General features: G+C 43.9%; 8 protein-coding genes, 1 long non-coding RNA gene and 1 other non-coding gene across 15 annotated transcripts in view; 7 read left to right on the top strand and 3 right to left on the bottom strand.

Moving 5' to 3' along the window:
• FAM76A (family with sequence similarity 76 member A) overlaps window positions 1-6,150 on the top strand; it is a 25,451-nt gene extending 19,301 nt beyond the window's left edge. The window contains exons 7-9 of the mRNA XM_045782345.2: window positions 338-473; window positions 3,019-3,120; window positions 3,848-6,150. Coding sequence (XP_045638301.1) covers window positions 338-473; window positions 3,019-3,120; window positions 3,848-3,934 — 325 coding nt within the window. The 3' untranslated portion in view covers window positions 3,935-6,150. The remainder of the gene's footprint in view (window positions 1-337; window positions 474-3,018; window positions 3,121-3,847) is intronic.
• A 7,756-nt stretch (window positions 6,151-13,906) lies between these two features.
• STX12 (syntaxin 12) lies at window positions 13,907-46,989 on the top strand. The gene is made up of 9 exons (XM_045782299.2): window positions 13,907-14,138; window positions 27,238-27,307; window positions 28,831-28,930; window positions 33,893-34,030; window positions 36,926-36,969; window positions 38,532-38,637; window positions 42,119-42,191; window positions 43,126-43,208; window positions 44,983-46,989. Exons 1-9 carry the CDS (start codon window positions 14,021-14,023, stop codon window positions 45,073-45,075), a joined length of 825 nt encoding a protein of 274 aa, XP_045638255.1. The 5' UTR covers window positions 13,907-14,020; the 3' UTR covers window positions 45,076-46,989.
• Window positions 46,990-53,634: 6,645 nt separating this feature from the next.
• On the top strand, window positions 53,635-72,285 carry PPP1R8 (protein phosphatase 1 regulatory subunit 8). 2 transcript variants are annotated; one of them, XM_045782388.2, is made up of 7 exons: window positions 53,635-53,763; window positions 55,643-55,703; window positions 60,846-60,999; window positions 62,297-62,517; window positions 64,314-64,458; window positions 68,561-68,625; window positions 70,847-72,285. In XM_045782388.2, the coding sequence occupies exons 1-7, from the start codon at window positions 53,708-53,710 to the stop codon at window positions 71,198-71,200; spliced, it is 1,056 nt and encodes a 351-aa protein (XP_045638344.2). In that variant the 5' UTR covers window positions 53,635-53,707; the 3' UTR covers window positions 71,201-72,285. The 2 variants fall into 2 exon arrangements, with proteins under 2 accessions (XP_045638344.2, XP_087714812.1); XM_087858686.1 differs by lacking the exons at window positions 53,635-53,763; window positions 55,643-55,703 and adding an exon at window positions 55,728-58,650.
• LOC123782498 (small Cajal body-specific RNA 1) lies at window positions 57,197-57,362 on the top strand. The gene has a single exon (XR_006776992.1).
• Window positions 72,286-90,221: 17,936 nt separating the features above from the next.
• On the top strand, window positions 90,222-105,895 carry THEMIS2 (thymocyte selection associated family member 2). The gene is made up of 6 exons (XM_045782533.2): window positions 90,222-90,362; window positions 92,568-92,708; window positions 95,614-96,024; window positions 99,524-100,593; window positions 102,849-103,005; window positions 103,601-105,895. The coding sequence occupies exons 1-6, from the start codon at window positions 90,269-90,271 to the stop codon at window positions 103,654-103,656; spliced, it is 1,929 nt and encodes a 642-aa protein (XP_045638489.1). The 5' UTR covers window positions 90,222-90,268; the 3' UTR covers window positions 103,657-105,895.
• Window positions 105,896-108,251: 2,356 nt separating this feature from the next.
• Window positions 108,252-125,785, bottom strand: RPA2 (replication protein A2). The gene is made up of 9 exons (XM_045782502.2): window positions 125,485-125,785; window positions 125,140-125,246; window positions 120,992-121,093; window positions 120,749-120,862; window positions 115,787-115,861; window positions 115,016-115,132; window positions 110,680-110,787; window positions 110,408-110,502; window positions 108,252-109,184 (listed from the first exon to the last, which is right to left on the bottom strand). The coding sequence occupies exons 1-9, from the start codon at window positions 125,492-125,494 to the stop codon at window positions 109,100-109,102; spliced, it is 813 nt and encodes a 270-aa protein (XP_045638458.1). The 5' UTR covers window positions 125,495-125,785; the 3' UTR covers window positions 108,252-109,099.
• Window positions 125,786-131,969: 6,184 nt separating this feature from the next.
• On the bottom strand, window positions 131,970-139,978 carry LOC148107216 (uncharacterized). Its single transcript, XR_015722693.1, has 2 exons — window positions 136,315-139,978; window positions 131,970-134,040 (listed from the first exon to the last, which is right to left on the bottom strand). It is a non-coding gene; the product is annotated as an uncharacterized LOC148107216 (long non-coding RNA).
• Window positions 139,979-140,035: 57 nt separating this feature from the next.
• SMPDL3B (sphingomyelin phosphodiesterase acid like 3B) lies at window positions 140,036-160,920 on the top strand. The gene is made up of 8 exons (XM_045782632.2): window positions 140,036-140,373; window positions 149,726-149,939; window positions 152,204-152,301; window positions 155,878-156,021; window positions 156,894-157,066; window positions 157,475-157,655; window positions 157,743-157,876; window positions 160,362-160,920. Exons 1-8 carry the CDS (start codon window positions 140,295-140,297, stop codon window positions 160,725-160,727), a joined length of 1,389 nt encoding a protein of 462 aa, XP_045638588.2. The 5' UTR covers window positions 140,036-140,294; the 3' UTR covers window positions 160,728-160,920.
• Window positions 160,921-161,476: 556 nt separating this feature from the next.
• XKR8 (XK related 8) lies at window positions 161,477-170,456 on the top strand. 3 transcript variants are annotated; one of them, XM_045782520.2, is made up of 3 exons: window positions 161,477-161,900; window positions 164,069-164,265; window positions 165,843-170,456. In XM_045782520.2, the coding sequence occupies exons 1-3, from the start codon at window positions 161,608-161,610 to the stop codon at window positions 166,550-166,552; spliced, it is 1,200 nt and encodes a 399-aa protein (XP_045638476.2). In that variant the 5' UTR covers window positions 161,477-161,607; the 3' UTR covers window positions 166,553-170,456. The 3 variants fall into 3 exon arrangements, with proteins under 3 accessions (XP_045638476.2, XP_045638477.2, XP_087714451.1); XM_045782521.2 differs by having other exon boundaries at window positions 161,767-161,900; window positions 162,050-164,265; XM_087858325.1 differs by having other exon boundaries at window positions 161,772-161,900; window positions 163,789-164,265.
• A 143-nt stretch (window positions 170,457-170,599) lies between these two features.
• EYA3 (EYA transcriptional coactivator and phosphatase 3) lies at window positions 170,600-266,405 on the bottom strand. 3 transcript variants are annotated; one of them, XM_045782706.2, is made up of 18 exons: window positions 266,250-266,405; window positions 235,535-235,635; window positions 227,742-227,785; window positions 223,163-223,242; window positions 218,287-218,353; window positions 215,648-215,784; window positions 209,566-209,703; window positions 203,599-203,684; window positions 199,888-200,071; window positions 197,806-197,945; window positions 192,855-192,938; window positions 191,365-191,454; window positions 189,051-189,109; window positions 186,599-186,759; window positions 183,842-183,956; window positions 182,672-182,793; window positions 176,313-176,413; window positions 170,600-174,300 (listed from the first exon to the last, which is right to left on the bottom strand). In XM_045782706.2, exons 2-18 carry the CDS (start codon window positions 235,565-235,567, stop codon window positions 174,220-174,222), a joined length of 1,722 nt encoding a protein of 573 aa, XP_045638662.1. In that variant the 5' UTR covers window positions 235,568-235,635; window positions 266,250-266,405; the 3' UTR covers window positions 170,600-174,219. The 3 variants fall into 3 exon arrangements, with proteins under 3 accessions (XP_045638662.1, XP_045638663.1, XP_045638664.1); XM_045782707.2 differs by lacking the exon at window positions 209,566-209,703; XM_045782708.2 differs by lacking the exon at window positions 266,250-266,405 and having other exon boundaries at window positions 223,163-223,330.
• Between the last annotated feature and the right edge of the window lie 20,256 nt (window positions 266,406-286,661).

Below are 286,661 nucleotides of genomic sequence, written 5' to 3'. Positions count from 1 at the left end.
CACCCATAAATAATTGGGAATCTTCAGTGCACCTGAAACAAAATGTCCTTGACTCTTGGGGAATGCGTGTGTTTTCGTCTCGATTGTGAGAGGAGGTGCTGCACAAGTGCTCTGGGTTGTGGTTTGGTTGGTATAGTAACCCCATGATCGCCTTGCCAGTGCAGCGTAGCAGATGCTGTTGAGTCTGGTGTGTGGAGCATTGTGCTTACTGCTGGGAATTCAAAGAGTTGTTCTTACCCTTGAGCTTGTAGTCAGGTGGCCTGTGGTGTGTCCTCAAGTAGGAAGAAGGTGTATCCCTCCAAGTTACGATCTTTTCCCCCTCCGTGTTTCTACTCAGCTTTTCCCCAGACCTGGCTCTGGACTCACCAGGCACTGACCACTTTGTCATCATTGCCCAACTGAAGGAAGAAGTGGCCACTCTGAAGAAGATGCTGCATCAAAAAGATCAAATGATTTTAGAGAAAGAGAAGAAGGTACAGTTTTGTTAATGCCTCTCAGGCCAGAATGATGCAGGGGGAAGCACGTGGTACCACAGGGCATGGTGCTGACTCTTGTTCAGCTGACATTTATCTGGTACTGACCATGGGTGCTTTGAGAGACCCAGTGGCAAGGTTGGGATATCCTGGGAGAGGCTTACTATCTTCCAGGATGACTGATGGTCTGGTATTACCGTGGCGAATCCACCCCGGTCAGGTGCATTTTAGAAAGTTGATTTTTCTCAGCATTTGGAGGGAGCTTCCGCTTCTCAGGGAGGACTCGTGTTACCCAGCCTTACAGAGGTGATGTATAAAAGTACAGTGCCCCTCTTAATTCACAGTGGGGCATAACTGACTACTACTCTTCTCAGCATGAGCTGCTTTGGAAGGTTGTAATCAGAAGGTGCTGAGTGAGCATGGAGTTGGGACAAGAGGAGGTAGTTATGTAATTGGAACTCTTAATGCTCTCAAGCTAAGCGAACCTGATGTCTCCATCTCTGTTATTGGGATGGCCATGTCTGTGGGACAGTAATACTCAAAATATGTGGGCCAGGTCTCCCTCCTTCCTGGACAATGTTCAGGTAGGCCTTCCTCTGTGACTCTTAGGTCACTTTGCTTCCATTACTGACAACTCCCTTCCTGAGTGACCCATTCTTGAAACACATTAACATCTTCAGTAAAGTCTTACTCTGGTCTAACAGCCCTCCCTCTTTAAGGGAACTTTTTATATCCTTCTTCTGATTGAGGTCTATTTATCTTATTTTTAGGTTCTTAAAGAATATCTCATTTTTGTCTTAATATATTAATAACCATAATAGCTAACTTTTATTGAATACTTAACTATGTGCCCGACTGCTCTGCGTGCTTTCTATGTATTAACTCACTTATCCTCATAATAACCCTTTGAGAGAGGAATTACTGTTACCGTCATGTCATAGATGAAGAGAGCCTCCAATATTTTTCATTTTACGCTTCCATTCCCTTCTCCCAGTTGTGTTTTTTTCCCTGAGGCTGTATGTTTTTTTGCACCAAGTTTGGAGTGCTAGGATTCATTGTGAATAGCTAACGAAGGCATTTCTAATGTTAAAATATTTATATGCATTCTTTTCATCTAATTTTGACCTCATTTTACAAATGAGGAAACGGACCCAAAGATATTAAATGAGGTACCAAATCACACAACTAGTAAATGGCAGAACAAAGTAATTAACTCAAATCTTTCTGACTCCGCCATTCTTTCCACTAGCCTATGCTTTCTTAGCAGGTAAGGTGGAGATTCATGGGGAGAGACCAGTATTCTTTCTACTTTACTACATGACTATTGGATGAAAGCAGACCCAAGGGGCACCTGGGTGGCTCAGTCGTTAAGCGTCTGCCTTCGGCTCAGGGCCTGATCCCATCAGTCATTCGAACAAGCTATCAGTTACCTCACACTCTGGCTGTGCCTGTACAGTTTCCTGTGCTTGGATGCCCCTCTCCCTACCTTGTGTGCCAGTTGTCGCTCATGTACCTCAAAACTCAGCTCACACATCACTTCCCTGACGTAGATATCTCTTCTCTCTGCTCCTTGAATAGCATAGTCAATAGAAGAAGGCCTGGGATTTGAATTCTAGCTCTGCCACTTGCCTACATGTTTGATCTTGGCCATGTTATTTAACCCTTTCTAAGCCTTGGTTTTTCCCATCTATAAAATGGGAACAATAATATTGTCCCCCAAAGGTTTATCATGGAATTGGATGAAAAAATAGAATCAAAAACAGTTTGGGGCACCTGGCTGTCTCATTTGGAGGAACATGCAACTCTTGATCTTGGGGTTGTGAGTTCAAGCTCCATGCTGGGTATAGAGATTACCAACAAAACAAAACAAAAACAACTATATATATATATATATATATATATATATATATATATATATATACACACACACACACACATTACTAAAAAACAAAACAACTGTATACATATATATATGTTCAAACATTTTGCCTGGAACAGGGTTAAAAATTCAATAAATGGCAGTAGCTGTTATTCTCCTGACTTCTTTTACACCATCAGTCATATCGTATTATAATCACTGATTTATTTGCAGGATTATTGGCATGTATTAAATACATAAAATCTTTATTTTTTTTCAAGATTTTTTATTTATTTGACAGAGAGAGCGCACAAGCAGGCAGAGTGGCAGGCGAAGGGAGAGGGAGAAGCAGGCTCCCCACTGAGGAGAAAGCCCAACGTGGGGCTCATGACCTGAGCTGAAGGCAGATGCTTAACCAACTGAACCACCCAGGCGCCCCAATACGTAATATCTTTAAAACCTGCCAGTGACGAAGTATCAGAAATGTATGTCAGGATTTTGTGTAATTTTCAGGAAATCTTTAGAAAATAATAGGATACAGAATCCCCTGGCTTTGATGTAGTTAGGGATCTTCAGGAGAGCCCTGGATTTCATTCATTTGGGAAACCATTTAGTTCTTTGGTACCAGAACATTTTTCGTTGCACAGAGATTTCTTCCGGTCACACTGCCTTTTTTTCTCCTCTCAGATCACAGAGTTGAAGGCTGATTTTCAATACCAAGAATCTCAGATGAGAGCCAAAATGAACCAGATGGAGAAAACCCACAAAGAAGTCACAGAGCAATTGCAGGTGAGTCTGCTTATTTTATGTGATAACTGATTGTATTTTAGGTGATTATTTCTTAGATTTCTTTGTTCTCAGGGTATTGACAAATTCACATTAATCCACCTTATAGCTGTCTTTTATTGTTTCACTGTTAGGTGTGTTCTGATCTTTTCCCCTCAAAAACAGTGGAAGTAATAAATGTGTGCTTTGATTTTCGGGTAAGCCAGATGTGATTCCAGATGTCTGGATGATGAATTCTGTTTATCCAGCACACGAAAGCGCTCCGCGGCTCGTTTGTGTTGCACAAAGCACCCTTTTGTAACCGTGGATCCCAGGAGATTGAAGCGTGCTGATTAACCTCCAGCAAACACTGTCTTCCCTGAACCAGGCCCTAGAGCTTTCTGTTGTTTTCTGCCTCTAGAACTTGTTCTCTTCCTGACCCTCTACGTTGTATGCCTTAGCATCTGCGTGAAAAACATGTCCTGTTAAGACATCCTTCTTGGGGCGCCTGGGTGGCACAGCGGTTAAGCGTCTGCCTTCGGCTCAGGGCGTGATCCCGGCGTTCCGGGATCGAGCCCCACATCAGGCTCCTCCACTATGGGCCTGCTTCTTCCTCTCCCATTCCCCCTGCTTGTGTTCCCTCTCTCGCTGGCTGTCTCTATCTCTGTCGAATAAATAAATAAAATCTTAAAAAAAAAAAAAAAAAAAAAGACATCCTTCTTGCACTGATTTTTTGTTTTGTTTTGTTCAGGCTAAAAACCGAGAGCTCCTGAAGCAGGCAGCTGCCTTGTCCAAGAGCAAGAAGTCCGAGAAGTCGGGAGCTATAACCTCTCCGTGAGAGACCATAAGGAGGCTCCCAGCCAACAGCAAAGGGGTTCCTGGCTTAGGGTGGGTGACCTGGCTGTTCTCTGGGAATTGCAAGCTTTCTTAAGAAATCTCTATTTTATTACAGTTATCCTCCTTCGTGGGATTGCAGCGGGCTGAATGGAAACACCTGGTTTGTGCTGTGTCATGACCGCATGCTTGGACGTTTGGGGTTCCAAGCTCTCTGTCTCATACACTCACTTCCCTTTCCCTCCCTTCTCCCCTCCCCCCTCCACCAGTACTACTCTCTGTCTCTGTCTCTCCCTTTTGGTACTACTCTGTGTGTGTGTGTGGTGGTCACTGCTCAGTGTTATGTGCAGAATGATTAGTTTGTTTGTCTGTTTGTCCATCATCGCATCCTGCCGTACCCATGGGCAAATAGTTTGGCATTAATTACATATCACTGCCACCCTCTGAACTTCGAAAACTGCCACCTTGAGACTTGGTACAATGGAAGAGGCTTTCTCTCTCCAAGAAACCTTTTGCTTCAGGGTATACTCTTGGGTTTTTTTCCAGGTATATTATGTATGAACTTTGTACTATGTATAGCCAGAGTTTTATTTATTTTTTAAAAAAACTTTTTCTTGATAAAGGAATAATGGTAGCCTAGCTTGTTCTTCTTGTAAAAGTGATGCCTCTTAAAAAAAAAGTTCTCTCTACCTTTTAGTAAAGGAATAAGACCTTTTCTTGTTACCTTGGAGTCTTAAAAAGTGCTTGCTGAGGTGAAACAATTCAGTGCGTAAGTATGGAGTCAAGTGCCTTTTGGAGGATTTCTTGGAAGAGCATTTAAGAAGAAGATACTTAAGGGAGGTAGCAAAGATTTGAACAGTCTGTCTTTTTTTAAGTAAGGGCAGAAAGAAAGGTTGTCCAGGTTTTACTGGACATTTCCGTCCCCTACCCCTTTCTTGATTGTTTTATGTGACCGATTTTAAATTCTCACACTGCCACTTCGTTTTTAAAAAAAATACCCTTCAGTTGTTATATTGGGCCATTGTCAGAGAACATTTTTTTTTAAATGAGCAGATTCAAAATGGGATAATATTTGAACTACAGAGCGTTTTGAGAGTCAGTGTGAGCTGCTTCAGTATGGACTCTGAATCTGATTGGGAGAAATGACATCACTGGACCTTCTCCCCTCTCCTCATCCACCCCAGCCTGGACACTCCCTGCTTTTAATGGAAATGTATTGAAAACAGGTGCTTGTCAGAAGCAGCTTGGCCTCAGCCAGAATTGTTTGTGTCCTCTTTTCCCTTCTTCACCCAATAGGCACATGGATTTACTTTTCCAGAAGAAGAGATAGATTTGCGCTTCTAGCCATTCTCTCAGGTCCTCTATGAGATGTTTGTGAAGGAAGTCAGAGACATGTAATGTGCCATGAAACACAGTAAAATCAATTACCTTGGTATCATTAATGGAAAGGGAGGGGTACTGCGGCTAGAGGTAACCATGAGGGCCAATGACCTTTGTACCTCAGTGCACCAGAATTGTAAGCAGTCAGTTTAACTTGCTAGGCATTTCCTAGAGGCAAATGCTTATGATTTGTGATAACATTCTCACAAGTGGAGCCATGCACAGAATGGGCCAGAGATGTGGAAATGGGTGGCTTCTTTCTGAGAAGAGAAACAATGGACCATGTTGCTTCTATCTCACTCTGGTAGGGGAGGTCATTTTCCCTTCTAAGCAGGGGAAACGGCAGTGCTAAATAGTTTTGTAACTTTTTGAATGAGAAACTTTTAGGTAAAGATAAACTGTCAGATAATATTTTTCAGATGCATTTACGTTTGACTATGGGGAAAAGATTGTGAAAAAAGTTACAGTCATGGTTTTTTGGGTTTTTTTAATTTGGAAGACTTGAGAAATTCTGTTTCATGAAGTGATAATATAAAAACACATACTTAGTTTTATACTAAATCTTTTTTTAAGGTCTTGGCATTTAATATAAAGCAGATTCACGCATTTTCTAACTTTCCACAAATTCCAAAAAGTGAAGGAAGAAACCTCAGTCCTGAAATTTTGGTTTTTAAAAATCATGACACTGTTTTACCATGAAATTGAGTAGCTAACTTTTGGTAACACCTTTTGTTCATTTGTATGTTTGTATAATGGACATTTTGAAACACAGGAATGTTTTGGTTTGTACAAACTTTGAAAAATGTGTGTTAATAAAAATTCATATTGACTCAAGTCTAATTGTTGGGTGAGTGATTGACCGATTGATTGCTGGTTTACCAATGGACATATCCCACAGTGCCCTTCAGCCTAGAAGACATTTTGTCTGGCTTGTAGACTTAAATGTTTAATTAAAAGCGTAACGGTGGTAATAGGGAGTTTCATATCCATCAGAGAATAAACTCATTCTCTTTTCTTCTGTGACTTTATTTTCCAGTTTAAGTGCTTACTTGTTATAAACACTGTGCTAGACAATGAGGATACAGAAGTGAAGAAGACTGACAGTTACTGTCCTCATGGGCTTCTGCTTCGTGAAATATTGGACAACACCATTGTTTCTTGATTTTGTATTTACCATTATTTTTCGAAATATAATACAGGATGAATCTTTATACGGTATGAGTGAAAGGATTTTGAGATATCATCTCAAGAAGGAGAGGAATGTATTAGTTTAAAACTTTGGTACTGGTAGGTTTTGTTTTTTTTTTAAGATTTTATTTATTTATTTGACAGAGATAGACAGCCCGCGAGAGAGGGAACACAAGCGGGGGAGTGGGAGAGGAAGAAGCAGGCTCTTAGCAGAGGAGCCTGATGTGGGGCTCAATCCCATAACGCCAGGATCACGCCCTGAGCCGAAGGCAGACGCTAAACGACTGCGCCACCCAGGCATCCCTGGTACTGGTAGGTTTTAACATTTATAACAGGTGCCTCTCAGATATTGTCACTGTCACATCTTGGTCATTCGATTTCATAGACTCAATGACAACTTACTTTCTCTAAATTCAAGACGGTTTTATTTTGTAGGTACCATGGTCTGAATGTTTGTGCCCCTCCCCCCCAATTAATACGTTGAAATCGTAACCCCAAAGATGATAGTGTTAGAAGGTGGTACCTTCCTCTAGAAGGTGCTTAGGCTCTGCCTTCGTGGATGGAATCAGAGACACCTTGCCTCTACCACCATGTGAGGACACAGCAGAAGGCACAGACCGTAGACCAGAAAGAAGGCCATCACTAACGTAACCGTGCTGGCACCTTGATCTTGAACCAGCCTCCAGAACTCTTGAGAAATACATTTCTGTTGTTTATAAGCGTTTAAGTTTATCTTATAAGTTTATCTGCAATATTTTGTTACAGCAGCCCAGAAACACTGAGACGGTAGGCTATGTTTATAACCATCTTTGTTGTGTGAATTACTTTATCCATTTACTCAGCCTTGAAAACCACTGTAGGGGAATGATATAGTATAAACAGTTCAAGAAGGTCTTCAGCCACTCGAAATAACTGTCCAAATTTAGGACTTTGGTTCCATCCTTTGTGGTTTAAGATCATACGTTACCTGCAGTATAGCTGTCTTCGCAACTGATGGCCCTCTCAAGGGTCTTGGAGGAGGGGCCATTTTTGGGAAGGCCCAAACTGTCAGGAGTTGCAGGGTATCCTGATTGTTATTCCTACATAAGAAACTACCCCCAAATTTAAATATGCCCACAGACCCTATTGGTCAAGAATTTGGACAGGGCACTGTGGGGATGACTGCTCTTTGTTCTACAATGTCTGGGTCCTCAGTTGGGAAGATTCAAAAGCTGAGGAATGCTTCTTGGGGCTGGAATCACCTCTAAAGGCTGTTTACTTGTATATCTAGTGCCCGGGCCGGGATGACTGGAAGTCCAGTAATGCCGACTAGAGCACCTTATGTGGGACCCTTCCGTATATAACTTGGCTTTCCCAAGCATGGTGGCTCAAGGTAATCAGACTTCTTCCACGATACCTCTAGACTCCAAGCACAAGTGATCCAGTGAACAAAGCTGAAGATGTGCACATCTTCTGATCTGTGTTCAGAGGTCACATTACCTTACTCGTGCAGTACTCTATTGGCTAAACAGTCAGAAGCCCATCCAGACTTGAGGGGAGGGGACATAGATTCCTTCTCTTTATGAGAGAATGACAAAGTAGAAGAGCATGTTGGATGGAAACTATTGTGGTGGCTAACTTGAAAAATAGAATCTGCCACATAGATTCTGGAACCAAACCAAATCCAAGAGAGCAAGGCAGAACTGCAGTGTCTGGGGCACCTGGATGGCTCAGTCGTTAAGCATCTGCCTTCAGCTCGGTGTGATCCCGGGGTCCTGGGATTGAGCCCCACATCGGGCTCCTCCACTGGGAGCCTGCTTCTCCCTCTCCCACTCCCTCTGCTTGTGTTCCCTCTCTCGCTGGCTGTCTCTCTCTCTGTCAAATAAATAAATAAAAATCTTAAAAAAAAAAAAAGAACTGCAATGTCTTTCAAGGTATAACTTCAGGTGTGGCTCTCCATCATTTCTGCAATACCTTACTGGTTACAGAGGTCAAATTACTGACACTATTTGAGAGAGAATGATGCCACCCACGTGGGTACATACCAGGAGTTAAGGATCTTCAGGGTCTGTCTTGTAGGCTGGCTACCACATTGCCCTTTGGCCTATAGGATTGAGTAAAACCGATGTGAACCTCTAGATTTGGAAGCCAGAAGTGAAAGCTGTCAGTTTGGGAAAAGTAGTTCATATTCCTCAGCTCTAACTGGAACCAATGCCTACTTTCCCTACCACTGTTGGCCAGGTTGTCGCTGCAACAGATCGTCAACTCGAAAATTGATGCCGGAGTCGTGCCATGGTTAACTCTGACGTCAGACTGCATGGGTTTGAGCTGTGTCTCTACTCAGTTTACGGTTGGTGTGAAGAGGAAGTTGTATCCGTAGAAGTTGTTAGAACAGTGCTTGGCACGTGGTACGCACTACATTTTGTAAGCAGTTTTTATGCGTGACTTCTACAGAATCTACATTTTCTATTTCCTGAGGGGGAAAGTAATAGAGTCATAAATTAGAATCACCATGGATGTCCACTTGTTTTGGCTTCCATTGTTACCTTATCCCAAGATCACATTTAGGCCCTCAGAACATTCATGCAACTCACAACTGGTCTGTTCTTTTCTCGACTCCAAACGACCCACCTCGTGCATGCCACTTCATCACACTGGTTCGTAGAGTGTCGTTTTTTTTTTAAGTTTAATAAGATATCGATTGCATACAGTAAAATTTGTCCATCTTTGTATATAGATCAAAGAGTTTTGGTGGATGTATTCTGTTATGTAATCACCACAATCGAGATATAAAACATTTCTAGCAACCTCAAAACTTCCCTTATGCCCCTTGGTAGTTAATCCCCTTCCCCCAACTCCAGCCCCTGGCAACCATTAATTTGATTTCTACTGCCGTAGCTTTGCCTTTTCTAGAATGTCTCATAAATGAAATCATACAGGGACGCCTGGGTGGCTCAGCTGGTTGGGTGTCTGCCTTCAGCTCAGGTCATGATCCCGAGGTCCTGGGATGGAGTCCCACATTGGGCTCCTTGCTCAGTGGGGAGCCTGCTGCTCTGCCTGCCTCTCCCTCTGCTTGTATGCTCTCTCTGACAAATAAAATCTTTAAAAAATGGAATCATACAATATGAAGGCTTTCATGTCTGACTTCTTTCATTTAGCACCTGCTTTCGAGATTTGTCCTTGTTGTTGCATGTCTCAGTAGTTCATTCCATGTTCCAGTAGCCTGTTTATTTTATAGCTGAATAGTTTTCCATCGTATGAATATACCACAATCTGTTTACTCCATAGCTGATGGACATTTAAGTTATTTCTAGCTTTTGGTTATTATGAATAAAGCTGCCTTACACATTCATGTACAGATCTTTATAAAACATGTGTTTTCATTTCTCTTGGGTAAAACACCTAGGTGTGGGATTGCTGGATTGCTGGATTGTATGACAAATTTGTTCAATTCTCTAAGAAACCACCAAACTGTTTTCCAAAGTGGCTATATGATTTTGCATTCCCATGAGCAATGTATGATGAGTGCTCATTTGAATGCAGTCTTCACTGCAACCAAAGTGAATATCTCCATTGACCCTTCCCTACCATTACCAAGAACACTTGCCATGTTGGTGATAATGATACTTTATTTTTAAAATATGAAACTTACTTACTGATGTATAGCATACTTCAGAAGAGGACACATCACATGTATATGACTTGATGAATTTTCATAAAGTAAACACACCTATGTAATCACTACCCAAATCAAGAAGACTGCTACCAGCATCCTAGAAGCTCACCTCATGTGCCCATTCCTAGTTACTCCCTCTCTCAAAACTAACTACATACTATGCTGACTTTTAATAATAATTTTGCTGGATATGAATCTAATAAAAATGGATTAATACAGAATGTACTCAGTTTTTTCTGGCTTCTTTTGCTTTGCATTATGTTATTTTTTATTTTTTTAGGTAGGCTCCATGCCCAACATGGGACTTGAACTCACGACCTCAAGATCAAGGGTCAAGGGTCGTATGCTCCATCAACTGAGCCAGGCAGGCACCCCACTATGCATTATATTTGGATGAGTTCACCCGCATTGCTCACACAGCAGTAGGAAATTTATTTTTGTGTTTATCCATCCTATTGTTGATGGACATTCAGGCTGTTTCCAGTTTGGAATTAGTAAAAATAAATGCTGCTCTGGCCTTCACCGTAATAGTCTCAAACTGGAAACAATTCAAATGTCCGGCAATAAGAGAAAGGGTAATCAAATTGTAGTATATTCGTATGATAAAATAGTACTCGGCAATAACAAAGACCAAACCACTGATACATGCAACATCATGGATAAATCTCAAAAATATTATGTTAATTGAAATAAGCCAAGCACTAAATGATACATAAAATATGATTCCAGCTCTATGAAGTCCAAGAATAGGGAAAAAAATCTGTAGTGATAAAAATTAGAAAGTGATTTCTGGGGATGAGAGAAATTGGTTAGGAAGGAGCACAGCTTGATAGAGCAACGTGTACAAACCTGCAGTTCGTTGATGTTTTTGTACAAGCCTGACCCTTTCCTTTTTTTCCCCCTATAAAATACATGATAGAAAGGAGCACAGCTCAAGGAAACTTCCCTGGGTAATGATGAAATTGTCTATATCTTGATATGGGTGATAGTTCCACGGATGGATACAAGTGCCAACATTCATTGAATTGAACACTTAATGCCTGTACATGACGTTGTATTGTAAGCCCATTATAACTCAATAAAAATAATTGATACAGAAAAATGTTACTTAGTCCTAAAAAAGGCTATTATGAACATTCCTATACTTGGTTTTTGGAACACATAGGTATTCATATCAGTTGAGTATTTAGGTAGGGGTAGAATTGCTGGGTCATAGAATATGTATGAATCACGGCTCTGCAACTTAATAGCTGTATAGCATTGGGCAAGTACCCAGGACCTCTAGAGAACATCAGATTCCTTATCTGTTACCAAGGAGCTAATCTCACATTGATGGGTGCAAACCATGAAAACTGTTTTTGTCAATTAACAAAAGGACATAATGCTGAGAAAAAAAATCACAGATTTTCAGAATATTTGCTATTAGAAATATCAGTGAGAATGGAATATTCCACTCCTGCCTAGAGGATTTGAGTTACTTTGACACAGAGAAGCAGCCTCAATTTCTAACCCAGGTGCAGAGCTTTAGATAAGGGGTTTCCAGCTACAACATTCCACATTTATCTTCACGTTGTAGTTTCCAAGGAAACAAGATCCCGAGTCCTCTTGTTAGCTCAGGCCTGATGATAATCCCCTTCCACGTAGCCTGGTGTGCTTTGAGGCTATTAAAACACTGCTTCTTTTAAATTTTACCTACACTCCATCTTTCCCCCAAATCCTAGGATAACTCTCTCTCCTTCTGTGCTTGGTGAGACGCCCCACGATTCCTCTGGTGTGCAGTCTCCCCTGCAGCATTAACTTAATAAACCTAACTTTGTCAGACCACAGGTGGTCTTTATCAGATAGGCTTTATCTTGGGGGGTACCGATAAGGTTTGTAAAATGTGTTCACATTGCCGGGAGAGGCATTTAAGAAATGGTAGTTTTTTATTATTATTCATGTATAAATATAATAAATGTTCATTTGACATCTAGTATTTGCAAGACACAAATGTATTGCTATGACAGCACAAGACAGCACAAGGCACAGATGGAAAACCACTCTTTATCTTAGATGGAGAAAGAAAACAACAATAACAAAATCCTATGTCTTCAATTCCTAGGAGAAAAATACCTTTACTGGACCTTTACATTGAGTCAAGTGTAAATGAAAGAATACTTGACTATTTTATATGTAAAAAAGTACAATTTACATGATTAGCTGTAAGATTTGACAGAAAACTATGGATTCTAAGAAATGGTAGCATTTTAATAACCAGAATGAGAGCCCCCAAATGTCATCTGTCCCTTCCTATAGAGAAAGAAATGCTCTTAAAAATGCCACAACGAAAATAGAAATAGCTTTGCTTACAAAATCTCTAAGGCTCTTTCACTCATTTGGGGTCTCATCCCAAACAGGCAAACAGCTTCCTCTCTTGCCATTCCCCAGAGACTACAGAGTAGGCTGGGGTGGGGTTGGGTGGAGAACACAGGAAACAAACTACTGCCAGTTTCCCTTTCACTTCTTCCTATCTAGATCTCCTCCCAAACCCAAATCCTACCCACGTCTGTCCATTTATAAGCTCACAAAATGCAATATTCTACAGGAACATTGAGGTCATACCCTCCAAATTACTCAGGGAATAGTCCCCCCCCCCAAGGGAATGATTTTTAAAATTTGAGAGTCTAGCTCTCCAAAAAAATCCTGGTTTGGGGTACATAGTAAGTGAAGAGGCTATTTGGGAAGGATTTAGATGGAGAATGAGTTTGGGAATACGAGAATGCGTTTTAGGGAAGTAGCGAGATGAGGATGGAGTTAGCTTAGTGTTTGGGTTTTGAAGTCAAATCTCAGAAAAGCAAATTAACCACTGTGGTCTTAATTTTCTCAGTTTGTAAAAGGGAAAATAACTCTTGCTTTGTCGAGTTACTTTGCTTCAACATTTAAAAAACCGATTGTCCATAATCTATTCAGAACGTAAACATATAATTAGAACATTGTCCCTTGCTATGATAGAGCTTATGAACAAATGAATTGCAGGGAAGATTCATACATAGTATGTGCTCAATAAATATTATTATTATTTTTTAAAGATTTTTTATTTATTTATTAGACAGCCAGGGAGAGAGGGAACACAAGCAGGGGGAGTGGGAGAGGAAGAAGCAGGCTCCTAGTGGAGGAGCCTGATGTGGGGCTTGATCCCATAACGGCCAGGATCACGCCCTGAGCCAAAGGCAGACGCCCAACGACTGAGCCACCCAGGGGCCCCGCTCAATAAATATTATTATCATCATCGCTTTATTGTTTAGATTAGAAGAGGGGTGGAAGGAGAAATGAAAGCGGTCTGTAACCATAAAAGCGCTCCGCAATTACTACCAAAGCCCTACAGGGTGGAAGTAGAGTGAGGAATCTCAGGAGTTTGGTTACCGATCTGAGTTTCAGAGTTGTCGAATTCTCCCATATTTGGGCCTGAATTCTCAGAATAGAACAGAATAGGATGTTAGGGCTGAGATCATCTGGTACAATTTTATGCTAATCGAAAATTCTTGCCGCCTGTCACCGTGCTCTGGCGAGAAACAACACTACCACACCAGCTCCTCCAATTCGAGCCCCAACCGTGTGACGTCAGAGCCCCGCCCCATTTCTCCAAGGCGGATGCGTCCAGTCTCTAAGCTACTGTCCCCGGCCCCAGTTTCAGCAGCGCCTGCGCACTATGGGGCGGGGCGGGGCGGACGCGTGCGCGCGGCGTGGGGGCGGGGCTAGTGCGCACGCAGCCCTCGCTCCTTCCCCCGCCCTTTCTCTTCTCGGGTTCCCCGTCAGGCTGCGGGTTCAGTCTGGCGGCTGCTTCCGGTAGGAACGAGGTGCAGGTCGAGTCGGTCTCAGTTCCTCGTCATGTCCTACGGTCCCTTAGACATGTATCGGAACCCGGGGTCCTCTGGGCCCCAGCTCCGGGACTTCAACAGTATCATACAGACGTGCAGTGGCAACATCCAGCGGATCAGCCAAGCCAGTGAGCTGGGGGACGGGGCTGGGGGGCAGGGGCTGTCCCGGGGACAGGCCTGGGTGAGGTTGCCGGGATGCGGAGCCCGGCCGAGGCTACGGCCAAAGCCACACTTGAGGCCGTCTCGGGGTCTCTCCTGCGGGCGCGGCGGCTGCTATCATCGAGGGTGTCAGGCCCAGGCTCCCCGAGGGTCCCGAGCCTCAGCTGAAGCTTGAGCTTCTTCTCAGGTGTACTGCCCTCATGGTAAGGGGGCCAGAGCAGCAGTCTTGACAGCCCTAGGGTGGGAGGGGTGTGTGTGTCATCTCGGGAGCAGTGAGTGAGTTCACTTGGCGCAGTGGTCAGCCGAGTTTTTCCTGTCATCTGCCTTACCCCCACCCATCTCTCTTTCCTCTTTGGCCAGTTTGGATCGGGAAATGTTTACTGATCTAGACTTTAAGTTACATTCCGTTCAGCTTTTTCCTCCTTGGAAATCAGCAGCTTTCAATTAAGGGAAGTGGAGAGTGCATGTGTTTGGGTGACTTAATACCCAGTCTTCCTGTAATGAATTGGAAATCAGATACAATGACATGTATTTGAGGGGTGAGATGACTGTGTTTTAATAAAGAGAATTCACCGAAAACATTCCCATTTACATGGTTTTGTCTTTTGTAGCAAAAGATTTGCATATTTTTGGATTTCAAGCTGATGAAGCTTCTGCATTCCTTCTCTATTTAGCAGCTTTTTTGAACAAATCTCGTACACAGAGAGGCTCAGGGACTTGGACACAATCATATAGCAAGTAAGACATGGTAGAGTTGGTTGTGGATTTCAGAATGTCATTGCCTGTCTTAAAACTACCCCCCCTCCCCCTCATTAGGGTCTGAGTAAGACTGATTGAGCTAACTGAGTCAAATACAGGCGGTTTCTTGTGCCTGAAAATCATCACAGAGCCTTATAAACAGGTCAGTGGCACAAGTTTACTTGGAAAGAATGGTGATCAGCATCCTTGTTTATTATTGTGTTTTTGTGAGCTTTGCTGTACTCTGTTAATAGGCAGATCTCAGTTGGCCCTGAATTATAATTATGTTCTGTATACAGAGGGGGAAAGTTTCTGATGAAAAGAGTGTGAGACTGGGTGAATGGAAGTGGAAGGAAGACTATGTGGGCTGTTATGTATAAAAATTTAAAAAAATTAATGTGACCACTGGTTTGAAAGTACAGTACTTCGTGTTCCAATTTCTCCTTTTGTGAGGGAGCTGTAGTACCAGTTAGGTCAGAAGATTCTGGTTCAAGGCTGAAAGTTTATCACTGAGTCTAAATCTAACCTTCATGTCTGTTTGTGAAATACTCATTCTACATATATTTGTTTGAGTATTAGGCATACTCATATACTGAGTATAGGAACGCATGGCATGGATTCTTTCAACAGGGAGCCCATGGCATATAACAACTGAAATATAAAGTTGAAAAGGTTCAGTACTACAGAAGAGATATAGCAACATTGAGTAGGTATTCGGGGGAGAAAGATACCATTTTCACTTGGGAAGGATCTGGGAAGGCATTGTGGCATTTGAGCTAGGTCTGGAAAAGTGGTGGAAAGGATTTGAACTTTTAACAGTAAAGAAGGGAAGAGGAGGGAATAAAATGAACAAGGCATGGTAGTGGGAAGGCATGGGGTGTATGTAGAAGAGTAGAGTGATTTAGTTTGGCTAGAGGGGTGGACTGTAGAAAGTAGCGGAAAATTGTGTTGGAAAGGTAAATTGGGGCCCAAACATGAAGGGCTTTAAGTGCTAAACTAAGGGGGCTGGATTTAGTGGGTTTTTTTTTTTTCAGATTTTATTTATTTATTTGAGAGGGAGAGAGAAAGAGAGAACAAGCAGAGTTGGGGGAAGGGGCAGAAGGAGAAGCAGACTCCTCACTGAGCAGGGAGCCTGATGCAGGGCTTGATCCCAGGATCCTGAGATCAGGACCTGAGCCGGAGGCAGCTACTTAACTGAGCCACTCAGATGTCCCTTGGATTTAGTTCTTTAGAAATGTATAAATTGAATTGGAAGGGAGAGGCTGGAATTAGAGACACCAGTTAGGAACTGTGAAAATGAAAAGGAAGGAAAAGATAGGCTTCTTTGGTGCCAGAATTGAATAGAATTTAGCTGTTGGTTGGGTATCGGGCTCAGGGGATCATCGGAGTCAACCATTAATAACACGAATAGCTAACATTTGAGTACCTACTGTGTGCCGGGCAATGCAAAAAGTGCTTTATATGCATTATCTTACTTAATTTTTTAACAACTCCGCTAAGTAGTTACCAATATTATTTCTCTTTATGAATTAGGAAACAGGCTGGGAAAGTTTAAATAATCACCAAGCAAACAGGTGCCTGGGTGGCTCAGTCGGTACATTACTATGTACCTGTCACATCTTATGACCCTAGGTAGTGTCAGTTGGAATTTTTCCCTTAGGGTTGTTTGGGGAGGACTTGGGAATTTGAAATTGGCGGGGTAACACTGTTTCTACCCTGTTATCAGATTAGTGACTTTCCCCAAAACTCTCCAAGATGTGGTGGGCATACTAAGCATACACTCTGAATGTGAGCTCACAGACATATACCCACATCCATATAGCCTTGCAGGGAGTCTGTACCCATTGAAAATTTGAGAGAATAGCTGTTCTTTTTTCTCAGCTGTTCAGCCACAGATGTAGGTTTGGAATTGCTGAGCATATCGGCTGAAATATGGCAGGCCACCACGTGGGTTGTTACAGATACAGCTAGGGTTGACTGCCTGGTACAGAAAGGGTTGTTATCAGTATGTGTGGGGTACAGAAGAAATGTACTTGGCTCTGCCTATTATGGAGTAGAGGGTCTGGGCAAGTATTGCTGTGTCAGATATAGGAAAAAAACCTAATAGCCTTCAAGTTATCTCTAAAGAGATTAAAGAACAGCATTTCTGTTCTTTAATGTTGCTTATTTATTGCCATGGTTTTTTTTTTTTTTAAAGATTTTATTTATTTATTTGACACAGATAGAGACAGCCAGCGAGAGAGGGAACACAAGCAGGGGGAGTGGGAGAGGAAGAAGCAGGCTCCCAGCGGAGGAGCCTGATGTGGGGCTCGATCCCATAACGCCGGGATCACGCCCTGAGCCGAAGGCAGACACTCAACCGCTGTGCCACCCAGGCGCCCCTGCCATGGTTTTTTTAACTAAAAAAAATGAAAAGCAGTTGAATTTTTGAAACTAATTATCATGAAATCGCATGGGTTGTTGTTCAAAGTTATTTTCACATTTGTCAATTTCTTTTTATTTCATTGCCATCTCTTAAATCTTCATGATCTTAACACCTGTATCACAGCAGCATGCTCTCAGTGTCTCTGTTTCCATTCTTATTCATCCTGGTAATGCTATCAGTAGTATGTCTAAAATCCTGTTTGATTATACCACTTGCCTCTCTCTTGTCTGCTGCATCAGATCTTAACTTTCTACCTTGTTTTCAATCTCTATCACCTTTTTAAAGAAATATTTTATTTTTAAGCAATCTTTATGCCCAGTGTGGGGCTCAAACCTACAACCCTGATCAAAAGTCACACGTTCTACCACTTGAGCCAGACAGGCACCCCTCACTCTCTGTCATCTTAACCCAGATTAGCCACACTTCTCTTCACCCTTTGCCATAGGCAGGCTGTTTTTCTTAACATCCTTAAACACTGGTTTTTGCTCCAAGTTTTTGCTCATTCTGTTCCACCTTTCTTTAATATCTTTCCCTAACTCACTAGCTATCTAAATTATACAAATCTTCTGAGTTGTGCTTAAATCCTGCCCCTTGTAACTACACCTACCTTTGATTTTGAAAGAAAGTGAAGTCAGAAAGAGCATGGGCTTTAGGGTCAGCAGTTCTGCGACTGAGTCCTTGCCCCTCTATGCACTGTTAACTTTGGGCAGGTTATTATTTCCCCGTTTTGTCTGTAACCCTATCTGTAAAATGAATAGATTTTTTTTTTTTTAGATTTATTCATGTATCAGAGAGAGAGAGAGTGGGAGGAAGGGCAGAGGGAGAGGGAGAGAGAGAATCTCAAGTAGACTCCCCGCTGATCGAGGAGCCCGATGCAGGGCTCAATCCCAGGACCCTGAGATCATGAACTGAGCCAAAATCAAGAGTTGGCCACTTAACTGACTGAGCCATCCAGGCGCCCCATGAGTAGAATTATTAAAATAGGGTGTTTGAAAGTAGAGTGACTGGCACATAATAGACATTCAGTAAATGGTGATATTATGGGTTGAGTCGCTTGCCCTACTATGGTTTAGTAATTAGATGAGCAGGCTCAGGAGTCAGACTGCCTGGGTTTGAATCCTAATCGGCTTCTTACTACCTGTGTAAAACATACTGCCTTATCTCTCTATTTCTCAATTTCCTCATTTGTAGTGTAGAGTTAAAAATAATATCTACTTCATAGGGTTGTGAGAATTAAATGATGTAATTAGGTAAAGTGCTTAAAACAATGCCTGCAAACATAGTAAATATTTAAGAAATGTTGGTTATCCTTTTGTAGTATTTGTTGTTGTTTCTTTGAATTTGCAAGCACTTTCATTCACAGTTTAGCACTTTTATTCAGTATTCCTTAATTAATTTTTTTTTTACCTTGTCATTCTAACCAGAGAGATAATTTTTAGTTTTCTGGGGATAGAGACAGCATGCATCGTACAGTTCTCTGTAGCTCCAGTGCCTGGCACAGCAATGGATATGTAGTTGGCATTCAATATGTACTTAATCGATGTTATCATTGCTAAGTATATTGTTCTTGGTCTTGAGTTTGATAATTATAGCTATTCTTAATTGAGTTCTTTTATTTGCCAGACACTGTTCTAAATTTAGCTTCATATTGTCTCATTTTATCTGCTCAAAAACTGTATGAGAGTTCTCTTGTTATTCTCATTTTTTAGGTGAGGAAACTGAGGCACAGAGGAGTGAAGCCTTTTGCTTGAGATCATAAAGCTAAGTTGGGGCACCTGGCTGGGTCAGTCAGTGGAGCATGCAGCTCTTAATCTTGGTGTTGTGAGTCCAAACCCCACATTGGGTATAGAGCTTACTAAAAGAAAGATCATAAAGCTAAGAAGTGGTAGAACCAGGAATAACACATAGTCTTAATCAGAGTATGCTCCTAACTGCTACATATTCTGTCACTGGTACAGCAAATGGAAGATTATGCCTTTGATATTTAGTGCTCATGTTTTTGTTTTTTTTTTTAAAGATTTTATTTATTTATGTGACAGAGAGACAGCCAGCGAGAGAGGGAACACAGCAGGGGGAGTGGGAGAGGAAGAAGCAGGCTCCCAGCCGAGGAGCCCGATGTGGAACTCGATCCCAGAACGCCGGGATCACGCCCTGAGCCGAAGGCAGACGCTTAACGACTGAGCCACCCAGGCGCCCCATAGTGCTCATGTTTAGTTTAGTTTAGAGTCTTCATATTGTAATATAGTGGTTACATTTTTAAAGTCAGGTCATCTTCATTGTAGCTATATGAAAACAATATAAATCTGATTTTCAGGGTAAGACACTGAGATGACTTAATTGTTGTAATCACCACATAGGCTATCATTTTCCATTTGGGTGTAAATAATGTTTTTTTCTTTGAAAAAGAAACACTATGATGGTAGTTACTTTGATATGACAAGACTTTGATTTGAATTAAGGTTCATTTGGAGATTCAGGGGCGCCTGGGTGGCTCGTCGGTTAAGCATCCAACTCTTGATTTTGACTCAGGTCATGGTCTCAGGGTTATGATCTTAGGGTCGTGAGATTGAGCCCTGCATCAGGCTCCATGCTCAGTGCAGAGTCTGCTTGAGATTCTCTCCCTTTGCACTCCCTAAATAAGTAAATAAGTAAAATCTTGAAAAGGTCCATTTGGATATTCCGATTCTGCTTAAAGCTGATATCAGCTACAAGCACATAAAGAATGTTCAATTTAGAGTAGTTCATAGTGTGGATGTCGGCTGTAATGTACAATAAATTGATTTGTTTTGTAGTCTTCATAAAAGTTTTAGCCAGGACATGCTTTTAAAAATAAGAGGTCAATGATAGAAATTGAGGTCTAGTTTTAAAAATAACAAAATTACTTACACAGAAGTTAAGCACTTGTTTTTACATTTGGCCTAGTCATCGGGTTTCCAGGATTATGTAGCATTTCATAGACTCTTATTTTCATCCAAAATGTTGTAACAAGTCAACCTAAGGTAAAATTTTTATTTACCGGAATTCTTAGAGAAGGAGTTTTCTCACTTACCAAGTTGACTAGAAAACCCTTCTAGATTCAACCCATTTTTATAAAAATCTTTCCAAAAAGTATTACTTTACTTCACTGTAAGTGCACTCCAGTGAAAATAACTGAGTATGGGAACATTCTATTCCTTTCTGGGCTTTAGGTTTACTAAGGGATAAAATTCTTAGATATAAAATAGATGGGTCATTGAGTCACTATTTTTTAATAAATCCCTGATGTTGGTGGTTATGGATGGCGGTATACAAAAAATTCTGCTTCTTTGGATTCCAGTAAAGTAAGACACTACTATCCTTACGATTTGAGTTTTGGGGTATCTGATACCTGAGTCTTGCTGGAAACTTTTAGGAAAATATCTTAATATTCAGAAATTTAGAAAGAGTTGATGGAGGCTTGGATTAATTCTGGTGCTTAGGTAGGAAGTGATCCAATAAATCCCTCTTCCCTGCACTTCTGTAACCACCCCTCCCCCAACAAATTCAGGTAACCTCAACAAACCAAAAAGAAGTCAGAAAAGTCTAGATGAAAAAAGTTCTCAGCTGAGAATACACAAAGAATAGCTGATTTTTAATAGATTTTTTTCCATGTCCTATAAAAAACCCATTGCTCTCTGGGGTATTTAATTAAAAATTTTTTTAAGTTTATTTTTTAGTAATCTCTACACCCAACGTGGAGCCTGAACTTACAACCCTGAGATCAAGAGTTGCATGCTTGGGATGCCTCAGTGGCTCAGTGGGTTAAGGGTCTGTCTTTGGCTCAGGTCATGATCCCAGGGTCCTGGGGTCCAGTCCCAGTCCAGCGTCGGGCTGCTTGCTCAGCAGGGGAGTCTGATTCTCCCTCTTCCTCTGCCCCTCCCCCAGCTTGTGCTCTCTCTTGCTCACTCTCTGTCTCAAATAAATAAATAAAATCTTAAAAAAAAGAGTCACATGCTCTTCCAACTGAGCCAGCCAGGTGTCCTGGGTATTTAATAAGTTTTGATAGATGATTAATACCTTGATACTTTGACATATCTCTAGAGTTTCTAAGGAGGGTACTCTACTTATAAAGACAGTGAATAAGATGAGATCTGTTTCCTTAAACTTTTTGTAAGATCTACCTTAATGTGTCTTCATATATTCAACCAACCGTTTTCTGGAGTGTGTGTGTGTGTGTGTGTGTGTGTGTGTGTGTTGTTATGCAAATTCAAAAATGAATAGACCGTGGTTCCCTGCCCTCCTGAAGCACATACTCTGTCTAGTCCCATTTGTACACAGGTGGATCCTCTCTAAGCCAAAGTCTGGCTTGCAAAAAACACTCTTTGGTTACATAGCATCATTCTGGAACTAGAGCTTTTTTATTATTGTTGAATTTTAGCACTGAGCAGTGATGGGAGGAGGACTCAGAGAACATTTATTCCTCACACAGCTGTAAAGATTTAATGAGGAAAAAACAGTACAAGTAGTAAGTATTATAACAATATTAAGTATTCAGTGTATGTTAGTTAAACCTGAATATCACATACAATTGGTAAAAAGAGACCCAGCAACATGAAATGACTTGCTTGGTGCCATGCATCTAGTTAGTGGTCAAGTGTGGCTTAGAGGTCAGGTCTCATTATTAGTGGTCAAGTGTGGCTTAGAGGTCAGGTTTCATTATTCCCAGTTCATGTTCATTCATATCTTCTGCCTTAAAGAAAATGTCATGATATAAAAGGGAGGTTAACTCAACCAACAATGACTTATGTACCCACTGGGCGCCTGGCACTTTGCTGGATTCTGGGGAGTACACAGGAATGTTCCCAAAGGTGGGAGGGAGTTGGGGAAGAGAGCAGGTTAGAGCAAGGACATCAGCCTACCTGGGGCAGAGAGCTATTAGGTTAGGGAGGTATCAGATAAGCAGGGTGGGGCTAAGTGGAACACGGGAATTAAGGCCTGCCCTCTGTTGCTCCATTCCATTTCCTTTAAGCCTCAGCCTTTTGAGAAAACAGAAGGTGGCACAAAGAATACCGTCATTGGAATTTGCCCTGGGCTTGAGTTCCGGTTATTATGGTACTCTGTGGCTTCCCATTTCATTCCTATTTGAAGTCCTTGCTCTAGTTTAGATACAGGATCTGGCCTTTATCTCTTTGGCCTCTTCTTTTACCCCCTCTTGCTTCTCTACTATAGCTGCAGTGGCCTCCTCACTGCTCTTCACAAGAAGCACTCTTGCCTTGGGACTCTGACTTCTTACTCTCTCTCTTAGAAAGCTTCTCCCCCATATATTCGTACGGCTTGATCTTTCCCTTCCTTAGATCTCTTCTCTGTGTCACCTTCTCAGAGAGGTTTTCTCTAACTACACTGTATTAGCTAGTACCCTCTCCCCACCCTGTCTTTCCAGCCCTTACCTGAATTTCTTTCTCTTTTTCTTTTTTTTTTCAAGATTTTATTTATTTATTTGACAGAGAGAGAGAGCACAAGCAGGGGAGCAGCGGAGGGAGAGGGAGAAGCAGGCTCCCCGCTGAGCAGGGAGCCCGATACGGGGCTCGATCCCAGGACCCTGGGATCATGACCTGAGCCGAAGGCAGACGCTTAACCAATTAAGTCACCCAGGTGCCCCTATTTTTCTTTATGGTACTTAATCACCAGAGATACATGCTTATTGTCTATCTCTTTTCTTTAAAATGTTAGCTTCTTAAGAGCAGTTGTCTTCTAGAGCATAAGACAGTATAGAGCAGGTACTATGAATGAATGAATGAATGAATGAATGAATGAACGAATTCTGTCTCATTCATGAGCCTCAGTGTGCCCATCTATAATACTGAGATAATAATACATATCATTTAAAGGGTTGTTGGGATCAAATAAAATAATGCTTAATAAGTGTAAAGGAAAAATACTCGTTTTTCCTTTACTTTCAGTGCTTCTGACATCAGATATTTGGGTCTTCCACACACCAAACAATTCTGAGATTCTCCAAACACGAGTTGGATTTCCTACAATTTAACCCCATTCTGACACTTCTACCTGGAGTTAGTATCAGATGCCACAGGTTAAGGACTGAGTCCCACGTGACTGTTCCCCTTCAGACACCACTTGCAAGTTCCGGCTGTCATGTGTACTTCTGTCCAGTGGGCTGTAAATCAGAGGTTCCCATGAACCCCTCCTTGGGTTCGATTAATTTGCTAGAGCAGCTCACATAATTCAGGGAAACATTTACTTATTACATTATCAATTTATTATTTTACTTATTACATTATCAATTTATTATAAGAGAACATAATTCAGGAACAACCGGATGGAAGAGATGCCCAGGGCAAGATATGTAGGAAGGAGCTCGGACACCCTCCAACACCCTCCCTGTATCTTCGCCTGTTGACCAATCCAGAAGCTCGTCAAATGGCGTTCAAGAGTTTTTATAATGCTTAATCTTAATCTGCAGTGCCTATCATCCCCGCCCCCAGCGCCATTTCTCTGAAGTCAGTGGGTGGGGCTGAAAGTTCCAACGTAATCACTTGGTAGTTCTGGTGACCAGCCCCGCCCAACCTAAGGCTGTCTCCTCTAACTCACCGTAGGAGCATAAACTCTGTGCTCAGAAGGGGCTCTTTATGGGGCACCTGGGTGGCTCAGTCCATTAAGCGGCCGACTTTTGATGTTGGCTCAGGTCATGATCTCCGGGTCCTGGTATCGAGCCCCACATAGGGCTCTGCACTCAGCTGGGAGTCTGCTCAAGGATTCTCCTTCTCTCTTTCCCTCTGCCCGTGTGCCCCCCCCATCCCCCGACCCCCACTTGCTCATGTGTGTGTGTGCACATTCTCTTTCTCAAATAAATAAATCTTAAAAAAGAATAAATCTTAAGGAAAAAAATCTTAAAATCTTAAGAAAAAATAAATCTTAAGGAAAAAAAATTTGTTGCACATAAAATTCCAGGGGTTTTAGGTGCTTTGTGCCAGACACTGGGGACAGGGACCAAGTACATTTTTTTATTATATCACGTCAAGTACCTAGCCCAGTGTCTGGCACATAATAAATGCTCAATTAATGCTAATGTCTGCCCTCTTATAAATTATTTGTATGGCTAGCCAGTTGATAGTTCTAGTGGTATCCTGATTCCAATTTGACTGAGATAAGGGGAAATTCCACATGTTAGTGATGAAAAATTTTATTTATATCTTATAGAATGCTGCCTTAGCAAAATGCATTCATTATGGTGCCTACAGTTTCTGGTGGAACCATTAAGCTAAAAGTAACCCTCATTTAATAGAATAATTGGTATATTTTAGGGAAGTTGGTCAAAAGGCAAAATTTTAATCACTTGAACACTGTATTTCCATTATAAAATTGGAGTTAACGTTTTTGCTAAACAAAACATGGTCTCAAGGTAAGATAAAATCATAACTTGAAGTGCTGCAAGTTTATATATTCTTGACTTTGGACTTTTTTGCTTTGTAACACCCATGGTGTAGTGATTTTGGCTAGACCGAAATAGCGTAGACCTATTTCTAAGGACTGGGTTGTTCGATTCCTGCTTAGCAGTAGCGTCACCAGCAATCAATTCGGTTTTGCTTAATCACATTGTTTCTTATCAGACTTTGAGGCTATCAGCTCATCCGTGTTTGTGTAAGGTAACTTGGTATTTAATAAATTTTTTTTAAAGATTTTATTTATTTATTCGACAGAGATAGAGATAGCCAGCGAGAGAGGGAACACAAGCAGGGGGAGTGGGAGAGGAAGAAGCAGGCTCATAGTGGAGGAGCCTGATGTGGGGCTTGATCCCATAACGCTGGGATCACGCCCTGAGCTGAAGGCAGACGCTTAACCACTGTGCCACCCAGGCGCCCGGTATTTAATAAATTTCAGCTTGCCATTTTACTACTCTCTCTCTCTCTTTTTTAAGATTTGTATATTTGTTTTAGAGAGAGCATGGGGGGCGGGGCAGAGGGAGAGGGAGATAGAAGCAGACCCCCGCTGAGCTCGAAGCCAGTCCAGATCCCAGAACCCTAAGATCATGCCTGAGCCAAAATCAAGAGTTGCACTCTTCACTGACTGAGCCACCCAGGCGCCCATCTTTTTATTACTCGTGGTGACCAAATTAAGAGCAAGATTATGATTGAACCTCAAATTTTGTTATTTTAAGGAACACCCTATCATAAAGTCTAATAAGTGAAGGTTTTCTCTTACTGGATATGGAAGCATTGTGTGTACATTGTCCCTATAATATATACAAATGATATAATATACATTGGTTTCCTCCTCATCTTCCACTAAGCCAGTCAGTTAGCAGACTGATATTTCACAAGTGAAACTTTGGCATTAATGCTGAGAGAATAGGAAAGGCCCTCACAAAGGAGGCTGTGTTTTGGCTGGAGGAGTCATATACCTATTGTGTTATGTTATCTTTTGAAGTTCTGGTGAAACTGAAGATAATCGTGTTTCCTCTGGGCAAGGAGTACTCTATTATGTTCTATACTCCAGGAACTTGGAATAGAAGGTAGTGAATGCTCTTCAGGAGCAAGCAAGGAGGAGCGCCTGGGTGGTGTAGTCGGTCGAGCATCCACTTGGTTTTGGCTCAGGTCACGATCGCAGGGTCATGAGATCGAGCTCAGCGTCAAGCCCCATCTAAGGCTCCAGGCTCTGCGTTCCTCACAGAGTCTGCTTGGAATTCTTTCACCCTCTCCCTCTGCTCCACTCTGCCCCCCACATGCATGCATGCTCCCTCTCTCTCAAATAAATAAATCTTTAAAAAAAAAAAAAGCAAGCAAACAACAGCAAAAAGAAATACAAGAAAATTCCAACCTCTACAAATGAATGAATGAATGAATCTAACTCCTTCATCCTCCCCGACAACCAGAAAAAGAACAGAAAGCAGGACACAAAAGAAATCAAAAGGTCAACTGCACTACAAAAATGCCTACAAAAAACCCAAAAATATTTAGAATAAGGAAAAAAAAGAAATCAACGCTCTATTTCTGGTGCACAAATTGGTGAAGTACAGGGCTATTCACATTCCCAGGCCAGCTAGTGTTACAGTGATTCTCATACTGATAGATGATCAGTTCCTCTGGACCTCTGCTTCCCTAGTCCAGGGCTAGAGGCCTAAACACCTAGAATTCCAACATGACCATTTCTAGTCTTAGCAAAATATCTAGGAAAAGATAGAAAATGTTATCTGAACAAAAACATATATTTGACTGTAGACAACATAGTTAAAAAGAACGAGGCCTTGGAGTTCAGTGTATCTGGGATTGAATTTTTTGCCCTGTTCCTTAATAACTGTGCACCCTTACATAATTAACTTATGTAAATTTAACTTATATAACTTATTTAAATATATCTCCTCATTGGCAAAATGAAGATATACCTACTTCGGACTGTTGCTGTGAAAATTAATAAACAATGTGTACAGAGCTCCTAATATAAAAGCTCCAGGCACGTAGAGGTGCTCAGTCAATGGTAATTTATTATTACTATTTTTTAGTAGTAATTTATTATATTATTAACAACAAATGTACATTGTCTTTCCAAAAATGTTTGCTATGGAAAAATTGTGTATTACGAATTTAAATTTTAATTGTTGCGAGTTGATATTTGGTAGTAAGGCCCTTCCAAAGGTGTTGAAATTTTAAACCAGCGCCATGGGAAATATGGGAAATTTTGGAAGTTCTTTGGGAATGATGAACAAAACTGCCACCCTCTACTTGGCGACATAGTATCTGTAGAAGAAAGGTGAACCTCATAATTAGTTTTAGAAGGGACTATATATGCTGAAGTTTTGATCATAACATGCTTTCTGTTAGTTGCATGAATTTATTCAGGACGTGGAGAGAGATCAATGATCTTGAGAAGTAGGATGCTTATGATGGATGTATTTTTCTTTTAAATAAATCTTTTCCCCCCACTCTCCCCAGCTGCTCAGATAAAGAATTTGATGAGCCAACTAGGAACTAAGCAGGACTCAAGCAAGCTACAGGAAAATCTGTGAGTAGCTTCCTAACATGGTTGGGTTCTGTGAGGGCCCTTTGAGGACATACCCACTGTCCTTGCTGCGTGGCCGCTTAGGTTTCTGGCCTGTGGAGTCAGAATGACAGGCAGTGGGACATGAAGTAATAGCTGGACCTAGAAGAGGGGCAACAAAATATAGTCATGGGTTGTGATCTCTGCTGCCTTTCAAAATCCTTGAACTCGGATTCTTTCTTTCCTTGGGCTGTTCAGCAGAACACTTTGAGGAACTAGGGAAGGGAACTTGTACCACTGTTAAACTGCATTCTGCCTAAAGGAGCCTCCTTGTTGGCACAGGACTCCTGATCTGCAGAGCTCGTCTAGTCTAGTGGGATTTCCAACTGTAAATATGAGAAAAATGTATTCACAATGATCTGAGGGGTGTCTGAGGGAGAGGAGAACGGACTGGTAGTAGGGACTTGTGATTCTTTTTATTACATCCTTCTTGACCCCATTTCTGCTTTTAGAAGTTCTGTTCTTCATCTTTAAAGTATACTGAACAATATTCTTTGTTTCCTGTCCAGACAGTGTGAAGTGAGAGAATGACTTACTACTTTGAGCTTTTTCCAGGGAGATGTGAACTCTGGATGTGTTAGTAATGTCTGGGAGGTGCAGGCTCCTGATTGACACCTCTTGGTTTTGACTCCTTCATTTTTTATCTTGGAGGCCCCTCTGCAGTGAAAAAATAGTCATGATTAAGTAGTATGGGTTTCTTTGTCCTCCCTTAAAACCTTTGTAGAAATGGCCGCAGAGTAGAGGAAACCATGACTAAAAGGGGCTATTTTTGTGTTTCCACTACTTTCCAATCTCACTTAATAGAATGCATATTCTTCCCTCTTTAATATTCTTCCCCTTATACTCCTTATATGTTTTTATGCAGTACAGCGATTCTTTGTTTTGGAGGGAAGAGCCAGAAAGTCAAGCATGAAGGACGATAGAGGGCCAAGAATAAAGCTGAAAAAGTGCCAGCTTTAAGCAAGAACGTGGGAGTAGATCTTTGGAGCTTGTTCCCTAGGGTAGAAGCTGTGCTTTTAATGCACATTTCATCCAACCCCCAGTGTCTGGATTCCGTCTCTAGTCGGTGGCCTGTGATAGACAGCCGCTAGGCAGAACTGCTGGGCAATGGACGGGAGAGTTTTGTGAGACCTCGGTGTGTTCAAACTATTAGGTTTAGATGTGGGGGCAGTTGCTCTTATATTTCTATGAGAATTGCTGATAGGCATTTCTTTTCTCCCCAAAGAGTTAAAATACCTGATCAGCAGGTTTCACTGAGGTAGGTTCTTTCTACTGAGTAACATGAAGATGCCTTGCAGTGGGTTTAACGGAGTCGTATTTCTGGATTTTTTTTTTTTTTTTTTTTTTTGGTGAACTGGGGCCTCTGGGAACCCATTCCTTCAAGTACCCCTTTCATTCCCTGCACTGGGGCACTCTGAGAACTAACTGGACTAACTAACAGCTCTTGAGCAGCGGGAATATCCTGAAACATGTCTTTTCTCTCTTAGGCAACAGTTACAGCACTCTACAAATCAGCTTGCCAAGGAAACAAATGAATTACTGAAGGAATTAGGGTCCTTGCCTCTTCCCTTATCTGCTTCAGAACAGGTTGGTATTTTCTGGTGTGTGTGTTTGTTTAATAGGAAAGGACTTTGTTTTAATGGGAAAGCAGTGTGTGAAACAAAAATAACTTGGCCTTTGGTGCTAGGTAGACCTTCTCTGACCCTCAGTTTCCTTATCTGTAAAATGGCGTTAGTGACTGTCGTGACAATAGAAAGAACGTACGCACCAGGTCTTGCAAAGTGCTCGGCGTTTAGTAGGTACTCAGTATCTGCTGCTGTTATTAATCATAACATACTAACATATTGATAAAATGAGTTGAACTGGTAAAGAATATCAGTGTTTGCATCTCTGGGATTAGGCCAGCAGCTTTATGTTTACAGGCTTGGTCCTAGTTTGTTTTGTAGTCAGTTTCTATAAATTTCAGTCAAATATTTTTGCTTTCTGTTCTGTGGTCGCTTCTGTATCCCATCATGAGTTATTCATAGGTCTCAGGTTGAGGAAATGGCCAGGGGAAAAGATTTCTCTTTTCAAGTTATTTTATTCAGTGGTCATTGAAATCCTTTAAAAACACACAATTTTTAACTGGAGTTCATTACTCCCTTAATGTTTTCTTCACACATTTCCTGAAGTCAGTGTGCCACCTCCTCTATGTGGCTTGACCTGTTTTACTTATCATTCATGGTCTACCTCACATCCTCTCTCTTCCAGGAAAAAAAGACCTTCTCCATCTACCTTAACCTACTGTGATTCCATTTTTCTTTTAGCTTCTCTACCATTCCTGGGAGCACTTTACTTATTTTGCTTTTTGTTACTGAGATTTTTTCTGATGATGTCCTATGTCTACTGGCTCTAAAGACAGAGCCTACAACTTCTCTATTCTGGGTTGTTTTTCATTCTGTGAGTTGTGGCAAGTTGGAACATGAAATAATTTTAGTGTGCTGTGATGATCATTTAAAAAATAGTGTACAAATATCAGAATGTATACCATGTAATAAAGGGAACTATTATTATAGGAAGCTTTCATTTCATACGTGTGTGTGTATATGGTACTAGGTCAAGATGTCACATTCTTACTGCATGTCTCCATCAAAAAAGTTTGAAAACGCTAGTCTAACCCTTCCCTGGCAAGCTGTTTAATGAAGCAGATGTTCAGTCTTTGGAGTTCTGGCGCCCCCTTGCACCAAAGAGAGGAACCAAGACTAGATGCTTTGTCCTGGTGCTACAAGGTAGCTCTGGTAAAAAGTAATGTTAATGTAATCACCTTTGGTTGTCCACGTGTATGCTGTTGTTATTCATGCGGATATTTCACTTGGGGACCAGTTCTCCTTGCCCTCCAGTATCTCCAATAAAAATCACCCCTTTCCTCCTCTTAGCTGGACACTTAGGGAATACATGCTTGTGGATGGTTTTAGTTAGTAATAAAAAAGGAGTCTAAGGGTCTTGATGAAACCAGTGTACTTAAAAAGTACTTAAGGGTTAACAGTAGCCTAAGCAAAAATAAATAGAAAGTTAAATCTGGTACCAAAAAAAAAAAAAAAGAGAGAGAGAGAGAGGAGGAGGAGGATTTAATGTATTCCAAAATCGAATAGAAGTTATTTTTGGATCATGCATGCGATTGTTCCCTTCCATTATCTTGGATCATTAAAAACATGAAATAGATCTACAAGTAATTCCTTGATCCCTTCCCCTGTTGTGCTGAATACCATTTGCCCTTTCGATTCTTTCTTCATCTAATCAGTCTTAGCCTTACCACCATCTTTTGCTGCTGTCCTGTATATCAGATCACATATCCTCCTTTCAGTCTTTTTTTACACTCATGTGCTATCATCAGTGATCTTCTTGTTGCCAAATCCAGTGGGCTTTTTTGAGCTTTTGTTCACTTTTCTGTCTCATTTGAAACAGCCCATCCCGTCTCTACTGAAATTATCTCCTTTCTATGATCCCCTTTCAGTGTGTCTCCCAACTCTGGTAACCCTTGCTGGCTTCTTTTCTCTTTCCCCAGCTGGAGTCTCAGCCTCCTTCTCTGACTCTCGGTCTTCCTAGAAATAGGCATGCCCCAAGGCTCTGCCATTGACCTCTCATTTTCTTAGTCTCTGCTTTCTCCCTCAGGAGGCTTACTTATTTTTATGAGCTCCATGTCACCTTTATGAACATGACCTCCAGATCTTTTCCTGGCTCTAGCCCTTAACCTCTAAGGACTAGGCCTATATTGCCAATTCCTGCTCTAATATCTGTTCTTGAATATACTGCCTTCATCTAAAATTAAAGTGTTGTCTTATACTGAATTCCTCCCATTTCACCCAAATCCCTTAACTAAGCTGATTGATAATACTGATTGTCATATAAAAAGTTTGTGCCTTTTGACCTAATATTCCCATTCATGAAAATTTGTCCTAAGGAAAAAAATTGTAGTCTGGAGCTGGATTTCCTGTATTTAAATTTTACCCCTTCTACTTACTGACTGTGTGATCCTAGGCAAATTACTTAATTTCTTTGTGCTTTGGTTCTGATCTGTAAAGTAGGGACTATAATATAGGTTGTTGTATAGATTAAAGTGAGTTATTATGTTAAAGTACTTATAACCATATTGGTACATGGTAAGCACTGTATTAATATTAGCAGTTATGGTGGGGCTCACATCAGCTTTATTTATAATAGTTAAAACCTGAGAATAATATAGAAGGAATGTTTACATAAAATTTACTAGATCAACTTGATAGAATATTATGTAACAAAGACCATAATTGTGAAGAGTATGATAACATGGAAAATGTTTATGATATACTTAAAGATAGTATTTTTTGTGGGGTACCTGGCTGGCTTAGTTGGTGGAGCATGCAACTCTTTTTTTTTTTTTTTAAGATTTTATTTATTTATTCGACAGAGATAGAGACAGCCAGCGAGAGAGGGAACACAAGCAGGGGGAGTGGGAGAGGAAGAAGCAGGCTCCTAGCGGAGGAGCCTGATGTGGGGCTCAATCCCACAACGCCGGGATCACGCCCTGAGCCGAAGGCAGATGCTTTACCGCTGTGCCACCCAGGCGCCCCGAGCATGCAACTCTTGATCTCAAGGTTGTGAGTTCAGGCCCCACATTGAGCATGGAGCCTACTCAAAAAAAAAAAAAAAAAAAAAAAAAAGATGGTGTTTTGGATAATGAGGTTAAGGAATGATGGTTTTTCCCTCTTATTGTTACAATGTTAATGTGAAAATTAAAAATCCCAGAAGAAAGGGAAAAAGTTCCTCATGTAAATTTGCTCTCAGGGGTCACCTGAGTCTGCTTCTCCCTCTGCCCTTTACCGTGCTTGTGCATGCTCTCTCTCTCTCTCTCTCAAATAAATAAATAAAGCCTTAAAAAAATAGATAAATTTGTTTTCAGGGCGCCTGGGTGGCTTAGTCGATTAAGCGTCTGCCTTTGTCTCAGGTCATGATCCCAGGGTCCTGGGATTGAATCCCACATAGGGCTCCTTGCTCAGCGGGGAGTCTACTTCTCCCTCTTCTTCTACCCCTCCCCCGTGCTCATGCACTCTCTCTCTCTCTCTCAAATAAATAAAATCTTTTTAAAAAATAAAATAAATTTGCTTTCAGTATTACCATAATTCTCCCAGGTGTGATATTTGAGTCATTTCTTTGTTTAATTTTATTTTAGAGAGAAAGAGTGAGGGAGAACATGAGAGCGGCAGAGGGAGAAGCAGACTCCCCACTGAGCAGGGATCCTGATATGGGGCTTGATCCTGGAACTCTGGGATCATGACCTGAGCCAAAGGCAGACGCTTAACCGACTGAGCCACCCAGGGGCCGCTTGAATCATTCTTGACATTAGCCCCCTTGTAGCCTTATAGGCCATCACTAAGTCATAATGTTTCTTAAATTCATGTCTTTTGTGTTCCCATTACTGATACAATGCGCTCCTAATCTTTAACCTAGAATATTGCAATAGTCTTTTTGACATGTTTCTTTTCTCCATTCTATCCTGTACACCATCACAGACTACTTTTTCTAAATTATCATTTTGTACCCATCATGTTTCCTGCTCAGAAATCTTTGTTGCTCTTTGTTCTTTAGGGATTGAATCCCAGACTCATTAGCTTGGCATTTAAAACCAGGTCCGGTCAGTCCCTTCTCTGTCTTTCTAGTTCTCTCTTTTAGCTTTTAGCTATTCTCATGAAAAAAACTTTGGTTCCAGCCAAACTATCTCCTGATAGAGCCTCTTCAAATTTTTACTGGCAGGCCTTTGCTCAAACTGTTTTCTTACTTGGATTTGTCTTACTCCTTCCATGTGCTTATTCAGACCGTTCTCTTCCTTCAGTGTCCACTTTCTCTTGGCCTTTTTGGCCACCTGAGTTCTTACTGATTATACCTGCCTCCAAACTCCTGTAGCACTAATCAGATATAACAGTTATTCAGAATGATTTGTAACTTGTGTGTCTGTATCCCTTATCTATAAGTAGTTGGTAACTGTTTGAGGTCAGGGATGAGTTTTTACTTCTCTGTTCTCAGCACATAGCAGGTGCTCTCATTATGTTTTTTGAGACATAGAATCAGTAAGCTTAGTAAAGATAGCCTGTAGTAGCTTTCAGGTTCTCAAAGATTTTAAACCTCACTACAGTATAAAGGAAAATGGTTCTGTAGTTTTCAGGGAAGCTATGAACTCAGTGTAGATGAATATTTTTAACATTTTAACATAATACAATCTCTTTTGGGGTTCAGTCTGAACCTAAAGTTATTTATTCTGCTTTTAGATTCTCCAGGAAACCAAAATTCTCAATTGCAATTCCCTCTGTGATTACCTTACAAGGTAAATCACACACAGTTCCCAGGTTTGTCAGAATGAAAAAAGGAAAATTCAGACTTGGCCTATTGCATTAATGAGGGATTGGAGTTAGCAAAGAACATATTTATTAACTTAAGGAAGAGCCTCTAGTAATTTTTCTGGTTGGAAATAATGGGAATTAAAACCAAATTATTCATGGATAATATGAAATTTCAAGTCTTTATTTATTTCCTTAGCGCCAGCAGAAACTTCAGAAAGAACGCCTCATGAATGACTTCTCTGCAGCCTTAAATAATTTCCAGGCTGTGCAGAGAAGGGTATCTGAGAAGGAGAAGGAGAGCATTGCCAGAGCAAGAGCTGGATCTCGTCTCTCGGTGAGTTTATTCCCGAAAGAAGACCCTTGCAATTGCAGTATGTTCTTTCCCACACTGTTGGGTTTTTTTTTTTTTTTTCTCCTCCTAACTCTGACCGTTTTGACCATTAGCTTTTGTTTATTATCTGCCCCCCCCAATAATAATAAACATAGACATTAGCTTTTGTGAAAATGTCAGATTGGTACAACCTATATAAAAAATATGTATGCAGGGTGCCTGGCTGGCTCAGTTGGTAGAGCATGTGATTCTTGATCCCAGGGTCGTGAGTTCAAGCCCCACGTTGGGTGAGGAGCCTACTTAAAAAAAAAAATTTTTTTTAATAAAAATAAATTTAAAAAATATGTATGCCTGTGGTCTAAGACTAGAAAGGAATAGGCACAAAGATTTGAAAAAGTGACAGAATTGTGTGTAATTTCTTTTTTATTATTTTATTTGTCTTACATTAAAAAAAAAAAAGAAACAATGAATCTGTTTCCTAGTATATAGCAGGCTAGGTTATTTGCACTAGTCCTCTCTGTGAAACAAATTAACAAATACTAAATTTTAACAACCCAACTTTTCAAAAGTATCAAAGAGCCATGAAAATATTAAGGTCAAAATCTAAGAGAAGATGAGAACCCATAGAGAGGTAAGCTGAGCATTGAAACTGCTTTTGTATGGAGTATATTTACTGAGGGCAAACTTGAACTTCAGTTTTGATGTCCTTAGGGCATGAAGGGGAAGAAAAGCCCAGAGTCCACACAAGGTGGAAAATCTAAAAGAAGGTGCTCCTCCAGTTAAACTGGACCCCAAAAGGCTATATCCTTCAGGTATGGGTGAACCAAAAGTAAGCCCTTCTTTCCTACAAAAAGTTTGCATTAGCACTGAGCTGAGCGGCAAAGGACAGCAAGAGAGAGGGGAGATCCAGACAATAACTTGTACCACGAAGGAACCTTGAGGCAAATTTACTGCCCAAATTCATACTACATGAATGATCCAAAAGCCTCAAGCTTCAAGTAGTTCTGGCCTGGTAGAGTACCCAGGTGCCAGGCAGAAGCAAATACAAATCCTCTCTGGTTAGCCCCGCATCAGGCTCCTTGCTCAGCGGGGAGTCTGCCTCTCTGTCTGCCCCTCCCCCTGCTCACTCTCTCTCCCTCTCTCTCTCTTAAATAAATAAAATCTTAAAAAAAAAAAAAGAAGGGGCGCCTGGGTGGCGCAGTCGTTAAAAGCGTCTGCCTTCGGCTCAGGGCGTGATCCTGGCGATCCGGGATCGAGTCCCACATCAGGCTCTTCCGCTGTGAGCCTGCTTCTTCCTCTCCCACTCCCCCTGCTGTGTTCCCTCTCTCGCTGGCTGTCTCTCTGTCACATAAATAAATAAAATCTTTAAAAAAAAAAAAAAAAAAAAAAGAAAAGAAAAAAGTAAGCTCCACATGGAGCCCAATGCGGGGCTTGAACTCACGACTCTGAGATCGAGTCCTGAGCTGAGACGAAGAGGCTGATACTCAGTGGACTGAGCCACCCAGACACCCTTCCACCAGTGTTTTTGTTCCATGAGTATAAACGTCAACACAGTGAAAATGGCAAATAACATCTTAGTGTTATTTTGAATAATGGTCAAACAAATGGAAAGTACCCAACTTCTTTAATCGTCATGAAATTGCAAATTAAAACCACAATGAGGTCCTATTTCATGTCCAAACGTAGGACAAAAATGTAAAATTCTGTGACCACTGAGAGTGGTTCTTATAGACATGAAGCAGCAGGAACTTTCCTACCTGGCCGGTTAGAGTGTGAACTGAACAACCACTGGAAGACATTTTGCCTGTAACTTCAGAACACATCAGCTCTACCCTAGGGAAAACTGGAAATGTTTATCTCAGAATATATGTATAAGAATGTTTATAGCAGCATTACTTGTAGTAGTCAAAAGTTGGAAACATCTGAATGTCCCTTGGTAGAATAGGTAAGTGCCTGATGGTATGTTCACATACTGTAATATCGAACAGCAAAGAAAGTGAACGAACAACAGTGACATTCAGCATCAGGGATGGATCTGGCACAATCTGGCGTGATCCAGTCAAAGCATGGAAGAATACAAACAGTATAATTCCATTCATGCGAAGTTCAGAAGCAGGTAAAATGATATTAAATAAGGATACATATCACTATATTGAAAATACAAGAAAATGATCATCGTGAAGTCAGAGTAGTGGTTACTTTAAGGGTGAGGAGGGGCGTTGTAATTGGAAGGGCGTAGAGGTAGGCTTGAGGGCACGATCAGTGTTTTGTTTTTTGATTTGGGGAAAAAGTAAAAATTAAAAACAACCACCACAACAAAAAACCTCACAGTGTTCCTCTGGGTGGGTAGAATTTTGAAATGTGTTTCATTTTGCTTGTTCTTTTAATTACTGCTATTATAAAAAGGGAAAAACTTATTTTTGAATGGAAATAGATTGCTCGTAACATTTTTTTCTTAACTTTTTTAAATACATGCGTTAGACTGATTTTTGAAATGAGTCTGCCACTTTAGTGCCTGATATGCCATAAATGTCCATACATCTTTACATGTTCTGAAAATTTGTTTCCCTCCAAGTTTTCAACTCTTTCCCTTATTCTACCTCCCTGCAGATTGTAAAATAGGTTATCACTATTACTATTGTTTACTCCTCTTTCCAACCCATGTTCCCTCCATCCTGTTCAGTAAGGTTACCATTCTGAACCCAGATTTGCTTTCACCTACTTCATACCCATTTTCTAGCCGAGACAGATTGCCACAGCCCTGTGTCATCTTACAGATCCTGTTGGAGCCAAGGGATGTTGCTTCTTTATACTGTAGCGAAAGGAAGCCATTGTTTTGTGTGTCTGTCTGTGACATGTTTCTGGATAACAGCAGCAATAATGCCATCTGCTTTCTAGGCGGAGGAGAGGCAAAGAGAGGAGCAGCTCGTCTCATTTGATGGGTAAGGAATTATCCATACAACCTGCTGGCTAGTTGAGATGGGATTCTATACTTTCTACTTACTTCTAATTTAAAAAATGACTATGGAGAAGAAAGAAAAAATAAAGGGAGACCTGGGGGTGGGTAATTTATAATCCACCAAATAAAATTAAAAAGTCAAAACCTTGGGCTTTTCTAAGATCTTTGAATTAGGGAAGAAAGAATTTCAAGGTGAAAAAAAAAAGCCAGAGAAATCCCTGATGTCTTTGTGTTGGGGAGAGAGCTTGGCTTGCTAGGAATAAGTACACACCCACGAATCTACAGATTAGGATTTTACCTTTAATTCAGATTTAAGATTTTCAAAGTTCTGGATCTCTGTTTACGCATCTGTAAAATGGAGGCAACTCATTCTTTCAGGAGTAGTACAAGAAAAAGCAAACAGTTTGCATTTGAAAGACATCTTCTTTCTTAACTTCTCCAGACTGAATTAACTAATGCCATAGAAATGTGTTGGTGTTATTAATTCAGAACTTAAAATACTTTATCATGGATATGTAGCTCTCTCTTCCCACTACACTGTGAACACCTCAAAGGGCTGTCTGGTGGGCTCTCTCTTACTCTGTTTTGTATCTCCAGCGCATGGATGAAACTCTTTAAATACTGTGGAGATGATGTCTGATTTATGCATACTGTTGGAAAAATGCTTAATACTGTATTTTCAAAATGTTTTATGTCTAGCATCATATGTAGTATGCCTTTCTTCTAAATATGGTACCTGAAAAGAAGAGTTATAACATTTCACTAGTTTTTTATTTTAGTTTTCTCTTAAGAGGCATTTAACCTAGGGGCTCCTGGGTGGCTCAGGCGGTTAGGTGTCTGCCTTTGGCTCAGGTCATGATCCCGGGGTCCTGGGATCGAGCCCTGCACCGGCTCTCTGCTCAGCAGGGAGTCTGCTTCTCCCTCTCCCTCCGACCCTCCCCCTCCTTGTGCTCTTGCACTCTCGTGCTCTCTCTCTCAAATGAATAAATAAAAAACTTTAAAAAATATTTTTAAAAAAAGAGCCATTTAATCCAAAGTATAATCTCAAGGAATGTTCTGAAAAGAAGAAGATGTGGTTCTCTTAGACTAATTGGAGAAGCATTGACAGGTCACTTAGCCTGCTCTCCACCCGTTTAGTACCCAAGAGATGAACAGAGCTTACACTCTGAGTGCTCTAGAAGAGGATGGGCAGTGTGCCTCACTGAGCTTCAGTGACTTCAGTCTCTGTCTGCTTTCCTTGTCTAGCAAGTCCTAGCAAGATGGCAGAGTGTACCCCTAACTGGAAAACAGCAAGGAGTCCCATCCCTCATAATCCTGCTTCATCTCAGTTTTGCCCAGGGAAGCTGAGACTTTGTTTTCTTGGTATTATCAGCTCTTTGCCTTTAGATATGAAGAACGTGGCCCTCAATGACTTAGTATCAATACCAGAGGAGTTGGAGCCCTGGTAATGTCCTTGGATAGGCTCTGCTGCTAGTAGAAATGTTGTAGGTGTCTCATGCACACCTTGGAGAAGAGGAATCAACTCGTGTGCTTGTCTCTTTGCAGCCATGAGGAGTGGAACCAGATGCAGAGCCAGGAGGATGAGGTGGCCATCACTGAACAGGATCTGGAACTTATTAAAGAGAGAGAAACAGCAATTCGGCAGCTGGAGGTAAGAACCAGGTATCTGCATGCTTGACTCCATGTATCTGCACTCTAATCCCCCTGGATTTTCTCTCAACGATTATGAAAAAGCATGAAATGAGTCCTTATGTGATTTGCAAATTATGGCTCAATGTAATCATGGTGAATATGAACTATTCTTATGGTGGTACTGGTCATGGTGCCCGAGAAGACTCCGCTCCTTTCCTCAGTTACCATATTCTACGTGGTCCTGAGATTGAGCCCGCATCAGGCTCCCTGCTCAGTGGGGAGCCGGCTTCTCCCTCTCTCTCTGCCCCTCCCCTGTGCTCATGCTCTCTCTCTCCAGAGCGCTCGCTCTCTCTCTCTCTGCCTCTCAGATAAATAAATAAAATCTTAAGAAAAAAAAAAAAGACTTTGTCCCCAGACCTCAATGCCAACTTCTAGATCAGGTGGGATTCATGGATAGAGCCCCTTTGGGGGCACCTGGGTGGCTCCGTTGGTTAAACGTCTGCCTTCAGCTCAGGTCATGATCCTGGGGTCCTGGGATTGAGCCCCGTGTCAGGCTCCCTGCTCAGCGGGGAGTCTGCTTCTCCCTGCCCCCCCCAACCTTTCAGCTCATGCTCTCGCTGTCTTTCAAATAAATAAAATCTTTTAAAAAAAGAGAGAGAGAGGGAGGGACCCTTTGCTTAGTCTGAATAGCTCAGAATAAAGGCAGGCCAAAACGTTTGCTTAATTTTTGTGCATCCCAAAGTCCAGTCCCAAGTTGTGGATATGACTTCACTGCAGAGAAACAGGAGCAGTTTTTGAGGTGGGGGTTGAGGGAAGGGTCTCGAGGCCTTTCTTACCTGATTTTCCAACTGTAACTTTACATAGTGACCAGTATATTCTTAAACCTGAGTGATTTTCTCCTCCATGCAGCTGGAAGACTGCCATCCCTGGGGGGCCAGTGGGGGGGGGGTTGTAGAGAGGAGAAACTTGGAGCTCCTCCATGACCTTCATCTGTGGCAGTGGCTCTGAACTCTACCTTAGAGTCACTTGGAGATTTTTTTTCTAAATGCCCAGCTGTTCTCCCTCCCTTACCAACTATTAGTTTGGACTATGTGAAATTCCCATGTTTTGTGGATTAAAAATGGGCAAATAGGCACAAGATCTTTTTTTTCAAACTTCCCAGGTGATTATAATGTGCATTCAGAATGGAGACCCACTGCCCTAGAGACCATCAGTGTCTGTGTTTAGATGGAACAGTTCATCCTCAAGTTTGATGATTTTATTGCCTTCAAAGATGTCCTATCTTTTCTCTTTTTCGCCTACTGCAACTAACCACCGACTTGGTTCCCTAACGTTAGAAATACTGTTCTAGCAGAGAGTCGAGTGAGACACGGAGCTAAGGAAAGGAATGTAAGGTCGAGGACGTCAGGAACATAATGGGCGCTTCACAAATTCAGCATTAAGTCCGAATGCCTTAGCTGGGACTGGATTTTCATATCCAGTTATTTCCTGCCTCTAATTTACAAAGCCTATACTAATGGAAAAACAACATACTGTTGTGTCTGATCGACTCTCACATTGTGCTTCTGACATTTCTGGCTACCAAATGTGTGGACTTTTCCACATCAAGCAATCCTGCAACACCAACTAGGTGTTTTACAATTTAACCCAATTCCAACACTGTCTACCTGGAGTTAGCATCAGATCCCACAGGTTAAGGGCTCAGTCCCACAAGACTGCCCCCTCTCCCCAACTTGGGAAGCCAACTATAAGTCTAGGTTATTACCTATGCTTCTCACTGACAGGCTATCAGTTGGATGTTTCCCATGATTCCCTCGTTGGGTTTGATTAATTTGCTAGAGTAGCTCAGAACTTCGGGAAAAAGTCTATTTACTAGGTTACTGGTTTATTATAAAAGGATACAACTCAGGAACAGCCAGATGGAAGAGATACACAGGGCAAGGTATGTGGGAAGGGGTGCAGTTTCCATGCCCTCTCCACCTGCACCACTCTCCTAGGACCTCCGTGTTCACCAACCCAGAAGCGCTCTCAGTCCTGCCACTTAGGATTTTTATGGAGGCTTCGTTATGTAGGCACGATTGATTAAATCCTTGGCTCTTGGTGGTTGATTCGGCCTCCAGCCCTCTGATAACATGGTTGGTTCCCCTGGCAACCAGCCCCTCATCCTGAGGGGCTTTCCAGAAGCCTTGTTCTTTAAGCTCAGGTGTGGTTGAAAGGGGTTTGTTATAAGTAACAAAAGATAATTTTATCTCTTTTACCACTTAGGAAATTTCAAGGGTTTTTAGGAGCTCTGCTTCAGGAATAGGATGAAGACTAAATATGTATTTCTTATTATAAATCACAGTTTCACACCCATGTTATAACCAAGCTGGGCTGTTTGCTCTTTAACTCAATTAACTTTTTGTTTATATGGCTTTTCTTTTGCTTTAAGGTACAACTCAAGTCCTACCTTTTCTGCAAGCTTTCCTCGGCATACCTTCCTATACCATTTACTAGTCACTTCCTATATAATGACTTTTCTTATTTATCTTATTGTGTGCTCATCCCACCCCTCATCCCCGTTAGCTAGTAAGCCTTTTTGTATCCATAGCAACTAGCAGACTGTCCCAACTACAGTAGACTGTTAGCAAGTAATTGAGGTTTTGATGTGCTGGTAAGAACTAGTCTTGCCAAGTTACGATTCGGAAGTCGCGGCTTTCAAGGCATTGTTTTTTCTTGTAGCATTCTGAGAGGCAGTGTATTGCAATCGAAAGAGCATGGGCTTTAGAGATATTCTGGCTGCGATGCTTAGTTTCCTTACTGACCAGTTTTGTGACTAGACAGTTATATAATCTCTCTGAACCTTATTATCCTCAAAGATACTTGACCTCATGGAGTGACTGACTGATTAATGTAAAATATCAAAGAGGCATAGTAACATAATGAAAACATCATGAACTTTTAATTCTCAGCTCCGCCACTTGCTAGCTTTGAGCCGTTGGGATAAGTCATCAAACCTCTCTGAGCCCCAGTTTTTTCTTCTGTATGATGGGCATAATACATGTCTCCTTGTATTGTCATGAGGACCAATCAGTAATGATTAATCATAGCTGACACTGATGAAGTGCTTATTGCACAGTTCTAAGAATTTTAAATATATCAACTCATTTAGTGCTTCTGCACTTTAGTATGAGATGGGTACTGTCATTGTCCACATTTTGGAGGGGACAGCCCAGAGAGGTTCTTAACCTAAGATGGTACAACAAGACTATGGAGGACTAACTTTACACAGCAAGACTGTGGGTCCTCTCTAGCTGACTGTCAGGCCCCAAGAGTCTGTGCTTAATCACCTACCTGGTATAGTGCTTGGCACATAGTAGGCATTTAGTAGATATTAATTAACTTTATTTTCATTTTCAGTTTATGGAGAAAGCATGATTTATAAGCCTTAGATACACATGTAGAGGAATTGAATTGTCTAACATTGTTACTTAATGTTAATGATTTTTTGTAATCCTTAGGCTGACATTTTGGATGTCAATCAAATATTTAAAGATTTGGCCATGATGATCCATGATCAAGGTGATCTAATTGGTATGTATCATTGATACCTTTAACCTCAAGGTGAGTTGATAGTAGTACTCGTGTGTGAAGAAGTCAGTAAGACATGTCTTAGGAAATTAGAAATGCCACTTAAACATTATTAAATTCTTTTTTTAGCCCCCTTTTTATATTGTCAGATATAGAAACTAAAGTGAGACCTCCATGATTACTCAGCTCACTTGTCATAGCCTCTTGTTAAGTCTTTGGCTGTTTAGGGAAATATCTGTTGGCTTCCCAGCTTTTATCTCCAGAAACTTACATAATTTTGGGATTAGTAACCTTTTTTTTTTTTAAGCTTTTTATTTGGAAATGATTTCAAGTTTAGAAAAGTTGCAAAAATAAAAAGACTACAAGGAATTCCTTTATAACCTTTACCCAGATTTACCTCTTGTTAACATTCTACCCCCATTTGCTTTAGATTTGCTCTCTTTCTCTCTAAATGTACATGTGTATACATAATTTTTCCTGAACCATTCATGGGTAAGTTGCGTACTTCACAACCCTTTTGCTGCTAAAATAGTTTAGTGTTTATTTCCAAAGGATAGAGCTATTGTCTTAACCAGTTAGTAACTTTTGATTCCATGGCTGGAAAGTTGGAATGGTCGTGGTGAAACCAGGACCAACAACATCAAGAGTGTGTTTAGGGGCACCTGGGTGGCACAGCGGTTAAGCATCTGCCTTCGGCTCAGGGCGTGATCCCGGCGTTATGGGATCGAGCCCCACATCAGGCTCCTCCGCTATGAGCCTGCTTCTTCCTCTCCCACTCCCCCTGCTTGTGTTCCCTCTCTCGCTGGCTGTCTCTATCTCTGTCGAATAAATAAATAAAATCTTTAAAAAAAAAAAAAAAAGAGTGTGTTTAATTTGCAATCTTGAAACATCCGATTGCGGTAAAAACATCCACTGTCCCTTCTTTTTTTTTTTGCAGACAGTATAGAAGCCAATGTGGAAAGCTCAGAGGTACATGTAGAGAGAGCCACTGATCAGTTACAGCGAGCTGCTTACTATCAGGTAAGAGCACGTACCAGAGAAAGTCACTGTGCTGCAGACTTCCTGAGCCATCCCAGCTCACTGACACATTGAGAACAGCTGCAGCCTTTGGCTCAGGCTTAAGCTGGAGGCCAATGGTCGTCACTGCAGTCACGGTCCATTTTTAATATTTTCCTCTGCGGAGATATCTACAAAAAGACACCAGTCCGTGAATAAACTTATGCAGAAGCCTCTTAGCTACAAAGCTAACCCCATAAGCTGGCATGATACCTAAATCTGGTATAAGGCTAATTTAATATTCCGAACAGCTAAAATTTGTTTCAGTTGGGAGAGTAACACGTACAAAGCAGGACTTGGTGGATACTTTATGTTGACTGCCGCCACAGAGGATGGACATAAAATCAACTCCAACTATTTGTGAATAAATAGGGGGTTATCATTTTTCTGTGAATAAACGGGAGTTAATCATTCTACTTTGTATGAGGTGATATTCTTTTACATATAAGCTGAAACTCTGGTTTTGTGACTTTTACCTGGGTCTCTATCTCCAGTGTGCAGGTACTGTAGTTGAGGTCTTTTTCATTTCCTCTCCATTTGGTGCCATACAGCTTTTCAGAGATAAACAGCATTTCAGTCATTTTCCTTGTTTCTAGGATAGTTGTATTTTACCTGGAAATGTTCTTTTTTTTTTTTTTTCAAAGATTTTATTTATTTATTCGACAGAGATAGAGACAGCCAGCGAGAGAGGGAACACAAGCAGGGGGAGTGGGAGAGGAAGAAGCAGGCTCCCAGCAGAGGAGCCTGATGCGGGGCTCGATCCCATAACACCGGGATCACGCCCTGAGCCGAAGGCAGACGCTTAACGACTGAGCCACCCAGGCGCCCCTACCTGGAAATGTTCTTAAAGAAATTTGTTTTAGTAATAGTGTTTCCCTTTAAAAACGGAGTGATGAAATTGTCAGACAGTAAAGGAATTATGAAGTAAGTTATATACATCCATTCAATATTATGTGGGAATTAAAAGATGCTTATGAAGAGTATATAATAACATTTTTATGCTAAAATGTTCAGTGAGAAAAACATCAAGCATCTTACAGAATGATCCCAATTCTGTCAGATAACAATATGCATAGATAAAAGATCATGAGAAAATACAATAAAAATGCCAGTAGTTTTATCTGTTGGTGGTTATTTTTTTTCTCCTTGTCTATATTTTTTACAATGAACACAAAACTTTATAATAGATATAAAACCTTTATTAAAATACACATGCACAGGGGCATCTGGGTGGCTCAGTCAGTTAAGCATCTGCCTTCAGCTCAGGTCATGATCCCAGGGTCCTGGAATCGAGCCCCACATTGGGCTCCTTGCTCAGTGGGAAGCCTGCTTCTCCCTCTCCCTCTGCCTGCTGCTCCCCCTGCCTGTGCTCTCTCTTTTTGTGTCTAATAAATAAAATCTTAAAAAAGAAAAGAAAAATACTCCTTAGTACCAAAATAAAAAAATTCATTTAAAATACACATGCACAAATAACTTATTTTATTACAAATAATGCCTAGCAGCATAGGTATAAACAATCCCTTTGCAGAAATGTATTAGGGGACCTGGAATTAGAACTTGCCCTACTGCCTCGTGCTGGTGACTGTTGAGGTTTTGGGAAGGGTCTCTGCATATTCGTGCGTGGATGGAGTTAATGCTGGATTATGAGGAGGCAGATTTATGAAGCACTCTTGGAGTCTTAGATATGAAAAATTTTACTTGTCTCATGAATGTCTTCTTTATATATTTTTCTCCTCAGAAAAAATCTCGCAAGAAGATCTGTATCCTGGTGCTTGTCCTGTCCGTGATTATTGTAATCTTGGTGGTTATTATCTGGCAAATTTATAAATGAAGTATTGCCTCAGAGCCGCCTTCTGCTGAGCTGTTTTCAAGGGCACCTGCTTACTGGAGTCTTGCCAGAACAAACTGATCACAAGAAGAGAGCATACACCAGAATGTCCTGTAATAATTTAGTTAGAAAATAACTACTAACTAGTCCTTTGGAATTAGTGACCTATGGAGACAGTATTTATCAATTTATGTATACATTTTATTGATTTCTCAAATTAGGAATTAATTTATGTGGACTTTGCTTTCTCTTGTATTCTGATTGCCCTTCATCTCCAAGTGTTTACTGAAAATTCCATTCTAGATATTCTTGTTTTGACAGGTAACACTACAGTCTTGTAATATTGTCATTTTATGTGTATACTAGATTCACCTTTTTACTAGCAACTGAGATATAATTACTTTCTGATAGCCAGCACATTGTCAGGAGCTATATAATAAGCTGGTACTTTTTTTATTTAACATTTTAATTTGAATTTCCAAGAAGCCTATTCCTTATCTGCTTTGAAAGATTTTGGCAATGTATTTAACTGGAAAGTAAAAAAAATTGCACATTTGATCCAGATTAAAAGTATCTATTCGAGCTGGCCAGTTGTCAAGGTACCTGTTAACGGGGTTTAAAGTTTACTTTATTACCTGCTAGTGTCATCCATGGCAATTCATGTGCACACACACTAAACCATCTTGTTCACTTTTTTAAGAGGTTAATTTAATTAACATTATGCTCTCTGGGGTCCCTCTCCCCCTGTCTGTATAGAAAGGGAAAATTAGACAAAGCATGCTTTTGGAAAGCAAACAGGAGTTGTTTGGAATGATTTAAACTTTTTGTTGTTGTTCACTTGTGGTTCTGCATTCCTGGTGAATGATGAATATTGCTGTCAAAAGGCTGCCCCTTCCCCATAAGGGTTGCTGGGCATTTGATGGCAGGAAGATTAAAAGCTAGACTGAAATTGGTTTAAAATTTAGTTCTGTGAACCTGGTGATAAAGCAAAGAAAAGGTTCATTTTTGTAAATACTGCCGGTTTGGAATAGTGATGTTAGACTTATCCTAATTTATGAATAAGAGATTAATCTCCATGCATAGTTTTAGACAAAAAAAAAATGTTTCAATAAAAGATTGCTGTCTTGTAATAGAAATGTTGTCTACTTCCCTTTTTCACACAGGTCTAGAGCAGTTAAAGGGAATGTAATTTCTGTAGGCTCTTACATAAGTATGAGTTGGGCCAACAATTTCAGTTCATCCTTTAGTGAATTAGAGGACTGGGCTACCCTCGATATATTTATATTCATTTCTTCCACTCCCTCTGTTACTTAATCTCCTTTTTACCAAACTAATGTGAATAGTAGGGAAACAAGGGCCCAAATGCCTAAGTTTCTTTGTACTCTTGCACCATTCCACTCCTTAATACAAATAAACATTTTAAAAGCTTTTGTAGTAAGTTTTTATGAGTTAACATGTCGTAGCTATTAGGTGATACGCTGTCCTGAGAAAAATTGAGACCAGCGAGAAGACTGGAGATCAGGTGAGGATTTGTTTGGGGGTGGAATAAAGGGCTGCTGCTGCCCTTTCCCTGAAAAACAGGATGGAGCTAGTGGGGTGTCACAGGGGCCCAAGCAGCAGCTTCAGGGCTCATTGCTTAGTTCTACAATCATGGCCCCATCAGCTCCAAATTACAGCTGAACTTGGGTACATCATTTGTTACATTTCAGACAAAAAAATTCCTGGTTGTGAAAAAATGATTTCAATTTGGGTTAAATGAAGCTATCATAGTCTGTTCGATAATACTGTGTAATTCAGTGGTGGTGGTAATAGTTGTGGGTAGCCAATCTGACCTTGGCTTAGAATTCGAATGGCCTGGAGTTTATGGTAGTTGCCAAGAGGTTTCGCTAGGTGATCTTAATAAACCTGTTCACAGAATCCTCCTTATCTGTGCTTTGTTTGTCTTTGTGGGGAAAGGGGCATGGTCTAGGACAGTGGTTCTTAACCATGGCTTCACATTAGAAACTAAAAAAATACTGGTACCTAGGTGCCAGTTAGTTTGGAGTATAGCCTGGGCATTTAAAAGCTCTAGATAATTCTCATGTGTAACCCTGGTTGAAAACTATTAGTTTGGAGGTCAAAAACTAGATGAACACAGAAGGCTGAAGAATCTTGGCTCTGCCATTAACTTGCCATAGGTATTTAGATAGGTCATTTAACCTATAGGCGCCAAGTTTTCTTGGTAGCTTTCTTCTAGCTATAACATTTTCTGATTATAAGGGTTACAGGGGTTTGGTCTGAACATACAAATTCTGTTTGTCTCAGGGGCGCCTGGGTGGCTCAGCCGTTAAGCGTCTGCCTTTGGCTCAGGTCATGATCCCAGGGTCCTGGGATCAAGCCCCGCATCAGGCTTCCTGCTTGGCAGGAATCCTGCTTCTCCCTCTCACACTCCCCTTGCTTGTGTTCCCTCTCTCACTGTCTCTGTCAAATAAATAAAACCTTTCAAAAAAATGTTAAAAAAAAATTCTGTTTCCCTTGGTATTCCTTTTCTCTTCCCCTTTCTCCTTCCTTTATGGAATGTTCTAGAAGTACTAAGCAGATCTACCATTCTCTCAAGTGAATTAAAACTACAGTACTATACAGGGTAAAATAGAAGTGTCATTCTGGGCCCTTCCTCTGGGAATGTTCCAGATCAAGAACTTGTAGCTACTAGGCTGATGCTCTCAGGGCAGGTTTTGTCTTATCTGCTAAGGGGTGGTGATAAACACTGTCTTATACCATTCAGCAACAATATCAAATTGGAATTACCATTCCATCAGTGCAAAGTAAAACACCCTAAGCCTCCTCCATTCATTTTTTAAATTGAAGTATAATTAACATACAGTATTATATAGTTTCAGGTATACAACATAGTGATTTGATATCTATAGACAATGTGAAATGGTCACAAGTCTCGTTACTATCTGTCACCAAAGTTTTTACGTTATTGACGATATTACCTATGCTGTATATTATATCCCCATGAGTTATTTTATAACCGGAAGTTTGTACCTCTTAATCCCCTTCACCTATTTTGCCTGCCCCTGACCCCTCCGTAGCCAGCAGTTTGTCTCCTGTATATATGTCTGTTTCTGTTTTGTTTTCTTTGTTCATTTGTTTTGTTTCCTAGATTCCATATAAGTGAAATCATACGGTATTTGTCTTTCTCTGACCTATTTTTTCTAGCATAATACCCTCTAGGTCTGTCTATGCTGTTGCAATGAGCAAGATTTCATTCTTTTTTATGGCTGAGAAATATTCCATTATATATATCCCATTTTCTTTATCTGTTCATCTATCAATGGACACTTGGGTTGCTTCCATGCCTTGGCTATTGTAAATAATGCAATGGACATAGGGGTGCATATGTCTTTTTGAATTAGGGTTTCCATTTTCTTCAGATAAATACCCAGAAGTGGAATTGCTGGATCATGTGGTAGTTCTATTTTTTTTTTCTATTTTTAATTTTTTGAGGAACCTCCATACTGTTTTCCATAGAGGCTATACTGATTTACATTCCACCAACAGTGCACAAGTGTTCCCTTTTCTTCACATTCTCGCCAACACTTGTTATTTCTTGTCTTTTTGATACTGGCCATTCTGACAGGTGTGAGGTGATCTCTCATTGTGGTTTTGCTTTGTATTTCCCTGATGATGAGTGACATTGAGTATCTTTTCATGTGTCTATTGACCATCTGTATGTCTTCTTGGAAAAATGTCTACTCAGGTCCCCTGTTGATTTTTTTAAATTTATTTATTTATTCGACAGAGATAGAGACAGCGAGAGAGGGAACACAAGCAGGGGGAGTGGGAGAGGAAGAAGCAGGCTCCTAGCAGAGGAGCCTGATGTGGGGCTCGATCCCATAACGCCGGGATCACGCCCTGAGCCAAAGGCAGACGCTTAACCGCTGTGCCACCCAGGCGCCCCATGTGCCACCCAGGCGCCCCTCCTGTCGATTTTTTAATTGAATTTTTTTAATATTGAGTTGCATGAGTTCTTTATATATTTTAGATGTTAACCCCCTATTGGATATATCATTAGCAAATATCTTCTCTCATTCAGTAGGTTGCCTTTTCATTTTATTGATGGTTTCCTTCACTGAACAAAAGTTTTTTAGTTCGATATAGTGCCGTTTATTTTTGCTTTTGTTGTCCTTGCCTGAGGAGACAGATCCGAAAGGAAACTATTGCTAAGGTCAATGTCAAAAAGCTTACTGCCTGTTTTCTTCTAGGAGTTTTGTGGTTTCAGGTCTTATATTTAAGTCTTTAACCACTCTGAGTTAGTATGTAATTTAAAAGAGTGGTTCAGTTTCATTCTTTTGCATGTAGCTGTCCAGTTTTGCCTACACCATTTATTGAAGAGACTGTCCTTTCCCCTATTATATATTCTTGCCTCTTTTGTCATAGATTGACCATATGAGAGTTAGTTTATCTTTGGGCTCTCTATTCTGTTACATTGATCAATGTGTCTATTTTTGTGCCAGTAACATACTGTTTTGATTACTACAGCTTTGTAGTATAGTTTGAAATCCAGGAGTATGGTATTTCCAGCTTTCTTCTTTTTGTTCTTCTTAAAACTCCATTCTTTTTTATTTAGAAAGGGTGCCTGGCTGGCTCAGTTGGTGGAGTGTGTGCCTCTTGATGTTGGGGTTTTGAGTATGAGCCCCATGCTGGGTGTAGAGATTACTTGAAAATAAAATCTTCTAAAAAACCCAAACAACTCTATTCTTTCCCCCCCCCTTCCTATCAGAGGTCATCCTTAGTCATAGGAATGAAGCTTTTGCTCTTGATCACTAAATGTAGACCAGAACCCAACTCAGATTTCAGTCTATCCTATATCCTAGGGCTAAGAATCACCGGCTTCTCCCTGCTTTCCTAAACATGTTAAGTGTATCCTTAAGTTTCACAGGATTTTTCAGTATTGTTTTTCAGTGCTATGAAATACAACTACTTTAGAGTCTCCATTTAACCAGGATATAGTGTGAAAGGTTTTGATACTCAACTCCTGATCCTACTTATAGGCCATTTGAGTAGTTCATTTTAATACTTATCCAAAAGGAAATTTGATTGACAATGTAGCACTTAATTTTTAAGGGATAAACTTGAAATAACGGGATTTTTAATGTTGGACTCTTGATTATGGACCAAGTTTTTACCAGTCCATGAAGAAATGAGAAAAATTATGTAGTGGGCTTTTTATTTTTATTTAAGATTTTATTTATTTATTTGAGAGAGAGTGAGAGAACACAAGCAGGGGGAGCTGAGAGGGAGAAGCAATGAGCTGAGCAGGGAGCCCAATGCAGGTCTGGATCCCTGGACTCTGGGATCATGACCTGATCTGAAGGCTGACCCTTAGGTGAATGAGCTACCCAGGTGCCCCTGTAGTGGGCTTTTTAAAGTACCATCTTTGGTGGGGCGCCTGGGTAGCGCAGTAGTTAAAGCGTCTGCCTTCGGCTCAGGGCGTGATCCCGGCGTACCGGGATCGAGTCCCACATCGGGCTCCTCTGCTGGGAACCTGCTTCTTCCTCTCCCACTCCCCTGCTGTGTTCCCTCTCTCGCTGGCTGTCTCTCTGTCACATAAATAAATAAAATCTTTAAAAAAAAATAAAGTACCATCTTTGGGACACCTGGGTGGCTCAGTCTGTTAAGCATCTGCCTTCGGCTCAAGTATGATCCCAGGGTCCTGGGATCGAGTCCCACATCAGGCTCCTTCCTCAGTGGTGAGCCTGCTTCTCCTTCTGCCTGTGCTCTGTATCACAAATAAATAAATCTTAAAAAAAAATAAAGTACCATCTTTGTGTGTGAGATAATGACCTTCCAACTTTTTTAAAAGGATATTTCAAGACTATAAAAATGAGTAGGTGTAATGTGAGTTGTAAGTCTTCATTTTTAAATCTCCTTAGTTGACAAAATAAAAGTTGACATCCCTATATTACTTCCCCCCCGGTCCATGACATCTCTAATGTCTGTGAAACACTCGTCTGGACTAGCCCCATCGTGTTCCAACTGAAGAAGCTGAGGCCAGGGATGGCAGTCTAATACAGGAATTTAAAGCTAGAAGAAGTGCTCTACAGGTGCATGGTTGTTTGTGGGATAACATTTGAACCCTTACTACCAGTAATTTACTATGCTAAATGTAAAAATTTTTTGTATATTTCTTGTCCCCTTTTTGTGGATTAGGAAACTGAAGCATAGTAAGTAATGTGCCCATGGGCACACCGCTTAGGAATGATGGAGCCAGGATTTGATCTCAAGCACTCCGACTTAAAACCACACCTTGAGACACTCTACAATGTGTTTTTGCTCACCTCCTCTTTCATGAAGCATTCTCTAAAAATCTGGAGTAGTGGCAATTTCTGCCCATCTCTTCTTTGATCAGCACCTTGTGAACTTTTCATTCACCACCCTGCTAAATGAAGCCTCTGGTTTGTAGTATCTGTTCACGAACACAAATTTGTGTCTCCATTTGATCACTCATAAAGAGGTTTTAAGAAAGTTTTCTGACATCAATACGCTCCTAATGTCTTTAGGTTCTATTCTAAGGGGGTCTCAAAGTCTAAGAAATTAATATTAGTTGAGATACCAGAATCCCAAGGCAGCTGGCCCATCAGTCTTTCCATTTCAGGGACTGCTGCCCTTCAGTTTGCTGATCTATACTGACATCACCGGCGCCCAAACAAAGAGCATTTTGCTTTATAAGGCCTAGGTAAATGTAAGTGCTATTACATCAGAAGCCAGTGTGAATATCCGCTGTGCTGGAAACAAGAAACATGGCCGAGGAGTAAAGAATTATAAGGGTAAGAATATACCTTCAGGTTTCTTGGGTATATATCAGCACCGGAAGGGATCAAATAATGGACCACACACAGAAGCTGAGAAACTGAAAGGCAAAGTTGACATTTGTTATCAGGTCACTGTTAGCTAGAAATGGCTTCGACACCACCTTATGCCTGAAAAGGGCATGGAACCTTGAAGGCCTGGACAATCTCTGTTGATAAAAGTACCTTGTTCTTTTCTGTTATACTCAAAACACTTGAGAATAATTCCTTCTCAGGAATCATGTACTCGTGCTCAAAGGAGGAGCCATAGCCTGTTTTCTTGAAACGAAGTTCAGAATTTGTATATTTCCTATCAGCCTCGTCTTTGGAATCCCACGTCTGGGAAGGAGAATATTAACAGGTCATTTGATAAGTGTTCCAATCAGTTAGCAACCCTGCTAGTTCAGTTTACTGTGCTTTTGAAGGCCAGAGGAAAATGTGAATTCTTGTGCCTGCCTAAGAGTTGATAATTTAAAAATCCAAGTTAATATTATGCTGCAGTTAAATTTTGATGCCTTGGAGATATCAAAGGGGCAAACACCAGGCTGATGTTTGATTTAAAAAATCTGAAGGACCAGTAGTAGGGAATCAAGAAAAGAGATAACTCCATCATAGAAATAATGTGCTGTGCAGTGCCTGTTTTGGGGTGAACAATAATTTTGCAACTGGTTTCTTTAAAAACGGCCAGATAATCCTCTCCTGTTTTCTACAAAAATGAGAAAGTGTTGGGAATCAGTTGTGTGCTAACAATACGTGTAAATGTACCAACATCTAAGTATGAGAGACTAGTGGTGATTTAAGAGTATGGCCTTTGGCATCATACAGATTAAGGTTCAAATCCCACTCACCACTTGTTCTACAGTGAGACTGGGTAACTCAATCTCTCTGAGCCTCCCCTCAGGAATACCTTATCTCAACAAGTGTTGTGAGGATTAAATGAGGTGATCCATATAAAACACGTACTTGCACAGAAAAGTAAGCATTCAATAAAGCCATTACAATCAGAGGCCCTGCTATTTATTGGTCTCTTTCAGCCCACCATAGGCCTATGGCAGGCCTGAATTCTAATGCCTCCTTGCACTATTTAATCACCGTGATCAAAATTTTAAAATCCAAAGGGGCCACAGCTTGATTAACTATTTCATTCATGCACACTTAAGATTTGGACGTCTGCCTTCGAATTGGATCCGCCCTTTGCTGCAGTCTGTCCAGTTTTCATAAACAAACTAGATGATCCCCTATAGCAGCCTTCCAGATCATCTACAGAAATCCTCAAACCCAGATTTGGATTAGGAAGCGGATATAAGTAGCATGCACGTAGCTCTAAGGAGAGGGCCGTTAGAAGAGAAAATGATCACTCCACTCTCTGAGTTCCGCCCTCTAGCTTATCTCCAAATTGGGGTGGAAAGGCTGTTGGTGCAAGCCCAGGGCAAATATAGGGTCCCAAGACTTTAGAGCCCAGGGGCGTGTCTGGAGGAGAACATAGGAGAGACCGATGCCCCTCCTTACAAGCCCCTTTCCTCAGACACTTCCCGGCCAACGAAAGCCCTACTCTCCTGAGACTCTTCCAGAGAAGGCCAGCTGTCTCAAAACACGAAGAAAAACTTAAAAAAAAAAAAAAAAAAAAAAAAAAAATCACATCCCAGTCTCCACCGCCACTAAACACGTCCTATGCCTGCGTATGTGTACGTGCGCGCGCTCGCGCGTACGCACAGACTGCTGGGATGCCGCCTCTACCCTTGGGTCTTCCAGTTTCCCGGCGTGCTTAGGGCCCGCCAAATGGGAGGGGGAGACGCAAGATGGCGGCAGCCGCGAACTCCGGCTCCAGCCTCCCGCTGTTCGACTGCCCGACCTGGTGAGTGGCGGGGCGGCCAGGGCTGGAGTGGCCTGGCCCGGCCCGGCTTGGCCCGGACTGGCAGGGCGGCTCATTTCTCGCAAGAAGCCGAACGGCTTAGAGACCCTGGAACTGATTGAGGGAGAACTGTCCGTCGGGCCGGGCGGCGTGTGGAGGAACCGGCAGCCTGGAGCCCGGGCCCAGAAACTGAGGAAACCCAGACTTGGGGGCTCTGAGGTGCTCGCTTAGGCAGTCCCTTGGGCGATCAGCCGGTTGCCGGGGCGCTTTGGGGCCTTGGCCCTGAACTTACCCCAACTCCTGACTGAGTGCCTGGTGCTCTTGTGGAGCACGGTACCTGCCCCCCTGCTCTCTGTCCCGAGCGCGCACGAGCCCGCTTCCCGGCCCCAGCCCAAGCTCAGTGCCCCGCATCCGTCTGTCGTTGCTGCATCTCCCGTGCGGTACTTTTCTGTCTCCCGCAGACTGGAAGCGCCCTGAGGGCAGGGACGGCTCTGACCCACCTCGAAGCCGGGCACAAGTGGGCATCAGTAATTGTTGGGAGGAACCCCTTTCAACCCTTCTCAAGCTCTTGGGAATAATGGAATAATTTAATTTAGTCTTTGAGCGGGGTACAAGATGAATACATATGAATTGCCTTGCAAAGAGACCCATCCGAGTTAGAGCTGCTTCTGGGGTAGCTCATCACAGTTTATGCATTGTTCCTTTCTCTTTCCCGTTATATTGAGCTCCTCAAGGGCAAGGACGGTCTGATTCATCTTCGTGTTTCCAGCTCCTAGGCCTAAGCCAGGCACATAGTAGGAGTTCAGAAAGCATGTTGTGGATGTAGCGTTTAACATTCCTTTCCCTGTTTTCCGTACAAAATGGGCTTTTGTCCAACGCACTGCCCTTTCAGCAACTGCTGTAGAGGAGCTGGGGCAGGATTGTGAGATGACTATGTTGCATCTTCAGTTCGATGAGGATGCAGTGTGTGTGTGTGTGTGTATACAAATATAGGGGCTCTGGCAAGATTGTTCTTTCTTCAGACTCAAAAGGAGCAAAGACCGGAAACAGGTGAAAGTGTGGCTGTTTTCTGGGTCCCTCTGCATTTTTGTAGCACCCAGTTGTTTCAGTCTACAAATTGTATGCCTATTTTGGTCCCTTGCTGCCCTGATTTCAGAAGTTGGACGAGGACTGTAAACTTACAGTTAGAAGAGACTATTTGAGATCACTTACCATTTCCTCAGAGTCTGGTATGTCTCAGGCACTGTTTGGTGCTTTGACGTATATGTATCCCCCATGAATGGTGTTACAAGGAGTATAGAGAACAGTTCCCTTCAACATGCCAGTGTAGGAAGACCTGTAACAAACATCTCTTGTATTTATTGGCACCTGGTTTTATGGGCATGCTTTTGGATTGCCCTAGTTCCCTAATTATGTACCTCTGATTTGGTCTCAGAGCTCAGGACAGTACCCTCTGTTTATTCTGTGATGAAACTAATCTTGATCAGCCCCAAACACCAGCTGATTTATTCTACCTTTATAGGGTATTAGTGATAGTGGTAAATCTTAGATTCAAACTCCAAGTAACCAGACTACCCCAGCTATGGTACTTGGACTCTCTGTGCTGCTTTTTCTCTGAGGTTGATATCCAGTGTTAAAATATAGGTTTCTTTGGTGCTGCTCTAAATACAGATCCAGTAAAGTCTGTTTTAGAGCAATTGAATCACTGGGGAAGTGTCAAATGTAGAAAGGAGCTGTAATAACAGTGAAGTAGATGACATTTCTGCTTGAACATGAACTAATTATAGGCTGGTCGAAGAGCTGCAGTGTTGAATGGGACAGTGATTGTAAATGGCATTTACAAACTCATCCTGAAAATGCTTTTCTCACTCTTATTTTTCAGGGCAGGTAAACCCCCACCTGGTTTACATCTGGATGTAGTCAAAGGAGACAAGCTAATTGAGGTATGGAAATACATGTCTTCCTTTTTTTTCTCGTCACACTAAACATTTTTGCCAATGACTCACTTTTCCACCCCCTCTCCTGTGCTTTGTTTTCCAGCAATGCTACTTTCGTTCATCCTGATTTTTTTTTCCTATTAAAAGCACATGGTGATATAACACATTCAAACCTGGTATCTCCCACAGACACTCAGTTTTTTGTGACTTCTCTCACCTTCCAAATGAAGGGTTTTAATTGATCATAGGCTTATGGGTCCCCATCAGACTCGACTTGGTGAATTCTCTCTCTCTGAGTACACGGAGTCGTGTGGAAGTTGCAAGATACGCAGTAACTGAAGAAGAAAGTGAATGATGTAGATTGCGTTTCACTTTTAAGTTGCATTTATGCAATTCAGGCCCAAGCCCTTCAAAGAAGTGTAGTAAGCTAAGACACTTGCTCAAAAAAGAGAATGGCACGGTGATGAAACTCATTCATTCATTCAAAACACTTATTGAATGCTTACTGTGTGCCAGTCATTGCTCAGCAGAGGGACTACAACAGTGAACAAAACGTGGTTCCTGTCCTCAAATTCTCTGATAGGAAACATAATCACACAAAAATTACATGCTTATAATTGAAATAAGTACTATACAGGAAAAGTTTAGCAGAATTCCAGCTTTTATACGAGTTTTGAATGAACACCACATGGAACTTGAAGAGAGCATGAATTTTGATTAGCTTTAGGTTGTATACGTTTTTTAATCCTTATGGTACCATTTACTTACCAAGAAGTGGAGATTAAGCCCACTATGACCATGGAGTTGTGAGTCTCCATGTCTTAAGGCAATTTTATGTTTGCTTAGATAGAATTTAGGTTCGAGGCCCCGTTATTGAATGCAATTGGTTTTCTTTGGTGTGTGTAATAAAAATCAAGATGTTCCATGGTTGAAAACCATCTGTGAGATCTCCTGAAGAAGACCCAGATGTTTTGCAAAGTATTAAGGCATGAATTGTGATGAATTCTGTTAATTCATCATGCCCTTAGCCAGTCACTTATAGAGGCCTTTTGTCTTGGGTTCCTCTGTCTTAAAGGTTACAAAACATCCAGATCATTCAAGGAAATAATTTAGCTAAAAGGTCTGTGAAGCGTTTTTTGCTATAGACTGTTCCAAATATTGTTTCTAAATAGTGTGAAGCTTTGAAGACATATAGGAATTTATTTTGGTACTAGAATTTAGTAAATCTTCAGTTTGCAGTTGGAAGAAACAGACAATGAGGCATAAGCCTTAATGTTAATATCACATTCCTTTGTGAAATAATTTATATTTTCAGAGCACTCTAATGTGTCAAACATCCCTCTGATTATTGGTTTCCATTAACTGATTGTGTTCTCTGTCTTTCAGTGCTCTTAGGTATGCTAAGTTGCCATACGATTGTCAAGTTACAATCCTTAGATATCACTGTATTGTTTCTGAGAGAAGTAGACCTAAGATGTGCTTATTTTTAAGGATTTAGGCAGCACTTGATACTAGCCGAGCTATCTATATCCTAGCCTTGTGTCAAAGGCTTGTGATGTGTTGTGATAGCTGGGTTTAAGAAGTGCAATATTAAAACAAAAGCCATGAGTCTTTTAAGCCCAGTGTGTAAAGACACACTCTGAGTTATAACTCAGAGGCACAACTGAGTAGTGGTATTAGCACAATTAGAAAGTGTGGTGTTAGTTACTATTGAAAGACCAATGCATTATTTTGTTCACTTGACGTTGTCCAAGAATTAACACATTTCCTTGATTCTAAGACTTACCCCCATATATTTGAATGTTTCTGTCATTGAGATACCTTTTTTTTTTTTTGAAGATTGTATTTATTTATTTGACAGAGAGGGAGAGAGCACAAGCAGGGGGAGCAGCAGGCAGAGGGAAAGGGAGAAGCAGGCTTTCCTGCTGAGCAGGGAGCCTGATGCAGGACTCGATCCCAGGACCCTGGGATCATGACCTGAGCCAAAGGCAGACACTTAACCAACTGAGCCATCCAGGCGTCCCTTGAGATACCGTTAATAATGAATGTATATCTTTAATTTGGAGACCCTTTCTCCTTTGCCACCCCCCAAACACCTAAATCTCTGATATGTCTTTGGCACCTTAGAATTACAGAAATTTGGTTAGTGTTATATTAGAACCCAGGAGTGGGTGATCTTATATATTGCTTCCTTGAGACCAGCCTACAAGCACTGTAGTTAACAAATTTAAGTTTGTGCAGACATAATCTGTGTGCATATAAATATGAATGAAAAATGCCATGAGATTTAGTCTGCACAGATAGTACCTGGAAAGAACAAGATGTTGAAATCTCAGGGCTCTCTCCGTTCTAAATCAGTGTCTTATTTTTAACCCAAATCTTAAAACTCGGGGATGACACGGGGATGGTTGATTGAGCTGTCAAGCTGTTGTTAAATCTTGGTGCTCCATCGTGGTATGGGCCTGGGACAAGCTCTGCCAACAGCAGATGGGCACTGCCAGACAGAGTTTCCCAGAGGTGACCCACATACCTAGACTAGCTTGAACCAGTTGAGCCTTAAGGCTAAGCCTGAAAGAGACTGGCTAAGTGATAGTTAAGAGAAAAATTAAGAACGTGACCCATAGTTCTTGTTCACTTCTTAAAATGTTTCTTGCCTTATGGTGCATTTTTTTGATGTAGGCAGAGTGAAGAAAATATATAATGTAGTGGTTGAAAGAGCTTGGGCTCTGAAATAAGACGGACCTGAATTTCTAATCCAGCTTACAGATACAGTAGTGTCCCCCCTTATCCGCGGTTTTGCTTCCCATGGTTTCAGTTACTGGCACAGATGATCCTCCTGACATGTTGTCAGAAGGTCAGTAGTGGCCTGATGCTGTGTCACAGTGTCTGTGTCGCTCACCTCACTTCATCTCATCACGTAGGCATTTTATCATCTCACATCATCACGAGAAGGGTGAGTATAGTACAATAAAATATTTTGAGAGAGATACCACATTCACATTAACTTTTATTGTAGTATATTGTTATAATCGTTCTCTTTTATTATTGTTGTTAATCTCGTACGGTGCCCAATTAATAAATTAAACTTTATCATAGGTGTGTATGTATAGGAAAAGACACTGTATAGGGCTTAGTATTATACGAGGTTTCAGGCTTCCAGTGGGGGTCTTGGAATGTATCCCCCGTGGATAAGGGGGCAACTGCTATGTTTAGTTGTGTGAACTTGAATATGTTAATTACTTTCTTTGTGCCTCAATTTCGTCGTCATAAAAATAAGAATGAAAGTACCTGCCCACCGCACAGAGTGAGTGTGGAAACAAAGTGACATAGCAGGAAACCTAGCACAGTGTATGGCGCCCAAGTGCTCAGCAGTTGCTGCAGTATCAGTGGGGAATATATTTCTGGATTCATAAGGGGAACCCTAAAGCACAGGGGAGAATAGTGGCCCACTGTGAGTTCAGTGACACAGCCAGGAATGAAATCTAAGCCTCTTGAGTCCTAGCCTGGTACCATACTAACTTGACTATTTCTCTGCTCAGCTTTGTGCTATCTTCTCTTGGGGACTTTGGGAGGTGTGTAGTGTGAAATGTGAACTAGAGCTTAAGGAGACCTTGTGTGTAAAGGGAAGACATAACACATTCTTGAGCAGTCAAGTTGTAGACTTGTAGAACTGGGAGAAGTGTTAGCAGTAATTTATCTAGAGTCTTTCATCTACAGCAACCCAGTCTACAACCAACCAGCAAAGGCTCTACTGATTCAGGATTAAAAGAAAGATGAGGATAGGGAGCCTGGCTGGCTCGGTTGGTGGAGTGTGGAACTCTTGATCTCGGGGTCATGAGTTCCAGCCCCACATTGGGTGTAGAGAATACTTAAATAAAAATTAAAAAAAAAAAAATGACAGTGTTGTGAGTGTTCCATAAAGCTAAAATGAGCTCAAAGAATGTCCTTTATCCTTACCCTTCATACTTATTTGGTGTTAAAATGATCTTTCTTTTATAAAATGTTTATGATACTAATTGGTGACAGTTTTTTTAATGTCCTTATTTGGCAAAATCAAAAGTTAACAATGCTACATCAGCTCCTTCTCTCATAATTTTTTTTTTAATAATAGTTTGCTTGTCTGTGAAATCCCCTTTTCTGCTGTTATATTGGGGCATTCTATAGTTTTGGGTTCTTTTTAGTGCCATAGCAGTGTCTAGAAGCATTTTAGAGTTCTTCTCTTAGACTTATTTCAGACTATGGCGCATTGTTTACAATATTGACATCGCAGGTCCTTCACACCTGAGTTCAAATCCCAGCTCTGCTACTTAACCAGCTGGGCCACCTTGGATGAGTGGCTTCATCTCTCTCCATCTGTTCTCTTGTCTTTAACAATAGAGGTGATACTTGTTTCACAGTGTCGTTTTGAGAATTAGATGAGGTCATGCTTAAAATGCCCAGCAGTAAATAGTCTGTCAATAAATGTTAATCCCGATACCCTTCTTCCCCAAACTTAGAAAATCTTTGCCCCATGAAGTAGGTCTATGTTTGGACACAGCGAATACTCATTTAGAGTTAACTTAGAGTAATACTTTGTTGTGGCCAGTGAAGTTAGCTTTAGGTACTCGTACAATGATAGCTAATGTAATTGCACTTCCTAAAGAGGGTTCCAAAAACACTTTGGGGCTATGGCAGCATGATTAGAACACACATACGTGTTTATACCCTTTCCTTTCCTCACCAATTGTTAATTTTCATTCGAATGTAGATTTTTTGAACAGCAGTCTTATTACTTTGTAGACATGTTTGTACTTCTTGTTTCCTGGTTGACCTAAAATTAAGATCCAGTGAAATCTTAAATTTCCAATGGATGGAAGACAGCCACTCCCACAGGCTGTGTTCATCTAATAGAATCAAGAAAAGTTCTTTTCATACCAACACAAGACATTTAACCCCTGCATTTGGGGAGATTAACTGCCATCCGCCTCCCAAAAATGCTAGTAAATTATTCTGAGCTTTTTATCTTGAAGAATAGTGGGAAATAATTTTGTTTTCACCTTGGCAAGGAATTTTATCTACTCGAGATTCTCTACTTACTAGATTGGAAGAATTTTTGCTAAACCCTGTTGAAACAAGATTTAAGTAATATTTAATTTAATATTTATTTAGAAACTGATTATTGATGAGAAGAAGTATTACTTATTTGGGAGAAACCCTGATTTGTGTGACTTTACCATTGACCACCAGTCTTGCTCTCGGGTCCACGCTGCCTTGGTCTACCACAAGCATCTGAAGAGAGTTTTCCTAATAGATCTCAACAGTAGTAAGTAACTCACATCCCATCCCATTTCACACATTCCCTCTGGGACAATGTGAAAATGCTCTTTGGGTTCTATAGTTTTGAAATCATGTTTTATTGCTCATCAAGGAAGAAGCTTGTGTTTGGTTTTTAAATCAGCTCTTTGTCTGTGATATCTCCTATTTTCCTGAAATAATCGATGATTAGAGAGAGAAGAGGGTTTTGGGGAGTCATGTCCTGGGAAGGGCAATAGGTATATACAGAGAACAAAAAAACGGTACCCAGGAACCAGGGGCTGTGGGTATTCAGGTGTTTATAGGACCACAATAAAATCGTGGTCCGGTTTAAGCAGAAGCCACAAAAACCTCCATTAATGTATTAGAGTAGTGTTGCAAGACATTAAAAAATATTTGCTTTGAGCAAAATTTAATTTTTTATAATGGGTTCTTTATTCCAGCTACATTTTGCTTTGACTACTAACAATACCAATTTTAATTCCACGAGCATACTCTGAATAAGATTTTCATCTTTGCCAAAGTTCATCCCAGAAATGCACCTGAGACGTAACTGCATGGGGCTCTGAAGTTTGTTCATTTTGCCTATGTATCAGTATAGTGTAAAGTGTAAAGCCTCCTGGGCTGGTCATGAACTACTCCTTCTCCCCTACACACACACGCACACTCCCCTACACACACACAATCTGCTTATGTAATGGCTTTGGAGAGCCTTGTCTCACAAGTACTTACTTGCAAATTTATCTTATCTTTTTTCTCCATTTTATAACATGCAGAATGCTGACGTGGAAAAATATTGAGACTCTCCAATAGAATTTTGGCTTGCCTTGGCATTCATATTGCACCCGTTTCAGCCAGCGTCCTCTATTGTCCTGGGAAAAACCCAAACAAAACCGCCACCAGGCCAGAAGTTCTTATGTTCCTTACACTTGGGGCTGGAGAGGTCAGACCACAGCAATGCCTGTCTTCTGCCTTGCGGGGCATGGCTGTTGCTGGGTTGGAGCCATTCCTGCTGGACCCAGAATGAAGCCAAACCTGTCTGGCAGCAGAGAGCAAGCAGTGGTCTTTGTTATATGGGGTAACAGCAGGTCTGGAGATGTGTAAGAAATCCACTGAAGAGATTCAAGACTCAGTGAAGAGTTTCCTTTTCATTGTGACCTATGACAAGGTCCCAAAGTGGTCCCAGTGCTGTTTTCATTTTAAAAAGCAAAACTGATGTGCTGGGAGGAGCTATTCGCCCTCCTACAACTCAGGTTGGTTTTTGTTTCTGTTTTTCTCTCTTATATTTCTGATTTGGTTATTCCCAGCACACGGCACTTTCTTGGGTCACATTCGGTTGGAACCTCACAAGCCTCAGCAAATCCCCATCGATTCTACAGTCTCATTTGGCGCATCCACAAGGGCCTACACTCTGCGTGAGAAGCCTCAGACACTGCCGTCAGCTGTGAAGGGAGATGAGAAGATGGGTGGAGAGGACGATGAGCTCAAGGGCTTACTGGGGCTTCCAGAGGAGGAGACTGAGCTTGATGTAATTCCACGTCTGTCTGCGGTGTTATTGTGTCTTTTGGGACTCTGGGTTTTGCCGTATGGAGCTGCTCTGTGTAGCTCGACACGCCAGTGACTTAGCATCAGGAGGTTTTCTTGAGCCCGGTAGTGGGTCTTTGCCACTCTGCCAGTACAGCGTGGCCACATGTGATGCACCTGGGACAGCTGCACCGTGTGGGTTTGGTTATGTCCAGCCGAGCCTGGCGAGGAGTTCCTGTCAGACCTTCGTGGTCGTCTGTGCACCTTCACTGGGTGTTAGAAGCCAAGGCTGGGAGTTAAACTTTTCTGGAGCTGCCCTGTCCAGTGTGGTAGCTCTAACCACATTTCTGGTGTTCAGCAGTCACATGTGACTAGGGACTACAATATCGAGTGACAAGGATATAGAACATTTCCATCACCCAGAAAGTTTGGTTAGACAGCACAGGCTTAGGGAGACTGAAGCTTTAGTTCACTTACATTGCTTTTTTGGATATGATTCAAACAGCCTAAGAATCTCTGAGTAGAACTAGACTGCTTTTGCTCCTATGGGCCTAGCTGCCCTGAAGGCCATGAATTTTCCAAGATGTAATTTTAGGGGCGCCTGGGTAGCACAGTCGTTAAGCGTCTGCCTTTGGCTCAGGGCGTGATCCCGGCGTTCCAGGATGGAGCCCCACATCGGGCTCCTCTGCTGGGGGCCTGCTTCTTCCTCTCCCACTCCCCTGCTGTGTTCCCTCTCTCGCTGGCTGTCTCTCTGTCACATAAATAAATAAAATCTTTAAAAAAAAAAAAAAGATGTTATTTTAAAGTGCTAAAGTTGTCCTTTTCTAGAGGCTAGCCCCAGTCGTTTGTGATGCGGCTGTTGTCCTTAACGTGTCCATGGCTGCACTGGTGTGACTGCTCTGTTCAGGTAGACCAAATGCCAGCGTGTCTTACCCGCCCTCATGCACTTACCTCTTGTTCAGCAAGGCAGTTTCCCAGCCCTGAGGAAAGAAAGCATGAAGGAAATCTTAGCATTTAGAAGTTATTTTGTTCTAAAGAAGGAGCCTCATAGCCGCGCGCCATGCTGCAAGTCACTCTGACCCATCTCTCCCCCACGCTGCTTCCCTGCTTCCCTGTCTTTTAAGTTTAGTTTGTTAGGTCCTCCCTGGGTCTTCATTCTGAAGACATTTGGAGTGTCTCAGACTGCAGTGCAGATTGGAATAAGGCCAGGGGATTGGGAAGAGGCAGGCAGCAGTGCTAAGGCCAAGTTAATCATTGAAATAGATGGGTGGTTATGAATAGAAATGGGGCCATACACAGGGACGGGGAGTGACAAACTATTAATGCCTCCTATTAAGTGCACTGGCCCTGTCTTTCTGAGCTTCAGTGGGGAGGGCTGCCGGGGAAGAAGCTGTCAGTTGCCCTCTCTCATCTCTGTTTCGTTACCTTAAGACAGTTCATGGAGTTCCTCCCAGTCATATTCTTTCATTCTCAGCGTAAAGACATGATAGTCTTTCCCCCAAAAACACAGAGCCTCACCTCAGGGATATTTGCACAGATGACCTGTTCCCAGCTGAAGGTTCTTCACCTCCTTGTGATCATCACTGTCCCACCAGTCAGTGAGGATGTTCCATGTTTTGTCAAAAGAGGCTTGTTAATAGTAGCTAAGGGCAGCAATCTTTTCTGAATACAAAAGAGAATCTTGTTTGCCTGGGGTGGTTAAGGTTCGCTCCTAAAGCCTTCCTGCCCTTTGTTTAGCTCTATAATTGTCAGATTCCCTGTGTACTGACTCCTGTCTGTCTTGTGTGAACCCTGGCCTAGAACCTGACAGAGTTCAACACTGCCCACAACAAGCGGATTTCCACCCTGACCATTGAGGAGGGGAATCTTGACATTCAGAGACCAAAGAGGAAGAGGAAGAACTCGCGGGTGACTTTCAGCGAGGATGATGAGATCATCAATCCAGGTGAGGTGTCTTCCTGGTTTCTTCCGATGAAAAAGCTGTGATCTCAGAGAGCAGTGAGTACAATGTGTAGGTTGGTTGTAATGTTTCCCAACAAGGGGCAGGATACCCAGCGCTATATTAAGAAAAGAGAGTTCTTGCAGGTCATCAGTGGAGCGCCCTCGAACACTCCAGCGCTATCCAGTTGCAGTGTGAAAGAAACAGACGAAGGAAGGGCCCGTGTAATTGAGCATACAGAGCCAGGCTCCCACCTGCTGATCCAGCGGGTCTGTGTCCTAGTGGAGGTTGAAGTAGAGTTGTTTGTTGTCTTACCTCAGACTAGAGCATTACTGTCTTTGCGGAATTCTGAGTATGACTGGTAACTCCGAGATTGGAGAGCCTTCTGCGGCCACCATTAACTGCACTGAAGACTTGCCTCTCTGTAGGAAGTACTGTATAGAGTTTGTATGGAAACGTCAGCAAGGTGAGAGCATCTCTTTATGGGAAGGCCACCAAGTTCACCCATTTGTTCCATCACTCAGCATCCGTTTCTTGGCCTCACATAGTATGTCAGGTACTCTGGTAGGTAGATAACACCGAGCCAGAAGCTGTCGTTTGTTTGATGAGGATGGAATCGAGATTCTGAAAACCTTGTTAGAAATCAGTCTCAGTGGATGGAAACAAGGATCCCAAACTAACAAGTTGCTTTTACTTCCCAAATGAAGTACAGTGAGAATAACTTTCAGGTCCTGCATTTATTTTCAAAATATCAATTATTTAAATGGAGAAGAACCGTTCCAGTGACAGCTCATGAAAAAAAAAAAGATCAAGGGAGTTTAGTTAATTGAATGAGTCATCAGGGGGATGTGGAAACTAATCAGTTGCAGTTTAAAATTGCATTAGTAGAAGAGTAGGGGACAGTAACCCCACTCACCTGTGTTCTGAGCGGAACTCACCCAGACAGGTTACCAAATGCGAGCACAGCCTCAACACCGAAGGTGCTATGTAGTCCTGAGGGAGGAGGAGACTCACAGCCAAGGAAGACTGTCCCCCAGATGCTGGGAATGTAGGGGAACCATGCTTGAGGAGGCATGGCCACTGTAGTTGGCCATTTTCAGGGCTGACCTTAGGGAGGAAGGAGTAGGCAAAGCCAGAGCCAGTGAGTATCAAGTATTTGGCTCAGCACAAAAAACAACAACAAATCCTTCTTATATGTAGAAGAAGAATTAAAAAGATGCCTGTGAAAGATCCAGGCATTCGTTTGGTGTGTGAAGTAGAAATGATTACTGTCCAAGCCATGAATGCCCAATAGAAATGTTCAGGCAGGGGCTGAGTGACCAATTGGGGAAACTTATTTCTGGGCCCCCAAACCTACTGAATAAGAATTCCCAGGGGTTGGGGCGCCTGGGTGGCACAGCGGTTAAGCGTCTGCCTTCGGCTCAGGGCGTGATCCCGGCGATCTGGGATTGAGCCCCACATCAGGCTCTTCTGCTATGGGCCTGCTTCTTCCTCTCCCACTCCCCCTGCTTGTGTTCCCTCTCTCGCTGGCTGTCTCTATCTGTCAAATAAATAAAATCTTAAAAAAAAAAAAAAAAAAAAAAAGAATTCCCAGGGGTTGGACCTAGAAATTTGTGGTTTTAAACAAGCTCTTTTTGTGCTGACGAACAGCCAGCAATTTGGGAATCACTGGACTAGTCACTCTTTTAAATCTCTTTTAGAAGTCAGGGTCTGCTCTGCTGTTTTTCTCCTTGAAAATTATTGCCCTGGGGGGCCCCTGTGTGGTTCAGTCACTTAAGCATCCCACTCTTGGATTTGGCTCAGGTCGTGTTCTCAGGATTGTGGGATCAAGCCCCTTGTCGGGCTCTGTGCTGAGCGTGGAGTCGGCTGGAGTTTCCCTCTCTCTCTCCCTCTGTCCCTCCTCTTCATGTGCTCACGCTGTCTCTTCCTCTTCCTCTTTCTCTCAAATAAATAATCTTTAAAAAAAAAAAAAAAAAGGAAAAAGAAAATCATTGCCGTGGAGCGGAATGTGTATTCAGACCAGCCTAGCATCGCGGTAAGGAGGACCTGGGGTTGAAATGGACCTCTTCACTTAGTAGCTCTGTGACCTTGACCGTGTGACAGATATCGGCCTCACAGGATTGGTGGGGAGGTTAAATGATTAATATACGTACAAATACTTTAGATCAGTGCTCGGCACTCAGTAAGCCCTTGACAAATGGTAGCCATTATCCCCACCGTCATCAACCACCACTTTTGCTTTTTATCCTTGCAACCGTTCCTATACCAGAAGTAGGCTTATTTGTGAGGAACTTATTGGTAGATCTTGAAGGAGCAGAGATCTCATGGAATGGGTGTATCCTCTTTCTTAGAGTGGAATGGGTAGAGATGAGGAGAGGGTGAGAGGCCCGAGCACCGTTCAGACAGCATGGCACAGGATGGGGTCCCCCGGAGAGTTCTCTGGCCCCTCCGCAGGCCTGTTGCCCACGTGGGGGGCATACCCCGTGAGCTCCCCCTCTTGGGCTCCCGTTGCTCTTTTGCTTCATTTAGCTTGCTTTGCTGAAGGGACGATTGGAACAGGGCACCTGTGGGGACGAGAAAAAAGGTATGGATGCCTTTTATAGAAACCTCATCTCTTTCCTAACGAGCCTAGATATCTTTCCTTCTTTCTTCTGCGTAGAAGTCATTCATTTCTTCATTCACTGAGCAAAGATTGGTTGTGAACATAATGCCGGGGTGTATTCTTTGCAGTCACCCTAGTATGCGAAAAACCAGACTTATTAAATAGACCAGGGATTAATTAAATAATGAATCTTTGTTTTCCAAAGGGATTCACAGGAGTGTTTCTTTGAATAGCAGGCACCCTCCATGCATTTAAAAGGATATATACGCCCCTATTAGGGAAACAGTTCCTTTCCCACCACTATATATATATATATATTTTTTTTTTTTTAAAGATTTTATTTATTTATTCAACAGAGATAGAGACAGCCAGCGAGAGAGGGAACACAAGCAGGGGGAGTGGGAGAGGAAGAAGCAGGCTCCTAGCGGAGGAGCCTGATGCAGGAGCCTGATGTGGGGCTCGATCCCACAACGCTGGGATCACGCCCTGAGCCAAAGGCAGATGCTTAACCGCTGTGCCACCCAGGCGCCCCTCCCACCACTATATTTAGACAAAAGGGGGCTTGGAGTAGTTTTTTTAGTAATGATAGTAAGTCTGCCTGCCTGTTTGCAGACCCTCAGCCTTCAGCGAGAAAGGTCCTGTTCATCCCAGGTGATCTAGCCCCGTCGTCCCCTCTGTGCTCCAGGAACACTATCCTGCACCCCTCCACTGTGTTGTAGCCTGTCTGGCTTTTCAGCTGTGAACTTCTTAAAGGTGGAAAGGACAGTATCTTGCTCTTTATTTCTGTGCTTGATGTCCAGTAAATGAGGCAGGGGAGAGTTACTGCAAGCACATCCCTTCCTTGGTCTTAGCACTTTATTCCTGCAGTGAATGAGGCTAGAACCGATAACGTGTGTGTGACCTGTGAAAAGGGGGCTGCTCTCCACCCTCCCTGCTCCTTTAGTAAGTCTTGATTGTATGTGGTTGTTCAGGTCAGAAGGCCAGGTGAACTTGGAAGCCCTGGGCCTGAATCCTAATTTCTGGTGTTTGCTAGTGAGCGGGCACCGGCGAGGTACGTGGTATGTGACCACTTCCCATGTGTCACGTGTCATTGTTTTATTACTAGCATGGGGTTGATAAAATCTGCTCTTTGGTTTCTCCCTTCAAAGAGGGACGTATATGGAATGGGAAAGAACTTGGGAAAGGCAGTACAGCGCAGTGGTCCAGAGCCCAGGCCTATTTCTGGCTGCTTGGACTCAAACCCGGGTCCCTCCACTCCCCAGCAGGGTGACTGGACCAGGCACTTTACCCCTCCAGGCCTGAGCATGTCTGTTAGATGCTGATGGTAGTAGTACTCGCCTCAGGGAGTTGTGAGGATTTAACACCATGCCAGCCTCAGTAAGCACTTGAGCGTTAGCTGTACTTCACTGTTTTAAGGTGAGTTGTGATTACCTTGTTTGCAGCGGGCCCTAGTCCCTTCATCTCCCCAGCAGAGTCAGACTAACCCGTCTCTCGTGTCTTCTACAGAGGATGTGGACCCCTCGGTTGGTCGCTTCCGGAACATGGTGCAGACTGCAGTGGTCCCAGTCAAGGTAGGAAGCACGTTGTAACAGTGTTTGAAATGCCATACAGTCTGGTTTAAAAACCCACTCTTTCATGTGTAGGTAAGTGTTAATTGTGTGCTTCATTTTAAAACATTTTTTGCTCTTCTGTTTTTCATCATGTGGAAATACTTTCATTCCACCTGAATCTAGGGGATCCTGGAATGCCATAGAAAGACTGCAGGTGACCAGCCAGCTCAATGCTGCGCGTAAATTGTGGTATGCTGGGAGTCTGTAAGTTTACGTCCCAGCAGGGTGCAGAGTGAGCCACTTTGCTTTCGCCTTGCCCTTCTGACTCCAAGTAAGCTCTTAGGCGAGGAAGAGGCATTGTTGAGTTTCTGCAGGGCCCCTCCAGCTTTGGCCATGCCTTTGTTTTGTGATTGGGAATGGCACAGATAGGAAGGGCAGCCCGGATCTGGGTTAGGCTGCAAGATCGAGTATGTTGAAGAGCCAGAAGGTGGAAGTTCCAGAGATGTTCTGATTGCTCAACATGTGACCGCTCAGACTGTCCAAAGGGAGCAGATGGCCCCCTTAAGTAGTGAGATCCCTGTGAATTAGAGATATTCAAGAAGTGATTGGTAAATGCTGGTCAAAGGTGCTATCGAAAGTTTTATTTAAAAAAAAAAGTCTTTAGGGATGCTTGGGTAGTTCAGTTGGTTAAGTGTCAGCCTTTGGCTCGGTCATGATCCCACGGTCCGGGGATTGAGCCCTTCATCGGGCTCTTTGCTCAGTGGAAGTCTGCTTCTCCCTCTGCCCCTCCCCTCGCTTGTGCTTGCACTTCCTCTCTCTCGCTCTCTTTCAAATAAATAAATAAAATCTTAAAAAAAAAAATCTTTAGGGGCACCTGGGTGGCTCAGTCGGTTAATTGTCTAACTCTTGATCTCCGCTCAGGTCTGGATCTCAGGGTCATGAGTTCAAGCCCTGAGTTGGGATCCATGCTGGGTGTGGAGCCTACTTAAAAAAAAAAAAAACACAAAACTTTAGACTCTATTAGACTAGATTGATTACCTATGTCAAGTTTTTGGTTAGTCTTTTTTAATCCAAAAGGCGTAGAGGGTTGAGGGGGATCTTTCATGAACTTTCACAAGCCCTTGTGAAAAAGTACGAGACAGAATGTTTCTCTGCATCTACATAGCATTCATGTCACATTTCTCCTAGAGCTCTTTTCTCTCTTTTTGCTTCTTCCTTTGGAATGTTCTGTTGTCATTAAAGTATAAAACCAGGGGCTCCTGGGTTGCTCGTTCGGTTAAGTGTCCAACTCTTGATTTTGGCTCAGGTCATGATCTCAGGGTCGTGGGGTTGAGCCCTGTGTCCAGCTCCACGCAGGCATGGAGCCTGCTTAAGATTCCCTCTCTCCCTCTCCCTTCACCACCACCACACCCCCCCACAAAAAGTATAAAACCAGCAAGGGGCACCAGGCCGGCTCAGTCAGTAGAGCACGTGACTCTTGATCTCCGTGTCATGTTTGAGCCCCACTTTGGTTGTAGAGATTACTTAAAAAAAAAAAAAAAAAGTATAAAACCAGTAGATATTTTTACTTTGTCAGGTTTATTATGATATAATTTACATACAATAAAATACACACATTTTAAGTGTATAGTTTGAGTTTTGACAAATGTATGCATGTGCATAACCACCACTATTCTTAATATATAGATTTCCATCACCCCAGAAGGTTCCCTTGTGTCCCCTTGCTGTCAGTTCCCCCCCTTCTAGCCCCAGGCACCCAGTAGACCACTTTCCATCACTATAGGTTTGTTTTGCTCTCAGATTAATGTTCAAAAATTGGGTGGTCAATATGAAGACACTAACTTTTACTTAAATACTTACTACCACCTGTTAACACCTCTGCTTCCTAAAAGTGTATTTTAACATCAGAAGAGAGGGAGGCTAAGACTGCAGAAGAAAGCGTAGTCACTTAAACTGAATAGGCTTTACTTTATGAAAAGCTCACACATCGTCCTTGTTTTTCTCAGTGCGATGTAGGATGGTGAGTTGCGGGGAGCAGTATTGGGAGCCATCACGTTAGACAACGACTGTCCGGTCTCTTCAAACCCTGAGGCTTCAGGACAGTGAAATAGATTGTCTGGGAAACAAAACGAGCTAGACGGTTGGGGGCCTTCTCTGAGTTTTCTAGGGCTGGGATAGAAAAGGCTGGCTAACACCCTCTTGTGCCTCACCTCTTGCTTCCTCTGTTCCTTATGAACCACAGAAGAAGCGGGTGGAAGGCCCTGGCTCCCTGGGCCTGGAGGAATCGGGGAGCAGGCGCATGCAGAACTTTGCATTCAGTGGAGGACTCTACGGGGGCCTGCCCCCCACACACAGTGAAGCCGGCTCCCAGCCGCACGGCATCCACGGGACAGCACTCATCGGTGGCTTGCCCATGCCATACCCGAACCTCGCGCCTGACGTGGACTTGACTCCCGTCGTGCCGTCGGCAGTGAACATGAACCCTGCACCAAACCCTGCAGTCTATAACCCTGAAGCCATCAACGAGCCCAAGAAAAAGAAATATGCAAAAGAGGCTTGGCCGGGCAAGAAGCCCACACCTTCCTTACTGATTTGATATTTTTGGTCATGGAGAAGGGTGGGATTGGGTGGGAATTGGGTGGAAGGGTGAGGGGGGAGCTAATGAACTAGGGAGAAAAACTTTCCATGTGTGCGGTCTCGTCTTTCAGAATGTTTCCTGGGGCCCTAACCATGTACTATTAGAGCTGGGGAGTATCCCATAAAGACCTGTCTTCAGAACACTGAGTATAGAGCAGTGTTTCATGTTTCCTGCTAAGTAGGCTGCCCTGGCTCTTTTCCAGGCCTTCCATCACCTCCTTTTTCTTCTCTCCCTCGTTCTCGGGTCGTTTTGATTTAAAGTCACATACCCTGGGGGGTCTCCAGGCCCTCAGGTGGGCTCTAGAGCCGTGGCACTGGCCTGTGGGTCCAGCAGCCTGTTTCTGTTGACTGTCCCTGCAAGTCCCGGATAGCAGAGGGGTTGCTATGGATCCCACGTCGATCAGAAGAGGGTTTAGAATTCTTCAGTTAAGCTAAGGTTTCAACTCAGAAATGTTTGCCTAGGTCACTGGTTTTGAGGTCCAGTAGTTAGGCTTTTTTCTCTTTTGTCCTTTCTGTTGGAATGAGAGCATTTTGATTTTCCTTCATCTGTGACCAGTGCCATAGACACGGATGGGTAGTTGGAAACTTACAGTATCGTTGGAACTTTACCTGTTTCTCTTGTCACACGTGAGTACTCCACTTGCCGAAGTTTCTCGTTTGATTCCAGAGTACTGTCCTCTACTCTCTAAAGCCTGGCTTTCCTTTTCAAGTGTGTTGTGAAGGCAATTTTTAAGGATATGACCAGATAGAGCAGCAGTTCCAATTAAAAAGGAAAAGATTTTACTTTGCAAGTAACTGATGTCTTTAAGAGGACATTTTTAAATGTTGGTTCAGAGGCTCTCCCCTCCTTTACTGCGAGCTCTCATAACCCGGAGCTCCAGGACTGGGCCCAGCTAACAAACACAGGACACGGAGGTAGCGAACAGTGATATGAGCTTTGTACAGAGATTTGTACATTTGTGTAATAGGCCTTTTCACGCTTTATGTGTAGCTTTTTACCTGTAACCTTTATTACATTGTAAATTAAACGTAACTTTTGTCATTCGCGCAGTCTGTGCTTCGGTCGCCATCACGGATTCCCGTCGCCGTCAGAGCACGTTGGTCAGAGGTGCAGCTGATGGGCTTGGGCAGTGATACTCTGGCCCCATTTTATTACCGCCAGTAAAGATGCCCCCTCGTGCCGAATGTGGAAATTCTAATTAGAGATTCCAGTCCCCAGACTGAAGCCTCACCGAGCAAAGTGGGTTAAGAGGTGGCTGCTGGCCTTCATCAGGAGGCAGAACCGCACCATGGACGTGGGGAGACCGGGCTTCGGGGCACCGGCCCCCGGTGGGCGTTGCTTGGGCCTGGTGGCCCGCGCTCTGACTCCAGCCGCTCGCGTCGGGAGGTTGGTAGGGGACTTCAGCCAGAGTTCGGATCCAGTGTGCGTGTCTTGCATGCAGGACCTCCCATGCAGGGAGTGGCTTTGTGAGGAAGGTGCCAGGTAGCTTCCAGACCCCTTGGGCTGAGAGTGCGGACTGGGGGCAGGAGCAGCCTGCGGAGGAACAGGGATCCAGAAGATCTCAGCTGTGTAAGAAGTTGACTTCTTAGCCGGCCTCTATAAAAACGAGGGTCCTGGTCTCACAAGGACACCTCCCTCCTGCTGTAGTGAAGGTGACCGTTCCTGCCCACCATTTACAGCAAGTAATTTTGTTTCCGTAGCCCTAAGGAGGGGCCTGTTTTTATCCCCACTTCACAGGTGAGAAAGCAGACGAACTTGCCCATGATCCCACTGTAGCGAAACTCCAGTCTGAATCCAGAGCCCGAGCGGCTCACGCAGCCTCCAGGATGAGCGGAGGCGACGGGTGTGCTTGGCCCGTGGGCGGCGCACCATCGTGCTTGGCAGGCGCAGCTCTGTTCTTGGCTAGGTTTGTTTTGAAGTTTAAAAAAAGTTTTCCAAACCGAGCAACTCACTGGAAGTTACGTTAAAGGGCTTAGATCTAGTTTAGAAAATAAAGTAAACCTTTGCTGGAGAGACCTCTGCATGGTCGGTTTCAGAATCTGAGTTGCGGGGGGAGCTGGCAGTGTCGTCTCGGAGGAGGCCCGGCAGAGACCGTCCGAGCCCGCCGAGCTCTGCCTTTCCCGGTAAGGGTCCGTTTGACTTCAGTGGAACAGGGCTGGCTTCATTTGGTAGTTCCCTGATGTCAGGAGGTGTGTATGCGTGGGAACCTGGCCCCCGTGACACCATACTGCTGAGTCATTGCAGCCATGTTGTAGTCTCTCTCAGACGCGAGCACTGCGGAAAGGGGTCAGTTGTCTCTCGGCCTTAATGCGGCTCTAGATGGGCCACAGGTGGATAAGCCCCCGTGCTCACCATGGGGCTGGCAGCTCTCATCACCCTAGCGAGCACGACGTCGCTGTGGGACACAGCGTCTCCCCGGCCTGGGACACGCACCCATTCTGGAGGAGAAGTGACTGCAGGTTTCCCCAGAGTCCTATGTCCACCCATGGGCCATCGGCTAAGGAGGGAGGGAATGACCTTTGTTCCCTTCCCCAGGGCAGGAGAGGGTGGTGAACTCCTTGGAGAGGGACACCTGTTGACGGGAAGCCACCCATTCCCCAGGTGTTCCTGGCTCAGAATCAGCTGTTTGGTGACAGCTTTCCAAAAATATGCCCATTATCTGCAAATCATAGAGTTCTAGAATCCGAAGGACTTAGGAGATCCTGTCTGGATCCTTCATTTTGCTTGTGAGCAAACATGGCAGTGGGGACCCACTTCTCTCAACTAGTATGGATGGAAATGTGTGAGCTGGACACAGAAGTGCACCACTCCGCCTGCAAGAGGCGTGCCTTCTGCAGGGAAACATGCACACTAGCGATGCTGCCACCTGCTGAGCGCTGTAGAAGAGGGATGGACAGGGCGAGGACAGCAGAGATGGGCAAGGAGGTCAGGGAAGCCTCTAGGGAGATGACATTTGAGCGGAGCACAGAAGAAAAGTAGGGAATTGTATGGAGGAGTGTGGATCAAGCTTCCCGGGGCAGAGGAACCAGCATGAGACGTGAGGGACTTGGGGATGGCCCATAGCGGGAGGAGGGAATCAGAAGGGCAGAGGCCAGATTCCACCCTGTAAGCTTTGCTGGGGAATTGGAAAGTTTTGAGTTGCCAGGAGACCACAGAAGGTGTTTTTTCCTCCTACTTTAAAAAAAGAAAAGAAGGAAGGAAGAGGGAAGGAGGAAAGGAGTCCAGGAAGGAAGGAAGGGAGGAAGGATGGAAGGTTGGCTTAGTAGAGACATGCTCATGTAGAAATCTGGTTACTAATAACCAGAGCACGTGCACCTCGCCCCACCCCCACCCGGAGTCAGGGAGACTTCCTTGGGGGGATTTCAGGAATCAGATGGTAGAAAATGCCTCTGGCTGCAGATGAACAAGGCCGTCCCTGACCACAGGTCTCTTTAAAGCCAGGGAGACAGGCGTTCTAGTGCTCCCTCTCTCGCAGTTTAGCAAGCCTAGAATTAAGTCTAAATGTTGGGAGAACACGGAAGAGGACGTTTCCAGTAATTCTGTCTTCGGAAGGGAGGTGGGGCTCAGGGGAGAGGGTCCTGGAAAGCTTCAGAGGGGCGACCTTTGATGTTTTCAAGTGGCAGAGGGGAGGGCACGCAGGATGCAGGGGCAGGGACAGCCGCAGGAGCAAAGGGGGCGGGTGGATTAAAGTCCCCAGCATGTGATGGGGGTGGCGGGAAGGCTCTGGAGTGCTCACCTACTGAGTTTGGACGGCATCTGTCTCCGTGGAATAAAACCATTGCCTGTTCCGCTGGGGAAATAGAATTCGGTGGCAACTTTCTCTGAGCCTGGGCCGAGGTGCAGTTCCGGAGTCGGCCAGCAGGCGGGGCCCCGCTCGCATTCTTAAAGCCGCCGGGGAGGCCGTGTGACCTTCCGGGGCTGCCGGGCCAGAGCGGAGGGGAAGAGGAAGGAAACCGGTCTGGCTCACTGTCCTGCACTCTGCCGGCACTTTGTGTCTGTTCTTCCCCTTCCTTCTCCCAACAGCTCTGAGAGGAGGTCGGGAGAGCCCCATTTCACAGCTGGGGAACTCGCTCTGGGAGAGTAACAGACCAAGGTCACACGGTGGCAAGCGACAGAGCAGGGACTCAGACCTGGGCCTGATGGTTTGGACTACAAAGGGCACAAGGAAGACCGGACAGGGGTTGCCGCCCTGCCTGTGCTGGGGCTCTGTGAGAGACTGGAACGTGGGCCCTTTCTAATTTTTCTCCCTCTCCATTTCCTACTGTAGCCGGGACATGGGGGCCCAAGAGCACGTGGTTCCAGGGTCCCAAACAGACCAGGTTCAGCCACTCGCCGCTGACAAAATCCAAAGGTAGAGACGAGCTGTGGTGGGACAAGAAAGGGATTTATTTCAGTGAGGCCGACACTGGGAGGACAGGAGACTAGTGTCCCAAAGACTGTCTCCAAAGAGCTGAGAAGGCCTCCAGGTTTATATTAGGAGAATGTGGGACAGAGGCCGGTGGGTCCGAGCAGGTGGACAGCGAAGGTCGGTCAGACCCATCATTGTCTTGGGGTCAGTCATACGGGGTCTTGCTGTCCTTATTGCTTGACGGGGTTGTTTCGGTTCCCTCGGGGAATGCTTTGCCTGCAGGGTCTTTTGCCTGAGTTAAGAGGTAAGCTGGAAGGAACTTAGACAGTTTGGGGTCAACATGGAGGTAGCTTGAGGCCTCTTTACCCCTTCTGTCTCCATCTCTGTGCCCTTTGCGGGCTGGGCTGTCTCCACACCTGGGCCGGGGGGGGGGGGGCGACGCACACACACTGTTGCACCTTAGCCTGGGGGCCAAGGTTACTAATAACCTGCAAGCAAGATGTGGAAGGAGGTTTTGGGAGAGAACCTCTGCTGACCAGGTCTCCGGCCTGCCTGCCTCGGGCCCACCCGCCATTGCCACGGCCTTCCTGCCCCAGCCAGGCCGCCGCCGGCCGCGGAGCCTGCTTGCCCTCCCTGCAGCTAGGCCCTCCTGCTGACGGTCAAGCCCACCCTCTCCTGGGACCATTCCTGGCAGCATTCAAGCTCAGGCTGCTCTGGACCTTCTCTTAATTCCATTTCCTCAGCCGCTACCTCAGCTTCCTTCCATTTCTCTGCTCCGCTTTGCTGTCCAGCTCCTGGAAAGAATGGTCTTATCTTGCTGTCTCAGCTTCCTCTCCTCCACTCACTCTTGCCTCCACTCCTGGCAGGCTTTTGTCCCAATGCTCCATCAAAACCTCACCTGCTTATACCCTGGTCAGTCATGTCACAATCGCTGCTCCGCCCAGAATACTCTGGAGGCCCCTCACGATCTCCAGAGGAAGAACTGATCTTTCCACTGCAAGTCTGGCCCTACCTCTCTGTTTTCCTACCTCTCCCCGCCTTGCTGGCTCGGCTGCAGCCCCCCCGGGGGGAGCGGGGCTGGCCGGTCCCCCAAACCTGCCCCTGTGCTAGGACTCCGCCCCAGATGTCAGCATGGCCCCCTCCCTCACTGCCTTCAAGCTGTGAAAGAGGCAAGCAGGCCCTGACTTCTAGGAGCTGGCCTGGCACTCCCAGCCGGGCCTCGGTGTTCTGTCAAACAATTCCACGGCACGTCAACCTCAGACAAAGCCGCGCTGTGTTGGCGATGAACACAGACAGGGCCACTCTGTAATCATCTGCACACACACAAAACACGAACGCTGCCCACACCGCAAAAGGACCAACCATCTTTATCACTTGTGGTTGACTTGTGGTTCCAAACGTATGTCCACCCAGAATCTCAGAATGTGGCCTTCTCTGGAAAAAGCGTCTTTGCTGTGTAATTAAAGGATAGGGTAAAGGATCTTGAAATGAGATCATCCTGGATTAGAATGGGCTCTAAATTCAACGACGAATGTCCTTCTAAGAGACAGAAAGTAGGAGACAGACACACAGAGGGGGAGGCACGCGAGGGTGCAGGCAGAGGTTCGAATGACGTGTCTACAAGCCAAGGAACACCAAGGATTGCCAGCAGCCCCCAGAAGCCAGGAGAGAGGCGGGGAACGGGTTCTCCCGCAGAGCCTCTAGAAGGAACCAAGCCTGCTGAGACCTTGATATGGGCCTTCCGGCCTCCGGTCTCCCGCGCTGTGAAAGGCTCCCTTTGTGCCGCTCTAAGCCGCCCAGTCTTGGGGCAATCCCCCACGCCGGCTAGGAGGAGAGACTGTTGCTTCCTACTAAAGACAGCTGTGGCCTTGGCCCAGTCTCCCCTTCCTTCCGATAGAGTTTATTAGGATCCCCAGCGTGGAATTGGCCTGGCTTCCTGAAAGCATCCAGTCTAGAGTCCAGCCCTGCTTCCATCAGCCCTCCCGAATCCCCTCCCCCAAGCTTAGATCCTACAAGGCCTTCTTAACACTCTCTCACGGGTCACCCGGTTTCCCTATGGAACGCGCAGTTCCTCGCTACTGAGTCATAACTGCCCGTGTTCCTGGCGGGATTTGGCCGGAGGGCATTGACAAAGTCTTCACCCAAAGGCCATCATCTCCAGCAAAAAGTGCAGCCCGCACACCTCCCTCTCTCCTACCCCCTCCCCTTGCTCCGCTTCCCATGGCTCTCCCCCTTGTCCCACACGAGGTCACCTTACCGACTTTCTCTGCACTGTCTGTGGTCTGTCTCTCCCCCCACCCCATGTGAATGTGAACTCCACTAGGGGGCAGGGGTTGTTTGTCTGTTTTGTTTCTGGACCTATTCAAAATGGTGAAAACCTACCCCACCGAGGGCTCTCAGTAAAAATTCAATGAATGGGTGAATCGGCCGGCGCTGGGCCAGGAGCAAGCCCAGGGAGCTCCTAACCTGTCTGGCCATCAGGAAAGCTTCCCTGGAAGGGCGCAGGAGGGCTGGGCTGGGCTGGGTCAATAGAGGTGATCCAGGCACGACAGTGGGCTTTACGAGAGTATTCGGGCGTGTGCGAAAAGCCTGGGGAAATGAGGGGTTACTTCAAGACTGGGGGAGAACGAGCACCTCCAGGTGGCTGAAGAGGAGACTCTGGAAGAATAAAGCAAGAGATGAGGCTGAGAGTTGTCAGGGGCCAGGTCATCTGGAGGCGGACAGGGCTGTGGAACAGGTGAGGATAGGAAGGCCAACGGCGAGGCTGTTGGAGGGTGAGGTGACGTGAGCGGGGTCAGTGGCAGCTGGAGAGAAGGGGCAGGGTCCAGGGAGAGGGAGAAAGCCCAGGGTGAATCCTGGGTGTCTGGTCGGGGCATCTGGGTGTCCAGAGGTGCTACTCCCCGCGGCGGGGAGCACGCACCCGGAGCTCAAGGTTGGGCTGGAGACACAGGCTTGGAAGATGGACGCTGAAGCCTTGCAGAGGGGCTTCCGAAGACTTCTACCAGAGAAGCCGGAGCAGGAAGGGCTTCAGGGAAGGGTGGCGGAGGGAGGCCCACTTCCCTCCTCCTCTCTCTCTGGGGCCTCTAGGGCCCCCCACCCCCCACCCCGTGTGGGCCCCTGTGGTTGGAGTCACTTGCTGGGACAGAGGTCTCCTGTCTCTGCTAATGAATAATTCACTGCTTCAAGCTGCTTTCGAAAGCAGAGGGGAGGCTGTGCGTGGCACGAGCACAGACAGACTGTGGAAGCAAAGCCCCACCTGCAGGTGGAGACGGTGGTCTGGCCCCGGAACTCTGGCCCCCCTTATTCTGGGAGACTCATTACTGGCGCTGAAGAGGGTGGTCACCAGAGGAAGTCCAGCCACCACCAGCAGTCCAAGGGGGTGAGCCTGGCACAGGCTGGCACACTCCTCCTCATCCCAGGGGCCCCAGCTCCCCCCTCCCCCACCCGAGCCAGAGGCAGCCCGGCCCAGATGGGAGGGGCCGTGCCCTCACCCAGAGCCCAGGGGCTCCATCCCTCGCTCCTCATTCTGCCTCCTAAATGCCCCTCCAGTCTGCCCCGCCCCCCCAGCCCAGGTGGCGCTTCCGGCCCCTCTCCTCCGATCACTGCAGCGGCCTCCTCGGAGCCCCTCCCTGCCTTCCGCGCCATCTTGCTCGCCTCCGCCAGAACCTTGCTGAAGTGCAGTTCACCTCATTCAGTTCATCAGGAGCTCATTCCCAAAACCTCTGGGTTAAAGGCCTTTCTGGGGTTTCGCAGGGCCTGTTCCTACTAGAAACTTCTTTCAGTTCCTCAGTGTGCATCCTCCCTGCTCCCCTCCCCCTTTATCTCTCACTCACCCTCCAGCTCACCTATCACTTCCTCTGGGCAGCCTTCTGTGGTCCCCAGGCTGCGGAAGGGTCTGCTTGTGTAACCCTCGCCCCCTGGGTTTTCCCCCACCTGGGAGCCAGACAGCAGAGACTGGAGACCTTGTTTACCACGATTTCCCAGCAAACCCACAGTGGGCCAGAAATAGAGACGGCTGCGGAGCTCTTCCACCTCCCTTCCCTCTCCGGATCCTTGGATCCTGCCCCATGGGGTGAGCAGATGTCAGTAGGCTCCTTCCCAGCTAGAAGGAACAGTCTGAGTCCAAAGGCTGTGTCCGTTTGCCTGTGACCCCCAGAAGGTGTCAGTGGCTTCCCACTGGTGCTGGGAGGAGATGTTACCAAACTCAAGTCACATTTCCACAAGACTCCCAAACCTTTGGGGAAGTAAGAGAATGAGGAGGCAGGGCACCGTTTCCTGTGGAGAGGCACAAAAGAGGCTGAGGAAGGGAACTTTCTCTGCTCTGAGCAGCATAGAGGGGTGGTTTGAACCCGGGACCCTAGCTCAATCCTTTCCTGACTGCGGGACTTGGCGCACACTGCCTAACCTTTCTCGGCGGCAGTTTTCCCATCTGTAAAATGGAAAGAAGAAGATGACCTGCACCTCAGGGTATTTGCAGGCTTAATGAAACAATGCACAGAAAGCAGCTAGCACAGTGCCTGCCCACAGCGATCCAAGTTCCCCTTCCTGGGCCTTCCCAAGGCCGCCATGTATATGCAAATTCAAGTTTGTGCGTTGCCTGGCAGGGGATGGATGGGGCAGACCCAGTGCAGGGGAAAGAGGACAACAAGGCAGAGTGCCAAGTCCATCTCTGTGCTGTGGGACAGGGTCTTGGGGCTGAGGAAGTTGGAGAAATCCTAATGAGAGGGGGAAGGGCCTCTGACTTTCTTCAGTCTCTTTTCCTTACACCTGGGGAAATTGAGGCTAAGAGTGGGTGGCAGCTGTTGCCATTGCCCGAGTATTACTCAGAGCCAGGTTTGGTACCACAGCTTTCCTGAACTTACTGCACTAAATGCAAGTTTTGCACCTCTTTGGAAGCCAGGCCAAGAGAATCATGGTGATGAGGCCACATGCTTTAGACTCAACAATTACTTGGTTCAAGATCACGAGGAAGAAGCTGTTGTGCCACAAGCCAAGAACCCAGGGCTCCAGACTCCCCGGGACCCTTTCTTCTGCCCCAGAGAGTGTCATCCTCCCAGGATCAGGAGGACGGTGTGGGGGCTGGGGGAATGAGGGCAGATTTCATTCCAGAATCCTCCCATCATGGGGTCAGCGAATGCCAGGCTCTGTGGAAATAGTCAAAAAAGAGACATGCCCAGCCCTCGTGGAGCATGTGGCCAGAGGGGAGCAAAATCTGCCAAAACAGAATGTGTCTCTGTGGCATGAGGATTCGTTTAAGCCGATTATTTTTATGAAACAGAAAACTCAAGAAGTGTTTCTTTTTGCCTCTTCCCCAACTCTTTAAAAGGATTTCACTGGAAAACCTATTCCAGGAAGGGAGCTACGGCCAAAGATAACTACGGCATAACATGCACCTGGCGTGCTAGCCAGGGAGGAGCTTAGGGAAGTCGGCTGGTGAAAATTCCTCTCTGTGCCCCATTGGTTCTGTAGGCACCTCCACCCCCAAACTTTTGTTTACCAAACATTTACTCTTTCTCACCTTCCTGTGTATTGTCTTCCTTCTCTTTGAAGTTCCAGACTACTAAGCCCTTCTCTTTAGCTCCGGATGGCATATAAACCTTAATCTCCTGACTGGGCCTCATATTCTTACGGAGCTGCCATCGATAACGTAATTACATTGGATTTTCTGTTCATCTGTCTCCTGTCAATTTAATTCTTAGACCACCCAGAAAATCTTTTAGGGTAGAGGAAAATTTTTTCCTTCCCAGCATAGCCTTCTGGGGAAGAGATGCTAAGAAGAGAAATCACAAATAAAGGTAACATTGTAACCGTGAGGAGGGCTGTGGAGAAGGGGTTCCTGGTACTGTACAGTGTGAACTAAGGGACCATACCCTGTCTGCAGGGAGGGTCAGGAAGTCTTCTTGAGGACATGATGCTTAAATTGAGAGTCAGGATGAAAAGCTTACTAGAAAATCTGTATCTTGGTCTCTGCATCCTGTTCCTGACAGAGGGCTCCTAAGCCCTTATAAATTCCTAATGGGGCACCTGGCTGGCTCAGTCAGTGGAGACTCTTGATCTTGGGGTTGTGAGTTCAAGCCCCAAGCTGGGCCTAGAGATTACTTAAAAAAATTCCCAAGTGATAAGAGCACTAAGAGCATCTTCGTTCTATTGAGGGGACTCTGGGTGGGTTTCTGGATGGCTCCTAGGGAGGGGCTGGTCACCAGAGAGACCAAGCCATGATTAGAAGCTTAGAATTTTCAGCCTCTTTGGCCCCCACTTCTCCAAGGAGAGGAGAGGGGCTGAAACAGACATACTAACCAATCAGGCCTACGTGAAGCCTCCATAAAATCCCAATAGTACAGGGATGCAGGTGAACACATCCACACCAGGAATGTGGTGCACCCCAACTCCATCGGGACAGAAGCTCCTGTACTTGGGACCTTCCCACACCTTGTCTTATGTGTCTCTTCATCTGGGTGTTCATCTCTCTCCTTTATCACATCCTTTAATAAACTGGTAAGTGTAGGCAAGTGTTTCTCTGAGTTCTGTGAGCCACTCTAACAGATTAATCAAACCTAAGAAGAGGGTCATTCTCCAAATTATAGCCAGTTGGTCAGAAGCACAGGTGATAACCTGGGCTTGCAACTGGCATCTGAAGTGAAGGAGGGGGGCAGTTCTGTGGGACTGAGCCCTTAACCTGTGGGATCTGATGCTCTCTCTGGGTAGATAGTGTGGGAATTGAGTTGAATGGTAGGATAGCCAGCTGGTGTCACAGAGAATTGGTTGGGATGGAGGAAATTTCCTGGGAAGACAGGATTTTTCCTTACACGGTTACCCAGGCAAGAGGGTGGTGTGCATTCTAGACAGAGGGGATGTCATATGCAAAGGTCCTGTGGTGGGAAGAAGTACAATACAATCTAGAAAAATGCTCCAGGTTCACCTTTTCAAGAATATGAAGTAGAGGCATCTTATTTCCCTTTTCTTCTCCAAAATCATTCCCTTCCAATAGACACACACGTGCAGGGTGAGAAGAACAGAAAAAGAAACTCTACCTTCCAGGAAGATACCTCAAACTATAATATTGTGGAAAAGCATCAAATGCTCTGTATTCCAGTATGGTTGAATAATGGAATTATTAAATAATTGTGTCTTTTCTCTAGTTCTAAGACTTGGGCTCCTTCGGCCAATAAAATTCCAATGTGTGGCCATAAGGATGGACAACAACTATGAAAACAAGCCTCGGAAAGATGAGAAGGTAGCTGTCCTTTGTGCCTGGAAGCTGTAGAAACAGAAATGCTTACTATACTCCATCATAAAAATGAGTTTAAGGATCAGACACGATAGGGGTCAAAACAAGAACTTTTTTTTTTTTTTAAGATTTTATTTATTTATTTGACAGAGCTAGAGACAGCCAGCGAGAGAGGGAACACAAGCAGGGGGAGTGGGAGAGGAAGAAGCAGGCTCATAGCGGAGGAGCCTGATGTGGGGCTCGATCCCAGAACGCCGGGATCACGCCCTGAGCCGAAGGCAGATGCTTAACTGCTGTGCCACCCAGGCGCCCCAAAACAAGAACTTTCATGAAAGCATCCATCTTGTCTTCCTGTCCAGTATGGGGCATCCATCTTGTTTTCCTGTCCAGTACGGGGATTTGTTTTTGTTCATTATGTTAGCATCCTGTTAGCTTTGTTAATATAAATCTGTCCTGGGAAGGGTTGTTTACACAAGAGAGTCTTTTTTTTTTTTTAAGATTATTAAATTTATTTTGAAGAGAGAGAGGAGAGAACACAAGCTGGGGGGGAGGGGCAGAGGAAGAGGAAGCACAGAGCCCAACTGGGGTTGGGTGGGGCAACTCCATCCCAGGACCCCGAGATCATGACCTGAATGAAATCAAGAGTCAGCTGCTTGGGGCGCCTGGGTGGCTCAGTCGGCTGGGCGTCTGCCTTTGGCTCGTGTGGTGGCCCTGCATCGGATTCCCTGCTTGGCAGGTGTCTGGCTTTCCCTCTGCCCCTCTCCCCACTCATGCTTGCTCGCGCGTGTGCTCTCTCTCTCTGAAATAAATACATAAAATCTTAAAAAAAAAAAAAAAAGTGTCAGCTGCTTATCCGACTGAGCCACCCAGGTGCCCCTGCACAGGGGAATCTTGGAAGACGACCATTTCAGATTGTAGAACACTCTATGGAAGTGACTTTTAAATCCAAAAATAAGCCTGGGATGGTAATTGGCTATCTTCGTTGATAATTTGATCTGTGATAATTATGCTATAATTGTCATCTCTTAGTTACTTCTAAGCCTTTTTCTTGGGAGGGGTGGGTCAAAGCTGAAGACAGTCCTTGGCAACTCCCTCTTTCTCACATGATATGTGAGACCCATGAAGAACAGGATGAATCAAAAATACAATTCTTTTTTAAGATTTTATTTTGACGTGATCTCTACACCCAATGCGGGGCTCGAGCTCACAACCCCGAGTTCCAGAGTCACACCCTCCACCAACTAAGCCAGTCAGGCCCCCCTCAAAAATACAATCTCCACAACTTGTTCATTTGCAAAACTGAAACCCGATCCTCATTAAACAACAACTCCTTATTTTCCTCTCCCTGCAGCTCCCGGCAGCCACCATTTCCCTTCTCTCTTTATGAATCTGACCGCTCTAGGTGCCTCATCGGAGTGGAATCGTACCTTACTTGTCTTTTTGTGACTGACTTATTTCACTGAGCGGAATGTCCTCAAGGCTCATGCACGTCAAGGCGTGGGTCAGGACCTCGTAAGGCTGAACGATACTCCGTTGCACACTTCTCCATTCATCTGTGGGCGGACACTTGCTTTCCTTCCACCTCTTGGTTATTACGAATAACGCTGCCATGAGCAGCGGTGTGCAAACAGCTATTTGAGTCCCTGCTTTCAATTCTTTGGGATACATACCTAGAAGGGGGGTTGCTGGGTCATATGGTAACTCTATTTTTGATATTTTGAGAAAGAGACCACTTTTCATTTAGCTTCTGCCGAAAGGAGACAGCAGACCCAGGCTGCTCTCCTCAAACCCAGAAAGCCTGACCCCTGTCCCAGAACTGAGCCCACGTCCTTCCCTCTGCTCACCAGCCAAGCAAGAGCTGCCGTCCCTTGCCGAGAGGAGTGACTCTGAATGAGCAGGAGGTTTGGCTCCCATCTGGTCTCAGTTAGGAAGCACAGGGCCAAAAAGCTCTCTGGGCTCAAACCCACCTTTCCAGGCTGGAGGTGGATGGTTTCACTTTCTGGTCTGTTCCTTCCTGGGCTCTCCCCCAACTTGGAACCTAGCCAGTTCCCAGGCCTGACCGAGGAGCTCCTACCCAGCCCTCCTCAGCTCCCCTCTCCTTCCCCTCTTCCCCTCTTCTTCTCTTCTCCCTTAACTTCTCAATCCTCTGTCCCCTCCTGTTCCCTCCCTTCTCCTTTCCCCTCCCCTTCTCTGTCCTCTCCTTTCTCCTCTCCTCTGCTTCCCCCTCCTTTTTCTCTGCCCCTCATCCCTCTCACCTCTCTCATGCCCTGCCTTTCCTCATCTTCCTCCCCACCCTGGAGGTTGTGAAATTTCCTTTGCCTGCCCCTGCTTTTCAAGGTCTAGAAGGCAAGGCTTGAAGTACTTTCTCGTCACCCTGAGCATGACAGGCCTTCAAAGCTTCACAGCCAGCTGCGCGGTCCTCATTGAGGACACACAGACAGTGAACATCTCTTTCCAGAATGACTCCCCCCACCCTTGTGGAAATCTGCAGGAGGGGAGCCTCCATCCAGGATGGCCTCCACAGTGGTCTCAGGGCATCCTTGGCGGTGAGCTGTTTATATTATCCTTACAAACCATGTTCTAGAAAATCTAGAAAATAGAGAAAAGACAACAGATGGCCTTCAAGTCCCTGGGGTTCCCAGTGCCGTGAGCAGTTCTGGTTTCATCTGTGAGTTTGGGGCACTTGTCTCTGCTGAACCCCTGGGGCGTGACAGCTTCCAAGCCTGAGCCTGCGAGCGGGTGTGTGACTGTGCTGGCAGGTGGCCTTGAAGCCCACAGGTGCCTTGAGACTTGGGAAGAGGCCACCTCAGAGCAGCCAGCGGGGCCTGTGCTGAGAGGCAGAAGTCTGTAGCACCAAAAGCCTCCTGACTGCTATCGTGTTTTCCACCGTCCCCCCCTTGGCCAAGGGGCCAGGCTTGTGGGCGTAAGTGGACAGCAGGACGCTGTCACAACCCCAGACAGATGCTGCATTTCCCTCCTGGAGAGAACCCTGCCCCTGTACGGGCCGTGTGGTACCAGTGTTTGGTAAAGCAGGCAGGGACCCAGCCCCCACACCCCCCCAGTCACCCTGAGTCACCCTACTATTGTGACCACAGGAAGCCTGGAGCCATTCACCCTCTGATGCCAAAAACTGTGAGACTTAGAGAAATGAGGAACTCCAGTTCTGGTTTGTGGCAGGCCTCCCCTCACACCTCCTTCCCCACTTCCCCCTGCCCAACCGCCCCTCCACTCCCCACCCCCACCCCCGTCCGTCCCCCCAGCCCCCCTCCCCACCTCTCCAGACCCCACTCAACTGCTGAGAAGCCAGAGACCAGGGCTGGTGCTCCCAGGCTGGGAAACTGCGAAGGGCCGCGGCCAAGGCTACTGCAGGCCAGGCCTGGCTTCCAATCCCAGTTCCTCCATTTGCATAGTGTGTAACAGCAAGAAGGACAGTTTCCCACCAGAATCTCATTTTCCTAAACTAGAAGGCAGGGAATTAAGAGAAGTAAATGATATGAGATCCTTGAGAAATTTCAGAGGCACAGGAGGCCCTCAGGAAATAATGAAAAGGGATGTTGAGCGCCTGACACAGGCCGTGTGCCCATCACACTAGCATTTCCACCAAGACTCTGCTCCCGCCAGTGCCCCAGGAGGAGACCGAGGCTCAGAGAGGTTAAGGAAATGGCCCAAGGTCACCCAGCTAAGAAGTAGTGGCGCCAGGCTTTGAGCCCAGCTCTATTTTTCAAAGCTCATCTTTTTATTCTTTGTCTTTCGCTGCAATTCTAGGCCAAACTGAACCAAGCAGAAATCTGTCAGAATTACTTGGTCCACTGAAAGCCCTGGGGAAGAGATGAGTAACCTCCATTGTCTCCCCCAGACTTCCTCAGAAGCCCTCGCTTCCCCGGGCGCCCGGCCGGCTCAGCGGCAGAGCACGCAGCTCTGGGGCTCGGGGCTGTGGCTCTGAGCTCCACGTCGGGTGTAGAGATGACGTAAATGACTAAATCAAAACTTAAAAAGAAAATCCTAGCTTCCCCCACTTTCTTGTCGCATGATCTCAGGCAATACTTTTCCGAGCCTCTTCTGAGCCTCAGTTTCCTCACCTATAAAGTGGGAATGATAATATCTGTCCAGCTTGCTCATAGGGAGGATGAAGGGAGCGTGTGCTCATACTGAGCCTGCTCAGATTAGGGGCCCACGGACTCACACCTGCCAGTGTTTCTGGAAACGCAGAAATACCCCCTCTGTCCCATCTCCTCTGCTTAGCATACCCTCCTCCTGGGCCCGTGGCCCCATGGCCCCTGGCATATCTCTGTGCCACTCCTCTCAGCTCTTGCAAGGGTCCTTCTTCTTTTTCTTATTGGGTCCATGGGAGGCTCAGCAACCCTTCAAGATGACTGAAACATGCCCTCAGAAGCTATAACACCAGCATACCATGTGACCCAGAAATTCCGCTTCAGGGATCCATCCCAAGGAAGCACTACCCACCTACTCATTCAGTGAGTCAGTAACAACAGCGATTTATGGAGCATCTGCCGTTTGCCAGGCCCTGTGATATGCGGGGGCTGCACCGGGGAGCAAAGCACGCTGGTACTCCAACCTCTGACCACCAGAAGCCAACTGTCTTTTTTTTTTTTTTTTCAGTAAGTTCTGGGTTAAAAAAAATTTTTTTTTTTAATTTTAAGTAGGCTCCATACCCAATGTGGGGCTCGAACTCACGACTCTGATTAACAGTCTTATGCTGTACCCACTGAGCCAGCCAGGCGCCCCCAGAAGCCAACTAATTGCTGAGGAGACATTAAATAAACAATTACACATATAAATATGTAACCACAAAATTGTACCGGCAAGGAAATGTCTCAATATGTCGGCTGTAGTAGGCTTTTGCCTGCTAATCTGATAGATGGACTTCTGCGCCCAGGAATCTGGGAAAAGATAAAGGCAAAGGGAAAGGGAGGATTTTAAATTTTTCTGTTGAGTATTATCACTCAGGAGCTTCTCCTTGAAGGTCAGGGCCGGACCTGATGTCAGCCGGGTCATGGGGTGGGCAGCAGTGTCTGTAATGTTTATGCAGAGAAAGAGAAAGACAGAAATAATAGGCAACCCAGTGGGAAGGCATACTCTGCAACCAGATCGTGGGTTCCGAATGCCATTCTCCAATAAAAGGAACCAGGCTTCTGGGAGAAATGGCTGTGTGTAGAGCAGGGGTGGGGCAGAAAAAAGACAAGATGAGCCTGCAGCATCCCGTAGCATCAGACAGTAAGGAAGTGCTCAGAAATCAGAACAAGGAGGGCATGGCGAAGGGACCCAGGTGCCAACCGGAAGGAACTCCCGAAGCTGCAACAATTGAGCAACAACAGAAATAAAGTGGTATTAGATTATAAGTCAAAGTATAGTGAATACCCATGAGTCCACACTGACATAAACGAATAATTGAATAAATAAATAAATGGGGGAGAAGAGACGCGTCTTTCTTACAGAGGACTCCCAAGTAATGTTTTGGATGTCCCTCACTCCGGGAAGTGGGGCTTAGCTTCCCCTAACGGTGGGTTGCACTTGGCCACTTGTTTCCAAAGAACGGCGTATGGACAGTGGAAAATAGCAAGTTTCCAGGGAAGAAAGCTGGAAACACGGCCTTAACAAAGTGATGACAGTGAAAAGTCCTATGCCCATGTCATGTGTCCCCTTGGAGAGGCCGTGATGAGAAGGGCATAGCACCTTGGTAGTACCCTCCCGGAAAACCCACAGCCCCAGTCTAGTCAGGAGGAAACCATCAAAAAAAAAAATCTGGCATTCTGCAAAATGCCTGACCAGTTTCTCCTCAAGACTGTCAAGCTTAGAAGAAGAACTGGGAAATGTGGAGAACGGGTCACAGACAGGAGAGGTGTGGATTAAATGCAATACGGAATCCTGGATGAGATTCTGGAACAGAAAAAGGACATCAGAGAAAAAATGGATAAAATCCAAATAAAGTCTACAATTTATTTAACATTAATGTAGCAATGTTGGTTTCTTAGTTTTGATAAATGCGCCCTGGTAATGTGAGAGGGTGGCTTTAGGGGAATTTGAAAGTAGCTGAAGGATATATGGGAAATCTATTTTTTGCAACTTTAGTGTGAATTGAAAAAAAGTTGGGGCGCCTGGGTGGCTCAGTCGTTAAGCATCTGCCTTCAGCTCAGGTCATGATCCCAGGGTCCTGGGATCGAGCCCCGCATCGGGCTCCCTGCTCATCGGGAAGCCTGCTTCTCCCTTTCCCTCTGCCCCTGCTTGTGTTCCCTCTCTCGATGTCTCTCTCTCTGTCAAATAAATAAATAAAATCTTAAAAAAAAAAAGAAAGAAAAAAGTTTAAAATCTGCACACAAACAGAATAAAGAGTAGACAGATACACAGCCAAGTGTTAGTATTAAGTATGTTTGGATAGTGGGAAAGAATGTCCTCTTTTTAATTTGTCAAGTGTCTTTAATTATGGTTTATTCCTTTTATTTTAAACTTTTATTATTTCTTTTTTTTTAAAAAAAAGATTTATTTTAGAGAGAGAGTGCAGGGGAAGGGGCAGAGGGAGAGGGAGAGAGAGAGAGAGTCTCAGGCAGGCACCCCCCCTCCCCTCTGGGCGGAGCTGGATGCCAGACCGGGAGATCATGACCTCAGCCCAAACCGAAAGTCCGGAGGCTCAACCGACTGAGCTACCCAGGCGCCCCAAACTTCTGTTATTTCTGATGAGAAGTCTATTACTTTTATAGTGACAAAAAGTGAAACAAAGAATTTTGCGCAATACCTAAATGATCTCATTTAATCCTCACGACCAGCTAAGATTCTTTGCCCTATTTTACAGATGAGGAAACTGAAACGCAGAAGTCAGTGATTTGTTTAAAGTTAGATACCAAGCAAGAGGGCTCTCGCCTAAGCAGATTTCTCTTTAGCCCAAGGAAAAAATTTTAACTAGAACTGTCCAGAAGGTATGAGCGTCCCAGGAAGATGGTGAACTCCCCATCAGTGGAGGACCGTGAGTGTCCCGGAGAGGGAGTCAGGAGACCTGACATCGCATCTTTCTCCACAGACGCAAAGGGCAGGGCTGTGCCTCTCCCGTGAGACCCAGCACGACACCAGGCCGACCGCGAGGACAGGTGGAGGGGGCAGGTGGGGGGCGGCTGGGGCTTCTTCCTCTCCATCAGCTCCCCCCTCCACCGTGGAATACATCACCGGGGACGAGCCTCCAGGAGTCAGACCCTGATCTAGACCTTCGACGTCGCGCGGCCAAGGTGAGAGGTCGGCCCAGTGGCCCATTTTAGGGCTGAGGAAACCGAGGCGGGCAGAGGGCACCGCGAGGTCCCCACGCCCCGCAGCGGAGCGGCCCCGCCCACATCGGCGGAGCGGCCCCGCCCACATCGGCCGCGGGGGGCGGGGCGGGGTGGGGCTGCGGGCTCAGCGCGCGGGCTGCGGCCACTCGGTCGGCGTCCAGCGAGTCGCGAGGACCATGGAGCCCGTGTCGCTGCAGGACTTCGTTTGCGCCCTGGACCTCGCCTCCCTCCCGCGTGTGCTGCGGGTCTGCTCGGGGGTCTACTTCCAAGGTGAGTGAGGGGCCGCGACCACGCGACCCCCGTCCCCGCTGCCTGGCTCTCGCTGGGTGGTGCGGCAGGATGGCGGCCCTGGCGACGGCAACCCGGGAAACCCAGCCACGCTGCCAGGGCCCAAGCCCAGGTGTGACTTGGGGCCACACTCAACCTCTCTGGGCCTCGGCTTTTGCTTTCGTGGAATGGGAGAGCGCTGATTGCCCCGCAGGGCGAAGAGGAGAAGTCAATGAGCTTAGACACTCAGGTGGGTGGAACGGAGCCAAGCGGGGGTTGACACCGCGGTGCGCACCGAGGGAGGTCTGACCGTGGGGAAGCGGAACGGGCTCGTGCCAGGTCAGCCCTCCCCTCCGCGTGCCCTCCCACTCCCCCCCTCCCTTGACGCCTATCTACGAGCCTTCATTCAGCCCTTCCAGCCCACCTTCCCTTAGCTTTGCAACCTCATCTCTCAGCTCTGAAGTTCTCAGCAGGGCTGCTCCGCCGACAGCCTTCCCCGCTCTCCGCTCCTAGCGCACCTGCGCTTCTGCCTACCTGTTCCCAGGGATGGGTGCATAGCAGGGGCTCCGTCGCCAGTGGAGGGGAGGGGAAGCTGCTGGGAGGGTTGCGGCGACGGAGTGGGGACGACGGACGTAGAGGGAACTTGGAGACTGGCTGGAGGGGGAGAGTCTCCTTCCTTAGCAAACTAATGCAGGGGTGCCCTGCCACATCGGTTCCCTCTTTCTCTTCCCTTGCTTTGTCACGGCAGCCTCCAGTGAAGTGTTCTGAAGCTCCAAGGAGGGGGTGTCCTAGACCAAGGGAGAGACATATGGAGGGCCGCACAGGGGGCAGGACGCGCCACCACACACTGGGTTTGGCGAGGTCCACTTGGGAATCTGGCAGATGTGGGTTCAAATACTGACTTCTCCGGAGGCTCCCTGCGGGGGGCCTCCGCTGTTTGCTCTCCTGTTGACATCCCTGACCGCTGTGTCACAGTGGCTGCTTCCTCATTCTGCCTGACCCGGGGCGCGGGAAGTGGTGGAGGTTTGGCGAGATGAGGACAGCTGGTGAGAGCCGTGGGGCTGGGGGCGGGGCCCCACCCTGCGAAGCAGTTAGCTGGGCGGGGTGGGGCTCCAGCTGTACAGGGAAACACCCGGGGCTGGGGTCCTCGTTCTGCCCCCGTTGACCTGATCATCTGGGGACCCCAGCCAGCCTCATCCAGGAGCAGCTCATTATTTAGGAAAGGGAAGCGGTCCTGCCTCGGAGGGCAGTCACGGGTCTTTACTGCAAAGCGCATCTGCAGTCCGGTACCCCGCACCCCAGCTGCGGTTCGCACCAGCCCTGAGGGGCCATCCCCTGCACCCCCTGAAACTGCAGACAGACCTCCCGTTTGTGAGCCCGTGTGCGTTTGCTGGACTAAGGGGTGGGATTTTCATCCGCTTCTCAGGGCCGTCGTGAAAGCCGTGCTGGGGATGGGGAGGGAGGGGTTTGTGGGGGGGTCAGGTGGCTTCCAGGCTGACCTGTGTGCGCTGCCCCCTCCAGAGTCAGCAGACGGAGCCTGTCCACCCCGTGAGGGCGGGGGGGGGGGCGGGGAGAGATCTTTCTCGAGCACCTTCCATGTTTTGGACACTGCTTTACACACTTTAAAATCGTTAAGTAGGGCCGCCGTGCTTGATGGTGGCGCCCCAGAAACCTGCGTCCTGCGCCCAGCCTGTCAGCGGTCCTCCGTTTTCTCCCGCGCTTCCTTTAAAGCCAATCACGTGACGAAGAAAGCCCTGGCGTGGGTGTCAGGCAGTGTGTGACCTCCGAGCAGTCACCGCACTTCTCTGGGCCTGACACGCAGTCGCCCCATGGGAGTTGGGACTCTACCATGTGCTCAGGGGCAAGGCCGCTGCCGCTGCAGGGATGCTGGGCCGGCTGCAGGGATGCTGGGCCGGCTGCAGGGATGCTGGGCCGGCTGCAGCGATGCTGGGACACGCCGGCCCTGGCATGGTGATGTGGAGAAGGCCCGAGAAGAGTGTCACAGAGGGGTCCATCCAGCGCTAAAAGAGGCACAGGCAGGGTTCCTGCTGCCGGAGTCCCACTGAGCGAGGGGCCGTTGGGTGGGGACAGACAGGGAAGGCCCCTCCAGGCAGCGGGACCACGTGCAGAGCAGCGGTGGGGCGCAGCCTGTGGGGGAGCAGGGCGCAGGCTGGCCAGCGAGGGGAAACTGGATTTGTCTCTCTGCAGGCTCCATCTACGAGATCTCTGGGAATGAGTGCTGCCTCTCCACAGGGGACCTGATCAAGGTCACCCAGGTTCGCCTCCAGAAGGTGGTCTGCGAGAACCCAGGAACGGGCCAGACCATGGAAATCACCCCCAGCTTCTGTGGTAAGGCAGGCAGCTCTGTGTCCACCCCCCCCCCCAGCGCACTGGCCACCTCCAGCCCCCCGCACGCACTCCCGCCCCTCTAGTTTGGCACCTGTGCTCTCACATCCCCCATGGCTCTGCCCCAAGGCCTGGGCTGTCCTCTGAGTGGTCTGACAATGCCCTTCACCTGGGGCAGCTGCTTCCTCTCCATATCCATCTGCCTGATCCCATCTGCCTCTCAGCTGGGACTTTCTTTGCTCTAAGTCTTTGTCCACCAGCGGTCTCTGTGTTTGCTCACACATTCCCTCGCCAGACATTTACTGGGACTTGTTGTGTGCCGGGCCATGGGCTCGGGGCTGGGGGTGTGGGGCTCAGGATGAGCGGGGCACAGTCCTCTCCAGCCGGGAGCTTCCAGGACGGCAGTGAGAGGAAGGCAACAGTAGATCCGTAGTTTAGAGAGGGTTCCTGGCAGGAGCCTGCCTCAGGGGTCTGTGCGGGCTTCCTGGAGGAGGTGGCACCTGAGCAGGAGGAAGTACTCCCAGAGAGAGAAAGTACAGGGAGTAGCTCGTGCATAGCTGGTGCTCCAGAAATGTCGGGGTTCAGTTCCTGCACAGGTGTGTACTGGCCCGTGCGCCAGGGCGCTGAAGCCAGCGGCCCGGATGGGAATCCCCGCTCTGCGGGCTACCAGCTGTGGCCTTGGCCAGTTCCTGGCGTGTGTCTGTGCCTCATCGTACTCCTCTGGAGCAGGGTAGTCAGGCTCGAGGTGAGGAGTAAATAAGTCGCTGCGCATGAAGTGCTGAGAACAGGGAGGGGCCCAGAGCACGTGTATCCGGGGGGCTCCTTCTTCCCGTGACTTCCTGTGATCGCCTGAGTGGGACAGGCGAGGGCTTGGGTTCCCGGGGAGGGGCAGGCAATGGGGAGGCAGGTGGGAGAGGTGCCAGAGGGCTTTGGGGGGTCACAGGCACGTTTTGGTCTTTGAGAGCACCCAGGAGCCAATGAGGGTTTTAAATATGGAAGTGGTGTGCTTTATTTTGTATTTTGAGGGTTTTTCCTTTTTATTCTGAAATGTGTTCAAGTTCACAGAAGGCTTGCTAAAACCACTGTACACTCTTTATCCAGATTTACCAGTTGTTTTCCAGTTCACCAGCTCTTCCTCTCTGCACACGCACGCACATGCATGCACATGTATTACTGTATGGGTATGTGTGTGTATATCTTTTTCCTGGACCCTTTGAGAATGAATTGCAGACATGATAACCCTTTACACCTAAATATCACTCCTTATATTTACTAATAGTACTCCTAAGTACAAGGACATTTGTTCACAAAACTATAGTTCAATGATCAAATTCAGAAAATTTAATGTTGGTATAATACAGCTGTCTAACCTGGTCTCTTCACATTCCAACAACTGTCCTAATAAATGTCCTTTATAGTCGGTTTCCCCTTGATCTAGAAGCCAATCCTAGATCAGATCGATTTCTTTCTTTTTTTTTTCCTAATAGGAATAATCTCCTTTTTATTTTTATTTTTTTTAGAGAGAGAGAGAGCACTGTGTGAGGCGGGCGTGGGAGGAAGGAAAGGGAGAGAGAGAATCTTAAGCAGGTACCACACCCAGTGCAGAGCCTGACGTCAGATGCTTAGTCAACTGGGCCACTCAGGTGCCCACATTTTTTTTTTTTTTAAGTAGGCTCCACACCGAGCATGGAGCCCAACTCGGGGGTTGAACTTGTGACCCTGAGCTGAAATCAAGAGTTGGACATTTAACCTACTGAGCCACCCAGATGCCCCCAGACCACATATCAATTTCTTTTTTTTTATAATAATTTTTTTTATTATATTATGTTAGTCACCATACAGTACATCCCTGGTTTTTGATGTAAAGTTCCATGATTCATTAGTTGTGTATAACACCCATGCACACATATCAATTTCTTCTTCTTTTTTTTTTTTTTTAAAGATTTTATTTATTTATTTGACAGAGATAGAGACAGCCAGCGAGAGAGGGAACACAAGCAGGGGGAGTGGGAGAGGAAGAAGCAGGCTCATAGCGGAAGAGCCTGATGTGGGGCTCGATCCCATAACGCCGGGATCACGCCCTGAGCCGAAGGCAGACGCTCAACCGCTGTGCCACCCAGGCGCCCCCACATATCAATTTCTTAATCTCCTTCAGGCTGGGACAATTCTTTAGCTTTTGCCTTGACATCCACTTTTTTTGAAGAGTGTAGACCGGTACTTTTGCAGAACGTCCTTCAGTCTGGGTTTAATGTGATGTTGCCTTGATTAGTCTCGTGTTGGGTGTTTTGGGGCAGGAACACTCTAGAAGCGATGTCTGGGTGTGGGGTGTTTTAGGCCAGTACAGTGGCAGGAGAAGCGTGAGCGGGGACAGGGGAAGAAGGGGATGGGGGAAGAACAGTCGGGCCCCGAGAATTGGCAGACAGGATGTGGGGGTGAGTTATGTGGTTAGGAGCCCCTGGGCTTCTAGTTTGGGAGAGAGAGGGACAATGGCGCTGCCCCGGTGTGGGCTGAGGGGTGTTGGATGTGTGGATTGGCGCAGTGGTGAGGAACATGGAAGCACAGTTGGCTGAGCTGCAGGCAGGTTCAGGAGGTAGGCAAATGCGGCCATTGTCAGTGTCTTCTGGGACACACATCCCTGTTCTGTCTCTGGCAACAATCCCTCTGTGTTCTTGCCTAACCTCGTAAGGAGGAACTGTCTCCATCTCTACCTGTCACTGTCCCTTCACACGTGGCACTTGCTGCTTCTTGTCCCTCAGCCCTGCCCCTCAGGCCTGGATGTCCAGATGCTTGGTGCTTGTCTTCGGGGGATTCTGACCGGGTTCTCTGAGGCAGCGGGGGGCCTGGTATGTGTGGCCCTGGACCCAGCAAAGGCCCATCCCACCTTGACACCCTCTGCTGTGTCCTACAGGCCACTTCAGCCCCCTCACCGGCCCTCAGAGCTATGCAACCCTGGAGGAGCTGCTCTCTGCTGCAACCCGGCGCTCCAAGAAGCTGCCCATTGGCTTCATGTCGACCCATAGAATCACCACGGAGGCCAGGGTGGTGCCCAGGGACCAGCCCCTCCTGCTCGAGGATGTGGAAGCGTACCATAGGACCTACCGTGCCCGCTGCGTGCTGGACACCGAAACCCGGCCATTCATTCTGCACCTGCCCCTGTCCCAGAAGGGGCCCTTCTGGGAGTGGGAGCCTGGCGCCCCTCGGCCCCTGCTCCAGGCCCTGCAGGACCCAGCCCTGAGCGACCGCCTCTTCACCTGCCCCACCCTCCCCTGGCGTTCCCTGATCCTGAGGCCCCAGTACGAGCTCCAAGCCATCATGCACTGTGAGTCGTCCGGGCAGGGGGGACGGTTGGTGGGGCAGGAGAAGGGCCCTGGGAAGCTGCTCCGATGGAGGGTACCCCAGGGACCAGGTCGCTTACCCAGTACGCACAACGTAACAGAATAAAGATTCCCAAACAGTGGGAAGTTAGGTGTAAAAGGAGACAGGACCATGAGGGAACTTAAGAGTGAGTCCTACTCTTTATAAAATTAGGCAAAAGTTGGATTGTGAGCTCGCTAGCAGCTAGGACAAAGCAGCAGTTAGAGTAAAACCTTGACCATTTGCTCCGGAGACACAGATTTCCTGCCTGGGGGGAGGACGGGATTGCTCCTCAAGGCCCCCTCCTGTCTGCGTGACGAGGGCGCTGGGTGAACCCTGAGCTATTTCATGCGCTGTTTCTGAGGACAGGCTGGAGGCAGCGTGCAGAGCAGGGCTGGTGAAACAGGCAGCAGCAGGCCAGGTCTGGCTGCTCGGAGGCCGAGCGGGAGCGGAGGCAGAACCTGTGCCCTGGGGCCTCTTCCCTGGAGGACAGAGTTTGAGGTTCGGCTCCCTGGCCGTTATCTAGGGAGCAGAGGCTCACGGTTCCTGGTGGGCTCCAGAGCCAAATGGGAATGCTTTAGCCTGATTCTTAAAAATCTTTGAAAACGATTATGGAACAATTCAAACATGTACAAGCAGAGGGTGGGGTCCTGGACCCCATCACCGACATCACAGTTACTAACTCAGAACCTATCTGTCCTGTTTCGTCTCTCCCCACCCTGCCCGATTATTTCAAAACAAACCCCTGGTAGCCTATCATTTCTCGTATGGATACTTCCACGTGGCTCTTTTAAAAGTATTTTTTAAACAAATACACAGTACCATCATCACACCAAAAAATTTAGTAATAACTCCCAATACTATTCGGTGTTTGAACGTCCTCTACTGTCTCATAAATCGTTCTACTACTCTCAGCGGGAGCCAGATAAGATCCCGAGACTGCTGTTGATTGTTAGGCCTTTTAAATGTTACTCTGGAGTTCTCCTTTCTTATCTCTCTCATAATTAATCTGCTGGAGGGACTCGGCCATTTGTCCTGTAGGCTCTCTCACATTTTGGATTTCGTTGCCAGCCTCCTTGGGACGGTGCCAACGTGCATCTGTCCCCTGTATTTCCTGTTGTGCTGGGCCCGAGGCCACCCCCAGGTTTGACGACCTGCTGGGAGACCTCCTGGGACTTGACGTATGGTTGTACTCGCAGCCGTGACTTATTACAGCAAAAGGACCCAAGAGTCGTCTCCCAGTGGAGTCACACAGAACACGCGGCATCCCTCCAGTGCTGAACGGTGACAACGCGTGTGAGGTGTTATTTATCAGGGAAGCTCAGTGCCCAGGGTTTTTACTGGGGGCTGGTCACATAGGTCCCCTCTGCTTAGCACGCACCCCAATTCCAGACTTCAGATAGGAAGCTGGTGTTCAGCATCACTGATTGAACAGGACAGGAACCCACCCCCACCAGTGAGTGATGGCGGGAACAGGCGCTAAACCATGTCCCCAGACGCCAGCCAAGGACCAGCCTTGCAGGCAGGCTTTTCTAGGATAGAAGCCTCAGGCCAGCTGTTCGCTCTTTTCTGCACATCTGTAAATGGGCGCTCAGAGGTTTGCCCAGACCCAGAAGGCAGTTCTCACGGCTGCGTGAGGTGAGGGGCAAGCAGACCCCCCCTCCCCCCCGCTCTGTCTGTCCCGAGCCTACCTTGCAGCACCGATCTTGGCACGCAGTGTCGATCAGATGCAAGGGACGGGCGGGCATGTGTGATGTGCGTGGCTGCTGCGATCCCGGCCTAGACCCACGATCTCCTTAGGAACCACAATAGTGATTTTATTTTATTTTATTTTAAAGATTTTATTTATTTATTTGACAGAGATAGAGACAGCCAGCGAGAGAGGGAACACAAGCAGGGGGAGTGGGAGAGGAAGAAGCAGGCTCATAGCAGAGGAGCCTGATGTGGGGTTCGATCCCAAAATGCTGGGATCACGCCCTGAGCCAAAGGCAGACGCTTAACGACTGAGCCACCCAGGCGCCCCCCAACAATAGTGATTTTAATCCTAGTGTTCTTCATCTAGTAGTCAGGAAACTACGATAAAAAGCACCCCCTCCTCCCGGCTTTGGTTAGCTTGTACGAGAAATATGGGACATTGTGTTTATATATGGCAGGGCCCTAGGGCACCGTTCTCCCTCCACTCTGGAAGACCTGGCCAGGTTCTGCCTGGTTCTCGAGCCCTGCTCTGCATTCTGCCTCCAGCCTGTATGCAGGAACGTCCTAAGAAATGACCTACACTTTACTAGCTTGTTTTGTTTTTGTTTTTTAAAGATTTGAGAGAGAGAGAGTGTGCACTGGGGAGGGGCAGAGGTGGGGAGAGAATCTCAAGCAGACTCCTCGCTGAGCGCAGAGCCTCACTCAGGGCTCGATCTCTCGACCTGAGATCACCACCTGAGCTGAAACCAAGAGTCGGACGCTCACCCAAATGAGCCACTCAAGAGACCCAACCACTGTTTTTCTTAATTTTAATTTTTTTTAGGGAGAGAGCGTGCATGAGTGGGGCGGGGGCGGGGCGAGAGAATCTTAAGCAGGCTCCACAGTCAGCAGGGAGCCGGACTCGGGGCTCAATATCACGACCCTGAGATCATGACCTGAGCTGAAATTGAGAGTTGGACATTTAACCGACTGAGCCACCCAGGCACCCCCTTGATGTGGTTTTATCTCTTCATCCAAAATGCAGAAAGGAGGGAGGCCTGGCTGGCTCAGTCAGTTAAGCGGCTGCCTTCGGCTCAGGTCATGATCCCAGGGTCCTGGGATGGAGCCCCGCATCGGGCTCCCTGACGAGCAGGAGCCTGCCTCCCCCTCTGCCTGCCGCTCGTCCTGCTTGTGCGTGCACTTGCTCGCTCTCTCTGACAAATAAATAAATAATATCTTTAAAAAAAAAAAAAACCCAGAAATACAAAAATGTGAAAGGATTTGGAAAGGTAGCTTATAAAATTACATTCAAAATTCTATTAAAGTTTAAAAAGAGGTTGAACAAATTAGCTATTTGATGCTATTAACGAATTATCAAATAATTATTATCTAGGTGTGGAAATGGCATTGTGGTTATGTTAACTTTATCTCTTCTCTTAGAGATACACACTGAAAGGTCAAGATGACATGTGATTATTCTGATTCAAAATAACCCAGTGGAGGGGGACAGACAGGGTATGAATGACAGAAGATGGGCTGTGAATTAAATGTTGAAGCTGGGTGATAGGGGGTTCACTATACTATTCTATTTTTATAAATGTTTAAAAATTTCTAGAATACCTTTTGAAAAGAGGTTAGGGAAAAGAGTAAGGAATCTGATGCCATAGGAAAGCGCTGGCAGAACAGAACAGGGAAGAGGTCAGCCGGCCCAGACATCTTTGCTGGGGCTGCAGGGACACCCCTGGGCTGGTGTGTGGGGCGTCCCCTGAGCTGACCTCCCCTCCCCGCAGTGCGCAGGACCATTGTCAAGATCCCCTCCACCCTGGAGGTCGACGTGGAAGATGTCACTGCCTCCTCTCAACACATCCACTTCATTCAGCCACTGCTGCTGAGCGAGGCCCTGGCCCGGGGAGGCCCCTTCCCTCTGCCCACGGAGATCCTGGAAGTTCCGGAGGGGCCCCCCGTCTTCCTCAGCCCATGGATAGGCTCCTTGCAGAAAGGCCAGAAGCTCTGCATCCATGGCCTGGCCTCACCACCCTGGCGGGTCCTGGTCTCCACCAAGGGCCGGAAGGTGCCCAGACACTTCTTGATCTCCGGGGCTTATCAGGGCAAGCTGCGGCGGCGGCCGAGAGAGTTCCTCACGGCCTATGACCTCCTAGGTGCTCTTCGGCCAGGCCAACCCCTCCGGGTCGTGGCCACAAAGGACTGTGAGGGCGAGGGGATAGACAGCCCTGGGTTTGCGTCCCTGGCCGTGGGCGACAGGTTGGAGGTGCTGAGGTGTGGCCAGGCCCATGGGGCCAAAGGCCAGGACATAGATGTCTTGGTGTGTCAGCGGCTAAGCGACCAGGCTAAGGAGGAGGAGGAAGAATATGCAGAGATAGAAGACGAAGACCAGATTCTGCTGCCCCTCTACTTCTCCAGTAGTTTCGTGGAGGAGATGAGTGACAATCGGCGCTATAACCTGGAAGATCTGACTGCCCAGTTTCCACTGCCCTGTGAGGTCAAGGTGGTGGCCAAGGACAGCAGCCTTCCTGTTGATCCTCTGCCCTCCTTCCCAGGCCTGCGGCTGGAGGACAAAATCACGGAACCCTTCTTGGTGGTCAGCCTTGACTCCAACCCTGACATGTGCTTCGAGATCCCTCCCCGGTGGCTGGACCTGACTGTTGCGGAGACCGAGGGGCAGCCTGGCCAGCCAGCTGGGCCCCTCGCTGTAGCCACAGTGGAGGAGCTGACAGAAGCCTTCTACTATACCCTCCGGCAGTTACCGGACTTCGAGAACCAACCCCCCCCACCGAGGCCCCCCAAAAGCCAGGGCCTCAGGGGGCAGAAGAAACAAAGCGGCAAGGACAAAAGTCGCCAGGTACCAATATACCGAAGTGGGTGGGGAGGGAATCCGCCGGGGTTGGTGCGGGTCCTGCCGCTTCTTTGTCCTGCATCGCCTCTCTCTCTCAGTTGATAGAACTTAGTTTCCACACGTACACGCTATGCGCCATTATTCTGACTTGATCCTGACAATCTGGTGCAGGTATGATGATTCATATTTTACGGGCGAGACGCTGAGGACTCGGAGACCTTGAGACTTGCCCAGAGTCCCGGTTCGGAAGTGGGAGGCCTGAGCCGGGGCATAAGCCTCTGCCTCCAGCCTCACTGTGCTTCCCCTGCTGTTGTCCCCTCAGTCGGGCTTCATCAGCTGTCCCCTCAACCGTGTCAGCAGCCTCTCCCTCCCCCCATCAGCTGTCAGAATGGCCTCCCAAGCCCTTCCTGGGTTACCGATGGGCCTCGGCCCCATCCTCTGAACCTTCTGAACCTTCAATGGCTCCCCATGGCCAGGGGGTAATGTCAACCCCTTAGCGTGGCATCCAGGGAGGGTCCTTTATGAACTTCAGTCTCACCCTGCCAGACCCATCCGCCACCACCCACTCTGGTCCACACTCAGCCACAGAGAAACTCCTTCAGCTTTCTCAGGATGCCAAGATTCCTGCCTCAGCACTTTATATGTGCCGGGCCTTTTGCAAGAATGTGCTTCCTCCTTTCAGTGGGCAAGGCTCAGCGCAGGCCTCCTCTGGCACTGACAGCCTTCCCCCTTCTGTGTTCACACTGCCGTGCGGTGCGCAGCCTGGGGGTGCAGGCAGGGGTGGGGGCGGCCCGGCCGACAGCTCGTTTTCAGTGTGCTGCGCGGGGTCTGTGAGGACAGGGACCTCGCCCGCTCCCAGGCGGGCAGACAGTGCCAGTGAGTGCTGAACTGACCCAAACCGAGTCACGGGGACGGGGAAAGAACCAGGCATGGAAGCAGAAAGACCCGTCCATGGCCCAGTTCACTCGCTCTGTGGTCTGTGCTCCTGTCCATTTCCTCACCAGTGAAGCCAGGGTAAGGTCACTGGCTCACAGGGCTGGTGTCTTAGCTGCGGCCCGTGGCAGGTGCCATCCACGCAGCACCCCATACAGCTCTTGGGATGTCCCTGTGAGGTGGGCACCGAGAGATGGCTCTTTCTACAGTGGAGAGAACAAGAGGCACAGAGAGGGAGAGTGGCTGACCTGAGGTCACACAGCTAGCACACGGCAGGCTGGGCTTTGACCTGGGTCTGAGCACCCGGCCCGGGCACCTGACGGCGGGGCCCTGCTGACAACAGATGAGCCGTGTCGAAAGCACACGGTTAAGTGTAGCAAGCTTGCTATGTGGGGATTTGGGGAAACTTGCATTTTGTGCCGCGAGGGCAGGTGGCGGGATGGCGGCAGAAGTGAGAAAGATGAACCCGGAGCAGTTCTGGCCCCAGAAGGGCCTGCATCTGCGGAGGAGGACGGGGGCAGTCGTTTCCTGATAGAATGAAGAATAGACCGGGACATCTGAAACACAGGCCTTCCTGACAGTGCGGGAGAGAACATAGTACAAACCACTGACAGACCTCAGTCCCCGCCTTTGCTGCTGTTGGAAGTGACTTTGGGCCCAGTCCCCGCTCGCTCCCCTCGATCCTGCAGCTTTTCTTCTCCGTGTCAGTATTCCCCACCGCTGATCGGGGCCCTATATCGTTTGCTGTCCAAAGCATAGTGTGCTAGAAAGAGCACGAGCTTTCGAGGTCACGGCCATGGTTCTGGGTCTGAACCTCGGCCCAGCTTGCAATCCCGTGTGAGGTATGACACGGCACACTCTCTCTGAGCCTGTTTCCTCGTGGGTCATTGGGAACTCAAACAGCTACTCGGAGGGTCCCCTGGAGGATCAACGAACAGGTGTGCATATGGCCTAAGGTGGGAGTTCAACAAAAGTCCTCCTCCTTCTGGGACCCCTCTCAGCGCTCGCACTCTGTCCTGAGATTTTGTGACTGCTTTTTGCCCCTTCAGCAGCAGATGTGAAGGACGCTGACCGAATCCCCTCTGTGCAGAAACTCAGGGCGCCCTGTCTCTAGCCCCCAACCCTTTGTCCTCATGCTGGCCTGTCTCCCCTGCCAAAGCACATTTCATGCGCTAGAAATAAAAACACCTGGGGTCCCAGGAAGCCCTACCCTGAACAGGAAGTCAAGAGGGGAGCAGAGGAAGTGGCATTTGAAGGAATTACATTTCATGGACTCTGCTGCCCCCTTTCTTGGGACCCTGCTGACTTCTGCTTTTTCTCCCGCTTAGTCCTCTCAAGTGTCAGGACTGCAGCAAGCCCCTCTGCTCCCCAAACCCAAGATGAAGACGCTGCCACAGATTGCCAAGGACAGCTCGAATACATACAGCAAGGTTTCTGCCCACAGGAAGGACCCCAGGCACACTAAGTCCGTCACAAAAGATCCAGGTGAGTCCCTTTCAGCCCATTCACCCTTGTCCTTGCTTCTCCCCTGCTTACTCTGCTCCTGCTTGTACCTCTGACAGCACCGGCCAGACCCTCAGCAAGGCCCTGCCCTTGAGCAGACCCTTCTGCCGTCCCAGTTGGATAGAGAGGCTTTTAAGGGATAGACTTAGGGGCGCTTGGGTGGCTCAGTTGGTGAAGCATCTGCCTTCAGCTCAGGTCATGATCCCGGGGTGCTGGGATCGAGTCCCGAGTTGGGCTCCCTGCTCAGTGGGGAGTCTGTTTCTCCCTCTGCCTCCGCCCACTTGTGTTCCCTTCCTCTCTTAGATAAATAAAATCTTAAAAAAAGAGAGGAGGTCCCTACTGTTCCTCTCCCAGGGGCTCCAGAGTCCTGGCAAGGAAAATGTGTTCCGCCTCCAACGTACTACCCTCCCCTAGGCATGCAAGGGGAATATTTACACAGTATTCAGAATAATTTGTAGTTTCTGGTCTAGCAAGGACCTTAGAGCAGCCAGACCAACTCCTTCCCTGTCCAGGGCCCTAAAAGGGGGAGGAACCTGCTTAAGACCAAAGATCATCACTGACTTGAACTCTTTTGTAGATGATGATGAACATGATTATGAAGAAATATTTGAGAAATTCCAGAACACCCTTTAGATGCTGGAGGAACCCTGCTTCCTAACTGCTCTTTCTCAGGGAATCTGAGATACCAGCCAACTGTTGCAAGCCTTTACAAGACCTTGGACAAGATCTCACTGAAATCAGACTGTGGATAGGAAATGGATTCTTGGGGACCAGTGTGAAAAGGGATGGGCATTGTACCAGCTTTCCTCAGGTTCTAGGCTCTTGCCACTAAGGGCTGGCTTGTTTGGGCCTGGCACCTTACACTTGACTCCCTCAGCCTCAGAGCTTTGGTATCTGGAGGAGCCAACCGGGTTGTATTCAATCCTGAGTCTCCCACACCCTTGTCTCACTGGTTGGTGTGGAAAGGAATCTGAGACCACCAACCCTGATGGCGGTGGCACTGTGTTTCCTGCCTCTTGGTACAGGGGACTCAATCTGAACACACCGCACCGAGAGCCTTGTCTCCAGTTTGCCACCCCCTTGCCCTCCCCTCCCCCACCAAACTCTAAGCCCCTGAGGGAGCAGGACCATGTCACCTGTGCAGGATACAGCACACGGTAGTTGCAGGTGACGATCCAAGATTTTTTCACTCTAAGACCGTAGAATAAACATGACATCTGCGTGTGTGGAAAAACGGGAACAGATACCATTTAGTGAGGTCTGTGTGCCAGACCCTTTATAAACATTATCTAAATCTTCGAATCTCTGGATAGACAATGGCCTGATTTTAAAGGTCCGAAAACGAGCTTGAGTGGCCAGGTGCTTCAGGAGCCTGAGTTAGCACCCCAGCTCACCTCCCTACCAGCGGTGACCGCGAGCAAGGGATTTTCACCGAAGCTTCAGTTCTGTCATATGTAAAATACAAGTAACCGTTATCTACCTCACAGAATTGTTTTAAGGATCAAATGCGATAATCCTGGTAAAGTATTTAGTGCAGTGCCTGGCACATAATAAACAGTAAAAATGAGAGCATCACTCCCGTTGACCAGAGCGCGCAGCGGTACCTGTCTCCAGAGCCTGTGTCCTTTCCCCGTCCCCACCCCGTCCCCAGTCATGGAATCCGTCTGTGTTCGAAATATACTAAAGCTCCTAGACCGTGGAGATGACGTGTGCAGACTGGTTGGAAAGCCTCACCACCCAGTCGAACAGAGAGAAACCTGCGTCTATGCGGACACTAACTCAGCTTCCAGGGTCAGTCTAGGCCTGTTCCGTGAGGCGAGACCACAGGCCTCACTTCCTGGAACTTCCTAGGGCTTTGGTTCCTAGACAGAGGCAGTCACAGAACCAAGCACTGTGGTCAGCAGAGGATAGGAGAGGGACAAAAAGGTGACCGGAGTCTCTGGCTGAGGAGGGAAAGAGCGTCAGCCCAGAGCTCCCAGATTCGAGGGAGCGCACCTGAGTGTGTCCTTCCTTTGCCTGCTGACGCTCCTCGGGGCTGTCTGGACCCACTGCACTTCCTAGGCCTCCTGGCTTCCATACCCCGGCGTGGAGTTCTCCAGGGGACTGCCGGGCAGCTAATACAGGCTGCTGGCCAGTTCCCGTGCCTTCCTCCAGAGAGACCGGCTAAGCTGTGCAGGAGCGCCCTGAGGAAGCGTGTGCTCTGGGACAAGCAAGAAATAAGAAAAGTGGAAAAAAGCCCCTCCTCGGCACAGGACCCCGAGGGCCAGGCCCATATGCAGAATGCCAATGGTTCTTCCACACCTGCACTTAACTGTGGCACCAAATTGAGCAAGATCACAAAAGGGGGGCAGAGAGGGCTACCAGCTCCTACAGAAGGGGGTGTCTGAGCGGCCAAATGCTGCCGTGAGAAGCAAGCAAGCAATAGCTAGGAAAGCGGGGCTTAAAAGGAAAAACATGTTTGAAAACCGCAACTGTGAATGTTTTATCACAGCAGTGGGGGTTGGCAGGGACCAAAGGCAGACAATGCCCATGCGGAGCTCTGGTCTTAACTCTGGAATAAGCCGCTGAGCGGTGGGGTGGGTGTTACAGTGGGGCTAGGGGAGCCCCAAAGCGAGCACACACTCCGGGAATATACTAGATGTATGCTGGGAAACAGAAAAGGATTATTAGTCCATCCCTTCATATTTATTTTTCGTATCTTTTCTCATTTCTATTTCTGAATGTTTTGTGATGCAGAGAACATACTAACACAGTGACAGGTGTAAGTAGCGGCTAAACAAACGAATGTAAACCGGAGACGCATACTCGGAAATGGATCGTTGAGTTCTGAATGTCCCTCAAATGCATTTTAAAGTGTTTTTTTTTTTTTAAAGTAATCTCTACACCCAACGTGGGGCCCGAACTCATGACCCCAAGATCAAGAGTCACATGCTCCACCGACTGAGCCAGCCAGGCACCCTTCCCTCAACTGTGTTAAAAAAAAAAAAAGATCTGGGGCGCCTGGGTGGCTCAGTCGTTAAGCATCTGCCTTTGGCTCAGGGCGTGATCCCGGTGTTATGAGATCAAGCCCCACATCGGGCTCCTCCGCTGGGAGCCTGCTGCTTCCTCTCTCACTCACCCTGCCTGTGTTCCTTCTCTCGTTGGCTGTCTCTCTCTGTCAAATAAATAAATAAAATCTTAAAAAAAAAAAAAAAAAAGGTCTATTCCGGGTGCCTGGGTGGTTCAGTCAATTAAGCATGTGACTCTTGATGTTGGCTCAGGTCCTGATCTCGGGGTCCTGGGATCAAGCCCTGTATCGGGCTCTGCTCACATACGTGCGTGCATACTCTAAAATAAGTAAATCTTAAAAACAAAACAAAAACCCAAATTTATTCATCCACAGCAGACACTAATTCCTACTGGCCCTTCTCTAGTTAAACCTGATAAAGTACTACTACTAACAAGGAGTCTAATTCCCCGCCAGTATACCTAGAGATTCTCCCGAGAACAAGGTGGATTCATGGCGTCGTTGTGACACTGCGGGGTTTCTGAGAACACGCTTGTGTTGCTGTTCCCGCCGTCCTGACAAATGTGCAGAGAGAATTCAGTATACTTGACATCCCAGGTGGGCGCAAACACCCAGAATGCAAGAGCGTCCTGCTCCAGCAGCGCAGAGGCTCCAGAAGGCTGCCCGTGCTCAGCTCACAGGTCTTCGTAGTGCTCGGAAACCACACAGCCCGTGAGGCCGTGTCAGTGCCACGATGGCAGGAACTCCGCTCCGCTGAGCGGCCACTCTGCGCTCCTGACAACGTGGAACCAGCAAGTCCTGGGACGTTACCTCGTATTTTGCTCTGTATTCCTAGCACTGGACCCGTGGGCTGCCACGGGAGATATTCAACAAATACTTGTGGAATTACTCAGTAGTCTGTAATTGCTGAATCATAGAATTCAAAATACAAAGAAAAAAAGACCTCTACCCAGAATCACTGCTATTGCCTTGCCCGTTCGCAAGCGCCAGTCTGACAGAGATGTCAACCACTCATAAACCTATCCTATCATGCATTCCAAATGTAAATGTATGGTTTTTTAAAAAAGATTTATTTATTTTGAGAGTGAGCAAGCACGCGAGGTGGGGAGCAGAGGGAGGGGGGAAGAGAGACCCAAGCAGACTCCGCACTGAGCAGAGCCCGATGCGGGGCTCAGTCCCACGACCCCGAGACCATGACCTGAGCCAAAACCGTGTCAGATGCTTAACCAACTGTGCCAAGGCGCCCTTCAAATATACGATTTTTTAATCTGTTTTTAGCCAGTGCCTTTTCTTTCAGAAAATAGTCAAGAATGGACAGACTTGCAGACAAAAATACTGGTTGACTGACTTCTGAGCATCAGTCTAGCTCCCTAGATAGGAACCATCTGTAGGTACAAGAACAACAACCAGACCCGTTCACTTTTAGAAACCAGAGGGTGGGGCATTTTCCACACGGCTGCTAGTAGGTTTCATTTTGAAACATGGTTAAAGCAGTTACAGAATTTTTGTTTGCATGCTACACCTCATTAACTTACCTCAGAATTAGTTCTTTTATTCCAGACGGAGCTTACATTCTGGAGTTGTCAAAAACATCTTTGAGGTAGTTTGCTCTCACGTAAGAAACGGAACAGATTAAGCTAGCCAAAGGCTATAGGCCTTTAGACGGTCTCATCTTTTCTTTTTTTTTCAAAGATTTTATTTACTTGAGAGAGAGCGAGCAAGAGAGAGAGTGCACACACGAGCAGGGGGAGGGGCAGAGGGAGAAAGGAGAGGGAGAGGCAGGCTCCCCACTGAGCAGGGAGCCCAACTCGGGGCTTGATCCCAGGGCCCCGGGATCATGACCTGAACCGAAGGCAGATGCTTAACTGGCTGAGCCACCCAAGAACCCTTAAGACAGTCTCATCTTGAGGTCAATTCAGTTACGTGACTACATATTGCTAGAGTCAAGATTAAGGTCCACTTTATAACCTCTACCAATGGCAATGCTAGATGCTTAGCAAACATTATTTTACTCAATTTTCACAACACACCTATGAAAAAATGACACAATTGTCTTCATAAATAAGGAAACGGGAGGTCCTCAGAACTGACGTAGCCTGCTCAAGATCCTAACTAAAAGGGGAAAGCCAGGATTTCAAAACCAAGTCAAGCTATGTTACACACCTTGGACGACGAAGTAGTAATTACACCAGCTTAGGAAGAAAAATAGCATTTTCACAAATTCTGCAGTGGAGCTTTTATTAAACATACGAATGTACTTATTTGGTACAAAACTGAATAGTATCTTTCTCCCCTCTGCCCTCACAAGGCCACTTCTCTAGAACTTCATGTTCATAAAGACACTCTCGGCAGCAGTCATGACAAGGAGAAGGAAAGTGCAATTCTGAAAATAATAGCATATAACCAACCAAAGGGGGGAATAAAAACCAGGCAAAGGTTAGTGGGTTTCTTGGCCAGCTCCCTGCTGAAGGCCCTAGTCCTGCTCATCTCTCCACAGGGAACATAACAGGACCAGAGACTCCTGAGTATTCTTTAAGTAACACCGCCCCAACTCTGGGAAGCATATTTCTTCCACTTCCAACGGTCCTGATGTTGTAAACAAGTAATTTTTAACTTCTTTTTTTTGAAGATTTTATCTATTTATCTGAGAGAGAGAAAGAGCGCGCGAGACAGCACGTGCGCGCGCGCGCACAAGCAGGGGGAGGGGCAGAGGGAGACGCAGACTCCCCGCTGAGCTGGGCCCAAGACTCTGGGATCATGACCTGAGCCGAAGGCAGACGCTTAACTGAGCCACTCAGGAGCCCCCATTTATAACCTCTTTAAGAAAGTCCACCCATCTTTACATTCTTATTCTTGTCAACTGACCAAAACTGAGCTTCAAAAAACAAAAATAACAACAAACAAAAAGCCAAAAGAGCAGTTAAGTTTCAGAAGGATGTTAAATGAGACCCTTTCTAGATGAAATCTACTCCCTAGAAGTCAACTGGCCAAACAGATGCACAATTGGAGACGACAGATTATGAAAACAGGTCCACCTGGAAAATGTCTCGGGTACTCAGATAGCTCCAGTTAGTCTGCATCTGTGGATTTAAAATGATCATCATCCACAGTGGAATAGATGTGTCCCTCGTTGCTAAGAAAATCCACAGCTTGCCTAGAAAGAAAGGAAGGAAAAAAAAAAAAGGCTCATTTTCAAATTGATGCAGAAGAAAGGAAACGGACTTTGGATATGGCCAAACATCGATTTTGCTCACTTTCCACTTTCTGTCTTAGCTAGGAAGTCACAGCCATTTTGCTCACAGAAGGCTCTTGCAGGGAGAAGTGCCAGTAAAATTGCAAAGGTGAGATAATGCATGGAGAAAATGGCTATTAGAGCTGCCTTGGACCCCTCTTCTAAACTGTGTAAAGCCCAGAAAATAGAGCCTAACGCAAATGCTAGTCCAAACAAATTGAAACAAAAATCTAAAAATGCAGTCCAGCTTACACATAAAACTCCTCGCATAAACAGCTATTTTTCAAAGTTCCTTCTGCCTACCCACCCACCAACCCCCTGGGAAGTAAAGTTGCAGGATGTAAAGAAAAGGTCTTTTCCAGAAATGTGAGGACACCTTCAAACCCTTCAAGACCCTCAGGATCAGTGTAACGTATTTAATGATGTTTATTAACGATATTTTAATAACAGATAACAAATTTAATACCAGTAATAATTCATACAGCAACTACTACGTGATAGTGTTTCTGCACCTCATAATTACCGGAACTCTTGAGATATGAATTAATATCTTCATTTTATAAAACAGGAAATGAAATTAGACCTGAGCCTTTCTTTTCTATGTAAACCTAGAATATTAACTGATTTACAATAACAAGGAACTATCAAAAGCACCGAAATACTCAGCTTGTCTGATTGGTAAATTGGAATCAGGAAGCTGTTCATCTAACGTGGAATCAGAAGGATGCTGGAAGGACCGATATGGTTTCAGGTCCAGACAGCCAGATGCACATCTCCACGGTAGAAACTGTAACACCAATGGCACTGTGCATCTGAGGACCCGGAGCTAAGGATCTCACACCTCCAAACTGAATTCCACAAAAGGTCAAATTTTATCTGGTCCATTTTGCTCAAACTTATATCCCTGCACATAATGGGAATCGCTATTTGTTAAATGAATGAGTGAATCAGTGATGTGACAGGTAGCACCATCTTTGTGAGTCCTTCTTCTATCTTCGCATGACCAAACAATTTCCCTTCTGTCAATGAGATGGCAGCTGATGGTTTTATTTTTATTGGTAATTCACTTCTCATTACCAGGAAAGCCTGGTGAGGTAAAATGGGTACAATTCTGGAGCCCCAGCTGATGAAAACCAAATACTCACTTTATGGAGGCTACAGTCATGTGCTGGAGCTGGTTCTTGAGATCCTGAAAGTTTAATCCTTCAGGTCTTGGACAAGCCTTAATCAAATTCAGCACCTGAAGATTCAAATGAGAAAGACTGTAACAACTACTCCAGTCAACTCCCTTATGTAAACCCAAGTCCCTTGATAAGAAAGAAACGAGTCAGGTCCTTCGACAGTCTTAGAATCCTTAAGGAAGTAACAAATGTAAAACTGTCTGTGTCTCAAATTTCTGGAGCCACTCAGTGTTTACCTGGTTTTGGGCCACAGTGAGGCCATTTGCTGGCATGGAGCTATTCCCACCAAAGTTAGCTGTTTCACCCATTCCTGGATTGCTGATAGGTGCTCTCCCTGCTGGGGGCTGAATTAAGAAAGAAGTTCACAGCATTAGAAAATGTACCAATTTAAACACAGTCCTTGTTACTGTGTTACAGCCTGTGAATAAGCAGCTCACAAAAATAATTTAGGCCGTTTTCCCAATAACAATTGCTTACGTTGGAAGGAACAACTATCATCATTAACGAGTATTTCAAAGGAAGATAAAGTGTGTTCTCCGAAGCACATAATATCAGAGAGAAAAGTACCTCCTAGCTCCTTCTTGTTTTTGTGCTATTGAAGGGAACCAGAGAAAAACTAGCACCGAGAAGAAAATTACCTGGACATTTGCTATAATGGTACACCTATACTTGGTGCTTTATTATTCAAACATGCACTCGCTCTCTCATTTACTTATTTATTTTTGGGAATTCTTACCTTGCTCCTGATTTTATTATTATTAAAAAAATTTTATTATTGAAGTATAGTTGACACACAATGTTATATATATTAGTTTCAGCTGTGTAACAGTGATTCAACAACTCTATACATTACCAGACGCTCACCATGGTTAAGTGTTCACCCATTTCACCCCCTGCCCCCCACTTAAGCATTTACTGTCATGTAGGCATGAAGCATGACGAGGAGAGAAAAAAAATAGTTCCCATTACTCTCTGTTCTTTTTTTTATTACCGAATTTTTAATAACAACAGTCTATAATCACTGTTTCCATTTCCTTTCTTCTTAGTCACTTCCCAGCCCACTATATTTGCACTCTCACTGAATGTACTCTTTTTTTTTTTTTTTAAGATTTTATTTATTTATTCGACAGAAATAGAGACAGCCAGCGAGAGAAGGAACACAAGCAGGGGGAGTGGGAGAGGAAGAAGCAGGCTCCCAGCAGAGGAGCCTGATGTGGGGCTCGATCCCATAACGCCGGGATCACACCCTGAGCCGAAGGCAGACGCTTAACCGCTGTGCCACCCAGGCGCCCCTGAATGTACTTCTGAAACTGTTCTCACAGAAGTCACCAATGACTTTTCAACCAATATACCCAACAGTTTCTTTCTGTCCTAACGCTACCTCTCAGAAAGGCGCGCTGACCCCACTCCTCTTGAAAAGTACCCACTGCTCCCTAGGTTTCTTGATGGCATGCTCTTCTGGTTCTCCACTTACCTCTCAAACTCTACCTTCTCAGTATCCCTCGCCAGCTTTTCTCTCTAACTAGCTCCCAAAGGCTGATAGCTCCCCCAGGATTCCAACCCAGACCTCCTCCTGGGCCACAAACTCTTGCTCCCAGCCATGGACTGAACACATCCACCTCACTCTCTCACATACTCTGAAGTAAGATTAGGACCCCCCCAAACCTGCCTGCCCTCCTCTATCCCACCTCAGTGAGGAAGGCTAACCCAGTCCTGCAGACTTCCGTCCTCTGTGAGTCCATTCACTCACCTCCCACAACGTGTCACCACAGCCTATCACACAAGCTTCATGGAGCTCAAGTCCCTGCTCCTCACCCTGGCCTCCCAACGGCATCTCACTAGTCTCTCTTACTCCAGTCAACACCCCCTTTGCTACTGCATGTTAACAGCTTCGGATCATGTCCCTCCTCTGCTGGAGAGCTTTCAGGTGGCTCCCCCTGCCGGTGAAAATAATATAAACCTAGACATTCAGGACCTGCCCCAACTAGAAGTCAAAATCTGGTTTATTCTTGACCATTCCTTCTCAGCACACTTTACTCCCCAGCTGCACCTGGACTTCTTGCCAACCACAAACATGCCTCTGCCCTGAGCCTGTTGTTCCCTGTCTGGAATGTTCCTCCCCTCACCTGCCTGGTAAACACTGACTTCTCATCCTTCAAAGCTCAACTTAATTGCCACTGCCTTTGCAGAGCTTTCCAACATGCCCCAAGCCGAGTCAGCCACTTTCTTCCTTCTTGGCTCTCACAGCGTTTGGCCCATTCCCTCTTGCAGCAGCCATCACACTGTTCGCCTTGCACTCTCCACCTCAAGCCCCTCCATTTTCACAGTGCCTGGTGCAGTACGTGCTCAGTGTTTTATCCACAGAACTGAATAAATAAGGATGCTAGAACATCAAATGTGTTAAGTACCCAAAAGAGATATAAGAGCACTGTGGAAGCTCGTGAGGAGAAATCCCATCCAGTCAGGAGGCGCATTCATTCAATAAATGCTCTTTAAATGCCTATTGCTTTGAGGTAAATAAACGAATACTGAACTGAACACTATTTCTTACCCAGAAACTCTGCTGAAAGGGTCTCATGTCCTGCATCAGGTAATCCCACCTCACGTATCTTTTAGGACTTGGTTTAGGCATCACCTCCTCCACGGGGTCTTTCTTGATGTCCAGGTCAGGATAGAAAACCCTTCTCTGTGTTTCCACGACACCCTGTGCTTGCCACTTATCCTGCTTTTACTGCTTAGGTGATCTGAATCTGCACTGCTCAAACACAAACTCTGTGGGAAAGGGTGTTTTATTTACGCCTCAATATAACTGTCTATACTCCCAGTTTCCACTCCCTAACCACCCATTCTCACTTTAAAAATCACTTCATGAAATATGTCATACATACACATATATGCCATTAAGTATGGTTATAAAATAAACACCCTAAACTTTCTACCCAATGCTGTTCTTTTGAACCCATTTCCCGCACCCGCTACCAAAGCTGCCCTTTGAAGATCCAGGTTTCCAAATCCAGGAGCAGACATCTCTCATCACCTGCCTTGACTTCAAGGCAGCATTCTGCAATTGATCACCACCCCCTCCTTCCTAAAATACTCTTTTCAGAATATTCTACAGAATCACATTGCCTGGTTTCTTCCTGCCCTACTGGCAGCTTTTTTGACTTCCACTGACTCCTGTTCTACTCCAGACTTCTAAAGGTTAGTGTGTCCCAGAGCTCAGGTCTTTGACCTCTTAATCCCCCAGTTATCTCTTCTCAGCCGAGGCTTTAAATATCACCTACATGATGACTCCCGAAGTTCCGCCTCTAGCCCTGACCTCTCCCTTGGGTCCCCCCTCTACACAGTCAATCACCCATTCTGCTCTCCAGATGGATAGCTACCTGGCACCTCATACTCGGTAAGTCCAAACAGAACTCTGGATTTTACCCTCCAAATGTGCTAGCTTCACTTAGTTGCTCGAGCCCCAAACCCAGAAGTCATTTTTGAATCCTCCCTCTTTATATCCTATATGTAACCCACCAAGAAGTCCTGTCAGCTCTACCTTCAAAATACGTCAGAATCCAACCACTCCTTATCCCAGCTGCTGCTACCATTCCCAGATGGATTCTGTTGCTATTCCTGGTGCCTCGTAATCTACATTCCATACAGCAGGCCAGCCCAGCTGAATTTTTTAAAAGACACATCAGACCATGTCACTCCCTAGTTGAAACCTGCTAAGGGCCTAGAATAATGATTGGAACATACCAGGCTCAATAAATATTTCTCAAAGGAAGGAATAAATGAATGGATTTCTCTCTGTATCCCCAGTGCTTACCAAATTGTTTGGCGCAGAATAGTATGCAATGGCGCCCTTAGCGGCTCATGAGTTTTCTAGCCTCTCCTCCTCTGTAACCAATAACCCTCTACCTGGGCACCAGAATCATCTAAGGACTTTTTTTTTTTTTTTTTTTTTTAAAGTAGGCTCCACACCCAATGTGGGGCTTGAATTCACAATCCCAAGATCAAGAGTGACATGCTCTACCATACCAACTGAGCCAGCCAGGCACCCCAATCTAAGGACATTCTAATACAAGAACGAACAAACCCTCTGTGTGGCCCTAGACGGACTGGCCACATGGGATCTACACAGCGGAAAATAATGTTGAAAAGTTCCCATATGAAGCAGGGAAGATAACTTCAGGGACAAAATAATGGTGCATAATTTTTCCTATTTAGCCAACAGGTTAGAAGAAAAGCAGTAAAATGCTGTCCCTATTGGGATTTTTGTCTGAATATAATCCTGGAGCCAAGCACTCAGTCTACAATTATGTGTCTACACTTGAAGGTTGTCTTAGGCCTCAGCCTTCTAAGTCAGTGGGGTTAGAGGAACTTGTAATTCTGAGAGAAATACGAGAGCTTCCTTTGAAATAAAATAACGTGGCAAAGCTCATGAAGAAAATGTTCTAAGGACTGAGTGAGGCCGTTCTTCTGGCTCAACCTTCAAAACATCAAGAAAGTCGAAGCCAGAGCACAGAAGCTGTCTATGTTTTTCCAGAGAAGAGGAAAAACTCTGAGAGTAAAGTTGCTCACCTGGCTGTTAGATTTGCTCAGGATCATGTGTGCATTGACGACTTCCAGAATATGTGTGGTGAACTCATTCATATCCTCCAGAGGCATGATCTTAAAGGCTACAAGGCTTTTTTTGTTCTAATAAAATAAAGAGAAAAATGTGAATAAAGGATGAACACATTCAAATCAACTTTAGGTTAAAACACTGTGGCACTTGTCTTGGTTATAATATTTTGCCAATATGGAAAAAATGTGTTATATACTTAAAATTTTCTAACTCAAGGTTGATCCTAATATAGTCATTAATGGGAGAAAAAAACAAAACCAGCTCAGAGTTGTTCAGTAACTTGCCCAAGGTTAACAAACCAAGCAGAGTATAGTCTCCTGACTCCGAATCCAGTGTCCTCCCTTTTACCCTTGGTGCATACCACGGATGGCAACTGTAGGCAGGGATTCCATTCTTTCTCTACCCTTCCACTAGCTGTCCTTTTTTTTTTTCTTCTTTTTTTAAAGATTTTATTTTTAAGTGATTTCCCCACTGGGGGCTTGAACTCAACCCAGAGATCAAGAGTTGCATGCTCTTCTGACTGAGCCAGCTGGGCACCCCTCCGTTAGCTTTATATTAAGCTAAAAACCTATTATTTCTCTTTGAAGAGAATAATGAAGTAATTTCAATCTAATTCCCATTTAACAGAAAGACTTGGTTCAATCTTAAGTATCCTAAACTCAAGCATGAATCCAGAAATTGCTTCATGCAAATATATTTTAACTATCATTCTTTTCTGACTTTACCTGAAAAGATCTCAGATGGCCAGCCACTTTCACGTATGTCTCTGGAGGAACCACTGTGTTTTCACTGCTGGCATCCTAAAAGATAAATACAAACGTATCACTTGAAGGTTTTAGGGATGCTGGTGAAACTTTAAAACCGCTAAAAAACAAAACAAAACAAAAAAATTGCTAAATTACATACAGAAAGAGAGCATTATAAAGTAAGAGCACTAAAGGAGCCGCATGTGGCACTAACTAGTTTGCCTACCTTTTGGAATTTACCTTTTTAGAAAATCAGGCGTTGGAATAAAAAGACCTCTCAAGATAATCTCCAGTTCCAAAGTTCTATGTTATGTACATTATCAAAAAAGCAAACAATTATGCACTCCTGCTCAATGCTGTTGGGCACACAACTTTCTGGTGGATACACTTATCAGCACAGCAGTTCTACATTTAAGAATTTAAGGAAATAATTAAGAACATGCATGAAGATTTAGCTTTATTTATTTATTTTTAAAGATTTTATTTATTTGATGAGAGAGAGAGCGTGTGTGCACACACAAGCAGGGGGAGCGGCAGAGGGAGAAGCAGGCTCCCCACTGTGCAGGGAGCCCAATGTGGGGCTCAATCCCAGGACCCTGAGATCACGACCTGAGCCTGAGGCAGACGCTTAACCGACTGAGCCACCCCAATGCCCCAAGATTTAGCTTTAAATGTAGCTCTTGATCTCAGTGTCGTGAGTTTGAGCCCCACATTGGGTGTAGAGATTACTTAAATAAATAAAACTTAAAAAAAATTTAGCCTTAGGAATATTCATATGGCATAGTTTAAAGTACTAAAAAACTGAAAACAACCTAAATATCCAACAACAGTCATATTCATATAATGGGAGACTTCACAACTAATAATGTGGATTTCTATTTATTGTCTGAGAAGACCAGCTGTGACACATAGAAAAAAAGCTGCTTTCCCACGTGGAGGAAAAGACACACCAGAATGTTAACGATGGTTAACTAGGATAATTATAATTTATTTTAATATTTCTTTTTGAGTTTTCTAAACTACGTACACACTATTCATAAGAAATATGTATAAGCTAAATCTTAAGGTTCTTTTCTGATTATAAAATGTTTAAGTACAGGGGTGCCTGGCTGGCTCAGCTGGTAGAGCATGTGGCTCTTAATCTCAGGGTTGTATGTTCAAGGCCCATGCTGGGTGTAGAGATTACTTAAAAACAAAATCTTAAAAAAAAAAAAGAAAAAAAAATGCATATATACATAAATTTATGTGAGTATAAAAAACTAGAAAATAAAACATATTTGTTTAAAAATAAAAGAATACCCCAAGTCTCATCATCTGGAGATCAACTTGTTTTTGCATTTCATCCTCCCTATTATTTTACACAGCTGAATCTATACAGATAAAACTTCGTATTTCAATATAGGACATTGTAAAACAACTTAGAAAAAGTAAAGCTAGATCTGTATTTCCCACATCGGAAACCAGGGATGTACTGTATGGTGACTAACATAATATAATAAAAAATCATTAAAAAAAAAAAGATCTGTATTTCCCTTCTTTTATTAAAGTATATTACAGGGCACCTGGGTGGCTCAGTCGGTTAAGCATCCAACTCTTAATTTCAGCTCAGGTCATGATCTCAGGGTTATGGGATCCAGCCCTGCCTCAGGCTCCGCACTGTGCATGAAGCCTGCCTGGGATTCTCTCTCTCTCTCTCCCTCTGATCCTACCCCGACTCCCTCTCTAAAAAAAAAACAAAAAACAAAAAACAAAAAAACTATTTATCTATATATATCTATATTCCAATAGGTCAGACTTAATTATTTAAAAAAAGAAAAAAGAAGAATGGACACATGAACATTTGAAAAATAATCTGAGACCAGGAGAAACTTTACAAAGTTAAAAGATAACTAGAGAAACTGTGTAATTATGATGAGAGGTTGCTATTTTTCAAGCTTCTAGAAACAAAAATAAACAAACATTCCTGGGGGCAAGGAATCAAAGGGCTTAAAGAGACAATTTACAAAAAAACCCACAAATTAACATTAAATACAGTTTTAAGAAAATTTCAATCTCGTCCAAACCAAAGAAAAACAACTTCAAAAATGAGAAACTTCTCACTGATAAAACTGTATTTTTTTGAACTAGCATCCAAAAATGTCTGATTCAGGGGCACCTGGGTGGCTCAGTCAGTTAAGGCTCAGGGTCCTGGGATCAAGCCCCGCATCAGGCGCCCTGCTCAGTGGGGAGCCTGCTTCTCCCTCTCCAGCTCCCCTTGCTTGCATGCTCTCTCTCTCTCCGTGTCAAATAAATAAATAAAATCTTAAAAAAAAAAAAAACCCATAAAAATGTCTGATTCATAAAACCCACTGTTAGAAAGGGTGTGGAGAACTGGGCACGCTCATGCACTAATTAAGTGGAAACTGGCACCTTTACGGAAGGCAATAAATATGTAAAAATGTAAATGCAAGTTTAGAAAAAAGATAAAAAATGTAAAATATATATTTAAAACTAGAAAACCTACTTTGAGGAACTCATCTTAAGGAGATTATCTCATCATGAAGAGACAGACACAAAGACACTCACTGTCTATTATAGCAAATGGTTGGAAGCAACCTGAATGTTCCCTGACTGGAGATACTGTTAAGGGATGATGAACCCTTATGATGACTAGGCAGTTGCTAAAACTGATGGTGGAAATCTCTGTTTACTGATATTAAGAAATCAGTTCCACAATAAAGTTCTTTCAGCGAGGAGAGCATTTTACAGAGCAATTGTATACCATCATCAGCAAGACTGTATACATCTGTATGTACAGATTGTATACAGACAAAATTGTCTGAAAAGATATTTACCAAAACCTGTTAGAGCAATTGTCCTCTCTGGAATGTGGGATTTCAGGTGACTTTTAAATGTTTTGTAAGTAAGCATGGTACATTTTGTTTGCCCATGTAGTATAAGGCTTCTAGTATTTACCACCCCACTTGATGGCAAGGACTGTGTCTTTCTCATTCTTTGTATTCATGGGACCAAGCACAGTCTGGTTCAAAATTGGTACTCCAATAATTGTTGAATGAATTATCCTGTATTTTTCCAAGAAGCAAAATTAAAGGATGCAAAACTACCAAGTTATTTCTCCATAGACAACTTGTGCTTTTTTTTTTTTTTTAAAAAAAGATTTTATTTATTTGTCAGAGACAGAGAGAGCACAAGAAGTGGGAGTGGCAGAGGGAGAAGGAGAAGTAGACTCCCTGCTGAGCAGGGAGCCCTATGCGGGACTAGATCCCAGGACCCTGGGATCATGACCTGGGCCTAAGGCAGACGCTTAACCAACCGAGCCACCCAGGCGTCCCACACCTTGTGCTTTCTTAAGTGAAAATAGTATACAAAGTGTTTATGATCCAAGTTTTCTATGATGAATGTATTTTTAAAGGATAAAAAACCAAAAGGTCTTTTACCCAATTAAAAATAAAAAGGATAAAAAGTACAGATTTCCTTTTAGTTTATTTTCTCTAGGTTTACAGAGATACTCACATACATGTTGCTTTGCAAAAATGGGGTCATACCATATATACCATCTTGTAACACACTCTTTTCCTCTCAAGTTTATGGTAAACACTTTGTGACAGTATATATAAATCTCTATATCACCTGTCATATATCATAAATATACCATGGTTTAATAGTGCCCTATTGCCTGCATTTTGACATTTTTTTCTTAATAATTCTTTTTTTTTTTTTAAGATTTTATTTATTTATTTGACAGTGAGAAAGAGTGACAGAGAGAGGGAGAGAGCACAAGTAGGGGGAGCTGGAAAGGGAGAAGCAGGCTCCCCACTGAGCAGGGCGCCCGATGCAGGGCTCAATCCTGGGGCTCAATCCCGGGACTCCAGGATCATGACCTGAGCCGAAGGCAGACTCTTAACCAACTTAGCCACCCAGGAGCCCTGAAATTGTTTTTTTTTTATTTGAGAGAGAGTGCACACAAATGGGGGAGGGGCAAGGGTAGAGGAAAAAGGAAGCAGACTCCCCACTGAGCGCAGAGCCCGAATCAGGGCTCGATCTTACAACCCTGAGATCATGATCTGAGCATAAAATGAGAGTCGGACACTTAACCAATTGAGCCACCCAGGCTTCCCTGAAACTGTGTTTAATTTCTCATTATTATAAACAATGCTATGATCAACACTCTTACAACGGAATCTTTGCACACATCTTTAATGATTTCCTTAATGTAAACCTCTAGCAGTGGAGTGCTACCTCAACATTTTTATGATGGAGGATTCTGATCACCAGCTGGTTTTTGAGGTAGGTTATAATTATACTCAAATCATCAAGGTAGGATGGTATCCATTTTCCTTGACAAATAATGACAAATCAGTCAACAAATATTTAGTTAAGTGCCTACTAAGTGCTAGAGTCACTGTGTTAGCTACTACTCTTAACAGAAGTGGACACTGTCATTCTTTTTTTTTCTATGCTAATTTAATAAATTAAAAATGGTGGGGTGCCTGGGTGGCTCGGTTGGTTAAATATCTCACTCTTGATCTAGGCTCATGTCATGATCTCAGGGTTGTGAGATTGAGCCCTGTGTGGAGCCTGCTTAAGATTCTCTCTCTCCCTCTACCTCTGTCCCACCATCTCTCTCTCCCTCTCCCTCTATCCCACCACCCCTTCCTTCTCTAAAAAAATGAATAAATAAATAAAATATCTCTGTTTTCACAGAGTTTACGTTCTAGCGTCTCCTCTCACTTGCCTTCTAACTTTGCTTATAGTATTGTGAAGTTTGGAACATTTTAAACTTTTATGAATTCAAATGTATTAACCTTTCATTTCAGGGTTTCTGCCTTTGATGTCTTACTTATAAATTATACTTATACTAAGAAATTCAAAAGACTAAAAAAGTCCAACATCTCCAGAGTCCCAAAGTCACCCCGCCCTAATTCAAAAATAACTGCTTACATCTGTGTCAACCCACTGACGGACATCCATGGGTGCGGCGGTCATGTCATCTAGTTTGTACACGATGTTGGTTGGGGCCTTCTCTGCATGTCTGATTATACCCACGACAGTGACCTAGATCAGAAAGAAAGAAAAGTCTGGTTTTCCCGGAAACCAAAACAACATTTATGTATTTTTAAATAAATAACTTTTGTTTCATTCTTCACATGATGAAAGGACTCTTCCACAAACTATTTTACTTACCTGTGAAATCTCAACGTTCCCAATTTTGAACATTTCATCAACCAGAGTGGCAGAAAGCAGCTGAGATATGGTACAGGGTACAATGTGCTGGGCTCGGGCTCTCTGAAAAGAAAATGTTTAAATTCAATTAAGAAAATAATAATTACCACCCATTAACACCTTTCATGTGCCAAGCACTTTACATACATCATAATATTGAAACTTCAGAATGAACCTCATCACCCTTGCTTCACAGAGATGGAAACCAAGATCGGAGAGCTAAGAGATACCATTTTAGAATTCAAACTAGGTGTGTCTGACTCCAAAGCTCCTGATCAATGGGTAAGTTTGTGTGGCACTATGGATTCATTAAAGCGAGCAGGCCAGAGTGGAGACAACATTAGGAAGGATGACCTCTTCCGGAACAAAACTTAAACTCCAATTTTAGGACAAGGACAAGCTGGAGCTGGCTGTTCAGGTCACCAATGACATGAGATGGTATTTGGGAAGGGTTTGAGAAATGGCCAGCAGAGACAGAACTTTGGAGCTGCTCTAACTCTCATGATGAAATATAACAGAAGTTCGAGGTATAGCTTTCTTAAGGACAGATGCTCTGACAATCAGATGGAAGTCCTGGGGGAAAATGGGATAAGAGCTTGGCCACACTGGACATCTTAAAGGGAAACGACATGACGTGTTGGGCAGAAGAATGTCTAACAAGGACACTGAAATCCTATTCCAAAGCAGCCTAACAATGGTGTAAACTCTTATTGTCACCTACCACTGGCCAGGGCTTGTCTCATGGCATAAAGATAGGAAAAACGGAATAGGATTTGCCCTCAACACACTCCTACCTAATGGAAGCACAAATGTAAATAACAAACCTGGCCTTGTTATACTATAGAATGAGATGCACTACGTGGGATCCCAGAAAAACATACTGGCACTTTCAAGAGGTAGCATTCGGGCTCTACCTTGAAGTATGAAAACGTCGACAGTAAAAAAAAAAAAAACCAGTAAGGGATGGGCATTACAAGCTAAGGGTAAAAACGCACTCTCACAAACTCATTTAGGAAATAAGTACAAGGAAGAAAATGCATGGTGGATTAAAGATTAGAGTTCCTCCTGTCAGAAGTCAACAACCCAATAGCTATTCTGCATGTAAGACAGAACATAATAGACTCTTGGCACTCGTGGATTTAGCAGTTGCGGCTTTGTCCTGAAGGTCCATGATACTAGCAACATTTCCTTCTGCTGAAGCCTGATTTTGAATGGTGAGTATTGCCAGGATGGTAAAAAGTAAGCCCTGCCAACTACCAGCACACATCACGAAAGGCGGCAATCAAGCCTGAGGGTTAAGATTATGGCTCTATCACTCAGGAGCAGTGTGTTCTTGGTCATGTTTTTCAACTAATTTGTATCTTAGTTTTCTTATCTGTAAAATGAGGAATGATAAAATCGTGAAAACTAAGTATATGGTGAAGTACCTAGACTAATACCTGGCACATTGTCAGGACTCAAAAAATGTCAGCAAACGTTATTTTGTCAACTAGGGTTCCTCACCGTTTAGATCTGCAATAGCTTTTACTAAGGATGTGAGGAATCAACAACGCTTTTCAATTTTACCTTATGGAATCGTATAGGTGAAGTTACATGTGATATTGGTATTTATAGATTTAAATTTGCTGAGGTCCCATGTTTTAAGCTCTCACTATGATATATTCTGTTTCCACCTATCAAAGGTGAGACCTTCATTGTATTTTCAGCATAAGAAAACTAAGAACCACTGTTAGGAATAGGAACAAGAACACAGGCTTTGGTGCCACACAGTCCTATAGACCTGTGTTCAATCCCAGCTCCACAGCCCTGGACATGCCACCACCTCTTTTGTCAAATGAGGATATCCACCTTCCAAATTATAAACAAAACATATAATGTATATAAAAGTGCTAATGCCGGCTTCTACATGTAGTATGTATTCAACAAATATTATTATTCCTCAGGTAAAAAGTTATACATGGGTAATGACTGAGGTGTTAGCAATACCTTCAAGTTCATAGCAAATCACAGATATTTCTTGGTTTTTTTTTAACGAGCACCTATTACGATTACAAGAGTTCCTGGTTTGTTCCAAAGAGATTCACAGAGTGTGCCAGCATAAGTATATTTAATTCTTAAAAAATTATTTTCTAGGGGCGCCTGGGTGGCACAGCGGTTAAGCGTCTGCCTTCGGCTCAGGGCGTGATCCCGGCGTTATGGGATCGAGCCCCACATCAGGCTCCTCCGCTATGAGCCTGCTTCTTCCTCTCCTGCTCCCCCTGCTTGTGTTCCCTCTCTCGCTGGCTGTCTCTCTCTCTGTCGAATAAATAAATAAAATCTTTAAAAAAAAATTATTTTCTAGCTGACTATGAATCAGAGGTTACTCAGACAGTATTCTATGAAACCATCATTTCTATGGGTAAAAAGTTGTCCGTATTGAAAATTTCACATGGTTCAATAAAATGTAACAGGTTTACAGTAGATAGGAAGCCTTTTAGATAGGGTGTTTATCTAATTTACTGTGGAAAAGGTGCTAGATTTAAAAACAAAAAGATCTGGGTTGAGTCTCCAGCTTATAACCATCATCATTCTCTAAAAACCTGTGTCAATACAGTGCCCAAGCTAGGGATCCCGAGAGAAAAATTCTATCGACTGGAATAATGAAAACAGTTAAGCTTAGAGAAGATGAAAACCAATGATCTATTGTTTTTTCCTTCACAACCTCCAGGAAGACGAAGAGTACTAGAGTCCCCTCTGGTCTTCCTGGAAAAAAGAAAACTCCAATAGAGAAGCTGCTCACCAGATTTCGGATTTGCTCAGCATCCTGTGCGCACGTCTAGTTCCACTTACTTACTAGCTATACAAGCTTAGGCAGTCCCTTCACCTCCCAGACCCTCTGTTGTACAATGGAGTAAACAATAAATACCTTATGGGATTATATGTAATAATTTGTATGAAAAGTATAAAGCAATGTCCAAATGTATAGGAATTATCAATGAATTCTTTCCCACTAACACACACCCCTGAATTCACAGTTTAGGTAAAAGCTTATCAACCTGTACAAAAAATACAGAACCCGCTAATACTGAATCTTAACTCCACATCTGAATGACACCTAACGAGTAGCCAAATCAGCCTTGTATTTAAAGGATGAAATCAACAGCAGTTGTTAAATGCAAACTCATTTCTGAAAGACTGAATAACAAGTATTGGATAGCTTTTTACAGATTGCTTTCCTATACATTACATTACCTTATTTATCAATTCTCAGAACCACCCTTTGATATAAGTAGTACTAGTACCATTATCAGATGGGAAAAACCAAGGGCCATAAGGTTCAAGTTTGTTGCACTAAAGATACTGCCAGTTAAAAGTCGATTCCGGACACTATCTATCCTGGCTCCAACACTCGTGTTCTTTTTAACAAAAATATCTGGGAAGAGCGGTGCCTGGCTGGCTCAGTCAGAAAAGTGTGTGACTCGATCTCGGGGTTCTGAGTTCGTGCCCCACGCTGGGTGTAGAGATTACTTAAATAAATAAAAACTTAAAAAACAAATCTGGGACCATTTATTGAAAGTGACTACAGGGCAGGCACTTTATATATACTATATATCAGAATATTAAGTCTCACAACAACCTTGTGAGGTCTGCATTATTAATCCCATTTAGTAGTAATCCCATTTGATTCCCGATGTTAAGAAATTTGTCCAACAAAACCCTGTGTGTCAGAGCAATGGCAGAACACAGATCTACCTGACTTCGAAGACCATTCTCTTTCCACTGCTTTTTATAACCTCATTACATTTAATTTAAAAAAAAGATTTCGAATACATGAAGAATGCAAAATAGGCTAGTAACACAAGTCCAGTTTTTCCACAAGGCTGACTCATTAGCTATATTGGTAAATTTCAAAATAAATCTAATTCAACGGTGGAAGTGAAAGTAGGAGAAATTTCTTTTTTTTTTTTTTTTTAACTTACAGCACTTAATTCTAAGATTTGGTAAGGCAATACTTGGTAATTATCCAACCAGTTCATGTCTGACATCTTTGGTCGCATAAATTTTCTCTCAGGGACGAGTTAGGAACTTCAGGACAGAATGAAATAAAACAAAATACTCTTTCAACCTACTGATTTCTTTTCAGCCTGCGAAGGTGTCGGCGATCCAAAGCCCCCGGGGGACTGCGTGTAGCCGCCCGCTCCGCCAAAGGAGGAGCTGCTGTAGCTTTCAGATCCACCTGGTTTTAAACAACAGTATCAATGCCTGGGCTGCTTTCCAAGCCTCTGAACAAGCCACAGGCCCCCTCAGACTTCATCCCACGGCCAACCACTCCCAGCATCGCCCTAATCTTCCCCCCCAACCACTAGCCCCGGCCCCCGCCCCTTCTCCACCCCGTCCCTCCCCCACTCCCACCGCCACATGCTTCTCCGACCCCCGCCCTCTTGCTAAATCCTCCTTTCCACTCTCATCCATACCGAACCACATCTTTGTCCCTACTTCCCTCAGAAAAGAGGGCCAGGAGACGCCCGACTGGTGGGTTCGTGTAACTCCTCAGAACCCCGGTGCGGCCGCAGTGCTAAATCTACTTTTCTCTGGTGCCACAAACTCCTTCGCGCGAAGGACGGAGCCAATCAGCGTCCAGAACGCTTCCTGCTTCAGCCAATCAATGCTCACGAACTCTACGCTTTTTCCTGTCTTCTAGGGCCTTGCTTATGAAAACGCGCACTCGGCTTCCGATAGGGTTGGAAGGCTCTGCGGCCATTTTTACTAAGGGCAAAACAAGCCGCGCAAGCGGAAGCAAAGAGCGGCGAGCGGTTGATTGGGCCGTGTCTCAAGAAAATAACCAATCAAAATGATACTTCCGAATCTCAGGCCGTATAATCCCACCCCCCTCAGTGAGCGACACCTTACATCACTTCCTTTGTTTGGCGTCCTCCTGTTCCCGCCAAAGTCTCACCAATCAGACGACGCCTTAATGTACACAGCTACAGTAGGATTCTTGCTTCGGCGACTTCGCCTCGCCATCGTGCGGCGCTTGCGCACCCGGGGCCTCACCATGCTGTCTTCACCGCACGTCGTAAGATTAATAGTTCCTTTCCAAAAAAAGCCAGGTTCTCTTCTTCTATCCGCATTCCCTGGTCCTGATTTCCCCCAGCGAGGCTGTAAGGAGCACACATCCTCTTACCCAAGACATACTTTCAAAAAGTCTTGAGGGTGGCACCCCGCCCCTGTCCACCTCCTCTGCCCAGTCTAATACGGTTGCGCATCCCCGGTTCTGCATCCTCAATTGTTCAAACTGTTCCTCACATAACATTGTTCTGCCCCTCCTGTAGAGAGAACACGTCTGTCAGCATCTTCCTCTAAATATCGTTAGATTGTTAGGCTCCTGCACACCTCACTTATTTTGATGAAAAGTTTTTATTGCTGCCTCTTTTTTGGAGCGTTCTGTGCTGGCCACTGGGATTCAACAGTAAATAAGATAGATGTGGATCCTGGGTTCCCGGGCCATTTTATTTTTCTAAACTGCAGGCACTGTCTTAAATACATTTAGTAACTCAATCCGGTGAGGTCGGTGAATACCGTTGCTGTCTCAGTTTTACAAAGGAGGCAGCCTAAGCAAAGAGAGGCTAAGTGTGGAAGTCTGTATTCAAGCCCAGAAAGTTGATTTCATCAACCAGTGTAGTTACTGTACCTTCTTGAACGTCCTGGAACTGGGGCACAAACTCAAGTTGACAACTGGGGTCAGGCAGGAAAATTGTAAATATAGTGGGCTGGATAATAGAGGGATTTTTATTTTATTTTATTTTATTTTATTTTATTTTATTTTATTTTATTTTATTTACTTTTTTCTCCACAGTGAGAAAAACCACCACACAAATATGATGGTAAATAGCAACTGAAAACGATTATGGGTCCAATATTGTCATCTATATATTTTTAGCAGATGCCAGAAATTTTGATTTTGTGTAAAAATTTCTGAATTTTAAGTGTTTTTAAGTAAATTTAAAATTTTAAAAACACCATGTGGGCCAGAGAAAAGGTATGTGAGTCAGACCTTGCCTGTCTGCCACCTCTTCCCTATGTAAATTCTGTAAGCCTCCAGATCATCACTGATGAATTAATAAGATACAGCCAAGGACAGAAACCTGAAGCATACCATGAGGACATTGTTATATTAAGCATAAGGTGATTAAAATTTACACAGTCTAACAAATAAGAGCATATTTATGATATATAAGATGAGATGTTTGAAATTAAGAGTATTCTGGGAAATTAAAGATGTGGATTTTCACTTGGGGCAATTGGGTTCATTTGGGGTTCAACTAGTTATAAATTCAGCTGAGGAGATCATACATTTAAAAATAAGGGAAATGGGGTGCTCAGTGTGTTAAGGGCCTTCACCTCAGGTCATGATCTCAGGGTCCTGGGATCAAGCCCCATGGGGGGCTCTCTGCTCAGTGGGGAGCCTGCTTCTCCCTCTTCTGTTCTCTCTCTCTGTGTCAAATAAATAAATAAAATCTTTAATAAATAAAAAAATAAAGGAAATGATGGCATGGCAGATATAAAGGGTGTGACCAAAGAGGTGGTAAGAAACTGCAGCCCACATTGACCTCTCTTTTCCATAGGGATTTGTATAGTCGTGTTTGCATCAGCTCCTAGGGAGATCTTCTACTTGTGATCACACCTTCAGAGTCAGGGTTTCCTCTGTTCCCTGCTAAAGATCCCCCTGGGAGTTGACAAGGATGTGTAACAATTTTCTTATATAGGCCTGCCAAGGCTGAACCTACCTGGTATCCAGGGTGGGAGTGCTGGTAGCCCTATGTATATGTTTGTTTGAGGTTTTAATAATAATAAAAAGTTTTCAAAGAGTAAAGGAGAAAAAACACAAAAGAATATAAATGAAATGAAAATGTCCTAATTAAAATACTGCACAATGCAAAACATCAAAATAAGATTTTTTTTTTCACATCTTTTCAAGAGCTCCATGATCCGATATGTTGAGCAGAGTTCTCAATCAGCACTAAAATAGTGGGCATTTGCCTTTTGTGTGTGTGGTTTTTTGTTTTGTTTTGTCTTTTTTTTTTTCCATAGCCCGGTGGTCATACTCTCTCTCTTTTAAATTTTTGGGAAGATTTTATTTATTTATGTGTCAGAGAGAAAGAGCACAATCAGGGGGAGCGGAAGGACAGAGGGAAAAGCAGGCTTCCTGCTGAGCAAGGAGCCCGATGTGGGACTTGATCCTAGGACCCTGGGATCATGACCTGTGCCAAAGGGAGACATTTAACCTGCGGAGCTACCAAGGTGTCCCTTTTGTGTACGTTTGTGTTCGTGTTAATGATTTCATCTCTTAAGGTTTACTTTTGTCAAGATGAATTCTTCCTTTTCCCTCTCCAGGTTACTAGAGAAATCCATAACAAGACTGAGGAGAAATCACCCTTTAAAAACAACTTGGTGTTGGGGAGCCTGGGGGGCTCAGTCAGTTAAGCGTCTGACTCTCAATTTTGGCTCAGGTTATGATCTCGGGATTGTGAGATTGAGCCTGGCATCAAGCCCCGAGTTGGGCTTGGTGGGGAGTCTGCGTGGGATTCTCTCTCTCCTCCTTCTCCAACCCACCTCAAACAAACAAATAAAATCTTTTTAAAAATAAAAAATAAACAAAAGCTGGTGTCACATCCATTTGGATGGCTATCATTTAAAAAATAGAAAACTCCAAGTGTTGACGAGGATGTGGAGAAATTGAAATTCTTGTGCACTGTTAGTGGGAATGTCAAATGGTGCAGCCACTTTGGAAAACAGTATGGCAGTTCCTCAAAAAATGAAAAATAAAATTACCATATGATCCAGCAGTTCCATTTCTGGGGTATATTCCCAGAAAGAGACCCCAAAGAACTGAAAGGGACTTGAAAAGATACTTGTGCACCCGTATTCATAGCAGCATCATTCACAGTGGCCAAAAGATGGAAGCAACCCACGTATCCATTGACAGACGAATGGATAAACCAAATGTGGTATGGATATACAATGGAATATTATTCAGCCTTAAAAGGGAAGGAAATTCTGACACCTGCTAAAATCCAGATGAACTTTGAACACATTATGCTATGTGAAATAAGCCAGTCACAATAGGACAGACATTGTACAACTCCACTTAAATGAGGGACCTAGAATAGTCTAATACATAGAGACCGTGGAATAGTGGTTTCCAGGAGCTGGGGGAAGGAGAAATTAGGAATTACTGTTTAATGGGTACAGAGTCTCAGCTTGGGAAGATGAAAAAGTTCTGCAGATGGGTAGTGGTGAGGGTTGTAGCACAACATGAATGCTGTTAATGACTCTGAACTGTACATTCGAAAATGGTTAAAATGGTAAATATTCTGTTACGTTTTTTTGACCGCAAGTTAAAAAAAAAAAAAAGCCCCGTCCTGGTGTTTAGTTATTTTGGGGAGGGGGCTAATCAGCTTTTATTTATTTAAAAATTTTTTTAATTTAAATTAAATTTGATTAACATATAGTGTATTATTAATTTCAGAGATAGAATCTAGTGATTCATCAGTTGTGTGCAAAATCCAGTACTCATTCCAAGTGCCCTCCTTAATGCCCATCACCCAGTGACCCCATCCCCCCACCTATGTCCCCTCCAATAACTCTCAGTCTGTTTCCTATAGTTAAGAGTCTCATATAATTTGTCTCCCTCTCTGTTTTCATCTTATTTTATTTTTCCTTCCCTTCCCCTACATTCATCTGTTTTGTTTCTTAAATTCCACATAGGAGTAAAATCATACATGTTTTTCTCTGACTTATTTCACTTAGCATGATACCTTCTAGTTCCATCCATGTCGTTGCAAATGGCAAGATTTCATTCTTTTTGATGTCTGAATAATATTCCATTGTGTATATATATACCACATCTTTTTTTTTTTTTTAAGATTTCATTTATTTGTCAGAAAGGGAGCACTCGCACGAATGAGAGCGCGAGCACAAGCAGAAGAAGCAGCGGGCAGAGGGAGAAGCTGGCTCCCTGCTGATCTAGGAGCCCGATGTGGGACTCGATCCCAGGACTCTGGGATCATGACCTGAGCCAAAGGCAGACACTTAACCAATTGAGCCACCCAGGCGTCCCTATACCACATCTTTATCCACTCATCTGTTGATGGACAGCTGGGTTCTTTCCATAGTTTGGCTATTGTGGACATTGCTGCTATAAACACTGGGGTGCAGGTGCCCCTTTGAATCCCTCTGATTGTGTCTTTGGGGTGAATACCTAGCAGTACAATTGCTAGGTTGTAGGGTAGCTCTATTTTTAACTTTTTGAGGACCCTCCATACTGTTTTCCAGAGTGGCTGCACCAGCTTGCATTCCCACCAACAGTGTAAGAGGGTTTTCCTTTCTCCACATCCTCGCCAACATCTGTTGTTTCCTGTGTTGTTAATTTTAGCCATTCTGACAGGTGTGAGGTGGTAGCTCATTGTGGTTGTTATTTGTATTTCTCTGATGTATGATTGACCACATACCACATGCCAGGTGCAAGTATTACCTCTGCTGAATGCTTAGTATGAATTATCTCCTCATTTTTAAAAAAGTTTTATTTATTTAGGTAATCTCTACACCCCATGTGGGGCTCGAACTTGCAACCCTGAGGTCAAGAGTCACATGCTCTACTGACAGAGCCAGCAGGTGCCCCCTATCAAATTATTTCAATATCCGAGAGGCTTTTAAATGTGGCAGAATACCCACAACTATTTCATGCTCAATCTATTCAAGTCTTACAGCTAATAAAACTCGAACTCGATCTTTGGAGTATTTAAACATTGTTTACAAACTTAAATATCCTTAAAATTTTAAACTGCAATTGAAGTTTTGGTGTGGCTGATTCTCAGGAGGACTTCAAATATCTTTTTTTTTTTTAAGATTTATTTATTTACTTATTTATTTATTTGAGAGAGGGAACACCGAGCAGGGGTGCAGAGGGAGCAGAGGGAGAGGGAGAAGCAGATTCCCCACTGAGCAGGGAGCCTGATGCGTGAATCAATCCCAGGACCCTGCTTAACCGACTGAGCGACCCAGGTGCCCCCTTCAAATATCTTAAAGAACAGACAAAACATACAAAAATGATGTTTTATTGTGAAGCTAATGTTGTTTAAGCTTCAGGCCTCCTTACCTGTTCACCCTCATCCAGGGCCCCTTCTTTTGTCTAGATACGTGCTTACTTTCATACCTTACTTAGCATTCTTCTTCTTACATAGGGACACACAAATTGTATTTTATGTATTTTTTTAAACTTTTTTTTTTTTTTTAAGTAATGTCTACACCCCACATGGGGCTCAGACTCAAGACCTGAGATCAAGAGTTTCATGCTCTTCCAACAGAACCATCCAGGTTCCCTGGGATCCTGGTAAAGTTCGGTAAAGCATGCCGCTCTTGATCTCAAGGTTGTGAGTTCAAACCCCATGTTGGGTGTCGAGCTTACTTAAAAGAGGGAAAAAAAAAAAGTAAGAAGTTACACATATGCTATAATAGTCACACTTCTTGTGCGTTTCAACCAGGTTTTGTGCTTTTCTATTTGGAACTTTCCTATTTGGGTTGTCATCATGAACTCATGGCCTTTCACAGATTCAACTTTTCCAGTAACTTTGACAGAAACCGTAATAAAATAATCATCACGTTCTTATGGCTGCCCCAGTTGCTGCGTCTTGGCCAGTGAAAGGTTGGTTCCTTTGGCCTGTCGGTGCTGCTAATGTTATTTATAGCCTTCTGGCTTTCTGGCAACAGGAGAGCATGTTCCAATGCTCTGCAGCCTCATTTTTTTTTCTTTCCCCAAGCTCTGGACTCAGTGCCCCTCCTCTGGGTGGAGAGAGCACACAGGAGCCTTTGAGAGGTGTCTGTGGGGAGGGGCCTGCAGGGGGTAGGGGGGGCTGCTGCTCTTGGAGCCCTCTTAGTAATCATTCAGCAATGACAATAGTTATTTTTTTTTTAAAGATTTTATTTATTTATTTGACAGAGATAGAGACAGCCAGCGAGAGAGGGAACACAAGCAGGGGGAGTGGGAGAGGAAGAAGCAGGCTCATAACGGAGGAGCCTGATGTGGGGCTCAATCCCAGAACGCCGGGATCAAGCCCTAAGCCGAAGGCAAACGCTTAACCGCTGTGCCACCCAGGTGCCCCGACAATAGTTATTTTTTTTTAAGATTTTATTTATTCATTTGAGAGAGAGAGTGTGCACACAAGCAGGGGGAGGGGCAAGGGGAGAGGGAGAAGCAGACTCAGACTCCCCGCTGAGCAGGGAGCCCGATGTGGGACTCGATCCCAGGACCCTGGGATCATGACCGGAGCTGAAGGCAGATGCTTAACTGACTGAGCCACTCAGGCACCCTGACAATAGTTATTTTTTAAGGTTAGGAGTTTGCATTTATTTTTCCGATTTAACATGGAGTGCAACCTTACCTTACATTTGTTACGCTGCCAGATAACTTGTGGATAGTTTTGTTTGTTGTAATCTTGGGGCAAGGAGCATCAGATTGGCAAAGACAGAGAATCTGGGTGTGCCTCTGGGTCGAAAGGGCAGGATCAAAAGTTCCTGCTTTATTCACCTCATCTTCGCAACAATCAAATGAGGGAAGCACTCTTGGCATCATGCTCCTTGTAAGATGAGGACACCGAGCCTCCCAACCTTTTCCATACCACAGGCACATGTACCAAATAATGCTTGTATGCCACCCTCGATTAAATACACGAGGCTGGCAGGGGCCACCGGTACGGGGTGACCACTGGTACCGGTTTGCCCAGGACTTTCCCAGTTTTAAAACCGAGCATACCTTGTCCTGGGACCCCTTCTAGTCCCAGTCAAACCAAGATGGTTAGTCACCCTTGCAGAGGTGTCTGGCCAGGGGTCTCTGGCTGCCCCACCCCCAGCCCACCTGGCTGACCTATGGACCAATACTTCCTTGCTCTTTTAAGCTTTTAGTGGTACACCGTGCGCCTGCCCATTTCAGGTGAGCCTGAGCAGTCAGACTGAGGTCACAGAGCTATAAAGAGAGGAGCCAGGGTTGAACCCAGGCCTGCGTGACTCCTGAGCTGAACGCTTAACCACGACGCTTTGTCCTTCTGTGTCTCCTTCATGCCCATCCCCTCAGCCTTGCCAGTACTGCTTCACCCTCCTCAGCACTTTGAGACGCACAGAAGTAAAAGGGGCTTCTATTCACTTTTCTCAAAAATATTTGCAACTTGAAGGGTGCCTCGGAAGGAGGGCGTGTGCCCAAGAAGATAGGTGGTAAGAGAGGGACCTACAAAGGGATCAACGGTGCCCCGTCTGGATGTCCTGCTAAGGACCTGACTTTTCCCCTCGGCCTTGGGGAGCCACTGAAGGTTTTGGAGCAGAGGACTTACATGATCACTTCCAGGGTTTGAGATGATCTCACTGGCAGAGTGAGGGAGCAAGGACAGGCCCAGGGAAGCCAAGACTGGAGGCAGGGCAATCTGTTAGGAGGCTGGGAAAACCACCAAGATAGCAATGCTGTGGGCCTGCACCAGGCCAGGGAGTGAGAAAGAGAGGCAGAGTTTAGGCAGAAGCCATAGGAAAGGAAAGGGTTTAAGAGGTCTGCCATTTATGAATTAGTTCTTCATTCAGTCTTAATTACTCCACCATTCCTTTATTCAACACATATTTATTTAGTGCCAATTAAGTGCCAAGAGCTATGCTAACCCTGAACTGACTCTAATTTTGAACCTGGGTGACAAGGAGAAACAGGAATTCAAGAGCAGAAGGAAGCCTCTTCAGTGAAGATTTGGCCATGCTGAGTTTGTCAGGTATGGCCAACTTCAGAATTTCTCTCTGGGATCTGTAAGAATCGACCATCACAAAAAGCTCAGCCTCGAGCAGACACAAATTAGACGGAGCACTTGGAGGCGTCTTGTGGTTCATTATGAGACGTTCATTCTTTTGGGCCAGTCACTGCTGCTGCCAAGGGAAAACTCAAGGAATTTTTCTATGATCTTTTCACGTTCTTGCTCCTAAACCTTCAGTGATCCCATGACCTACAGGAAAAAGTTTGAGGTCCTTTAGAATGGCATCCAGACTGGGTTCCATCAGAGTTATAATTTCACGTTCATCTGTATGAAGTTTACTAAAGCCTATTTCTTTCAGTTAACAGTAAACTATTTTTTTTAAAGATTTTTATTTATTTATTTGAGAGCTAACATGAGCGGGGGTGGGGAGGGGAAGAGGAGAGGCAGAGGGAGAGAGACAAGCAGACTCCCTGCTGAGCAGGGAGCTCGGCATGGCTCAATCCCAGGACCCTGGGATCATGACCTGAGCTGAAGGCAGCCGCTTAAACGACTGAGCCACCCAGGCACCCAAACTGTAACTATTTTTGTCCTTCATTGTATCACCAGCATTTGGCATTCAAATGAGTAAACGAAGGAATGTGTTTGCTCTAGAGTGACTGGACTGTCCACATTCATGGGTTCTATCATGGCCTCACTTTTTTTAAAATTTTAAATAAATATCATTTTATTACCTTACAGAAATACAGTAATAGTAATTCTTAATTCTAACAATGCATCCTTGATTTAATGAATAAAGAAGGTTCATTTTTATTTTATTTTTAAATAATATACGTATACTATTTAAATTCAATTAATTAACATATAATGTATTATTAGTTTCAGAGGTAGAGGTCACTGATTCATCAGTTACATAGAATGCCCAGTGCTCATTCCATCACGTGCCCTCATTAGTGCCCATCACGCAGTTACCCCATCCCCTCACCCCCTCCCCTCCAGCAACCCTCAGTTTGTTTCCTAAGATTAAGAGTCTCTTACGGTTTGCCTTCCTCTCTGATTTCGTCTTGTTTTATTTTTTCCTCTCTTCCCTTATGATCCTCTGTTTTTTTTCCTTAAATTCCACATATGAATGAGATCATATGATAATTGTCTTTCTCTGATTGACTTACTTCGCTTAGCATTATACCCTCTAATTCCATCCATGTAGTTGCAAATGGCAAGATTTCATTCCTTTTGATGGCTGAGTAGTATTGCATTGTATATATACACCACATCTTCATCCATTCATCTGTCAATGGACATCCGGGCTTTTTCCATAGTTTGGCTATTGTGGACAATAGCTGTTCTAAACATTGGGGTGCAGGTGCCCCTTCGGATCACTGCATTTGTATCTTTGGGGTAAACCCTGGTAGTGCAATTGCTGGGTCATAGGGTAGCTCTATTTTCAACTTTTTGAGGAACCTCCATACTGTTTTCCAGAGTGGCTGCACCAGTTTGCATTCCCACCAACCATGTAAGAGGGTTCCCCTTTCTCTGCATCCTTGCCAACATCTGTCATTTCCTGAGTGGTTAATCGTAGCCATTCTGACTGGTGCGAGGGGGTATCTCATTGTGGTTTTGATTTGTATTTCCCGATGTCAGTGATGTTGAGCACTTTTTCATGTGTCTGTTATCATGGCCTCACTCTTGACCTTCCTGGACTCTGTGGACTTGAACCCCAAGACAACCACAGATACAGCCTGGCTTCCCAGAAGCTCTGAGGCCTGGACAAAGGGCAGCAGTCACCTGAGGGCCACCCCCACACCCCTAAGGGCTTTGCTGTCGGGCTGTTTGTTTTATAGGCACTGCTGAGGTGAGCTTTTACACAGAAGGTTTTCCCTAAGAGCGATGGGGATTTTCTGGAAATCACAGTTGCCAAGAATTAAAAAAATGCTTTGGCCAATATGAAGAAGTGGAGCTGTTTTGTACATCAGAAGGCAAAATCCTAACCGTTCAGTTTTCTCTGCTGCACTTACCTCTTCCAGCAAACCCAGGTCCAGCAGGGGCTGAGTGGGGGCTGAAATCCCTCCTGGCTCCACTCGCAGCCCTGGCCTCTGTCTGTGTCTGTCTGCGTCTGTCTGGGAGGGAGGCCTCTTTTTCTAATTCACACAAAGGCTTGGAGGGGGTGCCCCTTTCTACTTACACAGACATCTTATGGGTTAGCAGGGGGTGACAGCGATGAGGGTCTCCCGGGGAAAATGATCAAAATGCTGAGGTATTTAAAAGAAGCCTCTGTTGGGGCGCCTGGGTGGCTCAGTCGGTTAAGTGTCTGACTTGGGCTCAGGTCATGATCTTGGGTCCTGGGATGAAGCCCTGCCTCGGGCTCCCTGCTCAGCGGGGAGTCTGCTTCTCCCTCTCCCTCTCCCTCTCCCTCTCCCCCTTGTTCCAGTTTCAAGCTTAATCATTGCCAGCTCCCTGCTCAGCCCTGGGGGGCCGCCTCCCATAACCCCTTGCCTGCCCTCCTTCCCCACCGGTCCCATGGGTTACCTTCCAAGCACGCCTCCATGTGGCCTAGACACCGTCCGGAGGTTTTGAATCAGGCCGTAGGCTCGGGTGCAAAAAGTCACAGAGCTTAATTTTTGTTAAGTCAACAGCGGTTGGTCTCTGAGCCCTCTTCCTTCAGCACCGGCAGAAAGTTCGCTCTTGGCGGTTACTGTGAGGCCCTCCTCCTCCTCGGAGTGACCCGGGACCTGAACCCAGGCTGGACTTGGCTGTTCAGTTGTTTGTGGACCCTCTTAAAAAATTCAACCCAGTCAACTTGAAGAACTGATTGGCTTCATGAAGCGACTCGTGAATTCGGCAGCATCCCATCGACCGAGGAGCTCAGAGGAGGCGTACAAAATGGAAGGTTTATAGGAAGGAGGGTAGGGCAAGGAAGTTATTAGCCAAAGAAAAGAAAGGATTATTGCAGGAAAGGTCATTTTCCCTTAGCGGGAAGGACAAGAGGTCTGATCACGCAGATTACCTCATCTTCCTTTGTGGGGAGGGATAGAGAGGGCCCCTGCGACATATGACCTCATTGGTGCTACCAGAAAATTCCTGCCTGACCGCTTTAGACTACCTTTCTGGGCGGCGCCTGGGTGGCTCAGTTGTTACACGTCTGCCTTCTGCTCAGGTCATGATCCCAGGGTTCTGGGATTGAGCCCCACATCGAGCCCCACATCGGGCTCCCTGTTCAGTGGGAAGCCTGCTTCTTCCTCTCCCACTCCCCCTGCTTGTGTTCCCTCTCTCACTGGCTGTCTCTGTCAAATAAATAAATAAAATCTTTAGGGGGAAAAAAAAAGGAATACCTCTCTGGGGGAGGTTAAAACTGCAGTTAGGTTGGGTATTGAGTCCAACTTTGATGACTTGGCTTCATTTTGGGCCTGTGGGGTTTTTTTTGTTCTTTTTTTAAAGAGTTCATTTCTTTATTTAGAGAGAGAAAGTATGAGCAGGGTGAGGGGTAGGGGAAGAGGGAGAGAGAGAGAATCCTTAAGCAGACTCCGAGCTGAGCCGGAGGCAGGGCTCGATCCTACAACCCTGAGATCGTGACCTGAGCCAAAGTCAAGAGTCAGATGCTCAACCGACTGAGAAGCCCAGGTGCCCCCGTGGTTTTCTTTTTGAAAGCCCACTGGCTGAGCTCGTAGGGTTCCAAGGAGCCCGAGGCTCTGCTGCGGCTCTGGCCCCCGGGGCTTCGTCAGGCTGGGAGTCTTGTTGTTGGGTTTGTGCAATGTCCTCTTCTGCTCGACGTAAGCTCTATGGGAGCAGAGGCTTTGTTTTGTTCACCACAAACAGGGCCCGGAAGCTAAGAGACATCCAATACTGACCGAACCCAAGTAAATGTCCAAGGACGTCCTGTCTGAAGGACTGCTCCCTCCTGGAAACAGCCTGGACACGTTCGGTACCCAGCAGCCAGTGTCTGCCGTCGTGGCTGGGCCGGGCTCCGCTCTCGGAGAGGTGCTTCTCCTCCCCACTCCGCGGTCCCTTCTAGGACAGCAGAGGACAAAAGCCCGGAGGTGGCTGTCTTCAAGAAGCCGTGGCCTTCCTGCTGGCCACGTGCTCCCCCAAGGGAAGGGAACCTTTGCCAGCTGTTCGGAGCAGTGTTTTAAAAAAATACGGCGAGAATACAAATTAACACCTCAGCCAGTGCCTCAGCCACCATCTGTTTCATTCTTCCCTCTTACTACTTACTACTTCCCCAGTGTAGACCCTCGCAGCTTTTCACCAGGACTTCTCTGCTTCAGCCTCCTTGCTGGTCTCCCCCAAATCTACCTTCCACAGAGCCAGGGCAGTCTCTCTAAGATGTTAATTGGGCTGTGTCTCTCCCCTAGTGAAGACTCTTCCATGGCTCCCCACAACTCTCAGCTTGGCCTGGCTCCTCCCTGCTTCCCTCTCCCTGAACTCCCCAATCACCCGACACTGCTCCCTGGAATGTTTCAGCATCTCAGTCTTAGCAGGTGGTGCTCCTTCTCCTGGGTCACCTTCTGCCCTATTTCCCCCTTCTCCCGGCTACCTGCTGCTTATACGTCGAGGTCAACCATACAGTTCCTATGCCTCGGGATGCGGTGTAACAGGAACGACACAAGAGCACCCGAGAAGTCTCCTTGCCAACAGAGCAAACCTGAACGTCATCACACCTCTAGGTCTAGCCACCTGTTAATAGGAGATAGGCGGGACAGAGGAACACGTGAAATGACCATCACCAAGAAGCAACCAGCCAAACCCTCCTGATTGTGGCAAATGTAATAGGACAAACAACCAGGTTCCTTTGACAAGAACAAAGGGAAAGCAGGGAGGGAGAGGGTGGTACAGAGTAAGAGAAACTTAACAGACACATCCACGGATTGGAATGTGTGGACCTGAAGTAGGGAAGCTGCAGGGACTCCGTTTTACAAAGTCTCCGTCTCTGCTGTTTTCCTGTTGGGCCCCATTCACTGATATTCTGTGTTTTCCTCTGAATACGCCCAAGATGCTATATTCCCACTTCAAAAGGGAAGCAAGAAAGTTAATCATTCTCGGAGCTTTGTCCTAGGCCCTAAACACCTAATAACACCTAAGAAGAGCTAGATCCCAAACCTGTTCCAGAACATTAGCTTCAAACAAACCTCAGCTGACGCTGGCCTCAGTACTCCCTACCTTCGATAATTTCTGGAATCACACTATTCTTGTTCACCTGACACTTGCCTGTGATTGACCCTACCTTGGATTCCTGGAGGAACACGTACCCTAGACCCTTTTTTTTTTAACAAGAACCCCTAACCCCAAGCAGTGACAAGACTCATCCTCCAATTCCTTTCTGAGTCTCCCAGACACTCTGTCTGCTACTCCCTACCTGTTATTTCATGATTCTGTTTTCACTTTCTCTGGCTCGCATTTGATTTCTATCCTGCGTGAAGCCAACGGTCCTTTTGGCTGGTCTGGTGGGGAAACTTCCCCTGGGTTCTCAGACTCAGCCTGCCTGTATCAGACCCAGTTTGGATCCTGATTTGAATGACCCAAGTGTAAAAAAAATATGAGACGATCGAGACTTGAAACATTGACCACGTTATCTACCTGGTGAGGGTAAGGAATTACTGTTTTACTATTTTGTTAGAAAAAAACCCAGAGTCCTTATCTTCTAGACTATTTGTGGGCAAAACAATATCATCTCTGGAATTTGCCTTAAAATAATCCAGTACAGTTGGGGAGGGGGTACAGGTGAAGTAGGTTGGCCATAAATTCCCAGTCGCTGTAACTAGAGGATGTGGGTGCTGAGGGTTCATGATCTATTCTCTCTACTTCTGTTTCTGTTTGGCAATTTCCATAATAAAAGTAGAGAATTGGCCCATCACCTCCCTTTCCTCAAGGGGTAGATTCCTCCTCCCGGGTTGCCGCCCAGCCTGCAAACGTGCAAACCCGCAAACCTGCAAACGCGCAAAGCCGCAAACCGCAGCCCCTCGGTTTCCCTGTCCCTCTTGAAGGCAGGGGCTGCCCCGAGTCCGCTCTGTCTCCTGGGGACATGGTTCCTGGCATAAATGCATGTGTGACCTTGTCTTGGTTTGCTAAGACAGAGATGCTTGGTTTCCCTTTGATAGCAAAGGCCACAGCCGTTTCATCCAGGCCAGTTTGTCCTGCGGGGGTGGGGCAACGTAAAAGCTCGAGGAAGGTAGATGGTGTTTGCCAGTCAGTGACGGGCTGGGCGAGTTTCCTGAAGAATCCAGTTACCGGCTGGACGGACGTGCTCTGAGGAACAGGCAGGACGAGCGCTGCTTTCTACCGCAGAGTTCAAAGGCCTGGCTGATGCATCTCCTTGGGCAAGGCCAGCTCACACCCTGCTGGGCAAAGGAAGAAAAGTCAGAGGAGGCAGTGCCTCCGATCGCTGGGCGCACAGGGCAAGAGGCTGGAAAGTTCTTCTCAAGCCCATGGCCACCCGCACCCAGACAGGAAAGCTGCAGGGGCGGCCACAGCTCCAGGAGAAGCCCGTGGCTCCGGCGAAGTGAGCCCCAACGATGAGGCAAGTCCCGACGATGAGGCTGCTGAAGCTCCTCCTTTTCCTGGCCCCCTGGGGAGTCGCCGGAGCCGAACCAGGTAGGCCCCCAAGTGCCTTTGTTTCCTACTATGAACTCGGGACGGGGCTCCTGGAAGCGGCCCACGGAGAGCTGAAAGGGCTGCTAAAAATAGCCAGGCGGGAAGCTGGGGTGGGGGGGGAGCAGTGAGTCTGAAGATCTTAAGGGGAGGCCAGAGCGGGCCAGGGGAGGGGCACTGACTTCGCGAAGACGCGTGTAGGTAAGAGCCAGCCTCCGGTAGAGGTTGAAGGTGGCGGGCAGATTCGTGACTTAATCCAGCAAACATTGGTTAAGCGCCTTCTGCATATCACACACTATTCTAAGAACCAGGAATGCGGCAGGAAAGAAAGGAGACAAAGCCCCAGTCCTAGTGAAGCATTCCTTCAACTAGGGAGGAGCAGACCGAAAGGCACTTGAACAAATAGATGGGTGTCACTTCAGGAGTGATAAGCGTTATGGAGAATAATAAAGCAGAAGAAAGGAGTGGGAGTGGGGAGGAGGAACTTACCGCGAGACCAGGGAGTGACATTTCAGTAGAGACCTGAGGCAGGGAGCTGGGTGGACATCCAGGAGAACATTCCAGTAAGAGAGCACAGAAAGCACACAGGCCCTGCGCCAGACACTCGGGATGCAGGTGAGGACGAGCCCGGGGCCAGAGTGGCTGGAGCAGAGTAGGCAAGGTGAATGGGAGAGATGAAGTTGGGGACCATGGGGGTGGGGCTGGGGGCTGTCGCAGAGGGTGTAGGGACTCAGAGTGGAATGGGACATCATTAGAGGGTTTTAGGCAGAGCCGTGGGGTGATCTGACTCATGTAAGTTTTAAAAGGCCCGCTGAGCTGTGCACTGAGAAGAGACCACAGTGGGCTGAACTAATCGGAGCACTTGAAGTTCAGTGACCTGGGCGCACCGGGGTGGTTGGTCACCCTGGTAAAGGAGACGCAGCCAAACCCACGGGGGAGACTGTTGTCATCCTCCAGTGAGAGGAGATAGAGGCTCGCCGGGATGGTAGGAGCAGGGCTGGTTGGAGACAGTCTGCTTCTGGACAAGACCTGCTGGCAGGTGTGCGGTGACAGGAGGACTCCAGGGTCTTTGCCTTCCGCTGGGAGGACAGAGTTGTCATTGGCTGAGGTGCAGGAGGAGGTGATTAGGGATATGTTCAGTTGGAGATGCCTGTTAGATTTCCATGCGGTGGAAGACGAGTCAGTGGGCAGGCTGGACCTCTGGTTCTCCTTAGAATGCTAGGTTGCCCTTTCCTGGAGTCCTGGGCTGGGACCTGACAGGGGACCCAGCACCGTTTCTGTAGCTGCAGAAATGAGGCTGAACAAGGGAGGGACAGGCTCAGGGCTCTGCTTGTTACTTGTTCTGTGGGGCTCAGTTCTCCCAGGCTGGAGCCCGGAGAGTTGGTGGCCTCTAGTCCTCCCCTGGACATTACCCAGGAGTGGCTGGGAGCCCATGGCGTGGCCAGGCATCTCAGAGGCCATCGAGGGGGAGCACCGGTGCCTGGGGACAGGAGACAAGAGCATAATGGCCAAGAGGGACTGGGTTCCAAATGCTGTGACCCGAATGTGGAAATGTCACTGGGATGAGCCCTGAGAGTGTGTCTTTCTCTATGAGGGTGAGCTGCCTGGCAGAAGGCTGAGTGGCGGTCCTTTCACCCGGGAGGCAGACCCTAGTCCCTGCGGGGGGCCTCCGGGGCCTGCCAGTCTGACTGGAGGGTGGGAATGGTTGAAAAGATCTCCCACCCTCTCACTCTTTCACTTTTAAATATGCTTTCTTGGAAATCCAAGTGCCAGTGGGCACCTGCAGCCTAGAGTCCTAATGGTTAAAAAGGGTCCCCCCTCCCCACAAACGCACTAAGCTGGTCATTGCAGCATTGTTTGTGGTAATAATGGACTAGCTCAATGGGCTGTGGTACAACCACCTGGTGGAAAACCAAGAACAATGGTGACAATTATTTAGTACTTACTCTGTGCCAGGCACTGCTGAAATTTTTACATCGCACCCTTGCAACAACCTTGTCTAGTAGGGATTATCGAGGTCACTGAGAAGTAAGACACCTTACCCAAGGTTACACATGTAGAAAGTGTCTGAGTCGGGACATGAACCCAGGCTGTACAACTTCACCCTGTTTATAAGATAAATGTCAAAACAAACAAAAGAACGCTGAAGGAAAGAGCCAAGAAGAGCAAACATTTATTTTTTGAGACTTATCATGGGCCAGGCTGGGGCTCATTGCTTGACATCTGCTGTCCTTTCAAAACCCACTTGAAAAATGAAAGAAGAAAAACCTCATTTGTTTTCTATGGTCCCTGTAAAGCAGGCACTATTCCCATTATACCCATTTTGCGGATGAGGCAAATGAGAGTCGAGGAAGCCCAACCCTTGCCCAAGGCCCCCTGGCTAGGAAGTGGCAGGACCAGGTCTGTTCTCAGCTGCCTTACACAGTGTGCCCTTCGAAGGGTCATTTTGGGATGGTGGGGTTTATAGGTACTATTTTTTTCTCTTTTCTCCAAACTTTCTGGAATGTATACATCTATACCTTGAAAACAGAATGAAATTTATTTCTTTTTTTAAATTCAAATTCAATTAATTAAGATACAGTCTATTATTAGTTTCAGAGGTAGAGTTCCGTGATTCATCAGTTGCATGTCACACCCAGTGCTCGTGACATCACATGCCCTCCTTCATGCCCTTCCCCCAGTGACCCCCTTTGCTTACCCTCTCCCCTGCAGGCACCCTCAGTTGGTTTCCTATGATTAAGAGTCCCTTATGGTTTGTCTCCCTCTCTGGTTTCATCTTGATAAAAACAAAATTAAATTTTAAAACAATTCCACGGCACCTGTAAGCTTTTCCAGACTCCCAGTCTCTCCTGAAGTGCAGGAGAAGGTTGAGACACCCCATCAGAGAGCAATCATACTTGCTCCGCCTTCAGCTGTGGCGCTTCTACTTGCAGCTTCCTTAGCCAAGAGCTTGGGTGGGGTAGCAGCCTGCTGGCTCCCCCTCCGCCCATCTATGCCCTACGCAGCGCCTGTTATCCTTCAGCTTCTAATTGCACACAGACAATCCCTGTCCGTGCGGGTTAGCACGGTAGGCAAACATTTCCCTCAAGAAGAAGCCTAGAGCAGTCTCCGTACTTAACACGGGGGGTCCGTAAATGTTGGCTTGAACCCGGGAACCCTCTGTGTTTTGGAGGGGAGGGCCTCAGTTTGAAAAGGAGGAGGTTATCGCTTAGGGTCAAAAGCAAAGGAGTAAAATAGCGACCGAGCTCGTCTTGTGGTGTGGGTTACACACAACAATAGAGAAAAGTCATGGAATCACAGGGCGTTAGAACTGGCAGGGCCTTCAGATAACTGTGCAGGACTCTCATCTTTCGCTTGAGGAAACAGAGGCTCCTGAAGAGAAGAAAAACTGAGGCCTGGGGGGCAGAGTGGCCCAGGGAATAAGCACTCAGGCTGGCTTGTGAGATGCCACTGGCGCCATGATTCCCATTTTACAGATGAGGAAACTGAGACTCAGCTGGGGAAATCTCTCATTCGAGTTGCCAGTGCCAGTGTGGAGGAGCCAAGATTCAAAACCGAATTTCCCTTAGTCCACGTTCCATGCATGACCTTTCCAAAACGAGCCACTGCCTTAAGCCAGAAAACCTGGGTCCTACCTTTTAATATCTATGTGACCTTGAGTCTCTTTGTCACTATCTATAAAATAGGATAGGGTAAAGTAAAGGAGAGTTTAAACATGATAGTCAAGTGAGATCACACACATACATTGTCATGTGCTGTAAAAATTTAAAGGACCTTTTTTTTTTTTTAATATCCTAGGTCACACTGCTAGCTAGCGGCAGAGTAAAGTGCATCGTGATCTTTTCTGTTCGGACACGATGTGAATCATGGTCTGCCACTAACTAGGTCACTTTCCTCCTCTGTAAAATGGTACGATACTAGAATGTATGTCATAACTTCGTAGTGAGTAGAGTGCATGGGTAGAGTGCTCGGCACAGCATCCGGCATTCAGTAGGTGCTAAATAAATGGCAGGTGTCTTCCTGCCTTCCTTTTCTTGTCTCCAATCATAAGTAGACTCAGTTTAAGACCTTCTTAGGTTCTAGGAATTATTTTTGCAAGTCTCCCCCCTCCCATCAGGAATCATAGTTAAAGAATCTCACATTATATGATTTTAATACATTTCTAAATGCATTATTGCTTTTAAAATGAATTATTGATTTTGATGGCATTGTTTTTTCCCTGAACTTGGGAGCCAATGCATTTTTTTATAGCTCTCAAAATTTCCATGGGCCTTACAAAGCTACAAGGCCATGGGCCCTATATTTGTTGTCCCTTAGTGGACAAGGGGGCCTGGTAACCTATTTGGTGATTGAAGAGGAAGACCGGGACACTGTTTTGCCTGCCCAGGGATGGGGAGCAGAACTGAGCTCTCAAAATTTAAACTAGAGGGTGGACTGTGCCCACCAGCCCTCTGCTCAGACGGCCATCCAGGAGGAGACAGGATCTGTCTTCACATCGTTCTCAAGTCCTAGCCCCTGGATCTGCACTTTCTCTGCAGAGGACAGCAGCTGAGAGGACGCTGGGGTGACAGGGGAAGGTTGCAGCCACTCCCCCCTTATTTCTTCTCCCTCCCATAGTGAAAGGGGAGCTTGCAGGACCCCGCGGGGATGGGCAGACCTGCTGCTTTGCAATGCTGAATGCCTTGGCGTCTTCTTCCGTTGTCTCAATTAACCCTCTCATCGACCCTAAGAGGTAGGGGGCGCTGTTGTCCCCCTTTTGCAAATGAGTAAACTGAGGCTCCTGTTCCCACAGCTAGAGGGCAGTGGAGCTGGAATCCCAACCCAGGTCTGCGCTCTCAACTCCTCACTGTAATTGATACCAAATTTATTTATATTCTCAATAATTAATGAATGATAATGACGGCTAAGATTTGTGTACCTTTTCTTAAAACTGAAGGAACACATGAATACGTTCTTACTGAAAAAGATTCAAGCAGCATGAATATATACACTTTTAATTTAATTTTAAAGATTTTATTTATTTATTTGCCAGAGAGAGAGAGCACAAGCAGGGGGAGTGTCAGGCAGAGGGAGAAGAAGGCTCCCAGCTCAGCAAGGAGCCTGATGCCAGACTCGATCCCAGGACCTTAGGATCATGACCTGAGCTGAAGGCAGATGCTTAACCGACTGAGCCACCCAGGCGTCCCAAGACTCTTAATTTTAATGAGACCCCCAGGTGAGGCCTGCGCACAGGAATGCCTGGGGAAGTCTGGTCTGAGAGTAAAGTGTTGAACTGCCCGATGCCCCACACCTTCCCAGTCTCTCCTGGTCCCAGGGGTAGCTGGCAGGGACAGTGGTGTACTGGGATTCTTCTCTACCAGCCCTTTCTCTTCACTATCTTATTTGCTGCTCTCGGACAAGCAGGCCAGATGTCAAACAAGGCTCAGCAAGGCTCAGCAAGGCTAACGGGCTTGCCAGAATCCTCAGCCAACACACGGAAAAGCCTGGATTAGAAGCCAGATAACCCACCTCCCTCAGGGTCCTTATACTCACCTCCCTCTCCATGATGTTTTAGAGCTTAATTCCTCACAGTCTGTGACTAATTTCACAGAAGCCTGTGGCTCCCACTGTTTTATGGGAAACATATGTGTTTTATAAAAGCCATCTTCTGGAGGATCTGAGTCAACACTGTGTCTCAGCTTTGGAGCCAGAGAGGGCTGGGCTTGAACCTCAGTTTCCGCATCTGTGAAATGGGCATAAGGATCCCACCTCACAGAATGGCTGCAAGGATGAAATGAGAGGAGCGTGAAAAGGGCACCTCGCTAACGTTCTTTGAGTGCTTATTAGTCCCATCACCCTCCCCACTGCCCTGCTCATTCACTGAATATATATTTGGGCATCTTTCACCTCCCAGGCACTGTTCTAGGTGCTGAGGACACAGAGATGAGCAAGACAGGCTACACACTCTCAGGGAGCCCACACTGTAGACGGGGAAGATGGATGATAAGCAAGTCAACAAGATCATTTCATCATGTGAGAGCACTCTGAAGAAAATAAAACTGAGGGAGGTGATAGCGAGGGACCAGATGTGTGGTGGAGGGTGGAACCTGAGAAAAGGTAGTCAAGGAAGGCTTCTCTGGGGTGGTGACCTATGGGCTGAGGCCTGAATGAGGAGAAAGCAGCCATGCGATCAATGACCTGGGGAAGATCCGGGAAGGCAGCAGAGGAACCAGAAAGAGGCCGTGCAAAGCGGATGAGTGGGGTGAGTCTGTGTGAGGTCTGTGTTGTCTACCGCCACAGTGAAGACACCAGAACCCAAGGAGGCCGAGTCCTCTGCTCTCCACGCCATTCCTTCCACTACCCTGGCCTCTCCTGGAGTCAGGACGCTGGGGCGCACACACACACACACACACACACGCATACACACACACACACACACACACACACACACGTCACTAGGAATCCCCGGGGACGCTGGGAGGAGTTTCAGTTCTATACTCTGACTACACCGGAGCTTGTGGGAAGAGAGAAGCTGAGCGCCGACGTGTGAGCCCTTGCGCGGTCAAGGAGTTTCTAGAGTGAAGCAACGTTCTCAGAGGGCTGACGTCACAGGGGCAGAACTGCTCCCTCTTTATGGTTAGTTGAGGAAGAACCTGCTTGAAGCAGGGGAATGGTCTTCAGAGGAAGCCAGGGGACCGCACTCCAGAGAGAAGGGCCAAGGGCCTCTCACCCCCTCTGACCGGGTCAGCCGGCTCTCAGGCTTGGAAGCAGGTGCGGCCCCCTTCCAGTCTCCGGGCAGGGGCTCAGCAGAGCCCACCAGCTCGGCCCATATACTAGTTGAAGTGGGGCAGTTAGTTTCTTTGGCTTGGGATTTTGTCTCTGGAGGAGTAATTTCACATATATTGATGACAATTTGTATGACAAGTTTGAATTCCCCCAATTATAAACGAAGACTCTCAGTTTGGGTAAAAGAGAAACACGCAGGCATGGACTGTCTACAAAATGACATATCAAAAATAAAAAGGCACCGGCTTGGGGCCCCGGACTGGCTCAGTCAGTAGAACATCTGACTCTTGACACAGGGTCGTGAGTTCAAACCCTACACTGGGAGTGGAGCCTACTTTCAAAAAAAAAAAAAAAAGGCACTGGGTTTACCGCCTTAGCAATCCCATCTTCCCGGGAGGAAATCGAGAGCCACAGGACCTTCACCACTTACCGTGTGATCTCAGGCATGTTGACCTCCTAGCCTTAGTTTCCTTATCTGCAAAATGCGGATAATGATCAACACAGTTGACCCTTGAACGACACAAGTGTGAACCGCGCAGGTCCACTTATACACAGATTTTTTGATAAATACGGTACTGTGATGTATTTTCTCTTCCTTATGATTTTTTTCTTTTTTTAAAAGATTTTATTTATTTACTAGAGAGAGAGAGAGAGCACAAGCAGGGTGGAGGGGTAGAGGGAGAAGCTGACTCCCCGCTGAGCGGGGAGCCCGATGCAGGACTTGATCCCAGGACCCTGGGATCATGACCTGAACCGAGGGCAGAAGCTTAATCGGCTGAGCCACCCAGGCGCCCCTTTATGATTTTTCTTAATAACATTTTCCTCTAGCTTACTTTATTGTACACAGCATATAATACATATACAAAATATGTGTTAATCGACTATGTTATCAGTAAGAGCTCCGGCAGCAGTAGGCTATTAGTAGGTAAGTTTTGGGGGAGTCATAAGTTATGCACAAATTTTGACTATGTGGGAGTCGGTGCCCCTGACCCGCATTGTCCGAGGGTCAACTGTACCTCCAAGGCTGCCGAGACTGTGTAACGACCTTGGGAAGGATCATGACTTAATCGGTCATTTGCACGTTAGTGTAATCAAGCTTCTGATCCTTTCCCGGGAGCAGATTTAAATAAGGAGAGGCGAGGAGAAAGAAGTCTTGGAGAGAGGATCGGGGCTGGACTTGAACTTCAGACCTCTTCTAGAGCGACACGATGTCCTGTGGCTTGGGTGGTGCCCTGGCTATCCACCCCTGAAAGCAACTCTGGGAAGCCGGGGGCTTCCAGACCCAGGTCAGGCTTCCTGGGCTGAGGGCGGGGCTGGGGGTAGGACTGTTGGCACTGAGCAAGACAGGAAAAGGGGGAGGAAGTGACAGCAGCGATGGAGGGTGAGGAAATCCCAGGCCTCACTCACCCTTGTCTTAGCCAAAAACATAGGATTTAGGGGAGAGGCCCAATCTGTTCAGTAAGGCTTGTTGAAACTACTTCTCCAAGGCCCTGTGCTGGGTCCAGATGACAAACCCACCCCATGTGGCCTGTTTCTTTGTTGAGATTCCTTTCTCTCGATCACACCAAGATATTTTTTTTTAAGATTTTATTTATTTATTTGACAGAGACAGCCAGTGAGAGAGGGAACACAAGCAGGGGGAGTGGGAGAGGAAGAAGCAGGCTCCTAGCGGAGGAGCCTGATGTGGGACTCGATCTCAGAACGCTGGGATCACGCCCTGAGCCGAAGGCAGACGCTTAACGACTGCGCCACCCAGGTGCCCCAAGAGATTTTTTTTTTTTTAAGATTTTATTTTTAAGTAATCTTTACACCCAACATGGGGCTTGAACTCAGAACCCTGAGATCAAGAGCGGCACGCTCCTCCGACTGAGTCAGCCAGGTGCTCCTCACGCCAAGAGATTCTTGACGTTTCAGCCAGCCTTGGTTGGAAGCTGAGACCAGTTTCATGGACCACCTCGGCAAACAGGACGGCTCCCAGCTGCATCCAGAATCACCAGCCACTACACACAAGAAGTTCAGCCTCATCTGAAGTTGCATCCCCTCTTCCTGTCCAGTCCTCTTGAACCCCGTCTCCACACGTACTCCCCAGGCTTTTACTGGTGTTAATGCACAAGATCTTACAGTGCAATTGGTGGTGTAAGCTTCTCCCAGGTCAGATTGTTGTATGTATTTCCCTGGAGGCTGAGAAGCTCTGGGCTCAGAGAAGTGAAACAACTCACCCAAGGTCACACAGCCTGCATGTGGCTCCAGAGCCTGAGTGCTTAACCCTGACACTTCCCAAACTTTGCTTTCAAACAAGCATTCTGCTTAGAAATCTCCCCCGCTCCCACCCCCCTGCTGCTGCTGGGTCCCCTGAGGTGAGGAAATAGGGAGGGTCAAAGGTCACGGGTCAGGGACAGAGCCAAGCTTTTTCTCTGTTCCTCTCAGTGCCTCCCTGGGCAAAGTAAGACCTGTGGCTCGGTCTCTGTGAACCCTGGCTTCACATTTGCAGCCTGCTCTCTCCCAGCCCGGACTCCCCCTTCCCTGGGCTTCCTCCCCATCCCCACTCAGGGAGGTACCAGCATCAAAGAGTGTCTCCTTTCTCCTGCAGGGAAGTTCTGGCACATCTCTGACCTGCACCTTGACCCTGACTACAAGGTATCTGAAGACCCCCTCCAGGTGTGCCCGTCAGCTGGCTCCCAGCCAGTGCCCAACGCAGGCCCCTGGGGCGACTACCTCTGCGACTCTCCCTGGGTCCTCATCAACTCCTCCATCTACGCCATGAAGGAGATCGAGCCGGAGCCAGACTTCATCCTCTGGACAGGGTGAGAGCAGTCACAAAAGCTCCCCTTCACTGGGCTGCTGCTGTGTCACCCGCGGACCTGGCACCGTCCCCACGCTAGCTCCCCTAGTCCTCACACTGGCCCTGATTCAGAGAGGAAGGACCTGAAGCTCCAGGGACACAACCTGCCCAAGGAGCTGTGCGCCTGGCTGGTCCCACAGTCTGGGCCCTTGACTCTGTGTCTCCTAGCCCTAGCAGAACACAGCTCTCTTTGAGCCTGGGGACACAGTCATGGCACGTCTGGGTATGTGGAGAACTCCCGGATTTTATTTTATTTTTAAAGATTTCTTTATTTATTTGAGAGAGAGAGAGAGGGAGAACAGGGGAGGGGCAGAGGCAGAGGAAGAGGGAGAAACCCCAGCAGACTCCCTGTTAAGTACAGAGCCCAACAAGGGGCTCGATCCCATGACCCTGAGCTGAAGTCAAGAGCCAGAGGCTTAACAGACTATGCCATCCAGATGCCCTGAGAACTCCCAGATTTTAAGTCAGGGGGATGAACACTGGGGCCACTCCCACCAGGGTCTAGGGTTCCACATGCAGGGAGGGAAGAAGGTAGGGGGGCGGAAAGTGGTCCTGGCTTTGGGACCCAGTGTCCTGGCTGCCCTGGCCCTGGGGAGTTCTCACAGGTCACAGCACTGCTCTGCCTGAGGATAGCCTGGGGGCAGGGGTGATTTCTATTCAGCCAGATGCCATGTCTGCTTCTCATCCAAGGATACTGCTGTGAGCCCTCTGACTTCCCCAGAACCGGCTGTCCTTGCCAGCCGTGGTCCACCCCTCACTCACGGGCTCCTTTCTCCCTCCCTCGGGGGAGCAGCATGTCTTGGGCTCAGCCCTGGGTAGACACTGGAGAACCAAGATGAGAGAAACCCAGACTGGCCTTCAGGGAGCTCCCCGTCTTGTGGGTGAGGCAGACGAGTCCACTGGCCAGTGTATCGCAAGCAGGAGAGAGGGTCACTGGGGGATGCGGGAGCCTTATAGGGTGCCTGACTCCATTTCACAGGAAGTGGTAACCAGGGAGCTGGTGAGGACGGCTGGCCAGCGCTCAGACTTCCTGCTCCGTCTTCTTGCCTCAACCGACACATGCTTACGCAGACTCTGCCACCTCTGTGCCTTGTTTCTTTATCTGTCAAATAGGACTAACAACAGAACCCACGTTGGAGGCCTGTCAGGGAGAACAAATTAGGGCATGTGGGCACGACACACAGAAAGTCCCTGCGAGGGTGAGCTGCTAGTAACAGTATCGCTACCATTATGCTAATTAACTTCCCTGGGGAGTACTGAGGGAGCAGCCGCCTCACCCCATCACCCCATCGGGTCCAGCTTTAGATTCTTGGGGCTCCCACCCCTCCCCTAGCCCTGCCTTTCCCCTTTCTTCTGCCCTGCTCCCTGACCTTGCTGTGCATTTTTTAAAGTAGGCTGTATGCCCAGCGTGGAGCCCAACGTGGGACTTGAACTCATGACCCTGAGATCAAGACCTGAGCTGAGATCAAGAGTCAATGCTTAACTGACTGAGCCATCCAGGCGCCCCCTTTCTAAGTTGGATCCAGGAATTTAGGTCGGCCGAACGGGGGACTAAACGGTCCTAGGGCAGGTCCTGGATCTGCTGTAGAGATGAACTCTAAACTCCGATGCCAGCTCCCAACTCCTTGGAACCCTTGGGGAACGGAGCAGGACTCAGAGATGGCTCTTCGACCCCAAGTTCCCTGGGGACTTGCAGATGGGACTTGAACCCCCAAGCTTTCCTCTTAACATAATAATATTGGTTACGGCCTAGCAGCTACTATTCTGCCTCTTATTTTACTTTATTTTATTTTTATGTATTTTTTTAAAAAGAAAGGAGAAGAGTTTTATTGGAGCCCAAGTTAGGACAGCTGCCCAGGAAATATGCTCTTTATGAGGAAGAAAGTGGCCCCACTCGTCTACATTTTATGTATATAATTGTCCCCGCTTTGTTAAAGTCTCAGAAATACTCTAGGAGTTGGTACCATTATTTCCCTATTTTACAGAGGAGATAATGGAGGCTCAGAGAGGTTAAGCAGGCAGCCCAGGGACCCACAGCAGGTCACCGGCAGAGCCCAGGTTTCAGCTCTGGCCTGTGTGACTCCCGGCTCCAGCCTGGCCCTTCCCACGCAGGGGATGTCGAGGGCCAGCTCCACGGCCTGTTTCCTCATGACTGAGCTGTCCCTTCCTTTTCTCGGGCCCCCTCCTGAGCTGCCCGCCCCAAACTGGCTCGGTGGTGTTTTGCAGGGATGACACACCTCACGTGCCCGACGAGAGGCTGGGAGAAGCCGCCGTGCTGGGGATCGTGGAGCGCCTGACCAGGCTCATCAGGGGGGTCTTTCCAGGTAAGCCTCTGCCCCCGGGCCCCGGCAGCATTGCCTGAAGCCCAGGCCGTGTCTGGCCCCGGGGGTGGAACAGCAGCAGCCGCAAGATGTGGAGGAAACGACCTTGCACCATGGACGATGCTGGCTGCTGGCCAGGTCTCATAGCGCCGATCGATCGCGTCTTCCCTTCCAACAACCCCTGGAGGAACGCGAGCCATTGCTGGCCTGTTTACACCGAATCCTATTAACGGAAATGCCTGACATTTCGCTGCCTGTTTTACAGCCACTCACGGCCCCTTCTCGGGGCGTCTGCAGTTTATATACAGGCATCGTTCCCGGTAGGTGTCCCGGGGACTCGCCCGTAGCCCTCTGTCCTGCTGTGGCCCCAGAGCTGCCCTCCACCGCCCTCAAGCCATCCTGGCTACCAGGGCCTCTGGGAGAGGCTGATTTCCAGCCCAGGGGCTGTTCTTGGTGCTTCCAAGGCCTTGAGAGCCCCAGAGAGCAGGCAGAGCCCCTGAGTGGTTATGGCAGCAGTCCCATGGGACACGACAAGGAGAATGGGATCCGCAGGCCCCACCTAACGGCCCCCAAAAATGTCTTTAAGCAGGCTGTGCCAAAACAAGGGGCTGGGGACCAAATCAGGCTCTCAGGCTGCCAGCTGGGGACCCGTCCGGGCAGCCCGCTAGCCCCCACCCCCACCTCCTTCGGGTTCTGGAACAGCTGCTTCCTCTATAGGTCTTAGACGCGGATCCCCAGGCCCCAGCTATGGATCGGTGATAATAACAATAAATATTAGCAATATTAGCAGCAGCAGTAACTGCACGTAGCTCTGTACCGAGGCGAAGTGTCAGGCCCTGCTCTGACCCGCGCCCTAGCTCACTCACTGCTGTGACACTCCTGGGGAGGAGTGAGTACTATTACTACTGCAATTCTGCTGGGGGGAGATGCGTGCCCTGGAGTCAGGGTAACCGGTCAAGGGCATGTGGAAGGGCGGGGACACAAATCCTGGTGTGAGCACCACTGTGACCCACCGCTCCCGCCGCCACTCCAGGAGGGGCCGTCAGCTGCTGTCACAGTCTCACCTCTGTCCTCCAGGCAGCCTCCTTTCCCACCTCCTCCCCTCAGCGGGAGTCATTTCACGCACAGTTGTCTGGACGTGGAGATAAGGCACCCGATGGCTCAAAGCTAGTCAGTTCCTAGGGAGGGGATTCCAACTCAGATCCGACTCCGAGCACTCTTTCCTCTGCTCCACAGGGGCCTCTGGAATAAAAATGAAATAATGGACAAGAAAATGCTTTACAGGGGCGTCGGGGTGGCTCAGTTGGTTAGGCGTCTGCCTTTAGCTCAGGTCATGATCCCGGAGTCCTGGGATTGAGCCCCGCGTCAGGCTGCCTGCTCCGTGGGGAGCCTGCCTCTCCCTCTCCCTCTGCCACTCCCCCTACTTGTGCTCTCTCTCTGTCAAATAAATAAATAAAATATTTAAAAAAAGAGAAAATGCTTTACAACTATGAGCTCACATACCAGTGTAAATGAGAAGATCCCCTCGTTTGTAACACACTTGCGCATTTATTGAATTCCCTAATACCCGAGATGCCGTAGGCTGTGAGATGCATTATTTTCTGTATTGCTAAGAAAAAATGCTGTTGGAGTATGGCAGCGCTCTCTCATGGCCTCCATGATAAACCACACCCCACCCGGAAAGATGTGAAAATAAGAACATATTAGAAGAATTGAAAGGAGACACGAACTTAATATGAGAATTATAGCAACACAGGTCAAGCAGAACACTCTCCATTTTATAGATAAAAAAGCCGAAGCACAGAGAAGTCAGGCAAATTGCTGGAGAGGAGGAAGGGACCGAAGCTCGAGATTTTGGGTCCACATTATGTGTCATGTGTTCTTCCTGCCACGTGCCACCCGTGTTCCCCATCAGAGTTACTGTGAACGCTGGCTCGTCTTCTCCAGCACGGCTGAGCGGTGAACGCAGGTGAACGCAGGTGAACGCAGGTCCTGCTCCCAGCTCCCGCTCTGCCACTTCCGACTGGGCCACACCCTGGAGACTTCACTTCCTGTCTGCACAAAATGACGAAAACCATGGTACCTGCCCAGAAGGTTGTTGTGAGGATTGAGTAAAGTAATCCACTCATCTAGTCAACAAATATTTATCGAGTATCTACTAGGAGTGAGATACCATTCTCAGAGTAGGGAGCTTGGCCGGGAACTAGACGCCAGCTGGTGTCCTCATGGAGCTTATGCTTGTAAGGGGCTTCTCCCAGTGCCCGGCACTAACAGGCAGCAGAAAAGGGGAGAAATTCCCTCCCTTCTCATCTGTCCTAGGAATTCCCAGGGGTTTGTGTTTTTTCTAAATGGATCTTTTTTTTTTTAAGATTTATTTATTTGTTTTAGGGAAGGAGGGGCAGAGGGAGAGGGAGAGAATCTCAAGCAGACTCCCCGTTGAGTGTGACCCCAAGATCATGACCTGAGCCTGAGCTGAATCAAGAGTCAAACTCTTAACCGACCGAGCCACCCAGCTGCCCCTCTAAAAGGATTCTTGATGACTGCCGGCATTTATGTTGAAGGGGTGAGGTTTTTCCAGGCAGTTACAGAGGTGGCTTCTGGTTGGCAAACAATTCCTGACGGGGATCTTACAACCTCCTCCTTCTGTGGAGCTTTCTTGTGGGCTCTACAGGGCAAAAAGTTTGTGAAAACATCTTCCCCAGTGGGAATCAGAGACTCCCCCCCCCCATTGGTTCAAGGTCACTCACTCCCTGGGGAATGCCAAGCTCCTGTAAGGGCAAAACCCTGCCCTGAGTTCAGAGGAGTTTTTGTTTCTCTAACACATTTATTGAGCAACTAGTACTTGTCAGACACAGACGTAAACTAAAAGCAGGAATGAGGCTACTCAAGAGGAGGAAACGCATCTGATGGGCTCCCTTCCCCGAGGGGTCATTCACAAGCCGCTTCCTCCTAGAACACCCCACCCCACCCCACCCCCATTGTACACTTCCACAGCAAGTGGCTCTTCCCTTTTTTTGTGGCAGTCCTCCCACCTCGAATTACTCAATACCTGTCAACCCCACTGCACTGCAAGGCCCCTGGGACTGGGACTGGGCGCTCGGTTCCCGGGTCTACATGTTGGCCCACATGAGGCGTTCAATGCACACCTGTTGAATCACGGAAGGCATGACTGCTAAGGCTCCCAGAGTGAACCAGACCCCTTCCCTAACAGTTAGTAGACCTGGAATGGACAAGAACAAGAAACACTACATTACCAAGGGCCTCATAAGGGATGGGAAGTTTATTTAGATCCTCTGGCTTTCTTCTTCTCGTCCTCGGATGCTTCCTTCCAACCAGGAAACTCTTTACTGGGAGTGGGGTTAGGAACTGGGATTGGAGAACTCGCTACTCTTCCTTCCCAGGTCTGAGCAATGTTCTACCAGATTCTATTGAATGCTGTTTTCTGCTTATCTCTGTATTTCCCTCATCCATGCTACAGCTCTTCCCCATGGGCTCTGACAGCCAGTGGCAGGCTGAAAGGTACCCACTCCGCCGAGCGCTTTCACATAAATATGTTTATATGTCTGTTTTTCCTCCCAGATACGAAAGTCTACGCTGCTTTGGGAAATCATGACTTTCACCCCAAAAACCAGTTACCGGCAGGGAGCAACAACATCTACAATCAGGTAGCAGAACTGTGGAGACCCTGGCTCAGTAACGATTCCATCGCTCTCTTCAAAGAAGGTACTAGCACCATTTAGCAAGTATAAGCTCTTCCTTGTGTGCCGAGGTCTGATCGAATTTTTGCCCTCACCACGACCCCAGGAAATAGTACTCATTTTATCCCCATTTTACAGATAAGGAGACAGAGGCTTGAAGATGTCGAGTCCCTTGGCCAAGATCAGCCAGCTTAGAGGTGGCCGACTTGAGAGCAGAATCCGGGGCTGACTCTACTGCCCATGCTCTCAACGGCTCTAATGGGGACCCTAAGTGACCGTTTCCTGAACACTTACTGGGGTCCAGGCACTCCTGTCAGCACGCTCCAAGACTGAAACAAGAAAGGGGCAGTGACCTTGGCACCACTGGCCTCTTGGGCCGGATAGTTGCTCGTGGGGGCCGTGCCGTGCACTGTAGGGTGTCGGCCGCATCCACGGTCACACCCTCCGTTGCCGTAACCCAGATGTCTCCAGACGCTGCCAAACGTTCCCCAGGGACAAAATCAGCGGCTGAGAACCGCTGATCCACAGACACAGCCAGCCCCTTGAAGGTGACCCTGGCCTACTCTCTTCCCTGTCCTCAGTCCCCACGGGTCACACCCAACCAGAAACCCACTGATTTAGTCCACAGAGCTCAGCTTCCGGGACAGACAGTTGAGTGAACAGGGTTGACAGTGGGTCTGGAGGAGCGAAGGCGTCTTGCCCTTCTTCACAGTCAAAATGCTCCCAAGCTGCACAGCCGATCAGCGCGGGGCCAGGCCCGGAGCCCTTGGTCGGCTCTCCAGGGCCCTCCTACGGGAAGGGGGGAAGGGAGGACGCAAGGGCAGGAGCAGGTCGGAGCGAGGGGGAGGGGCACGGAGGCAGGGGACCCTTCCGACGCTGCCTGGCTATGCCCCTCAGGTGCCTTCTATTCGGAGAAGTTGCCGGGGCCGAGCGGGGCCGGGCGGATGGTGGTCCTCAACACCAATCTGTACTACAGCACCAACAATCGGACGGCCGGCGTGGCGGACCCCGGCCAGCAGTTCCGCTGGCTCGAGGACGTGCTGACCGGTGCATCCCGCGCGAAGGAGATGGTAAGGGCTCGACCTCCCCCACCTCTCTGGGGTCCCTTCCAGAACAAGGCTCCCACCTTGGCACAAACTCAGCCACTCGCTCGAGGGGCCCACATCACCAACGGTCCTTCATCACAGCCCCAGGAGGGGGCTTCTTCCATCCTCACCACAGTGGGGGAGAAAGAGGCGGGTTCTGGGGGGGGGGGGACAGGCTTAGCACGCGCGAAGGCACGGAGGTGGGCAACACCTGGTAAAATCATCGCTGGTCCTCAGAGGGCTGGCATGTGCCTGGGGGGGGGGGGCTTGGTGGGGGGGGGGGGGCTTGGATCCTGTCTGCTAGCCTCTGGGGAGAAGGGCAGGTGTTGAGAGGTGGAGGTGAGGGGTCAGGGAGGGCATCCGGAGCCCCTCCTGGGCACCCCTTCCTTGCAGGTGTACATTATTGGCCACGTGCCCCCGGGCTTCTTCGAGAAGACGCGGAACAAAGCGTGGTTCCAGAAGGGCTTCAATGAGGAGTACCTGAAGGTGGTCCGGAAGCACCATCGAGTCATCGCAGGGCAGTTCTTCGGACACCACCACACCGACAGCTTCCGGATGTTCTACGATGATGCAGGTACTCGCCGCGGAGGACAGCTGCCAGCCCACCCCCCTCCTCCTCTTGCCAGCCTCTCTCTCAGTCCCACGGTCTCTCTCTTGAAAGGTGCCCCCATCAGTGTCATGTTCCTGACACCTGGAGTCACCCCATGGAAAACCACCTTACCTGGAGTGGTCAACGGGGCCAACAATCCAGGCATCCGGGTATTTGAATACGACCGAGCCACACTGAGCCTGCAGGTCAGGAGCCCTGGGTCTGCTGGGGCCGGAGGGGGAGGGTGGGGAGGGACCTGAACGTATCAGCTAATCCACCCTCTTCTAGAGCTCAGGTTCCCGTGAGCCTTTCCAAGTCCTGCAACCAAGTCAGGTCAATTCTTTGTCCCCAAATCTCCCTTCGCCCTAGATCATAGCCTCCTGCCTGGCTTCCTACCTCTAGCCCTGACCTGCTGTAGCGCGTCTGCTATGTGCTGCGGAAGCCTCACAAACCTTCAGTGGCTCCCCAGTGCCCACAAGATAAGCTGGATCTCTTTGGCCTGGTGTTCAAGGCCTCCCGCAGTGTGATCTCATGCCCATTGCCCACCTCATGCCTACACCAACTAGGCCTCAGCGAAAGCAGGCCCCTGACTCATCGAGCTACCCCTCATCTCCCGGGATGGGCTTGTGATTGTTGAAACAGCAAAGAAACGGTATTCCTTAATTTATTCAACAAAATGTACTAAGCACCTACCGTGAGCCGGGCCCTGTGTTGAGCTCAGGAGATACGCAGGTCAACGGTGACAAAGTCACTTTTCTCCTGGAACTGACGTTCTCACAGGAGACACACAATAAATAATAAGGAACGTTAAGTATGGCGTGGCGAGAAGAGGTAAGGACAAAGCAGGGTGAGGGGACAGGTGTGCCCGTTGTCTGGTGTGTGTGCACACGCACGTACATGCTGTGAGGTAGGCGGGACAGAAGTGTCGCTGATAGGGTGACATCTGATTTCTGAGTAAATTGAGGGAGGGAGCCACGCGGGCATCCGGGGAGGGCGGAGGACAGAGCACGTCAGAGGCCCTGGGCGGGACTGTGCTTGGCATGTCAGGGAAGAGCAAGGAGGTCCTCAGAGGCCCTGGGCAGGACTGTGCTTGGCATGTCAGGGAAGAGCAAGGAGGTCCTCAGAGGCCCTGGGCAGGACTGTGCTTGGCATGTCAGGGAAGAGCAAGGAGGTCCTCAGAGGCCCTGGGCAGGACTGTGCTTGGCATGTCAGGGAAGAGCAAGGAGGTCCGTGGCTGCAGAGGAAGGCCCAAGGGGAGGGGGAGGGTGGAAGGGACGAGGTCAGATCGTGTCAGCTGTGATTCGACTCTGGATCTGGAGGGTTTGGGGCAGAAGAATTAAATATTCTGACTCTGAATTTTACAACACCCCACCTGCTATGCAGAGAACAGGCTGTAGGGGGCAAGGGCAGAAACGGGGATGGGGGAGGGTGAGTGAGGAGGTGACCATGATAACCACTGAGAGGTGACGGTGTCGTGGCCCAGGGTGTGGCAGAGGCCCCAGATCCTAGATGTCTGCTGAAGGCGGAGAAGACAGGATATCTGCTGGGCTGGATGGGGAGGGTGTGAGAGAAAGAGAGGAGTCAAGGCTTTGGCCTCAGTGCCTGGAGCGGTGAAGCTGCCCTTGACTGAACTTGGACCATGTGGGAGGAGCGGGTTTCAGAGGGAAGATCAGAGGTCTGGTTTGGGACCTGTAAACTTGGGGAGTCTGAATGGTTGTCCTAGTGAAATGCCCAGGGACGAGGCAGCTGGGTATTCACGTTGGAGGCCCAGGGAGAGGTGAGTGTAGAGATTTAATCGGTGATGGAGAGAGGACATTTAAAACCAGCGACTGGACGAGATAACCTAGGTCCTTGACTCTAGAGTAAGTGTGCACGGAGAGGAGGTTTGAGGTTTTTCAAGAGGGTGGCCTGTTGTCCACATGGACACTCAGAGGGCCTTAGCAGAGGAATGATCGGCTGGCTCCCTACAGCCTCCCCCCCCCCCCAACATGCCTTCTCAGGGAAGGAGTCAGACAGGCCTGGGTTTGAATCTGGCTCCATCACTCACGAGATTTTTGATCCCTTCCCGCCTCTGCTCCTCTGTCAAATGGGAGTAACAGTCCGTCACAGGGGTTTAAGAGGACCAAATGAAATCACATAACGTGCCTGGGGGGAAGCTCCCCTCCATCCACAGCGGCTCCTCCTGCCCCACTTCCAGTGACCTGAGGCAGGTCCACAGATTAAAGTGGAAAGCATGGGACAGATAAGCCTTTCCAGATTCTAGTTCTGAAGATGCATCTGATCCTAGGAGTTTTGGTGTATCCCAAACCCTCGTCAACCACAATTCCATAACCTCTTTCAGCCAGCACTCCATGCCACTTCTTTAAGTCGCTTTTTATCCTGGGACAGAAGATTCATAGGGTTGACAATCTGGATTCCAAACCCGCCTCTGCCACTAAACACGTGTAGGACCCTGGACAATGAATTAACCTCTTTAGGACTCAGTGTCCTCATCTGTGCAATGGGGGTAATAAGTGCAGTTACCTCATCAGCCTACCAGGCACACCCTGTAAGCAGGAAACGCTCACGAATCGCAGTCATTGCTAGAGCTATAAAGAATCTGGGGGGGCAAATGCAAGGTGTAGAATGCGGGGGAGGGGGGTGGAAGCTGCCGGCCGCTCACGGCCTGCTCTCCTCGTGCGCTCTCTCCAGGACATGGTGACCTACTTCGTGAACCTGAGCCAGGCGAACGCGCAGGGGACCCCGCTCTGGGAGCTCGAGTACCGGCTCACCGAGGCCTACGGGGTGCCCGACGCAGGCCCCCGCTCCCTGCACGCGGCGCTGGGCCGCATAGCCGACGACCCCCGCGCGCTGCAGCGCTACTACGTCTACAACTCGGTCAGCTACGACCGCGAGACCTGCGGCCAGGCTTGCCGCGCCGAGCACGTGTGCGCGCTGCGCGAGGTGGCCTTCGACGCGTACGCCTCCTGCCTGCGCGCCCCCGGCGCCGCGCCCGCGCCCGGGCTCGCGCTCCTGCTCGCGCCGCTGCTGGGCCTGCGCGCGCTGCTCGCGCCCTGAGCTCGGGCGCCCGCGGGCGCTTCCCCGCGGAGACGCGCCGCCGCAGCTGCCCGGCGTCCGCAGCGGGAACCCGCGTGGAGCGGCGGGATCAGGAAATGAAGCACCACTTTCCCGCACCCCAGCGCATTTTCTCCCCCAAGTTTCATCCAAAACACAAAGCTCCTCGAGCATCTTATTCTGTGCGTTTCTCCTTTTCATACGTAAATAATGTTTACTACAACTCCCGCACGGAGTCACTGAACAGTTATTAAACGTCCTCCCCCACCCGGGCCTCTGCATTTGGAGTAAAACGAGCCGCCAGGAAGAGGCGCCGTGTAGATCCCGTGCCCTCGTTCACCCCTGCCCTCGCCCGCACTCGAGGCACACTGAGCGCGAAGTCCCGCAATCGGGGATCAGAACGGGCCTTTTTGGTTTGCAACAACGCGGATGTGAGGAGCTGTGATCCTATAGCCCCGGCGCTACTCCCTGGGCCATTTCCGTCGTCGCGGGCCTTCTTTTGCCTCAATTGCCAAGCGAGGCAATCAGAGGTCAGCCGAGCTAAGTAAGGGCAGTGTGGCCGCGCCGGTCCGTCGTCGGGCCTAGCGGTCCCCGGGGCTCAGCGCGGCTGCGTGCGGGGACCCTGCGCGGTTGCGGGGCCGCAGCCGGGGGTGGCCGTCAGGGGCGCAGACGGACGGGGTGTGCGGACCGCGGGCGCCCCCAGCCGCGGGGTCCGTGGGCCTTGCTCCTCCCCGGACAGGGCGGGACGGGGAAGTCCCGCCCAGGAGGCCCGGGCCCTGGGCGGCCCCTGGGGCTGCGCCCGCCTCCTTCCTGCCGCGGCGACCCCGGGCCCAGAGGGCGGGTCGGAGCCTGGAGGAGAAGGAGAGGGAGAGGCTGGCGGGTCATGCCCTGGTTGCCCCGCGCCGCGCTCCTTTGGGACGTGGTCCTGGGCTTTTTGGGCACCGCCGCCTTCCTGATCGACCTGGGCGCCGACCTGTGGGCCGCGGGCCAGTATGTGCTCAGCGGCCGCTACCTGTGGGCGGCGCTGGTGCTGGCGCTGCTGGGCCTCGCCTCGGTTGCGCTGCAGCTCTTCAGCTGGGTCTGGTTGCGCGCCGACCCCGCCGGCTTGCACGCGCCACAGCCCCCGGGCCGCTGCCTGGCGCTGCTGCACGTCCTGCAGCTGGGCTACCTGTACAGGTGAGCACCACGCCCTCGAGCAGTGCTAAGGGGAACGCAGCCCAGCGGCACCTGCAGCTGGGCTCCTAGCACGGGGGAGAGCCCTGACGCCGGGAAGGGGGTGGGAAGGGGAGGATGGGGCCCCAGAGTGTGGGCACTTCTGCTTACAGGTGAGCTCCCCGCCCCTGAAGGAGGAGAGGCCGGCTTGAGAGCCCTCGGAGCTCATCTAACCCTGCCCTCCCTGGCACTGGGGAAGAAACTGAAGCCCAGAGAAGAGGAGGCACATGATTTGGAATCAGACCTGTCTGGGCTCCAATGCTAGCTAAATTTACCGTCTGTGGCCTCATTCCTGCGTTCTGTAAGCCTCAGTTTCCTCCTCTGTGTAAAGGCGGCAGGAATGTAGAGGCAGGTCTGGTAGATGGCCCGTTGTGGGGAGTGAAGGCAGGAGCCAAGGTGCCTAGCTTGGTGCTTGGCTCCTGGTGGACTCTAGTGTAATGGCAGACCCCTGAAGTTCCCTACAAAAAAATGCTCCTTTTTGCTGCGGGTGGAGCCTTGGGCAAGTCACTTGAGCCCTCTGGGTCTCAGTTTATTCATTGTTCCAGTGGGGGTGGTTGTAGCACCTGCCTGTGTTGGGTAGGGATTAAATGAAATGAAATAAGACCTGTAACTTCCTTTGGCGCAAGTAAGCCTTCAAGAAATGTCAGCTGGCTGGATGACCCGGGTTACCAGGGCGCTTCAGCAGCCCTGACCCCCAGACCGGAGCTTGTTCTCTCAACCCCTCCTTCCCAGCTTCATTCTCCCCTGCCCCACCCTCTCTCCCCCAGAGCGAGCAAGAGCGAGGCGATGGGGTCTGACTCATCCCTGTCCCTTGAGCCAGCCAGGGCTGGGCACAGGCTGGGTTCCAGAAAATCCGTGTGGGTTGTACTCCTTTGCAGAACCGGCAGGGCCCTCTAGAGATGAAGTAGCCGAACCCAAGGGATCAGAGTCATGCGATGGAGTCAGGACACCATGTGGTCCGGGTTGGGATGAGGTGGCTGGAGCCAGGATCTGCTCTTGAATCCATTTTGCAGATTCTCTCCAGATCTTTCTTGACGAAGCTGCATTGAGTCCCCAGGAGTGGCCAGGAGGAGCTTTGAATATTGCCGTTTTGCCTGAGAGACTGCGCAGGCATCGAGAACATGCCGGGCGGGCAGGCACGAAGGAGAGCAGTTGCTCTAGTCCTGGCGGGCCTCGAGGAGCCCCGAACCCGTAACCGCGCCGTGCATCTTCTCGGCTCCTATTTCTGCCGAGCACGAGGCAGGCAGGCTTTACTGAACTTTGGTTTTGAAAAGGGTGTCTCTGTTCCTGCTTTTGACTAGACTGAGGCAGGGGCCTTGGGGGAGCAGGGGCAGAGGCTCCCGCTGAGGGAGAGCCCCAGTCTGGGCCTGCCCCCTGCTCCGCTAGTGTGGGGGAGTGACAGCAAGTGAGGAATGAATTGGCAGTGAGTGAATGGGCTCACCTCCCGGTAGCCGGCCGAGACCAGCTCCGGGTAGGGGAGATCGTGGTGCATCCTCCACTACGCCCCTCGTGCCAGTGGGTCAGCCAGGCCTGTCTGCCAGCCTCTGGACTCCCTTAACCCTGTGTCTGTCTCCATGCCCATCAGTCTGGACGGTCGTCTTAAATGCATCTGTCCTTCCTGCCTAACCCCCCTCCCCTTCCACTTCTCCATAGCCAGAGAGATCTTGCGACAGCACCATCCAACCAATCTTGCCTGTGCTCAGAAGCTCTCAGTGGCTCCCCTTCCCCCACAGGGTCCTAAGAAAATCTTAGGCTTGCTAACATTTGAGAACTATCCCCTGAGGCGATTTCATAGCTTGCCTGTGGAATTCACACAACTTTGGGTCCAAATCCTGTTTCCACCCTTCGTTAGCTCTTTGGTCCTATTTTCCTATCTCCGAAGCGGGGATGCTGGAAGGAGTGAACGGGGCAGGGTTTGTGATGACCTTGAGACATCCTGGCCAGCCCGAGCGCGGTAGTCGGTACGGATCCCCATGTTGCGACGAGGAATGAGTTCGGCAAGGTGACGTCACTCGTGCCGGTGCGATGAGCTCGGACTGGAGCGCGCCTGCGTCTCCGCGGTGGGTGAGGGACGGTGGAACGCCAGCAGACACTAACCCGGCCCCTTGGGGCATCCGCACCCGCCCCGCCAGGTGTGTGCAGGGGCTGCAGCAGGGGCTCCTGGTGTGGCAGCAGGAGGCGCCCTCCGAGTTTGACCTGGCTTACGCCGACTTCCTAACGCTGGACATCAGCATGCTGCGGCTCTTCGAGACCTTCCTGGAGACGACTCCCCAGCTCACGCTGGTGCTGGCCATCGTGTTGCAGAGCGGCCGGGCCGAGTCCTACCAGTGTGAGTGATGGGCCGGTGGCCAGTCCCCCTCTTATGGCGTGGGGGGAGCTTCCGACCAACGTCAGGAGTGTTCGCGGTCTTGTATAAAGGCTGCTTAGAAAACGGGAGGCTGTCCCTTAGGCAGGTCTGCGTTCAATTCGGCAGTTACTCCTTAGCCTTTGGAGTGAGGACAAATGACGGTCATGACGGCCGGGCGGCTGAGAGCTTCCCTGCCGACACTGCTCACAGGCGCAGAGGTCCTGGGGTGGTGCCATTTCTCTCCGATTGACCCGAGAGGAAGGAGGTGCGGAAAGGTGAAGTGATCTGCTCCGGGGCACACAGCACTCACGGGGCACATGTTTCTGTTTGAGGGCCGCGGGTGTCTAGGGTCAGGGCTGCCTGGGGACAGTCTCCACTGTATGTACACGGGAGGCAGGGAGCGAGGGAAGAGACAGATTCGCCTTTTTATTTAGCCAACATTTATTCAGCTGCTATTCTGTGCCGCGTCCTGGGCTGCTGGGGACCCCAAAGGAGCGGAATGTTTTGTACCCGGGAGGAGCACAGAGACAAGGCAATAGATAACTACTGTGTGCTAAGACTCCAGACAGAAGCGGGTGCGGTGTTACCCGGTCACCTGCAGGTAGGATGGGGTGGGGATGGGATGGGTGACTCGAGGGGAAGTTCTGGCTGGCGCTCACAGGGCACGTGCTCCAGATATTGTGGGCTGAGCTTGTCCGGTCGGCGAATGCAGCGTGCTAGGCGGGCTGCAAGGATATCGGCCGTGCTGAGACCTGGGGTGGGGTACTTGGAAGGGATGTTGCCCACATCTGCTCCCAGGGCGAGCGCGTGGCTACCTGGCCTGCAACGGATTTCCAGTAAACATCTGTTGATGGCCTGTGGTGGGAAAGGGGCGGGGAGGAGGCATTCTAGAGACATTCCAGTGCTGCTTTCACCCCTCCCTGGAGGTCCTGGTGCCTCTAGTCCAGGATGGGCAGCCAGGAGGTGGGAGAGGATCTCCACCAAAGTAAACTTCGAGTGTTGAAAAATCAAGACAAAGGCCCAGTCTGAGCTGGGACGTTCTATCTGTATGGCAGGGCTGGCCCCCCTGGCCTGGAGGGCAGCTTCCACCCCGGGCCTGTTGCCACCCCTGGGATTTCCTGCGTCCATTTCTGAGACTACTAAAGAGGGAACTGGGATTACTGATTTTCAGTGCCAAGAAAGGCTTGCGCTCTTCTGGGTAAGGAAGGGTTACAGGGCCCTAGGAGATGCTCAGGGTGTGGCCAGGGGCCCGGGGCGCCAGGTGCTGGGTGACAGGGGTGCAGATGGGGGTATGTAAGTCACACAGCCCTCCCCCCAGTCCTGGAAGAATATCACCGTGGTAGCACCAGAAAAGTAAAGCCTTGCGGCGAAGGGCAGACTCCATATCTGAGCCCTCGCTCTGTTTGTGGTTGTGTGAACAGATCTTCTCCAGCTGTAGTTTCCCTTCAGCCACCAGGGGCTCTCCCACCCGCTTCTGGGGCCCCGTGGCATCCGTGACCTCTAGGGAGGGCCCGGCAGGCTGCCCGCGGGGCTCACCTGTTTCCGCGTCCTCTCCACAGGGGTCGGCATCTGCACGTCCTTCGTGGGCATCTCGTGGGCGCTGCTTGACTACCACCGGGCCTTGCGCGCCTGCCTCCCCTCCAAGTCGCTCCTGGGGCTGGGCTCATCCGTGGTATACTTCCTGTGGAACCTGCTGCTGCTGTGGCCCCGAGTCCTGGCCGTGGCCCTCTTCTCCGCTCTCTTCCCCCGCTACGTGGCCCTGCACTTCGTGGGCCTGTGGCTGGTGCTGCTGTTCTGGGTCTGGCTGCAGGGCACGGACTTCATGCCAGGTGCCTGCTCGGAGTGGCTCTACCGGGCCACCGTGGCCACCATTCTTTACTTCTGCTGGTTCAACGTGGCCGAGGGCCGCACCCGAGGCCGCGCCGCCATCCACCTGGCGTTCCTCCTGGGTGACAGCGTCCTCATGGTGGTCGCCTGGTGGACTCACATCCCCTGGCTGCCCAGTGGGATCCCCGTGCGGATGCTGCTGCCCGCGAGCGGCATCTGCTTCCTTTTGGGGCTGGCTCTGCGGCTTGCGTACTACCACTGGCTGCACCCGAGCTGCCGCTGGGAGCCTGACCGGGTGGATGGGACCCATGGCCTCCACCCCGTCGAGCGGCGTCGGCTGCCTCACAACAGGCGCATGGCCCAGTTGGCGCGGCGCTTCTTCCCCAGGGTGAGGGATGAGGCTGCTTTGCCGTGGAAGGGAGACGTGAATGGGGTCCTTTGAGGCAAGGCCAGACCCCGCAGGCACGGAGCAGATGGAATCTGGTAGAATGCAGAAGATAAGCTGCTGCTGCTGCTGCGGGCCCTGATGCCCTCAAGAGGCGCTTGACGCCTCACGGGCCAGGCGCTGGACACCAGAGTTGAGTGAAGACACAGGCCTGCCTTGGAGGATGAGAACAGATGAGAGCAGCAGGGCCCTGGGGAGGCGAGGGCTCCAGTTATGGTACAAGGCACTTCGGGAGGAAAGAAGAGACCCCCTCCTTCCCCCCCCCACCCCTCAGCACCAGTAGAGCCTGTGCCCCGAAGCTCCAGAGATGGTATTTTCACCTCCCTGGCCACCTCTGCAATAGTTGGTGGAGGTGCCGTCCCACCACTTGGTCCCCCGACCCTGGGCTAGAAGGTTTGGGTCTCCAGGGTGTGTTCACGGTTCTTCCTCTCCGCCTTGCCTGCCATCCGTTCATCCGACAGACGTTGGCTGAGAGCACTTTTTGTGCCGGGAATATTGGAGGCTGGAGGCTGGGACAAGACCAGCTGCCACCGGAGGTTTATCCCTCACCCTCTCCAGCTACTCCTGAGCGGCGGTCCTGCCGGAAGCCGGGGATGTCCGGCTCGTGGCCCCGTCAGCCTCCCCGAGGCCTCCGTGCAGCCGGCCCGGCCTCCGGCCCTGCTCTCAAGCGGCCTCCTTTCAACCAAGTGTTGGAGCCTGTGATCTGGGCCTGGCTCAGCCCGTTATTTTTCTACCGTAGGCAGTACACTTTCTACCTCAGAGTCCGTGTGAGAGGAAGAGAGGGCGTGTGCATATGTGTCTCAGCAGGTGAGGGACACGTGTGTGTGGTTCTTGTGTCACAGTATTAGATGATTATTAAAACCTCGTGAAAACTTCCAACCTGGTGTGTCATTAAATCTAGAGTTTAAAGACACGTGGAAAGAAGGGTCGGGGACATGAAGTCCACCTTTAAAACTGGTAAGGGCCCTGGGACCAGAGAAGAGGGCTGGTTCTCAACCTGGTTTTCCAAGTTTCGGGGGCTGGTAAGCCACCGTGGGGTTGATCGCCGCCAGGTGGGCTTCCGAACCCAGATCGGGGCCGACTGCAGTGTGTGCTGTTGACCAGCTTTGCTGAGAGGCCCGGCAGGAGGAGCCGCGGCGCCTCTGGGACCAGGACGTGAATCCCAGAGCCGGGTGAAGAAAGGTACGTGTGCGGGAGCTCAGGGAGGGCGTCAGTGAAGCGGCAGCTTAGGGGATGTGGATGTGGGCCACGATGCCAGGGAGGTGGAACTTTGGTTGCTCTGGAAGATCTGTGGTTTGCGGAAACCAGGGCATAGGAAAGGGCACTGGAGACAGAAGGAAAAGGTACAATCATCCATGTGAGGGGAGCCAGGATAGTCTGGGTTCTGTTATTCATTTTAGCGGAGACAGAATAAACAGGATAAGTATAACTGTTCGAGATAGTGTAAAAGGTGAAAGTGGGGAAAGCACAGGGAGTGGGTGAACGCGTGCTGGGGGTGGGAATTCCAGTTCTGAATAGCGTGGCCCGGGAAGGCCTCCCTGAGAAACCGATCAGCCCTAAAGGAGGGAGGGGAAGAGCCGTGAAGATGTGCTCTATCCCAGGGACCAAATCAGCAGGGCCTGGCGGGAGGCTTGCGCAGCTATGCTGGTCTGGAGCCAAGGATGACAGAGCTGGGCCGGGTGGGGGCGTGTGTGTGGAGGGAGCCCTGAGGAGATGATGCTGGTGCTTTCCGACATACAGAGAAAGATAAGGCCGGAAGGATCTCCAGGGTCGTCCCGTCCAGTGATTTCCAGACTTGAATTTCACGGACCAGTAAAATGGCCAACATGGCTGCTGACTTAATTTTAACAAAAAGAGGCAGAAAAACTACCATTATCTTCATCATCTCTTAATAGGATATAATGGCCTTAGAAAAAGGATCATTTCCGCCCCCGCACCTGGCTGTTGTTTTAATTAATTGAGGTAGAATTGACATACAGTATTATAAAAGGACCATTCTTTTAATTGAATACATTTAAACCCACATAAACACATCCATAAGTGAAATCATTATAATTTCTCTCAAGTCACTGAGAATATCAAGGGTTGAGACCCCAGAGGGTGGGCTTAGTGCCCAGCCTAGCCTCGGACATAGATAGGTCCCTAAGGCTTTCGCTAAAACAAATACTGGTGCTATTTACTTTTCCAAGTTTCCTGTCATATGTAGAGATTAGGTTCAGGGGAGATGCCGTATTTGTCCAAATAGAGGACACAGAGCTTTAGGCAATTCCCTACTTTCTCCTGAGAAAAATCCCAAAGTTGTGTGTTTTTAATGTTTTGGCTAAACTCTCATCTGTAATTGCTAAATGAAATTGTCAAATGATGGTAATATGTAATTAAATTGAAACAACATACAGGGGCGCCTGGGTGGCTCAGATGTTTAAGCGTCTGCCTTCTGCCTTTGGCTTGGGTCATGATACCAGGGTCCTGGGATCGAGCCCGACATCCGGCTCCCTGCTCAGTGGGGAAGTTCCTTTCCCCTCTCCCTGTACTGTTCCCCCTGCTTGTGCTCTGTCAACTAAATGAATAAAATCTTAAAAAAAACAAAACAAAACCCAACATACAAGGTATACCACCTAAAATCTGTGGAATGAAGCAGTCACTTCATTTGTATATAAAATTTATAGAATAAAGAGTTAGCTGGCGGTGACATTATTTGCAATTAGAAATTTTCAAGATTCCCATGAAGAACTTTTTTTTTTTTTTTAAGATTTTATTTATTTATTTGACAGAGAGAGAGACAGCCAGCGAGAGAGGGAACACAAGCAGGGGGAGTGGGAGAGGAAGCAGGCTCACAGCAGAGGAGGCTGATGCGGGGCTCGATCCCAGGGATCCAGGATCACGCCCTGAGCCGAAGGCAGGTGCTTAACGACTGAGCCACCCAGGCGCCTCTCCCATCAAGAACTTCTTTTAAAGGTCAAGAAAGTTGCTTTTGAAGAATAAAACCATCCTGAATTACTGATTTTTACCTGCCAGCAAAAGGTTTTTGAGAAATGCGCATATATTTACTAGAGGGGAGATGGAGATGTTTACTCCTAGGGCTTGAAAAGCAGCTAACACTCCAGTATTTGTACTTATGACCAAGTAAAGATGTAACAACTAACAAGTTTGCTTCAGCTAGGATGTTGTTCAAAATGTGTACCTTCTGATGAAAAAAATTAATGCCTAGAATACAAGGCAAACCCCCTTTTTTTTTTTTTAAAGATTTTATTTATTTATTTGACAGAGAGACAGCCAGCGAGAGAGGGAACACAAGCAGGGGGAGTGGGAGAGGAAGAAGCAGGCTCCCAGCAGAGAAGCCCGATGTGGGGCTCGATCCCAGGACCCTGGGATCATGCCCTGGGCCGAAGGCAGACGCTTAACGCCTGAGCCACCCAGACGCCCCAAGGCAACCCCCTTTCTAAGGGGGAATCAATTTGGAGAAAAATACATCTTTTAGTCTGACACATGTGGTACTTGGAAGCTAGATCGGAGTTCCGGCCTCCTTCATTGGAAGAAAAGGCAAAGGGATTCTCGACCGTCCTCCAGAGCAGTGAGGGCAGTCAGACCCAAAGCTGAAGAAACGAGCAAAAATAGTTGATATGACAGGAAACCAAGCCAAATCGAGCGAGGTTTGATATCAGTTTGTCAGTTTTATTGCTTTTGCATTTTTAAGCTCATCACAGCAAGGTACTGATTTCTCTTTAATAATCAAATTTCAGCACATTTGACAGCAAATGAAACCTCTATCATTCCAGTCCTAAACTTTAAAAAGCAATAGATTTTAGAAACAATTAAGAAATAAAATTTCCCTTGCAAGTTATTCTAAAATATTTATTTCCCCATATACATTTGTTTATACCAAATGGTTGGTTTGTCTTTATTTTTGCTGAAATTAATGACTAGGTTACTGAAGGGTGCCATCTAGTGAGCTCTTCAGATTTTTTTACAAAGCCCTACTTAGGAGCCTACTTAGCTGGGCAACTGGGCTGATCCTACTCAGAAAAGACACAGGAGCAAACTGTATAGAAAATAAAAACTTTATTTTTTCAAGTTTATAAGATAGTTCCCATTACATATAACATTATGGTCAAGGACTACACAGCCACGAATGCCCGCAGTCACATAAATATATCCGATCCACTCAATGCCTTTTCCTGCCCAACGAGGCATCTGGAGTCCAGAGGGTCGTGTTTTGAGTAGAAGTTGTCCTTAATGAGATGCTCCCGTCAGTGCATCAGGAATTAGCCGCGGAGCCTTGCTTGCTGGAGCTGTCTGAATCAGAGGAGAGGAAGGGACAGAGGGCCTGCAAATCGGGGGTGGGACAGAACTAGATTTTCTCTCGTAGTTTAAGATATTTTAGAATCCCAGAATTCAGATTTGGCTTCTTTGTAAGTGTGAACATCTGGGGAGTTCCAAGTTTTCGATGAAAAAGGAAGCCAGTTTAGTGGTAAGAAGTAGAAGCCTGCTTAAGAAGGGCCCTAGCTGTCCCTCTTCTCCAGGAGTGAGGAGAGGAGGCCCAAGCTCACCACCCTTGGCTCAGACCGTCGTTCTCCCAGAAAGAGGGAGAATGTGGCCCTGCCCCTCCCCCACGGTTCAGCGGCACCGACCCCCATTCAAGGTAGTCAACGTCTCGGAGCTCGGCAGGCTGCAGCTAGAGTCTGCCAATCCGGTTCTACTCGGAGCTTTACAGTGAGTTTGTATAACCTGCGAACAAGCTGTGGCACAAGTCTCCTGGGACACCAGCTTTGCCGCTCAACTTGCAGAGCAGAAGACAGGGACATCCCAAACCAAATACAAGCCCAAACAGGCAGCTGAGTCTGGCACAGCCGTCTATTCTGGACACGGCCAGCCGCCCCGGGGCACTGGACAGGGTGACGCTAAGGCACAGTCAGTTTTACATTCGAAAGTCAAGCCACCTCTCAATCCCAGGACCCGTCTGACAACTCCAGACCCCGCCGTAGAGACAGTCCTCACCACGTACGGACCCATCTTAGAGACCCACAGTGCTCGGCTGGGGGAGAGACTCATCATGCGGCGAATTTCGTGGGGACACCTTCTAGTAAAGAGGGCTTCCCCTTGAGGAAATGACCCACAGTATCCTTTTGCCCTCAGCTTCCAAGAGCTCTTGGTGCTACCCTCTTACTTTCCTTTCCAGATCTTTGTGCTGGGGAGGAAGAAAACACAGGGTAAAAGAACACTGTGTTCCCTGGACAACTCATATTGGCGAAGAGGAACCGGGAGGCTCTCATTTTCTGTCTGTCCTACAATGAGGACAGCCCCAAGCAGGAGAGAGCAGAGGGGCTCTGCTTCGGTAGAGCTTCCTCACCTCTCTTAGCCAATTTCAAGTTCCTTTTGCTGGGCAGTCAGGGTGGGGGTGGGGGAGTGGGGGAAAAGCCACTGAAAGAGGAGTCCAACTCATAGGGATAAAGAGCTTCTCCCAAAGGGCAGGGAGAGGGAAGTGTTTGTGTGGCCCTGTGTGCATGACGGGGGTACCACTCCACAGCCTCACAAGCCTGAAGGCCAGCACCAAGCAGGTGGCCTATGTCCAGCGCAGGGAGCCAGCAGTTATACTGCCAAGTATGGGGAGAGCTTGGGCCTGGAAGAAAGGCCCAGCATAGAGCTTTCTAAGATCAATTATCACGCAAGGCAGAGCAGCATGTGAACAACTGTGCTGAACACAGACCGCGGAGGGTTGGCCTCAGACCACACGCCCCAACTCTTCCCCACCTGCTACAAGAGACGAGGTCAGAGAGCCAGCTAAGTAAAGAGCACTGACTTCAGCTCCTCCCCAAAACTGCTTCCCTAAAATTGAGGAATGGAGCACTTTCCCAATCAGTTCTGAAGGAATGTGTCTATCTGTCTTTCTCTGCTGCCATCTGGGTGGCCTGGCATCGGAAGGAGCCTGGCCCCTTTGTGCCGCAACATCTCTGGAAATGGATTCGAAGACTCTCTGGGGGCGAGCAGTTACAGCTGGGGTTGGTCAAGGGATGCCTCCCGCCAAGGACCCAGACCGCGCAGCTGAGGTGCTTAGGCGATCGCCTGTCCAGGCAGCCTGGGAGAGGCTCAACTTCCTCGGCGCCAGGAAGTTCGTCCTGCTTGAGCAGATGCCCGTCTGTCTTGGAGGGACGGAGCACCCACAGACACAGCCGGGCTGTAAGGCTGGGATTAGTTGCCTGGCACCCACCAATCTTCCTAGAGGTCAGGGTGAGAGATGTTCCTGCATTTAGCCCAGGATTAAATTTTCAGGCATGGAGTAAGGTTCCAGCACCCTCATTTAAATCAGGAAAGTCTTTCTGGCCTTCTGGCTCCCCATTTTAGAATGGGATTTGAGAAGCAGGAAGGGTGTTCCATGGGAAAAGTGGGTTTCGATCACAGCAATCTGTTCTTCAGTTTCAGGCAAAGATTTGGGTAAATAGATGCCCAAAATACCTTTCTTGGCTTAAGGGCTTCAAAGGAAGTCAAACGCAGTTACGAGTCTGTTCTTAGACTTGATTTAACTTCTTGGGTCCAAAGCTGAGGGACTGGCCAGAGCTGCACGGAGATGGATGTGACGTACAGAGGGCAGGAAAGGGCCAAGAGTCTAGTACTGATGACTAAGAAGTAAGAGAAGGCTGTAGGGGTGAGCATCTGCTGGGGAAGGGTGCTTCTCTGCAGGAGGAAAAAGTGGAATCTTCTTGTTTCAAGAGCCAAAGAAGCAGAAATTCCGAAGAAGCCTTAGTCCTTTCCCTTCAGTTGGGAGGTAAGCCCTCTGGGATATAGTCTTTGAATAAAAGTCAAGCTGAAGGCTTTGAATTCACTGTCTTGAGAGGGGGAGTTTCTCGGGTTGTGCCATTCGGTTGAAGGGGGACAGGGATTGCGAAGGGGACTAAGGCTTCTGGGATGGGAAATACCGAAGTCTAAGTTCATCAGTGTCCAGCGCCCCACAGTTTAGCAAACTAGGAGACGGAAGAACGGGAAGGAAACCACCCCAGAGAGCAGACCATGGGAGCAGGTGAAGAGGTGCTCCTGCCACAGAGAGGTATTTTAGATATTTCAACCGCTATTTTCCAAGGAAACTTTATACACCCCTTTCTTGCTAGAAACAGAAAGGAGGGAAAACCTGCTTCAGAGACCAGACCCTTAACTATAAAAATAACATATACATTCCCTGGGAATATGTTCTAGAGCTAAGGAGATTACAAAGACTGCAAGAGATGGTATCACGAAAGTCTGCCACATTAATCCTGTTACCGCAAGTTCAGAGCAGTTCTCAAACTGGGCACGAACTAAGAGTGCAACTCTGCCCCCCAGATTTCCTTTTCTTTTCTTCATTTTTTGAAACAAAATAAAACAAAAAACCAGAAGAATTAAAAGCACTGTAGCTGCGGTGAGTCTACTGTTCTCTCAATCCAACCGTCCCCTGCCTGTGTACCAGGACGGACACGGCTGCAGCTCACTCTTAGCAGAAATGAGCTTCGTCCCTTGCAGCTGTTGGCTCTGATTGTGTTCTCGCCAGCATTCCACAGAGAGAGAGAGACACACACACACAGAGACAGAGACAGAAATGGAGACAGAGACAGAGACAGAGTTCCCAGATGGTTCCGGTCTCTAGCTCCCTTCAGGAGTGAAAAGGAGCTCACGGGGAAGGGTCTTCATTCCAGTTCTCAGAGAAAATCAAGCTCCAAAGCCTGGTGGAGGGACACTAGGTCTCCATGGTTGGTGATTCTCCAGAAAGGCATGTTGTGCTAGAGGAGAGGGAGACAATTGATAGCTGATTAGCCCAACTTCTTTTGGGAGCTTGTATTCACCTACATACCTCTTCCTCTCCCCAAGATACCTGGTAACACTCCCTACGCCTGCCCACCTTATAGGGCTGCTGTAAGGGTCAAGTAAGTCATATGTATAAGGACTTTGTACACGACAGGACGCTTAACAAATGCGACAGATTTTTATCAGGTCTTTTGTGGTTAACTGTGCTTTTATGATCTACACTTGTTCTAGCCATTGTATCGGGTCTTCAGGATCAAATAAAATGACCCACGTAAGAAATTACTATTAACATATTACATTTTCTTACAGATGGTTAGTTTTCTATAAGTTTCAGATCAAGTTTCTATCAGTTTCTACAAAGCCCAAATCTCGTTCAAGACTAAGATGCAGAATACAGATCTAAGAAATAATCCCATTTACCATGTTGTCAAAATCATGTCCAGAATACCATGTGCTGCTGTGGAAGCCACATTTTAAAGAAAGGATCTGAAAAAAAATCTAAGCGTTGGAAACCATGTTCAGTGAAGCTGAAGGGGATTCACGTTACTGATCCCCGATGCTTAGACTGCTCGCGAGTTATTCCAAAATACTGTAGTCTTACAGCAGTTCTTCTGGCAGCAGGCTCAGTGTTTCTCAAGCATGCTGCTCACACATAATATTTAAAAGGCTTCTAATATACAGAATAGGACACAGACTTGTTACGTCGTACTCAGGACTCAGACCAGGATGTGAAAGTTAGAGATACAAGTTTTAGTCCAGTGGAAGGAGGGACATCTTACAGGTTGGAAGACCCCACAAGAGTACACGACACACAGGAAGCAGTCTCCCCATCCTGGGTTTATTCAAGCAAGGACGAGAAAGTCTTCCATGAAAGGGGCTGCAGAAAAGGTCCCTCACAGGGTAGAGGCTGAACTGGATGGAGCTCTGAGGCCTCTCCCAATGGCTATATTCTATGGTAGATGATTACAGGCATCAGCTTCCAGCCACCAACTCCGCTAATGACTGAACTGTTCTTTAACCCCCCGACTCCCTTCTTCAAACCAAGCAGCACTGCTGCCTCCATCCACTGCTGTCTTCCCCCCAGAGGCACCAAGCACTTCAGAATCAAAGCCTCAAAGCTAACACATGAAAAAAAATAAAGGTCCTTGAATTGCTACATAAAATAGTAAATGAAAATATATGAGGTAATAATGCCACCCGATTACCAATCTCAGTTTATTAACAGTTGAAGTTTTTACATTAACTGGATGAAGAAAATCAGGACAGCTGGTCCTAGCTGGCAACCCTCCGCCTCCAAACGTAAGAAACAGAGTTGCTGGAAGGGAACTAGGGCAGAGGAAAAGAACTTCTGCAGATCTATTTAATAAACGCAGATGAGGAAACTCAAAGAGAAGTAAATTGTCCAAAGTCACACAGCTAATCAGTGGAGGAGAGCAGACCCAATTAATTTTAGATTCCACAGCCAAGACTCTTTCATGTACTGTTTCCTGGAGTGAGATGAGATGGCCTGGAGTTGGGAGCTGCACAGTGAGGAGGTTAACAGCAGAACAATCTTTTCCCGGCTTGAAAACAGGAAGGACTTTATCTAAGTAACTTTCACTTGATTGTACTGGCTTTTTGAGAATCTAAAACCTGGAAAAGTCGGACTGATTTGCCTTTTTCTGGTTAAGTCCCATGCTTTTGGGAAGGCACTGCCCTCTAAGATGAAGATGGAAGATGGGGCCCGTATCACATTTAATGATGGGGGTCCCTACAACAGGGCTGAAAGATTTTAAGATTTCTGAGTGGCAGGGAGGAGGGGGAAAGGAAGTATCTAACAACTTATAGGGAAAAATCTATTTGGGGGGAAAACAAACATTTTTCTTTAAAGAAAAATGGGGCAGAGAAAACACTATAAAAGCACAAGATTGCTAAGATTTCTGACTTTTACCATTTTTCTAATCGCTTGATGCATTCCCACATGGACCATTCTCTTTACCATGGTTACCTGTTTGGCTGCAATTTCTTCATCTCGTCCATCTCCAATCACTACGTATGTGACTTTTTTTCCAAACCTAGACACAATTCTCTCAAAGCAGCTCTCCTTACCTGATAAGAAAAAGAAATTTCCCATTAGGACATTCTCCCTACCTTTTTTTCAACACCAAAGATGATGGCTGCTGCTGGTTCACCTGCCTAGGCTTAGACAAAACAAGTGGCAGCCCATGTAGTTTGGTGGGGAGTGGGGCTGGCAGCTAGACATCCAGCAGGCCCGCTGCCCAAAGAATGTGAAATTGTGCTATTAAGACAACAGGCTTTCTAGGCATTGTGCTTTTTAGGTTCTTATTTTTAAAAGTGTGGAGAATTTTCTTTTTTTTTTTTTTAAGTAGGCTCCATGCCCAGCGGGCGCTTGAACTCACAACCCTGAGATCAAGACCTGAGCTGAGATCAAGAGTCAGACGCATAACTGAATGAGCCACCCAGGCGCCCCTTAGTTAAGGCGGGGAAGCAAAGGGCCTAGGCAGTGTGAGAGCTGGGATACCACCTCCCTCTTCCGTATCTCCCGTACTTTACAGCTTACAAAGCAGTTCTCAAGGTATTCCCTTAATGAACTCTCAAAATACTCCAGTGAGATGAGTATCATTCCCTATTGTAAAGATGAAAATGGGGTGAAAGGATTAGTTACTCATTCCAGATCACAAACAAGCTAGTAGCTACACTCTGGGCTCCAGGCTCCAATCTAGGCCCTGGCTATCTTGCCACGATGGAAGGATGATTTCGGAAGGAAACCGTTTCGGTGTAGAAAAAAAAAAAGTGGAAGCATAAGGTCTTGATTTCTTGTTAGAAACAAGCAATAGGAAACAGCCATCTTCCTCCAATTCTCCATTTTCCAGAAATAGTCCTGGGCCTGGGTGTTATGTCTTTCAGTGGGGGGAACAGCCCCAGAGTATGGATGAATATGGCAGTAAACCTGTCACATCCAGAATATCTATCACATGCTGTCACTGCAGCTGAGATAGTTTATCTCTGAAGTTGACCTTGGGAAAGGGTGATTTCAATCCACTGCAGACAACTGTTGAGAAACATGGCAGTGTATCAAAATTCAAATCCCATCTGGAACAAACCAGAAACATGCACAGATGATACTGCTGTGGGAAAGGTACTTTATTTGCATAAATAAAGGAAATTCTTTCCCTTGCTCTTTCTTCACCTTCTTATACTCTATTTCCCTGTTTCTGCCACCTTCTTCAGTTAAGCAAGGTCCTAACTCTGCTTCCTCCTTCATCTTGCTCCATTAACCTTTTTCCTTGTTGCAGATCCAGGGACTTAGCACCAGGGTTCCTGTGTGGTTAAGAAAAAGGTGCCTCTTCCTCAAGGCACTTGACTGCCATCTGCTGGAGAATTGTTGTAATAAAGACATAAACGCATGCATCCGAGCCGACGACGCCATAACTGACAAGAAGCTATCCACGCATTTTCAGAAGTCCTGTTTGGCACCTCTGGGCAATTACAAGTCTCTGAAATCCCTAGCCCAACTGGCACCTCAACTCAGGTGAAGCAGTCACCTGGACCAAACACCTAGTCCACTTTGGGCTTCAGTCTCCCACTTCTAATAAAAAGCCTGGCTCCGGTGCACTTAGGTCCCTTTCAGCACTTCATTTTACAATAGCACTGTCATGCCGACATTCAAATCAGGCAATGCAGCCAGTGTTTGCAGAACACCGCGTATTAATCTCATAAAGGATTCAGTAAATGATTGTAGTCCATGTCTGGAGCCCCAGTTCAAATATTAAATAGTTCAACTAATAGATTCCTGTTATATTCAAAGTGTTGAAGAGTTGTCTAATTCCATGGCAAATATTACATCCTTACAACCTAAGCCAACCTCTGCCAGACCCAGTCCACTTTATGATCTGCCTATAGAAAAGAACCTTAAGTCAGTCAGATTTTAGACTTTTTTCCTAAGACTTAACAAAGGGAATGTCTCGTATTTATTTATTTAAAAAAGATTTTATGCATTCATTTGACAGAGAGAGAGTGAGAGAGCACAAGCAGGAGGAGTGGGAGAGGGAGAAGCAGGCTCCCCGATGAGCAGGGAGCCCAATTCGGGGAACGATCCCAGGACCCCGAGACCATGACCCGAGCTGAAGGCAGACACCTCACCGACTGAGTCACCCAGGCACCCGGGAATGTCTCATATTTAGAGGACAAGGACATAAAAAGTTTTTCATTGTCATGGCATGTAATGATCAAGGACGATATACATTTTAGGAATGTCTCGTCTCAAAGGATTAAGAGACAGAATTATTAACAACTCAGTGAAGAAGTAGCCACATAAAAAAATGGCTCCCATACTGTTGGTAAATATACTTCCTCCACTTTACACTCTCAAGACAATCCTGAAGATGAGCTTTTCATTCAGGAGGATATGGCCAACGATCACTCAGCTTACCAAACGTCAAACTGAGTCTAACTGTGAGATCAACTAGCCTTTGGAGAATACTAGGTTTCTGGGCTTCCCCTATCAAAAACACTTCCGAAATTTTCAGTAACAATTTTGAGAATTCTTTTGAATGTCCAAGATAACTAAGAGAACCATAATTCTATCTATCTATCTATCTATCTATCTATCTATCTATCTATCTATCTATCTATCTATTTAACAGAGAGAGAGACAGCCAGCGAGAGAGGAACCACAAGCAGGGGGAATGGGAGAGGAAGAAGCAGGCTCCTCCAGCGGAGGAGCCCAATGTGGGGCTCGATCATGCCCTGAGCCGAAGGCAGACGCTTAACAACTGAGCCACCCAGGAGCCCCAAGGACCATAATTCTGAAATCAAATATTTCTTCTCCTTGCTCCCATTCACAGTTCTATCAAGGAAAGTCTCAAGTCTCTCACTGTGGTTACCAAGGTGCCAGGTACCCACAGCTTTGCAAATTAGCTCTGGATGAAATGAGATTGAGAAAAATTACCAACTAAACATGCATACTGTCAAAGGGAATAAGATCATTCCCATTAGTTTGATGAGCCTTTGGGTGTCAGGACTCACTAACAAGCACTAAAGAAAATCTACCTTTCAGGTATGAAAGGCTTAGTGAGTGCTCTGGGTTCTTATGAAATGCATAGTGAAGCAGAGGCAGCGAGAGCAAAACCTTCATGAAGGGGGATGGGTTTCCCTCAATCCCTTGTAAACGTACCGTCAACACACTTCTGTCAAATCATAACACTTTATAGCTGCTTTAGATAAAAAAATAAGAATAATGAGATACCACAGATTTATGTGATTTCCTGTGTAGCCCTACCTGTTGACACTTCCTTTCTCTCTGTGAGTATATGTCCATAAACAATATATGGCATATGGCTGTGACCATTTTGGACCTTTAGATAAATGATACACACTGTACATATCTATCTGCACTGTGGTTTTTGTGCTGAACATTGTTTTTCATATTAATCCTTATGGATGTATGTAGTTTTAGTTCATTCACTTTTAACTGCCATATAGCATTCCATTGTTTGGATACATCTATCAATTTTCTTTTCATGGAAAGGTTTACAAAGAGGCTGTTTCCAATTACATTCTATTATGAACAAGGTAGCATCAAAAAAATCCTCACACGTCTCCTTGTGCACATGAGAATTACTCAAGGGCAGGGGTGGGCCAACTTTTTGTGTAGAGTGAGGCAGTAAATATTCCAGGCTTTGCAGGTTCTATGATCTCTGCTACTACAGTGTGAAAGTAGCTATGGAAATGATCTGACGTGGCTATGATTCAATGAAACTACACAAACAGGCAGTGGGCAGAATCTGGCACATGGGTTACAGTCTGCAGACCCCTGCACCAAAGTGTACTGATCTAAAAGTGGAGTTGCTTGATCATAGGGTTATGCATCTCAGACTACTAGACATTGACAAACTATTCAAGGGCTATATCCAGGGGCACATGGCTGGCTCAGCTGGTAGAGCATGCAAATCTTGATCTTGGGGTTGTGGGTTCAAGCCCCACGTTGGGTGTAGAGATTTCTTAAAAATAGAATCTTTTAAAAACGGAATCTTAAAAAGAAACAAATGGCTATCTCCATTTTTAATCCCATAGGCAGAGTAAGTGTTCCCATTTCCTTGACAACCCTTGGGGCTGTCAGACTCAAATTTCTGTTGATCTGATAAATAGGAAATGCATCACACTTTAATCTGCATATCCTTAATTGGTGAGGTTTATATTGACTGGTGATCTGATTTTCCTCTTTTGCAAACTGGCTGTTTTTTCTGCCCACTTTTCTAGTATTTTGTTTGATGCTTAATAGTTTACAGTTCTTTACAGATTTTGTGTATGAATTAACAAGTAAGAGTTGCAAATATCTCTTGGGAGATAAAGTAATTTGCCTAAGGTGAGAACTAGTAAGTGGGGGGAGACAGGACTTGAATTCGAGTCCTTTTTCTCTTTTTTAAAGATTTTTTTTTTTTTTATTCATGGGAGGGAGAGGGCGAGAGAGAGCACAAGCAGGGGGAGGGGCAGAGAGAGAGGAAGAAGCAGGTCCCGATGTGGATGCAGGGCTTGATCCCAGAAACCGGGATTTGAGCTGAAGGCAGACGCTTAACTGACTGAGCCACCCAGGCGCCCTGAATTCTAGTCCTTATTACTGTTTTTTTTTTCCTTTTCAAAAAATTGTACTAAAAAACATAAAATCTGCCATCTTAGCCATTTTAAAATGTACATTTCAGCAGTGTTTGGTATACTCACATTGTCGTTTCAGAACTTTCATGGCGCAAAGCTGAAATTCTATACCCATTAAACAACAACTCCCTATTTCCCTTTCCTCCAAGCTTCTGTTAATCACCATTCTATTTTCTGTTTCTATGAGTTTGACTACTCTAAGAAACACACAGTATTTGCCTTTTTGTGACTGGCTAACTCAATTAGCATGTCTTCAAGGCTGATACATGTGGTAGTATATGACAAGATTTTTTCCCCTTTTATGGCGCAATGATATCCTACTGTATGTATGTATATACCATACCTTGTTTATCCATTTATTGATGGACATCTGAGTCACTTCCACCTCTTCTTGGCTATTGTAAATAACGGTACTATGAACATGGGTGTGCAACTATTTTTTTGAGATCCTGCTTTCAATTCTTTTGGATATATACCCAGAAGTGGGATTGCTGGTCATGTAATAGTTCTATTTTTAATTTTTTTGAGGAACCACCATACTGTTTTTCATCGTAGTCATTCCATTTTATATTCCTACCAACAGTGCAGAAGGGCTCCAATTTATCCAAATCCTTGTCAACACTCGTTATTCTTTTTCTTTTCTTTTCTTTTCTTTTTTTTTTTAATTTTATTTTTAAGTAAACTCTATGCCCAATGTGGGGCTTGAACTCACAACTCTGAGATCAAGAGTTGCATGCTCCGGGACGCCTGGGTGGCACAGTAGTTATGCGTCTGCCTTCGGCTCAGGGCATGATCCCGGCGTTCTGGGATCGAGCCCCACATCAGGCTTCTCTGCTAGGAGCCTGCTTCTTCCTCTCCCACTCCCCCTGCTTGTGTTCCCTCTCTCGCTGGCTGTCTCTCTCTCTGTCAAATAAATAAATAAAATCTTAAAAAAAAAAAAAAAAAAAAAGGAGTTGCATGCTCCACTGACTGAGTCAGCCAGGCACCCCAACTATTTTTTTTTTCCAAGATTTTATTTATTTATTTGACAGAGAGGGAATGAGAGAGCACAAGCAGGGAGAGCACAGGCAGAGGGAGAGGGAGAAGCAGGCTTTCCTGCTGAGCAGAGAGCCTGATGCAGGGCTCGATCCCAGGACCCTGGGATCATGACCTGAGCCAAAGGCAGACACTTAACTGACTGAGTCACCCAGGTGCCCCTATTTTTCTTTCTTTTTTTGACAGCAGCCATCTGAATGGGTGTGAGGGATTTCACCAGTTTTAAGTATACAGCTTAGTTTTTGATTTTCAGTCTAGTGCTTTTTCTATTAGACTATACTACACCGCTCTCTCTGTGAAAAAGAAAAATCAATCTGGAATGAGGAAAAACAGATAGATTTCCAAGCTACATATTATATTTTCTCAATTACTATAAAAGGAACGAACATGATAAACTTTAAGTCCTACAAACCTGGATTTGAATCCAGTTTATGTAACTTACTGGCTGTGAAGCCTTGAGGAAGCTACAACTGTTAAGCCTGAACTGGCCCATCACTAATACTAGGAAAAGACTGTTGTGAGGATTAGATATATATATATATATATATAAATATATATATAAAGTGTCTAATTAAGGGATTGGTAAATAACTTAAGTACGTCATAATTATGAAGTATTACGTAAGGCAAGCGGCAAGAAACAGAAGGGAAACCATACCAATTTTGGTAGCACTATAGATGTTTTCAATGGGAAATATTTCTCCTAGCCCGTATAGGAGAACCTTGGCCAGGGCTGGAACCAGCTGGGTTGTAGTGATCAGAACATTCACACAATTCTTTCTAGAAGGGAGAAAAAAGAAAAAGAAAAGAATAGGAAAAGGTGAAACTCAACCAACCTGAGAGCAAGAATTCAAATGGGTCTTCTCTTTAGAATCTACTTATTAAAAACTAACCTCAAAGGGCCTGATCCTTGTTCAGTGCCATGTTCGGTTATTGCTCTAATTACCCCAGGGTTATTTATTTTCCATATTAAAGGACAGAGATTCAAATATACGTGGGCACAGAGCAGCAACTTGCTTCTGGCCCCATTTCCCTTCTGGCCATTCTAGCTCACTGCACTGGTTAGCAAACAAACCAACAACCCATGTCACTGACAGCACACGCTAGAAAACCAGCAATGAAGACTTTCAGTCACAGTGCTCTTTCATCTGAATGCAACTCAGCCCTTAAATAAGATATGATTTAAGTCCTCTCTGCCTTTCACACAGTAGCAACACAGATTCCAGAATACCCATTAATTTCACATGTCCTTTACCTGCACAGATATCCTCCCCTTGGTGTCAGTTTTACTGTTTGCTCTACTAGATTGTAGATCTGGAATTCCTGCTTCGAGGGAGGGAGCAATGCGGTACCGGCGTAGACTGTATTTGACTATATTTATTTTCCATTGCAAGCTTCAAGCTGAAATCTCCTTAAACTGCTTAATTTTTCCTTTTCTTTTGAATGTTGCCTTCCTGAGTGGGTTTTGATACCTTTCTTTGGAGCTTCCTGTACTTGGGGTATGTGATGTGTCTCCTACAGGGATTCTTTGATGTGACCAGGCCCATTCCTGGGCTGGAGATTATGGGTTACTGAGCTTTAATTCTGTGAGCAAAAAGTAAGGGAAAAGAAAAAGGCTTTCATATATAAATATTCTCTGAAAATCTGAACATGTGCTGTCAGCATAGAATGACCTAGCCTCCCACCTAACCTAAATGTTTGCCTGCATCCTTTCAACTCCTCTCACCCCTATCCCAAACCGGTGTTAGGGAGTGGCCTATCCTGGACTGGGGTAGGAAAGAGTGCGCCTAGGAGAGGATGAGAACTAAGAGAACCAAATTTTCCATACCTGGATTGGATGAGAAGTAAGGACTTTAATGCTGTTCCTAACCAGGAATCTGTTAAAACTTCAATTTCCGCTCTGAGTCTCTGCAGTGCTTCCTTTCTCTGGGGACTGAGTAGGCCTTTGGGAATAAAAGCAGACACATTTATCATCTGACAACATATCCTTGCTGACATTGAGGATGCAACTTCTAAATTCAATTTAGAAATAGTGAAGAGTTACTGACATATTCTAATGAGCTAACAAGTTTCTCTTCTTGGTAAAACCCTGGAGTAGCCTAATTAAGATGTCTTTTTGACTTTCTTCAACAGAATGTTTTGCTGGGGGGGGGGGCACAAACCACCGCCACAAAATCAGCTGAAAGAGACACTGTGATTAGATTCTGCCAAAGCTCACTCCTTTCTCACCAGCCAGTAACCTAACTGGCAGCTGGTGGGCCATACTGAGAAGTACTGCTTTAGATGTGATAGCAAGAATCAAAGAGGGGGTTACAGTTCGAAGAGTCTGCAGCATTTCCAATCTCTATAAAGAAACCAAAGCCCAGGGAGGAAAGGGGGGCTGCCTAAGACCACACAGCAAGTTAATGGCTTTTGGCTTCAGAAGTCTTTGCGCTGCCACGCACTGCTCCCACGGTGGCTGTGCTCTCAGCCCTTCACGACACATCGACCCGAGACTCCGTGCTGAATGACCAACTTCACGAACGTCATTTACTTGTACTGCACTCCCTTCTGCAACAACTACAGCCAAGAAGAGACTAAAACACTGCGTAAGATCAGACAATTAAGTACAGACTTCCTCTGATGGGAGCATGTTATCAGACATTTGAATTATAATGTCCAAATAATAAATTTGGCCCTGTATTTTCTGTAGTGAAGGTAAAAGGAGAAATCCTATGTTCTATCACAAATATTTCACAAAAACAGAAGGCATTTCTGTGAGGAGAATGGTCTATAATTTGTTTTCAGATTGATGGTTTCACAATGCAAGCCTAGAATTACATGACTCTCAAGGTCTCTGATAAACAACAAAACCAGTACCTATATGTCATGTGTGGAATACACGTAAGTACACATGTCACATACTTCCTTAATAATATGATGTGGCACTTCTGTTCATTCCTGTTTTACAAAATACAGGTGGACATTACTTTTAATATGTTCCCCAGAAGAGGCTCAGGGGATTCTCACAGAGGGTTATGTCACTTTCTTCAGGAAAGCAGGTCCTGGCACTCAACGAACAGAAAAAGGATCAGATACTTAGGTTGTACATGAAAACGAACAAAAGAAAGGCTAATGTGTGGAGAGAGTAAAAGCAAAAACATGGAGCTGCCAAAATAAAGTACTGGCTCTGAGTCATGAGAAGAAAATAGGCCATAAAAAGGGGAATCTAAAAAAAGCAAATTCAATTCCCAAAGCCGATGCCTGTGCTTTTTATCTGGTACTGGGGCTCTCACAGAAATGAACCAAATTATCTTTGAAGCCCTGTCTTTACTTTCTGCGCCACAGCGTAAGGCCGCATGGTGCGGCAGGAGGATCTGGGGTAATACACCTCTGCACAGTCTACCGAACCCCTGAAACTTCAGGCAACATTTTGTATTAGATCTTTGAGGGTGATGGTTCACAGCTTAAAAAAAATTTTAAAAAGGTTTTATTTATTTATTTGACACAGAGAGAGAGAGAGAGACAGCGAGAGCAGAAGCAGGGGGAGAGGCAGGCAGAGGGAGAGGGAGAAGCAGGTTCCCCGCTGGGCAGGGACCCCCCCCCCACACGGGGGGCTCGATCCCAGGACCCTGGGATCATGAGCTGAGCTGAAGGCAGCCACTTAACCAACTGAGCCACCCAGGCACCCCCACAGCTTAAAATTTTTTTCTCATAAGGGTACATCACTAAAAAAGGAACTGCACTGGGGCACTTGGCTGTCTCAGTCAGTAAGCACCCGACTCTTGATCTAGAGTTCAAGCTCCATACTGGGCACAGAGCTTACTTTAAAAATAAATAAATACATATATACATCTTTCATACTTAAAAAAAAAAAAAAGAAAAGAAAAGAAAGGGCCCGCATGAATGTAAAGTGCACTGGAACAAGAGTTAGGGAACTGGATTCCAGCTGTGACCGTGGGTAAGCTGTCCTCAGCACCCTCATGATAAACGTGTTTTCTCAAATGCAAAATGAGGGACTCAAGATTAGATTTCTAATGTCTCTTCTAATTTGAACAATCTACGGATAATTTATTAATTTCAAATAACAGAATTTTAGGCATAGTGACACCTGATATTTTAGATACTTCTGGGCAGAAATTCCAAGGTCCAACACATGGCTACTGCCAACCTTTAATTCTCGACCGAGTTTTCCATCCATTACAAATCTAGTCACTCGTTCTACCTGAGTTGCTCTGTTACATAAATCAGTCAAAAAACATGGCAACTTAATAACTACTATTGACAATAGTTGTGACTCCAGAATAAAACATATGTCAAACATAATCTTTGGAACACGTTTCTTTAAAAAGGTATTTGTTTAAAAAGAACAAGAGAACTCTGCAAAGTTATGCTAAGAGAAGTCCATGAGAAACACAGAGCTTCCTCCTCAAAGAGTTTCAATCAAACTTCAATTTTTTTATACAAAGTTAAAATGTTATCGTGGCAAATGTTATCGTGGCCCCAATTCCTAAGCAGTTGCTAGGGAGTTCTAAGGAATCCCTGGAAAAGAACACAGGAAATAAGAGGGAAAGAGAATACCAGACTGGTTGTATGCCACACTTACCACCCACGTTGCTTTTATGCTTATCATAGATTTCTCTCACTTTTCGGTAGCGGAAAGCCAGTTTTCTCATCCAGTCCACACCTCCCTGGACGCCCACAGAGGAACCATGGCTGCCACCGCCTCCTGATCCACTGAAACCATCTGTTGAGAAACTGTAGTTGCTGCAGAGAGAGGGGATGATGAAAATTAATATCTACAGCGTATGCGGCTTTGTGCTGAACCCCACACCTGGGATTCTCTGTCCTATTCCTGGCATCTGACATCAAGTTTAAAGGCTGTGAGAACCTTCTCCCTTAATCTCTGTGTGTCAGAATCTATCTTCCATTAGTTGTCTACTTCACCCCTATTACTGCCATCAGAGAAAGGAGGGAGAGAGGGAAAGAGAGGCAGGGCCCATTCAAGCACCAGCATCCCCTAGAGGTTGTCTTGGGAATAGAGCATCTTTTCATTAATGACAGAGTATCTTGTAATGAAAAAAACAAACCCAGAATATAACATTTTCGTGTACACACACACACACACACACACACACACACACGATGGCAACTATGTAAAGTGAAGAAACATGTAAAGAAAAAATGGAAGGGAATAACCCCAAATATTAGTAAGTGCAAGGTGTAACGGAGATGTTCTTCAGAGATGTTAGCTGGTATATTAAGTTCAGGGGTCATAGTCGTGACTTTAAAAATGTCCACAAATTCTTCAATACTCCTCTCTTCTAATTCTTCTCCCTATGGGTATGGAGTGCATTTAAATGTAAACAGGATGTGGCAGAAGTGATGGTGTCAGAACGCAGACACAGGCTTCTCTTGCTCTCTCTCAGAGCACTGGCTCTGAAAGAAGTCAGCTGTCACGTGAGAACACCTGTGCTGCCCCATGAAGAGGCATACGTAGTGAGGAACTGAGGCGTCCTGTTACCACGTGTGAGAGGCTGCAGGCAGGTCTTCCAGCTCCCATCAAGCCTTCACATGCTTTAAGCTCCAGCCAATATCTTGATTTTAATCTCAGAGACCCTGCTTCAAAACTACTTCGCTAAGTCCCTTTCAAGTTCCTGTCCTATAGAAATTATGAGATGATAAATGTTTACTGCTTTAAGCTACTAAGTTTTGGGGTGATTTGTTACAGAGCCAATACATAAGTAATACAGTTAAATAGGCTGGGAAGATGAACACTTCTAAGTAAAAATTTAAAAAAATGACTGACAGAATTAGAGACAACTTGGTTCAATCAGAAGTCAAAATTGAGTTCAATAAGTATGAGACTCTATTTCTAAGAAAATAAAGCTGTCAAGACATTTAGGTGATTACTGGTTAGCCTCATGTATAAGAGGGAAAAAACACTAGGCTTCAGAGTAGATCATAAACTGCTCTGGACCAGGCACTTTCCTAAAATCTCATTAGAATGGTGCGCGCCACGGCTGTGCAAGCACAACACGCACGACTGACGCTGCTCCTCACATGGGGCCTCGTAATCTTTCTCAGCCCCACAGCATTAGGTCCTTCCTGAGTGATCTGTCCAGCTCTACTCTATCTTTTTTTTTCTAAAGATTTTATTTATTTATTTGACAGAGATAGAGACAGCCAGCGAGAGAGGGAACACAAGCAGGGGGAGTGGGAGAGGAAGAAGCAGGCTCATAGCGGAGGAGCCTGATGTGGGGCTCGATCCCGTAACGCCGGGATCACACCCTGAGCCGAAGGCAGACGCCCAACCGCTGTGCCACCCAGGCGCCCCCAGCTCTGCTCTATCTTTGAGAATTCATGGATGAAACAATTTTAGGGCAGACACAGGGAAGAACCTACGAAAGGGACAAACATGAAAACAAGATAACATGAAAAAAATGTGACAGTCTTTTTTTCTCAAAGTCTTTAAATAGAAGCTAAATAAATTTTCGGATTATTCGCTAAGACTACTGGGTGAGAAGACAGTAGCCAAGAGAGAAATGAGGAGACAGAGCAAGCATTTGCCACTGAGATCCCAACAGGGTTATTCCTGACACCAAGAGACCCCCAACAAGTAGTTCCCCTGGTAAAATTCCTGATGCTTATTTGTATCTGAAACTACCAGTCTGGAAGCACACTCCTCCTGACTGAAAATCTGGCCAAAGAGAAACTAGTGTATCCTTTACTTTGAAATGCTTTTTCCTCACCCGGTCATGGCTACCCATTCTTCACGGCCATATTCAAATCCCACTGCACTGAGAAGGCCGCTCCAATGCTGGCAACCAGCTGCTCCCACAGCCACCAGAATTATTTTCTTTTCTATGTTCTGTCACATTCCCTACTGTCACCTCTGCACACCGCAGTCCATCGTGAACTCTGTTTATCTGTCTCCACTAATAGACCGTGAGATCTTTTAGGGCCATGTCTTACTCGTCTTTGTTTTCCTCTGAACCTAGACAGTGTCTCGTGCCTAACAGGTATACTGATGTTTAAGACATCACTGTTTCTATCACCTCAAGTCCTGGCCATTGTCATCGGAAGCCACATCTTCCACGTGCACCTGGTCACACTCCTGTTAAAAGACAAAACCACACACTATTTCAGTCCAGGGAGTAGAAGTGCTACCACCACCATGACATACTTAAAAAGACCACAAACAATGGCAGATGATAAATACCTTCCAGTCTCTCTTGCGTGTGGAGGAGCACTCTCACCCCCCTGCTGTCCAACTTCTTTTAAGGCCTAATTCACGTCCCACAGTCTTCATGAAATCTCCTCACCCAGCCCGACCCTCAGGTATGCTCTTCTCGCAGTGGTCATGGGTATAACACAACAGCTCATGGGTATAAACACAAGCTCCCTTACGCAGTCAGGGATGTCTGTGTCCTACACTAGACTGTGAAGCTCTGTTATACACTGTAGCCCTCCTGTGGCACAAGCTGTATCCTACAGCTCCTCTGTACCCCTCCAGTCTAGCCCTACATACATGTGCATGTAGCATGAACCCAGTACATTTCTGAAGATGAAACAGATGCTGGTAGAGTATGGTATCAAAATGGAGAACGACTGAAACAGAAATCTGTAAATCCAAACTTAGGAATTAGAAGTGGTCACCTGAGTTAATCTCTTCATGTTCTAAAAGTGAGGTGAAATGAATGATCCACGGTCATACAACTAGTGAGTGATAGAAAGAAACCAGAAAGAGCCTGGGCCTTCCAATTTGAATCCAAGGTTCTTTCCACCAAGCCCGTGCTACTACGGACGGAAAATGCCACCCACTGCCTAACTCTGAGATTCACTCCTCTGACACCACCTAAGGCAATGTTGTGAGGTTCGCCTGCATCAGAATCCCCTGGGGAAGTTTTTTAAAAATGCATATTCTTGGGTCCACCCCAGACCTACTTGAATCAGAATTTCTGGGTGTGAAGTCCTAGAATCTTCATTTTTAACAAGCTCCCCAGGTGATTCTTATGCCCCCTAAAGTTGAGAACCACTGACCTGGGGGGCAGGAACACATTCAGGTCAAATTCTTCACAGAACTTTCAGTCCTGAGTGAGGTCTATGTCTAGAAAATCATTACAAATACAATTTGGCAATAATTATTGGCACAAAGTACGTTTTCAGTATATGTTTGCTGAGTAAAAACTATGATGTCCTAACGTATCAACATGTGAAGTTGGGGAAGATTAAAGCATTGTGGAGGTTAGACAAAGGTACTGGAGTTTAGAGCCCTGGTAATTCAATTTGTTGGAGAACTGTCCAATGAGTAGAACTACACTGTATTTAAAAAGAAATAGGATTACTCTCCGTGTTTATAAAATGCTATCTTATTTTTAATTAATTAATTATATTTATTTTAAGTAATCTTTACACCCCATGTGGGGCTGGAACTCACAATCCTGAGATCAAGAGTCGCACGCTCTTCCTACTGAGCCAGCCAGGTGCCCCACTATCTTATTTTTTAACTTATAATTTTCACTGTTTTTAAAAACTAGGTTATATAAGTAGTACATAGTTTGAAACTCAAAAGGGCATGAAGTGACAAGTCTGCTCCTACCCACCTGTGTGTCCCAGCAACACATCCTCTCCCCCAGACAGAACAACTGTTACTAGTTTCTTGTGTAAGATAACTGCTTAACTGAGGTCCAGAATGGGGAGGTAACTTTCCTAACCTGGAACTCACACTCTGGTCTTCTGACTTCCCAGTCTTGTGCTCTTGCCACTACACCATGGTCACCTCAAAGGTGAACTCAAATGTCAAAGCCAAAAATATTCACCAAGAAGTTCTCAGTGTTCCTGGTTTTCCTTGCATCTAACTATAAAATGATTCTGGACATCAAGGTTAACCTATATGTGGATAATAAGCATGTATAAATTATAATGAGTTAGAGCAGCCATTTATAGATCTGACAAATCAAGAGATTATATTTTAAGAAGGTAAAGTCGAAAAATAGTCAAAATATAATTAAGAGTACAAAGAATCAAACCCACCTTATTAAATGTTATTTAAGACAGCTGAATAAATAGGAATGCTGGTTTACATTTCACTGCTTTGCCCGAAGGGCTGGCATTTCCACTAGAGCTAGATTAACTCCAAATAAGCTAACAAAAATCAAATTTTTGAACCAATAAAATTAAGGGCCAGTACCAAGACTGCTGACCTAGCTAAGGCACTGTTCTTATAAGACTATATAAGCCTAAGTGGCCAGCTGGCCTCTCCACAACCACCCCTTCTCACCACACTTCCTCTAAATACAATAAGCAGAGGCTAGATAGTTACTGAACAAAATGCTTCACTGAAGCACAGAAACAATTTAAAGTGCTTACCTCTAAGTCATTGAAAAATAGATGTGTATCAGCCACTTCAAAAATCATCTCTTCCATTGTTAAACCTGAGCCAATCACTACTGTTGGATCCTAGAAGACAATAAGAGAAAATTTTTTTAAATTTGTACTAACAGCACTGGTTCCAATCTTTAAATATTTCGGAGTTATTCTGGGTCAAGGCCAAAACAACACAGGCCTACAAAAGTGCTTCTAACTATTACTTATGCAATTTCATTCACAGTTAGAAGAATATGGGATTGTGCAAGTTAAAAGTATCCAGATTTAGTTTTCAGAAAACAAAACTCACTTAAAAAACCAATTTGGGCGGAAATTCCCTGTTTTGTGAGAAATGCTAACTATTGCTAAAATATTACTATTGTAATACTCATTATCTCCCTTCAGCCTCCCCGTTGCATGTGAGCACACACACAGACACACACACAGTATAACACCAGAAGTCAGTTATCTGACAATCTCAACAGCCAGGAAATAAGTGAAGAAGGCTGAAGAGTCTAAATATTTGTAGGAAAACCAATGCATTTAGCTTTAAAGTGAACCATCAGGTCTTCACGTGGAGGATGTGCGCTCTTATTGTATATGCTTCTATAATCAGCTTATGTAGCATATGAGCTTATGTCAGCTCACCAGCCTAGATACTAAAAGCCTGTGGAAAGTATTTCTAACAGAAACATTAATGACAATAAGAAATAAATGGGAATAGTAAGAAAGCAAAGGAGCCAGGTATTTTTATAAAATTTACTCATAGGAACTGAAAAATAGAAGCCTAGAGATAATTTAGTGTAGAAATATATAGCTTATCCCTCTATTAAAGATGATGTTTAGGGGCGCCTGGGTGGTAACAGTTGGTTAAATGTCCAACTCTTGGTGTGGAGTCTGCTTGGGATTTTCTCTCCCTCTCCCCTTGCCCCTCCTGTGTGCTTTCTTTCTTACTCTCTCTCTCTCAAATAAATAAATCTTAAAAACACCCCCCCCCCAACAAACTCTGATGTTTGTATTGATGACTCAATAAGTTAAATTCTGTTTGGTATATTTAGTTTGAGAAGGTACGTAATCCACTTGAGAAAAATATTTTATGTTTTATATGTTTTAAAATTACATATTTGGCACATACTCAGCTAAATAAAATGCTCAGTTTGGGCTGTTAAAAGTGACTTAAGGTTAACAGATCAGTCTTTGGGATATATAATCCTGAGACTCCACTCTGTTTTGAGCTTCATTCCCATATTTAGTCTTTATAAAACAGTACTCTTGAACAACTTCAGCTTATAATACTGGTCCTAGGTATAATATCCACCTTTATCAAAACTGCCTAACCATGTAGCCTGCCTGGTACAAGCCATCAGGTGAAGTTTTACATGGAAAGTGAAAGGGCAACAGGGTAAGAAAGAGGTAGCAGAGAAAGTGATTTTGGCTACCTACCCATATCAGGAGGAGGCCAGTTACAACAAAGAAAGAAAGACTCAAATTACCTTTCCATACTTCTGGGCATAGGATCCAGTAAGAAGAGAGTGAAAGATGATGATGGTTTCATCCAAGTCCCATAGAAATACCCGCTGAGAAAGGAAAACATAAAAAATAATGAGTGAGCATCTTTTCTAAATACAATGGAATGAAACAAGAAATACTAACAGAAAGAAAACTAAAAAATTCACAAATACGTGAAAATTTAAACAACACAATTTTAAACAACCAACAGATCAAGAAAAAAGCCCAAGTGAAATTAGGGAATACTTTGAGAATAATGAAAACTAAAACACAACATACCATAACTTATAGTGAAAGCAGTACAAAGTGGAGAATTTATAGCTGTAAAATGCATGCCTTAAAAAAGAAGATCTCAATCAATAACATAACTGTACAATTTAAGGAACTGAAAAGAGCCAGCAGAAGGAAGGAAAGACTAAAGGTTAGAATGGAGATAAATAAATCAGAGAGTAGAAAAATAACAGAGAAAAATCAATGAAACCAAAAGTTGGTTCTTTGAAAAGATCTACAAAATTGACAGCTTTCAGCTAGATTTAACTAAGAAAAAAAAGAAGACTCAAATTAGTAAAATCAGAAATGAAAGTGGGGATGTTATTATCAATTTTACAGAAATAAAAAGAATTATAAGAGAATACTATGAACAGCTGTATACTAACAAATAACCTAGATGGACGTGGACAAATTCCTAGAAATACACAAAATGCCAAAACTGACTCAAGAAGAAATGGAAAATCTGAATAGACCTTTAATAGAGGTTGAAATCAGTAATCAAAAAGATAACAAGAAAGAAAAGCCCAGGACCAGATGCTTTCACTATTAAATTCTACCAAACATTTAAAGAAGCATTAATACTAATCCTTCTTTAACTCTTCCAAAAAGTTGAAGATGAAGGAATACTTCCTAAATCATTCTATGAAGCCAGCATTACAGATACTGAAGTCATATAAAGACACTACAAGAAAACTGCAGACCACTATCTCTTATGAACATCAATGCAAAAAAATCCTCCACAAAAATACTATCAAACAAAATTCAAGCAGCATATTAAAAGCCTTGTACATCATGACCCTGCGGGATTTGTTTAGAATGCAAGGATGGACCAACATACAAAGATTAATAAGTGTAACATGCTACCTTAAGAAAACAGGAAAAAACCCAATGGTCATTTCAATTGATGCAGGAGAAGCATCTGACAAAATTCAACACACTGTCATGATAAAAACACTCAATAAACTAGGAGTAGAAGTGAATTTCCTCATATGATAAAGACTGTGTGTAAAAAACCCAGAACTAATATCTTACTCAATGGTGCAAGACTGAAACCTTTATCCCTGAAATCAGGAATAGGACAAGTATGCCTGTTTTCATCACTCCTATTCAACATAAGTACGAGAAATTCTAGCCAGAATAATTTTGCAAGAACTGGGGTGGGGGGTGAGGATGGGGGTTAGGGGTGGGGGAGGTACCCAAACTGGAAAGGAAAAAGTAAAATTATCTCTGTTCACAAGCAACATGATCTCATATATAGAAAACCCTAAAGAATCCACAAAAATTGTTAGAGCTAATGAATCAGCAATGAGCTGTATTTCTATATACTTGCAATGACTAATCCTCAAAGAAATTTAAAAAATAATTCCATTTACAATAGCAGCAAAAATAATAAAATACTTAAGCATAAATTTAACTGAGGGATGGCTGGGTGGCTCAGTAAGTTAAGCATCCGACTCTTGATTTTGGCTAAGGTCATGATCTCAGGGTGGTGAGCTCAAGCCCCACACTGGGCTCTGTGATGGGCATGGAGACTGCTTAAGATTCTCACTCTCCCTCTGCCCCTCCCTGCCACTCACTCACTCACTCTCTCTCTCTCTCAAAAAACAAAACAAAAAAAGAATAAATTTAACTGAGAGGTAAAACACTTGTATACTGAAAACTATAAAACACTGCTGAAGGAAATTAGATGAACCTAAATAAATGGAAAGACATCCCATGTTCATGGATGAAAGATTTAACAATGTTAAAGCGACAATACTACCCAAATGACTTACAAATTCAATGCAATCTCTATCAAAATCCCAATAGTGCTTTTTAAAGAAATAGAAAGACTCATCCTAAAATTCATATGGAATCTCATATTCCATGGCCTGAATGGCCAAAATAATTTTGAAAAAAGAATGAAGTTGGAAGACTCACTTCCTGATTTCAAAACTTATTACAAAGTTACAGTAATCAATACAATGTGGTACCTGCAAAAGGATAGAAACATAAACCAATGAAACTGACAAGATGACTCAGAAATAAACCCTAACATACATGGTCAATTTTTTAAAAAAAGATTTTATTTATTTGAGAGAGAGCAGGGCAAGAGACAGAGCACGAGTGGGGGGGGGAGGGGCAGCAGGAGAGGGAAAAGCAGACTTCCCGCTGAGCAGGGAGCCCAGTGCGATTCGGGGACCCAATCCCAGGATTCTGGGATCACGACTTGAGCCAAAGGCAGATATTTAACCGACTGAGCCACCCAGGTGCCCCCGCAAATGGTCAATTTTTGACAAGGATGCTAAGACCATTCAATGGGGAAAAGAAAATATTTCCAACAAACGGTGCTGGGAAAACTGGATATCCACGTGCAAAAGAATGAAATTAGACCCTTACTTTACACTTTGTGTAAAGTATATACACTTTGTATATACGCTTTGTGTAAAGTATATACACTTTGTATATACGCTTTGTGTAAAGTATATACACTTTGTATATACGCTTTGTGTAAAGTATATACACTTTGTATATACGCTTTGTGTAAAGTATATACACTTTGTATATACGCTTTGTGTAAAGTATATACACTTTGTATATACACTTTGTGTAAAGTATACACACTTTGTGTAAAGTATATACTTTGTATATACACTTTGTGTAAAGTATATACACTTTGTATATATACTTTGTACATATACAAAAACTAACTCAATATGAAAAAAATTAATTCAATATGAATCAAAGACCTAAATTTATAAGCTACAACAATAAAATTCTTAGAAGAAAACACAGGTAAATACCTTTATAACCTTGTATTTTTAACACTAAAAGCACAAGCAATAAAAGAAAAACAGGACTTCAACAAAATGTAAAACTTTTGTGCATCAAAGAATACTATCAAGAGAGTAAAAAGAACCCACAGAATGGGAGAAAATATTTGCACATCCCTTATCTAGTAAGTGATTAGTATCTAGAATATATAAAGAATTCCTAAAACTCAACAACAGAATACCAAACAACTCAACTAAAAACTGGGCATAGGATTTGAACAGCTATTTCTCCAAAGAAAATATACAGATGGCCAATAAATACATGAACACATGTTCAACATTAGTAGTCATTAAAGAAATGGAAATCTAAACCATTTCACATCCATTAGGATGGCTATGATTAAAAAAAAAAGAGAGAAAAAATAGGTGTTGGCGAGGATGTGGAGAAATTAGAACCCTCATGCATTGCTGGTGGGAATGTAAAATGATGTAGCCACTACGAAAAACATTCTGTTGTTTCCTCAAAAAGTTGAACATAGAATTACCGTATAATCTAGCAATTCTACTCCTCAGTTTATACCCAAAATAACTGAAAAGAGAGACTCAAAGAAATATCTGGATAGCAGTGTTCATAGCAGCATCATTCACAATACCTCAAAGGTGAAAAAAACCACTAGTGTCCATCAACAAATGAATGGGTAAACAAAACATGGTATATACACATAATGGAATATTATTCAGCCATAAAGAGAAATGAAGATCTTACACATGCTATAACATAGATGAACCTTGAAAACATGCTAAGTTAAAGAATCCTCACATAAAAGGGTAGATATTGTATCATTCCACTTATATGAGATACTCAGAATAGGCAAATTCCTAGAAACTGAAGGTAGAATAGAGGTTACCAGGGGCTAATGGGAGGGGAGAATGGGGAGTTATTGCTTAATGGGTACAGAGTTTTTGTTTGGGATCATGAAGAAGTTCTGGAAATAGACAGTGGTAACAAACAACACTGTAAATGTACTTAACGTCATCGAACCGCACACTTAAAAAATGGTTAAATGGTAAATTTTATGTTATGTATATTTTACCACAATTAAAAAAACTAAATGGGTTCTCAGTTTTTCCCAATAAATGTAAAAGGACTTTAAATTTTCCTTTTTTGTGTGTGTGTCAGGAACAAAAGGAAAGAGAGTCCCCAAACATAGCCTCAATTTACTTATGTCTTAATACCTATCGATGAACTCATTTTTAAATACAGCATTCCTCTGCCCATTAAATGCTCATATTATAGAAAAATCAAACACAAAAACAAAAGCATATAAAAACTCCGCTTATTAGCATTTTGTATGATTTTCTAATCTTTTTAATAACGAAGCCAAATGTATGCCCATAATAAATTCTTACAGTGCTTAACCACAAAATAAGTGAGTACCAATCTCATTAATAAGTTACCAGATCTCGTCACAGGTTTCACAGAAGCTTAGCCTAAAGCACTCTCATCTTCTCATTTTACTTTTAGATTTTTAAATGGAGAACATTATGACATTATTTGTGACACCCTGTGCTTTCTGAATATGAGGGAATTGTTCTTTCTGTTTTCCTCTGGAACAGAGAGAACAGTTTGTTCTTTCCCTTAAAAAGTTACCTGGCTAACTAAATTCAAAAAAGCTTTTTCAATGCTTTGGTGAAAAGCATCTAAAAGTAATATGGTGAGTTACGGGCACGGGGAAATGTGTTTTTACATTTCTCTCTTCATGTGGCCAATTTCGTTTCTCTTGCCCAGAAATGGGGGGGGGGGGCATTCAACATAGAACTATGGTATCTCCATGAGTTTCAGATATGCATGTTCAATGAACTTAAAAAATGAGGAAAAAAGTAGGTAAGTCAAATGAGTTTCTTCCCATACTTCCAATTCACTGTCCTGGGAAGAGCTGGCATCAGCTTTCCTTTTGCCCCGATTCTTGCCAGTCATGTTTTTTCTGGACTGGTCATCAGCATCTTTATTTGGTGTAGTTTGGGACAAAGATGGGCTTGAAGAAGGATCTCCTAGAACAAAAAGTGAGACATACATAGCTAGTAGTCACAGGCTATAAGAACCAGAGCAGGAAGAGGGGTCAGCATGCTTTCTGTCCTTAAGAATCATACTGCAGGGATAAAGGCTGGAAAACCAAACTTTACCTAATCAGTTTAGGAATGTAGACGTAGGCATCAACATCGAGCATCAACAGCTCCTAACATCACAGAGAGAGTTATTAACAGAATTTACATACCTGCCTCTCAATGGAAGCACAGCTATAAAGTTGTTTGCCAAAACAAAAACAAAAAACAAAAATCTGAATCTGTATCTGGTCAAGTTTCTACATCAGAGTTTCTCGACTTGGCACAATTGACGTTTTGGGCCAGATAATTTTTTGTTGAGTTGACGTCCTACGCATTATAGGATGCTTGGTTAAGCAGCACCCTTGGCCTCTATCCACTAGATGCCGGCAGCACTCCCCACCCACTGTGACAGCTGAAAATGTCTCATACACTGTCAAATGTCTTAGGTGAATGTGGGAGAGGGCATGGCACAAAAATCACCTTTAGTTGAAAATCCCAACTCTAGATCTATTTACCAATTTAAAATAAAATACCGAAGGCAGCAGGACATATTGATCTACCCAATACAGAGATAATCAGCAAAATTCAGACTAGAAGATGGCATGAGATAAACACTCCAGTTTCTTCACAAATACAGTACACCAGAGAATTAAAAAAGAGGGGAATTTATAAGTTAAAAGAGACAAAATATATATCCACCAATCCCAATGTATGGACCTTACTTTGACCCTAATTTAAGTAAACTATAAAAGGAAAATAAAACTCTTAACATTTATGAGAAAACTAGAAATAATACCTTTTAGCATTTTATGATATTAAGGAATTACTGTTGAATTATTTCAGATGAGATAATGGCATTGTGATTATGACAGCAGGTATTTATCTTTTAGACATATGATGCCTGGAATTTGGCAACAGAACTGGATGAAATATAGCTGAAATATGAGTTAATTGTTGAAGATGGGCGATGGATACATAAGAGGTTCATTACACTATTCTGACAACTTCTAGGTTTGAAATTCCCTATTCTTAAAAAGTTAAAATTGTTATGAAGAACAAAGATATTTAGAGATATAATTTCAAAACTAAGGCATTCAACATGTGTAACTATTTCAAAGTTATGTAAGTTTGAAGCGGTGACCATCTGTACTTCCATTTCCTTAGAAGACTAGTGAAGGCAAGGTGCACAAAAAAGTGCTTTAGTTGAGATACTTCTAAAAAATGCATTAGTGCTAACAAACAGTCCTCCCTCCAGTTACATGATGTGACAGCCAACCACCAAATTTTCCTGAATGATAGAAACAAATAAAAAGCATATACATATGTTTATTTACTGAATGTGTGTATAAGGCCTTTATGTCAGGGTTTTGTTTTTTTTAACCTGGACTTCATAATTCATCGATAAATTTCAAATCTAAATGTATAGGTTTAAACTGTAGGTTAAATTTTATGTATTTCATTGAGGGGGAAAAGACCATAGCTTTCCTCAGGATCCTGGAGATACGTGACACAGAAAAAGCTAGGAACTACTGCTCTGAGGTCTCAGCAAGCGTCCAAAATATGCAGAGACCAAAACTGGAGTCCTTCCACTTTTACAAAACATGCCAAGATTGTGAAGTTCCCCGTGACAAGCACATTAAAGCTAAAGGGCGGGGTGGGTGTCACAGTCTTTTCATTCTTGGGATTTTTCTGTTCACAACATCAGGTATTACATTCAGCCTGCCAATGACTCATCATATGGTCTGGTTCCAATGTTTAAATATTCCTCACCCGAGAGGGAAAGCCAATAGCACAGTAACAGTGACTTAGACCAGAACAAAATGATCTTTACTATTACATGTTGAATGAGGTGCCCTTAGGCCAAAGTTCTGAGAGCTCCGGTGCTTACCAGATGAAAGTCTCTGTGCTGCAGGCGCAGGTACCATGACACTAGGCTTGTCCGTCTGGTATGTGGCTGCTGCTAATGTGGCACTCTCAGCCTCACTGTTACTCTGGCCTGTGACTCCAAAGCTGGAGCTGGGGTAGCAGGTCTGGTACTGACTCTGACCAAGGATAGTATAGGTGGGATAGTCCTGCAGACCAAGGGCAATAAGGGAGGAAAACAAAACTCTTAGAAAGAGCAAAACGCTGATTTCAACACAAGAGACTTTCATGTCTCTCTTATTCATAGTTATTTTCCTAAAACATTTATTTGACTTCTCATTTACCCATCTATAGCTTCCACGTAAACCAATGATCTTCAAAATGCATTCTGCAGAAAACTAAGAGTCAAGAGGAGACACCTCAGGGGCTATCTTTGGAGAGGGAAGGGTCCCACGTACTCTACAATGTCCCTTTTCTATTCTAACAGCTTTCTTTCTTTTTTTTTTTAAAGATTTTATTTATTTATTTAACAGAGAGAGGCAGCCAGCGAGAGAGGAAACACAGGCAGGGGTAGTGGGAGAGGAAGAAGCAGGCTCCTAGTGGAGGAACCTGATGTGGGGCTCGATCCCAGGACTCTGGGATCACGCCCTGAGCCGAAGGCAGACGCTCAAGGACTGAGCCACCCAGGTGCCCCTTTTTTTCTATTTTAAGTGCTGAATTTCTGTATAAATTTCTGCACAGAACTTCTGAAGATTCTTTAAGAAGTTTATAAGCAACTGCATTAGATTCTAGTGCTTTCTAAGTACAGATGAGCTTAAACAAAAAAACACATCCTACATTAAGGTTCCCCAGTTTAATAAATTTCTGGGTTTTTTCTTTTAAGATTTTATTTATTTATTTGAGAGAGAGAGAGTAAGAGAGAGCATGAGAGGGGAGAGTGTCAGAGGGAGAAGCAGACTCCCCGCTGAGCAGGGAGCCCGATGCGGGACTCGATCTTGGGACTCTGGGACCATGACCTGAGCCTAAGGCAGTTAGTTGCTTAACCAACTGAGCCACACAGGTGCCCGTAGGTTTCCCAGTTTAAAAACTGAGTACTGGGGGGCGCCTGGGTGGCACAGCGGTTAAGCGTCTGCCTTCAGCTAAGGGCGTGATCCCGGCGATCTGGGATCGAGCCCCACATCAGGCTCTTCTGCTATGAGCCTGCTTCTTCCTCTCCCACTCCCCCTGCTTGTGTTCCCTCTCTCGCTGGCTGTCTCTATCTCTGTCGAATAAATAAATAAAATCTTTAAAAAAAAAAAAAAAAAAAAAACTGAGTACTGGGGCACCTGGGTGGCTCAGTTGATTAAGTGTCTGCCTTTGGCTCAGGTCACAATCCAGGGATCCTGGGATTGAGCCCTGCATGGGGCTCCCTGCTCAGCGGGGAGTCTGCTTCCCCTCTCCTTTTGCCCCTCCCCCCCTTGTGCTCTTTCTCTCTCTTAAATAAATAAAATCTTTAAAATAAAATAAACTATTTGGAGGGAGGGATGCATGGGTAGCTCAGTTGGTTAAGCGTCTCTGACTCTTGATCTCGGCTCAGGTCTTGATCTCAGGGTCATGAGTTCCAGCCCCACTTTGGGTTCCATGCTGGGCATACAGCCTACTTAAAAAAAAAAAAAAAAAGAAAAGAAAACTGGAGGGAACTTTTGATGGCTTCATGGGCACATACATGTCAAATCTTATCAAACTGTACAATTTAAATTTATGCAGATTATTATATATCAATTATACCTTAGTAAAGCTGTACAAAAATGTCTATGATATATAGCGCAAATACACACCTTAAAAAATTTCAACTGATGTTGGTAAGAAGTAGGAAGAAGCTAATCAACCAGACCAATTATAAAGAGTACTGAGCACCTATCATAAACCAAATACAGCTCAGTCAGGGTGCATGTTTGTGTATGAGCTGGAACATTAAAGAAAAGAGTAAGTTGTACTGGTTGAACTCAAGGGAGTTATAAGTCTAGCCGGAGAAGACAACAATATTTCCAAACAAATTGGCAATAAATTGTATGTCAAATGACTTAAATGCAGAAGAAGACAACTATCCCTGCAGACTGTGGTAGAGAGCTTTCTGAGATAAACAGAGACAGGGAATAAGAGCACGAATAGGCCCTGAAAAGGTTTTATTAGGGGACCAGAGATGTTGAGTCTGGTTGAAACAAAGGATCTTGCAGGCTTGAATGTGTCATGCAAGCCCATGAATGTGACTTGGATTCTTTAGGCAATGTTGTATAATTTGTGTGTGGGGCAGGTAATAGGGACTATCAAAATCAAAACAACAAAAATACAAAAAGATTCTGGACAGGTAATTGACAGGAGAAAGGTGGACTTTTGAAAAAATTACTCAGATAGTGCTTCAAAATCTTTTTTTAAATTTATTTTTTATTTTTTAGTAATCTCTATCCCACCCCTAACATAGGGCTTGAACTCATGACCCTGAAATCAAGAGTTGCAAGCTCCACCGAATGAATCAGCCAGGCACCCTCAGATAGTGTTTTAGGAAATGGTTAGGTACAGAGAAAAACTGGAGATGAGACGAAGAGTTAACTGAAGTAATTCAGGATTAAAAGAGAAACATGGCAAACCAAAACATGGGAAATAATAGCAAAAATGGAAAAGAAAGAATTCTAGAAATGGCTGGATCAGGAATGGGTGAGGAATAAAACTGAAAATGACTGGTTTGGTCTGAGGCCTAGGTTTATTTAAAAATGGTCTCATTGACAATTGAGAAGTCATAGAGAAAAGTGGTTTTACTTTTGGAGGACAACGAGACAAAAAAAGGAGGAATGAAAGCCTGGTTTTCGATATGATGAACTTAGGGAAATAGCAAGACATTAAAGAAAAATAGGCCATCAATCAGCAGAAGCCTATAGATATCATGAGGTCAGGACTAGAATGTTCATTTCGGAGGTAGTTGTGAATGTGGTTAAACATTTCTGGGGATGAAGTAATAAACACGTGGAAAACTACATACACCGTCCATGAGAGAAAACAGGATCAAAAAGAAAACCTACGAAAGGGAAAGTGATAAACAGTACACTGAAGAGTGCCAGGTGTATAGCAGAAACTCAGTAATTTGTGAACTATAAGAATGAATAAATGCAAAAACAGTCAAACATAAAAGATGAACCAGAACAGTAACGTTAATTACAGCCAGAAGAGATTCACGGAGAAAAGATTCATTGCTGCAGAGAAAACAAATAAAAACCTAACAGCAAAAACAGAAAACCCTAAAACACTGAAGCTATTACCAGTGATCTACATATCAAGAGTTAACAGTGATCAAGACCAGACCATAAAGAATTCACAAAGGAATGAGTGGCTAAATAAAAAAGTAGAAGGAACATTCATTCCGCAAATGGTTATTTTGTGTCTTTAATGTGAGAACCAGGCAATTTCTGAACTCTGGGAATACGTAAGTGAACAAAATAGAAAGATAAGTCCCTATCCTGATGGAGCTTACATTCTGGTAGGGACAAGGTAGGAGGTAGACACACAAAGGAGGTAAAGGAACAGATGCAGCCATATCATTCAGAGGCTTAGCAGAGAAATGAGAGAAACTGGATGGCAGCCTGAAAAATCATCCAGGGTCCTAGTTCTGGTTGTTTCTTAGATTGGCAAATTGACCATGGAGTGAAGAGAAGAGCAAGCTTGATGAACCATATCAAATAGGATGAATGAAGTTGCACAGTACCTGGTTCGAGATGCTGGAAACTGCTGCCGCTGGGATATTGGCAATTGTAGATGAAGTGGATATCAGGCTGGCATTTGTGCTTGAAGCTACAGGATTGAGAGTGTTAAAAGATGTTAAAGATATCATGTAAAAGCCTAGAAGAAATGGACAACATATTGCTTCTTACGTAAACAGATCTACAAGGAGATAGAGAACATGGCGCAAAGGAAACAAATACTGACTTTGCTCTTCTGCATGCCATACCTTACTCTAGTCTTGATTAGAAATAAAACAGTTCAAACATTTTTCTGTTTCAACTTGAGTCTTCAACTCTTCCTATTAAAGTCCTAGGAATAACACATACACAATGCACTGGCTCATACTAATGATGTCAATGGAATCAGAACCTAAACCAAATCACTCCAGTCTATCTTCTGAGCTGTCGAAAAATGACTCACCTGCAATGTGACCTACTGACAACCAGCAGAAACAACAAGAGCTCTGGAAAATCCACATGTAAATCCTATACTGTGATATTTGTTGTTGCTTGCCCCAAATTATGCCTTTCCTAATGCAACATAATTACTCTGAGAAATGGAGCTGATCCCCCAAAGGTGCTTGGAGTTGCTTCTTGGGCTCTACTTAAATCCTGGATTATTCATGTGGATCAACAAACATGATCTGGCATTTAATGATTTTACCAATGAGCCTGGAAAAACTTGGAAAATACTAAATATTATTCTGGCCGGGTAACAATGTACTCTGTAAGCTATTTAGGCTGCCCGTATTGGGACGAGGAATTTGGGCTTTTTTAATACCCTTCTATCACAGATTCCACCAGGGTTTTAGTCAAATCTTCAGTGACTACTATTTGTTAAAGTGACTATTTTCAGGTGGACAGAGTAACTGAGACTGTGAGGTACTGGTCTTGAACTCCTCTCCCTCACTTATAAGCACACTTAGACATGGTTCCCACTGCAGTCACACAGGCCACAAGGGTTCACCATGAGGTAAACCTATCTGACTACCTATCCCATTAGCAAAAAGTCCTTTACTGGTAAAGTTAATAGGAAAACCTCCATTAAGAACAGAACAGATGAACAAATGAAGCAGAAACCTGAGAGTACTCGTCAAAATCAGGGGAATTCTTATCCCTTTCCCCAGGGGTACTCTGCTTAGAAGAAAGTCTAGAAAAGATTAGAAGAGAAAGTCTAAGGAACAGCTACTGCTGCAACCCCAGCTTTCAGATAAAGAACTTGGGACAAAGAAGAGTTAAGGTAATTTGTCTACTATCATGCCACTAGTGGTAGTCATGATGATGACTGGGATCTCCCAACTGGATGAGCTAGGGATCAGATTTCCTGACTATCCAGGGAGATTTTTTCTACAATACTTCTTCCCCCAGGGGAACTAAGAATTTACCTTCTTAAACATAACAATCAAATGAAATAGATTTAATAACCTCACAGATGGTATTTTCTTCCCACCAATATTCATTTTCTTTTCTACTATGGCTTAACCCATTTTTCCCCTACAGGGAAGTACAAGGAATTACTGTATAATACATAGGCTTAGATGATTCTGTATATAGTTTTTAATTATTCTTGTGGGTAGAGATTTTGAGTGGCTTTCAGGTTTTATTACCAGTACATTATGCTAGGTAGCCATGCAATAAAACAGAAGAACATAAGGTGATTTAGGTGGGGGGAAAAATGAATAATTTACTTAATCTCTTAAGTTTATCTCTCCTAGCAAAGTTCATTTCTAGTTCAATTTTTCATTGGTCTTTATTCTAGCATATACTCCTCTTTTCCTCCTATTTCCCTTTAATTCTGTTCTACCTTCTTACTAACTTATAAATGGTTAGCAGTACAACCCATTCATATCTGATCATGACATACATGGGGGGGAAAAGTACTCTAACAAAGTGGTTTTATAAATTTAACAATTTTCAGACCACTTACTGAAATGGGCTACAGGTAAAAAGGTAGACCTTACAAACAACTGGTCATATACTCTTATTATCTCCACCAAAAGTTTAATGACTTGATTAGCTAGTTGCTGATACTGAATTTTTAATGAGTACCCTACTAAGGATCACAAACTACTTTCAGCAATAGTGACTTCTATCACAGGAAATGTTGGCCTGCTGACCTAGAAAGTTTATAGGGTTCAGTAACACTTCTCCAACTCAATCAAATCATTTCTCATATGTGCCATTAGTTCATTCATTCAGCAAACCACAGCATACTATGCATCCAGAAACCGTTCTAGTCACTGAGGAACAGAGTAGTGAATAAGGCAAAGTCCCTGCCCTCACGGAGATTAGATTCCATTGACAGAGTCAGATGATAATAAATAAATAATTTTTTAGGCTCTTGTAACTATCATTGAACCCAAGCTAAACTTACCTAAAAATGTACACACATCACTGTATACCCTACCCTACATATAACTATGACTAAAAAGCCACACATCTCAAAAAAGTACTTATTGGTCTACCCATATACATACACATATATATGTCTCAACAAATAATATCTGATTGCAGATTTAAAAAACAAAAGTAGCGGCAATAAAATTGCAACAAAAAGTACAAACTTAGAGGATCAAACAAAACTCAAGTGGTCAATCCTATTGATATATATCTGAAGACTATTAGCCCTCCAAACGTCAATGGCATGACCAACTGTTTTTGGATAGTCTCCACTCCTGTTCTGACAACGGAGCTGTAAAATAATAGAAAGACAAAGCTTCTGAGAACCATGGCCCACTAGAGGTCCAATTAATAAATATGAAAAGAGGCGACTCAGTAGTTTCCTCATAGGTGTGTTGTGAAGAACCACGCCCCACTAGAGGTCCAAGTAATATAGTCAAAATACATAGACAGTTTTAATCAGGAGATGGTGGTTATAGAGCTGTGAGAGGCACAGCCAAATTAAATGACACTGCCCCAAAGCCAGAGGGCTGACCTAAGGGTTAATGGTACATAAAAGTTGGCACAAGATTTACTTTCTACCCATGTCTAATTTTATACGTGTCTCTCTCTACCTGGCTTTCAAGTTACTCAAAATAAGACAAGCTCTTTCTCCCTCGAGCACCTTTGCAGTGTTGCTCGCTCTGCCTGGATTGTTCTCCCTGGCCTGTCCCTCTTGCCCTCCCAGCATGTTGGCTCCTCCTGAGCATGTCTACTTCCTCAGATGCACTCTCTTTGACCTGTCTATTAAAACTAACTCCTTGGGGCGCCTGAGTGGCTCAGTCAGTTAAGCGTCTGATTCTCGATTTCGGCTCAGGTCATGAGATCAAGCCCCACACTGGGCTCCACACTCAGCATGGAGCCTGCTTAAGATTCTCTCTCTCCATCTCCCTCTCCTTCTGCCCCTCCCCACTGCCCCCTGCTGGCACGTTAATAAAAAAAATAATAATAAAACTAACTCCTTGTTCTCCAGTCACAGGAACCTATTCTTTTTTTCTTTCAGAGAACTTTTCAAAATCTATTTAATTATTTACTTGCCTGTTTTCTGTTTCCTCTACTCATCTGTAAGCTCCACAAAGGCAGAATCTTATTATCTTATTCATTATCTCCAATATCTAGCAAAAAACCTGGCACAGAGTAGGTGACGCTCAATAAATACTTGTGGGATTCCCGTCTATTTTGTAGACATGTATATTCCTGTATAACTTGTGGGATTCATGTATAGCATGTCAAGGTCATCAAAAACAAGAAAACCCTGAAAAACTACACAGTCAAGAGGAGCCTAAGTAGACATGACAATTAAATGGAATGTGGTATCCTGGATGGGATCCTGGTACAAAAACAGGACATCAGGTAAAAACTAAGGAAATATGAATAAACTATGGACTTAGGTAATAATAATCTACCAATATGGGTTCATTAATTGTAATAAACGTTCCATTCTAATGTAAGATGTCAATTATAGGGGAAATTATATGCAAGATGGGGGAATATATAACTCTCTGTACCATCCTCTCAATTTTTCTGTAAACCTGAAACTAATGTAAAAACTAAAGTCTATTAAAAAACAGAACAAAACAAAACTCATGGTCAATGAAAGACTATCAAAAAAGACTATCATGTGCTACCAACAATATTAGAGTGCAAGCACATTCATTAGAAGTCAAGATTGAGTTAAAATTAATTTTGAAATTTCTGAAATTAATTTTACCACTTGAATATTAGCCATTTAAGCCATCTCAACTGAAGAAAATAATCAGAGACTGGGCCACATAGTTATACCCTAGGAAAAGACTGATGTAAAGAAGCCAGATTTACTTAACCAAAGGGTTTTCATGAACATCGTTGTATAAACTGAAGAAAGGGCTTTGATCAGAGTTGATCGAGCCAGAAGTATAATTTTTTTAGGCTGAAATTACATATTTTAAAAGAAGTTGCAGTATGCTGACATACATTACATTAGCTTCAGGTGTACAACACAGTGATCTGACAACTCTAGACAATCTACATGTTATGTTAATTATAGAATGCTTTGGGGTATGATGAGGAGACACTGCTATTTTGACCATTTTCCAAAAATTGATAGAATTCTTCTTGTTTTTATTCTGTGGAAGGACTGGATAGTTACACAGGGGGAACAGAGCAGCCCTAGATAGCTAATATTCACTGTCCACGCTAAGTGAAATTAAAGGTGGGAGTGAGGAGAGTGATACTGAGGGCAGACAACCCAGGTAATTCAACTCTGCCAATACACGCATTTCATTTTAGCCAATTGTTTCAACTTATATTCTACCAATGTTTTTCTTCAGAATAAAGGCAAAAATTGATAACTTGATGGTTACCTTCTGCCTTAAATTCTACCCTCTGCCAAAGTTCTAATGAACAACAAAATGGGCCAAGAGGTTAACCAGAAAAGGGGAGGAAAAATAAACTTCATTATCTGTCAGTAAAGGTTCTCACTTATGGGAAAGTTGATATTGGCATCATGATTTCAATACTGAAAATCATAAATATTGCACTCATGCTCTGAGGTCAGACTGCCCAGCTGACATCCTAATTATTTACTAACTGGTAAATGGATCAAACAGAAGTAGTTCTTAACCATTTAAATGAAAACAATTAAAACTGAGTAGCAAACTATTTTATTTAATATAATCTACATCAAAACACTTTCTCATCACGAAAGTTCGTATCTTAAGAGTATCTCAGACCAGTTTTTGCTATCCCATCCTCACTCCTCTAGCACCCATTTTATAGGGAATAAAATCTTAAAGCTGGGAGAAATCAGGAGAAAGGAGGCAGATGAGAAGCCAGGTACATGGACATTAATTTCCAATCTGGAGTAATGACAAACTGCCTGTGTTAGATCTGGAAGGGCAGGGAATTAATTCCATAGTGCCTTCTGAGTTACTCTGTCTTCATTGCTAATAGTCCTGTCATAATTCTAACCTTTCAGAAGAGCAACTCAGAAAGGCAAAGATCTTCAGAGTTCGAGCTTGAAGGCTATGCTTTTTATCATGAAATAGAAACAAGACGAACTTTTTGAGAAAGAAAGATGCTCTCACCAAGAAGCAGCAAGTGGGGGAGTGAGGATGGAGGTAAGACAACACCGTAGCAAAAAAGCAGCACACATCTCACTTCTGCCCTATGCGGACTTCACATAAAAGAAGTCAGCAAAGTTCTACCCCATGGAGTCTTTCTGCTCATTTATAGGACAAAACGGCACTGAGAACAGACTGAAACAAAATCAGGCAGGTTTTCTGGACACCAACATGCAAAAGGGAAGGCTTCAATTCTATGAAGCAGTTCCCATTTAAAGGCTGAACTATTTACAAACTAGAGTCCTGGGTTCTGATTTGCCTAAAGCAACAAAAAGCATGCACAAATGCAAATATCACCCCCTTCTATTTTACAAGACAGAGCTCCTGTATTACACAATTTGTTTGGAGATATAGATAGACTGAAAACAACAAAACAACAATAATAAAACACACACAACCATGCCTATTTACCTTGGATGGGATAAGAATAATGTGCTGGGCTTGGCTGGCTTGTGGTTAACCCTGTAGTGCAGGTAAGAACACTGTGTTGACTTGGAGATGGAGTCTGAATTAAACCACTTTCAGGTTTCATACCTGGCCACAATGCACCTGAATCAGATAAATTGGACCAATTACAAACAATACACTGGGACTGAGGAGCATGGTTATGCTTTCAAATATCAGCCAGTAGGTTTAAAACCTAAATCTTAAACAAAAGTAAATTTGCTTGTAAGAGAAAATTACTGATTCTCCCACTCATAATATACCACAAGCAAATACAATTTCCAAGACTGGGGAGTGGGGCCATAGAAACAAAAATCTTGTCAAAAATCCCAATAATGATATGTATATAAGTTCATTTCCATGGCTGAGGGAGACTGACCAGGGTTCAGAAAAAAAAAGCTACTGACACCCAACTGGAGTATTTATTGTAAAGAGTGTCTGATGATTGTGTACAGTGATAAATCATTTATCCATTGTCAAGGCGGGAGACATACCAGATAAGTTTAAAATTCACTTACCCATTAAACAAGCACCAAATCTTTCTAAAATGTATTGAGTATTTTTCTGCCTTCTTAAGCTGGTTATTTTGTTACCTGTTTCTTCTGATTAGGAAAGACATTTTTCTAAATAGGTTTAATTTTTATAAATTAAAAACATTACAGAAACATATAACTTAGAAAAATAAAGTCATATATAATCCCAGCATCCAGAGTTAAGCACTATTAACAGTTTGCAGAAGTCACTTAGATTTCTTCTACGTATTTACTAATCTTTTTTTCTTTTTAACAAAAATGGGATGTTATACACATTGTTCATAATTTGCTTTTCCACATAACACCTGTGAAAGACATCTTTCCATGTCAGCACATATAAATCTCTCATACTGATGGATATCACAGCTGTTCACTTTTATTTTATCACAATGCTCCTGAGTCACAATCTTTCTAAAATATATTTGTATCTTTTCCTGTCTTCTTTGCAAGGAGGAAATAGTGAACGTACCTTTAGCTTTTCTCAGAACTACTGTCACAAAGATTAATTAGTGTGTTGTGCTATATATATTACAGAGACACCCCCAAAGGCTACTGGGATGTGTGAAGACATTTGCTTACTACTAAACAGAACTCGGTTATAGTTCTATATCATTTTGTTTTTTTCTCTGTGACCTGTCACTTGACAATCTCTTACTTCTCACTTTATCTTCTTTTTCATTTGCAGTAAACTAGGAAACCATAAACAAAGCTTTGCTTCTACATGACAGCCTAAGGATGTCCTTTATGGTGAATAGTTTTAGTGATAATTTTGGTATGCAAAAATCGATCTATAAAAAGTCTTACTGTCTGGTTGTTCACTGTGTTCTGAACAATTATGGCTGGTGGATCAGTGTAGTTGAAGCTAAATTAGGTCCAAGAAGGATCACAATCACCTTCCAGGTAAGAAATCAATACCAAGGTCAACCATAGCTTCAAATTCAATATTAACTCATTTCATTTACTTCTAATCTGATGTTGAATTTATAGAAATACAATGCACTGATAGTAGGGCCCCCTGCTTTACCAGGGCACTGACATATCTCAGATCCGTAAAATTTGTTGATTAGTAAATGTAAGGGAGATGTGAAAATCTCACATTGACATGGAATGTGGCAATCACCTTGTCCCAAACTGCTAAAAGATAAAAAGAAAAAAGTTATATTCTTTTCTCACCTGTTAAACACATGGTATAACTTATTTGGGGACAATAAAGAATACTATCATCTCTTGCATGCATTAGGAGGGCTGGCCCCCGTTCCATGCTTAGTTTATGATCATTAGCCACAGCTAAAGTCCTAACTAAACCTAAATTTCAACACCAAAAATATTTGAAAATGTTATTTTTTGAACATTTATTTGAAATCTGACTATCAGTGCCATGATACTTTGTGGTTGAGTATCACGTTTTTAAGCAAACAAACTGTCATTTCAATGTCACAATAACTTTCAGGTTTATTGTAATCAATGTGATTTTTTTTCTAAATAGGTTCTGAATCTGTGTGTTGGATCTGCGAACACATTCAGATTACACTGTACTAAAATAGAATCTTATTAATGAGAATAGTATTTCTTGAAAATGTTTTGCCAGTCTCATTATTTATTTAAGTTTCAAAAGGTATGAACTGGCTCTTCTTATAGGGTCAAAAACCAGGGCAAAATGTCTAAGGCAAGTAGGGAAATGGCTACTCAGAGTAGTTTTGAATGTTCGTGACCAGAAACATGAAGTTGATATTCAAAATACAATTATTTTATGAAGAATCGAAGAATAAAAGATCATATGAACACTGCCTCTGGCATCACAGTAGCCTTGCTCTGAAAGCATATAAATATCTTCCTTTAAAAACGCCCTTCCCAGAATTCCAAGTCACAGGCAGCATGACCAAATGGTCTGACCGTAGAGCAATACTGCCCATAGTGAAGATGAAACCAAACCCTGCTCTTCTGACTCCTAGTCCATTGCTCTATCCCTACAACTACTGAGCTTACCAAGTCATTTTAAACACCAAGGGCCTGATGTGGAACAATAGCTGGTCTAACAATGGCAAATGAAGCCTATCTCTGAGCGCCACTCTCTTACTGCCCCACACTGGGGTCTTACCACAAATGCTGCCCAAGTTTCTCAGCACAAATACTTCACCTTTGGTTAGTCACTAACCAAACTAAACTGAGCAGCTCGGTTTATAGTAATACATATCAGAGTAGTAGATCTTTAAGAGGAAAATTAGTTTGGTTAGGAACTGAAGTACATGCCAATGCTCAGGAAAAAACACATGAAAGAATATCTTGCTTTGTTGATTTGATATCTCACTGGGATAAGCTATTACAAATACTAAGTAATTTAATCTGAGTATTTTTCCTAATTATAAAGTGAGTAGACGTGTGTTACAGAAAATGAAGAAAACACAGAAAGTATAAAGAAAAAAATTGCATAGTGTCATTGCACAGAAAAAAATACAGGCAGTTTTTGCTTTTGTACAGGACTGTGTTACCGGACACCTGTGCATAATGCAACTATGTCCTCGCCTCCCACAGTGCCGTGATAATGGAGATCAAATCTGTAATGCCTGTACTCGAACATTCACATTTTCTTCCAAATTATTCTTTATGTACATATTTTTAAAAAATACTAACTTGGCATATTATACTGCTTTTAGTTTTACACATTGCTTTTAAAATTAAAAATAAACTTTTCTCGAGATGCCGAATATTCTTTAAGAATGTGAATTTTTGAGAATATGATTGCTAAGTTTTCCATTCTATAGCTATATTGCAATTAAACACATGCCTTTCAATTCAAAATGTAGGCTGTTTCCAATCTTTTGCTGTTATAAATAATGCTGTGATGAGTATCTTGGTTTGAAAATTTGTGGTATCTCTAATTAGTTCCATAGGATAAATCCCTAGAAGTGAAACTGCCGGGGGAAATGGCATGAACATCCTTAAGGTTCTTAATACTATTACCAAATCTCCATCTCACATTAGAGTTCTTTCAAAAGAAGCTGGAACAGTGGCAGCTAAGGTAATCGTTTAGGAGCTCCTAAAAATAAATGGGTGTCCCTTTCTTCCCACATGTTCACTGAAATCACTGGAAGTTAACCCTTGAATCCTCTTTCTGCCATCCCACTACATTTCTATGGAGCTCTTAATAAGAATATGACCACTATTCCTTTACTTTTACAGACTGCTCACAGTATAGGCCTCCTAGATTTCCTCTAGTCTTTTCTCCTTTCATCAAGAGGAGGAACATCTTTTAATTTCAAACTCAACTCTGAGACACAGACTAAACTTATAAGTACTTCTGGAATTAAACAGACCTGGGTTCAATTCTAAACCCAGGCATTTCCTAATTGTATGACCTCAGGCTAGTCACTTGATCCTTCTAAGCCTGTTTCCTCATCTATAAAAAGGGAAAATACTATTGCTCACTCCCTAGGACTGTTCTAAGATTAAATAAGACAATAATGTAAAGTGTGAGGTACTTGTTCCCAGCATATTGCTTGGTATATAATGCACTTCATAAACATTAGATATTATTACAGCGAGATTTCCAAAGCCTTGTTTACATCTGAAATAAAAGAACAGATTAGCTAATCTAGTTATAGTGCTAACAGGCAGCACTAAGATAAAATTGTCAAATCTTAACAAGAAGAAAGAAATAGTATTTTATACTTGAGTGAACTCACTTAAAAAAAAAAAGCCATATCTATAATTTCCTTAATAAATTCTGAGAATATGCCACATCTATCATTCACATTACCCCAACCTAAATTTTCCTCCAGTAAGCATCACATATTACTTAAGAGTCTGATTTAGCTGATTCTCTTTCTTTCAAATACTGACAGAAGAATTTATGAAACAAGTCTCCCTCACTCCCAAATATTAAACAAAACCAGATTAATAAAAGAGCCTGTTATTACCAACATTTCTTTACAATATAAACAGTTTCAAGTTTTTACCAAGGACCTATTACACAGATTTTTTTTCTTTCTTTAATACAAGGGAAATGCAGTGATCATAAAAGATACCATAAAATGCACATGGCACTATGTTAGGTATTCCATAATCTGGGATCAGAGATATAATAGTTTTATTTAATACTGAACAGCAGGAATGACCAACTGTTCAACAATGTCATAAAGGGCTCTGGGCTTGCTAATAATGAATTTCAATCAAAACAGAAGGTAAAAAACTGATATAAAAATACTTTATACTTGCTAGCTTTTACTAGTCATCTGTTGAAAAATTAGCTTTAACATATGCAAAAAGATATAAGCACAAACATATTCACAGAGAGTTCCATTTCCAAAAGGACTGCTCGGTCTTGGCTCATTAAATATATAATATAACAAATTTAAGATTTTAGTATACTGGCTGATACTGCCAGGCATGGAGGCATGGACGTACAAATGGGGAAACGAGCATTTCTGTTTTTCTTCTTCCATGAAGTTATCAACTACCACTATCATTAAAACATAACTTTCCATTTTTGTTTTTAGTAGTTATCAGGAGCCAAGGCATGCTAACAAGCCTAAAACTAAGAAAGCTGTCACTATCATAAAGACTAGTCAAATAGGCCAGGTAAAGCAGGAATGTAGAAACCAAAAGCAGACAACACTAATACATCCAGAATTTATGGTGATCTGTTTAGAAGATCTTTCTAAATTCCAGCTAGTTTCAGTAAAGGCTACAGATATAATTTTATTAACATGTTGCATATGTGAAAAATAATACAGTATTCTCTCAATTTTCTAACACCAGTTCTCGGAAACCAGGGAAGGGGCAATAAAGCACACTGCATGTATCTATCAATTTACACGCACAGAGAAAAAACAGCACACCTATTAAGTGCTCAATGAGTCTCGAACTGACTTCTAGTAAATCAATCTAATTCACAGTTCATGTCCAACATACCTAAAACCACAGAACCAACTATGCCCAAGATAAGGCTATATAAAATTGGGGACTCTCCTCATTCTAAGATGACTTCTTGGTTCAGCAGAGCAACAACTGATCAGTTTAGGACAGAGGGAGGAAAAGAGAGGGAGAAATTGACCAAAAAAAGGGAGAGTATGCTATAAGGCATACTCTATCTGGATATTTAGATTACCAAGTATTAGCAGGAAAATGAGTCATCTCAAAATATATTTGTTATGCTTATCTAACCATGGTAACACATTTTATATAAAGAAAGTAACAGTAATGCCTCAAAGAGTTTCCCAAACACTTAAAGATTCCAAGCTTTACAGTTAAGATTTAGTACCTCGGAAATAGCTAAATTTTGGTAGATACACAAATGAGTATTGAAAGTTATGATTTTATTTAATATGTGTCAAACATACTGTTGGAAAGTTGCACACCCAACTTCGTCACACCTATAACTGACTAGGTACTCTGTAAAGAACAATCCATCATCTTTCAGCTTTCTGATTAGCCATACTTGATTTTTGGAGAAAGACTGAAGTTTCTGGGGGATAAAATCAACACTCCTAGAAATTGCTTATAATAGAACGCCTTACCGAAAGGAGGTAGTCCATATGTTTGGGTTGCCTGAGGGTAGACAGCATAGGGTTGAGACTGCTGTAGTGTCTGGTACGGAGTCTGCCCAGGGTAAGCAGTTTCCGACACAGGAACTGAGAGGATATGTGCATAAGGTCTAGAAAAGTTCAAGAAAATAAAAACTTTCATGTGTGATATATTTTTAATGAAAAATAGAGGAAATAGTTAATACCACTAAGAGCAAACAATCAGCAACGAGGAGACTAACCTTCCACATAAAATGTCTCTTACTATGGTCAGAAGGTAGAACTAATTTTTCCTTTCCAGGTTCTACTATCACCTAAGAAACATTTTTATGGGAAATTTAATAGTTCCAAATATCCTCCCAAGGTCCAATTACTATGCTACAATGGTCCATGATATGCTACATGCAAACTTGGAGTCTATCTACTTGTAGAATGAACCCCTAACGTAACAGAAAACTGGACAGAATGGGATTCACAATTGGCTCTTACTGTCCACTTAGCCCTTTGGGCCAAAAAAGTTCTAAGAGGGAGAGTAGCACCTCAGAGAGGGTTAGGCTGATAGAGAAAAAGCAAGCAATCACTACACATCAAAGAACAGGGAGTAGGGGGTAGGCCCCAATATCCCCAGACCAAGCCTACAAAACAGGAGCCAGATAACTAATAAAATCTGAGTAGTCCCAGACAGGACTCAGACTCTCCCCACTGACGTTTAAGCCTGAGGATACTGCCACTAGCTGCAGCCAATCATATCCCCAGGTTTAGCTAGGGAATTTGAATGCAGCAGTGAAACTTCTGGGACTTAAGCTAGATGACCTAGTCATTTCATCCATGCAATACAATGGTCCCACATTTTTTGCACTGAATTTTTAGATACCAGTTATTTTTATTTGGTGAGTTATGCTGTACTTACAATGCAAGCGTTTTGTGTACCACATAAATCTGAACAATAAAATATTGGGAGGAAGGAATGTTTCAGAAGGCGAAAACATTTTTTTCAGCTTTGGGGGAAAAGAAAATGAAGGCAGGCTATAAAGCAGCAGTATGTGAGCTGAGCAGGTAAGACGTGCAGAAAGGGGAAAGAAAGGGTGTTCAAGGAAAAAGAGAAAAACTCTGGCAAAGGTAGAGAGGAAAGCAAACAAGGGCTTCGGCCTACAAGGAGCACAGATTATGCTTAAGGACATATACAAAGTGAAGGGGAGTAGCAAAAGAAGGAACGATAACAAAGACCTTGAATACCAGGCTGAGTTCAGACCAATCTGAAACAACTGGGAGTCACTAAAATTGTTGAGCAAAGAGTGACAAGATCAAAGCTGTTCTTGAATAAAGATTAATTTGACACTGCTTTGTAAAATGGGTTAGAAGGGGGAGAAAGTTTTGAAGGAGAGGTCGAGTTAAAAAGTAGGTATAATGCGATGGTTTATGTAAGTGCTAAAGAGGTCTGCATTAAGACAGCTAATAAGGTGTCCTGAATGCAATAGGTGTGTAAGTTATTTTTTGAATAGACACATGAATTTGGAATATGCCTCATGTTCACATCTGTTCTTCTTAGCCAGATTTGAACCAAGAAATAGCTCAGGTTGTAGCTGTTATCAAGTCACACGGGAATAATTCAAAATCTTGGTGACTTCAAATGGATTGATCTCCAGATATATTAAAGATCATAATATCCTTTTTTCCTATAGTGTCTTTATAGCTCAAAGTATTTTCTTATTTCCTTCATAATGATCTCAGAGAATAGGTTCAGTCATTTCATAGAAGAAAACCACATGAAAACGACTGCCCCAAAGATGCTATTAGTAGTGTTAAATACCAGATTAGAATTTGCAGAACTCGTTGAATTGACCTTTAGGCTATTTGTTAACTGATAAAAATTCAAAAGGAATAAATGAGCACAAAAAGGAAAAAAAATGCCAGTTTTCTTTTTATAAGCAGTCCCATAGGTATCAGTCTCCTCTGTTACCAATTCCTTTACGTGTTCTGCCTATGTAAGTACCTGGGAATACATCCAACTTCAATGAACACATTCACACGGATCTATCGACGTATGTGCTGGCTCACTCTTTATCAACGCACAGCTGGTAGTGTGGCATACGCCCAGTTCTGTACATGCTCATCTTAGAGATGATTAGCTTGCGGATCTTAAATGCGGATCTTACCTGTTGAATGCCCAAAACGTTGCCTCTTAGTGACTTCAACCCGCTAAGCCTAACTTCAAGCCTAATTCTACTTTGAGGATATTCCTAAAGCAAGAAACTGAACATAGATTAGGCTGAGAAGTCCCACTAGGAGGCTGGCTTGAACTCTGTTTATTGATCTAGCAAGGTAGAGGAAAGAGAGAATGATCAGAGGTCAATCAGTGATATGCTTTGATCACGAATAGTATTTTTCATTTTCAGTGGCCATTCATTTACAGCAAGCTCCAGGGTAACAGTGATCTATTTCAGGCAACCATCTACTTTTTAAAAGTGTGTTACAGAGACTTTATGTTTAGAGGGAATAAAAAAATTGGAGTAGGGTCAGAAAACACGAGAGGTGAAATTAAGTTAAATGTCAATAAGTTAAATATCAAATTAAATTTTGAAATGAACCTAGAGAAAAGGCATATAGATTTTTGAAATAATTATTGAACTTACTTTGCAGAATACATTTGTGAGGTATAATCATTGGATGAGCGAGGGATGTAATCGGTGCATGTCATAACTGAAAGAAAGATATCACCAGGTAAAAAGTTAGAACGTTTCAAAAATGAAATGAGAAAATTGCATATCTCATTGTAGAGTCTTTCAAACTAAATAACAGAATACAGCTTGGACATGAGAAATTTAGAAAGATTATGCAGTAGAAAATCCCTCTCTCTTACAGTAATGAGTTTAGACTTTTGGAGACAGTAAAAGAAGCCAGAATGTGGGGGGTATGGAAAAGAGCTGAAGGTTAGTACCAGTTGATCTCTATCTTTATCCATCACTGATCTAAAGCCACAGATGAAGCAACTTCCTAAGCTTTCACTGTGCTCACAGGCAAACTTAAAAAGCAAGATCCATATCTCAGAAAACATTATACTTCAGCTTTTCATTCTCTGGGTGCTTGCATTATTCTGAGTAAAAAGCCGTAAGAATGACTTGCAGGAAGACAGACTTCGGGGTGGGGGGAAGTACCGAGTTTTATTAGAAAATTGTTGCTACTGTGTACGATGCAGCAAAAGATGCAAGTATGCTTCCATACCACTATTTTTTCAGCTTTGTGGTGAAGGCTTTCAAGTTTGGCAAAGCAAAGACAGATCTGAGGAACGGATGTGATGCTCTGATGAACCATCAAGTAAAGAGACTTTCACAGCTAGTGTCCTCTTGACCCCTACGACTTCATCTAAAATAGCTGCTGTGAAGGCTTAACCCTCACGATTTCATCCGTAAATATTCAACTCAAGTCTGACAGCGAGCAGTATCCTATTCATTAGACACTATTTCAGTCATGCTGTAGACACATCATAAAGAACTTGGACCACATCCCTGCACTGTCCAAGAACTTCCTTCAACATCTGTAAAGGAGGTGGTTCTACTATTAATAGGGATTAAGAGTAAACCAACTAACTTTATGTCCTGAGTGTCTGAACTAAAAAGGAAACTCTGGTCAAGATCACATGAGGGGCCAATTCATGGCCAATAGTAAGACAAATTGACATCTGTGAGTTTAGCATAGACGATCTTATCCACTGCCATCGTTCAAGGTCTTTAAAAATAACTATTGGAAATTTGTAGACCACATTCATCCATAATAATTTTGACAAAAATGAAAGAGATCTCAATTATGTCTAAAGTTCTTCACATCCATCACAGAAAACATAACTTCATTTGAATTTTGCATGATGGGTTCTTTCCCTGCTGACAACTACTTTCGAAAACCCAAATTCTGGGGCGCCTGTGTGGCACAGCGGTTAAGCGTCTGCCTTCGGCTCAGGGCGTGATCCCAGCGTTATGGGATCGAGCCCCACATCAGGCTCCTCTGCTATGAGCCTGCTTCCTCCTCTCCCACTTCCCCTGCTTGTGTTCCCTCTCTCGCTAGCTATCTCTATCTCTGTCAAACAAATAAATAAAATCTTAAAAAAAAAAAAAAGAAAAAAAAAAAAGAAAACCCAAACTCTTCTCCTCTGATTTAATTCTAGAAGAGACTGACAGAATATCCTAAGAGATAGATTGAGATTTACTTCCTTATAGAATGAATGAAGCTTTATCTTTGCAGTACTTAGGAATCGTGAAAGGATTTTAAACAGTCAAGGCATAATCTGCTATAATATTAGAATAGCAGCAGCGGAGATGAGGTGCAACCTTGAAATACATTCTGAAGGTAAAACTAACAGGACATTCTGATGGATCTGTACGTAAGGAATGAGGAAAACAGGGGAATATGGGATAATTTCTACATTTTCAGCTTGAGCAACTGGAGGGACAGTGAAGCCACTTCCTAAGATGGGGAAATCTGGGAAAAGAAGAGATGTGATGGGGGATAACGGAATAAAAAGCTTTCCCACATTTATTTATTTATTTATTTTTTTAAAAGGTTTTATTTATTTATTTGACAGAGATAGAAACAGCCAGTGAGAGAGGGAACACAAGCAGGGGGAGTGGGAGAGGAAGAAGCAGGCTCTCAGCAGAGGAGCCTGATGTGGGGCTCGATCCCATAACGCCGGGATCACGCCCTGAGCCGAAGGCAGACGCTTAACCGCTGTGCCACCCAGGCGCCCCAGCTTTCCCACATTTAAAAAAAATATTTTATTTATTTATTGGTCAGAGAGAGAGCAAGCGCGCACAAGTAGGGGGAGCAGTAGCCAGAGGGAGAGGGAGAGGCCCACTCCCCTCTGAGCAAGGAGCCCAACGCGGGACTTGATCTCAGGACCCCGGGACCGTGACCTGAACAGAAGGCAGACGCTTAACCGACTGAGCCACCCAGGTGTTCCAAAAGCTTTCCCGCATTTTAAGTATGACTTTCCTTTCAGATATCTAAGTTGTGATATCAAACAGGCAGTTGGATACACAAATGAAATCAGGGGAGAAGTCAAACTGGAAATATAAATTTGGAATTCATCAACAATGTGTACAATATTTAAAGTAATGTAATGGATCAGAGGATGCGGAAAGAGAAAAGAATGCTGGACTAGAAACAAATCCTGAGGCCCAACATTCAGAGTTCAGGCAGAGGAAGAAGGGCCAATAGAAGAGAAAGGTGGGAGGACAAGTAGTGAGACACAGAAGAGGAGAAGAAACATCCACTCGAACTTGTACTCTCAGAGTAACTGCAAGTAATTAATGATCTTGAGAGGGCTGAAGAATGAATAGGGGGCAAGAAAACAAGTAAGGGCAACCCTTTCCAGGAGTTCCAAAGGGTCATGGAACAAACTATAACTAGTGGGGAATATGGAGCCAAAGAAGGATTTCGTTTGTGTTTTAGATGGCAGATACCGTGTCATGTCCCTTTACTGACAGAAAGGATTAAGAAGAGAAGAATGTGATGACGCAGGCACAATCTTAGTTAACAACAATACCAAAGTCCTTGGGGAAGGTAAGAAAGGGTTCTATAGAGCCCAAACAAATGTCTTACCATTGACAGGAGCAAGAATACTATTTCCATCCGGATAAGAATGAAGCAAGAAAACATGGGTACAAACACAGGTAGGCTTGAAGATTTGGTGGTAGTGGGAGGATAAGGGGGTTTCTTGTCTGACAACTTCTATTTGCAATGGAGCCATCGGTTAAGAATGAGGAAAAGTGAATGAGGGTATGGGTACTCTGAGAGGAAAGTAAGTGCTGTGAAATATCAAAAGGTAAAATTCATTAGGGAAATGTAGTAGGATTTCTAAGCATGCTGGGTGCCTACCTGAGGCCTTGTGAGTAGTAAGTCAGCTAGGTATATAATTTATCCAATAATATTTAGCTATGTGAGTGCACTTAAGGGGAAGATGGAGAGTTGTATTAAATTAGGACTGGAGTTTAGCAAGGAGCGTACAAGAGGCAAAGTTATCGAAGGTATCTGTAAGAGAACAATTATTATAAAGAGCCACAGAATCCATGCTGAGTAAGAAGGGACATAAAGGCAGGCGGATATGATGATGGGTATTGGATAGGTCATCTACATGGATTGTGAAATCACCAAGAACAGTAAGAGTTTGGATGAAGAAGAAAACAAAGAAGACCTAGTCTTTAAAGAGTAGAATGACTAGGAGTTCAATTTAGGGTATAAAGAAAGGTAGGGGAGGCATAAATACAGACTTCAGAGGAACTGGAGTTTTTGGAAGGAAAAGGAGAAATGATCTTGAAGGAACAAGAAAACTCAACTTACTTCCTGGCCCTGGAATATGTAAGAAACAGGTCTTTTTCATGGGGATGAGTGGAACATTAAAAAAAAATCAGAGGGACTTGTCGCTGATTAGAGCAGTTTCCCACAGTATGGACAGTTTCTCATATGCATCAGAATCACCTAGCTATCTTCTTGAAAATACAGATTCCCATCCACATCAGATCTATTGAATGAAAATTTCTGAAAATGAGGCCAGAATTCTACATTACAAACATGCACTCTAGATGATTCTTAAGTACACTAAGAGCTGGAGAGCCACTAGAATAGTACCTTTGAGGAAATAATATATATAGCTCAAGATATACCATTTCCTTCCTTTTCTTTCCTTCCTTCCTTTCCCTGTCCTTCCTTTTTTTTAAAGACATATTTTCTAATACATGGAAGTATATCAAGTTAAGCATAACCACCTTGAGAAGAAAAATCCCCTAAACAAGTGTCTTTTTAAAAAGTGTCTCATACAAATTTATTCTTTTAAAGTATGTGGTAAAATATGGAGGGGCACTGATATTTAATTTCAGGGATGACTATTTGTCCTATGGAGGTAACCTGGGGGTATACGTGGGTATGCTAGAGAAAACTTATATCTCTGCAAAACAAAACAAAACAAAACAAAACAAAACAAACCCAAAACACTCTACAAATTTTTGTCCATTAGATGAATGTATCTTTTCTCTAGGAGAAAGCACGTTGGTCAGTGGAAGATGTATCTTATTGGGCTGGATCTCCCCCAGGGCCCAGTTTCAGTCTTGGGCTCTTAAGGGGATTACTTTTCTTTTTTGGCACAGATGGACAGGCAAAGTCATTTGGTTATTAGAAAGGTGGAGAAACATCAAGGTCTCTGGAGGAGCAGTTAGAGGTTGGCCCACAAACTTCTCTGATTTTGAGTAAGGCAGTATTACCTTTAGAACATTCAACTTCAAAACAAAACAAAAATAAAATCACCAAGTGTGACTCCTCAGGTAAGTGGATCCCATACGATTTTCTTCCTCAGCTGGTATGTCAATAAAGCTTATAGGAGAGCACAAAGATGAAAACACACACACGGAAAGGAAAGGCTTCTGGATATATGGGACAAACAAGGCGATCAGTGAAAACCGATTATAGAAGAACAGCATCACCCGATCATAAGAACACCTTTCACCGAGCACGTATAGTACTTACTTTCCTCTGACATGGTAAGGTTTGAAGCAAGGCTTGAAGTTTCAGGTTTCTGATCACTGACTTCGGGGCTGCTCACTTGACTGAGAGAACCAAAATGAATACATTAGCCCCTCATGGACTTGCTGTGTTGCCGAAAGCGATTACGTCAAACCCATTTCTCTTCCTAGGCTACACAAGTAAGAGGCAAAGTAAGTCTTTTTCATGGTATCATTATTCTTGGTTTTTAGCAGCTGCCTGAAGAGGGAGGGCCAGGGCTGGTACCCTCAGCATTTGGCTGTTCTTTCTCATATCCCTAGACCCCTTCTGTTTTCATATCACTCAGAAATTCCAGCTAAGTCAAAGACAAGTCAGAGTTTTTCTAAAGACCTTGTGGTAAAAAACAAAAAAACAAACCAAAATGCACTGTCACTTTGTTTCCAAATTTCCACAGGAAAGTAGGGAGGATTCCTGATTTCAGAGAGTGGGTCTCATAATTACTTGAGAAGTTTTTTCAAATTACACATGCTTGCTTCCAAGAAGGGGATTCTGAACTTTAAATGGTTCATTCTACTGTATTTCTCTTTTCCTCCAATTAAAAACATTTTTTTTAAAATTTGGTATCCTATTCCAGACTGAGCAATATCTTTTTTTAAGTTATAGGGAGATTTCAGAGAAGTTACACAAGGTAAATCACATAAACTAGGAGAACAAATCATTATGTTAGACACTTTAATGATGGCAAAATTCTCACTGAAATTGTGGAATGGAGATTTTACTCACTTTCATCCCTCACAATGTCCTCCCTCTCCCTTCTACCTTACTTTCTACTTTCCAGTTATTCTCTCAATTGCCAGGATAGCATAGTGGTTAAGGGGTATAGATTCTCAAGCCAGATTGCTTGCACTGATATTTCACTCAGCCAAACCTAGCTTAATGACTTTGGGCTGAACTTCTTTGTACCCCAGGTTCAACTGTCAAAGAGGGACAATAACAGAGCCTAACACACAGGGTTGTTACATGGATTAATGAGTTAATATACGAAAAGTACTCAGAGACTAGAAAGAGTAAACGCAATATAACCACAGCCATTCTCATTACCTTACGTCTCCCCAGCCCAGGCATCCTTCCCACATTCATTTTCCTTAGAAAGAAATCTGCTTTGCTTTCTACACTCTAGGGAAAAGTGGACAACACTGTACCAGAGGCTCCACATATCTCCAAAGATAAGACTAATAAAAGGTAAGAGTAGTTTCTACACAGCAAAATTTTTAAAAGAAATGTTATTTATATAACAAATACACAGCATCAAAATTCCTAAAGCTCTCATATCTTTTCTGAATGGACCGCCAACATTCAAATATAATATCAAGATTTTTTCCCTGGTATATTCTGAATGTTCAGACAATTTTTCCTCAGATGTAATTAACTTTTATTTTTTATTTTTTTAAGGTTTGTCTACTTATTTATTCTAGTAATCTCTACACCCAGCAGGGGCTTGAACTCACAACCCTGAGATCAAGAGTTGCATGCTCTTCTGACTGAGCCAGCCAGGTGTCCCTGTAATTAACATTTATTTATTTATTTATTTATTTTTCTTTTTTTTTTTTAAAGATTTTTTTATTTTATTTATTTATTTGACAGAGATAGAGACAGCCAGCGAGAGAGGGAACACAAGCAGGGGTTGTGGGAGAGGAAGAAGCAGGCTTCCAGCGGAGGAGCCTGATGTGGGCTCGATCCCAGAACGCCGGGATCACGCCCTGAGCCGAAGGCAGACGTTTAACGACTGAGCCACCCAGGCGCCCCTATTTATTTATTTTTCTTAAGTAGGCTACATGCCCAATGTGGGGCTTGAACTCATGAATCTGAGATCAAGAGTTGCATGCTCTACCAACTGAGCTAGCCAGGCATCTCTGTAATTAACTTTTAAAGCTAAATCCCCAGATGAAGTTTATCTATTTACTCAAATGCCTGTATTTTTGGAATAGCATTTAATGTACTAACCAATGTGACTATATGGGAATTGAAGGGTAAGAGGAAGAAATCATACTGAGTAGTTATATCAATGTTTCCCAAACTGGTCTATCGCTATAATTACCTGAATAATTGGTAAAAATACAGATTTCTCATCATGCCTAATTAAATAGGATTCCCAGCAGAAGGGTATAAAACTAGACAAGAACTTCACATTCCTAACTACAATGACTGTTTTGTCTTCTATGTATACTTGGATAATTCTGGGGTTCACTGTTATACCCACTGATCAAAGACTATTTCTAGACCCTGCAACTTAGAAGGTATATTTGTATAATCTGGCATACAATGATATAAAATCCCATGGTCCTGGAATCCTATGTTATAGAAAAATCCCCTACGTATTCAACTGAGTGTCTAGAGATTCAATAGAAACAACAGTGCTAATGGGGCGCCTGGGTGGCTCAGTCTGTTGAGAGCGTCCAACTCTTGATTTCGGGTCAGGTTATGATATCAAGGTCCTGAGATTGAGCCCCCCGTCAGGCTCTGCACTTAACAGGGAGTCTGCTGGAGATTCTCTCTTCCTCCTCCTTTGCCCTTGCCCATGCTTGTGCTCTCTCTCTCAAATAAATAAACCTCAAAAAAAAAAAAAAGAAAGAAAGAAAAAGAAACAATAGTGCCAAGACAATGAATTAACTAGCACTTTGTTAAACATTTAAAATTATTTTATCTAGGAAAATTATGTATTGTTTCAAAATTTAATTATTTTCAGTTATATAAACATAATTTTGCTTAACAGTATGTGCATGATGAAAAAAAAATGTTCCAAAAAGCAAAAACACTCAAACTCCAAAAAGCGAGCATCACAAGTACCTGATTCTCATTCGGCAGAACTCTTAAAATCAATAATTAACACAATCAACCAATGCATGAATAAATAAAATTAGGTATGGACACACAATGGAATATTATTCGGCCTTATAAAGGAGGGAAATTCTGATACCTACTATGACATAGATGAACCTTGAAGACATTGTACTAAATACAAGCCAGTCACAGAAAGATAAATACTGTACGATCTCACTAATACGAGGTACTCAGAGTAGTCAAAATCGGAGACAGAAAGTAGTATGGTGATTGCCAGGAGCTGGGAGAACAGGGAAACGGAAAGCTATTATTTACTGAATACAGTTTCAGTTTGGGAAGATGAAAAAAGTTCTGGAGACAGAGGGTGGTGATGGTTGCACAACTCTGTGAGTGGAATAATGTCACTGAATTACACACTTAAAAATGAATGAAATGGTGAATTTTATGTTATGTATATTTTAACGTAATAAACTGAAAGAGAAGGGATAACTGCAGGAAAAGACGAAGGTGGTAGGTTCCATAATATAACTGGAAGGGTCAGCCTTACATATAAACAGGGGAATTAACTTCGGAAGATAGGGTAACAGAGAATATTGTAGAGAAGCAGATAAACGGGCAGATTTGGTGACAGGCAAATGAGGTAGTTCCTATTTAACTGTTTCTAATTTCTCTCAGGGAGCAAGATCCCCAGCTGAGTGAATGGAAAAAGAGTGGAGGGGAAGTGAGATGAAAGGAAGGGGAGGAATCAGGAGGCAAGGAGCAAGGGAAGGAGGGAAAGAAAGTTAATTTTAGAGACTAGGGAATAAAACACACCAGGAAGGGTGGCTGGACCATGAAGAGTGTTTAAGTGCCTGTTTGAGATGTAATTATAAATGAAAACAAATTAGCACAGTTTTGTGTTTTTCTCTCACAAAATTCAGGTGACTGGAAGTAAGCATGGAATAGGTAGATAGTTGGTTTAACTAGAGTTGTGATTTTGCTAAAGAAGCATGACACAGGGGAAAAGGAGAAGTTCAAAGGCAAAATCCCTCACAAAACGTTTGTAAGGGACTGATTAAATTAATCAGCATTAATTATAATCTAAACAACATAAGAAAGATAAGGAAGTCTTTTTTTGTGGGAAGGGTCAACAGTTAAGCGTGGAAATATGATAGCTCATTTAATGGAAAGTGCACAGGAAGATATCATATGGCTAGTGTGGCAGTAGATACATGAGTTGGAATGCAGTGTGTGGCACTAAAATGGTAAGATTCTGGAAATTAAGATGTTAGAGGTGATGTAGTTACTAGTTAGTTCACAGACAACAGGAAGTAAGAGTAGGAGGTGCAAAGATGCTGCCTCTTGTCTAAAGGGAGTGGAGCTAATGATTAAGGCATCCCATATCCATTTGGTAATTAACACCAAATCCCTTGGATTTCCCCTATTTCTGCTTATTCTTCCCATTCTGTACACTGCACATCTGACTGAGGAATATTTACTGTCATGTCTCTTCCATATGTCACAGGACCCGACAGAGAACATGAGTTCAGTACATATTACTGAATAAAAAAATGAATGAATAAGAAAAAATCAGCGCTTATTTGTTTCAAGGACAAAATACTGGAAGGAAATTTCCATCTTAAATCAAGTAATTTCAAAACATAAAGACTGAGATGCAAAAATTCAAAAAGAGAGTAGTCAACCCAAAACACATTCATCTACTAATCAGCATGTGGAAAAAAACTATAAGTAGATCATTAAAAAGAAATTCAACTTTACATACCTTAAAGTTTGCTCTCCTGATTCCTGCATCTTGGCTTTTTTCACCTGCAAAAATAAATATACGAAGGCATCAATACAGTGATCTGCTTTTGAAATCATCTAGCTATTCAAATGGCAGGCTAATATTAACTAATAAATTACAGGGTAACTGTTTCATTTTGTTTTGCTCAGATTTATTTAATTAACCTTTGTTATATTCTAGAGTAAGAGATGGACTTGTTTTTCACATGAGCTCTTTTCTTTTTAATGAAAAAAGTGTTTTTCAGATTCAAGGTAAAATGTTTACCAGATTTTTACTCAAGATAAAATGTTTATCAGAGGGGTGCCTGGGTGGCTCAGTCGGTTAATTGTCTGCCTTTGGCTTGGGTCATGATCCCAGGGTTCTGGGATCAAGCCCCGCATCGGGCTCCCTGCTCAGTGGGGAGCCTGCTCGTGCTCGCTCTCTTTCTCTCTGTCAAATAAGTAAATAAAAGTCCTTAAAAAAAATGTTAATCAGAATCAAGTATCCAAGCTTGGATACAAACTAGTTGGTTTTAAATTTTAACAGATATATAACTGTATTATCCAACAGTAAGTATGGCAATCTCAATATCATCTACTCGTTTATTAATTTATTAAACAGTAATGCCTTTATATGTAAATTATGTACATGCCAAAAACAAAGATAAGTTCTTATCAGGTTATGAGTAATTTTTAAAAAAGATTTTACTTACTTAGGGAGAGAGAGAGGGGAGGGGGTTGGGCAGAGGGAGAGGGAGAGAGAAACCCAAGCGGAGGGTTGACCCATGAAATCATGACCTGAGCCAAAACCAAGAGTCAGATGCTTAACCAATTGAGCCACCCAGGTGCCCCAGGTTATGAGCAATTTAAAAATTATTCTGTATGCTATTGTTTTATCCCAGATTTTCATCTTTTCTAATTCCTTCTGAGGTGAAAGCATTTCCACTGAAACAGTTTAAGAATCCACAAACAGAAGATCACATTTAACACTACTAGTGGATTTCCCTGCTTTCATATTACAAAGAAGCTGATTTTAGAGCTCTCTGATTAGAACAACCAGTCATAGTAGAAACATGCTTAGTATGCTTAGCCATACAAAATTATGGATCCCTGAAAGTATTTCAAGCTAACAAAAGGCAGAAACACTGTTAAATAATTTTAAACAAAAATATCAGGTGGGATGGGGCGCCTGGGTGGCACAGCGGTTGAGCGTCTGCCTTCGGCTCAGGGCGTGATCCCGGTGTTATGGGATCGAGCCCCACATCAGGCTCCTCCGCTATGAGCCTGCTTCTTCCTCTCCCACTCCCCCTGCTTGTGTTCCCTCTCTCGCTGGCTGTCTGTCAAATAAATAAATAAAATCTTTAAAAAAAAAAAATATCAGGTGGGAATATAGCTATTTAATATGAATAAATTTAACATCTCAGACATTGTTTGCCTTGATTCGGGTAATTATGTCCCCCTGTAAATCAGGAAGCATGTGCTACCTTGGCACTAGAGGCAGGTAAATGAACTCAAAGGATACAGACAGACCTCACAAGTATGGGTCCAAACAATATAATCCAGAAACTGACAGAATGTAAAATAGTACAACTACTTTGGAAAACTGTCTAGAAGTTCCTCAGGTAGGGGCGCCTGGGGGGCTCAGTCGTTAAGCATCTGCCTTCGGCTCAGGGCGTGATCCCGGCGTTATGGGATCGAGCCCCACATCAGGCTCCTCTGCTATGAGCCTGCTTCTTCCTCTCCTACTTCCCCAGCTTGTGTTCCCTCTCTCGCTGGCTGTCTCTGTCAACTAAATAAATAAAATCTTAAAAAAAAAAAAAAAGTTCCTCAGGTAAGGTAAATAATAAATACAAGATAAATATAAGCCCCATAATATTTCTTATGGACATTTATTCCTCATGAGAAAACATAACAAAATAAATAAAACCGCTCTTGGTTTCTTGCCTATGGCATACCAACATATGTCATATTTAATGCTACTTTAATTTTCTTTCATAGGTACCAATAAAGAGAAAATTAAGAAAAGGGGGGCATTAAAAAAAAAACCCTCGGGGCGTCTAGGTGGCACAGTCGGTTGGGTGTCCAACTCTTGGTTTTGGCTCAAGTCATGAATTTGGGGTCATAGGATCAAGCCCTGCACCAGGCTCCATGCTCACCCCTCCCCTCTGCTCCTCCCATTCATGCGTGCACATGCTTTCTCTTTCTCTGTCTAAAATAAATAAATAAATCTTAAAAAAAAAAAAAAATCTTGTCAGAGTAACAGGCACAGCATCGCACTGCAACAGCACCGTGAGGTGACAGATGGCAACTGTACCTGTGGTGAGCACAGCCCAACATATAGAGTAGCTGACTCACTATGTTCATCTGAAACTAATATAACATGGTGTGTCGACTATACTCAAAAAAATTTTTTTAATCCTCTAAATTTAAAAACAAAACTACAGAAGCATATGAAGAAAAAACAAAAACGAACAAAAACTCTTGAGGCAGATAAGCTCTTATTAAGCATATTAAATTCCAAAGCCATAAAATAAAAAATAGATTTGATTATACAAAAATTCAAAACTTCTATATGATAAAAGATACCATAAACCAACCAAGAGATCAAGGAATCCTAGGATGACATACGGATTTTGACAAAAGCATTTAACTTATTGTAATTGTATGATATAACCCCACTGAAAGGGGTAGAGATAAATGAGCCACTTAGGAAAATAACAGACAACATTTTGACTGGAAATTGCAAGGTTAGACATAAGAAAAATACAACCATCTAGTTTACCTGCCATTTCACAAATAACAAAATATATGCTTTTATTATAAAATGTGCTGTCCTTCCCAGCTAAAGCTCATAGTAGTTACATTAGGTCAGATGATAATGTAATTTTCCAATAGTGGGGATGAATTTATGCTTAGCTCACCCTAAGACTCTCTTTATCATCAAAGAAATATTTTTGTGACCTGGTAACCAAAACAGTCTAGTCTCCAGTAATCCATACAAAGAAAACTGGAGCACTAAGGAATCTAATTTACCATAATCTTAATTTTATTAGAACCACAGAATAACAAATTTAGCTAATAAGTTCCAAAAAAAGAAAACGGCACTGGAGCAAAAATTTTAAATACACCATTGGGCCTTTTTTTTTTAAAATTATTTTTCAAGATTTTATTTATTTGAGAGAGAGAGAGCAAAAGAGAGAGAGCATGAATGGGGGGGGGGCGCAGAGGGAGAAGTAGACACCCTGCTGAGCAGGGAAGCCCAATGTGGGGCTCAATCCCAGGACCCTAGGATCATGATCTGAGCTGAAGGCAGCTATTTAACCAACTGAGCCACTCAGGCACCCATACCACAGGGCCTTTCAAATTTTATTTCACTTTTTATTTATTACAGTGCCAACCCAGTACAAAGAATAAGTAACACTAGAAATGGAGAAAATGTACTTAAAATCATAACCACCGAACAAAAAAAGTTTGGGGAAAAATGTGTTATCAGCTAATTTTTTTACCTTTCATGGCCCATTATTTGCCTTGACTTGGGCAATTATGCTCACCTACAAATCAAGAATAGAAAGCATGTCCTGCCTTGGCACCGTAGGTAGGTAAACTAACTTAAAAGGATATAGACAGATTTCATTGGATTACAGAAGTATGGGTTGTTAACAACACAATCCAGAAACCAATAGAATGTAAAATAGTGTAGCTACCTTGGAAAACAGTTTAGTAGTTCCTCAAAAGGTTACATATAGAGTTACTATATAACCCACCAATTTAACTCCTAGCTATATAACCAAGAGAAATGCAAACATATGTCCATGAATGTTCCTAACAGCATTTTTCAAAATACCCAAAAAGTGAAAATAACCCCAATGCTCATGAATGAACAGATAAATGAATAAAATGATAAAATAATAATAAATTAAATGATGAATGATAAATTAAAAAATCTATACAGTATTATTCATCAATAAAAGAGAATGAAGTACTGATACATGCTACAATGTAAATGAATCGTGAAAAGATTATGCTAAGTGGAGGAAGCCAGTCACAAAGAATCACAAACTGTATGATTCCATTTACATGAAATGTCCACAAATCAGTAAATTTTTAAACAGAAATTAGATTACTAATTGCCTAGGGCTGCAGGGGAGTTAGGGGGTGACTGCGCATGGGTATGGAGTTTCTTTTTGGAATGAAAATGTTTTAAAATTGATTCTGGTGATGGTTGAAAAACATACTTTATTTTAAAAAATGACATAATCTTATGGGCATGTTATGACTAAAGATAAAACAAAAAGAAGAACCACTGACAAATTCGTGAATCAGGGTTCTATTTGTGCCTCTGTTAAAAAAAAAAAATCATGCTTTAAACATGACAGAGAGCAAGGGAATACTAGTAAAACAGTACCCGAATTTAGAATATCCATGCTCTGTGAATCACTTTGTGATTTTTCAGGTGATCAGTGCTGGCTCTGTACTGATGTCTGCAAGTTTTAGGTTTATGGGTAAAACTGCTATAAGTCTAGAGGAATAGAACTCATTTGAAATGACTTAGGTCCTTGCTTATACATATGGGAATAAAAAATATTTTTAAAAAATTGAGGTATGCTATGCTTTATCCTTCACAGAGAAGACAACATCAGGGGTTGAGTCAAGATGTTCTCTCTTCACCACCTGTTCCACCTTTCTTCTCCTTACCCTTTAAGCCCCAAACACAATTTTTAAAGTCCTTTTTATTGTTCTCAAAAATGTTTCCCAAGCTTCGCTCTTTTCTCTGTTTTAGCCAAGAGAGTACATTATGGTTATAAGCACCACCTCTATTGTTTACAATAAGTATTAGGCATTTCTTTTAAAAATTTAAACACAAGAGGCATGCTCATCTTTTTTAAAATCCCATTCAGATATGTATAAAATAGAAAAGATCTTCTTATTCTGAGCCATCACTTCCATGAAATAATTGGTATTAAGTTTGCTGTATATTCTTCTAAAAATTTTTCCTATGCATGTGTATCCTTTAAAAACTTGAATTCAGAAAGCACTCCTGACATCCATAAAGGAGTTTTTAAAGTGCTTCCAGCTTGCCAGGGGCAGTCTTCGTTTATACCTCTTATCCCAAAACCAAGTCTGGTTAGTGTCCCCTTTTACTCTTCAAAAGAGTATTGTCCAGTTTGGACAATAATATAACTGCCTCAGTGTATCTGAAAAAGATGAAGGCTGCGGGAGGGGGGCGGGGAGGAGACTGAGTAATTTCAAGGTACCTGGCGACCACACAGTGAATCATTTCTGACTGCAGATTGAAGACTGACTGGCAATAAGGGACAGTGAAAGAGAGAACCCAAAGCTAGGATTTATGTTGCATTGTGAACAATGACCCGAACAAAGTTTAAGACAGAGCAAGTTAAGTAGTAAAGAAACAAGAAAGGGATAATTCAGTAGGAAAGAGACAAGAAGAGATGAGAATAACATAACTCCAGTTAATAATGCCCACCAGTAACATCTCTCTATGTATACAGGTAATGGTAGAGTTAAAACTCTTGGTTTTATTTATCATCGTCAACGTGGGATAGAACCATTCTTTCTACCCAAATTTTAGATCTCTATTACAGCCTGTGAAGACTTTTCTCCTCAAAGTACAATATTTACTCTTCGTATTCTAATTATTTTTAACAGTTCATAAATATTCTGCATTTTCTTAGATTCTGTATGTCCATTTGGCATCCATTAATCACAGGGACAAACTACAGACCAAAGCTGTGCACACCTCGTGATCCAGAGCCCATACTCTGATACATCTCCTTCATCCAATTTACACACTACGTCAGTATTTTCCCTGCTCTAATCACCCCACCCAGAGCCAGACACCAGATACCTATGACAGCTGCAATACCCCAAAAGCCCACGGAATTATTCAAACAAACTAAACCTAAATTGTTTACCTTGCCTTGTCTGTAGAAACCCCATTAAAGGCTGCGGCCTATGTATTCCCCTCGCTCCTTTCTGCCTCCTAACTGACACTGGTGCTTCCCCCTACGCCCTGTGTGGTGTGCCATCCCTTTCATTTCTAAGGACTGTGAGTAACACTAAACTTTTGTTTCAATGGCATTGACCTCCCCATGTTGTCACTCAGTTACTTTTATAAACTAAAACTCAGGCACAGATCAAAATGAATGATGTCCTGTGACAATCACCATTTACAGTCAGCAGAAAATTTGTTTTTAAAGTGCTTTAATTTCTCACCTTCTTAAGTAACAATCAGGTTTTGCACATGATGTTATAGAAATTGAACAGAACAGCAAGGAAATGAAGCAGAGCAGAAAAGATGACTCACCAGCAGGTCAGCCTCACAATTCTCATTACCTTCAATAAACAAGGAGGAACTAACAACAATACCCATTTCAATAGTGTATCAGCATGTAAGTCTTGAAACTAGACCTCCTGACTAGACCTCTGTCTTGCTACATTAAAAACTCTATGACATAATTTTCTTTGGCACATTTAATGTCTCTAATTCAGCTATTTGTTCTCATAGCACATATCCCGGGAACACCGCTGAGGATGATTTTTAGTTCTACCACTTCCCTGATTATTGTTGCCCCATCAGAGATAAGAGAAGACATTTCATATGTTTCAAGGTCATTTTACCAATTGCTTATGTCTTTCTAGTTTTATACTTACGTTAAGTGAGAGGGCTAAAAGAATAATGGCAAAGTAATCATTAGCACATACTTCTCAACATAAAAATAAATATTAAAAATGTATTAAAGGACTTCATGCAAGCAGGAGTCCATCCTTTTGTGATGTAAAGAATCTATGTGAAACATGAAAAACATACCCTATTATCTGCTTTCAAAACTCAATTTTTTCTAAGTTGGATTTTCATAAAGGTAAACATATCATTCTACATTCTCTTTTCATATGAAATGCAAGAGGCTCAATCAGGATAGTAAACTGCCTCAGAATTTATCTAACTTCAAAAAAAGAAATAACACAAAAGCAAAAGATTCTTTAATATAAAAGTATCTTGAAAGAATGATTACTATTACTTTTCTATTTTATTTTTATTTTATTTTATTTATTTTTTAAGTAGGCGCCGTGCCCAGTGTGGGGCTTGAACTCACAAACCAGAGATCAAGAATCGGATGCTCTACTGATTAAGCCAGCCAGGCACCCCTGCTTTTCTTTTTTAAATGCTAAGAGCCAAAATACAGAAAGAGCAATACAAACAAACAGAAGGCCGTGGCAAAGGCAATAACTCTGTATCACTTGGGGACATTTAGAATTATTATTTTTATTTATTTATATTAAATATTTAAAAGAAATTAAGAATCTAATCTAGACTCTAGGATCTTATCTGTTTTTAACAATTAGCTAGTGGCCAAATTATACTTTTCTTCAACTATAACTACTTTTTAAAAAAATTAAGTCACTCAGAGAAATTTAGGTAAAGATAAAACTAAGTTTTCTGGCAGAAATGGTATATAATGCTTTACTGGTAACCAGATGTCCTCTTTTATTTTCTAAAAACTGTAAGAATAACCGTTGTGTTTTTTTCTTTTTTAATGACATTTCCAAATACAATACTTACTCTGTAATACTGAATTTTCTAAGCAGACTCCCTAGCATTAAGCTAACAAAATGTGAATTTAAGAACACTGTTTTTTTAGAAGGAAGGTATTAGGAAGTCTTTTCCTTATTTTTATTCTAATTTGGAATCTATAGTACTAAGCGAATAGTATTTAAAATCTTTTACAATTGGTTTTTCTATAAAGACCTTCAATTATTAAAGGAGACACTTACTGGTTGTTCTGGTAAGTCTTGCTCTTCTTCCATGAGGACCAGTATTCCTTCCTAACGTTTATGTGGCTGGATTGCGGGTGTCTGTCAGCAGTCTTCACTGTCTGTTTAAAAAAGGGGGGGGATTCAAAGCTTTATGAACTCTTACAGCATTATCATTGAGGCCATCGGAGAATCATTTTTTTAAACTTTTTGTTACTCCAAGCTTTCTACGTGAGTCCCAATCTCAAAATCTCAAACCTGCACGTGGCTTTTCAAAACTGACCTGCTGCACCAAGTCCAGATAGGTGTACACAGTGGCCTTTATACTACCTCGCAAAAGCCAACACGTGGAACCCCTTCTGCTGTCCTTAAAACACGGTGACTATAGTGCCTAATGCACTAAACATTTTATAATGATAGCCATGTGCAGATAACTAAAACATGATTTTAGGATTATTGTTACATTAAAAAATGATAAAAACTAGCCTAGCAAGTCAGTTAGTTATGATAACATCTAACCTGCTTGAATGTGGAACATTTACATAACTGTTAACACAGACACACTGAATCACTTTAAATAGGACAAACTGGAATATCAATTAAATACTTTCACAACCAACTATCTGTATACATGTAATTAAAGGAAAATTCTTCTGGATTTATTTTAATAATGCAAATAAATAAGTAGAGCAAAACCTTGAATTTTAGAATTAAGGAAAAATCATGTAAAGCTAAGACACAACTTTATTCTGAAATAACGAGCTCCACTAAGTATACTACCTAGTCAACTTTTTTTTTCATTTGAGAGAGAGTGCACGTGTGTGCACGAGCAGGGGGGAAGAGCAGAGGGAGAGGGACAAGCAGACTCCCTGCTGAGCAACTGATGCGAGGCTTGACCCTGAGATCATGACCCAAGCTGAAGGCAGACGCTTTAACAACTGAACCACCTAGGTGCCCCACTACCTAGCCAATTTTTAAGCAAACTCTTTACCTTCTCAGACCCCGCTCTTCCTGTCCTGATTTTCAAACTAAAAAAGAAAAATAGAGGACTCAAAGCCCCACATTTACTGGTATGAACTTCTTACTGTGGCCTGCTGGCAAGAAAGAGACAGGTAGACATGAGTAAACTAAATACACTATAAAAACAAAAACTCCGTATCTATTTAATACAAATGAAACTGACACTTCTCCAAAACAGATGTGATCACTTATGCTTTTAATGACGGTCATGCCTGTTTTTACTTCTACTAACCACTGTAACTAAACATATAAAGCTAAAGCAAGCATAGAACCTTATTGCTGAAGTAATGAAAAGAGATTAAAAAAAAAATAACATGAAAAGGGAAACGAAAAACTTCAGTTGTGCCCATACTACCCTCCCCTTCTACTGCTCTATATTGATGCAATACAACATTTTACTTTATAGCCACACTCCCAAACGGGAAAAAGAGAGAACACACATGTGGTTAGATGCAAAACTGTCCAACTCTACCATGGCTTTACTCCCTTCCCTGACCTAGATGTCATGAAAAAAAGTTTAAAGGTCAGAAGCACTTGGTGATCAATACTCACGTGTAGCTCATACAGAGCCTCAAAAGCCAAGTTCTCCAACTACATGACGCAGGTAACTGGTGCTGCAGAATTACAGGGCGCGGTAACCAAAGCCCGCAGGAGCTATCTCGCCTGAACTTGTTTTGCTCTCCTCAGAAGAGCATAATCAATGTGACGTGAAACGGATTCACAATTGTGAAGGAGGAAACATTTTTTTGTTTTACCAGCTTCTATCTACCTTATATTTAAATTGAAATGTCTTTATTTTATGGGCTTTTAATATTGTCTAAATGTACATAATACATATATAATTTCATCCCCAAAGGAGGAAAAAAGGGCTAAACCATGAGGGAAATATAATGCCTTTAATACCTCATTTGCTGGATTTTTGTACCTCTCACCTAAACAAAAAGTTATAATATTTTATTATAATAAATGCTTTATTTAATTGAAGGCCATATGTAATAACTGCAATCTCTAATTAGCAGATTCTCAGCACGGGAGAGGGAAGGGATATTCCTTCTCATGGGGAAAGGGTTATAAAATCTACCTCTGGGCAAGAAGGTAAGAAAAATTGTTTTTAAAAAAAGATACTCAATAACATGTGCTTTAGTTAAAATATAACACCTAACTGATTTAAAAAATATAAGCATTAAAGGAGAATATTTTTTTATTGATCAAAAGGGATCATGGGTTTTGCAAGGTAAAAAATACTACTCTTAATTGTGGGGAAATAAATTCTCAAGTCATATAAAACTAAATGTTAAAATCTCGAATTTTGTTTTTTAGAAATAGGGCAAAAAACAGTGATTTTATAATGAAAAGGAAGGAATTTTCTACTTTTCTTAAGACAAATTCTATGGTAAGTTGCAAGAAAATTTCCCTTAAGGGAAAAATTGGTAGACATTCTTTCTACCTCTCCTATTTCTTTGAAAATAAGCACTGTTGTTTCCATCTTAAAAATCACCTTTATCTTCTCAGCTTTTCAATTTAGGGGAATAAAAGGGGCATAATTTCTATAGTTAGGAAAAAAAACTTTAAAAATCAAGTAACAGAACAATCACCAATAATTTTGATCATTTAAAACAAACAAGAGCAGGGGCGCCTGGGTGGCTCAGTCGGTTAAGAGTTTGCCTTTGGCTCGGGTCATGATCCCGGGGTCCTGGGATTGAGCCCCACACTGGGCACTCTGCTCAGCAGGGAGCCTGCTTCCCTGCTGTCTACTGCTCTGCCTACTTGTGCTCTTTCTCTCTCTGTGTCAAATAAATAAAATCTTTAAAAAATAAAAAAATAAAAAAAATAAAACAAAAGCAATCTCACAAGGAAAACACAAGATTTATTACAGCATCTTCTGGGATTCTATCGGCAATATGTAAAATGCATAAAGTTGAAACATACATTCTGGTACATTTGTGTGTATGTTAATGACTATAAATTACGTATTTCCATCACGACATGCATTTAAGTACACTACTTTCAATCAATACAGTAGTTCTCTTTCCTTCCAATAATTTATAAGTTGAATAACCTGAAATAACTTCAGCAGGGAGCCTGCTTCTCCCTCTCCCTCTGCTGCTCTGCCTGCCTGTGCTCTCTCTCTCAAATGAATAAATAAAATCTTTAAAAATAAATAAATAAATTTATTAAATTAAATAAAAAGTACAGAATTACTATCCAAATCTTAGTATTCTCATTTCCAGGTACTAGTTCTAGAGTTTAATCTAATTGTGGGTTTTTGTAAACCATTAATGTAAACTGACATTATTCTACACTAAATGAAATTCATCTTCTAAAATATACAAAAATACAATGACTTGACATAGAAGGGGAAAGTGGATTCTTAATGCAACTTAAATGAATACAGTTACTTACAACTTAGTCAAACAGCCAGTGAAATTACAAAACACGCTGTGAGTTAATCTTTTAAGTACATTTAAGCATTTGGATAGTAATGTCTTCTCACAATTTTCTAGTTTCAATTCTTACTATTGATTTAAATACACCTTTTTTTATCATGAGAGTTTGCCAGTATCTATACGCCTTTATGGTCAGCAATCTAGGAAAATCTATAACTGAGAACAGAAATAGTATTATTTCCGAAGACTTTCCCTATTTGCAAATGCTGACAATGAAAAAATAAGGAATTTTGTTTGGATTTGAAAGGTCACACATTTTTAAATACTGGGATTTCACATGTTCATAAATAAAGCAGGATACTTTTGTAATATGGCAGCCATAATTTTTCTTTTTAATCCTTATAAATTAGAAAGGAAATAATTAGTAAATATTTTACTTCGAAATTCTAATTAGATTCCTACCTCATAATTTCTGTTTTGTACCAAATTGAACGTACTATTCACCCTGTAACTGTAAATGGCTACAAGCAAAAACCTAAGTTACTGCAATGTTATTATAGCTCTTAAGCATAGGAAGGGGAAGGGGAAAAAAAATATATATATATACTACACACACACACACACACACACACACACACACATATAAAGAACAAAGATCAAATTGTTTTCAATGAAAATGAAGTATATACTACTCTTAATTATAACATCAAGAGAAGTGTCTAAATAGAGCACAACATTCCGATTATAGGTCCTAGAAGGGGAACTTGCATGTTGCTAAGTGTGCACAGACTAACTGAATATCTTTGATACAGTTCTAAAGAGAAAACAGGTAGCTCATAAGTTTAATCACTGACCACATTGTATTTTAGAAGTCTACTCAATATTTCTTCCAAGGCTATATATATATATATATATTTTTTTTTTAGAACACGCTAAATAAAAGGCAACAGAAATTTCCCTGGGGAAAATTAACAGTGTCCTTCCCAAAATTAAATCAGCAATAACAGTTATAAACAACAGTAATCTAAAGAAGTATCAAAAAAGTGGTATATCATCACTTAAGATCATTAACATGTGGATTATTTTAGGATTTAAAAGTACATAATTACCAAATGTCCACCATGGTATCCTCAAATATAATTACGTGTATGCCTTAAAGAATGAAAATAAGCAAAATAAGCAAAACACCTTCTTTTAATGGCTTTAAGACAACTGCTTCAAGTATTATTACTCAACAATAACTATTCTAAAGGAGATCCATAAATGAATTCAGAAACTAGCACCCTAATACCAAAGTACCAAACATAAAACCTAAAGATATCTCTTGAAAAGAAACTCTAATTTATAAACTAAGAGGCCTTATAAGGCAAAATCAGAAAAGGTGTCAGGAAAAATGGTTTCAAAATGTAAGAAAACATTTCTGTGGTCTCTTGCAGAACATTGCTTATTAGTAGTCTCAGTGGGCATGTAGTAATTTGGGCTGCATAATCTACAGACCATACACATTAGTTTCAAACAAGAAGTGAACAAAGGTTTACTCCAATACCTACAAATGTCTTACTGAAATTAGGCAAAAATAACAATGACTACCTTGGAGGAGTGGAGAATTATTGAGGGAATTAAGGAAGATACAACCTACAACAGCTTTAAAACCAATTACAGTGGGAAGGATGAGAGAGCAATCATTTCCTGAGCGTATCTAATATACCAAGTATTTTTACATTTATTGTCTTACCTAGTTTTTTCTCTACAACGATCCTAAGCCACAAGTGTTACCCTCATACTATGGACAAGGGAACTGGGACTCAGAGATTGAAACAATTTGCCTGAGAATAACAGCAATAATGTTTCAGGTTAAGGTAGAAATACATCAAATAAAGAGACTAGAGGACGGTGGTGATGGTTGCATAACACCATGAATGCACTTAATGCCACTGAATGGTCTATTTAAAGTGGTTAAAACAGCTAATTCTGTTATGTCCATTTACCATAGTAAAAAAATACAAAAAGACCCATGAAACAAGAAATACCAAAGCAATGATCAAATCTAAAGAGCTTATAGGGGCGCCTGGGTGGCGCAGTCGTTAAGCGTCTGCCTTCGGCTCAGGGCGTGATCCCCGTGCTCTGGGATCGAGCCCCACGTCAGGCTCCTCCGCTGGGAGCCTGCTTCTTCCTCTCCCACTCCCCCTGCTTGTGTTCCCTCTCTCGCTGGCTGTCTCTCTCTGTCAAATACATAAATAAAATCTTTAAAAAAAAAAAGAAAAAATAAATAAAGAGCTTATAAACTAGAATTTAAATAAAAACTTGAAACAAAACAAAAACAAACAAACAAAAGTGCTTATAACTAGAGAAAATCAATATTTGAAAAATACTGCCGGAGTGTGCCTGGTTGGCTTAGTCGGTGGAGCATGCAACTCTTGGTCTTGAGGGTGTGAGTTCAAGCCCCACGCTGGGTAGAGATTACTTAACAGAAAAAAAAAAAATCTTAAGAAAAAAAACATATATATAGCCAGAAAAACAATATCAATGTGGAGAAAAACATGACGAATTCTAAATAAATGAAGAACAAAGTATTCAAGAAATTTTGTAGAAAGCAGATTAGCATATTTATCTCATCTGTGGAAAAGAGATAAAAATTGTGTGCAGAAAAAAGCATAAGCAACAAATCAATAGATCTGATTATATTAAATATACTTTCATGCAATGAGGAATAACAAATCTAAGATTAAAAGAATATAACATGGGGCATCTGGGTGGCTCAGTCTGTTAAGTGTCTGCCTTTGGCTCAGGTCATGATCCCAGAGACCTGGGATCGAGCCCCATGTGGGGCCCCATGTGGGCTTTTCTCTCTCCCTCTACTTCTCTCCCCTGCTCATGCTCGATCTCTCTCTTGCTCACTCTCTCTCTAATAAATCTTCTTTAAAAATTAAAAAAATAATAAAAGAATATAATAGAAGAAAACCTGCAATAATTATGATAAATTTTAATGTCTGCAATATCAACCCACCCAATTCAACATTACTGATCATCTGTTATGTGGCAAACTGTAACTAAATACACACACATCCATCAAAAGACACAAACAGTTTAACCACTAAGATCAAATCAGCACTTCGGAAAAAAGATTCTCACTACTAAGTGAATAAATTTTAATATTTTTAAGATACTTCCTGGTACCTAAGAAAATATCAAAAATAAATCTAAACAACAAAATTCAGTGTTCCCTGAACTATAAAAGATAAGAAATATTCAGGCACAGCTGTAAAATCGTATGTTATCTTCAGACTGTTCTCTGGTTAGAGTATAAAACAGGTCATAAAACTGCCCGTGGCCTGATTAATTTTCTAATTTTTTTCCCAAAAATTAAATAGAGGGGTAAAAAAGCCAACTCTAATTCAAAAAAGAGTAAGTTTGTTCAGAGAAATGAAAAATCAGAAACAACATGTGGAGAATGGCTTACCTGTGCTGCAGTGCTACTGCTGAACATTCTACATTAAAATAGAAACTGTAACCTATTTCAATAAGCTCATTTAAAAGGTGAAAGAAAAGATTTTACATTAATTATGGAATAATAGTAACAGCTTAAATATAATTTGCTAAGAGTCAAAAGCAGATCCAAAGGGATACAGTGTTAGATGTCTTAAGGTTTGCATAGTAAAATGTTTACGCACATTATTTTATAAATGCTCCTAAAAAAGTGTTCCTCAAGACATTAATCAAAACTGGACACAAGTCCTCCATTCTTGCCCCACCCTTTTTCCTCAGGAAAAAATTTCAACTTTGAGGGAAAAGCAATTTAAATTGCATTGATCCTCCCTTATCCCAAATCTTAAAGAAGTTCAAGACAGCACTAGAGGCAGAAAGATTCACTAAATTTTTTGTTCCATTACCTCTTTCATAAGAGAGAAGTCACACAATTCTATAGTTGGTTCATTTTATGGTTCTGTACAAAAGCACTGAACTTCCACTAGTTAAAAGAATTTGATATCAGAAAACATTTCATATTTGATTTTACCCTATTGGAGAGAAAATTGCTCACTCTATGAATGCAAGAAAATACATAACATAAAATGCTACAAGGAATATAGATTTTAGAGGTAATCTTTATTTCAGGGTTGAGTAAACTAAAATGAAAGAGGTGAAGGCACTGCCTCATGAAGACTCGTAAGTAGCAGAACCAGTGGCAGAACCTAAGACTATGAACTCCCTCATCTGAAGCTTTTCTTCCTTTCATGTAGAATTAAGTACACGACTCCCTTTTTTTTTTTTTTTAAGATTTTATTTATTTATTTGAGAGAGAGACAGCCAGCGAGAGAGGAAACACAAGCAGGGGGAGTGGGAGAGGAAGAAGCAGGCTCCCAGCTGGCAAGCCTGATGTGCGGCTCGATCCCAGAACGCTGGGATCACGTCCTGAGCCGAAGGCAGACGCTTAACGACTGTGCCACCCAGGCGCCCCAACAACTCCCTTTTTAAAAACTACATTACTAATATTAACGCAGGCTGTTTATTCCTTTTCCTACGTTACATCTCCTACTATTCTGTTACATTACTTTGACTTCATGGTATAATAGCATAATTTTAAAATGTTTTAAATTTATAAGTTCAAAACTTTTTCAATATGTTAACTGGCATCTTAAGGACCTCCCAAAAATCCTTAAGCGAGATTCTTTTTTTATGCTTTTAAACTTCTTGTGCAGTCTAGCAAAAATAACAATTTAATTTCTCTTTACAGCCATAAGTCTTTAATTTACAATGTACAGACTGATTTACTGTTAGTGAAACAGGTAATTTTAATTACAAGGTATAGGAGAATAAATTCCTTACTATTTCTACTCAGAGATAAACATCATGATTTTAGAAAATTAAAATACCTCCTAACCTACTAAAACCTCAGTGTTGTTAATAAAAGAATTCCCTCTTTATTATTAACAATTCTTCAAAATTCTTCTGATCTCTACTACGGTCTATAAGTCTGGCAGTTAACAATTCTGTTAATACCATTGTTGTGTACTGACTTGTTCTAATTTCAAATCCATGTTTTCAAAGCTTGTTTTGGACAAAGTTGTGGTATGAACTTATTTTGAATAGCTTGTTTTGAAGTTGGATATTAGAGTTTTCTTATCGAACCTTCACACCTGGAGTGGAGAGGACCGTTAAGTCACTGATACCATAGTAAGAGCAGTGGGGTCCATCAAGTGATGGGCTTTGAAACTTAAAAAACCAAGAGGTCTGACCACCAACTCGACAGTGTTCGGTCTGGGCAAGGCTACTCTTTGCTGATCTACACAGCCCTCTGAAGATCTTGAGAAGCTTGCTCATGCTATGGCCAGACTACCCGTGGTCAGCAGTGGCAATAAACCATGCAGCAGTCTCAGGAGAAGAAGGCACATCTGTTACAGGCCTTGGTGAGGCTACTCCTCACAGGCAGTGGTGCCTGGAGTAACAACCTTCAGAGCAGCCTACCTTGCCTGTCAACACCAGTATTACTGTCTGCTAGCTATGTGCCCTGGCAGCAAGGGACCTAAGGCAGCAGTCGACACCCAGCTTTTAGTTGGAATGACTGACTCTACCATGACCAGCTTGTAGAAAGGTACCCTTCAACTAAATTTGGACTTGACTTCTTTCATCTCCCCTTTGCCTGGAGCAGTAGGGTAATTAATTTATCGTTAGTTTGCAGTATGTTGTTTCTTCATTGGCTTATTACAAGACATTAATCCTTTATGCTACTGGCTTGTAAAATATTAATATTATGAATTATAATTCCCACGAACCTGTGTTAAATAAATTATTGGCAAAGACAGTCTCTGTTTCTGAGCATAATCTGCCCCAAACAAAGCACCTACTAATTTTCCTTTGGTTGGTCCTAAGATTCCTATGGAACCTTGATCTTAAATTCCACAGTGGCAGAGACCACTTTCTTCTTTTTAGTATCTGACAGCACATTGTGGGCATTCAATATTTATTCAATCAAGTACAATTTCTAGGCTCTTGATTCTTCTAAATATTTACTTAAAACCAGTTCACTAAGAAACTTTAATATATTTAGAGGCACAAAAAATTCAAATCTTCACTTTTCCCATTTCTAGCCAGGGATGTCTAAGTCACAACTTTAATTCTTTACAAGTAAGGTTTTGTTAACTGACTTGAGGAATATCATTTTGAAGTCTGTGTTAACTGAAAGTTCCCTTCAGGTAAAAGCAAGGAATGATACACTTTAAATCAAATGTTTAAATCACATCCATAACAAGGGATCAGAGCACAGGTACTACTAATATAGAAATTAGGAGCCCTCAGGTTTCTCTCCCTTGAGACTAAAGTTTAAAGTTAGAAAAAGAAAAGAAAAAAAGAAAGGGGGTGGGTAGGGAAAGAGAGAGAATCCCCTTCCCCAACACATATATACACAGAAAATAGATTTCTGGTAAAAGATAGGTCGACACCTTAATCCCCAGAACCAACGAATGTAACCTTATTTGGAAAAAAGAGTCTTTGCAGATGTAATTAAGGATTTTTAGATGAGGAAATTATCCTGGATTATCTGGGTAGGTCCAAAATGCCATCTCAAGTGTCCCTGTTAAATGTGAAAATGAATAAAGGAAACCTCATTTGAAATGGAGTTGCAAGGCCTTGAAGGGAGTGCTCTCAAGCCCTAGCAACTTGTCAACTGCAGACCGCAACAGGAAGAAGCATACCATGCATTTTCCAACAGGAAGAAGCCTACTTTACTACCCCAGCAGTAAGATATAAGATATCCTCTTAGCCCAGACAATAAGAAACCATCACCACCCAGAACTCACTTTCCTCCAATAGACTTTTGTTCAAAACAGCCCCTCCCTACTTCTTCCTTTTTCTCTATAAAGAACGGGCATACCTTGCTTTTGTTGCACTTCACTTTACTGCACTTCCCAGATACTCTGATTTTTTACAAATTGAAGGTCTGTGACAACCCTGTGTTGAACGAGTCTATTGGTTGTCATTTTCCCACCATTTTCCCAACAGCATTTGCTCACTTTGTGTGTCTGTACCACATTTTAGTAATCTGACAATATTTCAAACTTTTTCAATATTATTAAATTTGATGTAGTGATCTGCAATCAGTAATTTCTGATGTTACTACTGTAATTGTTCTGAGGCACCACGAACTGTGCCCATACAAGACGGTGAACCTAATTGATAAGTGTGTGTGTTCTGACTATTCCACTGACCAGCCATTCCCCCAACTCTCGCCCTTTCCTCGGCCTCCCTAGTCCCTGAGACACAACAATACAGAAATAAGGTCAATTAATAATCCTACAATGGTCTCTAAATGTTAAGTGAAAGGAAGAGTCACACATCTCTCACTTTATTTTTTTCAGTGTAACCTCTTTATTGAATTAGCTGCACTCAATAGGGTGCCTTCTTATCAGGTCTCCTCTAATTTTTTTTTTATTTGAGTATAGTTGGCACACAATGTTACATTAGTTTCAGATACACAACACAGTGATTCAAGATCTCTATAAATTATGCTATGCTCACCACAACTGTAGCTACCATCGTCACTACACAAGGCTATTACAATATCATTAACTATACTTCCTATGCTCTGCCTTTTATTCCCATGACTCACTCTTTCTATAACTGGAAGCCTGTATCTCCCACTCCCCTTCACCTGTTTTATCCTTCCCTCTGGCAACCACCACTTTGTTCTCTGTATTTATAAGTCTGATTCTGCTTCTTGTTGTTTGTTTAGTTTTTTAGATTCCACATATGAGTGAAATCATATGCTATTTGTCTTTCTCAGTTTGATTTATTTCACTTAGCATAATACCCTCTAGGTCCATCCATGTTGTTGCAAATGGCAAGATCTCATCCTTTTTTTGCATATCTCTCACTTTAAATGAAAAGCTAGAAATGACTGAACTTAGTGAGGAAAGCATATCAAAAGCCAAAGCAGACTGAAAGCTAGGCCTTTTGTGCCAAACAGCCAAGTTGTGAATGCAAAGGAAAAGTTCTTGAAGGAAATTAAAAGTGTACTCCAGTGAACACATGAGTGATAAGAAAGCAAAACGGCAGGGGTGCTTGGGTGACTCGGTTGGTTAAGTGTCTGCCTTCAGCTCAGGTCACGATCCTGGAGTTCTGGGATCAAGACGGGCATCAGGCTCCCTGCTCAGCAGGGAGTGTGCTTCTCCCTCAGCCCCTTATCCCACTTGTGCTCGCTCTCTCTCTCAAATAAAATAAAATCTTAAAAAAAAGAAAAGAAAGCAAAACGGCCTCATTGATAATATGGAGAGAGTCTAAATGGTCTAGATAGAAGATCAAACCAGCCACAAAGCCTAATCCAGAGCAAGGCCAGAACTCTCTTCAATTCTGTGAAGGCTGAGGGAGGGCAGGAAGCTGCAGAAGAAAAATTTGAAGGTAGCTGAGGTTGGTTCATGAGATTTAAGGAAAGAAGCCATCTCCATAAAAATGCATAGTGAAGCAGCAAGTAGCTGAAGTAGAAACTACAGCAAATTCTCCAGAAGATCTAGCTAAGATCATTAAGGAAAGCGGCCACCCTAAACAACAGATTTTCAATGTAGATGAAACTGCCTTAAATTGGAAGATGCCATCCAGAACTTTCACAGCTGGAGAGAAGAAATCAACACCTGGCCTCAAAGCTTCAAAGGACAGGCTGACTCTCTTGTTAGGGGCTAATGTAGCTGGTGACCTTAAGTTGAAGCCAATGCTCATTACCATTTCAAAAATCCTTGGGCCCTTAAGAATTATGCTAAATCTAGTCTGCCTGCACTCTGTAAATGTAATAACAAAGCCTGGATGACAGCACATCAATTTACGATGTGGTTTTCTGAATTCTCTCTCTCTGTTTTTTAAGATTCTATTTATGTATTTTAGATAGAGAGTGTGAAAATGCGTGTGCGAGCACCGGGGCAGGGGGTGCGCAGAGGGAGAGGGACAAGCAGACTCCACTCTAAATGTGGAGCAGAGACCGGGGTTGATCTCACAACCCTGAGATTGACCTGAGCCAAAATCAACAGTCGGACGCTCAACCGACTGAGCCACCAAGGCGCATGGTTTTTTGAATATTTTAAGCTCATTGCTGAGACCTACTGCACAGAAAAAAAGATTCCTTTCAAAATATTACTGCTCATTGACAATGCACCTGGTCACCCACGAGCTCTGATGCAGATATACAATGAGATTAATGTAGTTTTCAAGCCTAGGTTATTATGTTATTCCAAAATTAAAATTATACCAAAATAATTATTCCAAAATAAAAAGCTTATCTTTAAAAAAGGGGGTATCATTACACACTAGCATGGCTGAAATAAACAAAGGAAAACTGGCCATATCAAGTGTTGACAAGGATATAAAGCAACTACAACTCTCACGCATTACTAGTATGAACATAAAAAGGTACAATACAGCCATTGTGGAAAAGTGGTAATTTCTTATAAAGCTAAACATATGCTTACCATATGACTCAGCAATCCTACTCTGAAGTATCCACTTAAATGAAAACTTATGTTCACACAAAAACCTGGACATGAATGCATATAGTGGCTTTGTTCACATCTACAATGAAAACTGGAAACGAATGTCTTTCAAACTGGTAATGAATAAACTGTTGTACACTTACAGAATGGAATATTATGCAGCAATTCATGGAGCAACTTAGATGAATCTCCATTATGCTAAGTGGAAGAAGCCAAGCTCAAGAGTCTACATATTGTATAATTCCATTCATATGACATTTTTTATATAACTCTAAGGACAGAAATGAGATCAGTGGTTGCCAGGTGCTAGGGATGGGGGAAGGGACTGCCTACACAGGGTTACGAGGGAACTTTATTGGGATGATGGAACTGTTCTCTACCTGGATTATACTGGTCATTACATGATTGTATGCATTTGTAAAACTCATAGAACTGTATACTTAATATGATGACTTTATTATATGTGAATTATATCTCAAAAATTATAATAGGATCTGTTTACATGTTCAGAAAACATTAATTACATATGAATTGAATAAAATTCTGTAACTGTAATATATGCAAATAAAATTATAAATATAGTTGGATCAACAGTTTATGAGTACAGAAATTGAAATGTTGGTTAAAAAAATTATAAACCTAGTTGAATCAACCATTCATGAGTACATAAAATGGCAGTATTACTTGATATCATCTTAACAGAAGAGTTTTCCATTACATAATGACTTAAGTAAGGTCAAATTGTATGAATTTTTAATTTTAAATGTGACTACCCTCAAACAGACACTCCTTCCCTACCTAAACTGGAGTGGTGGAAGAATCCTACCCCTATGCTAAGCCATTAAAGGTAGATCTATATAATATAATCATTCAGAAGCAATTACATCTAAAATAAAAACTGATATTTGGGGCGCCCGGGTGGCTCAGTCCATTAAGGTCATGATCCTTGGGTCCTGGGATCGAGCCCCACGTCAGGCTCCCTGCTCAGTGAGGAACCTGCTTATCCCTCTCCCTCTGTCCCTCCCCCTGCTTGGGCTCTCTCCCACGCACTCTCTCTCTCTCTGTCAAATAAATAAATAAAACGTTAAAAAAAAAAACACCTGATATTTACTCAAAGACAAAAACACAAAGTAGGCACAGACCTGTACTCCTGGAACAAATAATACATTATATATTAATTAAAAAAAAAAAGCTAAAGTAACATTAAAAAAAAAAACAACCCACAAAGTAGGGGGTACTTAAGAGACAGGCAATGAAACAAAGGTCTCTGCAAAACACATACACATTTATCAAGCCAGAAGATTTATTCCACAGCAAAATACTTTGCAAACCCAATGATACCATGAAAACATGTGTCCAACAAAAACAAAGAGAAAAAAAATCCCAAAGAGGAATTCTTCAGTTGGAAGTCCTAAAAGACAAGTCACATAAAAGTCCCCATCATTTCGTCATTTACAGAGTGTCATTATGGATATTAACATTGTACAGCACTGTTTTCTTTAAAAAAAAAAAAAATTTAAGGGGCTTAGAGGTATAACACCAAAAAGGGTGAAAAAACTTGTTAAGCAAGCTTGCTATGTTTCTAAAAAGTCTGTGATTAAGTTTTTATAAAATCAATCATTCCAAATGCACTACAGGAGCATGCTTAATTTAATGAGGCAAATTAATACAAGAGAAAGAGACAGGATTCAGAGTCAGAGGGTTTAGCTCTGTTAATCCTTGACCTGGGGCAAGTCAGTCTTACTTCTCTTGTAAATATAGATTCACTCTAAAATTCAATGAATACTTAGAAAAAGAGTCTAGTACAATGCATGTGACTAACACAAATAAAGGTACCTCAAAAACGTCAGTCCCCCTTGCATTCATAAGTGTCTTGCTATGCACCGAGAGTGGAAGAATCCTACCCCTATAAATAAGGTAGGACCGTTTCCACAGGCTATTCACGGTTCAGTGGATTTTTTAGGTATGAAACTACTGCAAATCCACAAAAGAAAAAAAAATCTGACTTCATCAAAATTTTAAACTCCAATCTTTTAATTTGTACTCTGGTTTCTATACCACTGTAAAATGTTTTCCATGGAAATTAGAGTTAATTTTTCCCTAACGGTCTTTTCTCAGTCCACATCTGTGTATGTCCTAGAGAGTAAGCTCTTTATATTTTTCATCCTTTTTAAAACTGAAGTATAATTACCATACAGTGTTATAATAGTTTCGGGTGTACAATACGATTTCAGGTGAGCCAACAATTCTATACGTTACTCAGTGCTTTTCAGGAGAAGTCTCAATCTCCTTTATTTCACCATCCCTCACCCACCTCCCCTCTGGCAACCACCAGTTTGTTCTCTGTAGTAAAGAGTATGGTCTTTTGGTCTCTTTTTTTTCTTTGCTCATTTGTTTCTTAAATTCCACATATGAGTGAAATCATATGGCATTTGTCCTTCTCTGACTGACTTACTTCACTTAGTATTATAGCCTCTAGGTCCACCTGTATTGGTGTAAATAGGAAGATCTTTTTTTTTTTTATGGTGGAGTAGTATTCCTCCGTGTGTGTGTGTGTGTGTGTGTGTGTACACGTACCACAACTTCTTTATTCATCTATGAATGGACACTTCAGTTGCTTCCAGAGCTTGGCTATTGTAAAAACATAGGGGTGCATATAACTTTCTGAATAATTAGTGTTTTCATTTTCTTTTGGGTAACTACTCAGTAGTGGAATTACTGAATCACATGGTAGTTCTCATTTTATTTTTTAAGGAACCTCCATACTGTTTTCCACAGTGGCTGTAACAATTTGCATTCCCACCAACTGTGCATGAGGGTTTCTTTTTCTCCACATCCTCACCAACATTTGTTATTCAGTGTGCTCTTTGGAAAAATGTCTATTCAGGTCTTCTGCCCATTTTTAAATCAGATGATTATTTATTTAGTGTTGAGTTTAAAGTTCTTTATATATTTTGGATCTTTAACCTCTTACCGAAAGTATCATTTGCAAATATCTGCTCCCACTCAATAGGTTGTCTATTTGTTTTGTTGATGGTTTCCTTCTCTCACACAGAGATCAAGTGTTGCACATAGGTGCAACAGCCTTCTAGATTCCCAAGAACACACCAACGCTTTACAAATCCCCCAAGGACAGCTATTCCCCAGTTTCTCCTTTTAAGCTTTTTTGGTTAGCCTGTTTGCCCCAACTGCTATTCACTACCACAGGCAGCTGAGATGTTCAATAATTGCCTCTAACTGTTTTCAATGAACACCCTGGGTGGAAAAGGTTCCAAGTCAGGTCAAATACATACAAATTTGCAAATGAAGTCTTTTAAGTAACTACCAGACAGGTCAATAATAACAAACAATGACAGGTCAAATTTAATTGACAATTCTCTGAGAATTGGGAATGGGGCTTTGAAGAAGCTCCAATCTTGTTCTGTCGCTTCCAGTTGGCTTCTAGGCTGCTAGTTTTCACCATGATTGGGGGCTGTTGATTTTCAAAGCTACTGTGGAACTGGAGAGAGGAGGATGGCACCTGGGCAAGTTAAACCACTACAAAGTATTTCCTATAATGTGGCCATTTTTCTTGAATAAATGCTCCCAATTTGCTGCAAGCCTATAGTTAATTTTCAGAGTTGCAAAACAGTTGAGTTTTTGTCTGTCAGTGTTCTCATTCCTTTTACGAAGGAGAGAACTTTCAGAGGTACTTTGTCATTATAGCTGACATCCCATATTTTAACTGAGAAACTCCTTTAACTCAATTTTTTTTTGAGAGACACAGAGTGGGTAAGAGGGGTGGGGGTGGGGGCTGAGGAGACAGAGAAACTTAAACAGGCTCCACACCCAGCATGGAGCCCAACTTGGAGCTCGATCTCATGACCCTGAGATCATCACCTGAGGCGAAATCAAGAATCAGACGCTTAACTGACTGAGCCCCCGGGGTGCCCCTTAACTCTGTATTTATTATTTTGCTCTATTTGGTATTTGATTTTTTTCTTTTTAAAATTTCAACATTTACATTTATTTCATTATTTATTTCCTCTGAAATTACTAAAAATGGTTATCTTTAAAATCTCCTTCAGTTTATACTCTTCACTATTTCCTTTAGTGTTGGTTACATTTGATTCCTCTCTTTCATAGCATTAATTTTCCTCAAATGATCAAATCTAGATTATTAGAGTTTATTTTTTAAAAAAGACTTTATTCATTTGAGAGAGAGAGATAGGGTGAGCACAGAGGGCGAGTGAGAGGGGGAAACAGACTCCCCACTGAGCAGGGTGCCCAATGTGGGGCTTGATTCCAGGCCCCTGGGGTCATGACCCGAGCTGAAGGCAGACGCTTAACCGACTGGGCCACCCAGGCGCCCCTAGAGTTCATTTTTGTAGTTGGGAGTTTTAACTAAACTTTCTTTCCTCAGAGAGGATGAGAATCTGTTCACCTGTTGTTATAGGCAGGTTCTACTTATATATATTCACTTCCAGTGATAAAGAAGATGGGTGAAATATGCCAAGACTCTCACTTTGGAGTAGCTATCAAAGCTTTATCCTGGGGAGAAACACTGGAGTTAACTACTCACTGCTTTTTGTTTCCTCTGCTTTTGTTATGTCTATAGTTACTTCAGGCTCCTCATGCTTCTTTCTCTAATATCAAAATTCACTCATTCATTTATAATATATTTATTGAATGTCTACTATGTGCCTGGCATTAGTTTAGATATTGGAAATTCAGTGATAAACACGAAGTCCCCAGCCTCAAGGAACTTATATTCTAATAGGAAGATGAACAAATATATAAGATAATATAATTTCACAAAGTAATAAGTACTATGGAAAAGAACACAAAGAATAGAGACTGACTACAAGGGAGCTATTTCAGATAGGGTGAGAATTTCTCTGAGGTGGTAACATTTCAGCAGAGATCTGAATAATGAAAAGGAGAAAGCTGTAAGAAGATGCAAAGGAAGAGGTTTCAAAAGGAAACAAGTATAAAGAAACTGAAAGGAGGGGCACCTGGGTGGCTCAGTTGGTTAAGCATCTGCCTTCGGCTCAGGTCATATTCCCAGGGTCCTGGGATCTAGTCCCACACTGGACTCCTAGCTCAGCAGGGAGCCTGCTTCTCCCTCTGCCGGCCGGTCCTCCTGCTTGTGCTCTCTCTCTCTCACCCTCTCTCTGACAAATAAATAAAATTAAAAAAAGAAAAAGAAACTGAAAGGATAACATCTTGGCATGTTTGAGAAATAGCAAAAAGGCCACAGTTAGCAAGCAAATGAGTGGCTGGAAATGAAGACCAAGAAGCAGGCAAGGGCCAGATCACATACAGCCTTGTAACACATGATATGGAGTTTGGGAAGGCAATGGGTGCTTCAAGCAAAGGAATGACATAATCTGATTAATATACACTAAACATCACGGGGAGAATAGACCGTAGGGAAATACATGCCCTCCCCAAACAGACTGTTCAATGTGTCTGGAAAACATTTCTCCAGCTTTATCCAGGGGACAAACACCAGATGCTCAAAATCAAGAGCAAGGGCCAGGAAACTGATTTATGCTCCAGGCACCCTTCATTTCTTCATAGTTGTTTACCTGGAGTCTGATACATTTCTGAAACTTCTACATATACTTTCAGCTGTGATTTCTTCTCCTAGTCTCTACTGATCCAATCTTACTGTTTCTTATCTTTTAGAAATTCACCAGTCTCATTAACTGATGGTAACTTTTCTCGATATATTACCTTTTAAAAAACATCTAACATACCTAACATATTCCTCAGAGTCCCTTGTACTCCAGTGTCCTGCTGAAGTAGACACAAATACCCAGCAGACCTACACTCAGCTGACCTACCCGAAGACTATCTTTCAAGGGACCCTAAGAAAGCCTTTTAGCTCTCACCATTCAGGCATCAGCACAAATCACATTTCTGTGGGGGAAAAAAAAATTGTAACCAACTACACCTTCCCTGCAGAACTGTCTGTGGATAGACAAAAGCCATTACCATGCTGGTGAACTCCTTCCATAAATAAACAGCCTGGCCAACTGACAGTGGTAAAGTTGGTGAAGTCTTCTGGTTACTTTATTTGGGAGGTATGACTGACCAACATATCATGGTATTGTCAGCTGTAGGAATATTTATAGTAACTTTACACTTAACAGAATATGATCAGAACTTACTGAGAATTTTTAAAAAATACATTTAGGCTATACCAAATTCTTAATAGGAAAAGTACTTTATCAGGAACAGATTCTCTAAGAAAAATTGTTCTTAAAATTTCTAATATTATTTCTTGGAAAATCATCCTTTGAAGTTGTCTATAAAACCATCTTTAATAAAAATTACAAAAACTTTTCCTCACATCCTTCTGATAAAATAAGGAGATCTGTTCTACAAGAAAAATTCCAAAACCACAGTAAAAAGTATTGAGAAGGAATGAGTTAATCTCAATTATACTTGTCAAAGTGAGCTTAATAATAATCCTACAATTCTACTATATTCTTTCCAACTCTCCTTGTTTTTAGTAACTTGTCCAGTCACAAGCTCAAGAATTTAATGTGTAGAGATCCAGACTCCATGGAACTCAAAGCCTCCAAAATTTTATCTTTATCCTCCTTTAATCTGTGAAATTAACATTTCTAAGAGAATCACAATTTTCTCTGGAAGTGCTATGGCCTGATACATGGTTTATTCCAACATGAATAGCCTATAAATGTGCTGTTTCCAGTTATATAGAAAAACTTGTACCCTACTTCCTCCACCTTCGAAAGTCAAAACTTTGTATCATATTCTATAAATCTATATATATCACATTTATACATCAGTTAGCTCTCCATTACTAAGATAAAATTTACCTTACACTATATTAACAGAACTAAGTCTTTTGAAATGTATGTCTTTAGCTGTCAGAACTATAAAATCTAGGTTCAGTTCTTTTATTAATGTTTTATTTCTCTAACCTTATTTACTCCTTTGAGAATCCATCAGCCAAAAATTCAGTGCTGTCATTTCAGCACAGAGTTAGGAACAGTGAATTTGTTTCCATATTTTTAAAATTTTAATTCCAATGTAGTTAACAGTGTTGTATTAGTTTCACAATAATACTGAGGTTTGAACACTTGTTATTTTACTTTACTCTTTTCAACATAATTCACCTCTGTAAGAGGCAGGTTTGGCAAGCTTGAAGCATTAACTCTGGAGCCAGACTACTTAAGTTCAAATCCCAGCTCTACACTGATGAATGACGTGGGAGTTTAGTTATTTAACTTTCTTGTGCCTCAATTACTTCATCCGTAAAATGAGAATAATAGTGTCTTTGTCATAAGATTTAAATGAGTTAATATTTGTGAAGCTCTCAGGATAGTGCCTGGCACCAGAGTAAACATGACATAGCTATTTGTTAAAGAAAAATAAAATAAATAAATACCTTAGACATAAGATAAATTCAGGAAAGAAATCTGGTCTTGAGTGAAAGTCAATTCAGCAACTAGTTGTTTGATTGCAAATACCCTACAGGAGAACTTTCCCTATAAGTCCTTTGCAAGGAAAGCTGTGTTCAAGCTCCTGGACAATAAAACATTGAATGTCAATCACACCCTGTTCCTTAGCAAATACACAGAACTCATCATAGTCACAAATACGTTTAGGAGATCCAACTGTGAGTTGTGAGCTATTAATAGCTAACATTTATGGAATGTTTTTTATGGGTCAGACACTGTTCTAAGTACTTTACATGTATAACTCATTTAATCCTCTCAATAAGTCTATGATAGATACTATTTATTATTATCACCATTTTACAGATGCGAAAACTAAAGTACAGAGAGTGACTTGCCAGGGTTATTTACCTAGTAAGTCACCAACCTGGAATTCAAGCCCAGGCAGCCTAGCTTCAAAGCCTGAGGTCTCAAACCACAGCTATGTGCCATTCAATATGGAACATCACAGCAGTACTGATGACTTTAGAAAGCTGACCAAGCTAAAAATGCATGCTATGCCATGCTACACTCATAAGTAGCCACAGTCACAAGCCAGATAATAATACTGAGGCACGGGCGCCTGGGTGGCTCAGTTGGCTAAGAGACTGCCTTTGGCTCAGGTCATGATCCCGGGGTCCTGGAATTGAGTTCCACATCGGGCTCCCCCTGCTCTGCAGGGAGACTGCTTCTCCCTTTCCCTCTGCTTGCCACTCCCCATGCTTGTGCACTCTCTCTCTAGCTATTAATAAATAAAAAAATCTTTAAAAAAAATACTGAGGCAAATTTTCTTCTTTATCCCCTCATTCTCATTTTCCCAGGCCTCCCAAGTGAATGAGTGAATAAAGTGAAGTGCTTTATTATTTTTTAAAGATTTATTTGTTTATTTTGAGAGAGAGCGCATGAGCACAAGTGGAAGGGGCAGAGGGAGAGGGAGAGAGAATCTCCAGCAGACTCCTCGCGGAGCGTGGAGCCCCACAGAGGGCTCCATCTCACGACCCTGAGATCACAGCCTGAGCTGAAACCAAGAGTTGGATGCTTAACCAACTGCACTGCCCAGGCGCCCCAAGTGAACTGTGAATAGTGCCTGGAACATATTAAGTGCTCATTAAGTGTTAGGAGGTGGTAGTGATAAAAAACTGGAGTATGCTGCTGACCCTGCCTCACTCTAATGGCTACAATATGCTAGAACTGTTGATATCTATCTTTTCCCCCCTGTGATTACAGAAAAGGAGTCGAGACAATACATACATTACATACATGTGGTCCACTCTTCAGCCATGCTACTTTCACCTGGTCATCTACACAGAAGCAAACTGCTTCACTCCTCAGTTCTCTTTTTTGCTTTACAAAGACTGGACTGGGACCAGAAGAAAGTAGAATAAAGCAGCTTTGCAACCAACCTTTTGACTAGCTGCCAAGAGCAGAAGCAAAGTTTGTGAAAAGTAACTTCATCGACTTAAACTTTGACTATTATTTGGAACCAAGCAAAGGATTCTAACAATAGAAGCTCTGCATGTGACCGAGTGTTTTCAACCTCCTGATTATGTATTATGGCAGTTTTAAAAATAATGTGCCTAGACATGGTAAAGAACAGAGATGACAGCAATGACAATCACGGCAATAGGGTCTCCCTCTTTCAACTGTTCTGCATAGTTATTTAGATTAAAAGCTTAACAGAATCAAGATACATTTCAGAGGGGAAAAAAAAACTAACAAACCCAAACATTTTCAATTCCAAAAAGATAATATTGGAAAAAATCTAGCAGTCATTAGAATTTTCCAAACTGCAGGTAAAACGCATTAATATATTATCTTATTAACTTAGTGGAGACCAACAGTTTTGAAAGAAATGCAATAAAACAAAATAGAATAAAAAATATTACAATTCATCACCAGTAGTAAAGATAATACTGTTTCACAAAACTCCTGTTTCAATTTTAAACATTAATATGCACAAGTACTGGATAATGTACATATGTAAGCACTGGGTAACAATGAAAAATTGCATCTTACAGTGGGTGACAATCAAAAAAATTTGCAAGCCACTTTACCAGAATATAAAAAACTGGCCAGAGAAAAGGAGGAAAATACCCACTTCAAACTACACAGGAAATAACATTCAGAGTTTTGGTGGTTCTCTAAATTACAGTTTTCTAAAGGCAACCCTCTGAAAAAGAACAAAAAAGGAAAAGGAAACCATCTGCATAAGAATTAATAGTTTAACAGAATTACTTCAAATAAACAACAATTTCACAGAATGTAAGGCACCGACACTAAATAAATATATACTAACAGGAGATACACAGAAATGAGATAAAGCAAAGACTTTCAGTTCATCTAGTTATTAAATGCCACGCCAATATTAGAGATGGCTTCTTCACTTTGCAAAAGCTCTCATTCTCACTCTCAAGAACTCTTACTCAACAGTGTTATCTAATCACCGATTCCGAACCTACAGCAAAGATTTGGTAAAAAGGAAAAGCAGATTTGAAACATTCAGTGAATTAATAACACACTGATTTCTGGAACATTTTTTTTTAATAAGAAATGTATATACTATTTTTTATCCTAAAATGTTCTCTAAATTCTGAAATTTTCTAAAAGCCAAATCATATACACATTATGCTGTCAATAAAAAGAGAGTGAAACTATTGTATCAATCTAATGGGAAAAAATTAACATCATTGTGCTAAATTAAAATTCCCTCTTATTTTGAGAAAAGGAGGAACAACAGGTGAATCTGACCTAAATCTTTTTCAACTACTATGGAAACTAAAGAATAAAGTTCAATTCCACCTAAGAGCTAATCATTCTAATTTATTCCCATAGTAACAGTGCTGATAGCAATAAACAATTTTCCTAAATTCAGTAATTGCTACATTATTAAATTTCAGGTGAAAAAAAACTATTGAAATTTTAGAAGATAAACTGATTATCAAACCCACATAAAAAAAACCTTGCTGAAACAAAAATTAAACATTTAAACCAAAATAAAGAACATTCTAAATACCAATAAGTAAATCATCATAGCAAAGCTTAGACTTTTCAGCTCCATAACAGTATTTTCCCACCAAAAAGAAAAAAATCAAAACAAAAGCTACTGTGAAAAATGGTGTATTTAATTAATGTCTGAATTAATAAACAGAGTTAATATATAAGAAATAAAATAAGTAGTATCCCTAAACAAGTGTCACTTCTTACCAGAAATAAAAAATAACTGCAGGTTTTTTTTCGGTTAACCAGATCCCATAATTCTCAATTGTTTTTAAAATACTCAAAAAAATCACTTCTCATATCTCAGTCCCAGACTCTTAAATTAAACTATCACCTCGACTGATATAAAATCATCTTCTTCCTTTAGAGATGCAACAAGAATTTTTATATTTGGGAATAATAAAAGAACAAAAGAATAATATTAATATGATTAATAATATTCTAAATTACTATTTGCATTTTTCAATTACAAAGAAATTGATTTTTGAAAGTTCTCTTCCTCTTTTCTAAGTAAAACGAAAAACACTTAATTTTGCACAAATTTCCAAATCTGAAAATGAGATACAGGTAAGTCAGAAATTTCAGTTTTAGTTTTGTTTCATATTTCAAAGTTGTTAAATTCATATTGGGGACATTAAGATTTCAGAGTCTGAGACTATTACAGAAATTTGTTTAATACTTTGCAGATCAAAGAAAGGAAAAATATTACAATCTAGAAGTAAGACATGTTAGTAATATAGAATGCATTTTATGAAATATACTGCCTTTTCTCCAAAACCTCAAAAGTAACCAACTTCTACAAGATAATTTTTTTAAGAGGGAAAGATCTGGTCCTGTTTTCCTTTCATAATACATGATTTTTGCCATCTAAGCAACATAGGTAGTACAGGGTTTGCAATCTGTCTTAAGCCAGCATTGATAAAAAGACCACGTAAAACCCCTCTCTAAGGTTCCCAGCCAAAAGTAGTATTCTTTTGTGTTTCAAACAAATTGGGATTTTTAACCTGAACCTATAAAGGAAGAAATCACTAAACCGTAGAACGCTGTACAAAAAGGTCACGAACTCTGAAGCCAGAAAGACCAAGTTCAAATCCAGCTCTCTGGCTAACTAGCTTTGTTACTTTGGGCAAGTTATGTAACTTCTCTGCCTTGGCTTCCTCCTTTGTAAAAACGGAGATAAGAACAGTACTTACTTCACACGGTTGTAAAGATTAAAGAGTTAATATATGTAAACCACTCAGAATAGTTTCTGGCACATAGTAAAAGCTATCTAAAGGTGCTTTTATGTTTATTGTTTTATCATTACCTTTTTACAGTTAAGTTGTGAAGCTTCCCAAATGAAATTTATTTAATTGTACCTATAAAGAACATGATTTTATATTAACCTGTGATGCAAATTAACACAAGAACCTTAAACTCAATTAATGATGAAAAATCAAAGTATTTTGAAAACAGAAAATCATAAAATCTAGCTTGAAAAAATCAATATACAGGGGGGTGGGGGAATGGGATAGGCTGGTGATGGGTCGTAAGGAGGGCACGTATTGCATGGTGCACTGGGTGTTATACACAAGTAATGAATCATGGAACTTTACATCAAAAGCTGGGGATGTACTGTATGGTGACTAACATAATATAATAAAAAATATTATTATTAAAAAAATCAATATACCATTGTCACTGCTAAGAAGGGGCACTTTCTTAGGATTAAGGCTTATTTTGATTCTAATTATGTTGTCTGCTGCTGCTGCCTTTTTTTTTTTTTTTTGGCTACCCCCTGGTGATGTTTATATTAAATCTTATAGTTTAATTCAAATATGTACAAAGAAAACCAAATTCAGGATTTAAGTGTAAATGTCAGCCTTAGATAATGTTACCTAGTTCACACGAACAGCCTATGTATGTATTATTAAAACTACATAGTAGGCACCCAAAATAAATTTGCTAAAAGAAATATATCACAAAGATTACTGCTAATTATTTTCTTAGGCAAATAAAAGCAAATCTACCTAGTACAAATATTAACCAAGCTAATAAGTTGAAGTGCATCCAACACAATCTGTAGTAAGATCTTTAAGACATTAAGCACTGAGGGGGGGGGGAATCTCTTAACTTACAGTAAGTCACCACTATTTTTTAAATTTTTCTTTCTTTTCTTTTTAAAAATTTTCCACCCAAATGTTAGTTATTTGTTTCTGTTCTGTGAAAAATGCCATTGGAATTTTGAAAGGAATTGCATCGATTCTGTAGATTGCTTTGAGTAGTATGGACATTGTAATAATATTAGTTCTTCCTATATATGAGAATGGACTCTGTTTATTTGTGTCGTCTTCAATTTTTTTAAAAGATTTTATTTATTTATTTGAGAGAGAGAGAGAGAGCATGAGACCTGGTGAGAGAGAGACAGAGAGCACAAGCAGCGGGGAGGGGCAGAGGGAGAAGGAGGCTCCCCACCAAGCAGGGACTCAGTCCCAATCATGACCTGAGCCAAGGCAGACGCTTAACCGACTGAGCCACCCGGCCGCCCTCATCTTCAATCTTTAAATCAATGTCTTAGGGGCGCCTGGATGGCTCAGTCGTTAAGCGCCTGCCTTCAGCTCAGGGCGTGATCCCAGACTTCTGGGATCGAGCCCCGCATCAGGCTCCTCCGCTGGGAGCCTGCTTCTTCCTCTCCCACTCCCCCTGCTTATGTTCCCTCTCTCCCTGGCTCTCTGTCAAATAAATAAATAAAATCTTAAAAAAAAAATAAATCAGTCTTATAGTTTTCTGTGTATAGGTCTTTCACCACCTTGATTAAATTTATTCCTAGACATTTTATTCTTTTTGATGCCACTGTAAATGGGATTGTTTTCTTAATTTCTCTTTCTACAGTTATTATTGTGTAGAAATGCAACAGATTTTTGTATCTTGGCATTTTATCTTCCAAATTTACTGAATTCATTAATTCTAAGTTTTTTGTGGAGACTTTAGGTTTTCTACATGTAGAATTAGGTCACCTGCAAATAGTAACAGTTTAACTTATTCCTTACCAATTTGGATACATTTTCTTTTTCTTTTTCTGCCTAATTGCTGTGGCTAGGACTTCCAATACTATGTCGAATAAATGTGTTGAGAATGGGCATCTTTGTCTTGTTCCTGATTTTAGAAAAAAAGCTTTCAGTATTTCACTGTTGACTATGTTTTTGATGGGTTTGTCATTTATGGTCTTTATTATGTGGAGGTATGTTCCCTCTATTCACTCTGTTAAAAAGGTTTTTTTTTTAAATTAATTATTTATTTGACAGCGAAAGAGACAGCCAGCGAGAGAGGGAACACAAGCTGCGGGAGTGGGAGAGGAAGCGGCAGGCTCCCAGCGGAGGAGCCTGATGTGGGGCTTGATCCCAGAATGCCGGGATCACGCCCTGAGCCAAAGGCAGACGCTTAACGACTGAGCCACCCAGGCGCCCCTGTTAAAAAGTTTTTAATCATGAGTTTTATGATTTCAATGGATGTTGAAAGGTTAGCACTATTTACACATTTCCTATTTTGATTTAAAATACTAATACAGGGGTGCCTGGCTGGCTCAGTCGGTAGAGTATGCAACTCTTGATCTCTGGGTCATGAATTCCAGCCGCATGTTGTGCGTAGAGATTACTTAAAAAAAAAAAAAGATAAAATACTGCTACATATTTAAAAGGAGAAAACAGTAAAGATAAATCTTATGAAGTCCATATTGCTAATAACTGTTTTTAAATATACTATAAATAACAAAGATACTCTCATTATTTTTAATTTAATAAATAGATACCCTAAGACTTAGGTTGGTGGGACCAAATAAAAATATCAAGATGATGGTGTGGTTGCTGTTCCATTATCTGCTATGTTCTCTATCAATAAAACATATTCACAGCTTAAGCCATATATTCTGTATAAGAACATGCACCTGCATTTTTAAGTTAATTAGCAGATAGAAAGTCCACCTATTTTCAACTTTATTCCAAAGTTATTTACTCCAAATAATTAACCCCTTGATATAAATGAATGTATGAGAAGAATAAACTATTCCTAATATTCTTAAATATATTTTGAACCATTTCTATGTTAAACTAGTCTACGTTAACTATTTCAAACTATTCTTCCTCCATTTAAAATACACATAAGTTAAGATATCCTGCTGTTATATACAGAACACAAAAGTCTTTTAGACAAGTTCTATCAGCCTTTTATCCGAAAGGAAAACAAAAACACTGAAGTTATGAAGTGGCTTAGGCAGATCACAGAAACCATCACACTGCGAAGTACAAATGATAAGAACATGGAAGAGGTGTACTTTGTTTCTTGAATTTTTAAAGCTGCATTTTCCTTAATATATATTTCAGGGTTCAAGAATAAAAATTAAACCATGTAAAACAAAGCACGGTAGCAAATAAAATGACAAAAAAAATAACATTCAAAAATAATTAAACCAAATAAAAACAGAAAGCCTGGTAGGCATAAACTAATATGCAGACATTTATTTTAAATTAAGCCCTCAGGGTTACAAGCTACAACTGCCAAACTATATAGAAAACCGACAGCGATTCCTCTCCCGAGCATTACAAACATACACTAACTAAGCTGTCTCTAGTGACTGTTTGTTTGTTTGTTTGTTTGTTTGTAAGCTAGGTAAGACGTGCAGGCTTTTCGGTAATTAGAAAGTATTAATGCTGGGTAGGAAGATCAGGAGCACGAACACAACTGTTCCAATGAGGAGGATGTTCATTTCATTTAAGGCTTTTACGCAGCATTTATATCATAATAAGCTAAAGTGATTTTAGAAGAAAAGAGAGATTCCCTAAGACTTTTCGACTTCTACTTCTGCACAACACAATTTCTTTCTAGAGTCCATCTTTGAAGGTGAAATGACTTCAGCTTGAATTTAAATATCTGTCATAAATTTCTTATCCTAAAACTCATTCCTCACAAATGTATTGAAATGAACCACTAAATACTATATTGTGCTCTCTGATCTACAACTTCGAGAGAACTAAAACCCACTTCTGAGTGCATGCACAAAACTTCTTTATTTGTAAAAACTGACCTTGGAAAAATCCAATTCTTTAAGTCTTGATTTCCTTACTTGTAAAATGAAGGGGTAAGTTTGAGCTCAATGGTTTCCTCCAGCTGTAAACTGTAGAAATCCATCTAGGTTTAGACTTAGACATGCTCAAGAAATAGAAAGTTCAGAAATGAAAAAGGTTGAAAAAGGGACTTGCATCAATCCAAATATAAGTCTATGGAGTTCCCATGGCTAAAAAAAATCTTTTAAGTACATAAACCTGGAGGTAAGCAAATGGAGAGAATTAGCCCATACTCACTGGGGTTAGTTTTTAAGGATGCAAAATGATGAGACCAGGTTGAACAGAAGCTAGTTTCCAGTATAGGTGCTGGGGAAGAGGTAAGGGTAAGGAGCTTTCAAAAGGTCTTCTTCCTTCAGCAGTTAGATAAGGCCTGAAACCCAACCAGAAGGGTCCTTCTCTGTGGCTTCTAGGACTAATATGGCCAAGCTCCAAAGTCCTTTGCTAAAAATAGCTGAAGGGAGCAGCTCAATTCTGGAATGAGCCAAGGTCTATGCTATGCTTGCGTATGTATATGTATCATATAATGAGAGAAACTTTTCTGTAACTCACCAGTCAAAAGTGAAGCAGACACTAAAAGCTGTATTTACTCTGTTCACTTAAGTACTAAGTTTCAGAGCACAATTTATATTTCAGAAGCTGCTCACACAAAAACACTCGCAATCAAATGCTAGACACCACCATAAACATTGGTAAAACAAAAATAAAAATTATCTAACCCTGGGTCTCAAAATATACCTCAGATCACAAAATTTGAGAAACAGGACACTAATACTATTAAGTCCAATCTCTTCATCTTAGAGATGACCAAGAGCCATCAGAGAAATGTAAGAAATTTAAGAGAAACCTAAGTCTCAAATGAGAAAAAGATGGTTTTAAGACTAAGGTGGAGGGGTGCCTGAGTGGCATAGTCAGTTAAATGTCAGGACTCTTGGTTTGGGCTCAGGTCGTGATCTCAGGGTCATGAGATACAGTGGCATCAGGCTTCCATCTCAGCGGGGAGTCTGCTTGAGATTCTCTCTCCCCCTCTCCCTCTGCCCCTCCTGCTCCTGCTTCCTCTCTCTCAAATAAATAAATAAATCTTTACCAAAAAAAAAAAAAAAAAAAAGACTAAGGTGAAAACAGTAAAGAAAAAATAAAAGAATAATAGTCGAAGTAATAATGTAGTGTAATGTCTGGCTTACGAAGAAACGGGAAAAATAGAAAAATTGTCAATACAGTAAAAATGACGAAACAATTTGTAAGAGGTAAGGATAAAGATACATATGCACACTGAGATCAAGTAAAGAAAATACACTTTGAAATTACTATAGTGCACTCTTTAGCAGAAAACATTTCAGTAACACTAAAATTTTTGGCAAAAAGCTTATAAATCTGGGGCTAAAAATCTCCCAAGAAACTCTGTCCTCTGTCATAGCAACTGTCCTGTAAGTAAGGCCCATGCAGAAAACAAAGGTGATCGTCCCAAGAATATCCGCATTTTTGCCTCAGCTGTGCACATCCATTCTTATGGGACAGAGAATACAAAAATGACAGGACGCCCTCACGGCCTGTCGGTTAACAAGACCACACAAGCCCAATCTCTAGCAGTTCCGAGTGCCTGCCACCTGTTAGCCCTCTCCAGAGAGAGCCCCCCAAACTGTGCTCCAGCAAAGAACTGGGAACGCCTTTGTTGTTCCCTAACCACGGAAGCTACCAGAGTGGAGTCTAACCCAACGCCTCAAGGCAAAACTTCACACAGGACGGATAAATCGGCGCAGATTGGGGCTTTGGCTAAGCTCTCCTCTAGCTAAGAAAAGGCGGGAGAACCCCAGGCGAAGCACAAATGTCACCTCCTAGTCCCAGGAAGGGACAGGGGTCGAAGGTGATGGAAGCTGGGGGACGGGACCTAGGACCCCAGAAAGACAGGCTCAGTTTCGCAGTGGAGGAGGCGAAGCACAATGAGGGGGTGGGCCGTCCTGCTACGGGAAAGAACGGCGAGATACCAGGGAGGTGATAACGTGAGTGCCGGGGAAAAGCGAGAGGCAGTGGTGAGGGAAGCGCTGAGGCAAAAGGCAAGAAACCGAGCTTGTAACCGGCGGATGAAAATGAGGAAAACAGCCAGGCGAGAGGTGCGCGGGGACGAGCAAGGCTACGGGGAGGTGAAAGAGGCGAGGCCGGCGAGGGAAAGGGTTAAAGTGAGGGAAGCATTGCAGGGACAAGGGACAGGCAAAGAGAACCCCAACCCACAGGGACCGGGACAGAACTTTTCACCCGTCCCCCTACAGGCTGCATTCGACCGGCCGCATTCAGACCCTGCTGCGGCGGAGGCTCACCCTAAGGCTGCAGAGGCCCCAAAGCAGGACATGGGTACTGGTCCAGACTCACAGCAGAACCAAGCGGATGGAGGAAACCGCGGCGTTAGCGTGACCCGGATGCGCATCCCTAGGAACCGGAAGCAGCGGCCAGGGTCACCTCACAATCCACACCTCGTTCCACCAGAAACCTCTGGGCGCATGTGTCAGGCCTCACGGGGCGGGGCGAGGAAGGGCCTAGACCCCGCCCACTCCGCCCTCCCGGGAGCCCCGCCCCGCCCCGCCCCGCCCCGCCCCGCCCCGCCCCGCCCCGCCCCGCCCCGCCCCGCGGGGAGCCTGGGCGGGCTTACTGCTGAGAGGCTGATTCTTGTTGCGAGCGGGCGTTGGTGCTGCTGAGGCACAAGCCGCCCAGATAAAGAATATTTCAGCATTCATATTTTTAGAAGGTCTTTTAAAATTCGTGTAATGCCTGTTTCCCCAAAGTGCTCGTGAGAAGAAATGCCGGATATATGTGATAGGTTTAGAAAAACTGTGGGAGGAAGAATGGGTGAGACGTTTTGGAAGACACTGGTGGGGAGGCGAGACCAGGGTCGTGTTTTAATCCCCACTATTAGTTTATTTCTAATATTGTATTAATCTTACAATGACTTCTGTTTCGTGCACATTATTTTATGTAATAATTTTATCAGAAACAATATTTATTAATGCTTCACTAAGTTTAAATTACTACCCAAATATGAGCAAGGAGCTGGGTTGAATTCAGGGGCTTGAGATTTATTCAATTTGAGGGCCCTGTTTTAAAAAAATCCAAAATTACAAATACAATATGAGTTATAAAAATGAATCTTTGGAGTGAGAAAATAAATCACAAATTACAAATTTTTAAAACTTAACAAATACCACAAAATCCAGAAAAATTACACACTATTTTTACACTGCTTGACACACCTCCAAAATACTTTTTTTCTGTTTTTCTCTTTCTTTAAGTAGACGCCACGTCCATCACAGAGCCCAATGTGGGACTTGAACTCTCCACGGTGAGATCAAGACCTGAGCTGAGATTAAGAGGTGGATGCTCAACTGACTGAGCAACCCAAGCGCCCCTAAAATACTTTTTTCTACATTTTTGACTATATATTCTTTGATCACCTCTTCCTATGACAACAATTTATTAAGTAATGTCATTTATTAAGATCCTCGACTCCTCTTTTACACCCCCACGTCAAATTCATCAATGAGTTCTGCAGAATCTGCCATCAAAATTTGTTCAGAATCTGACCATTCACTGCCTCTCTTGGTAAAAGCCACAGATAATGTGTGACTGCTCTTTTTTATACCCTTACTTTTACATGATCTATTATGGCAACAAGCTTCTGTTAAAACCTTAAGCAGATCATGTCTCTTTTCCAATGGACTCCTATTTTCTTTTTAATTTTTTAAGATCTTATTTATTAATTTGAGATAGATAGAGCTAGAGAGAGAGCACAAGCAGGGGGCAGAGGAAGAGGGAGAAGCAGACTCCCAGCCGAGCAGGGAGCCCAGCATGGGGCTTGATCCCAGGAGAGATGATGACCCGAGCCCAAGGCAGACGCTTAACCAACCGAGCCACCTAGGTGCTCCTGGAGTACTATTTTCAAGGAAAACAAAAAATCCTTAAACTGGTCTAGAAGCCCCCCAAGATGTGACACCGTCCTCCCCCCACCCAAGTACAACTAATCTCATCTCCTGCTCTCCATTATCCCCCTACTTCAAGGCATATTGGCCTCCCTGCTATTCCTCAAACCTGCACATAAACTCAGGCCCTTCGTGCTTGCTGATCTCTCTGCCTGGGATGAACTTCCCCCAGATAACCGTTACGATCATTTACCCTGTCACCTCCTTTACATCTTTGTTCAAATGTTACCCTCTTAATGAGAACTTCCCTGCCACTGTATTTGAAACTGAAGCACCACCACCCTCCCTGCACTTTCTAGCCCAATCCTCCCTTATGTTTTCTCAAATACATTTATCCCATCCAACAATTTGCTGGTAAATTTGGTTAAATGTCTTTCTCCCACATACACACACCAAAATGTAAGCTCCAGGAGAACACAGGTGTCCGTGTTTTGTTCACAGATGTATTCCAGCACTAGAACAGAGCCTAGCACCTTGTGGGTGCCCAATAAATGTTTGTTGACTGAAAAGATAAATTGCCCATTTACTTTGCTTTTGCTCATCTTAAACTATACAAACTGAGCCACCAATTCCACCAGGGGGAGCCCGTGGGGAACCAGTGTGCTATTTCCCAGAACAGTTATTCCTAAAGCATATACCCATACATAATTCTAGAACAGGGCCGCAGAAAAGCACACAAATTCCTCCTGAGAGCAAAGAGTGTTGTACATACTAACAATAAAAACCTTCCAATGTCTTCACAGCCCCTTAAGAATAAAATCTAAAAAGAAAAAGAATAAAATCTAAGCTCTAATCTGTGGTTCACAAGGCCCTTCTTGACCCGTTCTCCCTCTCAGATGTCATGCCCAGCCTCCCTTCCCCTCAAATACAGTTCCAGCCATCCTGTCCTTTCTTCCTGTACAAACCAAGCTTTATTACCTCAGAGCCTAAGCACGCACTGTTCCTGCTCTCTCCAACACTCCTCCCCAAACCTTCCAATGACTGATTCTTTCTGCTACTCTCAGTTAAATTCACCCCTGAAGCCTTCCCATGGGCCTCCCCTGGCCTCCTGTCTGCTGTCTAAAGTAGTTCCTGCATCCCCTTCCCATACGTTTTCCTCAGGGTCCTTATCACCGTCTGAAATCACCTTGTTTGTTTATTGCCTATCACTAGAAAGTAAGCTGCACAGGGGTCTTTTTTTTTTTTAAGATTTTATTTGTTTATTTGACACAGAGAGAGAGAGGACAAGCAGGGGGAGTGGCAGGCAGAGAGAGAGGGAGAAGCAGGCTTCTCACAGCGTGGGGAGCCCTATGCGGGGCTCAATCCCAGGACCCTGGGATCATTACCCAAGCCAAAGGCAGACGCCCAACTGACTGAGTCACACAGGCGCCCCTACTGAGGTCTTTATCTTTCTTGTGCACTGCTGAATTTTCAGTACTAAAAGAGTGATTGGCATATACTAGGTGCTCAATAAATAAAATAAGTAATTACTAGTATTTATTGAAGCTTTGCTCTGTGTCACTTACTGTACATGTTAAATATGTGTGTTCATATTTCTCTTTCAATCATCCCAACAAACCTGGGAAGTATTATGATTATCTCCATTTTACAGATGAGAAAACTGAGGCAAAGATAGGTTAAGGAGGGGTACCTGGGGTGGCTCAGTCGTTTGGGCATCTGCCTTTGGCTCGGGTCATGATCTCAGGGTCCTGGGATCAGGTCTGGGTCGGGCTCCCTTCTCAGTGGGGAGTCTGTTTCTCCCTCACCCTCTGCCCCTCCCTCACCCCTGCTCATGTGCACTCTCTCTCTCAAATAAACAAAATCCTAAAAAAAAAAAAAAAAAAAAAGATGGGTTAAAGAACTTTCTCAAGACCACACAACTGGCAACAAGCAAACCCAGGACTTGAACCCGGGTCTATGTGACTTCAGAGCTTGTGATTTCTCTCAAACTACAGGAAGAGTTTATGTATCCATGTATGAATTCATTTTACTTACTTGTTTCTTTTCTCTTTTTTCATGAATCTTTACTTGCGGTCACAGTCGGTAGAAGTGGAAATGTTTATTGTTTTTTTTTTCCTGACCTACTGCACTACTCTTGGGGACAGATCTAAAGAAATATGCCAAAAAATATGATTTTACTTGAGTTGGGTTTAAGTAGATATTTGTTATATTATTTTCCGTAGATTTGAAATATTTCAAATATTTCATTAAAAATTTAATACAAAAGAAAGGCTGTTAAAATAGCCTAAAAATGGGGTCCCTGCGTGGCTCAGTCAGTTAAGCATCCACCCTTTGGCTCAGGTCATGATCCTGGAGTCCAGGGATCGAGCCCCGCGTCAGGTTCCCCCCTCGGTGGGGAGTCTGCCCCTCCCGCTGCTGGTGCTCTCTCTCTTTCTCTCAAGTAAATAAATAAAATCTTTAAAAAACAAACAATGAAATAATCTAAAAATATTATGGCCAAGTCTTTTTTTAAAGTTTATTTATTTATTTCTAAATAATTTCTACACCCAACATGGGGTTTGAACTCATGACCCTGAGACCAAGAGTTGCATGCTCTTCCAACTGAGCCAGCCAGGTGCCCCTATAGTGAGGTCTTCCTAAACAAATACAAATGTAAATCAAAACACAAGCTTAATTACACTGAAAGTGTCTAAAAATAAGATCTGTAAATTATATATTTCCATTTTTTAAAAAACACGGTGAATGTATGATCAGTGTTTTGTTAACAGTTACCAATTTAAACTCTCCTGATTGGTATATCTGAAGCGCTATGGTCTGGGTTTTGTTTCTGTTCACTTCTCTGTTGTATTTAAGACAATATCTTATTATACACATGACAGTTGAACCTCTAAAAGCAATTGGTAGTTGGTGGGATAAAAAAGGATTACTGTATGATCCAGCATTCCCATTTCCGAGTAAATTATCCAAAAGAATCGAAAGCAGAGTCTCAAAGGGATATTTGCACACGCATGTTTGTAGCAGCACTAGCCACTATAGCGAAGAAGTGGAAGCAACCCAAGTGTCCATCAGCAGATGAATGGATAAACAGATGCGGTGTATATGTACAACAGAATACTATGGAGCCTTAAAAAGGAAATCCTGTCACATGCTACAATAAAGATGAACTTTGGACGCCTGGGTGGCTCAGTCAGTTAAGCATCTGCCTTTGGCTCAGGTGATGATCCCAGCATCCTGGGTCCAGCATCGGGCTCCCTGCTCATCTCCCTGTTCATCAGGGAGCCTGCTTGTCTCTCTGCCCCTCCCCGAACCTCATGCGCGTGCACACGCACTCTTGCTCTCTCTCTCTCTCACAATAAATTAAAAATAAATTAAATAAATAAATAAATAAAATAAATAAAAATAAAATATTTTAAAAACAAAACAAAAAACAATAGGGATGAACCTTAAGGACATTATGCTAAGTGAAATAAGCCAGTCACAAAAGGACAAATACTATATGATTCCACCTACACGAAGTATCTAAAGTAGTCAAATTCATTAACATAGAAAGTAGAATAGTGGTTACCAGGGGCTGGGGTGGGGGGACAGAGGGGAATTGTTGTTCAGTATACACTATACACTTAAAATGGTTAAGATGGTAAATTTTATGTTATGTGTTCTTGCTACAATAATTAATTTTTTTAAAAGCAATCTAAAATAGAACTACCCTATGACCCAGCAATCGCACGACCAGGTATTTATCCAAAGAATACAAAAATACTAATCCAAGGGGATACATGCACCCCAATGTTTTTAGCACCTCAATGTTTATAGCAGCAGTATCTACAATAACCAGATTATGGAAACAACCCATTGTGCATAGATTGATGAATGGATAAATAAGATGTTACACACACACACACACACACACACACACGAGAGTATTACTCAGCCATAATAAAGAATGAAATTGTGCCATTTGCAGTGACATGGATGGAGCTAGCGCATTATGCTGACACAGGAACACTTCCATCCTAGTCTATAGGTCAAAGCAGCCGTAGAGGTCATCCAGATAGACCCAGCCATTGTCAGACCTGTTGCCTCTACTGTAGTCGGCCTGATGTTCCCCAGAACAGGTCCTGCGGAAACATCCATTCTGATGTGTAGCTACCTATTGATTTTGCAGCTACTTTGTAATAGTCTAGACTGTGAGGACACAGCAGAAAACAAATCGGACCAAACTCCTGCCCTTGTGGAGCTCACGTTCCAATCAATCTCTGGTCAGAAATGTTGTGTGTTGCAAAGGTTCAGTGGGGCCTCCGTTCCCACTTCTTTCTAGTGAGCCTTCCTACGCTGCCGATCTGGGAAGGTTCAAGATGGCACTTCTCAGGCTCCCTTACCACTGGGGTTCTGGATGAAAACTAGGTAATGCCAATTAGAGGCCCTTGGGTCAGATTTACAAGAGAATTGAGAAAAAGGCCATTTTCCTGCACTTGGCTGTTTCTACTGGTCAATAGGATCATCACTGGAGATGGGGGTTTTTCTGTGGCAGTATTTCAGTTTTTATCTCCAGCTCCATGTGTTAGAAAGGTAGATGTAGGAAGAGAGACCAGGAAGGCCGTTCCCCCGTCCTAGCTTTCTGACTCCAGAACCTTAGTTATAGAAGTATATTCTTGAGATCAGAATCCCCCAGTTGGCCTCCTAAAGCTCTCTCCTTCAGATTTTCCAACGGTTTTCTAAACATCTGTTTAACTAAAATAATTGCTTTCTGCTTTAAACACCTAGAATGATTTCCTAGGGGGAAACATGAGAAGGTACAGCATTAAAATAAAAAAAAAAAAAGCTCAGTTCCCACTCTCTCTGCCTTCTAGGTAGACTTTTCCATATCTACCTGATGCCTACATTAGAGTCCCTCACATGGATATCTGAGCACCTGATGTTAGAGGCAAGGGCCTTTCACTCCCCCAGACAGCCTGGAGTTCCAGACAGTTCGACAGCTTTCCAGGACCCAAGTGAACATGACCAGTCCCAGGAATCATTGGAAGCTTAGAAAGCGCAGTTGCTGCAGTGAAGTGTCCCCGAGCACCATCTCAGCAAGAACCCTTCGGAGCCAGGGTTCCTTCTCTGCTGGGTCTCTCCCCTGCTCTCACAGCGGTGTGCTTTCCAGCTATAAAATTGGAATAAGAATATTTCTCCTGATTCAAGGACTTTGTAAACTATCGAGTACTACCTAAATATAAGATGCTACATATTACCTGAACCAGTGGTTCTTCAAGTATGGAGGTCTCCAAGAAACTATCAGGCAGTGATTGAAATAAAAAGTATTTGAAAATACTGCTAACTCAGTATTTTACTTTTTCACTCTTATTCTCCCAGAGACTATGTGATGATGTTATTGCTCTGATGACTAAGGAATAGGTATTCAAATATGTGCTTTACTTTCAAAATTTCTGTTTTAATTTGTAAAAGAGCAAATATTCATAGCTATAACCCATTTACACAAAAGCTCTTTGGGGCTCACAATAATTTTTAGGAGTGTTAAGGGATCCTAAGATCAAAACATTTGAGAACTGCTGACTTAGGCCATTGTAATACCCATTCTCATACTACCTACAATGGCCCCCACTTTAACCACTTCTGGATGCCGTCTTCCCGCTCATGGTCATATCCCTGCCATGTCCAACACTCTTCTACCAGGATGCCTTTCTATTTTGATTAACATACTTGAGATAGTATCTTCTTGCACATATGCCCAATAGCAGCTGTCTTGGCACAGCCTTGAAACCACATAATTGTGAGTGGGCAACAAGAGACCCACAGACCAGCTCCTTCCCTTACTGATGCTGGATCATCCTTTCTGGCTGGATTCATCTGGAATACCTGGCTTCTGCCCTGTTTTCACGGTATTTAATATTAGTCTGACCCACTTTGGCCTCCTAGTCCCACTCCTGGTTCCCCTCTTGTTCAGGGGACTCCTTGCTGTGGGGATCCTGGCGGTTGCCCACAACTAAGCTGAGTCATCCCCACCCCTTATCCCTGTCCAATTCCAGCCTTCCCTATCCCTTATTCTAGTCTAGAGATGGGTCAGACTGAAGCCTCTTGGAAGTTTCCTGCCAGCGAGATTAATATTTGTTTCTAATTATGTCTGTGTTCTCCTCCAAGAATGCTGTTATCTGTGTATTTGTACTCTGTTAGATTTTAAATTAAAACATAAACAGTTAGCAATGGATAATTCTTGTCGATAAGGATGAAGGAGACTATTCATTTCTATGTTACACATACTGGGAAAGTTTGCTGGGGTTGTTTTGTTTCTGTTTGTTTCTTTTCTCCTAAAGTGAGAATGTGTAGAGATTAAGAACAAGGCCTCTTTAGAGAGATTGTGTCTGTTCTCCCAAAATTTGCTGGCTCTCCCCCTGAGAGTTGTAAGACACCACACAGGTCAAATAACCTCTCAGTACCTCATATTTCTCACCTATAAAATGGAGATTTTTAAAAGCGCCTATTGAAGAAGAAGGAGGAGAAGGAGGAAGAGGAGGGGGAAAGTCCTTATCTCATAGAGTTGTATGAAAATTAAAAATATGTAAAGTGCTTGGAATTATATAAATGATTAAAAATCAGAAAAGAATGGAGATATAGAAGCTATGCTATGAAGCTTTCACGAGTTTAGAAATACAGAAAAAAATCGTAATGGACCCTAAAATCCCGATCTTTATAAGGAAACTTGAGAAGGTAAGAAGCCATTAATCCAAGTGCTTTGGAGAAAGCCACGCACTGGGTTATCCATTCTCCTCTGTTTAGAAAGATAAGGGGGGTGGTGTCCGGGTATCACAGTTGGTTAAACATTGGACTCTTGGTTTGGGCTCAGGTCATGAACTCAGGGTTGTGGGATCGAGCCCAGCATTGGGCTCCTTATTGAGCCTGGAGTCTGCTTGGTATTCTCTCTCTCTCTCCCTTGCCCTCTGCCCCTCACCCCTTGCTCATACTCTCTCTAAAAAAAATAAAATAAAATAAAACAGAAAACAGTGGTTATTCACTTAAAGCTGTAAACTATGTTTGTTATAGAAGGTTAATTTTATTCCAGTTTAGTGATAAATTTTTTCTCTTTTAAAAAAAGATATTTATTTATTTATTTGAGAGAGAGCGAGAGCGAGTGCAGGGAAGAGCAGAGGGGGAGGGAGAGGGAGGGTGAAAGAATCCCAAGGAGACTCCACGTTGAGTGAGGAGCTCAGTCCCACAGCCCTGCCACCATGACCCAAGCCCAAACCAAGAGTTGGATGCCCAACTAACTGAGCCCCCCAGGTGCCCCCTAGTTTAAAATAAATTAAGCCACTGATTATGACCTTGCTGAGTTAGATCTAATTAACTTGAACAGTATAAAAGTCTGGGCAGGGGTGTCTGGGTGGCTTAGTCGGTTAAGCATCCAATTCTTCATTTTGACTGAGGTCGTGATCTCAAGGTCAAGAGATTGAGCCCTCCATTGGGCTCCTCACTCAGCAAGGAGTCTGCTTGAGATTCTCTCTCTCCCTCTCCCTCTGCCCCTTCCCCCGCTTGTGCACCTGCTCTCTCTCTCTCTCTTTCTTAAATAAATAAAATCTTTTTAAAAAATGTCTGGGCAGATTCTCTTCAATTTAGTAATACATCCAAATACATTCCTTTATGTGAAAAAATGTGTAAGAAAATAAATATAAGACTCTAATAGATTAAAATCAGTATATGTGCTGTCAAGGCAAACACACAGACAGATTAAGTTTAAAAAGCAATTCAGAGGGGCGCCTGGGTGGCTCAGTCAGTTAAGCGTCTGCCTTTGGCTCAGGTCATGATCCCAGGGTCCCGGGATTGAGTCCTGCATCGAGCTCCTTGCTCTTTGAGGAGCCCAATTCTCCCTCTGCCTGATGTTCCCCCTGTTTGTGCTCTCTTTCTCTCTCTCTCTGACAAATAAATAAATAAATAAATAAATAAATAAATAAAATCTTAAAAAAGAGCGAGAACAAAGAGGGGTACCTGGGAATAAAGAAGGAGGAGGGGCAGGATCCCAACACAGGTGTGTGGCTCAGTTGGTTAAACATCCTGTTCTTGGTTTCAGCTCAGGTCATGACCTCAGGGTCTTGAGATTGAGCCCCACATGGGGCTCTGAGCTCAGTGGGGAGTCTGCTTGGGATTCTCTCTCTCCTGTTCCCTCTACCCGTTCCCCCTCCCCTCGATTTCTCTCTCTCTCTCTCTCAAATAATAAGTAAATCTTTAAAAATAAATAAATAAATAAATAAACCCAACAACCAAGTGCAATGAGTGAACTTTGATCTTTAATTTGAAAAAAAATCTATAAAATGCATTTTTATATCAATTGAGGAAATTTGAACATGAACTTTCTGTAAGATATTACAGAATATTTATTAACTTTTTTAGGTGTGGTAATGGTATTGCATTTACGTAGTAGAGTAGGGTTATCCTCAGGAGATACGTGAAGTATTTAAAGAGTCAAGGGCCATAATGTTTGCCCTTGTCAAATAGTTCACCAAATTTAAAAATGCAAAGCAAAATTAAAACAAATGTAGCAAAATGTTAGCATTGTGGAATTTAGATGGACATATCTTGTTTTATTCTTTCAGCAATTCTGCATATTTGAGAACTCTTGAAAAATTCTGAATCTTGGTATTTCAAGACAGAGAGAAAAATATTTGTAGAGGACACCTGCTATCTGTGTTCACCCAGCGTACACACCCCTCTTCCAGTAACAGCAGCCTCCACCTGCCTTCCAAGCATTTCTCTCCCCCAGTGTCTGCTCACTTACCGTGAATTTCAGTCAAGGTGCCCTCTCCTTCCCTGAACAAGGGGGTAGGTACACAACACAACTCAGGTCCGTCAGACAGTCTCTTGGAAGAATTTAACCTTGGATAGATCGACACAAGGCACATGTGATAGTTCCTGGAGAAACTGCTCATCACTGCCCACTACCTAGATCCTGCAGCTACCCTGTATGCTTTTGCTGAGACTTGACTGTCAGTCTTTTCTTCAGAGAGCTATTCCATATCTTCCTAAAAACATATTTTTGTTGTTGTTATTGCTGTCATTAAGACCGGAATTAGTCACTGGTATTTTTAATCAATGAACCATAGCTGATCCAATGTTTTGTCTACAAGAGACGTGTGGGGCACCTAGCGTGTTCAGTTGGTACAGCATGTGACTCTTGATCTCAGGGTTGTGAGTTCGAGCCTCACTTTAGAGTGTAGAGATTACTTAAAATTAAAATTTTTTTTAAAAATCGAAAATGGTGTAGACAAAATTCCTAGCATGAAAAATCTCTTGCTTTTATATGCCAGTTAAAATCTTCCAGGCAAGAGACAAATCACAACTGTGAAATGAGCTGTGAACCAGAAAACCAGTAAAAAGCTTTCAGAGTACGAACAAAGGAAAAAAGGAAAGAGGCATTAAATTTACTCCCTCATTGAACTACAGTCTCACCTACAAAGTAGACCACGAGAGTGAAAACAAGTGGAAAGTAGAAAAAGCCACACCTGCTCCACTGATCATGGGATCTCATAGTAATATGGTTGCCATTTACCAAGAGCTCCGGATCCCAGGCACTGGGTTCGTCCTGCGTATCCATCACCTCACTGAATTCTCCCAATGACCTAATTATCCTTTATTACTCTGATTATCCCCACTTTATAGGAAACTGGGACTTAAGATTGCTAAATCGCTAAGCTGAAGTCTCAGAAGGTGGAGGGGCAGGACTGCAACACAGGTGTGTGGCTCCAGCGGTCTGGGGCGGTAGAACCTGGAGGGCCAGCGAGCTCCAGCTTCCCGGTCCAGCCTCAGAGCAGTATCCCTGAGGCCTAAGCCCTTACTCATCAAGCCAATATGGAGAGAAGTCCATGGATGTGACAAAGACTCTGCTTCTCTCCACTTACTCTGGTCCCGAGAGCTTCTTCCACACACAGCACTCAACTGCTGGCTGCCAAGAGTCTCCTGGGTCACCTCTGCTGCCCCAGAGAACCAGGCCTGGGGGAGCCCTAGCCACCCTGAAGCCACACCTTCTCGAGTTACGGCACTTGCTAACCCCCACTTTGCAGTGTTAACTTCATTCACAGGAACTACGTTTCTCCCACCCCTATTCTCCTGGAATTAGTAAAGCCCAATGGTTAAAAGCAATGCCTTTGGAGCCAGACACACCTACGTTCACGTCCTGCATCACTCCTGCCTCCCTGTGTGTAAGTTTCTTCATCTTCAGGCTCCCAACTTAAAGTAGGAATGCTAATCCTACCTTTTTGGTAGAGTTGTTGTGAGACTAAGACACACTGACTCTAGGGGCACCGGGGTGGCTCAGTCGTTAAGCATCTGCCTTTGGCTCAGGGCTTGATCCTGGCGTTCTGGGATCAAGCCCCACATCAGACTCCTCCGTTGGGAGCCTGCTTCTTTCTCTCCCACTCCCCCTGTTTGTGTTCCATCTCTCACTGGCTGTCTCTCTCTGTGTCAAATAAATAAATAAATAAATAAATAAATAAATAAATAAATAAATAAAGCTTTTTTTAAAAAAAGATGCACTAATTATCTGGTTAGTGCATTCTGGTCCTTTGTAAGCACTCAGTAAATAGTGCTTATTATTTTCATGGCTTTCATTGTTAGCCCCATGCCTCTCAATCCCAATTTTCTACACTGGGGCTTAGATCTCCTGCCTTCTCTTGCCATTTTCTTTTTTTCTCTTAAGAAGTGAATCCCAACCCTAGGACGGCTCTCAGCACCCTGGTGGGTCTTCTTCATTTAGACATATTTTCCAGAAACAGGACTTAAGCCTACCTGAAGTTTTCATTTATGAAAGTTGTTTCCAGGTGGAAGTTTGCTGCAATGCCCACCGATTTTCATCTAGAACTTCAATGTAGGTGATATGCCCCCTGAAAGAACCAGTAAAGGATGGGGCGTCCCGAGGTGGGGCCAAGGAGTGGGCTCTCAAGTCAGCTGGGCCTGGACCTGCATGCTCATTGCCTCTCATCTCTGACCTTCAGTTTCTTTAGCTATAAAATGGGGAGTCTTGCTTTTAACCTGAAGCGATGTAGTGATTCCATGAGATAATGGCAGGAAACCCCAGGTACCTGACGCAGAATAGGCATAGATGGTGTCAGTTTCCTTCCCTCGGGGAGACCATCACCATCTTGAAATACGGCCAGCAGCATCCTAACAGAGATGTCCCACCCCAGGAAATAGCAAGGTTCCCCCTCTCCTGTTGACCCTTCAACCTTCTTTCTAGTTACTCCCTCTTTTATTTCTCCAAACCTTTGTCATTCTGAAGTTGGGGTGGGGCAAAACAGGCCAGAGAGACTCTCCCTGCGGTTTAGTCAGCTCCACCCAAGTGCCCTGCTCCGATGCCATTTGGTACGGAGCCAGATTTGCTACTTAGAAAAACACATCCGTTCTGGACACCACTACTGAAAAGGAAAACTCTGAGAAACGTCAAAACCATTAGTCAAGACGATTAAAGAGTTCAAGAATAGGGCCCTTGGGTTAAGGAAGTGAAGGCTAGGCTGCTAAGAAACAATTTTCAGAGAAACAGAGCCAAATAAAATACCAAAAAAATATGCTGGTGGAGTCTGTGCTGTAGATGGAGGGCTGAGGGAGGGGCGGTGAAAAGGTCTTGGCAGATCCATTGAGACAGAGGCCAGAAGTCACCAGACCTCTTGAAGAAAAAGAATACAAAACTATCCATACAAAACTACCTGGGCCCTTCCCGGGCTTTGGAACGGTTATGAGCAGGTGAGGGGCCCCGGAACATACGCTCTGGTGATTCCACAGTATATTCACCTCTAATCAAACAAACAGAGGGTCACCTGAGGGGAGGCGGGTGGAAGGATGAATGAAATGGGTGAAGGGGATTAAGAGGACACCTATCCTCATGAGCACTGAGTAATGTATGGAATGGTTGAATTCCTGTATTGCGCACCTGAGACTAACACAACTCTGTATGAACTATACTGGAGCTAAAATTCTAAAAATTTGCCTTTCATCAAGGCTGTGACAAGTAAGCTGGTAACAGGTTTGGGAAAAGGACACAAAGCTCCATTGCTCTGCGAACTTTGCCTGGAAATGCATGCTCTCCCTTCTTCCCCGAACTAATGCCTTCTTAGCCTGCAAATTGCAAGGCAAGCCTGCGCTCTTCTCAGACATCATACCAGTTCAGTGGATTGGGGCCCCGCACTCACGTGTATACCTCTCACACACTGTGCTTGTTTGTACCATTTCCCTTGGCATGAGTTTTCCGTTGCTGCATAACACATTTCCCCAAAATAGACTGGCTTAAAGCCACGTGCATTCATTATCTCACAGTTTCTGTGGGTGAGGCAGTCAGGCATGGTGTAGCTGAGTGCTCGCTCATCTTCAGGTTCATCTAGAGAAGATCTGTTTCCTAGCCCACGTGAAGGTCGGCAGGACTCGCTTCCTCACAGGCTGCCAGACAGAGGCCTCAGTTCCTCAAGAGCTGCTGGCCAGAGGCCTCCCTCGGTTCCTTGCCATGGAAGCCTCTCCGTCAAGCAAGCACGGCAGCTGGCTTCATCAGAGCGAGCAAATGAGAAGGCCAAGAGAGAGTGCCGGCAAGATGGATGTCACAGTCCTTGGTAACCTGCTCACAGAAGTGACATTCATCGCTTTTGTCACATTTCATTCACTAGAAGCAACTCACTGGGTCCAGCCCTCCCGATAGACAGGGAATTACACAAGCACATGAATACCAGGAGATGGGGCCGTTTGGAACCTTGTCAGAGCTGCCTACCACAACTGTCACTCTTTCCACTCCATCTTGTCATGCCTCTTGTCCCACCTGTCTCTGCCATTCCATCCTGAGCTCCTTGAAGACAGGGACCACATGTGACTCACCATTTAGTGACCCTTGGTGCCTAGCCCAGCCTCTTGGGCTTCTTACGTGAATGGATAATGAATAAATGAATGGCTGGTTACTCACAGTAGCCGAAACAGAACCAAAGGCAAGTGTACCATTTTACTTAAGAGAGTGTGGTATTTATTACCTTTTGACCCAGTCATTGTACTTCTAGGAAGTTAAGGAAATAATCAGGAATGTAATACAAGGATATACTCAGAAGTTTACAAGCTAGTTTCGAGGATGTTCTATGGAATTGTTTATAAGAGCAAACTTCCCCCTCAAAAACAAAACAAAAACCAACCCGTAAACTACCTGAATGTCCAACGATAAAAAAACTGAGTGGATGCATTATACTATTGTCACACAATGGATACTCTGCAGCCATCAGAACGAAAGTGTTAAGCAATAGTACATGTCAGGGAAGGATGCTTACAATATCGCACGTTATTTTAATGTTGTACAATATTGCCCATTATTTATTGTACATCTGAAAAACAGGCTGTTGCAAAGCAGTGTATGTATTTTACACCTTTACAAAGTAAGTATGCACACAGAAAAACTCTGGAAGGATTAAATCAGTTTCTAATGACCATGAACTGATGAAGATAAACCAGTTTTAAACTGCTTCAGCAAACAGGTGTTTTTGTTTTTTTCCATGTAACAGAAGGTCTGGAGGCAGGCAGCCTCTGGCCTTGGTTCTCTCTGACTGGGTATCACTGCAGTTCTGGCCTTCCCCCTCACGCTTGCCCTGCCCCCGCAGTCATAAGATGGCTGCCCAGCTCCAGGCAGCACACCCACGTTCAAAGTAGGAAGAACAAGTGAGGGGAGGCTCCAGTCGTGGCTGACTCTTTACTGGGAAAGCAAGAGCTTTCCCAGAAGTGCCCCAGTAGAATTTCCTAACACTCTCATTGGCTGGGGACACTAGAAAACAGCAATTTCATGACTAGCTTAGAAAATCGTGACTGATCTGCTCGTTACACTACCACCAAAATAAACTTGGAGTAGGTCTGTTAGCAAAGAAGGAGAGAAAGGATATTGGGTAGGCAACTAGCCCGCTTCAGACAGGATGTGGTCCTCCCCACTTTGTCCCAGTCCCAGTTATCTCACTCCTAGTCTCACACCCAGATTGCTTTGTCTGGTTATCACCTGCTCTTCCCTGAAGGCATTGGAGCTTTCAACACAGGAATGTAAGACTCAGGGTTAAAAAATGTGACAAAAACTGCTAGTCGTCTTCCATTATCCATGATTTCTTTCTTGTGGTAATAGTAACCTTCACCCCAAGATATCGCCGGACGAGATCCAGCTAAGCTCTGGGAATCCCACTAGCAGAAACTTCCAGTTTCTCTAGGGCAAAATCATCTGGGGGGCTTGTTAAAACACAGATGGCTGGGGCGCCTGGTTGGCTCAGTTGGAAGAGCACGCGACTCTGGATCTCAGGGTCACAAGTCATAAGTCTGAGCCCCACATTGGGTACAGAGATTACTTAAAAAAAAAAAATCAATAAACTCAGAACAAAATACAAAACACAGACCGCCAGGGCCTACCCTAGAATTTCTGATTCAGGAGGTGTGGTGCAGGGCCCGGGAATTTGTATTTCTAACAAGTTCCCATATGTTGATGCTGTTGGTCCAGGGACCACATATGAGAACCACTGCTTTAGAGTAAACACATCAAATGACTTACCTCTAACTACCTTCCATCCCTGCCTGTCTCCATTCAAGCTTCCAAAGCCCTGAGAAAGTCTAGTTGACTTAGAGTTGAGTCATGCCTGTGGTCAGGAAGGTAGAGTCCTGTGATTGGCAGCCCTGCGAGCATCACGTGGGGTGGACAAGAGTTCCCCAAAGGAAAGAATGGTGGACACCACAAAAATAGATGTCCTCGAAGTGACAACTGGCCAAGCCGAATGCACAAGTCCATCTGGAGTGACATCTGCTGCAGCTACTTCTCCTCTTGAAGCAGAAAGTTCGAGAAGAGAGAATTAAATGATGATGATGACAGTAATAATAATAATAATAGGGAGAAGGTGGACTCCTGTGGACCATTATTTCTATTCGAACTTTATTCTATTTTCCTGCCAAAAGGGGAGATTCCTAAAATATAAAAAAATAAAATAAAATAAAAAGTAAGGTAAGGGAAAGGAAAGGAAAGGAAGGAAAGAAAAAGAGGAGACTCCTGCTTCTGAGAGGCCAGTGATCAATACCACCCCTTGGTGACTTCCAGGATCCCTGAGGAGGCTTTAGACTTTGCAGTGAGGCCCATTTTTATTTTAAGATTTTATTTATTTATTTGACAGAGATAGAAACAGCCAGAGAGAGAGGGAACACAAGCACGGGGAGTGGGAGAGGAAGAAGCAGGCTCCTAGCGGAGGAGCCTGATGTGGGGCTCGATCCCATAACGCCAGGATCACGCCCTGAGCCGAAGGCAGACGAGTAAGGCCCATTTTGACCGATTAGGCCACCAACCAAGACGACACGTCATCACACATACTGTAGCTTTTCTTAGGGGATTGACACTAAAGATAGTTTCTAAAAAGCCTAAGCATCTCATTTTTCCCTCATACTTTATAGGCTTACAATGAATTTTCTCCTTCAGGAAAGCTTTGTAGAGGAGGAAAAAAAAAATGCGTTAACCTAAGTAACCAAGCCTATAGTTTATAAGTCTGGATTGTGATCTGTCAAATTTCCTTAAAATGAGGCACACCTGAGCTTATAAACCAAGACGATGATTTAACACAACAACCCAGACTGTGTTAAAACATCACAGTAGGGGCGCCTGGGTGGCTCAGTCGCTAAGCGTCTGCCTTCGGCTCAGGGCGTGATCCCAGAGTCCTGGGATCGAGCCCCACGTCAGGCTCCTCTGCCGGGAACCTGCTTCTTCCTCTCCCACTCCCCCTGCCTGTGTTCCCTCTCTCGCTGGCTGTCTCTCTCTGTCAAATAAATAAATAAGATCTTTAAAAAAAAATCACAGTACTATTTACACAGAACTCAATGGGATACGCCATAGTAATAGGATAAAGGACAAAAATATGATTGTCTCAGATCAGGCTTATTCCGTTTTATTGCTCTTTGCTTTATTGCACTTCACAGATCAATCGAAGGTTTGTGGCAACCCCATGTCAAGCAAGTCTGTCGACACCGTTTTTCTAACAGCATTTGCTCATTCATGTCTCTGTGTCACATCCTGGTACTTCTCTCGATATTCAAGCTTGGTCCTTATTATTATATTTGTTATATAAATATATTATGACTCACTGAAAGCGCAGATGATGGTTAGCATCTTTTAACAATAAAGTATTTTTTAATTGAGGTCTGTACGTTTTTTTAGACATGATGCTATCACATACGTAATAAGCTACAATATAGCGTGAACATAACTCTTACACCCACTGGGAAACCCCAAAACGCATTTGACTCACTTTATTGTGATATTTGCTTTATTGCAATGGTCTGGAACCAAAGCCACAATATCTCCGAGGTATGCCTGCAGTTGCATAGAAAACATTTGACGGAATCCAACCCCCTTTCATGATAAAAAACCCTCAACAAAGTAAGAGTAGAAGGGAACTCTCTCGGGTTGATATAGGGGTGTCTACAGAAAACCCACAGCTAACATCGTACTTCATAGTCAAAGACTAAATGTTTGCCCTTAAGATCAGTTGTAAGGTGGCTGCTAGGAGTTGGGGGAGGAAGAAATAGGAAGCGACTACTAATGGGTACAGACTTTCTTTGGGGGATGATGAAAATGTTCCGAAATTAGACAGCAGCAAGGGTTGCACAACCTTGTGAGTGAATATCCTAAAAACCACTGAGTCGTGCACTTTAAAATGGTACGTTTTGTGATATGTGAGTTATATCTCAAATAAAATTGTTATTAAATACATATATTTACACAGGGGCAACTAGGTACAGTGTAGCTAGAAGGGGAAAGAAAATTTCCATGGTCTCTGGAACTTTGTTTGAGACAGGAGAATTATGTCTTATACTATTCTCTTGGGCTTTCCCGAAACAGGTGGGAAAGGGACCCTAGCCTAAGAATTGAATTTTATTAGTGGAAAAAACCCTGTAATTTTCAAGTGTAGTTGGTCCTTTGTTTTGAAGGGCACGTGACCAAGTGTTCAGTGGGTCAGTTTCAGCCTGACCTTTAGCCTGGGGTCTGGTACAGGGAGGAAAATCCTTTGTGTTAGGGAGTATGAGAAGTTTCAGAGTAGGGGCGCCTGGGTGGCATAGCGGTTAAGCGCCTGCCTTCGGCTCAGGGCGTGATCCCGGTGTTGTGGGATCGAGCCCCACATCGGGCTCCTCCGCTGGGAGCCTGCTTCTTCCTCTCCCACTCCCCCTGCTTGTGTTCCCTCTTTCGCTGGCTGTCTCTATCTCTGTTAAATAAATAAATAAAATCTTTAAAAAAAAAAAAAAAAAGAAGTTTCAGAGTAGACTGCAGGAAGCCGGAATGGAGCTAGGGAGAGGCTGGAGGAGATGGGAGTGAGCTGAGTGCAAGGAGGGATACAGCCAGAAAGAAATTCCTCTTGGCAATAATGGCCCATCTAATTTCAGGACAGTAATGTCTTCTAGATCATTTTAAGTTAGTGCCCATACTATGCTGAACTCGCCCTGTTTCCCACAAACCCCAGTAGAATCTGCTAAGTGCTAGTGATACTTGGATGAATGGAGGAATCAGGAATGTGTCCAGAAGTGTCTGAGAGGGCCTGCGAGAAAAAATAGTACCAGAGGAGCAAGAGTAACTGTGAAAAACACTGTTCTTTGGGCTTGCCAAGAGGTTGTCACCCTACATCCATGCTATTTCTTGCCAACAGCCCAGGAATTAGGGGGAGACAGCTGGAGATCAACTTAAGGATGGCTTTGGGGGTGCCTGGGTGGCTCAGTGGGTGGAGCATGTCATTTTTTTTTTAAGATTTTATTTATTCGAGAGACAGAGAGAGAAAGAGGGAGTGCACAAGCAGGGGGAGGGACGGAGGGAGTGGGACAAGCAGACTCCCTGATGAGTGGGGAGCCCAACGTAGGGCTTGATCCCAGGACCCTGAGATCGTGTCCTGAGCCTAAGGCAGACGCTTAACTGACTGAGTCACTCAGGCACCCCAGGAGCATGTCAGTCTTGATCTCGAGTCATGAGTTTGAGCCCCACGTTGGGAGTAGAGTTTACTTTAAAAAAAAAAAAAAAGGGATGGGGGCCTCTGGGGGGCTCAGTCAGTTGAGAGTCCGACTCTTGATTTCAGCTAAGGTTGTGATCTTAGGGTCCTGGGATCAAGCCCCGAATAGGGCTCCGTGCTCAGCCGTAAGTCTACTTGAGAGGCTCTCTCTCCCTCTCCCTCTGTGCCTCCCCCCACTCTTTCTCTCTCTCAAAAAAATAATCTTAGAAAAGGGGAAGGCTTTGGCTACATGTCATAAAAATAAATCAAACTTCAAAAATAATTAACCAATAAGGAAATTTTAGTTTTCCACATAACGAGATGGGCTCTGGGCTTGGTTAATTCAGCGGCTTCATGAAGTGGTCAAGGGCCCGATGGTATTTGCCTCTGGCTGCTCTACTATTCACAGCTTGTTGGCTTGTCTTCAGGCCACCAGAGACCCAATTACTGTTTGCATATTAAAGTGAGCCAATGTGTTCGTGACCAGGATTCTTTTGGTTGCAAATGTCAGAAATCCAGTCTAGACCAATTTAAGGAAAATAGGAATCCCATGGGACTTGAGGCACGTCTGGATCCAGGAGGGCATCAAACTCTCTTTTTATTCCATCTTTCAGGTTTATTTGATTCTGTTTGGCTTTTCTCTCAGGCAGCAAGATGGCTGCTGGCATACCAAGTCTTCACTGCCATGTATCTCATGCTTTGCGGGATTGTGGGAAGGGCAGGGAGGGAGAGGTGGGGGGAGGAAGAGAGAAAAAGATTTTCTTCCTTCTAATGTCCATATGACAAATTTCATGAAGGGATTCTGATTAAGTCACAGGCCCAACCCTGGACCAAT

Source organism: Ursus americanus, chromosome 33 (assembly GCF_024610735.1).
Source record: "Ursus americanus isolate L20-20 chromosome 33, mUrsAme1.1.p, whole genome shotgun sequence".
In the NCBI taxonomy this organism is placed as follows: domain Eukaryota; kingdom Metazoa; phylum Chordata; class Mammalia; order Carnivora; family Ursidae; genus Ursus; species Ursus americanus.
The sequence above is the reverse complement of the archived record's forward strand: the minus strand, read 5'-3'. Positions and strand labels throughout refer to the sequence as shown.

Excerpts from the sequence above, each read along its gene's own strand:
- STX12 (XM_045782299.2), top strand. The coding sequence starts at position 14,021 with ATGTCCTACGGTCCCTTAGACATGTATCGGAACCCGGGGTCCTCTGGG. Across the intron at positions 38,638-42,118 it reads CAGCAATTCGGCAGCTGGAG|GCTGACATTTTGGATGTCAA; the intron begins GTAAGAACCAGG and ends TGTAATCCTTAG. Across the intron at positions 43,209-44,982 it reads AGCGAGCTGCTTACTATCAG|AAAAAATCTCGCAAGAAGAT; the intron begins GTAAGAGCACGT and ends TTTTCTCCTCAG.
- PPP1R8 (XM_087858686.1), top strand. The coding sequence starts at position 58,525 with ATGATCCTCCTGACATGTTGTCAGAAGGTCAGTAGTGGCCTGATGCTG. Across the intron at positions 64,459-68,560 it reads TGATGAGATCATCAATCCAG|AGGATGTGGACCCCTCGGTT; the intron begins GTGAGGTGTCTT and ends TGTCTTCTACAG. Across the intron at positions 68,626-70,846 it reads CTGCAGTGGTCCCAGTCAAG|AAGAAGCGGGTGGAAGGCCC; the intron begins GTAGGAAGCACG and ends TATGAACCACAG.
- THEMIS2 (XM_045782533.2), top strand. The coding sequence starts at position 90,269 with ATGGAGCCCGTGTCGCTGCAGGACTTCGTTTGCGCCCTGGACCTCGCC. Across the intron at positions 90,363-92,567 it reads CTCGGGGGTCTACTTCCAAG|GCTCCATCTACGAGATCTCT; the intron begins GTGAGTGAGGGG and ends GTCTCTCTGCAG. Across the intron at positions 100,594-102,848 it reads GCAAGGACAAAAGTCGCCAG|TCCTCTCAAGTGTCAGGACT; the intron begins GTACCAATATAC and ends TCTCCCGCTTAG.
- RPA2 (XM_045782502.2), bottom strand. Across the intron at positions 120,863-120,991 it reads GGAACGTTGAGATTTCACAG|GTCACTGTCGTGGGTATAAT; the intron begins GTAAGTAAAATA and ends TTTCTGATCTAG. Across the intron at positions 115,133-115,786 it reads GCCATCTGAGATCTTTTCAG|AACAAAAAAAGCCTTGTAGC; the intron begins GTAAAGTCAGAA and ends TTATTTTATTAG.
- SMPDL3B (XM_045782632.2), top strand. The coding sequence starts at position 140,295 with ATGAGGCAAGTCCCGACGATGAGGCTGCTGAAGCTCCTCCTTTTCCTG. Across the intron at positions 156,022-156,893 it reads CATCGCTCTCTTCAAAGAAG|GTGCCTTCTATTCGGAGAAG; the intron begins GTACTAGCACCA and ends TATGCCCCTCAG. Across the intron at positions 157,877-160,361 it reads GAGCCACACTGAGCCTGCAG|GACATGGTGACCTACTTCGT; the intron begins GTCAGGAGCCCT and ends CGCTCTCTCCAG.
- XKR8 (XM_045782520.2), top strand. The coding sequence starts at position 161,608 with ATGCCCTGGTTGCCCCGCGCCGCGCTCCTTTGGGACGTGGTCCTGGGC. Across the intron at positions 161,901-164,068 it reads CAGCTGGGCTACCTGTACAG|GTGTGTGCAGGGGCTGCAGC; the intron begins GTGAGCACCACG and ends CCGCCCCGCCAG. Across the intron at positions 164,266-165,842 it reads CCGGGCCGAGTCCTACCAGT|GGGTCGGCATCTGCACGTCC; the intron begins GTGAGTGATGGG and ends TCCTCTCCACAG.
- EYA3 (XM_045782706.2), bottom strand. The coding sequence starts at position 235,567 with ATGGAAGAAGAGCAAGACTTACCAGAACAACCA. Across the intron at positions 191,455-192,854 it reads ATGCCCAGAAGTATGGAAAG|GATCCAACAGTAGTGATTGG; the intron begins GTAATTTGAGTC and ends ATTGTCTTCTAG. Across the intron at positions 189,110-191,364 it reads TATTTTTCAATGACTTAGAG|GAGTGTGACCAGGTGCACGT; the intron begins GTAAGCACTTTA and ends GTCTTTTAACAG.